The 288,358-nt window shown below is 35.1% G+C and overlaps 2 protein-coding genes across 6 annotated transcripts; one reads left to right on the forward strand and one right to left on the reverse strand.

Annotated features, from left to right (window-relative positions):
- Positions 1-21,096: 21,096 nt before the first annotated feature.
- On the reverse strand, positions 21,097-186,839 carry LOC149085158 (uncharacterized). Of its 4 annotated transcripts, XM_089233005.1 has the most exons (9): positions 186,513-186,839; positions 179,903-179,959; positions 119,172-119,278; positions 83,162-83,304; positions 82,484-82,615; positions 41,109-41,197; positions 39,725-39,775; positions 36,905-36,956; positions 21,097-23,617 (listed from the first exon to the last, which is right to left on the reverse strand). In XM_089233005.1, exons 3-9 carry the CDS (start codon positions 119,193-119,195, stop codon positions 21,583-21,585), a joined length of 2,526 nt encoding a protein of 841 aa, XP_089089131.1. In that variant the 5' UTR covers positions 119,196-119,278; positions 179,903-179,959; positions 186,513-186,839; the 3' UTR covers positions 21,097-21,582. The 4 variants fall into 4 exon arrangements, with proteins under 4 accessions (XP_089089131.1, XP_089089134.1, XP_089089133.1 ...); XM_089233007.1 differs by lacking the exon at positions 82,484-82,615 and having other exon boundaries at positions 21,452-23,617; positions 186,513-186,651; XM_089233006.1 differs by lacking the exon at positions 179,903-179,959 and having other exon boundaries at positions 21,452-23,617; positions 186,513-186,628.
- A 61,637-nt stretch (positions 186,840-248,476) lies between these two features.
- On the forward strand, positions 248,477-285,965 carry LOC149085159 (glycerol kinase 5). Of its 2 annotated transcripts, XM_089233009.1 has the most exons (16): positions 248,477-248,685; positions 254,658-254,751; positions 256,655-256,730; positions 259,496-259,589; positions 260,167-260,256; positions 263,352-263,393; positions 264,307-264,441; positions 268,628-268,701; positions 272,167-272,227; positions 274,713-274,839; positions 278,285-278,392; positions 279,897-279,947; positions 280,970-281,013; positions 282,560-282,738; positions 285,404-285,537; positions 285,731-285,965. In XM_089233009.1, exons 1-16 carry the CDS (start codon positions 248,578-248,580, stop codon positions 285,865-285,867), a joined length of 1,554 nt encoding a protein of 517 aa, XP_089089135.1. In that variant the 5' UTR covers positions 248,477-248,577; the 3' UTR covers positions 285,868-285,965. The 2 variants fall into 2 exon arrangements, with proteins under 2 accessions (XP_089089135.1, XP_089089137.1); XM_089233011.1 differs by lacking the exon at positions 279,897-279,947.
- Positions 285,966-288,358: the final 2,393 nt, after the last annotated feature.

A 288,358-nucleotide genomic window follows, 5' to 3' on the forward strand; every position in this document is an offset into this window, starting at 1 on the left:
TTTACCCCATTTTTTTACTGTCTCTTCCATTTACGAACTCTAGATTTTACAAACTAATTATTAAGTCTATGAGTTCATAAAAACAAGCATCGACTGTATTTCCAAAAATTAGAAATTTTTCTAATCGTTAAGATGGTTTTTAAACATAAGTTTGTTCTTGCAAAATGGGTTATATAATAGAAAGGTTTGACCGAATAATAGTCTATGTTACATTTTTTTGTGAAATCTGATTTTTGAAGTGAATAACGCTTTATATGTTCCTTAATTATTTTCCTGCAGAAACCAACATACGTCATTGCTGTGCCACTTTATACAGCTACAATGATGAGTTCTATAATTGGAACAATGGTCTATGTCACCATTGTGTTCATTGTTTTCACTGCCATAGGAGTTTGATAGAATAATGGTCTATGTTACTTCAAGGCAAAAAAGCATCTGCCTAATTCAGTGATGACTTTTATTGCGTCTCCTTCAAAGTTTTAGAAAAAAATACTTAGGCCATTATTCCGCTGAACCCTCTAATCTTTTTAAAAATTTATTTGTATGTATCAGAGATAACTTGTAAAATGTTATCTTTATTACATTTTTCTTTTTTTCATTAGTATCAAACATCTTTTTTCTGATTATTGTATTCAAGTTGTTTTGTTATAAACAATATTTATTGTTGCAAGCCCTAATTTTGTGGATTTTCAGGTATTAGGATAAAAGAAAGTTCAAAAATGTTCTCACAATGTCTGATCTCAGGTATAGTTGATTTTCTCTGGAAGATCTGATACACAAAAGAATACATGTTATAGAATTAAAATTTGGAAACTGATGTATTTTAAAAATATATTATAGGATGGATTGATTTCCTTATAAATATGATATTTTTATTGTATCTAATTTTCTGTGTGATACTGAAATTCCTCTAAAGCTTAGTGTCATAATATTATTGAATAAATGATATGATCTATGATGTTGTTATTCTTCATTTCAACACTCATGTTTCATCTTATTTGGAGTAATATTTCACAACTTCTCATGGTGGTAGTTTTATTTTTTTATTTTAAATTTGGATTTTATTCTATAAAATATAAAATTTTATATTATCGATAAAAATATTTAATTGGAATTCAAAGTTTTTACCCAAGTTTCTTACTAAAAACTCATTTAAATTGCTAATAAGGCAAAATATAAGTATATATATTTTGGGTTTCACTTTTGGCAAAAACTGTGTAATTCTAAAGAGTCACATGCCATTATGCCTGCAAAGAAAAGTTTTTAACCAGTGTGTGCTACAAGCACTGACTTATGGAGCTGAAACACAGACACTCACAAGCAAGATGATACAAAGGTTACAGACAACACAAAGGAGAATGGAAAGATGTATGCTAGGCATTACAAGGAGATACAGAAAACGAATCACTTGGATAAGGAACCACACAAAGGTATATGATATCATGGAAAGAATTAAATGTTTAAAATGAAAATGTGGGCTGGACATATTGCAAGAAGACAGGACAACATATGGACCACAAGTATTCTGGGTTGGTACCCCCGTGGTGTTAAATGTCCAAGAAGGCATCACCGTGTACGATGGATTGACGAGATCGGAAAGTGGCTGGAGTCAACTGGATGGCTAAAGCATCAGACAGAACAGAATGGAAAAATTTAGAGGAGACCTTCATCCAGCAATGGATTGAAAAGGTTGTTATTGATGATGATGATATTTTGGATTTTGTATATAACCTTGCAAGAAGACAAGACAACAGATGGATCACAAATATTCTGAATTGATACCCCTGAAGTGTTAAATGTCCAAGAAGGTGCCCCCAAACAAGATGGAGTAATGAGATCTGAGAGGTGACTGGAGTCAACTGGTTGGAAAACATAAGACGGAAAAAAAATGGAAAAATTAGGAGAGACCTACATCTAGCAGTGGACTGAAAATAAGTGATGATAATATAACTATTCGGTAATGCAACATTAGGTAGATCAGTGGCTTCATAGAGCAAATAGTATTTACCTAAGTCATAAATACATGTAGAGAGAGGTATATTGTTACAGAAATTTTTTTCTGATGACTAATCAGTATTTTTTAGTTTCACTCAATATTAAATTTTCACAACTCTGTTCTTGTAAGTGTTGAATATGATGTTATATCAGTATTTTTCACACCAAGGTTCATTGCTTGATGGAAAAAAAAGAAAACAGAAATACAAAAAAAAAAGCAAAGGAGAAATTTGTGAAATTTAAAAAATGCATGTGATTTCTTTTCATGTAAAGCGATCATTCTCAAAACATTTGTTAAATCTTCAATTTGTTAAAAATTTTGGTAAATTTGTTTGAAATGTGCATTGTGAAGAATAAAATTCAACGATAAAAGAATCAACTGCAAATGAGGATGCAATTTAAAAAATATTAGGAAACGTTGTTGCCACCAATTTCCTAATCAGTGGCAACAGCTAGAAGAGTCGGTGTGTATGATTGAAGCTCTCTCTGAAATTCATTGTTTATTTACTTAATTTTCTTTTTTCTAATCGTAACTCATATTCAGTTTTGATATAACATATATAATAATTGGTGACCACAATCTCATGGATATGTACTACGGGTTAAAAATATTATGTTTTTATTCATCTAAGACAAATAATACGAGAGCTCAGATCTTATTTGATATGGGAAAAAAAGTGTTCCAGGTGTGCTGAGATTATTATAACTCCAGATGATTTGATTAGTTGCACAAAATGCAATGCTTCATTATGGTTGTGGATTTTTCACAGAGCTGGTATTTCGCAGGCTGAGACGTGACAGAGTTCTGAGTTGGATATACTTAAAATGCAAAGAAACAAACAAGTCATCAAAGAAAGATCCACATAGCCAAGATGATCCAGAGGATACTTCTACAAGGGTTCCGGATCTCAAACCATTGATGGATGTGTAGTTACTTTCTCCACTTGATATTGAAAAATTGCAGAGTGAGGTAAGAGAGAACGTGAACAGAATGAATGAAGCATTCCATGCACACATACAATCACTAAAATCATACATATTTGACCAGTTCAGAGAACTAAGTGACCAAAACAAGAATATCATCCCAATTACTATCTACAAACAAAGCAACAAGAACTGTCATCGGAAAAATCTGAACTTAAGTCAGATTTTTAACATTGAAATTGGTGAACTACAACTACAACAATATTCAAGTCTGTGTAATATTGAGATCCAAGGTCTTCCAGAGACTGAAATGAGGATTTGACTGAATTGAGAACAAGATTAGAGCAGATCAGATACAACATGATTTGGTGGACAGTATTACAGTTATACATTGAATGCCTACAATGAAAAAGGATAAAATAAAGCTAATCATAATTCAGTTTGATAAAAAATCCAATCATGACAATTTTCTCAAATTGGCTAAATCTAAGAAACTGAAGGCCTCTTCGATTGACAGCAGACTGCAATCCATACCAGTGTATTTTATGAACATTTGAGCCCATACATGAAAAATTAGTTTTTTTCATTCAAAACAACATACAACAATGCAAATGTTGGATTCGTGATGGTCAGATATTTATGTGTAAAACCTATGACTCCAAGGTGTTCAGGATCAGTCATGTAGATGATGTATCTCAAGTCAGTTAATAGTAATGAAAATTTAAATCTCAAAATGAATAATCTAGGATCTAGAAAGGTTTCTTTCCATTGATCACAATGTACAACATAAGAATATTAGTAATATACTTGTATATTAAATTTTAAGGTTTTTCTCTTGAATATTAGAAGCATTAGGGCCAATTTCGACTACTTTATGACATTTATAAGTAGTTGTATTGTGATAATATGGATATTATAATTCTCCCTGAGTTGTGAATTTTTGATGCAGAGACTGATCTTTATAAAATATCAGGTTTTGATTTATTCCCATTGTGTGGAAATTACAATAATTCAGAAGGCATATTGGTGTATGCAAATAAATCTTTAAATTATTATAACATTATGTTCATCACAATGGAAACAGCTGAGGTAATTGGCATTAACCAACCATCACTAAAGTTAACTATTCTTTGTTTATATCAATCACACTCATTTTCAGAATTTGTTGAAGAACTCTACTCTATTTTAATGAATATAAAATCTTAAAATGTCTTATTGGTAGGCAACATGAACATATTAAAACCCAATCATGATGAGTTTGGTTATATGAATATGTTGTCAGTATATATCTTCCTGCCCTTAATTACTGATCAAACTAGGTCCCTTACTGATACTTGTATCGATCATATTTATCTATGTCACTCAACTATTATTACCAAATATACTACTCATCAATAGTTGAGACAGACATAACTGACCATTTTCCGATTGTATGTAAACTTCATTTTGCTGCCCCAATATTACAAAAAATGAATCAAACTACACATAGAGAAATGAAAATTATTCAGTACACTGATATGTCAAATTTTCTCCAAAATTATGAATTTTGATTTGATCCCGCTCATCGTGAACTTGATTTTGATAACTTTTTACCCACCATAAATGTTATTGTCAAAAATCATCCCAGATGCAGAAACATTGTTTCAAAGGAAAAGGTTTGTAAACCATAGGTACTGGTAAAGTTTGCAATTTAGTTAAGACGAAACAACAACTTCACATAAAAACCAGGAAATATCCTTATTACCTTTCTATAGAAGCAGCTTATAGAAACAAAATCTGGTCTAAAATAAAGCAATCTAAAAAACATTACTACTCTTTTTAAGTTCTTAAGAATGTCATAACAACAATGAACATTGGAAATTTGTTAATAGAATACTGGGCACTGAGAACAAAGAGAATATACTTCCAGAAAATATTGAACCTCTGATTCTTGCCAATCAATTTAACTCCTATTTCAATACAAATACAAATACAAATACAACGCCACAACAGGCAAATTGTCCAACGAGGTGGCTGACTTAAGGATTGACTTAGTATTGGAAGAAATACAGTGGTTTCTAGGGATGACTATAAATTATATATACATAGTTTTCAAAATTTAATTTTTCGCTCTCCAACTAATATTCTTGAAATAAAAAAAGAATTACAAACAAATAGGAAAACTCTGTATCTTTTATCGATGCAATGAACTTCGCCCATTCTCCATTTAGTCCTCACCTCATGAACTGCCCCTCCTTAATTTCCTGTTTGCCACTCCAAAATAATCCCTTCAGAATTGGAACTGTTAATACAAGAAACATAATCAATAAAATCTCTTCAAATCCATCCTGCTGACTCATAATCCCTATTTCCTTGCAGTTACAGAAACATGGTTGCATTGTAATATCAAAAACACAGAATTTCTGCCACCAAATTTTTTTGCCTTTCGTAAAGATAGAAATACCCATGGAGGGGGCGTTGCCCTTGTTTTTAACAGTTCTATCCCCTTAATTGAAATTCCTTCTCGAATCAAATATTGAAATTGTCGGTGCCAAATGGCATCATCCCAACTGCACTCCAATTGCAATTTTTCCCCTTTACATACCCCTTGCCTTGGACCCTCCCTACTTCATTGAACTTAAAACAATTCTGGACCGATTTCATTATTCACACCTTTTAATTATAGCTGCTGGTGATTGGAATTTACCCAGCATAGACTGGCATAATATTCAGTCCCTCTCGGGGAACCATGGTATTAATAATAGAGTTCTCAACATTTTCTTCAAATTTAACCTCGTCCAAACTATCTTGGAACCTACTAGAATATCCAATCACTCAATTTCTACTTTAGACCTCTAATAGTGGTTTCCAATAAAATCCCGGTTTCTCATTTTTCTGTTTTTGATGGCTGTTTCGACCACAAAGTTCCCTTTTCAGACTTCTTCGTCCATCATACTATCCCTTCTTTTAAACTCGCCAAAAACTCAACTTTAATTAGGCCAATTACCCTCTCATGCAAAATATCCTTCACACGCACTTTCCTGACTTCTCTCTGACTTTCCTCTTTCTCTTCTAATGATATTTAACGTCTCTGGAGTAAATTCAAAGCTGTTATCAAAAAATGCAAAGCCACTGTTCCTACCAAATGCTCCTCATCCAAAAGTCTCTTTAACCCTTGGATCAACTGCGACATTATCCATCTGAAAAGAAGAATTCGGCGTGATGTCTCTAAACTCAAATTCAACAACTCTCCTACTCAGAAATAATCTCTGTCTCCACTCGCAACCTCAAAGACTTGATTTTTCACCAAAATCCAATTACCTGTCCAACTCATTGCCTACCTATCTTGAAACAAATCCCTCAAAATTCTGGAATTTCCTCCACCCCAAATCAGCTGGCACCTCCTTGCTCAAAACTTCCAACTTTGACCTTTCAACCCTTGATATTGCTTCCGAGTTCAATCGGGTCTTCCCTTCTGTTTTCTTTTTCGATCCCATTCCCTTCTGTTTCCTTTTTCGATCCCACTCCCCTCAATGCTTTTCTGATTCACTTGACAACTCCATTCCCATCTCTTTCTCTAAAGCTGGTATCCTGAATCTTCTAAAAAAGCTAAAACCCCACTTTAATGGCCCCAATGGGATCTCAAATCATATTCTCAAATTCTGTGCAGATGAAATTTCTAACTATCTAATTATTTTCCACGTCTCACTGAGCACATCTAACTTACCCTCTGATTGGAAAATTAATAAGATAATGCCCATTCATAAAAGAGGTTCACTGTCCCACCCTCTTAATTTTAGACCTATTGCAATCACCTCCTCTTGCTGCAAACTCTTTGAACTTAACTCAATTAACTTTTTCTTCCCTAACTAACATGTATTTAGATCGTTATCTGTATCTACCCAATTAATACTTTTCATACATGACTTAAGAGACACAATTGGCAAAACCTTCTATCCGATATCATTTTCCTAGATTTTTCTAAGCATTCTAACTAAGTAACTATTCTAAAGCATTTGACAGGGTGCCCCATTATAAACTTGTACTAAAATTTTCAAACCTTGGTCTAAACGTTCAACTGCTTAAATGGGTTGAGGCCTTCCTCATTAACTACTGCAGGTTTGTCTCATTCAAGGGCCAGAACTACCCATTTCTTCATGTCAAGTCTGGCACACTCCAGGGTCCTATTTCTATACTGTAGTAATAAGGATAGGAATTATACAACAAATAAAGCTATTTTACTCTTACAAAAAGTTCTGTTTCATCACTTTGTGTTCAGTGAGCAATCCACTGAACTTTCAAATAAGATTTATTTGTTTGATGGTTCTTTATTGGTAACTTTCAAGCTTTTTTTCTGTTACAGGAAAATTCTATTTTTGAATATTGGTGAGTGTTCATTCACCTTGCGCCATGTAATATTTTGCTTTCAAAATAATTCAAGAGCTTCAATTGGCTTTTGGGATCCTATGTGTTTCATAGGAAAACAAGTAATACATGATAACAATATGCATACAATACATAATAAACATAGAGGGAAACACGTTAGTAAAGCATATAATTTTTCAATAAATTGTTTGTTTCTTTGTTCTACTTTAATTATAATGGCAAATTAATGATTTAATCTGGTGATCATACTAAGATTCTATAGTGACAATTCAGATTCTAGACTTAATTTCACAAAAATTAACTTATATTTATTGTGCTCAATCTCTATTATCGAACTTGAGAATCCAAATTGACAACTGCCAATTTTTTTTATGCTGATAATTTTATCTTTTTCTTGCCACATTGCTTTTGTTATTCAATAAAGTTTTGGATACACATCCTTCGGGATGCTTTGAAATCTCTCTCTGAGATGTAAAGCAAGATGTGTGCATTTCTTCAATGTTCAATGTTGTACTTTTTCTTGGAAATTAGTAGTTTTGCAAAATGAGTACTGCTAGCAATTTAAGATTAAAGCTGTCACTTACTGACAAAATCCCTTTAATTTCTGCACACAAAAACAATATACAGTCAGACTTGCTTATAACGCAGCCAGAAAAAACAGCTAAACTACTTGTTATATCCGTACTGGTTTTGAAAATGATGCGTTCAAACGAAATGAAGCATAATTTACATACACAAAGATTAAACCAATATGTTTAGAAAAGAGGTTAAAATTTAATTTGTATCTTACGTGTAATTCAATAAAAATATTTGTCAATCCTTTTTTGTTGTTTTTTTTCAATTGATATGATTGTGTAAGGTAAATGTTTTGTGCTAAAATAGTTTTCTTGCAAAATTTAATGTCTTTTCTTCAACAGTGACCCGGGAGGGCTGAGTCACTGTTGCATATTTTTTCCTGACTTTTTCAAGACATTCAAAAAGAAGTGCTTCCACATCAATATGAGCTCTTTTTCTGAATCTCTTCTTGAACTATCCAAGATTTTTCTCTTCAATTCCTCTTTGCTCCAAATCATTGATGATAAATTAATGTTGAGTCTCTAAATTTTTTTTTTGATTCCTCACGTTTCTTTTTCGATTTGGCTATCAACCAGCTTTATACCTCTAATTTTCAAAACAGTGGTTTGTGTTATGCACTTAAACATGCTCAAAATTGACTCATACATGACAACTCCACCACAACCAGCATTCAAATCTACCCAAAGATGGGCAAATGTGCACAAAAAGTGTTTTAAGGTTGGATTCTTGAAAACAAATAGCCTTAATCTTTTCTTCCTATAAGTTTTTCTGCAAGCAAAAATAGGATTTAACTTTAGAGGAGGCTCTAACTATATTGACCTTCTCTAAGGATTTAATAAAAAAAATAAAATAAAAAGTGAAGCGAAGAGGATTTTGCCATTTTTAACACTCAAATAGACTTTCTTTCAAGGTTAAATGCTCATTGTAGGAAGGTAAATTCAGATAAGATAGATAATATCTAGAGATACTAGAGAGAGAGAGATAACAAAGAATTTCATGATGGTTTGTATTTCAAAGCCAAATGAAAATTCATTACAAGCACACTTTGCTGAAATTGGCGTTGATTATAAGCAATCAAAATAACATACAGATGAAATAAGAAATTCTCAGGGCATGGAGAAACTTCATTTATATATGGAAGTTCATAATATTTGTGTTCATTATGGGCGGGTCCGACTATACTAGCATGATTGTGTTTTAATGAATTAAAAAAAATAATAGAGCTATTATTAACTTTTGTGCTTGAAATACAAATATTGGAGATTTGTCTCTTATAAAATAATACTTTTTAATTATTTTTTTTCAGATGAGAAAATTTTAATGAATATAAGTCTGAACAAGAACTTTTTCATTGAAGGTCATTTTGTCTGTGATGAATATACAGTGAATGTCATGGATGGCTTTTATAAAAAAGGAATCAAGCACCATTTTTAACATTTTTGAGATATACCGACATCTGAAATATTGAAAGAGGTGGGATTTTTTATCTAAATAGTACCAAGTGACATATAGGCTGTGATGCCGTCTGTGTGCACGTGAACCAACTACCAAACTGAATAGATAACTGAATCAAAGATAACTTTAAATAGCTTTTCCTCAGTTTTGAGATTTAATAGCACTTGGTTCCTTTTACATAAAAGCCGTCCATATAATACTTCTAATGTATGTGATAAAAAAAAGGATAAATAAATTTTTACAATAATTGCTTTCTGTATTCAACTTTTTCTCACTTTGAACATTTTTTTGTTTTTTATACATCATAAATTAGAGTAATTTTTAAAAAAAGATGCATATCAGCTTCAAAATTGAGAAAGGATGTTATTTTATAGCTATGGAAAGCTATAAATTTTCCTCGTCTTGGCCGCGGTAGGGATCGGACATGTTTTTATCACGCATCCAGACTGTTGCCAAAGAATTACAGAGGGGTTATTTGTGGTTTTGGTGCAGCATTTTGTGATTTGCTTCGTTCTTGTGAAATTTCTTTAGCATGTCATTTTTTTTGGGTCAACTCTGACGTTTCCTTTATTTTTTTGGATTGTGTGTTTATTATTCTCTTTAATTTGATTTTGATGCCAGATTTTTAGGACAGCCATTTTTGGATTTGCAAAATAGGTGTTTTTTATTTCTCAATTTTTTGTAATTTTCATTGTACATTTTCGATCGATTTAAATTGTCATTTCATTTTCAGTATAGTAGGGAATACCTGGTTCTTTGTTTACTACCATTTTAGTGTTTTGCCCGCTTGTTTGATATAATTTTGTGGGTTTTTTGGATGTTGATGTTAGCAAACAGTGTACACTTTTTCCCGGGTATTCTCAGTAATTTTTGTTATTTTGCTTTGGGCCTGATTGTTTTAGTGTTGGGAAATAAGATACAAAATACAATTTATGCTTATTAGTATTAGCTATCTTAATACTTTGTAGGCATGTATTGTATTATATGTATTTTTGAATGTACTTTGAGTGTTCAGCATATTATTTTACTTTATTTTTTTGTATAATTTTTCACGTATATTTTGAATTGTAATATTATATTTTCAATTTCAATTGTTTCCTTTTAATTTTTTCTTAGATTTGTATTGTAATGTATCTTAGGTTATTTTAATTTTTTGTCAACTGTTCTCTTTCTCTTATTTTTATAAGTGTCTTATTTCGCTCCTTACCTAGATTTAACATTAGTATGCCTCGACCTCAATTAATGTCTTGTAAGAGTTGCGAGGGGAGGTTTCCCTGGACTAGGGGGATAGTTTCAAGTGTAAGGGTTGTTTGGAGAGGGCAAGATTGCAGCTCGAGATAAAAGCATTACGGGAGATAGTTCAGGTTTTGGATGGCCCAGTTATAGCAGAGCCACCTGTTGTAGAAGAAGCGATCTCCACGAGCAATGACAGTTTTTTTAGAGGGGAATGAATGGTTGAAGATGAGGTAGAGACAGGGCCATCTTAAGAGCATCATGGGCCCCCAGGCAAATTGGTTTTTCTGAGGTCCTACCTTTTAAATTCTAGAAAATTTTTTACCAGATCTCATTTCTGTGAGGCCCCCTGGCTGTGCCTGGGTGGGCCCATGCAAGGGCGTAGCGAGGGGGGGGGGACCAGACCCCCAAGTCCCCCCCCCCCGAAATGTGAGAAAATGACCGAAAAAAGGGAAAAAAGATGGCCAAATCCATTGTTCTGTCACTTTGGTCCCCCCCCCCCAAAATGAAAGTGGTCCCCCCCCCCCGAACGAAATTTCTGGCTACGCCCCTGGGCCCATGCGTTAAGATGGCACTGAGTAGAGAGGGATAGTGATAAGGGTGTAATTATCAGTGATTTTCTATGGTTAGGGAACTGGAGAACAAGGTATATAGAGATTTTTGGGGTTTCAAGCACTGTAGTCTTTCAGGGGGGCAAGATTGGCAATGTCTGAGATGTTTTTCATAGACAAAATCTCCCTGGACAGGTAATCATGTGGGTGGGAACAAATCGGGTAGAAGTGAATATTAGTGAGTCTCTGACAGAGTATCAGGACTTACTATTATCCTTTTGAGAGGGGGATCGAGAAGTGGCACTGATTCCAGTACTGCCAAGGGGTAGTAGGTGGTGTATAGGAGTAGGATCTTGAAAAGAGAAGGGCATTTAGTGAATACACAAAAGAGATGACCTATCATCATTTATTGAAAAAAGAAGGGCATTGAAGAAAGTGAGATAAGGGATGGTAAAAGTGAAGATGAATCTAGGTTGGCAGATAAATGATTTTTGGTCAGAACCAATTTTTTCAGATACGTCAATAATGGATGTAAGGGGACAGTCAGCCCTGGTCAGTAGAGAGCAGTGTAGGCATGTGAAATGCTTTCATTGACTTTTTCACGTCAGTTTTTGATAAACAAAATGATATTTTCAGTGTACGGGTGTTGCAGGGGGTAATAAAATCCTCAACGATATTCAAGTGAAAGATGTCAGGTCCTAAATGTTCTAAAGAATGTATGCGCAACCAAAGCACCAGGACCAGATGATATCTATCCTAGGGTCCTCACAGAATGTGCTAATGAATTGTTGGGCCAGAGTCGCACAGTGTTACAGGAGTAGTGTTGTTGAGGGTATCATCCCAAGGGATTGGAAGTATGCTAATGTAGTTCCAATATTTGAAAAACGAAATAGAGAAGCCTTGTCCAATTATCGTCCAGTGAGTTTGATGAGCTCCCTCTCAAAAATTTTGAAAATTATTATCAAAAAGCAATTGGTGAAGTGGCTAGATGAGAATAATGTTTTGTCGGATAATCAGCATGGGTTTAGAAAGGGGAAGTCATGTGTAACCAACCTTCACTTCCATGAGCACATAACTAAGGCATGGGGTAAATGCAAAAATGCTGATTTTTTTTTATCTTGATTTCCAGAAGGTATTTGATCGGGTCTAACAGGGTTAACTCTTGAAGCATTTACATGCAATTGAGATTCAGGGCAACTTGCTGCATAGAACCGTAGTTAAGAGATAGGTCACAACGGGTTATGGTGAACAGCAAATCCTCTGACTGGACAGGTGTCACAAGGAATTCCTCTCAAGGAAGTGTCCTTTGCTCCATACCTTTTTCACTTTTTATCGATAAACTCAATCAGGGTATTGTTGGGACTGTTAGCAAATTTGCAGATGACATGAAGCCAATGGGGGGGGGGGTCCAGACCAACCTGAACAGGATTGCAGTGTGGGCAAATGAATGGAGCATGTCTTTTTTTGCATTGACAATTGCATGGTCACTCATTTCGGCTCAAACAACCTACATTTCACAGAGTTGAATGGTGTTATTATTCTAGACAAGGTGGGTTAACTGAAGGTGTAAGGGGTGTGGTGCATACGGACGGCAGATTTTGGGGGGCGCCAACGTAGACTTTAGTTAAGACCCCAAAATTTAACACAGTACAAATTCACATGACATCCTGCTTTTGAGTCATACCTCGACAACAGAAACATTGAGAAAATAGACAGCCCCAGTAGCACAACGATATAGTACAATATCTGGACCATATTGTTATATATCGAAATGTCAGAGGAATATCAGATGTCATAACTATGATATAGAACGATCTTGTCCTATATGGTGCAAATTATTTATGATGTTAATTGATCAAGTCTTTAATTTTTCAGCCGAATATGTATTTGATTCCATGTGAATAATCTCTACTTTGAAGGACAACAACTTGGGACAATAAATTATTTTAATATAGTTTGAAAAACATAGATCTATATCGTGAACCTGACAAAGATTTATATCAGATTCTCAATATAGACCTGATATAGATCTATCAAAGAAGACATAGCTCTATGTCCTGAACATGACATACATATATATCGTGAACCTGACAAAGATATATATCAGATACACAATATGCTGATATATCAACATATCGTGTGCATTTAAATGAAAATATTGCCTTCAAATAAAAATTTTGAGAAAATTTAAAGTCGGTACAATTTTTTGTTTGAATGGGAATTAAAAACGTTTGAATGAATAATTTTTCATATGAAATTTTGATTTTAATAGGATTAATTATGTTGATATATCAAAATCATTTCATCAGTTATAATTGAATCCTTAGTCTGTATGTTTTACATCGTAGATATTGGTATTTTAGGAGGAGCAAGAACTTATCCACCGTAACTTTAATTGCCACTTTATAATTGCACATATTTTTTTAATTTAGAAAAATTTGCTCATTTTTGTTGTATATATGGGTTTTTCTTAAAATTATTTATTATTTATTTTTTTCTTTGATGTTTTTATTTTTTACCATACTTTGAGAATTTTAACTTTTTTGTGTTGCATATTTTTTATTCCGTATTTTTTGTTTTATTAGCATAAATTAATAATTTTAAATAAATAATTAATATACTACACAATACATTAATTTGTTTCTTGTGTTTTTTGTATTATATATAATTTTTCAATTATCTGCCTCAAAATGATAAATATGTCTCAATTTTTATTTAGTAATTTTTGTGCATACATGAAAATGAATAAATTTGATTGAAAATACAAGTAAAGAAACCATTACTTGTAAATTGATGTTATAATAACAACCAATAACCAGTGCTGTAGTGGTGGGTTGGTAAGATATGGGGTTAGAGATGGGAAGAGTTCAGGGTATGTGAGTTCAAACCCACCCACCTCCCGAAACTTACACTTTTTTTTTTTTTAAATTTCTTCTGAAAAGGCGCCATCTATCGTCCAAAATTTGAAATATTTTAATATATCACATTTACGATATAGATCTATTTATCTCTGACTATGCCTTTTTTAGCCAGAACGATATCGTGGCCTGATATAGATCTATATTGGAAACTGAAATTTTACGATATAGATCTATATCTTTGTGCTACTTGGGAGGGTCTTTGACTGTAATGCCAGAAACAAGAATGTAAGCTATCGGGCGGCTTGAGACAAAATCTGTACCCGTGAGGGAATTATTTTTTGCACCTCCTGCCTATTCCCCCATAGCTCCTGCATCAGGACCCTAGGCTTTTGTGGGACCCAAGCCAGATTTTCCATGGGGGCCGCTTCTACTGTTCATTTATAGTGTGAAAAAAAAGAAAAAAGATAAGCATTTAGTCCCGGGCTAAAGCTGCAGCCCTGCTAGCCCTTGGAGGTCATGCTCCTTCCTCACAACTTATCCAAATAATTCCTGACAAAAAAAATTTGTTCGTCCTTTCATCTTGGATTTTGCACCCCTCCAGAGCAGACAGACAACATTTTCTTTGATTTTTTCGGCCAATGGAATTTTTTTTACCCATTCACCTCAGATTTAGCACCCCTTTTTAGCGCCGTCCCATGTAGCTGCAATGGGTCTCATGTACAAGAGCCACCCCTGTACTCTATCATATGGAGCAATTGTGCATTTTGGTTCCCTCACCCAAAATTTGTTCCAGAATAGTCAAAGGAAAAATTCGGCTTCTCACTTGTCTGGTCCCTGTACCAGAAGAACCTCTGAAAAAATTTCTTAATAAAAATAACCTTGTTATATAATTGATCTCGCTTATAACATTTTTTAAAAGCTGTCATAAAAATGTAAGTGGGAAAATGCTTTAAACGGGAAATATTAATGAGAATTACTTAGAATTTTGACCATGAAAATAAGTTGTACTAAGCAGGAAAATGTTCTACGTGGGAATGTTATAAGTGGGATGAATTTCATATCATCTTTACGGGATAAGTGATGATGGCTCACAAAAATAAGTGCTGTTAATTATTAAGAATGGTAGAATAACTCTAGAACAAAAAAAACAAGAAAAAAAAATTCTACTTCAAAAGCAGGACGTATGGTCACGCACATTTTGCACAGTAAACAATGGTGTGTAGTGCAAGATTCATCGAAAGACTGGTTATTTGTGGAGATTAATCTTGCATTGACAAGTGGAGAGGACATTTCTGTATGCAATGGTGTGTAATTTTCTTCTGAAAAAAAAAAATTAAGTTTATCTCAAGGCAGGGTTGTTTGGTTTAAACCACGTTGGTTTAAACCTTGGTTTTAACCAAGTGGTTTTTTTAAAAAAACCAGTTTGGTTTTTTTCAAAAAATCAAATAAAAGTTGCCTAAATATAATTTTTTTCCTTGAAAAATATCATATTGGTTCATTATTAGCCAAAATGTTTCATTTTTACCACATTTTATATCCTTGGGGTACATTCTGATGGTATATCTTTAAATGACATAAGATTTTATAAGCGGTTTTTTTCTAAAAGTCTCATAAAAGTGGCCAGAATATATATATATTTTTCATATGAAGTATCTCAGTTATTTAAAGTTATATACAAAAGCCAAAATTTCTCATTCTTACAACATTTTCTACCCTTTGGCTACATTCTGATGCTCTGTCTTTAGCAAATTCATGAATAAGGATTGCATCACACATCTAAATGTAGTGGTGTATTATCTCACAGGGTTTCTTTTTCGCTTCACAAAGAAGCAGCAACAGTAGTGACACCATCATGCTAGGGGCAGGCATTTTCTTTCCCATAAGAAGTAGCACGTCTCCTACTGTATATCTCCCAGTCTTAATATTCAATGGTAGTTTTTTTTATACTTTCACACTGTTAAGCCCAGTTAATCAGGGTTCTACTGAATAATAGTAACAGATTTATGAAAAATAATCAGCTATATACAGGGAGATTATAATTTGAATTTTGATTCTCCAAAACTATACAATAAGTACTGATCAGAATGACTTGAAAATTTGCATGGATACTCCTGAAGCAATGGAAGTTTTTTTCGCAAAAGAAAAAAGTGCAAAATGTGCAAGTAGATGATGCTGTACTTGGCCAGCAGTATAATCTGTTTTGTGCAACCACATCATTTTGGCATTTTCACAGCATCAGTGTGTGGATAGAACAACTTCTATCAAGATGCACATTGCAATACCAGCAAAGCAGCTGCTGAAGACCCATTTTGACAGGATGCACCTTAACCCTTGCAACTTCTGGCTGTGGGTGTAATAAACAGTGGTCAGATTGCAAACTTTGAATTGCAATCTCCAGCACATTCCCTATATGTTAGAAGTTCCTCAGGAATATTAACGGTGGGGGGGGGGGCACGTTTGGTTTAATAAAGCTGAATTGCAAGCACATCTACATCATGACCCTAGCATACTCCGATTCTGTTGTTGAACAACAATTTTTGTGCTTTCAACCTCAGGTTGGACAACATATTTAACATTTCTTAAGTAAGTTGTAGTTATTTGTTCAATTACTTCATTTTTTGTGATGTTTCCATGAATTATGAAATCATGCAATGCTATAGTTAAGGTATCATTTTGCCATGACTGGCTATCGTTTCCATTCTGCGAGCAAATTTCCCACATGTTGGATGATGTCATTAATTTTACATTTTTAAGTATTTTTTCCCCTTTACCAAATAAAATTGCATTTTTTTCAGGAATATTCATGTCAATTTTCAAGTCATTTTGACAATCGTTCTTTTTTTTTACAGTGTTTTGAAATCAGAACCTTAGTTATAATCACCCTGTACATCGTAAATCATGGCTAATTAATCTGCATTGTTTGCACTTCATTAACTACATTATATTCACCTAATTTTTATTATAGCTTTTGCAAAATAGCTTCCTAATTAAGCATACTGAAAGTAACTGGAGAAAACATCTTTATATATTATATATGATTAATAACAACATTAAAAGAAATTTCAAAAACTGAAGTAATCCATTGCGTTAAGCAAAAAATAATTAAATTGCAAAAGTTGGTTTTTGTTAAAATGTAAGAAATATTTATTGATTAATTAGTATGGGAATAGTGTTAATTACATTAATAACCATTTCATTTTAGTTAATTATTAGAAGTTTGAATGATTTTTCAGAAATTTCATTGTTTTTAATGTTAATACTATTTAAAACAAAAAAACCGGTTTAAACCAAAAAAACCTGGTTTAAACCAAAAAAACCCGGTTTTTTGGTTTTTTTTTAAAAAAAACGGTTTTTTTACCAACCCTGTCTCGAGGTCCCCTTCACTGAAGCCTTTTCAGCCTCCTGCCAGGGTCGCCATTAGGGGCTGCATATGAGGCTTCGCACTCAGGCAGCAGGTAAACTCGAGCCACCCCTGATTCTAGATGCAACTAGGATCACCAATCTGGATATTCTTATTGATGAGTAGTTTAGGTTCTCTGAACATTGTTCAATGGTGGTCCAAAAATCAAATATAATGCTCAGTTTCATTCTCAAAAAGGTCTCTTCACGTTCTCCTAAAAAGTGGTCCTTCCACTTTTTCTGGACTTAGTTCATTCTGGATTGGAGTATGCCGTCAGGTTTAGGAGACCATACTTATACAGAGGGACATTGACTTGGTCGAGGGGGTGTAGAGAAGAGCCAAATATGCTCTTGATGTCACACAGGGCTTAAACTGCGAAGAGAGGCTTGATTTTTTGAAAATGTTTATGTTGGAAGATCGCAGACATCTAGGGGATATGATTGAAGTGTTTAAAATTATCTACAGGATGGAAAAATGGGTTATTAATACATTGTCAATCAACGGCTTTGGCAAAGAAACACCAGTATCAATTAGTAAGGGACCATTCTAGGTTATGGTGTGTCACAGTTTTTCCCTAATAGGGTTGTGAATAAATGGAATAGTAAGGTACTTAAAATTTGAATGGTTATTCTCGATGCAACTAGGATCACTGATCTGGGTATTTATTATTGATGAGTTTTTCTCTAATAGGGTTGTGAATAAATGGAATAGTTTGCTATTATGGTGTTATTATTCTGGATACAACTAGGATCACTTATATAGGTATTCTTATTTATGAGCATCTTAGGTTCTCTGAACATTGTTCAGGGGTGATTAAAAAATTGTGTGAATAGTATTCTCGGTTTCATTCTCAAAAAGGACCTCCAGGGGTTGTGAATTCTAACACAATTGACACGTTTAAAATGAAATAGATATTGGGATAAATCGAGAAAGTATCCATACTTAGATGAGACAACCATTATTTTTTATCAGCAGTATATTTATATTTTTCATAATTATTAGTTTTTTATTGCTCTTATTCGATGGCTGTATTTTTTATATAGTTTAGATATATATTCGACATCCATATTTTTTATGGGCATCTTTTTTTTCGCCACCTCATTGGCATGTTGGCTGTTGTGGCCTTTGTATTTGTGTTTTTATGAATTTCTTTCATATTTTATTAATTAATGGCACACACACACACAGCTAAAAGTTGGTTGTTGAAAGGAAATTATGTATCATTTTAAAATATCAGTATTCACTTTAACATATTTTTCTTTTACATATAGTCCTGCGTATCTGCGTATACGGGATGACTGACAACTTTCTCTCAGCCCCCCCCCCTTTCCCAATTTCTTTTTTTCATGTCAGCATCTCCAGTGACCAAAACCTTTTCCCGAACGGTGCCACTATTAAGTGGCAATGACGAGATATCTTGCCTCTATAGAAGCCTCTTATTTCAGCATTGACAAGACCAGATGTTTTGCAAAGTTGATTTCTCAATAGAAAAGTTTTCCTTATACCCCTTAGTTTGTACCACCTGCTGAATCACCACCTTTGGCACCTGCTGAAAATCGGGAAAAAAACCTTCATTAAAGAACATATTGCATTTTTTGAGGGGGGGGGGGGGGGTTGATCATTTCTAATTACCGCTTGAAGAATTAAGAACATTTTTGATATATGTCTTGAAAAATCTAACATGCAGATTGCATGTCCTGCTTTTACGGGATATAGCACCTTTCACCCATCTCTTCTTCAGCCATCTTTTTGTTTCTCTAAAAATGCTCATTTTGACACTTTTTTGAGAATTTTTTTTAAAACGCAAATCTTGTATACTTGCATTGATAGAACCTGACTTTATGTACAATATGTTGAGCATATGCATTAGAATCTGAAGGCTCAGGGTGCTGCCCCCTTCCCTCAATAATTTATGAATACACATACAATCGATGCACATTGAATTTCATACTTATGAGAGATATCCAACACCCCTTCTGATTCATAATTCTTTTTTTATGCTTTTGTTTACAAATTAAAAACAAAATCAAAACACCTCCAATAAAAATAATTTATAAGGCTGTCTCAATGGACCCAGTGTGTCCTCTGTCCAGGAGCCAATGGGGCTACTGAAACAGCTCTCCTTATCTCATAACTTTGCTTCAATGGGTTTTCATTTGAATATAAAATTATGTTAAAAAATTTATTAAAAGGTTTAATGATATTTTCATCCCATTTAAATGAAAATTTTGGAGACATTGAGAAATTTTTACACTTTTCTTGATCAACAAGAGGTCAATGAGTAAAAATTTGTGCTAATTTCTTTTATATTGAAAGAAATTGACTTCGTAACTTTCTTCCGTAAGGAAGTAATCCATCGAAGCATTGATTTATTTATACTGCTTTTTACATGAAAAATTCTAAATTTTACAAGACATATAGGTGCTAGTTTATTCTAAAGAAATTCCACGGAGGGAAATTAAAAATATTTTTTTAATACCACAAATGACGATGAAATCTTGATTCATGCATACGATCAATTTGATTCAAAAAATCAGAACTTGGGACTACTATTGGAATTTAAGACTGCAGGTATATGCAGTCTTCTATCACAGCAACCAGATCTAAAAAAATATAAAACTTTGAAGCAAACAGTTGTCATTTTATTTTGAAATTCTCGAGCAGTGCCTGTAATCCCCCACCAGAATAAAGTTCTTTACCTAAGAATGTTAATTAGAAAAGTGCTAGCCAACTGCGTTCAATATATTTTTGCAGCAATGATGAAAATCAGGTTTCCGTTAATTTTTTTCCAAACTCATGGATGCCAGGTTCTACAATGTCCTCAAAACTTAATATTTAGGAGAAATCTATTGGGACCTTTATGGCAAGTATGATTTCCAAATGCACCAATAGTGGTTAATGGAATGGTTGACACTCTGAACAGCCTTTCAGCTGAAGAACTTCGGAATCCTTTTAAGAAGTGGTCTGAAAAATTGTAAGTAAAAGTGTAATGATCAATGATGACATGATGCAGGGACATTTTAATGTGTGGGCCCAACCTGGGAAGAAACACCCTGGAATTTTTCACCCACTGGTGCTGTTTGGATAAATGCAGTTTAGTGCCAAAAACAAAACCTCTGATATATTTGCTCCGATACATTTCATTATATTAAGCAAAATGTCATTTTGTTTTTGTTGATTCAAAGAGAAGATTCAAGTCTGAAACTGACATTTCAAACTTGATTGGTATGGGGTAAAATTTCTCCTTATAACCAGGGCTGTCTTAAGAGCATCATGGGCCCCTGGCCAAATGATTTTTCCTAGGTCCTACGAGGCAGATTCTTGAAAACTTCAACCAGATCTCATTTTTGTGAGGCCCCTTCTTCGCTCGAGGCCCCCGGGGCGTGCCCTGCTAGGCCCATGCCTTAAGACAGCACTGCTTATAACCATGAATGAAAAAATTTGGAATCAGTTTTAAATTGCAGTTTTTTATGTAATACTCAAGTGTATAATCTTTGAGTGTAAAATGGATGTAAATTGCTATATGGATGTAATGAATGTAAATTTACACACACACAATAATAGGTGTGGTGAAACGTAAGAATAAAAATAAAATATCATTCAAAGGACTTGAAAACCAGGGTGAGAAATTCTGTATTGAACTAGGCAATCAATAGATAACAACATACTCAAGAAAAATTTTGTATTACACACTATATGAAAAGCAAAATCAATTCAAAAATTAGTCCTCAAAATCTTTGAAAAAGTGATTTTTATTGACACTTAAGTAAAATCATGGAAAAAAATATTCTTTCCTTAATGCAATACACATATGCATAAAATTTTTTCATCTTATGACTGGTCTCATAAATCAGCAGGCTTATTGGCACTTTGTGAACAAAATATGAATGTTGGCTAGTCAAGTGAGCAAAACAAGTAAAATGAGTAGTGTTCTCATGAATGGTCATTTATTTTCTGCTGTTCAAACATCATTTCAATCAGAAACTAATTGTGCTGCATGATGAAATCTTACAGATGTTGTTGCTGATGTTACTTCAGAGTCTGGAAAGTTAAAAATATATAAAACACATAACTGTGCTGGCAGCAATGGTGTGCAACCAATAATTGCTTCAAAAGCTGAAATGGTATAATTTACATTTTGCCATCCAGAATACTATTAGGTAGTTATGTGTAGGTCCCAAGATATGATAATAGCGATATGAAATTAAAAATATCAAAGTATTCAAGTGGGTCTTTCGCCTCTGTCTTGAGACAGAAATATCACAGGGATGTGAGCTTGTGTCTCATGAGCACTTCTTAGGCCATCCCCTGTACTTTTTGACTGCTTGTCCTCACAGTCATCTTGCTCATTACCACTTTCACAGCTTTCTTCTTCAATGCTCAGCTGTGGTGATAGCACCTTTCTTGCAAGATGAGGACTACAACTATCAACAGGAGGTAATGATCGATGATGTAAACGCATATGGCCATGTAAGCGGGTTGCTCGACTTCGACAAAACTCAGATTCATAAAGGTCAGAGCGAGAAAACTCTCGAAATAGAGCATCTGATTTCTCATCAATACTATAGTCTCTATATATATGTAGTGGGTCAGCACGGAATCGACTTGAACGGAAGAACCTTTGAAATACAGATGTTTTACCTTTAGATTCTGTTGTTATTTCTGGCAATGTTTGCTGTTCACTCCACTGTATATCACCTTCTGTGTGGTGCTTCTTCAAGGCACTCTTACTTTTTCTCTTTCCAGTCAATGTTTCAACTATTACTGGAATGTCTGTTGATATTCCAATTTGAACAGTTTTCTTGGCAGTGTCTATAATAGGTTTGGTCTTGGGTATATCCCTTTCTACACTCTGAGAAGCATCAAAAGATAGTTCACCTTCTAAGCTTCCTATTGTCAGAGATGTTTCTAAACTATCCCCATCTAAAGCAAACTGTAGCTGTTTCTTACTCAAACGAGGTGCTTTTCCATTACTCTCTATAGATTTATATCCACTATCAGCTTTCATTTGTTGTAGCCTGTTTGTTTGTGATTCACCTGCACTATCGGTGTTATCTGTTGATTCAAATGAAGTAGTTGCGCCTTCTGTCCTATCAGTGGATGAACTTTCAACACTTTCAAAACTGCTTTCTCCACCACACGAAGTACGATGGTCACTCGGGATTCGCCTTTGCAATCTTTTAGTGAGTAGACTTTTATAACAATGCCTTCGTAACTCATGAAGTGGCAATTGAAGATACTCACAAGAGCCATCTTCACAGTCAGCAGAAACACTTGCTGTAGACTCAAATGAAACAACGCGAGAAGTACTTGCTTTTGGTTCCTCCTCCTCTTCTTCCTCATCTTCTTCTTCTTCTGGTTGAGCAAGAGGAGCTTCACGCACTTCAATTTCTTCTTCATTTTCTTGCAGATCACTAAGGTCTGCTTCTTCTTCTTCTAATGTTGCCCGTAGTTCCCATAACTTTCTGTACTGTTGCTTCATAATTTCGCTCTCAATACTGCTACCACTGTCATCTTCACTTTCTCCTGATATTATTTCAATTACCTCATCTCTTATATCTTCTCGACTACCTGTGTCATTATACCTCACTTTGCTCCATATTTTTTCATCTTCTTCATCTACAGGCGAATACCGTCGAAGCATTGTTCTTAGATTTTCCAATTGATGATGCTCCAGGCTTTGTTCCAAGAGACCAGCTTCAGTACTAGCAGCTTCTTGAATATGTGATGGAACTTCTTCCCATCCTTCTCCTCCACCTGCAACATCAAGACTTGATTGTGATCGTTCTTTTAAAAGTGTTGCACCTTGTGAAGCTAACTCCCAAAGTTGCTGTCTACTGTAATGATAATCTTCAAGGTCTACTACCCGAGCTAAGGACTCTGCTCCAATTCCTCTCAGAGAAAAAGTACTAGGCTGACGACACTGTCTTGATTCTAATGCTGCAGTGGTACTTCTAGAATCTGGCGAAGAGTGTGAATGAATGAAAGGAGGATGGCGAGTGGCAGCATTTGGTTGAGAGGTTTTTGATCTAATAGACCCAGCTGTCTTTTGATCCCAACTATGAGCAAGGGGTTTATCATTTCCACTGTGGTGAACAATTGCGGAAACTTTTGTGATCTCACGTTTTGGCAATCCAGATATTTTTTGTGCAATTGCTGCAATATCTTGATCATCTTCATCTGATAAACATACTGAAGCTTGACGCTGAATACCTACAGATGATCTACGTCTTACAGCACTAGTGACTTCTGGTGGCCTACAAAAAAATAAATACAGAAAGAGAGAAAAATTGAAGTTCAAGCACACTCCCAGTGTCAACATTTTCTTAATATCTGTCTGATAATAAAATTTGTCAGTATATTTTTCTTAATTTATCAATTTAAAAATGATCAAACTCTTCATTTTTAAATAAGACATTAAAAGCCAACAGAAAATTGACAAATTTCACTACTTCAATCTAGCTATTTATTAAACCTAGTAACTTCCTTTTTATTCATTTTCTTAGTTAATTTATAAAACAGCACTTTTCATATGTTTGTTCCAAATTAATTTGTTCATGAAAGTGAAACGTCATCATTGTTTATTCACCTATTGGTCTACCTGCAGTTCCGAAATACTGATGAGATACATTGATACTATGTCATAAATTATTATAAATCTGAGCTAGCTTTTAATGAAATTGGATGCAATGAGAAGTATAGGCTAAAACAATTTTTTTAACCTCTTAGAACCTGCAATAATACTAAAACAATGTGGATTACTGAGGCTATGATTTTTATCACCTAAAATTGATAGAAAATACTCTATAAAATTAGAGTATTTATATATATTATCAGAATATTAACTCATTTATGCCCTAAAAAAACAAAATGTGCCCTAATTAGCAGAAAAGACCTATATAAATTGTCTTTTTTTACTCTTGGTAATAATAATTTTAGGAAAATAGTGTGAGAATGCAAAGTACACAATTTATTAATTCAAATAAAGCAATTAATACTATTTAAAAAAAATTGTTGCTTGCACTGAAACTTCAGTTTACCAACTACTTCTCACCACAAACAAATTCTGGCTACATCGCTGGAAGCAATTTACTACTGTTAATGAATTAGAAATGAAGGCACTATCTGCCTGTGGCCATCTCAAGCGTGTTAGGGAAAATATCTTTTCTATATTCTTTCCCAGGTTTGATTCTGAGACCTGACTGCAACCTTCACAGTGGCCGACGAGCATCTTACCACCACACCACTTGGGCCAGTTTACTAACTATCACATGTATACCACAGACTCAGTAAGTAACACAGGTGGACAATGTGGGGACCCGAGCTCCATCACCACTGGCTATAGCCTAGCCCAAAAACAGCTAAGAATAAGAGAGAATATTGAGACCTTGTTATTAACATGCCATAACTTATTTGAGTGAATTACGTTTACAGCCACACTATCATTGAAGTGAAAGAGGGCAGTGGGAGGGACCTTGAGGAAGGAAAAGGCAACCTTGAGGACAACACTAGCGTGCAACAGATCTATTTCAGAAGAATTTATTTCCAGCTTGAAGTAATGTGAAAAGGAATCAGTAGTCACTAAAAAGAATGTACAGATGTGTCCTGTTATTAATACCTTTTTATCTCACTCTTGTATAAGTCTTCCAGTAGGAAAATGAGATGGGGCTATGAAAAACCTGTTCTCATTGATTATGTATTTATTTATTTATACAATAATGCTGAAATATGCAAATAATGCTGAAATATGCAAAATAATTCAAGAAAAATATGTCTTCAAATGATTGAAATACAAATACAAAGGCCACAACAGACAAATCCCCAATGAGCTGGCTGAAAAAAGTTGCCCATAAAAGGTATGGATGCCAAATATGACTAAAATACAGCAACCCAGTGTAAAAGCATACTTTGTGTACGAAGGTTTTTAACAGCTGGCTGATGCATCGATGAATTTAAGAAAGAAAAAAATTCAACTGCCCTTGCAGGGAATCAAATCTATGTAAAAGCATATATCTCAAAATATGTATTATCACAAAAAAATGAAGAAATCATGAAAAAATGTTCTATTGCATAAAAATAGTGAAATATGCAATGTCATAGAAATCCTAGCCCTATTGATGATATCAGTGGACATAAATTCATATATCTCAATATTCCTGAGAGTTAATATTAATATACTATTGGATTTACTTATAATGAACAAGGACATAAAGTTTTCCCATGCTTTTTGCATTTTTTATTAATTGCCCATTATTTTGATTGCTTGTAACAATTAACTATTTTTTGGAAGTACAACAAAATTTCCAACTGGTTTTCAAACAGACATCATTGTTATTTTTTAAAAATTGATTTCTAAAATTCTTCCTAATTTTTTTCAAAAATATTTTCTGGGTACCATTGATAATATCCCATTTTTTCCACCCTGAGAAACAGGAATTTACTTTCAGATTTGCCAAACTAGTCATCAAGTAAGTCTTTCAGGGCATTTTCAAATTATTGTAGAATCATTGCTAATACATGCTTTTCTTTTTTAAATCCTATTTTACCATGTTTGTGTGTGTGCTTCAAAAAATAGGTAAACAATTTTTATCATAAGAATATTGCCTCTGAAACACCTTCAACACACATTCATTATTGGTTAATTGGATTTGGATGTTGACTGTGGTGCTGCTATTGTGCTTGAGATAACTTTGAGAATGTCTAAATGCAAAATGTTATGCATTGCTTCAAAAATTGAAGCAGCAGCTATACAGTTAGTTGAAATAACATGTCAAGTACTGAAAAAATTTGATATTGTCATTTTTGCAAAATGTCATGTTAAAATTCTCAATTTTTTTATGCCTCTAAACTCTTCACACGTTTCTGTGCTTGCAAAATGTTATAACGGCAACAATGTTAAATTCTTTCGATACTTGACATTATGTTATTTCAACTAACTTGTACGAACAGCAATGATATTCAGCAAGTTTAGGCTATCATGCAGAATTTTAGAAAACATGAAGGATCTGTTGAGAATTTTTTTGATGATGAATGGAGCATTGAAAAGAAGAGGTACGCACATACAAGCGCATATTATATTGATAATGCATTCATTCAATGTGCATAAGATTTTGATAAAATTTCAATTCCTTTGTTTTTTATTCAATTTTTTAATTATATTTGTTGAAAATGTGAATCACTTGCATATGATACATGCAAATTATATTTAATTTTAACTAAACATATCCCCGTATATAGATATATAACAAAGATGGTTTGTAACAAATACTTTCCAATCTTCCTTCAAGTTCATTAAAAGTGTGCCAATTGCATTCAGCAACATTTCTTTCCTCCCCCCCCCCCAATGTGCCCTCTAATTTTACCAGCACAGACTGGTTGTTACTCTTCACGTAAAATTCTGAGATCTGCACTGAGTGTGAAAAACAATACAGCATAAGTTTTGTGGACTTTTTTTGTTTCCACAATTTTGTGACTTTTTTCTATGCAACAAAATGTTGGGTGGTAAAATCATGTTTGTCTCCTCCCCCCCCCCCCCTCAAAATCTTGGTTACAGCTTGAGTCTTCATTCGGTGCGGCATGTTCTTCTGAAATGAAATATGCTCACTTTTAAGGACTAATTTGTCTCTTGTTACCCATAACAAATTACAGGAGATAGGCTCTGGGATATTTTACTGTATCCGGCATACTGAACAGACATTTCACTGTCAACTTTAATTTCTTTTGCTGTCTTTAAAATTCTTTATACAAAAAATCATTTGCTGATGCATATAGGCCTTTTTATCTCCAAACCAGCTGAATTCTGCATAAATAGGACTTTTGAAAAGAGTTAACAAGGACGTAAGTGCTTTGCTGATAAAGCTCTTTTACCAAACTGTTTTCTCCGCTGCTCAATAACTCACAGAAATTTAAAAAATTGTTCAGAACTTTTGGAAGGACCCGATGGGGAGAACAAACAGGGTGTCTATAATTGAAGTTTTCTCTGTTACACAAGATTGTCTACAACCGTAACTATTCATCAGAAAGCTGCAAAACTTTTGAAGGGTCTTAATGAAGAAATACAAAAAAAGAAGAAAAAAAAGATTTTGTTTTATATAAAAATTCATCACGAGAGGGCATTTCCTTATTCAGAAGATTTTGCACATGCTAATTTCTGTAATGACCTGACTTGTCCGCTCATGCACGATAGTAGCATGTTTCAACATTTTTCATTGTTTTCAACATTCTACTTTGTTATTTCTTTACTGATGACTACGGCATTGAATTAACAAGTAAGTGCTTTGCTGATGAAGCTCTTTTACCAAAACAGTAATTGCGCACCAGAACATCATCTTGCATGAACAATAGCTGTATTCATGCAAGATGGTGCTCTGATCTACATACAGCTACTCAAAAGTCATTTTTCCAGACAAAAGAGTCGCCATTCACTACTTTTAACACTTCTTAATATTAGGCCTGCCTGATCCCTTGACCTCGTTCTATGTGAGGTTTAGTTGCGAGACTTCCCAAAAGACTGGTCTACCATGATAATGTTTCATCCTTCTTAGATTGGAAAGATAGCATATGGTGCTATATGCGCAACATTTCAAGGCATGTGCTATTTTAACATTTCGGGTGGTAACCACAATGGTGGCAATCATGCTCAACAATGATGCTCTTCATTACAGAAGTAAACAATAATTCAATTTCAAATTTTAAATAAAATAGAGAAACATGCTCCTTGTTGTGAATTTCGAAACTTTTTTTGTGCTTAATTGCTTTACCATCCTGTCATTAAGACATTCCCAAAATTTCATTGATGCTGATGGACAAAAAAGTTACAACTTCTTACAGCTCAAAACAGGGAAAATTTAGTTCTAGACATACTATACATATGTTGGACTAGAAAAGTAAATTGATTTAAGAAGTGTTAAAAACATGAGTAAAAAGAGAAAATATGTTCATGATGTAATTGACATACACAAAAAATGCTGTAATTAAAGAAAATGTTAACATCATATTTTAACAAGAAAACTTTTGCAGCCAGTTCCTTGATTTACAGCTGTAAGCTTGAAAAAGATGTACATCATAAACTATAGTTTCAATAATACAAAAATGAGTATTTGGACAATTAAAACAAGTCAAATTCCTAAACAGAATATTTATGTTGTTTTTTCTGGTTTTTTTTGTGCTTCAGAAATTTATTCTAGTATTCCTGGTGTGAGTTGATACAATTCACTTTCTAATTTTTCAAGATAATAGCATCAGTAGAGAGTTTTATACTTACACACCTAATCATTTAACAAAAATTATTAAAAGCCATACCAACAGTTTTAAGACAACTTTTACAACTCTTCTACAAAGAATAACCTCATGTTTGTGTTTGGGATATACAATTTTGAATTAAAAATGGAAACAAAAATTTGCCTTCATTGTTGCCATTATAGTATCATAATACTTTCAAATCCAAATACATTATAACAGGTAATTTTTTTCTCTTAATTCTGTAGAATTAAGAATAGGTAACTTACAGTGTGATAAATCAAGTCAGTATTGGAGTAGTCTACTAATGTCTGTGAAAGTTCGAAAAATTTATAGTGGTAATTTTTTCCCCTATGAAACTACTGAGAATCAAACGTGCATCATGAACTGGCCTTCCAGGTCACTAAAGACATTCATTAGTTTAAATTAAGCATTTAACCTCTTAAACTAAAATTTTAGCTCATGGGGAACTTTCTTGAGCAAACTGATGATAACAAGCTGCACTAACCAGAAATTATTGAGAGTTGAAAATTTTTATGAGAGAAATATGGTATATATGTAGTCATCTTCCAGAGTGTTTTAGGAAGTATCATACACTGGAAGTTTATTAGTACTTTAAAATAAACCCGAATAAAAGTGAGGATAAATATATATATTTACATTGTGAAGTTTTGTTCAAATACTAGAGCTCTAATATTTTTATTAAATGTTAATGAAGAATTTCTTGACACTAATTTGTAGTGACACCACTAGCTCTAATATGTATATAAAACAACAAACATTCATGTAAATTAGAGATGGGATGAATATTCGGCTGCTCTTTGGTATTATATCTTTTTGCCAAATATTCAGTTCGGGTCAAATATCTGTGTAAATTTATGCACAACAAACTAATTTTAAAAAATTATATTACTAGGATTTTTTCCCCATAAATTAAAAATTTACTGATTATATTTCATTGTGCGGTGTATATCCCCTCTTTGAAAAAAGTCTATGTTAAGGTGAATTGCTAGAATAAGGAAAACATGAAACCGAAAATAGAATCCTACTGCAATAATGTGGAAGTGAGCATGAATTACACAATTTCACTAACTGAAGAATGCACCTAGACAAGATAAGTATTGAGCTACTGAAAGAGGCAAAAGGGGCCATGAACATATAAAGAAGAAAAGTAAAAAAATATGTTGTAAACTTTTTATGATTCATTACTAGTTTAGAGTAAATAATGGTTGACATTTTCTTAATTAGATGTAAAATTGGTAAAAAGTGTTGAAAAAAAATTGATTCTGTAAGTAATATTAAAATACACACACAATATATCATCATTAAATTTGATTGTCAGTATCATGGCAATGAAAGTCTTCCTATTGCCATTTTTTAATATTTGTTTAAATAATGAATTGCATAGTTAAAATTCAATTTCAATAATTTAAAATTACCAGTAATTCTATTTTTATATGGTTAAAAACATATATTTTATTCATAATTGTGATGAGTTTTAAAAAAATTGATATTCAGCCACATCGGAATATTCGGTATTCAGCCAAACCATTAGCTGAATATTTTGTATTCAGTTATTTGGCCAAATCACTATTCGTCCCATCTTAAATGTAAAATGTATGAAACAAATATTTTAATAAATTATTTGGGCAACAAAAAACCGTAAGTTTCTATACCAATCCCTCCTTTTAAAACTAAGAAAATTAAATTGCCTGGCTGAGCAGTGCTGCCTGAAAATAAATTGCAACTCAATTGCATTAAAGATACTGAAGGAGAACTTTAAAACAGAAGTTTTACATGAACAGAAGTTTCTTCTCACTTTACCACTAGCATATGAAAGAATGAAAGGGGTTTGGTGTTCAACCCTCCTCAGTCAATTTGAGATCATAGTTTTTACATCACTCCCCCAGGAGGGAGAAAACTGATGAACCCCTCTCACTTTGAGGAAATCCTGGGTACTCCCTACTGAACTTTACAAATAAAAATTTCCCTGTTAAGGTATTAACACTAGAAAGATGGGTCAGGGGTCTATACCTCAAAAGATGAGCAGCGGTCTGTGTGATCCCATTGTTTTTTCTGGCAATTTTTGAACATTTTAATATTTTACAGCATGTTATAATATTTTTATAACAGAATTTAGTTATGAGACTAATAATTAATGATGAAACCATTGACTTGTTAATATATTTTATCATTATTTAATTTTAAAGGATTCTGTTGCATATATGTGTGTGCAAACAACTTCTCTTGATGATCATCAGTGTGGAGGAAACTCGAGAGACTGGGGATCTGTATTTTCTATATTCCTGATAGTATTTCAGTGTTACATCACTTCTAGGTTGTGAATATGATCAACAAATGTGTGCTATATATTTTTTTGTAGTTGGAAGCACCTGACGATGATCTTTCCGAAGGGTTTCAACCAGGCTTTTTGATTTAGATTTGAAAAAAATACCTATGATTCCAGTGATGTGAAATCAGTATCTATAAGCAATGAGTTTCCCATAAAATATTTCGGAATAATTGATATCTTATTGAAGAGGAAGGTCCCACAATATTTTTTACTTTCATCTGCAGTAGTTTCTGCGCTACTGATAAATGGGATTTATATTCCGATCTCTGATATTTATGGAAATCAGTTGATGTTTTGGTTTAGTTTTAGGTTTTCATTGATGGTGTCAATGTGATTTGCATTAATTGTTTCTCGTAGCATTTCATTTTGCATAAGCTGGGACATTGTTGGAGGTATAATTTCATTTTGATTCACACATTCATCATAAATACTTCACAGATGTTTTGCCTGGGTATTTTTCATTCTCCTCTGAATTCTCATCATCATCACTACTACTTTTTCTCACACAATCTTTGCCAACTTCTGGAAAGTTTTATCTCTGGTGAAAATCTCACTGTATCTTTTTGCCATTTCTACAGCAATCATAAGGACGTGGATATTTCTATTTTGCAGAACAAACAATTTATTGGACAAAATGACCAAAATAGTTGACAACAAAAGCTAAGACACCTGCTGACTGACATCTGCACATGTCAAGTGGTCGTTCAAGTATTACATAAGCAAATTTTTAGCCATTTTTGACCCCCACCCCCCCTTGTCAGCAAAATTTTGTCATCAGCTCTGTCCTCTGAATCCTAATGCATATTGGTGGGATCAGAGACGTACACAGGGGGCATAGGGGGTTCGTGCCACACTCCCACTATAAAAAATTTATTTTTTAAATGCAAAAAATAGTTTTTTGTAATTGAAATTTTTGAAGAAAATACCTTTATATGTTATTATAATCAATTTCTGTTAGCTTCAATGCCATTTGAAGACTATGAACACAAAATTTATCTTTAATAAATTCATCGCAATCCATTTATTTTTTCATTATTGTATCATTCTATTATTTGATTAAATTATTAATTAGGCAATGTATTTTTTTCTTTTTTTACAATACATACCCTATATCTCTAAATTTTAAAGCAATCAGACATATTTTACTTGATTTAAGTGAGGAAAACATCTCACTTATTCAAACTTATACTTCTTGTTTCTTTACATACTGCAGGTCTTTTCCTGCCTGGTACAAAGTCCCATTTATATGGGAAATGTAAAAGCCGGTATTTTTCAGGTGGCAATAGGGAAAAATTGCAAAGAATTATGGGAAAGGGGCATGAAACCACAAAAATCCATCAAAAAGAAAGTGTAAATCTTTCTTCCTCTTTTTATCATTGGGGGGTAAAAAAGTTGCTAAGCAGGTTTATATTCACCAAACCATATTCAAACCCCAATATTGCACATGTAAACAAGGTTTAAGTGCACCAACCTCTCAACTGCATAGATTTGGGTTTGCATCCCAGCTGGGATATATATAAATGTTTTCATCCAGCCTTTTCATATCAGCTTTAAACTAAGATTATATTCCCATGTGGTAGTCTAATACAGGACTGTAGCCAGAAATTTCTTTTGGGGGGGGGGGGGTTGGGGTGGCTATGGCTTTGGTTTACTGGCGTACATAAAATAACTGTGTGGTATGCCAAAAATGGATATTCTGTATATAGATGTTATTTAGTTTTGCTGCTGAGCAACATTTTCTGTAATTTTTTTCATCTGCTTTTTCCTCTGTGTAGTAAGTGTATTAATGTAGCAAGATGTGTGCTAACAATTATACCAATAGTGTATACCATGTTTTTGTGTACATGAGAATATTTTCGCTGTGTGAAGCTTAGGAAATAACATTGCTGCTAAGACACTTTTGTAAGATTGAGAATTTGATTAGTTTGTGAATATCATGAATCTGATGAAAAATGTATTGAAAAGCCTGATAATCTTCATCATTCTGCTTTTAAAAGAAATTGTCTAGCAGTTAAATTTAAAGTGCTGATAAATCTCAAGTATGAGACTAAACTTTAAAAAAAGTCAAAGTTGACAGAAAACTCTGAATTTTTGTCCATGTGTGCTGTAAACATCAAACGTAGTTAAAAAAAGTTTAGCAATCAAGAAAATGTTTTTTAAATCTTTTAATTTTTTTTCATTTGTTACTCAATGGACAAATACTTTTGAATGTTTTAGCTATGGAATTTATAAATTATTTGTTATTCTTAGGTATCTAAATAAGAAAATTATATTGTTCAGAACTCTTTTTAAACTTACTCTTTTTAAAATAAAACCTCTTGAACGTCACACAAAAAAAAAAAAATTATGCAGGGGAATAAATTTTCATTTTTTTTTTAGTCTATTAGAATGAAGTATGGAATATTTTCACAAAAAAGTTTACAGTAGCGCTCAAAAGTCTTTTGATAATAATGAGCTTATGAAATTCATATTTGAATATTTTTGAAATTTTTTTTTTATATCTACCCTATGAAATACAAACATAGAATCCCATTAAAAACTATTACAAAAAAAACCAGTGTATCTACAACTTGTGAAATCATAAAAAAAAATTAAGTCACACAAAAACAAACAAAAAAGGAAACAACTGATTAATAATAAAATCATTCATGTAATGGACAATGAACAATGTAGAATAATTGGATACTTTTTTTGAAAACCTTTGTATTCTAAAAGTACTATGTCTTTGATAGGACTCTGAAATTGAGTATACAGACAATGTGTGTGTGCATGTGTGTGTTTTCCAAGTCTTTTTCCAAACAATTAAAAACAAATAAAATTCGAATAATTTCTACATCTGATTTCTGTTGAAGCTCAATTCATAAATTCTGATAGGATTCAAGTCAGGGCTCACTTGGCCAACCCTAAAATGCTTATTTTGTTGCTTTTTAAGTAATGTCTAACTTTTGAGGTATGATTATGGTCATGATTGTGCTGAAATATAAATAATAAAGATCACTTGGCCAATCACAACATGGAGTTTTGCAATAACAATATCTTCCTCACAAAACCTGTTCACAACATTTTTCATGAAACATGGAAGGTTGAAACCGTTAGCACAGAAACATTCACACATCATAACACCTCCACTTTAATGTTTGACAGTAAGAAATTGATACCTTTTTGCATCACTTCATTTGTTAGTATGATAATGGGAATATTTTTCTTGTTCTTCCATTCTTACCACTGATGGAAGGGTGTTTTTCTTGGTAGACAACCAAACATGCCCATACTGTTCAGTCAATGCTTTCGAATAATACACTCACATTCAATCAATGATTCAAATGAAATTCATCTTTTTTTTTGCCTAGCAGACTTTTGAGGATCGTTCTTTGCTTGCAGTTTGATTATTCTAGCCATCTTATCTGTTGTTTTCTTAGGTTTTCATGAACCAGAACTAATATACATTTCCCTCGAAATTTTTGAACATGGTACAACACACTTCCTAATTAGTGTGAAACACGAAAATCGCATGCCACTTGCACTTGACTTTGCCTCTTTGAGAAGCCTTAATTACTCTTTCTCGCTTTTTCAGAATATTCCTTATGTTTTATATGTTCATCATCCATTCAATTTCCTAATCTTACCATGAAGATGAAAAAATGAATTAACCCTGTCCTCATACAATTAAACAACATTTGAGTTGAAACACTTTTCATCAATCCCAGAACAAAAATAAGACAATAAAAGCTCACTAACCCAAACAAACATTTAATTTGTTACTACAAGTCAATAAATATCTTTGCTCTGCTTTATTATATGCCATGGTCATGGCAGTACATGCAAACAAGATCGCACTATTGTATCTGTGGAATGACTATTGAGCACTACTGTGCATAGAAATATAGTAGAAAATTATACTATACTCTGTATTGTATATTTTAACTAAAAACCCTGATTATTAAATATATATTAGATATGCTTATTTTAACAGTATTTTTAAAACAGTTTTATATATTCTAGAGAGAGAGGATTATATTAAAATTAATTTAAGAATTTTTGAACCATGAATTAGAAATAAAAAGATGCCTCAAACATTTATTTTACAATAACTAACAAGTATTTAAAAAAAAAACACAATCTGATCACAAAACTTTTCAGAAAGATTATCAGGGTCTTTTTTAAATATGACTGTTTGGGAAATTCTACATAACAACCGTAAATATTTCAGTGAAACATGCAAGTTTTTATGTCTGGAGTCAGTGTGAGAATATGAAGATGCTTTTAGAGTTTAATCTGGAGTTCAATGAAATTACCAGATATTACATCAGCGAGTGATGCATTAGTTTCCAGTTGATAACACTAATCACATTTCTGTAAATATATATATATTTACATGTTCGTAAATCCTAATGAAAAACTTCCTGTTGGGGAACTAGTTTCAGAAATTTATTGTGTTGTAACGTAAATGTAAGGCATATGAAAGGGCATATAGAAATAATGAGTCATTTTTTTATTGCAATTTTTAATCAAAATAATATGTATGGAATTTATATTAGCACAAAATTCTGGAAGAAAGTTTTTTTCTTTGAACCCAAAATTAAAGTACAATTACAGATTTATTTCCCATTTATTAAAGGTATAAATTTTTTAAAAAGTACATATTTTATATACTCTAGTATATATTTTAAATGCTCGTTTTTTTTTCCTGTACAATCAAGATTTACTCCCATTGATCAGAGTTCCAAATTTTGTACTGCTTTTTCTTGCAACATCTCAGAGGTAGTAGAATTGATGTAGAAACATGTGTCATATGAGCTTGGAGTTTCCGTATAATTAGGTGTAGTTTCAACAGCAGTTTCAGTAGAGTGACTTATCTGATCAGCTCACTGTAAAAAAATGGAAATGGTAATACAGAAGCTGATGCCTGATATATACATCCAAATATTCCTGAACATAGACTTTTGATTGGCAGTAGAAAGTTGTTTAATGAAAACTTTGTTGTATAGAATTTGTCTGTATTAAAAAAAATTGTATTTTATACCTAAACTTTTTGGGAAACCACAGTGATTCTACAACATATGAAGATCAATGAATTCATTCTACTATGAAGCCTCAGAAAAGAATGAAACATGCTTTTAAAATATGAATGTACAAGTTTCTTACTTATTCTGATTCTTGCAGTATTTGTGAATGAGAATATAATTGTTTTCAAAAATACACTTATAATACTATATGTTTACAAAACAAAAGTTATTCTTTTTTAAAATTTCCTCACTTGGTATAGCAGTACAGAGGAACCCTGTTATACCACAGGTGTTGGAGGACATGCTTATCCCCCCCCCCCCACCTTACAACCTAACCATGTTATAACAGGGTATACAAAATTGAACTTTCTTAACTCATAAAAGTATCAGTAGATTTGATGGTGCCCTTAATGTATACAGTTCCATTGTATAATGGAGTTTTATTGTACTTTTGAAAACCTATACAATAAATTGCATAGCTATTTATTTGATCTTTTGACTTTTTGGAAACTTCAAAATGTTGTCTTTCCTTGTATGGAAAAATTTCGGTAAATTTGTTATTTTTAAACACTATCTTTGAAATGTAAAACTAACTTATGTATTTTAAAAAATAATTTGTATAACATGATTTTTTTATTGCAAATAAAAATATTAGCAGATACCAGGAGCAGAGTTATTAAAAAAAAATAATAACAGTGTTATATATGATTGCTGAACAGAGACATGACAATAAATATAATTTGTGTATAAATAATTTTTAGTTCACCTATTAAATTTCATACAAACATAAATTTTCATTTTTCTATATATGTAAGAGAAAAAAACAAAATCATTCTAAATTATTTTTGCACTTTATAAAACTGCACTCCAGATTTATTTTCTAATTTTATTAAGAAAATATATACACATAATCTCGAGTTGAAGTAAATGAAATATTGTAATTTTACCTCTCTGGAGATGAAGCTTCAGATTGTTCTTCAGGACTCTTCTCTTGAAATGCTGAAATATAAATTTGTTAAAGTTCATAAAAGCTTTTTAAAAAATGAAACAAAAAAAATTAACTCAAATTTTTTTTTCTGATTAGGTTGTAAGCATTCATGTAGTCAACACAGATCTTAACAACATCACAGGCCACTGGGCAGAATGATGTTCTGTGACTTTCTGCCTATCTGGAAGTAACAACCTACCCCAGTTTCCATAATTAACTCTCAAAAATCATAATACCAGATTGCTATTATTATGGATTTTCTAAAAATATAAGGCTTCTGGCGTGAAATATATTAAGATGGCCCTGATAATCAGTATATCATGGTTTTTCATTCATATTTTACATGAACTTTAGTATGTAGACGGTGAGGGGTATCCTTAACTAATATCAACATAGAGCTTTTACAGAGAAAAATGGTGTCGCTCTCTCCATACAAAGTGCAATAGACTGGATACCATTAAGCTGCAGAGGACTGATTTTTTCTTCCCCTAAAGCAGATACACTAAATGGGATTGTCCACTCTGGGCAGCCTCTCAACTCAGCAAATAGCTCTTACTGACAATAGCCCTCAGATAATGATATACAGAGTGAAATGCGATGTCACTCTCTGCTGTTCGTACAAAGTAGTACAATAGACTGGATACTAAGCTGAGATGAAGATGAGTTTTGGAAAGAAAATTCTTTCAGAAGAACTTTCTTTCTGAAACTCATCTTCATCTCAGCTTGGTATCCATTCAATCATACTTTGTATAGAGTTTTTATTGAAAGAAATGTTTGGGAAAAAAGAGTGCATAAAAGTAAAACTTATAATGTCTAGTAATGTGTAAACTCATGTTTTGTGGTTACTAGCTGAATGAGGTTAGTAAACTCATTCTATGTGGTTTACTAGCTGTGGTTCACACACACCAAGCTGTAGTCAGGCCTGGACTTCAGCAGGCGCAAAAGGTGCATCCACACCGGGCCACTAAATTTTAGGGGTCGCTAAATGCAATGAAAATTCTTTTATTAAATTTCATTGAGTAACATTTTGACTTCTTAATAAACAAGAGCTTAAGATTCATCCCAAGACAGAACTAACAGGCTTAGTGTTTTGACCCCAAACCAACAGTGCACGCGGGTTCTTGGGCGTGGGCACTGACCACAAGGAGCACTAAATTCTCTCTTTAATGATGTATTTAAAACTGCACGGAAGAGGGAAGTATGCTCGCTCGGCCAAAAAGGTGTTTAGTTGCGGCTCTGGATAGCGATGGTTCAACCATGACAGCCTTTCAATTGTGGTGCTGTGTGAAAAGATATGGGTTCCTAGACCGCTTTTTGTCAGCTCTCTCTATAGCAAGCGTGGCCAACCTTTTTGAGAGTGTGGGCCACTTCATTAATTTGAAAATGTGTTGTGGGCCACTTAAGTGCTCTGGAACTTTGCCCCGGGGGTAACTCAGATGAACTGTAAATATGCCCCCAGTCACTTGTGATCTGTCAATGTGCTATGGGCAGGATGATCTTAAGAGTATCATGGGCCCCTGGGCCAATTGATTTTTCTGAGGCCCTACCAAACAACTTCTCAAAACTTTCAACTAGATCTCATTTTTGTGAGGCCCCTCTTCTCTTGAGGCCCCCGGACCTTAAGACGGCACTGGCTGTAGGCCACTTGAGTGTTCTAGAAATACAGAGCAGCAACTACAGAGGAGTAGACGGGCCTGGTGCTCTGGGTGTCAGATTGGAGGAATGCAAATTTCACCCTCAACTTCTCCTTCAACATTACAAGGGGTTGCCAAATTGGGTCCTTGCTTCGCCTGACAAAGTATCTAGTTTTGGCTCTGTGGAAATGTACCATGGGTCACTCAAGTGATCTGAAAGTGTGCCGGGGTCAACATGAGTGATGCAGCGTGGGCCACTGAAGTGCTCTGTAAATGTTCCGTGGGTCACTAAGTCATCAGCAAATGTGGCACTGATTTCATTTTAACAACATTAGGTTTGAGGTTGCGAGCCACATAATATGACTCCGAGGGTTCCATTAGGCCCGCGGGTCATAGATTGAGCAAATATGGTTTAAAGAGGGTAAAGAAACAAAAAACAAGAACCGTTCTGGGCTGGAGCTCTGTCAGCCACACGCTTGCGGGGCCATGATTGTTGAGTAGTGGTTAACCTTCAAGTACTGGGGCCACGCTTACAATTTTTCCCGCTGAGCGGTGGGTGCTATTGACAGAATTTATTGCCATTGTCTTTTTTTTTATTATCATAATATAGTAGTACATAGTTTGATAGGCGTTTTCGGGTGCTAGTTGGAATCTGGCGAGCGTCAGGGTGCTTGAGAACACTGGATGATTCGGAAAAATAATTTTAAAGGGCCGCAAAATACTTAAGCCCAGCCCTGGCTGTAAGTTCTTCTAGAAATTATGATACTTCCATATTTGTAACAGAAGGGCTACCAAGACAACACCACAGCCTATGACTACTGCAAAATGCCCCACACCAAAGAAGTTAACACACTGATCCCTTGATCAAAGACAGAGAAGATAGAAAGTTATTTCAAAATATCTATAAACTACAGGTCCTGGTCCAATTAGCTCTTATTTGGCAAAGTAGTCCGTTGTGGTGCTATTTCACAAGGTTTGGGCTTAATCTATTGCTCAATGTGAATGTAATTATGAAAAAAAGCGCTTTTCTTACATTTTTAGACAACTCTTCCTGCTGACTATATTATCACAATAAAAATCATCACTTCGAAAATAATTATAAAACATACCATGTATAATAAAATGTTTAAAAAAATAAGACTTACATTTTGCTTCAGTTTTCCTCTTTGGCAGTTCTTGTAACTCTAGTTCTTCACCTGATCAACATATTAAATAAATAAATTAACTGCAAGTTATAACAACTAAACTTTTATTTTCAGATAAGTCAATTCACACAAATTAAAAAAAAATTACAGTGGACGCTTGTTATAATGACCCCACGCTATAGCGGCTATTCCATTACAACAACCGATAGGATAAGTCCTAAACGTTTTCATGTAATGACTATCATATATGTTTTCTTTTCACTGTAATGACCCTCCTGATCATGGCCCCCACAAGGATGTGGCTGACAAGGCTACAGCCCTGGGGCCCGGGACAATTCCCATCATTTTTTGCTTTTTCATGCTATAAATTTAATATAGAAGGGCCTGTGAAAAGTATGATCTGGGGGCCTGCCGAAGCATCCAGTGTAGGGGCTCTGCTCTAGGATGTGGGGGCCATGCTCCCAATATAACATCTGTTTTCGATGGGACGAAGGGGGTCGTTATATTGAGCGTCGACCGTATAAAACTTTAAGTAGGTTATAATAAGATTCCATGAATAATGTTGTTTCTATTACTGATTCAAAAATTTTCTTTCATATGCTTAAATCCATTTTTTTTGGTGACCCAAAATTCAGCAAATGTCGAGAACCCTATTTTACTAAACTCTAGCAGCTTGAAAGTCAGTAACTTACATAATGAAAATACATGCATGTGAAATACACGTAAACACATGTTATATGTATAAAAATTTTAGATTTTTTTTGATTAGACGAATAGAATTTTGTTAATAAGCTATAATAAAAGCAAAAAGTATTGATTCATAATTCTAACCAGACCTTTTTGTCTGACAGTTTGCCGTGGTAAGCAGTATCAGTGCCCTTTTGAATCTTAGAAGTTTTGCTGTAATAACATCTTTATGATTAAATTAATACTGGTGCATTTTTTTGAGAAATAACACTGATTTTAACTATAGTTATAGCTTTAATATTCCTTTTTCAATTTGCAGTTTAGTATAAGGATCTAAAATTTGCACCAAAACATTTGCTAGTGATTTGACCATAACAGAAATTTATCTAACTTCAGATGTTTATGGCACACTAGTGAAATCTTCAAATTGAATGTTTGTGATATATTAGATAATTTTCTCCTATTCTTTCAATAAGTAAGATTTTCCAGTGACATAAAATTAGCTAATTTGTAATTATAAGATTTATATATATACATATATAATATATATATATATATATATATTATATATATACATATATAATATATATATATATATTATATATATACATATATAATATATATATATATATATATATATATATGATTTATTTCATGCTGAAAGACAATGAATAACTAAACATATTCAAGAACATACCTGAAATACTATCAGGTAATGCCTGTGGAGGCCATGGTGAAGGAAGTCCACTTTCTGTTATTTCTTCTGTGTCAAAGTCCTTTGAATCCCTTAAAGATTAATATAAACACAATTACATCAAACATTTTGAGGGGAGGGGGTAAGAAAAATCAATGGAAATGCTATTCACATTTTTTGATGAATGCAATAGAGAGATATTAAAACAATGTTTTTTATTATAACAATATTTTAAAGGTGCAAGGTTAACAGGCTAGATCTAAATTGATGACAGGAATAGGTACTCAATGGAGAGGAGCTGAAACAACTCTGAAGTTAAATTTAACATTTGAAACAGAAGACTAAAAAATGTAAAAAAAATCTGTTAGTATATATATTTATTCCAAAACTTACAATTACTAAGCAGGACAATATTTTGGAAGTAATTCAATTCTTTAAATAAGAATTTCTTTTTGAGGTTCTTTTTTTTATATACACCTTTTATGGGTAGTTCTGATTTTTAGCTTAGGGGTCATTCAAGTATTACGTAAGCAGATTTCAGCCATTTTTAACCCCCTCCCCCCCCTGTCAGCAAAACACTGACCCCCCCCCCCCCGCCGTCAACAAAATTTCACCAGCAGCTTGGAATACTTCATATCTTCAAAAAGGGGTGGTTGATGACTTAAGCAACCTTCAAACTCCCCTCCCCCTCCCCTTGTCATAAGTCAGCAAATCCGAAACCCCTCCCCCCCCTCGATACTGAAGTAATACTTGAATAACCCCTAAGAGTGATGTAATATCTTTGTCTTCAAGATACTTTTTAATATATGAACTTTATTTTTGTTTCAGTTAAATTTTTTTGACATCACTAGCAATTTAAATATTTTAATACCTAAGAAATTTTGAGAGAGAATAATAACAGAATGGAAACATTTTTTGAGTAAAAAATGTAAAATTTTATTTCATAACCATTTTAATTTTTATAGTTTTGGTAGTATTATATCATAATTTATTTTCATTTTCTGAAAAATTAAAGTGACTGAAATGTTCCAAGAAAAAGACACAAAAGAAATACACTTGTGGTTTCACTTTGAATGGAAAGGATTTTATAAAAGAACTGAATTTGAGAAAATATAGTGTAAACTTGTGCGTCCTTTTCTTCATGATGTTTGAATACTCATTTACAAATTTAGTAATCAGAATATATTTTTATTCTTTGATTGAAACTGATTTGTGAAATTTTATTCAGTGATTTGTAATTATATATGTATATCCAAGGTGAATCTGACCTGTTCTTTCAAATGAAAGGTGATAGATTTGCCCAAGTGGATCACGAGACAGCATACCAACCCTGTCCTATCTTGAACCATTTTCAAGTTATGGTGAATAGTTGATTATGGAAAAAAATGTGTAAAGTCTGAAAAAACCCGGATTTGTGAAGTTTTTGAGCAAACGAAACACATATTTGGAAAGTGCAGAAAAAATCCTATAAAGTCACACCAATTTTGTTCAAATACCTTGAGATTTAATGATGAACTACAGGCGCTGAAAGATTGGCAAAGTTCAAAATCAAATTGTCGCCAGAATTTGTAATTGCCAATTCTGCAAACACCCTTCTAGCTACAATCAGTCAAATTTGCCAAAAACTTGTCCATTCCACCAGCTTTGGAAAGAGCCTAGAATAAACCAAATTGGTCATCTAGTTCAGGAGAAATTTAGTCGTTTGTTTGCAATACATCAATCACTGCATTAGTTTTAGCCGAGACCATTGCTAAGGAATTACCTGTGATGTCGGTGTGCTATTTTGTGTTTTTCTCCATTCTTGTGAGTTTTATTTAGCATGTTTATTTCTTTATTTTTTGGGATCAAACTCTGCTGTGTTTTCTTGTGTGTTTGATTATTCTCTTTAGTTTGATTTTGCCACTGGATGTTTAGAAGGACCACCATTGTTGGATTTGTGAGAAGTGTTTTTTTAATTACTCTCATCTTTTTTAATTTTCATTGATTTAAACCTTTTTCTTGCTCATTTCATTTCCATCATACTTTCGACAGGTTTTTGTCCACTGTTTCTTTGTCTATAGTCAGTTTCTTTGCCCATGTGCTTGTATAGGAGGAATATCTGGTTCTTTGTCCCCACCATTTTGGTGTTTTTCCCACTTCTTTGATATAATTTTGTGGGTTTTTTTGGGTGTTAGCTTTAGCGAACAGTGTATACTTTTTTCTGAGTTGTTATTTTCATTTGGGCATAATTGTTTAATGTTAGTGAATAGATAGTTATCTAATACTAATAAGTATACATCAGAGGCACTGACATAAATAAAACATCAAGAGAGCTGAAAGTTGCTGGTCGTTCCGTATGTACGGGACTTAGGCGCGAAAAATTTAGATAGGCGTAGATTGCAAAATTTATTGGGGGGGGGGCTCAAATGGTCTCAGCCCCTAGGTTCCAGCGCCTATGATATAAATTGTATTTTGTATCTTAATACTTTTTAGGGGGTGTGTTGTATTCTTTATGTACATGCATTTGTTTTTCGTGATTAAGTGTTGAGCATTTTATTTTACTTAATTTTTTCATACAATCTTTTACATATATTTTGCATTGTAATGCATTTTTTAGGTTATTTTATTTCCTGTTAACGTTTCTCACTCTTCTATTTTTAAGTGTTGTTAGCTAGTTTTGAGCAATCGTGTTAGTATGCCTCGACTTGATTAATGTTGTGTAGGGTTTGCGATGGGAGGTTCCCTGATCTAGGGGGATAGTATCTGATAGTTACAAGTGTAAGGAGTGTTTGGATATGGCAAGGTTAGAAATCGGAGTGTTGTGAGAGAGAGTTAGGGTTTTAGATTGCCTGGGTATATCAGAGCCACCTGTTGTTGTGGCAGCAATCTCCACGAACAACAACAGTTTAGAGAATCTATTTTTTGAAAACACGTATAATTTTTATTTATTTTTTGAAAATGAGTTTGTAGTTGATACCAAAAGGCATTCTTATAGCATTAAACAGTTCTTACTTTTTATTAACATGTCTGGTATGCGCCTTTTCAGGGCTCCGGGGCAGACTTTTCCTTGGGACCCTTTTTGAAAGGGTTATTATTATGCAAAATTATGGTCAAATTATCAAATTATTATGAAACTATGGGTTGAGCTTGAAAACAAAGGGCATCATAAACTTATTGCAGGGGTTTGTTATAATCCACTGAACAGGGATCCAAGCTACATCGCCAAACTTCATAATGAAATTTCCTACATGTGTAAGATAAGAGAGTTGTCACATTTCAATCACCCCGGTATTGATTGGGAGAACCTTTCAGCTAGAGATCAATATGAAAGAGACATTTTAAGTTGGTGATAGATAACTTTTTGTATCAGCATGTATCAGAAGCCACTTAGGGTACTGCTGGTTTGGATTTACTTCTCACACTAGTTCCGAGGATCTTGTTGAACACATTTTGGTGGATGACGAGTTCTCTTTCTATGATCATTGTGTCGTTAGTTTTCTCTGTAACGTTTCTTCAGGTAAGGTTGATAACAAAAGAATGGTTCCTTTTTTCGGAGAACCAACTTTGATGTTTTCAGAGAAATCTTAGTGGCAGTTTTCAAGGACCTGTTGGAATCAGTTGGGGTGATAAGTCAATTGGAAGAATTTAGTACGAAGCTGTCTTCTGTTTTGCACGACATCTTACCCTTTGTTTGTAAAAAGCATGTTTGTACATCGTGCCCCTTCTGGTTCATGGATAGCATGCATAATCTTTATCTTGAAAAGAAGAAAGCATTTAAAGAGTATTAAAGTGGATGAGGTGACCTGTCATTGTTTACTGATAATAAACCTGTCATTGTTACTGATGTTGAAGAAAGCAATAAGGGATAGTAAAAATGAAGTTGAATCTAGGTTGGCAGATAACATTGGTTCTGACCCAAAATCATTTTTCAGGTACGCCAATAATGGATGTAAGTGCACAGTTGGACCCTTTTGAGGGTCTAGGGTGAAGAGCAACATAGGTATGTGTAGGGTTTTCAATGATTTTTTCAAGTGACTTAGGTTTTCTGAATATTGTTCAGACGTGGTCAGAAAATTGAATAGAATGCTTGGTTTAATTTTCAAAAAGGACTCCCTGCGTTCTCCTAAAGTCATTCTTCTGTTTTCCATGGCTTAGTTCGTCCTGGACTGGAGTATGCTGTAAGGTTTTGAATACCATACCTACAGAGGGACATAGACTTGGTTGAAGGGGTGCAGAGAAGAGCTATGCGTGTCCTTGTTAGCACACAGGGCTTGAGTTATGAAGAGAGACTTTATTTTTTGAAGATGTTTACACATTGGATGAACGCAGGTGTCAGGATGTGATCGAAGTGGTCAAAATTTTCAACGGGATGGACCATGAATCATGAATATGCCGTCAATCAACTGCTTCGACAAGGGGACACCAGTATTGATTGGTAAGGGACAATTCTAGGTTGTGGCAGACCTGTCTTATGAGCACCGATTGAGAAGCTATGCATACTTAGAATAAGACAACATAAATATTTTTTATGTGCATTGTCTAGTATTTTAAATACAAATACAAAGCCACAGCAGGCAAAATGCTCAATGAGGTGGCCAAGAAAAAGATGCCCATAACAAATATGGATGTCATATATTTAAAAAATACAGCAAATTACAAATGTAATAATATAAACTATATATACATGATAAAATATATCATACAATGCCCATAAAAATATTTATGGTTGTCTCATCTAAGAATGGATAGCTTCTCGATTTACCCCAACATGTTTATCATATTTCTTTTTAAATGTTTCAATTGTGTTAGAATTTACTGCTCCTCTCCCCTGGTGGTAAGCTATTCCATTTATTAACAATCCTATTAGAGAATAATTCCCTGTGAAACCAAAACCTAGAATTGTTCCTCACCAATCGGTACTGGTGTCCCTTTGTTCAAGTGGTCAATTAATGGTGTATTAATAATTCATTGTCCATCCTATTCATCCCATTGAAAATTTTGAACACTTTGATCATATCCCCAACACCTGCGTTCTTCCATTGTAAACATCTTCAAAAAATGAAGTCTCTTTTCATAGCTCAAGACCTGTGTGCCTACAAGGACATGCGTAGCTCTTCTCTGCATCCTTTCAACCAAGTTTAAGTCGGTTTATCATGTATATATAATTTTCAGTTTTTGTGATTGCATTTTTAATTGGGTTGCTGTATTTTGAAAATATATAATATCCATATTTGTTTTGGGAATCTTTTTCTCAGCCACCTCATTGGACATTTTGCCTGTTGTGGCTTTGTATTTGCATTTGTAATCTGCATTCATTGAAGTAATATTAAGTTTTTGTGATAATACGATTTTTCACTCCACTAATCTCTCAGCACTTTTAGCTCACCATTAAATATGGATATACTGTAGATAGAAGCAGTGCCACCCTACAGGATTTTGTGTGCAAAATAAAATTGCCGCCAAAATCTGTAACCGACAATTTGGAATTTCCGTCGAATATCTACTTCGACAAACACTGATTTCAGTGATGCATTGCAAACAAAAGACTAAATTTCTACTTAACCAGAAAACCGATATGGTTTAGTGTATGCTCTTTTGTAAGCTGGTGGTTTTTGGAAAATTTGACCAAATGCAGCTAGAAGGGTGTTTGCAGAATTGGTGATTAAAAATTTTGAACTTTGAAAATCTCTCAGCTCTTGTAGCTTGCTATTAAAACCAAATATTTCAATAAAATTAGTGTCACTGTACAGCATTTTTTTGGTCATTCCAAATGTGTGCTCAGTTTGCATATAGGTCTTTCAGAAATCTCATTAATTCCGGTTTTTTCAGGCTTGACACATTTGTTTTCCATAATTGACTATCCACCATAACTCGAAAACGGTTTGAGATAAGACAGGGTTGGCGGGATGTTTGATGATCCAATTGGGCTTGTCTATCACCCCTTTTGTTTGGCAGAATAGGTTGGATTCACTCTGCGCACATATATATACACTCATTGCCATAAAAATTTGCGCACCCAGAAGAAGTCGTCAAAATGAAACGAAATTTTACACCTGTAAGTACTACGTTGATATAAGTAAGTGATTAGAAAATCCAAGAAAAAGGATCATTTATTGCAGAAAAAAAGTACAGATGAACAGAAGTTTTAGTACTCTGTTGGACCCCCTCTAGCGCGAATGCACGATGCGATACGAGCGGGCATTGAGGCATACAAGTTCCGTATGATGTCCTGAGACATCTCGTTCCACAGTTGCTGTAAATGCGCCTCTAGTTCGACCAACCTCGTAGGGTGTCCAACTTGCCGTCCCAAATGATCCCAGATATGCTCGATTGGTGACAAATCTGGGGATAGAGCAGGCCAGGGAAGGGTGGTAATGTGGCGGTGGCAGTCTTGTGACATCCTTGCTGTGTGTGACCTAACATTGTCTTCTTGAAAAATGGCTCCTGGGAGCCCTGCCATGAGTGGCAACACATGTGGCTGAAGGATGTTATGGACGTACAGCTGGGCTGTCATTGTGCCATGGATCAATATTAGAGGTGACCGTGTATCGTAAGCAATGGCACCCCATACCATGACACCAGCTGTGGGAGCGGTGTGTCGCTGTAAAGCGAAGGCAGGATTGAAGCGTTCACCACGGGGCCTCCACACACGAACACGATTGTCATCACTGCTCAAGTTGAATCTCGATTCGTCGCTGAAGACGACCTGGTTCCATTCCGTTGCAGTCCAATCCCGTCGTGCTCGACACCACTCCAAACGGAGGCGTTGGTGGGTGGGTGTCATTGGCAGCACGCGTAATGGGCGCCGCGATACCAGATGTCCTTCAGCCAGGCGCCTTGCGATGGTTCGGGAAGACACAGGGGCCCGTAGTGAAGCTGCTGCCTGTGTCTGGATAGCGGCCAATGAGGCAGTTGGCTCTACGCGTGCGTTTCGGATGATGTGACGGTCTTCTCGACGACTGGTCTGTCGAGGGCGTCCTGAACCTGGTCGCCGTGTAAATGACGTCTCTTCTGTCCACTGGTCCCAACACCTCCTCACAGTAAAATCAGAACGGCCTAGTTGACGAGCTACATGCCGAGCTGACCACCCAGCTTCCATCATCCCGATGATTCTTCCCCTATCGAACTCTGACAACTGCTCATATGGTCTTCGACGGCAGCGTAACGGCATGTCTACCTCAGCATTTCCTTTGCAAACGATTAAATACACTCCAGCAAGCTCTGCTTACCTGTTTTATACTCCAAGGAGAACGAAGTTCAACGCCGTCTAGTGGCATTACGCAATGCGCAATCACGCTGCATTTCTAATCATTTGCATATCTGCCCGACATGTACCTTCAGGCCAACTTTCGTTTCGATCCCACAATTATTTCTTGGTGCGCAAATTTTTATGGCAATGAGTGTATATATATATTACACAATACGGTCATTAGTTGCATAGATGAAGAGAGAATTAATAACAGGAGATGGTATGCTATCAATGCTGATAATAACAATTGAATTTCTTTTACACTAGTAATGTTTGTGAGATTAAAGCAGTAAATTTAGTATTCAGACACCTTGCATTTATATATATGCAATTGCTTATTTTATTTCCATTAATTCTGTATTGATTATTACATTGGCTAAGTACGAAAACTATACTTGAAGTGTTCGGCCAAACAAAGATCTATGTTGTTTTTTCCAACTTTAATGAGCTGCAATGAAAGTCATCATTAAAAAGGGACATTTTCTTCACCCTTAAGTAACATAGACAGATATTCCATCTGGGAAGGTAAAGCTGATTGTTTTTAGGGTGGTCTTCGTGCAGTGTGAGGGTGGGAATTGGTCAAAAACTTGAAATTTTGCCCTACTAAATGCTGGATTTTCCTTGCCAGTCACTTGTCACATGGACGTTTTGGTCTTCTGTCCAATTGTGCTTGAAGTTAATTTTTCAATAATGTTCCTTTTATCCTTTGAATTTCTTTTTTGAAAAGTTTTGTTAAGTTTGGCCATGTTCTTATGTCTTGGGGGGGGGGGTCTTATGGTATTATTTGTGTCGATTTGGAACACTTTTACACAACGTTACTTTAGAAAAACTCTCATCCTTAATTTTTGCACACCGGTGTAGACGTAGTGCCATCTTAACGCATAAGCTCACCCGGACATGGCCCGGGTGTCTCAAGATAATAGGGCCTCACAAAAATAAGAAGTAGTTGAATTTTTTGGGAATTTTCCAGGTAGAGGGCCTCAGAAAAATCACTTGGCCCGGGGCCCATGATGATCTTAAGACGGCCATGTGTAGATGACAGAGCATGATCCAGATGATATTCATTTCATATCAACTCATAGCATACGCAGTTTCAAAATGGCAATGGTGGTCCAAGATTGTACGATAGAGGAGCAGTGTGCCGTTGCAATACCATCTATGGCAGAAGGCCTCTGTGCGAAGCTCGTGACGTCACTTAAGAGGGTCATCTCACCTATAGCCATTGGATATACTACAAAAACGGGTAAAGATGGCGCATGCGTCGGCCTGCTATATCCAATGGCTGTATGTGAGATGATCTTCAGTGACATCACGAATGGTGTTGGCTGTTGTCTGATTTTCAGCAATGTCTCAACAGCTTGTTGAAAACCTTGTACTAAGTCAGCGTCAGGGACTGACGCTGACTTAGTACAAGGTTGACAAACTGGAAGTCAAAAATGTTTGGTATTGCTCGAGTAATGAACATAATGTGTTAAGACCATACGTCACATATTCAACAAAAATGTCCCGTTTTTGGTAAATCGCCCAAACTGGGGGAGAATGAGCTATATTTGAATGGTGCTTGGTGTTGCTTTAGCAACATGAGCATATATGTTCCGGCGTCCCTGATCAGCATGACCATATCCCCTACTAAAGGCTGGATTTTCCTTGCCAGTTACCTTGTCGCATGGACGTTTTGGTTCTCTGTCCAATTGTGCTTGAAGCGAATTTTTCACCTTTTTATCCTTTGGATTTATTTTTTTTAAGTGTTTTTTACTTTTCCCATGTTCTTACGTCTTGGGATCTTAAAGTATTACGCTGATGTGCAAAAATTAAGGACAAGAAATTTTATCTAATGTAACGTTGTGCAAAACTGTTCCAAATCGACACAAAAAATACCATGAGATCCCCAAGACGTAAGAACATGGGAAAAGTAAACAAAAATTCCCAAAAAAGAAATCCGAAGGATAAAAAGGAACTTTATTGAAAAATTAGCTTCACGCACAATTGTGCAGAAGACCGAAATGTCTGTGACAAGTGACTGGAAAGGAAAATCCAGTCTTTAGTAGGGGATATGATCACCCTGACTGCTATGCGGGATTTACATCGTCTGCCCATGTTGAGTACAAGGTTGTCAATGAGCTATTGAAGCATTGCTGCCCGTTCCTGTTGTAGCGCCAATCGCAGCTCCGGAATCGTTGCTGGCGGCTGTTGACGTTGCTACCAAGCGTCTCCTTAGAGTGTCCTGCACGTGATCGATTGGATTTAGATCCGGAGACCAGCCAATCGATGCATTGACAGCAACTGTATAAGGTGTAGCGTTGTCGTCCATGAAGAGGAACTGAGGACCCATAGTACCTCTAAAAAGACGCATGTGAGGAAGGAGAACCTCTGTACAATAGCGGGCACCAGTGGCTGCACCACCTTGGAAGATGTATGGGTACCAAGCATAATACCTACCCAAACAAGAACACCGCCACTTTCAAACCGGTCCCTTTCGATGATGTTGGAAGGGTTATTTCGTGTGTTCCCCACTCTCTCCAGATGTGTATGCGTCCGTCCAGAATCGCTAGTAAGACAATCTGCTTTCATCCATGGGTGGAGATACGGGGGGGGGGGCAATGCCCCCCAGCGTCAAAGGTGGAGTCGACTGATCTAATGTATATATGCATTGACATCATCATCGCGCCCCCCAGCAATAATGAACGTGCCCCCTCAGACTTCCAAGCCTATCTCCGCCTATGCGAGTGTGTATCTCTGCCCGCAATACATTTTTTCCCCCATTTTTTTAACTGCACGGAGAGGACTGTTCCCTTCCCCTTCTATCCGCCAATGGGTGGGGGCACAAAACTTGATTGTTCGTCCCAGGTAACTAAAAACATTTTTTTTTCTAGTTGTGAGCCAAAGGGATGCAGAGCCTTGAATGAACCAAACATTGGACCCAAATTATTGAAGGCTTTCACCAATTTAAAAATTGCTTCTTTCATTAATTCCGAATTTTCATCAATCTTGGATTACTTTTTCATTAATTCTGAATTTTCATCAATCTTAGATTACTTTTTCATTAATTCTGAATTTTCATCAATTGTGAAATCATTTCCTTCATCAATTGTGAAATCATTTCCTTCATCAATTCTGAATTTTCATGGATGCTGGAATTATTTATTTCAATCATTTTTCTTGTTTTCAATGCATCAATTCTAAATTTTCGTTAGCTGTTGAATTGTTTCTTTCATCAATTTGAAATTATCCTCAGTTATGATATTTCATCAATTTTTGTGTTAATTTACATTTGATTGTGTGTTTAAATTTTGTTTTGTAAGAATATTTTTCAGTATTCATTTGATCAAAATCATTTTTCAGTATTCCACTTTATATTCTGTAATAATGTATGGATTTTCGGGTGCCAATTCTTTTTCCCCTCACGAAATATATAAAAGGTGTTCTAAACTTTTTTGGGGCCCCAAAATTGTTTCCCGTACACCGCTATCATTTTCGCACCGGAACCCGCGTTTGGTAAAAGTGACCTGGATTAATTTGTTTTTTTTAAGGAAAGCGAATGATTGAAATTCACTTGAAAGATTGACACTCAAAAAAAATCCCCCCCCCCCCCCCGAAATACTTTGCAAGTACTTTCATCGTGATTCAAGCGTCTTATTCGCATTGCCATAAGCTTATCCAGGGATTTCGAATCGAAAGGATGAGCCGCGAGCATGGCTCTCACAAGAATGGGGGGGGGGGGGCGGCAATTCTTATCACATTTTGTTTTATTTATACTATAAAATATTCACTGTAGAATGGCCCGTTAAAAGTCTGGCTTAGGGCCCTGCTGTAGGATATAGGGAACATGGCCACGAGATATATCTGAGGTATTGCATGGTCAGGGATCAAAAACCATGGTAACTATGCCCCCCCCCCCCCACAAGGGTGAGGTTGACGAGACGAGAGACGATTCTCATTTTTTTGTTTTTTCGCACCATGAATTCACTACATAGGGGGCCCACCATAGGCCCCAGGATCTGGGGGCTGAGGCTGTTCATACTCCCTCAATAAATTTTACGAGAGGGCTGATTGTACGAGGGACTTATTATTAATGGGGGGGGGGGAGGGGATGAGGCCGCCCTCAAATAATTAATGAATTTAAGCACCACTTCCCTCCTGCATAAGGACTTCAGTCCCGTATGTACGGGCAGAGCCGGGCTCAGTCGGTGAGTAAAGAGTTTTGCGGCCGACTTTTTAATGTTTATAAGCATACCGCTTCCACCCCCCCCCCCCCCACCCACCCACGAAAGATATGTAGGGATTACGCCCAGAGATATTAACTACTTTTTGCTCTGTACATTCATGGAAAATCAATTTAGGGGACCTTCTAAAAGATTCGGGTCCGTCGAAGAACCTTTCCGAGGAGGTTCCAGAGTGCAAAGTCGTCAACGCATAGGCTCACTGGGTAGTTTGGGTGGATAAGCAGCCTGATGTTAACGAGACATGTAAAGTAAAATGATGTCAAAACATGGAAATGTATTTTTGAATTTTGGTGGCTGGCACCAAGTCAGGTGGGGAACCGAGCCCAGATAATGTTTTTTGGCTTGTCAAAAATCAAAGACCCATTCAAGGATGATGTGAGATTCATGATCATAGGCCTCTATATGTAGGGCCGTCTTCAGATTATCATGGGCCTCCGAGCCAAGTGATGCTTCTAAGGGCCTACGTGGTAAATTCACATGCTTACTCATGCGAAAATTTTAACCAGATATCATTTTTGTGAGGGGCCCTTCCAGTGCCCGGGACCATGCGTTAAGACGGCACTGCCTATTTGTGTCTGTTAATAAATCGACACATTTTTCATCAACAGAATTGACTTTTTAAAGCAGTTATAGTTAAATGAATACGTAATGAATGTAATAATTAAGATTCAGTTTCACGGCCCTTACTAACATTTTGTACAAACCTTCGCACCTGCCTCCGTTAACGGTCTGGCCCTGTAAACGGAAAAACTGGCAACTTTCAGCTCCCTCAATGTTTTCTTTATTTAAGCGCCTCTATCTGGAGCTCAACAAACATTCCAGCCTATGCCCTGCTATAAGATGTGAGGAGGGGGTAACCTCCATCTCGAACTCATGATATCAGCCCAACCTATCTGTCATGATGCCGCAAGAACTAAATCAAACATCGATAAAAACATATCCAGCATTAAAGTGTTTCTATGGCGTTCCTTGACTCTACGCATTAAATAATCGAAACCAAACATAATTTGAAACAGAAACTAGAAAAAAGTGGGTGGACGATAAAGTGAAGAAGTGGTATCTGATTATTTCTATCAATTTCACAAGAATAAAACAATATCGCATGAATTAAAAAAAGAAATTGAAATAAAATTTATTTTTTTTACACCATTTTAAATAGTGATTGAGAAGAGCGCGCACGCTGGCGAGTGATGCCTAGGCGCCATCGCATATTTCGTATTTAAGGACTAGGGTTTTTTATTCCGTATCATCCCTGACAATACTGTTAACATGCACACGTGTTAGTAACATTAACGGATAAAATACGTACCTCTTTTTTGCATGTTGTTGTTTTAACTGTATTAATAACTGAACTACGCTCAAAAAGGTACACGCCATGAAATGCTGGCGCTACGTAAAATAAAAGTTTTGCCGTTTGACACAAGCTACAGACACATAACAAGAATAGACGTTTTACATCTTCTATCATGTAATTTTTTATCCATTGTCACGGAAACAACAAGCACAGCTGGGCTCTCATTTCGAAATAATTGAAAAATTGGCCGCAGATCAGAGAATCCATTCTTAGCTGTCCGCGCTGACATTGCTTTCGCTGCTTTAGCAAACCATCTTTTTTCTCGATTTCCGACGTTGTTGACAAATACACATTGATTTTCAATAATATTTTTCATCTTTGTAGGAAAAAAGATGCACTTTAGTCGAATAAGTTCATGCCTAAACTATTAGATGGGTTCAGTTTCGTAAATTCTATTATAATAGCTATACATGTATACGAGCATCAAATAAGAATTTAGTGGCGCCATCTTGTAACTAAATGTAACATCTATGTTGGCATTTTGTCAATTTTTTCTAGTGGTCTTCTTTCCTTCCCACACGACGATAACTCGGAAATAAAACAAGAGGGTAAAATATAATCATTGTTCTTAAAATGATCTTTGCTATAAAGGGTTCGTTAACTGACAATGCAATGTTTTTTCATTCCTGTGCCAACCATCTTTTTTTTGTAGAGAGATTCCTCTTGTTTTTACATGTAGTATGGCAAGAGTGCTCACAACCTTTTGCAGAGTGTGGGCCACTTCATTGATTTCAAAACGTGTCGACGGCCACACAGTTAATTGGTCTGTAAATGTGCAGCAAGTCATTCAAACGATTTATAAATGAACCGTGGATCACTTAGGGGTCATTCAAGTATTACGTCAGCATCGATGGGGGGAAGGGGTTTCCGATTTGCTGACTTTTGATGACAAGGGGGGGGGGGATTTGGATCATGCTTACGTCATCAACCCCCCCTTTATGAAAATATGAAATATTCTTAAATGGCATCTTACTCGGTGCGCCAAAAACGAGAAAAATCTTTCGCTAGTTTGTGGGCACATGAACTAACATTCTCCCTAATGATGATCCCTTACAGATCCACTTCAGCGATTTCTAAATGTTTCACGGATCCTTCAAGTGCTCAGGAAATGTGTCCGGGCCGCTTAAGTGTTCTGGAACTGTGCAACGCATCACTCAAGTGATCCGTAATTATGCCACGGATCACTTAAGTAATCTGGGAATGTCCCGCGAGTAACTTGAATGATCTAGAACCGCACTGGGGGCCGCGTGAGTGCTCTAAAATTATGGCACATGTCACTCAAGGGATCTTTAAATGTGCCACGGATCGTTTAAGTGTTCTGGAACTGTGTCGCGGGTTACTTAAGGGATCTTTGAATGTGCCACGGGCCTACTTCAGTCATCTGAAAATGTGCCAGAGGCCACTTAAATGCTCTGGAATTGTGCCATGGGTCATTTAAGCAATCCGTAAATGTGCCGCTTAGTTCACTTTTTACAAAATTTAGTTTGAGGCGGCAAACCATATCAGATAACCTTCAGGGCCACATTTGGTCCGCGGGTCAAGGGTTTACCATATATGGCTTAAAGGGTGGGTCGCAATAAATTTCTTAAAGAGAAATTTTGAGTTCTTACCTTTGAAATAGCATTGAAATGAACAGAAATCGATTATAATAACACATATAAAGATATTTTCTTTCGAAATTTAAATTTTTTAAAAAATGTTTTTTACATTAAAAAACATTTGTTTTTCGTCTTGGGGGGGAGGCGCACGAGCCCCCATGCCACCTCTCCCGCGTACGTTTCTGATCCTACCAATATGCGTTAGGAGGTGGGGGAAGTGGAATTTGCATATGTGATTCAAAAATAATCATCGGATTTCAAAGTAATATGTTTCAAAAAGTATTACAGATAGCAAGATGAGTAATATCTCGTAAGCAGCAGAGACACACACATTTCAAGCTTTTTCTCCACTGTTTATAAGTGTTCTATGTGTCCTCCTTTCGTTATACGCACGCATATACACGGTGGTCCAATTCATCTCCGATACAGCATGTCAGTAGCCTATTGATGTTTGTAAAAGCGGTGGTAATTCGGTTCTTGAGCTCATTCAAAGTGGCTGGCTGTGGAGGCACGTACACAGCGTCTTTAATGAAACCCCAAAGGAAAAAGTCACAAACAGTAAAAGATCAGGATACCTCAAGGGCTCCTCTGATGGGACAGAGGCTGTGCTCCATAATTTCTGAATAAACACTGAACCAAACGATGAAGATGGCCCATATTCCAAAACAAAAAACACTTTTGCAATATTGAATGCGTGGGAATAAAAATTTATCTTTTACTTCTTCATTCCCCATTTACTATTAAAACAGTACAATTTATATATTTTTTTAAAACCCGATGATTATTTTTGAATCACCCTGTATTTTAATTTTTTTCCCTTTCATTAAAATCTCACCGCAACTTCATTAACATTTTCACAGGGTGGATAGTGCTAAATACCAACGCTATTAGACACTCGAAATAACAAAAACTGGTCAAAATGACCTTCAATATATTTTTAAATTTCTCACCAGTTTTTATTATTTAAAAATATATTGAAGGTCATTTTGAGTGAAATATAAAATATATCTTTGTGTAGAGAGAGAGAGAGAGAGAGCGGTCTTTCTCTCGTAATAATATATATAATATCCTAAAAAATATCGTTAAAGACGGGTTTATCGTGTTAAAGGATATCGATGTATCGAGAGATGTTTAACATTAGACTATAGGCAATTCCAAACAAGATTTGAAAAAATATCGTTCTAAAGGGGTTTACCGTTATATCGAGTATGGTTGTAGCGAGATTTCACTGCATTTAAAAAAAATCTAGTAAAAAAAATTAAGACAACAGATTAATTTCTCTCGATAATAAATCTCTTTCGTGAAGTAGATCAATTTTGATGAAATTTCATAACTATTATTTTATTGCCCTTTCGTCCATACTAATATAACTAACATTTCCCAGAATAGGCCATCTTTCTCTGCCTTTTAGCAATTTTTTCCCTTCTCTTTTCTTATATTGCTGTATTTGTATAGTAATAATAAACTATTTGAATTTGCAATTTCAAAAAATTTTGATTTACAAAAATTCTGGTGCGCTTAGTTGGAACCATTTCCAAAACTAGAGAAGACCGCTTTGCAAACACTTCTATCATTTACGACCGAAGTACCTTGGGTAGGTTCAGGGCTCGACAAATCTAGAAAAATTTACATGCTCGACTTGAAATAATACATGTCTGAATTAATATTTTACATTCTAGAGTCAGGCATGTGTGGTTGGAAAATAAAAAATATCGTTAAAGAGACGGGTTTTATCGTAGTAAAAGATATCGATATATCTCGAGAGGTGTTTAACATTAGACTATTCCAGTCTAGGCAATTCCAAACAAGATTTGGAAAAAATATCGTTGCAAAGGGGTCAAAATACCCGGTCAAAATTTTGACATTCCCCGGGAATTTTGAACAATAGATTTGTACAGCATTGCTTCTTATCTCTTTTGCTAATGAAAACGAAAACGAAAAATCTCTTGAATGTGTTTCTTCCCTTTCAAAGAAAAACTTCAACATATTGTTATGAAAAAAACAATAACAAATTAATTTGTAAAAAATTGACATGTGCAACTTTAGTTTTTACCCGTGTGTATTTTTTCTTCAATAAATTAATTTTGCAATAATCTCTTAAGTTTAGAATTTATATTAATTATCAGATAATTAATGTAAAAAATTAATTGTAAAGAACTAAATTTGCTAACAAATAAACACGATATTATTCAAGGGGGTGCGGGGAAGGTAAATAAAATTGCGCTGGAGTTACGAGATGGGAAAGAGTTCGAGAAATCGAGAGAAATTCATGTGTTTTCTTAATTAATTTTTTACTAGATTTCTTAATTGCAGTGAAATCTCGCTACACCCATACTCGATATAACAAGAGAGAGAGAGAGAGAGAGAGAAATAAACCCCTTTACAACAACATTTTTTCAAATCTTGTTTGGAATTGCCTATAGTCTAATGTTAAACACCTCTCGATACATCGATATTCTTCAAGTTACGGTGATGCTACTTTCTGTGTAGTACACACAAGCGTTATACGGTACACTACTTTACAGGTTATTTATAACAACTAATTGAACTTTATTCATCAATTAATCAATTAGAATTTTTTGTAGAGGCGCATTTATAGTTTTTGCCGCCCTTCTCCAATTCTAGTCTAATTTTCTTGATTACTCTTTCCTCGAATTCGCTTGCTTGTGCTATAACCCGCTTGGCCTCCCCCAACTCCTGCAAAAACACCCGTGTCTCTAAGTCACTCTTTTGATCACTCACATGCTTGCACACTGTTTTGGTCACTTACATACTTACACACGCTCTAGGTCACTCTCAGGGCTGAAGCTTTAATTCTGTGAACCACGCGGTCACAGAATGTGCCAAATGATGGGAGGGGCGATTTTTTATAACCAAAATATTATTCGCTTACACTTGGAAAATGTCCAGGACCAGTCCTGGTCACTCGCATTCTTGCACACTGTTTTGGTCACTCACATACTTGCACACGATCTAGGTCACTCTTTTGGTCGTTCACTGACATGGTTCCTTTATAGGTCACTCTTTTGTTCGTTCACTGACATGGTTCCTTTAAAGGTCACTCATTTGATCATTTACACGTTCACATGTTCTAGGTTCATTCTTCTGGTCATTCACATGCTTGCACACGCTCTAGGTCACTCTTTTGGTCGCTCACTGACATGGTTCCTTGCTTTATAGGTTTTATAGGTCACTCTTTTGATCATTTACACGTTTACACGTGCTCTAGGTTCCTTTCTTTGTCATTCACATGCTTGCACATGCTCTAGGTCACCCACTGGCTCGATTCCTTGCTCTGTAGGTCACTCTTTTACTCATTCGCATGCTTTCTCACGCTCTAAGTTACCTTTACCTTTTTGCTCACTCACGTGCTTGCAAACTTTCTAGGTCATTCTTTTGAAACTCACTGACCTAGTCCCTTGATGTCTGGGCAGATACGGTTTCATGTCAGGGCCGTAACTAGGCTCGGTCAACCGGGGCACTACCCATGGTTCCCCGAACCGAATAGGGCCCCTACAAAAGTTTATGTTGTTTTGCCTAATAATAAGCCTTTCAAGAGGAACCCAAAGGAAACGTCTGCCCCGAGAAGGCACACTACGGCCCTGATTTATGTTGAGGTTTTTCAAATTTTGCCGCCCTTCTCCCAATCTACTAATTTTCTTGGCTACTCATTCCTCAAATTTGCAGCCCCTCTTAACTTGCTGCTCTGGGCTATAGCCCGCTAAGTCCCCCTGTAACTAAGCCACTGATTTTTTGCCACGAATAAATACTTAAAACGTATTTGAACTGACAACGCCAATTGAGGAGAGATACAAACAATAGCATAAATTTGGCGATGCATGAACGATGCATATCTTTCGATATAACGATAACCTCTACAACGATATTTTTTTCTTGGTCTGCAGAGTATCGTTATATCCAGGTTTCACTGTATTATAATTCGCGTGGTCATCATTGCTTTTCTTTTCCGTCATACGAAGAGCATTTTGTAAATTCTATCACGAGATGGCGCCGTAGATATGTACTCGGTAAATTTTTTGGAGACTATCCAGTTTTATTGCATAAAAATTCGCGATCTTCTAACAATCCAGCGTTTCGCAACCTTTCTGAATCCAAAGACCAATGAAATATCTGAGAGAATTCGACGGACCTCTATCTTACCGAATGAGTAGAGTGACCATGCGTCCCGTACTTTACGGGACATTTCTGAGCTTTTGTCCGTTCCGATTTCATGTAATTGTCCCGTTTTTTCAACGAATCTTATTCGAATTTGTAATCTTTACTCAAAATGGTGAATGAAGATAACTTTCATAACGTGTAAATTATATACTATGATAAATACTCATCTTATATCTTACATATTTTGTCATGTTCAACGTTTTTTTCCGTGAGTTTCAAATCACTGCGAGTCCCAGCAGTCCTTCACTTTTTCACTGGTTCATAATTTTCAGCGATTTCAGCAAGAATTGGTGATTTTACCGGCTTATATGGCACCATTTTTGGGGATAATTGACATTGTTCCATATTTTGCCGTATTTTAGATCAGTTTCCCATAGGCGGAGATAGACTTGGAAGTCTGGGGGGCACGGTGGTGGTGATGTCAATTCATATATACATATATACATTAGATCAGTCGACTCCACCTTTGACGCTGCCCCCCACGCCCCCCCCCGTATCTCCGACCATGCAGTTACCCCTAATGAAAGTGGTCTCCAGTAATAATGAATGTTTTTTTTTCCATGAAATATAATTTCATTTTCTGCGATTTACTGCAGTCTTCTCGAGACTCTGGCAATTTCAGCAAATTTGTCTTAAATTGCTTTTTTTGGTCACAGTTTACTTCATATTTACTATTGCGATTTCCAGTATTTATCTTCGATTAGATATGGTTACACCTAAATATGAAGGTATAATTTTCTTTTGAACCCATAAGGATATTACTAATTTAATGGAACCTCCCATAACAGACATTCCCCGTTAACGGGCACTTTTCTGATCCCCGGTCCCGTGGAATAGGGCTTTAATGCATTTCACTACCAGTTAGCGGACAATCTCGATAGCAGACAGTAGAAACAGGCAAACTCTACTTTATTTCCAAATTCTAATTCATTTCCAAACTAATTTATTAATTTTTGGTAATAAACCGAAAATTTATCATATTCAACTAAGATTATGTTTAATCCCAAGCTCTCGTGTTGGTGAACATGACAAGCCTTTTTTTTTTTACATGTTAACTGGTGGGGATTTTGCCCCACTAGCCTTTCTATTTGTCCCACCAGTGAAGATAAAAATGACCACTGGTGGGGCAAAGCCCTTTTGTTTTCCTGAAGCAGTCAACTTCAAACCCTACCAATATGAAGGGAGTCGGAAGAAAAAACTCACACGAAAAGATTTTGCCGATTTCTTATGACTAAAAAGATAAGTTTTCCAGGGACCGACTTCTCTGGAATAAGTCTTTTGCTCTCATAAAAAGTCAAAGAACAGATGGAGGATGGCCGAGGCAAAGGATATGACCATTCATTGGCGTACGCAAAGAGGGGTTTTGGGGTTCTAACCCCCCTTCTTGAGCCAAGATCATAGTGTTATTTTGCAGGAAAAAACGTAAACCCCTCCCTCAGAAGGAAAACAAATCTGAATTCCCCCCCCCCCCACCTCGAGAAAATTCTGCGTACGCCTATGTGACCCACTGATTGATTTTTTTGGTGCTCTCGTTAAAGTGAAAACGATTTAGTTATATAACCCTGGTAGTAGAAAGGATCTAAAGTTACTGGGTTTTCATCAAATGCCGGGGTTTCTATTTTAGAGCAATATAGATAGATAAACATCAGTGTAGTAGCTCAAAACCATTTAAATTCGGGCATTGGGTGGTCTCCAGATCCGGGGAGGGGAATCAAGAAAATACAGTGGAGAGAGAGAGAGAACCCCGTTTATATACGACTTTCGAGAGACTAAATCAGGCATAGTTTTTATTTAGCCCTGATTCTCCCATAGTTATTTAACTTTCGGATTATCCGAATATGAAGAAAAAAAGAAAGGTCATGAGATTATATCATTCTTTGATAAATTTAATCCAATGTTGACTTTGCCTTTACTTTAATCCCTCTCTCTCTCTTTTCCGTATTCTTACGATTATTTTACAAATGACAAAAAAAAAAAGAGAAGAAAATTAAAAACATTTGTAAGATTTTCTGTGAGCAATACTGTTTATACGAAGGTTTTAACAACTGGATGTTGCGAAGATATATTTTGGAAAGAGAGAAAATTCAACTGCCCCTGCGGGGAATCCAACCCACGTCCTTTCACTTTCCGGGTGAACGCACTAGACTACAGAGGCACAGAATCTCTCAATCTTTCCTTGGAGCTCGTGTACACTGAAAGGGACCGTACATGGACGGCCGGACCAGACTCAGGCCAAGCTCACAACAGCTGACGCTGCCACGAGATGGCGACTTAGACAAGTGGAGAGTGACGTCATCCTTGTCGAATACTGTTTATATTTATAGATTTATTTTTATTGTATTTTCTTTTTTTTGCAACCGTCTCCAAAAGTAACTCGGCATATTTAATTTCTTCACAAGTTCCACTCTTTGATAGATCCAGATTTTGTTGTCGAAATTTTCATTTTACGTTCAAGACAGAAGTTGAGGGAGGGGCTTTTTTTCAGAAATTAAGAAAAGCTCATTCCACGCTTTTCTTAGCAAGGTACCACAACCAAAGGAAATTCTACTGGAAATGCAAGAACGAACAATTTGTACGAACAAAAAAATATATTGTACCTTTTTCACACCAGTTGCAAATGCTTCAGGAATAACACTGGGAAACGAAGCACTAACAGAATGGAAAAAACTCGGAAGGAACATGTAGTACGCGAAGTAGTAGTATGGTCTGTACATTCAGTGCCGTCTTAACGGATGGGCCCACCCGGGTACCTCAAGAGAAGAGGGGGCTTCACAAAAATGAAATTTCGGTTGAAATTTTCTAGAATTTACCTGGTAGGGCCTCAGAAAAACCACTTTGCCCGGGGGGGGGGCATGATTCTCTTAAGACGGCCCTGTGTACATCTAGTATAGTTGCCTTTCGACAAATGTAAATTATTTTGTTTATGGCTCCCCGCATTTCCGTATTACTCAAAAACTCACAATAAACAAACTATTTTAGAGCCCACTTTAAAGGGAGTCATCAGCTTGCTGAATGTTTAAGTATAAGTTTACAATCAGATTAAAATTTATGGCTTTTCTAGCGATAATATTCGTAAAAATATTAATTTCAGTGAAGCCTTTTGCCACCTACAAAAAAAAATTGAAATCCAATTGACAGAGAAATGAAACTTTTACCGAGTTTTGGGATTCCAGTTGCAATGAAAACGCCGTGTAATTGACATTGTGCGTCTAATAAATTAAATATTTAACGTTAATATGTATAGGAATAAACTGCGACCGAAGCCAAACGTGTATAATGAATAAGTAAATGAGTAAAAGTCGTATAAATGAGAGTCGTATTAAGGAGTGTTTCACTGTATTGTGGTTTTATGAGTGTTTCTGTGTATACTGAACCCCACTATGTGAGTATACAATTCTTGAAGAATGATTCCGTCACTATTGAATCTCAAATGTTTGTAAAAATTAGAGAGATGGGGGAAAGGGGGAGAATGGCATGGCGTCTTTCTTTGGGGGATGTGTTGGTGACAGTATCTCTTTGTGATGAAGCTAGCCAATGGCCACTCTCAAGCGGGGCCATACAGTAATAACAAACCCTATACAAACCATAAAAAAAAATACTAATCAAGACCATATGTCTGTATAACGTAAGATGAAATTTGAGATGATTATAACCAGGAATATTATGTTGAGAATTTATTATTCGCAAATTCGGACTTTTTTTTCAGATTTTTGTTCAGATTACTACTGTCTACTTTTTGTTCAGATTACTACTGTCTACTTTTTGTTCAGATTACTACTGTCTACTTTTTGTTCAGATTACTACTGTCTACTTTTTGTTCAGATTTTCTTTTAAATTGAATATTTGTTCTTCATCTCTTATTGTGCTCTTTTGGGATTGTTTTCTTGTGTTATCAAACGTTATAATTTTTCTGCATGTGCTATATAATGTCATCTTGCATCCTTTTGTACATGCAATAATTTTCTACTGCGCATGTTTATTATATTGTTTTGGATCAATGCCAATGTGTCATTATTCCCATTGTGCGTAATTTTTGATTGCAGCTCGCTCTGTAAACTTCTGATCATTTCTTATGCTTTTTTTCAAGTTTGCACATCGCCGCCCTTCCTGTTTTGCATATGCTATGCATTAACAGAGAGAGAGAGAGTTATAATTAATTAATGAGTTTATTAATTTCATTAGTTAATACTTTTATTAATTAATAATTTATTAATTAATACTTTTATTAATTAATAATTTATTAATTAATACTTTTATTAATTAATAATTTATTAATTAATACTTTTATTAATTAATAATTTATTAATTAATATTTTTATTAATTAATATTTTTATTAATTAATAATTTTACTAAAATTTGAAATTTTCGCCTGTTATGCCATTTGTACGAACAAACTGGAGCTTACTCAGCTTCGTGAGTGCCCTTTTTTTCTAGTGCCCCACCAGTTTAAATTTCTTATAAAATGGCCTGGAACATGATAAATCATCAATTAATCACTAAATCAATTGAACGCAACTATGGTCTGGGATGGTGAATTTGAATGGTAATGTGTGTTTGTTGTTTTTGTTTGTTGAGCGTGTGAAGAAAGATAACATTACAATACTGATAATGTTCTCATGAATGTTTTTATACAAATACAAATACAACGCCACAACAGGCAAATTGCCCAACGAGGTGGCTGACTTAAGAACATCATGGATCCCCGAGCCATTTTTTGGAGGCCCTACCTACTACTGCTACCCCGCGGTACCCCCAACGAATCGGTACATGCGGGAATGTGCGTGTAAGTGTAGTGAAACCTGACGTGAAGTTTTTTGTTTCTCTGTAATGCTTGTTATGTGTATTGCTGCCATCTGCCACCAGTTTTACGAACTATGAGAGAAGTGTTATGATTGAATGATTTATCGTTGTAGGACTGTTGCTCTCTGTGGCGAGACTTTTTAACGGGGAGATCGGCTCGCATTTGCGCCTTGAAGTTGGGAACCACAGAAAACCAACTTCAGCCTTATCTTGACACTTATTTTAATTCAATTTTTATTGCACAAAATATGTGTAGTGCATATATAATGTGCACGTAAAAATGATTAATTGGTTTAATGAAGAGAAGAAAGGTTAAAAAATTTTCCATATTTATAAGACTTTTCAACTTTATTTGAGAACTATGCATAATCGTTGGTAAAAGTGATAAAAATGTAGTAAAATTTGATCAAACTTTCTTTATCAAGACGATTGGTGAATATGCATAATCCCCCGTGTGTAGCACTTTTGTGCATAGTAGCATATACATTTTAACATTAAATTGGTGACTAATGATGAATAATAAAATGAACCAATTTCTACCGAGGCCGAACGTCGTGTAAATGCAAAAGTCGTATAAACGAGGTTCCCCTGTGTATCGTACCTCCCCAATTGCGGGCACTCCCCGTTAGCGGAAATTTTTTTTGGGTATCCGTTATCGAGAGGTTTTATTATATATATATAAAAAAACATTTTTCATTTAATTAGAATTAAAATAATCTAGTCTGCCTGCAGACCACAGGTTTAGAAACGCTGTAATAATCAATGCTAGTTTATTTCTGGGGAAAAGATTAATTCGATGGACAACAATTAAGAAACAGATCTGCGAAATCTTATTCTATGATCTCGGCTAATAATAATTGTCTTTTGATTTCGTTGCCCACTTGCATCGGATCGTATTTCATAATGAGTGTAATATGTTAAATATTTCCGCGCGAAAAATCATTTATTCACATTATTTTCTCGATACAGCAATTAAAAGTGATAAATTGGTTGGAAAATAAATACCTCAACCAACATCCACAGAACTTTTTTTTCACATTATTAAAAAATTTTCTCTTAAAATTTATTCCCATTGAGATCTTACTCTCTTGATTGTTTCGAGATTGGTTTAGCAATTCATACAGGGCCAGAAGCGGATTTAGGCAGCTTAGAGGGGGCGCGATCGCACCGGACTGCAAAACTGGATTTAATAGAAAGGTTAAGTATTGCATCTTGACTGCTTATTAAAATCGCGATCTGAAATTTTATTGGCTCTGGGGCCTTCAAAATAGACATAGACGTCTTGGGGGGTCTGTCAAAAATCAAAGACCCATTCAAGGATGATGTGAGGACCACGTATTCATGATCATAGAGGAGAGGGGGCTGTCTTAAGATTATCATGAGCCACGCGATTTTCCTAAGGTCCTGCTTGGCAAATTTACATGCTTACTCTCGAAAATTTCAACCGGATCTCATTTTTGTGAGGGGGTCTTCTCTTGAGGCCCGGGTGGGCCCATGCGTTAAGACGGCACTGCCTAATTATGTCTGTTGATAAATTGACTTATTTTTCATCAACAGATCGATTCAACTGAGTTTTTAAAGCAGTTAATTGTTTGAGGAATGATTTTTAGCGCAGTTTTTCTCAACTTTTCCGAAAACAAGGATCAGTAAAATGTCTGAAGCAATTTGGTGGTCCACTCGTGTCTCGAACAACGGGACATGCCTGTAATTTTCGTTGTTCCGATTTTTTTAACGCATTTGTTTCGTTTTTTCAACGATACTTACGGTTGTTTAACGGTATTTAACGTAAGAATTTCTAATATTTATTAAAGTCGTGAATATTATACACACACACAGCGTTTTCATAATATAAATTATACAGTATTTTGTGGTAATTATTTAAAAAAAAAAACATTCATCTCACATATTTATCAGGTTTAACGTTTTGTCCTTAATTTTTTTTGGAATTTTAATTACCATTGCGGATTGGGCCTCTGACAATGTTTTGGATGACAACGGTGATGGTGATGTCCCGTATTTCACGGATTGTTATTTAAGATCCCCGTAAACCGAATTTAATTTTTCTTAATGAAATATCATTCCATTGAATATCAGATGATTTGTGAATATATTTTTTTCGTGAGAAATACATTTTTTTAGTGCGATTTGTAAAAGCCTTTCAGCACACATTTCCACACCCTTCAGCAATTTCAGCAGTAATTAGCAAATTGTATAAAAAGCAATAAATTGCAATTTTTAGCGAAATTTAGTGATATCGCGTATTTAGGATTGCCATTTCCTGCATTCTACTCGATGATGTATGGTAAACCTAAGTATGAAGATATAATTTTATTTGAACCCATATGGATATTACTCTCTCTCTAATACCAATTATACGTGTGAATAATTTTATCAAGTCTGTATGCGGACCACCTATGCCATCGTCGTGGACCATAGGTTGAGAATCGCTGATTTAGAGCAGTGATCCCAACATGGGCGTTAACCCTCAGGGGTTTGAACCCCTTGAGGGCGATAGAAAGTTCCAGGGGGGCGTAGAAGCTACGGGTATAATAGAGGATCCCATGGGTTAGATTGCGTTGGGGGCGATGGGAGAAAAAAATCTCTGAAGAAGGGGGCGATGGGACAAAAAAAAAGTTTGGGAACTATGATTTAGAGGGATTGATTTCATACAGGGTCAGAACCGCCGCTATGGTGGTCGAGTAGTCATAGAGACGGACTCGCATCGAAGGGACCGGGTTCGAACCCTACCGTCGCCATAGTGGTGTTCGGCTAAAGTTGGTTTTCTGTGGTTCCCATAACAATCGGTATCAGTTACGAAGCAAAATTCAACTGAAGAATTAAAAGGAAAGGTATGGACGGGATATGTTTGGTCTTAACAGGGCAGGCGTAGGATATTATTAAAAAAAAAGTATGTCCGTATTAAATGTAACACACAAGTTTTTTTGTATGAGTCGGATCCAGTAGTAATGCGCAAAAGCCATATTTGTAGATTGATGTCTCTGTTTTAATAACATGGTTTCGCCATTAATTTATCGGCATAATTGGTACGTAACTTTTGTTATGTTTGACCCAGTTTCGACTATATCATGTCTGAAAGAGAGCTTGAAAATTTCCTCACAAATTGTTTACATCGTTCTTTCAAGGTCTTCCGCAATATGTTTAATAATATTTTAGGAATTCTTTTTTTACACCTTCTTTCAATGTTCCCTTTATGTTTCGAATAAAGTAAATTAGCTGTGATAATGAACGAACTTGTGGCCTTGAGAAGCTCTTTATATTGTGGCCACACCTGCTGCTGTTAAAGGTGTGGCTGCTCTGTAACTGATGACCGAACATTATCGAAAATTTTGTGAAAATACTTTGGGCTAAGAAGAATAAGAAGAAGAGTCGGAATTGTGTGTTCAAACATACATATACTCTAGTTCTCCAGTGAAAATGCACACAGAACTCGTGTTTTGAATGTCTGAATGAGTCTTCTTATGGTAAAAATCTTGAAATTTTTTAAAAATTTAATTAGTCGTATGCACACGTGCTGGAAAACATGAACAATAATAGAATTGTTGAGAGAGAGAGAGAGAGAACCTATTCTTTTTATTTATAATTGATATTATTAGGCCAGGTTATAAAAGTTTGATAAAAGATCTTTTACTCAACTTGAAGAAACAACCAATACGCCTATTGGTTGCATTTTTCGTTTTATAAAGGAACTTTTATCAGACATTTATAGTGCAATCCTGGCCTAATTTACAGAAAAAGGAAGTATAACTAAGACCGGGATTACTCTATAAAAGTTTGATAAAAGATCTTTTCCAAAACTTGAAGAAAAAAAAAAACCAATAAGCCTACTGGTTACATTCGCTCAAATGTAACCGATACGTTTATTAAATGCATTTTTCAAGTTCTATAAAAGAACTTTTCTGCAACTTTAAACACTACACTAAAAAAGTTTTGTAAAAGCTCCTTGATAAAAAGAGCAGAGTTAGTTTCATTGTCTATACCCATCATCAAACAAAGAGCACTCTTATGGCAACTTTGACATACAAATGTGAAAAGTTCTGTAATGTAATGCCTGAAATGTGCATTAATTGTAATCCTTAAATGCAATTTTTACAGGGTGTTCAATTGAAACGTTGATCAAGTGCTCGCGAGCACGAAATCAGACACGAACATTGAGCACTTTTAGTGTTTCGAGGAGCAGCAGCATGGCGCTCGCTTGAAACAGGTTGAAGATGGCTGCCTCAGAGCTTGCATGCGCCAAGCGGGACCATACACGAGAAGTCAGGCCTAACTCAGGCAATAACTCGCAAAACTTCCACCCAGTGTCGGATTTCCCTATAGACTCGACAGGCTGCTGCCTAGGGCCCCGAGATCTGCAGAGAGCCTCAGAAATCTGAAACTGCTATTTTTTTTTAGAGAAATAGCTCAAAGATGAAATTTTAACACATTGAGAAGTTTCGTGTCGCTGCTGTGTAGACTCACAAAAACAGCGACAATTTGTTGTTGACAAAGTACAGCCGGAGTTGGACATATAACGGACCCCATCAAACCAAAATCCGGCTCTGCTGCCACCAGATGGTGGCTTATCTCAAGATGTTGTGTGTTATGTCACTCTCCGCTATTCATACGAAGGTTTTAACAACTGGACTGATGCGAAGATGAATTCAGGAAAGAAAATTCAACTGCCTCTGCGAAGAATCGAACACACATCCTCTCATATGCCGGATGACCACGCTAGACCACTATGATACAGGGTGTTTCAAAATTCGCTCACATCATAGTTTATGAATATATTTCTAATAGAAAATATGAACTATTACAGATTAATAATAACTATAACAGATTAAACTCATGCATTGAAACATTACCTTTAATAAAAGTTTAAGAAAACTTAGAATTGACAATAAATATTGTAAATGTTGGCATTTTTCAAGCACACATAGGCACATTCATTTTACTGGACTGCTTGAGACTTTACAAAGTCAACGAGAATTAATGTCCGATATTGCTTTTAGGGCCAGTTTATCGCATGGGCAAACAGGGCACGTGCCAAAGGCTCGCTAATTTTCAGGGCCAAAGAAATTTCTGTCTTTTGTAGTTTAGTGATTTACCTCCCTTTCATAGAATAGAATACAGTCAGAGAACATTTTGATGTGTTTGAGGAAGTAGCGAGGCTACACACTCAATCCTCTGTATGATAACACAAGAAAAAGAAAAGCACCTAAAAGCAGGTTCCTTGGTGATGGGGATACTGCTTCTGTAGATCTTTTTCCTAGGGACAATTTTAGTGTAGCGTGCCATTTTGTATTATGTGATGCATTGATATTGCAAATGATATCTAGAAAAGTTGCCTATGAAAGTATTTTGGAGAAATTTTCGTCCTTAAATTGCAAAACAGATGAAGTCTTTCACAAAGCCTGTGTTCCAGCAACATTGAAATAATGCTTTGGATGATGATTTTGTTGAAGAATTTCAGAGCAATTTTTGCCAATTAAAAGGAGAATTGAGAAAAAATTGAACTTTTGAAATTTTACAAAAGTTGCATAACCTTTTGACATTAGAGCAACATTCCAAAATGATTTGCTCTAAAAATTTCCATGATTATTCCAATAAGCAATTGTACAAGTGAGTGAAGTTTTTCCTTTTGAAAAGATTGAAGTCTACTTCAAGAACTGTACCGGGTCAAAACATATCACTTACAGAACTTCCAGTATGTACTTCTATTTGAAAGTGATATTATTTCGAATTTACAACATAACGAATTCAATAGGGGCTTTGCAGGTAAGAAAAAAGTCAATTTCAGAGACTTTTTTGACCCACACTCACAAAAATTTGATACTGCATCTTATTAAATAAATACCCGGCAGTAATTCATGCTTTTCATAAGTTTGTAATGAGGATGTGTTAACATAGTCGATGATAATTATTCATTAATTTTGGTTCACGAATAATATCTAAATGTTTTTTTTCATGGAAATATATGCTAATTGGAACAAAATGAATCCTCACTGCATCTTTATGCATCGTTTGTTTTTATTTTCATCATGCTTATTTTAAATGTCCAAAATTATGAGTTTGTTCCACATATTTAATTTTGCCATGTCGTTGAATTTTCAAATGCGAAATTGAATACCTTGATGAAAGGAGGAGACCATACCTACAGAGGGACATAGACTTGGTTGAAGGGGTGCAGAGAAGAGCTACGCGTGTCCTTATTGGCACACAGGGCTTGAGTTATGAAGAAAGACTTCATTTTTTGAATATGTTTACATTGGATGAACGCAGGTGTCGAGGAGATATGATCGAAGTGTTCAAAATTTTCAATGGGATGGATAGGATGGACCATGAACTTTTAGTACACCGCCAATCGACTGCTTTTACAAGGGGACACCAGTATCGATTGGTGAGGGACAATGCAAGGTTATGGTGTCGCAGGGAATTTTTCTCCAATAGGGTTGTTAATAAATAGAATAGCTTACCCCCGGAGGTAGTAAATTGTAACACAATTGACACGTTTAAAAAGAAATACGATAAACATGTTGGGGTAAATCGAGAAGCTATCCATTCTTAGAATAAGACAACCATAAGTATTCTTTATGGGCATTGTATAATATTTTATCAGGTGTATATATTGTTTGTAATTTGTGTTAATTGCATTTTTAATTGGGTTGCTGTATTTTTGAAACATATGACAACCATATTTTTATGGGCATCTTTTTATCAGCCACCTCGTTGGGCATTTTGCCTGTTGTGGCGTTGTTTTTGTATTTGTATTTGTATTTGAAAGTGCAAAGTTAATGCCATAGTATATATATAACAATTTATTTTGATAGTATTTGTACATAATTGTTACATGATGTCATGCCATTTTAACCTCAAAATATAGAAAAAGATAGATAGATGGCAGCACACACACATACACCTGTAGAAAATCAACATTCACAACTCTGATAACATAACTGCGAAGAACGTTATAGACATGTATGGGGGCCCTAAATTTATGCTTGCTCAGGGTCCTACCTGAGCCAAGCAATGACAAACAGGCCCTGATTGCATTTATGATATTATGAGTTCATCAATCGTATGTGGATTATTGAAGTATGCCAAATTTTTAAGATAGCCCAAAGAGAAAAGTCCCAGTATTACAAGTCAGGTGAAAGAGATGACCCACGTCCTCGCGCAATGGCGCGATCGACAAAAAATTCAGTTAAAACATGAAAACTTTCTTTTGACATGTAGCACTATCCCATTGAAACTAGGAGTACCATTCATTGCCGTTTATCAGTACAATGAATTGAGTAATAATGTCTGCGTAGACTTTAGCATCAACAGTGGAATCGAAAAAAATCAAATCTGACGGCGTGATATAGCGTAACAGACAATTTTTTTTCATCATGAAAGAGCTTTTCATGAACAGTATGAAGGCTTGTAGTGGACCAATACCAAAATTTCGGGCTATCTTAAAAATGTGGCACACCGTAATAATCCACATACGATTGGCGAACTCAAGACTAACATCATTAATGCAATATCAGACATTAATACCAACCTCTTGGTGAGTATAAGAAAGGCTGCCGTTCGGAATTGGCAATAAATCGTAGGTTCCAGTCTAATTAGTCCTCGTGTGCAGAAAATGACCGTGGTGCGACAAAAATGATCAAATGATCAGACATTAATTCTCGCAGACTTTGCAAAGTCCCGAGAAATCTGGTGAAACAAATGTGATTATGCCCGTGAAAAGGTCAACATTTTCAACAGTTATAATAAATACAAAGTTGTTTTAAACTTTTATTAAAGATAATGTTTCAATTCAAAAGTTTAATCTGTTATTTTCTGTTAAATATAGTTCATATTCATTAAAAAAAAAACATTCGTAAAATATGATGCGCGTGAATTTTGAAACACCCTGTACAAAAGCAACGAACCTTCTTCTCTTGCGCTGAAGCTTCAAGACGCATTTCTATCCTGTTAGAATCGTCACCAATGATAACAATGCTTCTATTTTATAAATCACCAAATTTATCACACGATCAGTTCCTTGGTCAGAAAATGATTACTGCAGATAATTCTCTTTTTGATCATCACTCATATCTTTAATTTTTACAGACGAGCATATTTACACTTTTAATAATGACGACTGGTTTATTTCGATTTGTTTTCCTTCCCTAAGATAACATTTCATCGCTTTTTTCAAATCGATCCACAGGATAGTGAATAGAGCAATCAATATATTTTCTTACTAATTTGAATATATAATTGAACTAATCCCAGGTATTCCATATATTGGAGAGTCGCTGGTAAATAATAATATAGTTAAATGAAGCACGAAAACTGATTAAATTAGGCTAGCTAACGTTTACTACATTTTTCAAATGTAAATAAAGCTATTTTGCATTATTTAAATAAAATATGAATCCTCTCCAGCAATGCAATAGATGCCGAGAAAATAATAGAACACGAGAGCGCCCATTTCTATACTACTTTTGTCGATACATTAAAAGAGAAGAAAAAAAATGGCAGAAAGATATATAAGAAATTATAAGAATCTCATAAAACTAATTGTAAAATTCTTAATCTCGCATTTTACTCCCTAAAAAGAAATATATATATATATATAATTTTTTAGACAAAATGGGAAGACGTAAAAAATTAGAAGAAATTGAAAAGAAATCGACAAAATTGGAAAAATATGGATCAATGAGGTCATTCTTCAAGGGGGAAGAAATGATATAGTGAAACTTATTGTTTTTGATCTCATTAAATTTAAATTGAATTTAAAAAATATTTCTGAGCTAACTTCACAGGTAAATGAGATTACTAGTGAATATTGTGTTATGAATTTCTTTGATAAAAGATTTGATAAAATTATTATGGGTCATATCTTCTATAAACACAAAAATCTATTTCCACTCAATATGGTTTGTAATGTCAAGATTGCTTACAGATATAATAAATCTATTCGTAAATTAATTTGCAATTATAGCTATTTGAGTAAAAATCCTGATAGCATAGAAGAAAAACACTGTTTTCCAATGATAACATTATGCTTGATTTTGTTGATAAAGATCATGGACACGCAATTATTGGTGATCTCTCTATTATTAAACATGAAATGATATTTTATTTAATATAAATTTTTTAATTGCTAAAATTCCTCGAAAATATTCTTGGCCAGTTGAAGATTTCCAAGAATGGAAATTTAACATTTTTAATGACATCAAAAGCAATCGTAGTTTACAGCGTTATCAGCCAGAGTTTGTGAATAAACATTTCGGCAACTTTAAAAAGCTTTTTGAAGATTTGTACGATCCATCTCAAGAGCCCCTGTGAACTAAATTTGGATCACGACCCATATGTTAAGAACCATTGGGTCGTTAGAGCATCAATTATCAGCAGTGAGGTTGTGGGTTCGAATCTTAGCTGGGTGAAGGTTGTCTTTGTCTAGCCGCTAGAAGGAATCACCTTTCAAACATTAGAAGCAGTTTTATCTCGACAGTTTTTCATGCAAAATCTTGTCGATTCCTATATGGCTTTGTTGGAATTCCTGATATCGTTCAATAGATACAGGGTGGTCATAAAATAACTTTGCCTGTATACCAGCCCTTTACAGCCACAAAAATCAACAAATGCGAATGAAATTAGAGTGTTTCAGAGTATGCGCTCTATAATAAGATCACAAATAAAGACCCATCTCTCGAAGTTACGCGATTACAGTAAGAAAATTTAGAAAAATTCAAATAGCAACGCTCTCGTTTATGCATTGTAGGCGCAATAAAAAACCATGAACGGCGTTAAAACGGTATCTGTAGCATGATAAACGCAGACAAAGAAACAAGAACCACCTAGCGGATTGTGGGTTTGTGCACTAATCATTCGGTCTCGGACATCTGAGTCAGATCTGCAAGAAGTACCCGACCGAATGGTTAGCGCACCAACCCCTTAATGAGATCTGCGTCCTGCGCCGGCGTTTATGGTGCTAGAGGCACCGTTTTCACGTCATTCATGGTTTTTCACAGCACCATTCATTTCGCAATGCATACCGTAACCGCGAGAGCTGGAGTTTCGTTTCTCTTTTCGTTCTTGAGTGCATACTCCGAGAGAGAAACATCTATATCTTGAATTTTATTATTATTAGTTGAAGTTTGCGTCCACTTGGGGGCTCGTATAGCGACAAAGTTATTTTATAACCACCCTGTATATTTCCGTAATTTATCCCTTGAATTATTATTACTATCTTAGTCACAATTCAGTGCTTCATAACTGCAATAGTGATTCCAGCGTTACGATGGTACAATTGAACTTGAAGGACTCGCAGGAAGACTTGATTATTTTAATTCTCTTGAATGAAAAATATTTTTATTGATATTAGAATATAATATTCTCATTGGTTCATATATAAAAAAAATTAGACCATAATATTTAGGGTAATCAAAGAAAGTACTTTAAATCGCAATATTAATTGTGAAGTTAATTGTAACCAAAAAAAAATCCATATTATGACAAATTTGCTAAAATTGCTGAAAAGTCGGGAAATGAAGGACTGCAGCAAATCGTTGTAAACTAAAATGTAAATTTCATGGAAACAAAAATAATCATCATTACTGGAGACCACTTTTATTTGTGATCTGAAATACTGCAAAATACGGGACACTGCCAATTATCACCAAAACCGTTGAGATAAGTCTGCAAAATCAACAATTGTATGTGTTTGCTGAAATTGTTGAAATTTATGAATCAGTAGAAAAGTGAAGGCCTACTGGGACTCGCAGTGTATTGAAATGCACTTCACTGAAAAAACGTTGAACATGACAAAATATGTAAGATCTAAAAAGAAAAAGAGTATTTACATTTTTTTAGTCATAATTATCACTGTATAATTTATGTTATGAAAATTACAGTAATACCTCAGTTTTCGTTGACTTCGGTTATCGTCGATTTTTTCTGCGAAAAATTTGTCTCCGTTTTCGTCGATTGCCTCGGAATTCGTCGATGTGCCCACTTGACCTCGCTGCTAATTTTCGTTATCCTGCTCAGTGTGGCGTTGTTTCTCGTTGTGTGAGCATCACCTTGCGCATCTAGCCAAACAATTCCATGGAACCAAAGAAAATTTCCAGAGCCAGCAACTCGTCGAAGAAGAAGGCCAAGAACACGATCGAGTTGAAGAAGGAAATCATTGAAAAATACGATAGTGGCATTAAGATTGCTGTAATCGGAAGCATGTATGGGATGTCGCCATCCACGATAGGTTTCCATTAGGGCAAATAAAGAAGGCTAATGTAGCGAAAGGTTTGAATGTGCTAACGAAATAGAGATCGCAAGCAATTGAAGATGTCGAACAGTTATTACTAATTTGGATCAATCAAAAACAGTTAGATGGCAATTCTGTTTCGGAGGCCATCATATGTGAAAATGCGAAACTGTTGTATGCCGCTTTGATTAAGAAAATGCTTCGTACGGTGCTAATGTACTTACTTATTTTAAGGGCAGCAGAGGCTGGTTCAAAAAATTCGAAACGTGCACTGTCATGCACAGTGTTACTAGGCACGGCGCAGGTGCGAGTTTGGACAAGTCTTTGGCCGAAAATTCAAGAATGTTAGAATTCAAGTGAACTCGGATAGTGCCCCAGGAAGTGACTCTAGATAGTGCCGTGATACCTAAGGTCCTTATGGAAGTTGATTCTCCCTTCCAAACAATAATATCTGCAACTCTCTCCCCCCCTTCTCGCCGTCTTCCATACGCCTAGAAGAGTCTTCAGAAAGGTACAAAAATGTAAATTTCATGTTAAATTTTCATTTATTCTTTACATTAGTCTTATATTCATTTTTAAAATATTAAAAATGATAATTTCTTATTAGTTTTAGTATATATATATATTAAACACTATATTTATTCTCTATAAAATGTGTTTTTTGTATTATTTTAGATAGTCTAGAACGAATTAATTGGATTTACATTGATTCATATAGAAATAATTGCCTCGGTTATCGTCGGTTTCGAATTTCGCCGATTATTTTCGAACGGATTACCGACGAAAATCGAGGTATCACTGTATCTTTGTTAACCGTTCTAAGTAAATATTACAAATTTGAATAGGCTTCGTTGAAAAAAAAAACGGGGCAATTGTATGAAATCGGAACGGACAAAGGCACAGTAATGTCGCGTAATATGTCCCGTATATACGGGACGCATGATCATGCTACTCATGTTTTAAGTTAGTGATCCGTCAAGTTGTCTCAGATATTTTACTGGTCCTTGGATTCAGAAAGGATGAGGAACACTGGTTTATTCAGTTCAATGCATTATTGAACTTTTTTGCTTACTATTCTACTCTTAATAACTTGGACTGAAAAAAAGAAATCGATATACATAATGTCCGATTTCATAAGAGAGAGAGAGAAGCTCTCTTTCATAGAAAAATCTTGAATCGCGACGTATATATATATATATGTGCTGTCTTTATTTGGACGTGTCAGACATTGGATAGCAACTGATTTTGCGTCAGTATTTTGTAATCCTCACTATTGTCGGTCTGGTGAATAGACTCAAATTAAGATGAGTTTCATTACTGTTTCATTCAAGCGTGTTTCTATTTTTAGCTCACGAGAGGGACGAGTTGCATAGAGAACACGGCGGTATAACCGAATATATTCGGGAAAGGTTTCGTCTTACGGTTTTTATTGATGGCTATTCACTAGCATTTTTGGCAAATGCAATTGAATGCATACTATACAGGGTGCATAGCAAACAGGGTATGGCATTTTACTGGTGAACCGTTGATTCTAGAAGTATACTTCTAATTAGAATATGTTTCCAATAACGTTTAGTAATCAGATATGCCATTCATGTTTCAAAGGGTTGTATGGTTATTAAAATAAAAAAATTGGCTTTTTATACAGTCCCCGCGTGCCCCCCAAAACCCAATTAAAAAGTTGTTGCCCTGTCTCTCCTGATGCCAACTGAAAAAAAAATCCGCATTTCTAAGTGCAATATTGTGGAAAGTTGTCAAAAAACAGCATTAAATCCGGGTAAAACGGTTTTCCGCATTTAGAGCTGTTTTTTACCCATTTTTCCTCATTGTTTCAAATTCGAATACCTAGGTGAATATTGCACTTAGAAGCGTTGTTAACTAGGCATATTTTAGGTTACTCACTGATTGAAACTACTTTCAAGCATACTGTTGCTTGTATATGTAATAGAGGCAATACATTTTGGTCATGCCTTTTAAAACTCACATCAAACTCAATTTGAAACTGAAATCATTAGTTTTTGATGAACCGACTTGTCGAAAAATTTGATCAAGATATTGCTTCAAATGTTTTTAGACATGGTCACTTATATATATCTGAAATGTTATGTATAGGAACATAATTTATAAGACATCTGATCGGTTTTTTCTAACAAATCAAGACTTCGATTCACAAACTTTCAACAAAATGATAATCTATTTTTAATCGGATTGATGGAGTCGATTAACTCAACTCAAATTTTTAACTGCGATTAAAAATTGATCGATTAACCGACCAGATTAATAGATTAATCAGACCAGTCCTACGCAAAATCGATTGTATCAATTTAAGAGGTCTCACATTTTAAACATGGTCTCAAAAGCCCTATATGTTCTAGTAGAAATATCATTAAAATATTATTTAACCATTGATTTATTTTGAATTTAGTACACATGTTTCTAATTTTATATGCTATGCTATACTAACACACACACATTACATATCTCTAATAATTATTTTTTCAAAAATTTTCAAACCATTAAGAAAAAAGAAATTGTTAATACCTTGTGCGTATGATAATGATGTCATGCTATTTCATCATTGCGTGCAAGGTGTTTTTTTTTTAAAATAAATTTTCTCACGTATTTCCCAAGGGATCAGCATGATCCGTCCAGGGAATTTGTTAGTGTTAGTAAACATCCATGCCCGAAAACGGATTCAAACCTAGACCGGCACAGTGAGAGGCTAGCTCCCTAACCACTCGACTGGTAGGTGGCAAATATGCTTCATATTTGAAAATTTGCGTAAAAATAAGTATGAAAGAAATGTAATACATTGTATTGGCATAGTGTAGCATATACAATCAAAAATACGTATAGCAAAATTGAAATCAATTAGTGGTTAAATAATATATTTAGTAATATTTCTACTTGGGCAGTGTTTGAGGCTTTTCGACCATGTTTAACCCTTCGTGGTCCAGAGGTTTTTCTGCTTTTCATTGATACTTTATTGTCGCACTTTCTAGCGGCCTCCCCCCCCCCCCCCCGTAATCACGAAGGCCCCTACATGTTAACTTTTGTGTTTTATATGATATTACTGTATAAGAGAGAGGAGAGAGAGAGAGAGAGCGCTTTGACTTAAAAGATATATCCAAAAAACACAAAAGCTAACATCTAGGGGGGGCCTTCCTGTAATCGGGAGAGGCCATTTTAACAATGAAGTACTGTTATTTCCTGATACCGATTTTCACCTCGGCATAGAACGTTAAAGGTATGAGACGCTGTTTTCTGTGTCTCTGAATCAATGATAACTCCAACTGGTCTTTCGCATTTAAACTGTCGAGAGAAAGTGATTAAGCGGACAGAACATTTCAAAAATGATACTAAAAATATATATGAGTATAATGCGACATTATATTGAGGACAACACACAAGGAAATGAGAGTTTCATCCGGTATACAAAGAAAATCTTATTCTACGAGCAGCAAACAACACATTAGCACAAGACACGCACACAAACAACAACAATAGGTTCAAAAAAAGGGATTTATATTGAGATTTACTGATAAAAAGTTAAACATTATTCGTTCTCGGTGGATATATTATTCGTATTAACGTGTAGACATTTTGGTCGTGGTCATATTTCACGTTTGTAAAGAAAAGGTGGTACCAGCTTTCTGTGAGATGGATGTAGTCCTCCCATTGAGTTTTTTGTCTAATAAACTCTTTGATATTGTTATTATTCTGTTAAAAAAATTGTAATACAACACATAATACAACCTAAAATTACGTTAGTTTCATGATTAAATAACGCCCATGAAGATTTAATGAATGACCAGAATCCCCAGCGGGACCATCCCATTATTTTGTTATTTAGCCCTCACCAAGTATTTATTATTATTTTTTTCTTCGCTCTCATTTTAATCTACAAAATGATAGATGAGATCTTTGATTGAAAAACTCCGTTTTTTCCTTTCCTTGTTATGCCATAGCATGAAATCATTTTGATATCCGTGATGGTAAAGGCAATTAATTAATCCAGTAAAATAGTGAAGAAATAAATCACCAGGAAGCCGAGCCATCGTGATGGATCACTTCCTTCATACGGTTGTGTGATGACATGCTAACACTGTTGTGGGGGGGCTACCCAGAATTTGTCAATCTCTTTGTAACAATAAATTTTAATTCATCGATACTGTTTGTAAGTATTTTTTTGGCTTGTTTAATGGCAATGAGTAGTGTTAGCTGTCCATATATTTGCATTTTAACGGTACAGGTTCATGGTGTATCATTCGATGGTTTATGTAATTCGTGGAGACTTTTTTTTTGGGAAAATTTTAACATTGAATAAGTAAGAAGCGTTGGAGAATGCTGTGGATTAAGAAAAATTTTATGAATCGCTCCTTTTTAAGCTTAACATAATACAAGGGTCGATCGAATGAAAATCGCTCGTGTGGACGTTAAGAGAGACAAAAAGTATATCCCATGGTGTGGCAGAATTGAACGAAACAATCTATAACTCACTCACTTCAGACTCGCCTTCAACTTATTAAGGACAACGCAAATACCATCCGCGAAGGAGACTCAGTTGGTTTGCTACAATGACGCATTCGGAAAACTGGAAAAAGCTACCTAGCTGCTTTCGTGTGTTGCGATTCTGTTGTACGACAAACGCCCGGGTGACGCAGTGGTAAGATGCTCGTCTACTACCATGAAGGCCGCAACCAGGTCCTCGGGTTCGATCCTGAGGAAGGACATAAGTAACAACTTCTTTCTTTACCTATCCTGAGGCTACTATAGATGGATGGCACCTTCATTTCCGACCCAACTCAATCGGTAGTAAATTGCTGTATGGTGATATGACCGGAGTAGGTGTGCGGCACAGATGATGTTATACGACAATGCTCGCCATCGTGTTGTGGATATTGTGCTGGATCAGGTACGTCGAATTGTTTCAAACCTACGGGCAAGGAAAAAGTTGTAGTATTGGCATAGGCGGGAGGACGGAGATAGACATTCAAACCCCTCCATTCACTATACACACCTTCAGTGATTTGCCCATGGCCGCCGACTCAATTCGTGACCAACTTCCGATCTCAGGCATGGCCGAATCGGTGTGTTTGGTCACGTGACGCATTTCGGCTGACGCACCGGGGATGAACGTAGGGAGTATATTCAATGGTAGGGATTTATATGCCCTAGGTCGGACGGATAAATCGCGTGATCTCTCTAGCTTCGTTGGCCTTGTATTGAGTCGGCAGTGATTGGCCATCCCCCTTCAAGGAGTCTGTATCCACTTATACCTACGTTTGGTGTGAACATTATGCAGGTGATTTTAATGTCTGAATTAATTTTGGGCTGCTTGGTCTCGTGTTACAAACTACTGTGGATGCTCTACCATAGCCCTATTCTGATGTTTCTATGTAAGATGCTCTGCCACGAAAAGAATGGAAGGTTATTCACGATGCATTCTGTAGCTCTGTTATCACGTGTCTTTAATCTGTTCAGATCTATGAAAAGCTGTAAAAACATAATGGATGACACGAGTATTGTCGTGCAACAAATCTCATCATGAGAAAGCACGCCTGGTCACTTAGTCATGATGCCCAATGTGTCATTGTAGCGGAATAACAGTCTGAGATACATTGAACTTCGGGACGTTAAGCCGTGGTTCGTGATATTTATATCCTGACGTTTCGCCCACATCTGTGGCAGGAATCTTCGGATTTCAGTAACGATATTGCGATCCAAGTTGTTACTTATATACATTTCCGAGGTTTAATCAAGTGAGAAAGAGTTATATTGGCCCGTTTGGCAAGATATATTTGGCTGGCTCTGAATGGCTGCCTTCAAAGTCTACTGGTGTTTGGTGATTGGAGTCATTTCCACCAAACCAGTTAATACAGCTCTTTTGCACCCGATTAAACCTCGTATATATGTATAAGTAACAACTCAGCTTAGCAACCTCCAGAGATGCCTACCACAGATGTGGGTGAAACGTCAATATATATCCAGAACCACGACCGGAAGTTGAATATATTTCCTTGAACGCTGACTATGAAAGCCTAAAGGCACACATACATTATCGGGCGGATCATACAATGTAAGCATTCGCAATTGGTTCAGTAATTTGTACGATGCTGTGAATGATTATTGAGATGTTTTAACTGGGACCCACCTGGAATCGGTTTTTTCAGCGAACACAAAAGGAAGAAAAGAAACACAAAGGAAGTTTGTGTACTCACGAGTGGATTAGAACCGCTGCAGGTAGTACGCTACAAAATCAGCGCGATTAATGTATACGCGCCTTAAGACAACTAAAGTCTTATTCACGAACGGTGCCTCCCTTCTCCTCAAGAAGATTGCTCTTATAGATTGCTTGGACGACTGTTTGAATGCCTAAGGTGAATTTTCCTAATGAATACGAGTGTACTTTTTGGCTTTCTTATAGACTGCTTAATTAAATGCTGTCACATCATCGGATATATCTTTTTGCCCTTCTTAATAGATCCGCTTGAATGGGTTTCATTTTATCAACCCTCATATGTATTATGTTTTTCTTTTGCGAGGCTGTAAAATTCGCAGCGATACTACTGTAACGGATTCTGGGTAAAAGGTTTTATATATGTAAAAATTGATAAACATTATCAATGTATTTTATGAGAAATGCTTAAATTTTAAGCCTCAAGGATATGTGGTCGAGAGTTCGGCGGTGTAATGTTAGTGTGACGCTAAGAGTGTACCTGAAAGGGCAAAATGATAGAGTAACAATACCTGGACGAAGGGGAGCTGGCAGGATATCCGCAGCTGGTTTCGATATCCACACTGATTGAAGAGTCAAGACTGTGATATTTCCTGGCCCTAATATGTTGCCTGTTGGATCCCCGGCTGAAAACCACATGTTGCCTAGTAAGGGAAATAAAACTGTCTACGGTAACAACTTCGGCATAAGAGATATCACTATTATAGGCGGACTGAAATCCTAATAAAGCCTGAAGCCTGACGAGCCACTGGCAAGAGTAAGGGGGAGTGAATACTATTCACCTGCAACTACAGCTACTCTACAACGTTCCCTTTTACACTATTTCTGCTAGCATCATTTTACAAGTGCAACGCGTTTTAGGTATAAGATTGGTTAGCCGGTTTGGTTTCGGTGAGTTTTAAATAGGCCTAAGCGAAAAACCAAAGAGAGAATGCAAAATAAAAAGAAAAAAGACACATAAAGCTATTTAGAAGTTGATAGAGACATCTATTCATGCACAACTTCTCTCACTGCACTTTCTACTCATGCACAAATTCTCTTAATACATATTTACCATATCACTGGACGTCATAAGAAAGCTAGCATACATTCAGGTGAAGGGGGTACGAGAGAAAAAAGAAACAGATACACGACAAACTGGCTAACAGTGGAAATGTGGACGCATGGCAATTGATTGGTAAACATTTTACCTGGTCGGGGGTTTCTTTTTCCTGATGCAGCATTTGCAGCAGACCACCACCACTAGGGCAAACAGGAGAGCTCCTCCGATTCCTCCGGAAAGGAAATATAGGGGATAATTCCGTTCTACCGGAAGGGCGTTGTAATACTGAGGCTGAAATAGGAAAACATATGAACGAAATTTTCTTGTGAAATTTCTACGTAAAAAAAACACACAAAGTGAAATAAAAATCTTCTGTTGAAGTATACAGGGTGGTCATATAAAATAACTTTGCCGATATACGAGCCCCTAACGGCCGTAAAAAAATAACAATAACGAATGAAATACGAGATATACGTAGGTGTTTTAGAGTATGCGCTCGAGAATTAGAAGAGAAATAAAAACCAGCTCTCTCACGGTTACGGTCACAGCAACAAAAGTTCAAAAAACCCAAACAGCAATACTTACCCGCTAACCCCTCGGTGAGGGATTTTCTACGGCAGTAATGTGATGTGGATTGGTTGTTTCCACATGTTTCTATGTCCATGTCTAGCGCCGGCATTTACCATACTACAGGTACCATTCTAACGTAATTTATGGTTTTTACTGTGCTAACTTCTGTACAATGCATAAAAGTGAGTGTTGCTATTTGAACCTTTTTTGCTATAACCGTAACCACGAGAATAAGGTTTTTGTGTCAGTTTTCATATTTCACGTTTTTCTTTTTTTGAGCGCATATTCTGAAACACTTAGCATTTGTTGATTTTTGCGGCCGTTAGGGAGCTCGTATATCTGCAAAGTTATTTTATGACCACCCTATATATGTATATAATTTATATAGTGCATCATTTTTTTTAAACGTATACCCAAACTTGATGTTGGTTTTAATGCACCTAACAAACTCAACCAACACTTTTTTAATCACTCTCGTACTGCAACTACACAGTTTTATAATGGCTTTACGTATGAAGTTTTCCGATACTGGCCTAAAGAGATTGACGTAATTGTGTTGTGCATAGAAAAGTCTTTTTGACTTAAAATAACTTTTGAACAAAGATAGATATTGTTCCGTAAAATTTGTAGAAATATTTGTGGAGATATCAATTATTTAAAAAAAATCTTGATTTTTATACATTAAAATGTTTGTTTTTTTTGACTGTTTTGATGATTTTCATTATGATGGACCATATTAGATCATAATTCACTAAAATATAGATTCCTTGGAAATTTTTGTTATATCCTGAGACTTTTTGATTGCTTTTCTTAGATTATTTCGACTCTCTCACACACAACATCATTCCAATGTATTTTTAACTCAACTGTTTTCATTTTCTAGATTGGCTTCAATAAAAATCACTGAAACTGGCCGTATTATCTTCAGATATTAATCAATAACTCACAAAATAAAATACAACAGATTTCAGAACGTATCAAACTCATGTTGCTCGGTTGTATTGTAAAGATATTCATTATTATTGTTTCAAAGAGGGGGAATTAAGTTTATTATAACTAAACAGACTATACACAGGGTAGTAAGGAAAGCCCCTTGGCCACATTTTACTGTCGAACCGTTGATCCTATAGGCATAGTTCCAATCAAAAAAAGTATCCAGATAACGTGCAGAAGTCAGATACGTCATTCATGTTGCAAGGGGTTGTATAGTTATAAAAAATACAAAAATTAACTTTTTATACGGACACCCTGTCCTCAAAAACTCAATTAGAAAGTTGTTGCCGTCTTCCCTGAGGCCCCAAAAAAAAAAAAAATCCACGCTTCTAAGGGTGCAATATTTGCAGATATATTTGACCAGAAAAATCGGAGGAAAGTTAGGAAGAGAAGCGGCGTAGTTTTTGCTGTTCTATCCCATTTTTTTCAATTTTGAATTAAAATATCTCAGTGAGTAATGCTCTTAGAAAAGTGAATTTTATTTGTTCGGCTCAAAAGAGTCAGGATAATAACTTTCGAATTGGGTATTTGAGGACAGCGTGTCCGTATAAGTTAGTTTTTGTATTTTAGTAACTATACAATTCCTTGTGCAATATGAATGAAACATATCTGAGTTCTACAAAGTGTTTTAAAAGCGGGGAAGCAGGTTTACTAACAGCCGCTATGGTGGTCGAGTGGTCATAGTGACGGATTCGCATACAATACAATACAAATACAACGCCACAACAGGCAAAATGCCCAAACGGCATTTGCCTGTCGAATCATCGCGAGGTCCCGGGTTCGAACCCCTCTGGTGCCACAGTGGTGGCCAGCTGAAGTTGGTTTTCTGTGGTTCCTAATTTTCGAGGATCGAGTGCGAGGCGATCTCCCCGATCAAAAGCCTCACTCCTGAGAGCAACAGACCTACAAACGGTACAAATATTCAATCATTACACTTCACTCACTTCACTTCTGAAATATAGATGGCAGCACTGAAAAATCTGACACGACACTAGATACTCATCCAGATTGTTAGTTAGATACACACACTTATACTTCCGACACAACTTACTAGATAATAAATTGCCCATGACAATAGACCTGAGTTGTGCTCAGTTTGAAAGAAAGAAAGGGTTTACTAATACTCATCCATCGTTTACTAAAGCCTAGTCCCCACTGTATACAACGTTGCTGAACAATTCCTGAACTTGTTTCACGTCTGTTAGTTATGTTTCGCAACAGGGAACATTGTTTCGCCTCCACACTATAGATAGTGTTCGAGAGAACTTTGCTATGCAAGCTAGTGCCAGATCATTTTCGGCGAACGTACAATAATAAATTTTACCATCGCTTAGATTAATTTCAAAAGCAAAGAATCATTGCTGAATGGTCCTTTTGATTGTTTGTGAATTTTTAATTTTATAAAAAATTACATAAAAGCAAATTAATTTTAAGAAGTTAATTTTAAGAAAATTAATTTTAAGAAAATTAATTTTAAGAAGATTAATATAGTTTCAAGTTTTCGTAGCACTATGGGTACTTGTAATTTTTCAATAACCAATAGTTTTCCCCCCTTTTTTTAAAAACTGAATTAACGCGAAATAACTGATCGGTATAATCCACACCGAAAATACACGTAAGTACGTACACTTACGTACTAGTTTTCGCTATTTCACATATTTTATTTTTGAAGCATGGTACAATGGAAAAAAACAACACTTATTTTCAATATTATTCGTTCTGAAAAAGAAAATGTGAGATATATTATTTTTAGTGCAAAGAAATCAAAGAAATAACTAATGTCAGTAATAGCTGGAAAGATTAATTCGAAAAAGCAATATGGCTTCAAAATGTTGAGAATTGCAAGAAAATAGAAAACGTGTTAATCGTGTTAAAATTATTTTAAAATTGCCGAATGTTATCGCTATTCATTTATACATCTCGCGTGTATGGATCTATGTTTTTAATGTGGACTAAAATGAATTTTCAAAAAATACGCATTAGTTTTTGAAAACTTTTTTTCTGATAAATTCCTGGTACGGTTGACGGAATCGTGTTTCTGAATATGCCCAGACTAGTTGAAACTTGTTCATTGGAGCAAATGTATAAGGGATATTGCTATTTGTTGATTGCAACATCCCTGAAGCATTTCCGTAACAAGTCAGGAAAAAATTTGAGCTGTTGCGAAACATTCATGACATCGTAGGTAGTCTGGACGGGGCATAACCCTTTAAGTGGTTTTTAAGATTTTCCTGATCCGCATTGGAAAACACTAAACCTTCTAGGAATTGCCACCTATTTTCAAGAATTTTTTCTGATTGCGAGCTGATAAATGCTTTCCCCCATAACACAAAATAATAATAATTAAACAAACAAGAAACGAAAAACTATCCTTTTCAGTTATTTATGCTGTACGTAATAATACTGAAGGACCGGACACACCCCGCTTCCCATCTCAAGGAGATATCGAAGAGTGACGTTACGTAATAATACTACATTACCCCTCGAGGGGAAAACAAAAACATTGTTTTTCTCCCCTTCTGTTATCAAACTTTGAACAAAAGCTGACTCCGCCCACAGGCAGTTGATTGACAGCACGGGAGAGGGAAGGAAAACATGTTGTCAGGAGAAGAAAACTTTCAACGGTATAGGGGCTCGGAGTTGTCCATGGGCTTCAGGAACTTGAGATATCTCCGGATTGCCACTGTAAAAGTTAACTGACAAAATCATTTAAATAACAAGGTGTCTAAATACGCGCATCTGGTATATACTCATATATTTTTAACTCTTTTTTTTCAACATTTAATATACATTTCTGAACATATCTCCTTCGGTATATCTCATTCTCTTTTCACCCACTAATACAATTCAGTGACATACCGTATTTACTCGCATATAGAACGAGATATGATTTTAGAGATCGAAATGAAGAAAAAATAAATATTTGTTAATTAAAACTCCTTATTTCGTTTATTATACAAATACAACGCCACAACAGGCAAAATGCCCAACGAGGTGGCTGAGAAAAACATGCCCATAAAAATATGGATGTCATATATTTCAAAAATATAGCAACCCAATTAAAAATGCAATTAACAAAAATTATAATCAATATATACACATGATAAAATATTATACAATGCCCATAAAGAATACTTATGGTTGTCTTAGTCTAAGTCTTATTGTCAGATAATAGCATAATATTTTTATATGGCTAGACGACGTAAATGGATGGGTGACGTGAAGCGGGGAATTATTTTAAAGGCGATTTTTCTGAATCAATTCTTGAGGGTACTCAGAATGGTGTTACTGTGTGTGTTTAGGCACCCACTGTGTTCCAGCTCTGACACCAATGTTGGGGTACCTATGTCTGACTCAGGGTCCCCTGAATCAAACGGGGGGGGGGGGCCCAAACGTACTGAAAACTTTCACAAATTCTTAAATTATGTATTTCATAAATTCTGAATTTTCATTAATTCTGGAACTATTTCTCTCATTAGTTTTCATTCATCAGTTTTCGATTATTTTATTAATTATTTTTCAGTTATGTTACTCCCTGATTCTGACTTTAATTTTTCATCAATATTGAATTTTCAATAAATCCCGAATTATTATTTTCAATAAGTCAGCATTGCCATTTGTTCTGGAGTTATTTTTTAAAATTAATCCAAATTTTTTTTGTGACATTTTTTGTTCAGACATTCACGGTGATTCTGAATTGGACGGCTTTTATATAAAAGGAACCAAGCGCCATTTTTAATATTTTTGAGATATACCGACATCTGAACTATTGAAAGAGGTGGGATTTGTTATCTAAATAGAACCTAGTGACATAGGTTGTGATGTCGTCAGTGTGTACTTGAACCACCTACCAAACTGAAGAGATAACTGAATCGAATATAACTTTAAATCGCTTTTTCTCAGTTTTGAGAGATTTAATCGCGCTTGGTTCCTTTTATATAAAAGCCGTCTAATTCATAGGGAAAACTTTAAGGCGTGATATAAGACACTTGAACAAGCATTTTCGGTCATGGAATATGTGGCCGCATCGCAATAGTAAAGGTGGTAGAGGGTGTTTCTAGAAGTGCACTACAGCACTTTACCTGAAGCAAATATCACATTTTTCTGACGTATTTGCTGCGATATGTTCTATCAACCCTTCAAGGGTGCATATGCACTTTTGAACGGATTGGAATTCTGTTTTTATTGGTACGAGGATCATCAAGGTCATACTGTGCCAAAGAACGACATACGGTGCAATGACTTGTAGTAGATTTTGAATTACCTAGGTTGCAGCATGAGGAGGCCTGAAAACCTAGTCCTATACGCGAGTAAATACGGTATTTACATAACCTTGTCATTTGCAGATCATAATTAAAATACAGTTCTTATTAATATAACTTTTATAGATAATAATTTTCGTAATATCCTAATTTGAAGTGCAATGCTAGCGTAAAAATAAGTATTCGAATCAAAGTTTGTTTCCATTTTTGTACTTCGCGGAAGTAAGAGAATAAAAATGAGCTTCTTCCTTATAATTAAATATTTTAAATTAAAATCATAGGGAAGAAAAACAAGAAATATTCATCGATTTCTTCTTTGAGTTGAAAAAATTCTTTTTTTAATACTTTCGAAACAATTGTTTAAGAAAAACAGATGACACGGAGGAGGAGAAAATTTGCCATCATTAAAATTAGAATGTTTTAATTAGAGCGAAATTTCTTCCTGTCAAAATGAACGGAACTCAAACAAAATCTACTTAAAATTTATATGAATCTTCTTTGATTTCCCTTATTTTTTTTATTGCTGCACTCAATTACGACAAGTACGATTTCGTGAAAGGCACCTCAATTTCTTAATGGCGACACTTGGTTTTGTTGTTACTAATGCCACTTCCCTGTCTATCGATGCTATCTGCGTTCCAAGTATTAACGAAGTAAATACACACGTTCCAATCATAGAGTACTCAGCTTCCTTTAACAATATGATTATTAATGAAAGAAACCTAATGTGTCAAATATTAAAGTATCTTAACGGATAAGAAAGAATGTATAAATGAAGAATTCGCTCTCTTCACAGACAATGGAATTCCATTCCAACGCTACATCGATGGACTAGTAAGAAGGAATTCGAAATCGAATGATAGAAAATGAGTAGTTCTTGTTATTAACAGAATGAATTTGAGAATTCATTGGCAAATGAAATTCTCCAACCTATTAACGTCCATTAGCGTAAGAGATAATTGACCAGGAAATTCTGGAAGCTGAATGGACCTGAAGGATATAAGGATTCGTAATCGTAAAAAAATAATACTCGAACTTGAACCCATTATGTGTGACATCTTTGTTAATTTATTTTAACAGTAACACTTTCATGTCATTCGAGTGCCCTCACGGCATTAAGAAAATTAATTGAAAAAAGCATAATAGGAGTATCTGTCAATGTATTTGTTGGTGGTGTTGCCTTGCTTATTCGGAAGGAAAACGGAAATTCCGTCGTCGGAGGCGAATTCCTGTATTTGTCACATTAGGCGAGTCCATGAGTTAGAAATTTAACGATGACAGTCCAAAAGGAAAGGTTGAAAAGAAGTGGGCCGTAGAGAAAATAAAATGATTTAGTGAAAACTAGTTTTAAACATTTTGGATGGGAATTCCGCTCGCCTGAAAATTATCAGCGGTTACCCTTAGAAACTCTTTCACCGTATGATTCAACAGGCGGAAATTTTTCGCCTTGAGAGATTTCCTTAAGCTTACTCGCAAACACTAATTCGATTTGGAGCTTTCCAACGTAAAGAGGGAGTATTTGAGCTTTGGCATTCATTGTACATCGCAAAATTTAATCAAACTAAGTCAACGACGTCTCTGTTTGTCGGCAGCAAAACTGGAAACTATGTTGCCTAGTTTTCAGAGCGTTTGGCTTGTGTTTAAAGTTGGCCGAATTGAGGAAACCTTAATAAATTTTTTTTCAATAGTGAACAAAGGTTTTGGATAGGTTCAAAAGAAAAATAAAAAATAGTTTGACTTCAAAATTCAAAACGTTTTTACGAATAACAGAATTTCATTCGAGTGGCAAATGACAAACGAACAAATAAAGTACTGAAGATCTAAGTACTATACTATACAGGGTGGGCAAAAAGTCTGCGCGCGTGTGTAGAAGCTTGTGTAGTAAAAATTCATAAAAAACGGAAAAATAACCGAAATAAAAAACGATTTGCAGGGTTAGCGTCGCTAGGTCAAGGGGATTTTTCTAAGACAAGAAAAAAAAGCAGCCGATAGGCGGCGCTGACGTACACAAGTCAAAGAAAAGATACGTAAATAACGAACATAATGCCTCCAAATCGTTTATTACAGCAATATGTGTTCCACATGACCACCACCACATTGCAGGCGAGTCACAAATCCAGCAACGGCAGAGTGCAGCAGGTCCACATACACGGTTTACAACGGTGAACTGGTTGCGGATTAGGAGCGCAATTTCTTATAATCGTCTCATTTGCATATATCCACCGAAGTCGCTCGTACCAGCGCCACCAATCGGATGTTTTTTGAGTTATTTTTTTTCCTGCCTTAAAAAAATTCCCGTGACCTAGCGAAGCCCTGAAAACCGTTTTTTATTTCGGTTATTTTTCCGGTGTTTATGAAGTTTTAAAGTTTCTACTCGCGGACTTTTTGCCCACCCTGCATATCGATGGTTTAGTGTACAAATGTGATAAGTGAAATTTTTTTTTGCAAAAGTAGAGTGGATGTATGAGTTGGAAGCCATAGCTTCAGATATTCTAATGCACAAATGTGATAAGTGATAAGTAGACAGGAAAGCTGTGTTTCAGCATTTACTGATGTGCTATGTAAATGTATTTTTATGCAACACTAAACTTTGAAAATGCTCTCCTGAAAAATCAGCAAAATGTCACTTGCCACATGTGTGCACTAAAAGCCATCGATATGAAAGACTGCTCTGATCTGGAGTGAAGTCCTACAGGCCCACCCTGAAAGCCGAAGTTTGGATTTAAACAGGTTGATGGGTACGTATTGTACACTACCTGGCAAAAGAAAAATTAGCACACTCTAAAACTTTGTCTGACTACCTTTGGTGTAAATTACAGCACGCATTCGTATTTTTTTTTAAATTTTTATGAGTTAAAAGTCTTAATACTTATTTTTAGCCAAATTCCCAACGATATGTTTTGCCGAAATACTTGTTGAATGCTCCTTAGATTCCGCACCAACGAGTTCCGTACACTATCGGTTGAATTTATGTCGGACTTGGTGGTGGCTGATCAAAGAGTCCGAACGATTTCTCTTTGCTCTCTCAACCAATTTTTGGGTGTTTGAGATTAATATATCGTGGCATTGTCATCTTGAAACATGACAAAGAAAAAAATCCTTTGTTGGGTCAATACGGTCTACGATCACTCAGTAGACTTTAATTTGAAGTTCAACCTCATCCAGCCCAACAAAAACAACTCCAAAGTATGTTTTTCCTTTGAAGCTTGTGTAATAGAGGCAATGCAGTATAATGCAACATTTTTTTGGCTACTTTGTGTGGCCAAAAAAATGTCGCCACCTTCTTAAAATCGAAACGGAAAGACTGTGAGTGGCTGTAGTAACCTAAAAAGGACTATAAAATGGAATTACATTGGCAATTAATACAATTTATAATATGAATAACACAGACACATTTTAGCATCTGGTAAATTTTGTCCACTAGTCCTTCTTCTACTTAGATGCATTACTTGAGACGATGTGAGAAGGCTTTCACATGATTGGTCCTGAGGCGAATTTATGGTTTTGCGCCTGTGGGCTATACAAATTTTTATATTCTAGTCTAATGTTTTTGATAACCTATTCCCAAATTCGCCATCTTTTAAACCTGCCACCTGGGATATAGCGTGATCAGCCCTCCCCCTTTAATAAGCCCCTGAACGCGTCCCAACATATTCTGTAGAATAGCGCAAATTTCATAGCTGGTAACAGTCATCATTCAATTGGTAAATCATCTGCAAATTATGCGCAAAGATTTTCTTCCTTAGGTATTTCCAGAGGACGATTTTCCGTTGTTTTGAGAATGTAAGAAATGGAACGACCAAGTCATATTGCCAAAACAGATGTTCCATCAGATGGAGATACCATGAGCGTCAGTGAACTTGTTTTTCTCGGAGGAGGAAGGTTCTACGCAAGGGTCGCTTCAACATCAGTCCTCGGTCAAACTTATGTTCTGCGGCCCCATGCTTATCCGGAAGTAATGTATGTTCATTTAAAGACGGTTTCCTACACTACAGCTTAGTCTCGGAGTTATTGGATGGCATTTCAAGGTATTTTTGAACAAATATTCAAATATTATGAAGAAAATGAATATTCCATACCTTCTGGAAAATTTCATGCAACGATCTCATCACAATGTTCATAAATTTCTATAATGAATTACGACAGTATTTTTTCATTGCTTGGATTTTTTCCGCTTAGTATCAGCTTAAAAAAAGTTGATTCAATTGATTCAGTTTTGATTTTTCATTCTAGTCCAAAAACTTTAAAAAAGTATGAATGAGGAACTTGTGCTTTCAATAGGGAACATTCCCACTTTTTTTCTGAAATGCACTTTTCAACGGTTTATGAATCTTTGAGATAAGCTGTCAGATTATGCAACAGGGATTATTCAAACGGAAATATTTTTGGTAGAAATGATAAATGGAAACTTTACATTGTAATTTCTACCTTCTTTGATAGTCGTTTCTATCGAAAGGGAACATATCCACCTTTTTCATACATTTCGGTATTTTTCAGCTCTCAATAACGGACACCCCGGGGGAATCGAAAATTTTGTCTGCTAACGAGAAGTGTCCGTTAATGGATAGAGAAAATACATTCATTCAGGCCCGTAACCATAAATTTCGTTCGGGGGGGGGGGGGACCAAAGTGATAGAACAGTAGATTTGTCCATCTTTTCCCTTTTTTCGGTCATTTTCTCACATTTCGGGGGGGGGGGGGAACCAGACCCTCATGGCCCCCCCACTACGCCCTTGTATCCATTGTATTTTTTTGAGTCCAGTCAACGTAATTCAAAAAAATTGTCAGTTGGTGGAGGTGTCAGCTAACGGGAGTGTCCGTTATGGGAGGTTCCATTGTAGAATGATCGTGTTTTTTGTTATTCACGAAAGAGAAGTAAGATTACCTTACTTGAGGTGAAACCTTCTGCAATCAACGGTTGGCGTAGAAATTTCCAGTTTTTCAGACTTAACCCGCTCCAATTTTATTCGAGAAAGGTAACACATTTCCACTAATTTTCCTTTAAAACGGAACATTTCCAAAAATTTAAATTTAGATATATCTCCCTTGAACGTTTATCAAAAACATATAATATTTAAATATTCTTACACCACTCCCGTATGCTACCTGTTGGGCTGTTTTCCACTTTTGTAAAGCAGTCCATTCCTAAGAAAAAAAGTTTTTTACCTCTACTGTTAATTTAGCAAAAGTGGAAATGTTCCCTTTTGAAAATAAGCTCCTCAAATGTGTTTCTTTAGTGTTAGGTAGATCGAGTTATTTTTGTTCTATGTAATCATATTTATTTTTCAACACTCCTGTTTTTATAGATTATAACAAAATATTATTATTCATACCAATAATAATTGACGCTATTTCTGATATAACAACAAAATTGATCGGATTGATTCTGAATTCTTTGACTTTTTTTTGCGTGATGAATATAATCATATTTTTTTTCTAGGAGAGTGGCTAAATGAATATTTATCGAACCTTTCTGCGACTATATATATATATATATATGTTGATCGATAAATCAGATCGATTCGTGATATCAATCAATTTTCTGTCTGGCGCAGCGAACAATATAATTTCGTGTAAGTGTTTTTTTTTACTCAACTATCTTTTCCAGTTTTTACATTTGTGTAGGTGAGAAACAATAGTTAAGAAAGAAATCTCCATGGACACAGATTCGATAAAAATGAAATGAACTCGTGACACAAAAAATATTGCCTACGAAACCTGTTGAAAATACCGTAGTTATACAAAGTAACACCGAGTGATATACAAACTAATATACAAGGTGGTCATAAAATAACTTTGCCAATATACGAGGACCCAACGGTCACGAAAATATTCATTTCATTCATTCAAACCAACTACAACTCCGATCTATCACCATAGGCAATTTACTACCGATTGAGTTGTGCCGGCATTGAGTGTCCAAATCCCCTGGGTCCCCGGATCTCCTGGAACGCAAAATCATTGGACGGAGCCGCGAAAACGATTATACACAAGGTGTTGAAGTGGCGACAAATTCAGAGGGGTGATATTAGGCATCAAGAGGAACAAAATTGCTACAGAACATATTATCACAAACCACGTTTAGTCGATGAAAATCGCAAAAATACTTATGAAGGGTGTGACGTCGAGTGGAACAAAAAAAGCCAATAATAAGTAGAAAAAACATTTATTTGACTGCATACTTACAACACAGCCTGTGGTGTACAAAATAAAGTGCAGTAATAAGTACAAAATCTCCTGTGATAATTTCTCTTCGTCTACTTACTGATATTGAACTGTGCTGCACTGGCTGCATTGTAATCATGCTGTCAAGTAAATGGTTTTTGTTCTTATTTATTTTACTATTTTGTGCTTATTATTGTACTTTATTTTGTACACTACAGGCTGTGTTGTAATTATGCTGTCAAATAAATGTTTTTTTTTCTACTTATTATTGGTCTTTTTTCCCATTCGTCGTCACACCTTTCATAAGTATTAGTAGTCTTGGGGTCACTCCATTGGGATTTACGCCATTTTCCGCCGCTAGATGGCGCCACCGGAAATGTTTCCGCGCGTTTTTGACCGACTTCCTTTTTTAGCCGGACTTCGAACCGGATTACTTGTCGACCGTATTTATTTTCAAAATGGCGGTTGGTCTTATTTATTTGGAAAAAAACTATTTTAGTGTCCTATCGGGATTCGAACCCATGACAACCGATGGAGTATATCGTTCTCCAGGCTAGTGTGTTAACCACTGAACCAAACAGACTTGCTAGACGAATGCCTTATGAAATAAGTATATAAAAATAATAAAACGTAGAACGTTTAAGGAAGTGTATTAAAGAACGTCGCTCCTAATTTTGATGTGCCTATGATCGACGATCGTCCACGGAGTTATTGGTGAAAAGTGCGAATATTGTGAACCGTATCTACTGTTTTTCAATTATTTTCCACGAACCTTTTTTTTTTTTAAATGAGTTTCAAAAAATTTTCTCAATATGGTCGATCACGTGCCCCACGTTGATGCCGATACTAGATGGCGCCACCGGAAATGTTTTCGCGCGTTTTTGACCGACTTCCTTTTTTAGCCGAATTTATAGCACCAGATCACCTGTCGGATATATTTCGAACCGGACTACCTGTCGACCGTGTTTATTTTCAAAATGGCGGTATTTTTTATGTCGCTGTCGAGACGTTATCTTGACCATGGGATGTTGTCTGTGGTTATCAACTAATTTCCGATAATTACTATACGCTCTTTGGAGTTCAAATCCAAAGTAAAACTAAAAGGGTCATGGGGTCATAGCGTTATCTTGACCATGGGATGTTGTCTGTGGTTATCAACTAATTTCCGATAATTACTATACGCTCATTGGAGTTCAAATCCAAAGTAAAACTAAAAGGGGTATGGGGTCTTACTCGTCCAATTGCGAGGGTTCCTTGATTTAAAAAACGTCGCTCCTAATTTTGATGTGCCTATGATCGACGATCGTCCACGGAGTTATTGGTGAAAAGGGCGAATATTGTGAACCGTATCTACTGTTTTTCAATTATTTTCCACGAACCATTTTTATTTAAATAAATTTTTAAAAATTTTCTCAAGATGGTCGATCACGTGACCCACGTTGATGACGATACTAGATGGCAGCACTACCGATATTTAACTTCCGTGAAAATTATTCACTATGTCGTTATATAAAAAAATTTATGAAATGTCGTCCCGATTTTCTCTTTGGACATGAAGCTGTATTAGAAATGAATTTAAAAGAGAAAAAATTAAGTCGCCAAATTACGGCGAAAATGTCAATTTTGGCACCAAACTAACCAAGATTTTTCTCTAGCTGTTTTCAAATCTCAAGTTTGAAAAGATATAGTTCGTTTGTGGTTGATGATGATGCTAATTAACCACTAGTGTTCAAATTATGCTGCTTCGAGAAGAGCCTTTTTATTAAAAAAATATCCAAGTTAATCAAACATGATTAAAAAAAACGCTCACTTTCCAAGCGTTATTATTTTTACCCATCGTCTTTGGATCTTTAAGAGATTAGATACCAAAAATATGCACACAAAAAAAACCACACACAAGTTTTCATTGTCAACATTTCTATATTTCCTTCCATAACGAAACGAGATTTGTAACTACACCCTTAAAAAGCTTATTCTTTAGACATCACTTCTTATATCACATAAATAAGAAAGATATTGTGTCTTCCCGCACTTTATTATTTTATTTCTATTTTAGTTTTTCATTATGTCACTTTATTCATGGCTTTTATTTTATTCACTTCAAACACTTAAAAATTTATTTATTTCACTTTATCAAACTTATTCTATATTTAATTATTCAAACTTTTATTCAAAAATTTTTAATATTTTCTTTATTTTATTATCTTTTTCATTTCGTTTATTTTTAATCATTCAAAATTTTATTTTTTAATGTTTCATCGTTTATCTATTTGATTTTATTATCTTTGTGTGAACATTTTATTTTCATTGATATTATTTTTTAAATTTAAACCTACTTTTAGTTTTTCATTATGTCACTTTATTCATGGCTTTTATTTTATTTTTTATTCACTTCAAACACTTAAAAATTTATTTATTTCACTTTATCCAATTATTCTCTATTTAATTATTCAAACTTATATTCGAAAATTTAATTTTTTCTTTATTTTATCTATTTGATTTTATTATCTTAGTGTCATAATTTTATTTTCAGTGCTAGCTTATTTTTTCATTTTTAGTTTATTTTTATATTACATTCACAACCACTTAAAAATTATTTATTTCACTTGTTTTAGTTCACTTTATTTCCATTGATATATATATATTTTTTTTAATTCAAGCCTTTCCAACTTATTCTATATTTAATTATTCAAACTTTTATTCAAAAATTTTAATTTTTATTTATTTTATCTATTTGATTTTTATTATCTTAGTGTCATCATATTATTTTCATTTCGTTTATTTTTCAATCATTCAAAATTTTTTTTTTTTAATGTTTCATCGTTTATCTATTTGATTTTTATTATCTTTGTGTCAACATTTTATTTTCTTTATGTTTTTATCGTTACTATCCATCTATATATCGTTTTTTCATTATCTTCGTTATTTTATTTTTATTTACTTAAAAGTGTTTATTTTGTCGTTTGAAGATTTTACATTTCTTAAATAATATATTTTTCAAATTAAAATGTCATGTGAATAAATTTCACGCGTAGTTCAAAAAATGAGACAGACTACAAGTTTATACAGTTCAAATATTTATTCATATCAAGATATCGATAGCATGCTCGATAAGTTTATACATTTGTCTGGAATTTAAATTAATTCCTTTTATCGTCGGTGTGTTATTGACAAAAACACGAATGTCATAAATTGTATTACATTTCGTGAAAAAAACACCATCACCAAGAGGTTGGGAACGAGAACAGTTTCCTCTAAATTTGAAGCTGGGGTCGTCGTACACATTCAACGCAAGGCTAGATAACGTGATAATCACGGACACAACGATGATCCCGATCAAGGCTTTCCCGGTCTCTTCACGGCTAAAAAATTTTCTCTGGGCCGTCACAGCGCTATCCTTTGATACGTCTTGCATAACTCTGCACGTATCACGATCTCCACTGGAAGTGACAAATGCTAGCGGGATTTCAGCAATTAATATGCTTCAGTATGAAAAATCGACGTGGTCTTTCTAGTGTTAAATTATATTTACGCTGAATTGGGTGTGAAAACCGTGTCTCTGACATGTCTCAATGAATAAAATTTTCATAACTTAAGAAAATATTCATTTCCTGGCGTTTTATGAAATATGAATGTTTCTTACATTTCTGCTGAAAATATTTCTAATGTTTATCAATCCGGAAGGTTACTTCGGCTTACGTACTATGAAATATTATATCTATATGTTTATTCGAGTTTTTTTTTTCATGAATTTTATGTTCCTTAGCAGACATTGTTATAACGAGAGGCATGTTTTTTCGAATAGTGATGAGAATAACAAAAGGCTAAAAATAAACTACGGTATCCGATATGATGGGTGTCAACTAAAGAGTGGACACGACATTTTAACTTTTATTCTTTCTCGCACCATTTTTCTCAGAAGCATGTGTGTATTCAATAAAATAATAATACTTTCATAAAAAAAAGGGGGTAAATAACACGAAAAAATGTTAAAACTCATAAAAATGATAGAAATGTTAAAACTCATAAAAATGATAGAAATGTTAAAACTCATAAAAATGATAGAAATGTTAAAACTCATAAAAATGATAGAAATGTTAAAACTCATAAAAATGATAGAAATGTTAAAACTCATAAAAATGATAGAAATGTTAAAACTTATAAAAATGATTCCAAAAAAAATCCACAAGGAATTTTTAGCCAGCAAGACTTCAAAATGAAAATCCTTTTTTACTGTTTCTAAATCGCATGTTATATCGTGACTTAGAACGTGACCTACGTGAGTGACACTTAGAATGACCAACTGAACATTATTCCTCCCTAACTATTCAGTGTGAATCCATTGTTTCTTTCATAAAAGTTCTCACAGTGAATGCTTTCCAAAAACAGTTTTTGGTTTCCAGTCCTTAATTCCGACATATTCAATTTCTCGAGATGAACGAATTCTCAGCGGTTTTCTCTCATTCAATTTACTATCTTTTACTAATTTTAACAAACTCTTATTTCAAATGAAATTAAATTTATTCTTTTTATACATACAAAAAAAAAATTGAAGGGTATTTATGAGAAACATAACCGAGACAAATGCCTGTACCGACGATTAAAAAATTACATTGCAATTAAGGGATAAATAAAATATTTATAAAATAAACAAAATAATAATAAAAAAATACGTATATAGCTTTCATGTCAACGACTTGGTACTTATAGCGGCTTACCCTCCTTACGATAAAAAACATATTTTTCCCCCCTTGACATTATTTTTCCCTGTTGAAATCGATTCAGTAAAAATACGAGTGATTTTTAAAAATGTTACTACATACACCACACACTACATAGTGTTAAATACCTAGATAAAAAACACAAAATAACACTAAAGACCATTTTTAGAGAAAGGTAATAAAAATTTATTCATAAAAAAAGGGGGGTATATACATGGGGGAAGAGCGACTGATATACGGCAAGATAAAAAAAAACAATAAACAGATAAAAAAAAAGAAAAAAAAAAGGAAGCAAGCTTTCTCTCCGACCGAGGGAAGCAGCCGTCATGACCAGGGTAGTAGTTCTACAGCGATACAAGAAAAAATAATATCAGGTTAGCAGGCGACGCTTGTGTATTTAAGTTTAATATTTTTAAAACAGATATATTAACAGCTGAAAGACAGGGCCGTAATAACCCATTTTCTGACCGAAAATCTCATATGCATGAGAAGACTACTCAATTTTAAAAATGTATATTGATTTACATTCTATATAGGTGAAATCAATATTAAAATATATACATATATATATATATATATATATACTATTACGAGTGAAAAACTCGATAAACAATCGTTTTAAAAAAATTTTGAAACAATACGTCATACAAATTCAGTCAAAGCTTCTACTGTTTTAATTTAAGAAGACGTTCGATTTTTTTTTTTTTTCAAAGCTTATTGAGAGCGTTCTGATAAGACTAAAATTTAAAACCGTTATTTCTGTGTATGATATATTTTAAAATAGTTCTATTTCAAGAAAAGATATAATTAACAATTAAAAAAAAAAACTTAATAATATGACTCACCATGCTTTCATAGGCTGATTTCATACAGCGTCCTATACTTCACACCCAGGGCTGATGCTATCCAGGATTTATACAAATAAACCTCATCCAATGGGCAGTGATGTCGCTCCCCGTCGATGTGATGACCACAGCTCATCGATGTTGCCAGACGCCAGGGTTCACCGGTCTCGATATTCATAACCTTCTTTTTCAGCAGGGTGGCCTTTGGACAGCCGAATCTCTCAATGTTAAGGGCCGGTATCCCTAAACCGTTTAAGAGCTGTGCCTCACAGGTACCTCCTTTATAACCCACTAGTGTCTTTTCAGATGTTTTTTCCGTGTCATAGATACGGAGAATCTCGGAGGGCACCTGCTGAAAATGGAGTAAGTGACCACTGTCATACTCCCAAGGCCTAGGAAAGTAACTAAGCGCGTGTATGTTTTTTTTTATGAAGTTGTTGGAAGGCGTTGATAGTTCATGAGCCGAAAACGAACCAGTTAAATTAACCAGCTTGTGGTAGTCGACGGGTCGATGCATACTGACAACGCCGAATTCGCGAATAATAAATTTTTTTTTAACACTGAACCCTTCCAGGTCCAACAATAAACATATGTTTTCCATGGCGAAAAAAAAAAAGTTAGAGAGAGAGCTAGAGAGGTAATGTCCGTACAGAACTAGTACTTTTTTTTTTTCGCCATGGAAAACATATGTTTATTGTTGGACCTGGAAGGGTTCAGTGTTAAAAAAAAATTTATTATTCGCGAATTCGGCGTTGTCAGTATGCATCGACCCGTCGACTACCACAAGCTGGTTAATTTAACTGGTTCGTTTTCGGCTCATGAACTATCAACGCCTTCCAACAACTTCATAAAAAAAAACATACACGCGCTTAGTTACTTTCCTAGGCCTTGGGAGTATGACAGTGGTCACTTACTCCATTTTCAGCAGGTGCCCTCCGAGATTCTCCGTATCTATGACACGGAAAAAACATCTGAAAAGACACTAGTGGGTTATAAAGGAGGTACCTGTGAGGCACAGCTCTTAAACGGTTTAGGGATACCGGCCCTTAACATTGAGAGATTCGGCTGTCCAAAGGCCACCCTGCTGAAAAAGAAGGTTATGAATATCGAGACCGGTGAACCCTGGCGTCTGGCAACATCGATGAGCTGTGGTCATCACATCGACGGGGAGCGACATCACTGCCCATTGGATGAGGTTTATTTGTATAAATCCTGGATAGCATCAGCCCTGGGTGTGAAGTATAGGACGCTGTATGAAATCAGCCTATGAAAGCATGGTGAGTCATATTATTAAGTTTTTTTTTTTAATTGTTAATTATATCTTTTCTTGAAATAGAACTATTTTAAAATATATCATACACAGAAATAACGGTTTTAAATTTTAGTCTTATCAGAACGCTCTCAATAAGCTTTGAAAAAAAAAAAAAATCGAACGTCTTCTTAAATTAAAACAGTAGAAGCTTTGACTGAATTTGTATGACGTATTGTTTCAAAATTTTTTTAAAACGATTGTTTATCGAGTTTTTCACTCGTAATAGTATATATATATATATATATATATGTATATATTTTAATATTGATTTCACCTATATAGAATGTAAATCAATATACATTTTTAAAATTGAGTAGTCTTCTCATGCATATGAGATTTTCGGTCAGAAAATGGGTTATTACGGCCCTGTCTTTCAGCTGTTAATATATCTGTTTTAAAAATATTAAACTTAAATACACAAGCGTCGCCTGCTAACCTGATATTATTTTTTCTTGTATCGCTGTAGAACTACTACCCTGGTCATGACGGCTGCTTCCCTCGGTCGGAGAGAAAGCTTGCTTCCTTTTTTTTTTCTTTTTTTTTATCTGTTTATTGTTTTTTTTTATCTTGCCGTATATCAGTCGCTCTTCCCCCATGTATATACCCCCCTTTTTTTATGAATAAATTTTTATTACCTTTCTCTAAAAATGGTCTTTAGTGTTATTTTGTGTTTTTTATCTAGGTATTTAACACTATGTAGTGTGTGGTGTATGTAGTAACATTTTTAAAAATCACTCGTATTTTTACTGAATCGATTTCAACAGGGAAAAATAATGTCAAGGGGGGAAAAATATGTTTTTTATCGTAAGGAGGGTAAGCCGCTATAAGTACCAAGTCGTTGACATGAAAGCTATATACGTATTTTTTTATTATTATTTTGTTTATTTTATAAATATTTTATTTATCCCTTAATTGCAATGTAATTTTTTAATCGTCGGTACAGGCATTTGTCTCGGTTATGTTTCTCATAAATACCCTTCAATTTTTTTTTTGTATGTATAAAAAGAATAAATTTAATTTCATTTGAAATAAGAGTTTGTTAAAATTAGTAAAAGATAGTAAATTGAATGAGAGAAAACCGCTGAGAATTCGTTCATCTCGAGAAATTGAATATGTCGGAATTAAGGACTGGAAACCAAAAACTGTTTTTGGAAAGCATTCACTGTGAGAACTTTTATGAAAGAAACAATGGATTCACACTGAATAGTTAGGGAGGAATAATGTTCAGTTGGTCATTCTAAGTGTCACTCACGTAGGTCACGTTCTAAGTCACGATATAACATGCGATTTAGAAACAGTAAAAAAGGATTTTCATTTTGAAGTCTTGCTGGCTAAAAATTCCTTGTGGATTTTTTTTGGAATCATTTTTATAAGTTTTAACATTTCTATCATTTTTATGAGTTTTAACATTTCTATCATTTTTATGAGTTTTAACATTTCTATCATTTTTATGAGTTTTAACATTTCTATCATTTTTATGAGTTTTAACATTTCTATCATTTTTATGAGTTTTAACATTTTTTCGTGTTATTTACCCCCTTTTTTTTTATGAAAGTATTATTATTTTATTGAATACACACATGCTTCTGAGAAAAATGGTGCGAGAAAGAATAAAAGTTAAAATGTCGTGTCCACTCTTTAGTTGACACCCATCATATCGGATACCGTAGTTTATTTTTAGCCTTTTGTTATTCTCATCACTATTCGAAAAAACATGCCTCTCGTTATAACAATGTCTGCTAAGGAACATAAAATTCATGAAAAAAAAAACTCGAATAAACATATAGATATAATATTTCATAGTACGTAAGCCGAAGTAACCTTCCGGATTGATAAACATTAGAAATATTTTCAGCAGAAATGTAAGAAACATTCATATTTCATAAAACGCCAGGAAATGAATATTTTCTTAAGTTATGAAAATTTTATTCATTGAGACATGTCAGAGACACGGTTTTCACACCCAATTCAGCGTAAATATAATTTAACACTAGAAAGACCACGTCGATTTTTCATACTGAAGCATATTAATTGCTGAAATCCCGCTAGCATTTGTCACTTCCAGTGGAGATCGTGATACGTGCAGAGTTATGCAAGACGTATCAAAGGATAGCGCTGTGACGGCCCAGAGAAAATTTTTTAGCCGTGAAGAGACCGGGAAAGCCTTGATCGGGATCATCGTTGTGTCCGTGATTATCACGTTATCTAGCCTTGCGTTGAATGTGTACGACGACCCCAGCTTCAAATTTAGAGGAAACTGTTCTCGTTCCCAACCTCTTGGTGATGGTGTTTTTTTCACGAAATGTAATACAATTTATGACATTCGTGTTTTTGTCAATAACACACCGACGATAAAAGGAATTAATTTAAATTCCAGACAAATGTATAAACTTATCGAGCATGCTATCGATATCTTGATATGAATAAATATTTGAACTGTATAAACTTGTAGTCTGTCTCATTTTTTGAACTACGCGTGAAATTTATTCACATGACATTTTAATTTGAAAAATATATTATTTAAGAAATGTAAAATCTTCAAACGACAAAATAAACACTTTTAAGTAAATAAAAATAAAATAACGAAGATAATGAAAAAACGATATATAGATGGATAGTAACGATAAAAACATAAAGAAAATAAAATGTTGACACAAAGATAATAAAAATCAAATAGATAAACGATGAAACATTAAAAAAAAAAAATTTTGAATGATTGAAAAATAAACGAAATGAAAATAATATGATGACACTAAGATAATAAAAATCAAATAGATAAAATAAATAAAAATTAAAATTTTTGAATAAAAGTTTGAATAATTAAATATAGAATAAGTTGGAAAGGCTTGAATTAAAAAAAATATATATATATCAATGGAAATAAAGTGAACTAAAACAAGTGAAATAAATAATTTTTAAGTGGTTGTGAATGTAATATAAAAATAAACTAAAAATGAAAAAATAAGCTAGCACTGAAAATAAAATTATGACACTAAGATAATAAAATCAAATAGATAAAATAAAGAAAAAATTAAATTTTCGAATATAAGTTTGAATAATTAAATAGAGAATAATTGGATAAAGTGAAATAAATAAATTTTTAAGTGTTTGAAGTGAATAAAAAATAAAATAAAAGCCATGAATAAAGTGACATAATGAAAAACTAAAAGTAGGTTTAAATTTAAAAAATAATATCAATGAAAATAAAATGTTCACACAAAGATAATAAAATCAAATAGATAAACGATGAAACATTAAAAAATAAAATTTTGAATGATTAAAAATAAACGAAATGAAAAAGATAATAAAATAAAGAAAATATTAAAAATTTTTGAATAAAAGTTTGAATAATTAAATATAGAATAAGTTTGATAAAGTGAAATAAATAAATTTTTAAGTGTTTGAAGTGAATAAAATAAAAGCCATGAATAAAGTGACATAATGAAAAACTAAAATAGAAATAAAATAATAAAGTGCGGGAAGACACAATATCTTTCTTATTTATGTGATATAAGAAGTGATGTCTAAAGAATAAGCTTTTTAAGGGTGTAGTTACAAATCTCGTTTCGTTATGGAAGGAAATATAGAAATGTTGACAATGAAAACTTGTGTGTGGTTTTTTTTGTGTGCATATTTTTGGTATCTAATCTCTTAAAGATCCAAAGACGATGGGTAAAAATAATAACGCTTGGAAAGTGAGCGTTTTTTTTAATCATGTTTGATTAACTTGGATATTTTTTTAATAAAAAGGCTCTTCTCGAAGCAGCATAATTTGAACACTAGTGGTTAATTAGCATCATCATCAACCACAAACGAACTATATCTTTTCAAACTTGAGATTTGAAAACAGCTAGAGAAAAATCTTGGTTAGTTTGGTGCCAAAATTGACATTTTCGCCGTAATTTGGCGACTTAATTTTTTCTCTTTTAAATTCATTTCTAATACAGCTTCATGTCCAAAGAGAAAATCGGGACGACATTTCATAAATTTTTTTATATAACGACATAGTGAATAATTTTCACGGAAGTTAAATATCGGTAGTGCTGCCATCTAGTATCGTCATCAACGTGGGTCACGTGATCGACCATCTTGAGAAAATTTTTAAAAATTTATTTAAATAAAAATGGTTCGTGGAAAATAATTGAAAAACAGTAGATACGGTTCACAATATTCGCCCTTTTCACCAATAACTCCGTGGACGATCGTCGATCATAGGCACATCAAAATTAGGAGCGACGTTTTTTAAATCAAGGAACCCTCGCAATTGGACGAGTAAGACCCCATACCCCTTTTAGTTTTACTTTGGATTTGAACTCCAATGAGCGTATAGTAATTATCGGAAATTAGTTGATAACCACAGACAACATCCCATGGTCAAGATAACGCTATGACCCCATGACCCTTTTAGTTTTACTTTGGATTTGAACTCCAAAGAGCGTATAGTAATTATCGGAAATTAGTTGATAACCACAGACAACATCCCATGGTCAAGATAACGTCTCGACAGCGACATAAAAAATACCGCCATTTTGAAAATAAACACGGTCGACAGGTAGTCCGGTTCGAAATATATCCGACAGGTGATCTGGTGCTATAAATTCGGCTAAAAAAGGAAGTCGGTCAAAAACGCGCGAAAACATTTCCGGTGGCGCCATCTAGTATCGGCATCAACGTGGGGCACGTGATCGACCATATTGAGAAAATTTTTTGAAACTCATTTAAAAAAAAAAAAGGTTCGTGGAAAATAATTGAAAAACAGTAGATACGGTTCACAATATTCGCACTTTTCACCAATAACTCCGTGGACGATCGTCGATCATAGGCACATCAAAATTAGGAGCGACGTTCTTTAATACACTTCCTTAAACGTTCTACGTTTTATTATTTTTATATACTTATTTCATAAGGCATTCGTCTAGCAAGTCTGTTTGGTTCAGTGGTTAACACACTAGCCTGGAGAACGATATACTCCATCGGTTGTCATGGGTTCGAATCCCGATAGGACACTAAAATAGTTTTTTTCCAAATAAATAAGACCAACCGCCATTTTGAAAATAAATACGGTCGACAAGTAATCCGGTTCGAAGTCCGGCTAAAAAAGGAAGTCGGTCAAAAACGCGCGGAAACATTTCCGGTGGCGCCATCTAGCGGCGGAAAATGGCGTAAATCCCAATGGAGTGACCCCAAGACTACTAGTATTATTATAAGTATCACCGACTAAACGTGGTTTGCAATGCCATTTTCTATGGCAATCTTTTTCCCTCTTGATGACTAATATCACCCCTTTGAGTTTGTCGCTGCTTCAAGGAAACACCCTGTATAAAAGTATACAAATAACTCATAGTACACACAGCTACCTCGGGACATTTGGCCAGCCGTGGCCCAGCCTTCAAAGTTCAGTCGCCTGGCGAAAATTTTTCTAATTGGTACGGTTTTCAAGGTGTTGCTTTGCGACAGCTCCGTATGCGGCGTAGCTTTTGCCCACCTACGAGTAACGTTATTAAAGTGTAGGCAGTGGGCCTTTGGATAGTGGGCTCCCAAGTGAGCCCCGGTGCTCGGTTGAACTGCTTTGCCATTATCGCCGGCCGGCCCTGAGACCAACCAATGAGTCTGAGTGGTTAGCTCCCACGCGAGCCCTCATTACTCGGTTGAGCCCTTGCTGACTTTTCGTAGTTGGAAGCCGTCTAATATGTCGGCCAATGGGTCTTTGATGTTTGCAGGTCCCCTTGGCCCATCCTCATGGTCCTACTCTCTGTCTACGTTGGAGGTCCCTAGGTGGGGCTTCAGTTGAGTTATTATTTTGGAATGTTTCTGGACTATTTAATTTAAGCTCCACGATTTGGAGTAATTTAGTATTATACGATTTTATATGACATTCATATTTTTATGGGCATCTTTTTCTCAGCCACCTCGTTGGGCATTTTGCCTGTTGTGGCGTTGTATTTGTATTGTTTTTTATGTGAAACTTGGGTACCAGCATTACAAGATGATTTTTATGAGCTGTTTGAGGGTTTTAATATAGAGTTAAAACCCGGTTTTAAAACTGCACAAAGAGGCAGATATAGATGTGGCTGGCTCTTACTCATAAGGAACAATCTTTCATATAAAATTTGTGCCGTAATAAATTTTTTACTGCTGTTGAAATCCAACATAGTGAAATTAAATTTAATGTATTATTTGCTTATTTTTTAGCCCGGACAATTTTGATCTAGTTTTTGAGAGTATCTCGAAGTTTATTGAAGATTCGAATAGGAGTTTTTTATTCTGACGGATTCCAATTCAAGAATTGGTAATATTAATATTTTTGGGAAGAGTCAGAGAATTGTTAGAAATCTAGGTACAATATGGGCAAACAGGAACTCTCGGGATAATGTGATGAATGGTCGGGGCCTGAAATTTAAAAACTTTTGTTGCTCGAATAACTTTGTTATCCTGAATGGCCATGAGATCGGTGATATGCGAGGCAACTTTACAGATGTTGGCAACAACGGAGCCTCTATTATTGACTTTGGTATTGCTCATGTGGAAAACAAACATGGTAAAATCTTTTAGAGTTCTCGATTTATCGGAATCGGATCATTTTCCATTACTATTTGAGTTGTTCCAGAGAACAAGGGGGGGGGGGGGAAATCTAAATTTTCCCGGAGGTCGCGTTGTTTCTGGAATGAAGAGGCGGCTGACCAGTACATTGGTCTCTTAAAACTGTTTCTCCCCAGTGTTGACAGTGGAGATGCTGGATGGGATAGTCTCAAACACGCGATCACATATTCCGCGGAGAGTTCTGGAGAATGGTTTCTCGAAAAAATTCACGATTTGCATGGTTTGATGAGGAGTGCTTGGGAGCCCTCAAAGATCACAATCGTGCGTTAAAAATTATGCGCACTTCTAACTCGAGTGAGGCCGTCATCGAAATTAATTCACGAAGAAACCTGGCAAAAAAGATCTGCCGGCAAAATAAAAAAATGGATTTTTTGGATAGGATCTCGAATGACGCAGCTGTATTGTCTGATACTAGACTTCTTTTGGAAATTTATTGATAGTTTCAGATTCAGAGAGAATAATGCTGTACCATTTAACTTAAACTGGGCAAGTTACATTTCTGCACTCTTTTGCAGACCTGGCGAGGATCTTGGATATAGAATATTTAACTCGGGTCAGGTTTGGAGTGATTATATCTTGGATAGGGAGATTTCGGAGTACGAGATTATAGATTATAGATTTTCGAAGTCCCTAGATTCATTGCGTAAGTAAAAAATTACCTGGAATCGATGGTGTCCCGGGTGAATTTTTTAAAACATCTTGTTTATTGCCAAATTTATTGTCTTTATTTAACGCATACTTCAACGGTTGTCCAGTTGATCCGGACTGGAAAATGAACCTGGTCTTCCCCCTATATAAAAAGGGCTCGAAATCCGAACCATCCAATTATCGTTCCCTTTCTTTGCTCTCATCTTGCTCTAAGAGCTATGCTTTTATTTTATATAAACGTTTAACAGAGTGGCTTCAGGAACGGAAATATTGTCTCGGAATTTCAGACTGGCTTTAGACGGAGTTACTCGACTTTGGATAATACCTTCACCCTGGATACCGTGATCCAAAAGGTTTTAAGTAGAAAACGCCGAAAAGTATTCACGTTTTTTGTCGATTTCAGATCGGCCTTTGATACCGTCAATAGAGATCTTCTATGGAAAAAAAAATTGTTTTCAATTGGAGTAAGCTATACAAATCTGTTAGTGCAATATGCGCTCTATGTGATGAAGTTATGTCTATGGTGAAGTTACCACTGATAGAGGCCTGTCTGGGCCATTTCACATAGATACTGGCGTAAAACAAGGATGCGTACTTAGCCCAATACTTTCAGTATTTTTATTAATTATTTTATTCAGAATATAGCTAACTCGGAAATTTCCGGGATAAAAATTCTTGACAAAGAGATCAAAATTTTCGCTTACGCAGACGATATAGTCCTGATTTCTGACTCAATGCAGAGACAAATTAAATTATATTGGAAAACTTTGTAGGGATTAACAAAATGCGTGTCTGTGTTAATCTCTATAAGTCAAAAATTGTTGTTTTCCGTAATGGTTTTAAATTTTCAAAAAAATATAAATGGTTTTTTTGTAACAGAGAGATTGACACATCGTTAATGAATGTTTATCTAGGCGTAAGATTCTTCTATAACGGTCTTTTCGTTCAACATATCGAAAAAGCAATAAACTGTGCCCGTATAGATACTGCGTGGCGCGCAATCTTTCGGGCACCTCACGAGACAGCGATAAACTCAAATTTTTCGAAGCTGGTGTACTTTCTTCGGGCTTGTTTGCATGTGAAGTATGGAATTTTGAGGGTGTCAGTCTAGATTTTGTTTCTTGGATTCATCAAAAAATGTTATTCGCTACCTAGTTCTGTCCCTTCGTACATTATTTACTTTAAATTTGGTTGCCTGCCTCTTCATTTTACTATTATAAAACTAACATTAAAACGGTTAGATAGGGTTTTTGGGTTGCCCGAAACAAGATTGTTAAAAACGTACATTAGATTTTGCATTGACTCAAAAATAGGCTGGGGAGGTCGTTTTTTTGAATTTTTAGAAAAAAAATTACCGGGAATAATTCCCCAAAAATCACTGACCTTTAATTTTTTCTGCTCCGTCAATAATTCCAGAATCCTCCACGATGCTGGGAATCATTTCATGAACATCTATCTTAACCGAATACCTAACTCGGATTTCCACCCATTTTATAAAAATCTTGATTTATATTTTCTCACGGAAGAATATCTGAATGGTAAATATACCGTTTCATTTACATCAAAAATATGCTGCATGCACGTTGTAACTCCATGAAGGGAATCGATAGATTCCGCCTTACCTGCTCATTCTGCAAACAAGAATGTGCCCCTGTTTTTTTTTTCATGTATAGCGCTAGAGGGAATCAGATATTCACTGTCACAGTTACAATTCTTCTCATCGTTTGATTTGGTTAAATTCTTGATGACAGATACTGTTTTAGTGAATGATTTTTATATCTTAAAATGTTATTGCAAGGAAAATTCGATTTGTTTCTGAGCTGCTGCTGTTGTTTTTTTCTCCGTTTTATTTTGTATTGCATTGTGACATATCTGTATACATTTCTGTATACAGAATGTCACAGAATACTCCAACTGATCTAATTTGATGATTCTGTACGCCACCTATTTGCCGTTCTTTTTGCTGCTTGGTTGTAATATAAGGGCTCCGGCCTATATAATGATAAACTCATTCAGTGATATTGAATTGTGCTGCACTGGCTGTATTGTAATCATGCTGTGAAGTAAATGGTTTTTGTTCTCATTTATTTTACTATTTTGTGCTTATTATTGTACTTTATTTTGTACACTACAGGCTGTGTTGTAATTATGCTGTCAAATAAATGTTTTTTTCTACTTATTATTGGTTTTTTTCCCACTCGGCGTCACACTTTTCATAAGTATTTTAAGTATTATTATATATAAGTATCACCGACTAAACGTGGTTTGTGATACCATGTTCTATGGCAGCTGTTCTCAACCTTTTTTTACTCGCGGAGCCCTATCCAGTGTATAATTTTTATGGCGGAGCCCTGTTTCACTTGGGTCTTTGAGTGGTGAGCTCCCATGCGAGCTCGCATTGCTCGGTTGAGCCCTTGCTGACTTTTCGTAGTTGAAGGCCGTCTGATATGTCGGTCAATGGGTCTTTGATGTTTGCAGACTCCCTTGGCCCATCCTCATGGTCCTACTCTGTCTACGTTGGAGGTTAGCAGGTGGGGCTTGCACTCGCATATTTTCGATCTGCTTAGTTCGTATGGCCTTGCTGGTTTGCCCAAGTGCCGGCAAAAGGGTCTTCGATGTCTGCGAACCCCAGTTGCCCTTCCATATAGGGCCCTTATTTGGGCTTCACACTCGCAGAGCTATTAGTCTTGACTGAGAGCTCAGTTTCAGGCTTGTCGTTGCGCCAGTCAGTGTGTGTGGGCCACCATGGCTCTTGTTTACTTCTCCAGGCCGCACAAAACAATCAACTATATCAACCTCTGGCACCATAAATTCCGCAGACAAAGAAAAAAGATCTCACCAAGGGATTGAGCGCAAATCGCTCCGTCAGGCATTTCGGTCAAATATGCAGGAAGTCTCCTACCTAGCAGTTAGCGCGCACCAACCCCTTGGAGAGATCTTTGCGTCCCGTTTATAGTGCTACAGGTTTCACAACGTCATTCATGGTTTTTCACTGCGCCAATCATTCCGCAATGCATACCGTAACCGCGAGAGCAGAGTTTTGTTGTTTTTTTCATTCTTAAGCGCATACTCGGAAACGCCTATACCTCGAATCTCATTCGCATCAGTTCATTTTTGCGACCAGTAGGACCTCGTATATCGGCAAAGTTATTTTACGATCAACCTGTACTTATTTCTCGTCTTCGTATTAATTGCCAGTTTTAAAAACTACCATAGAGTACTAAATCTTTTTTCCTGATAAAAGAAATAATTTCTGAGACATTTTGAAAGTACAGTACTTTATTTTAAATTTGAAAATATCTTTTCAAAATGAAAAAGATCGTAGTTTTCTGGTACACTATCACATATCTAATAAAGTCTTATTTCAGATTATTGATTGATTTCAAGTTTTCAAAATTTGCAATTGATTTCAGATTTGATTGATTTCAAGTTTTCAAAATTTGCAATTGATTTCAGATTTGATTGATTTCAAGTTTTCAAAATTTGCAATTGATTTCAGATTTGATTGATTTCAAGTTTTCAAAATTTGCAATTGATTTCAGATTTGATTGATTTAAATTTTTCAAAAATTCCATCTAATTTACGGGGTTTGACTGATTTAAATTTTTCAAATTTTTTATCTGATTATAGGGATAATTTTTCGAGATTTCCAATCGATTTTGCGTTTGATAGATTTAAAATTTTCAATGTGCTGTGGAGGATTTTGTTCAAATCAGGGCCCCTGAGGCATATATGGATACAGGAGGGAAGGGAACGTAAAAGGGATCGCCCCCCCCCCGTTCAGTCAAAATTTTTTATTATTGACATAGACGGGAGGGCGGAGGTGGACATTCACCCCCCCCCTCCCGTTCGAAGAGTCTGCATTCGCTTATGCCCTGAACCTGAGCAAACAATTGCCTGATAACGAAACCTATAAAAAATACAAATGTAGCACAATTAAAATCCTCATCCTCTTACATGATTCTAAAGACACATCCGTAGTACGATAATCACTTGAATGTGTTCGAATAATTTTTTTTTCTAAAGCATTGATACATCAGATCATCCTCACGCACGCGCGTGTGTGGATGTGTTAAAGTAAAAATGATGTGATTTGTAACATGTTTCTTAATATTCTTTCTGATCCCTCAAAAATTTCCATGAGAGAGAGAGAGAGACTCATTTTGTAAAGTAACGCCCCCGCCGTCGCCATGGTTACGGGAATCGCCTACTCTTTGGCTGACGTCACACGTGACGTAAATGACACGTGCTACGTAACGATCGCACCTATGACGTCAATGTGACATCAACCTAAAAACCTGAACCCAAACACAAACCAGGAGCAGTTCGCCAAAAACCAACCAACGAACGGTTGGTTACGCGCCGCAAAAAGCATTTCCTTGGGTTGGTCACATACCTATGTTTGAAAAACGTAAACAAAAACTTTGGCTCTGTTGGGGTTCTTTTTTTACACACACAAACGTGCACGTAAGGGTCGCTGTATGAATGGGTCACTTCCGAAATCATTCATAGAAATCTGATGCTATTGATGCAAAAATAATTGATTGCATTTTCATCAATAGTAGCGGAAGAAATTTTTTAAATAAATTGCAATGAAGAATGGTCACTCGTTGGGACTTGCGGATTTTATTTATAAGACATGCAAGTAAAAGCCAATTGGTAACTTATTCTTGTCCTTAGAAGGTAGCGTAGGTTGCTTTGAAAAGTGGCTAACATTTTCCTAACCAGTGCCTATGTTAGAGCTACAAAGTCTGCGCGTGCCATCACTTTTTCCCCCACCATTTCCAACATTTTTTAGTAACTATTTGATGTTTGAAATTTCTGATCAAATTTTTAAAATTGTACTTTCTTATTTTTATTTTCTGAAGAATTGAATTTCGTAAACACGTGTCAGTGTGACATTCAACCTAAAAACCCGAATCCAAACACAAACCAAGAGTAGTTTACCAAAAACCAACCAACGAACGGTTGTTTACGTGCATCAGAAAGCACTTCCATGGGACCTACCCATGTTCGAAACGTAATAAAAAACTTTGGATCTGAGTGTTTTTTACACGCACAGATGTACAGTACGTTAGGGTCGATGAAATCATTCATAGAAATCTGATGCTATCAATATACAAAAGCAATTGATTTTTTTATTGATCCATTCCGGAAGAAAAATTTCTGATAAATTTCAAGTGAAAATAATCGTTTTGGAACTTGTGGATTTTATTTAGGGGATATACAAGTAGAGGCAACTTGATGACATTTATTGTGATGTCTTTAACCCTCTGTAGTTCATCACCATAAAAACGTATTGAATTTTTTTTGGAAAATACGGATGTAAATTGGGTGATGTTATTTTAATTAAAATAATAATATTTATATTATATTTTTAATCGAAACAATACATCAGCACAGCAATTAAACTAATTAGAGTGAGTTTTTAATTAGATGAAATGGTTAATTAAAGAGTAAAATGCACAGTTTGCCCTGAGTTTAGTGTTATTTATAAACAAATTAAATGTTGCTTAGCAAAGTTGAAGAATTTTTGCCTATAATTTTATTTTCATTCCCCTCAATTTTGTGCGACTTCATAAATCTCTAACACGTAAAATTTCAGTAGCTCTCAAAAAATGACACCAACAAGGATCAACTCTTTCTAGATAGAAAAGTAGTATTACACATACATAACCGTGTTTTGTACAGAAATTACACTGAAAGATATACTTTCTAAAATACAAAAAAAAGAAAAAAATTGAGAAAAGAAATCTTTATATAAGGGTTTTTTTACCATGTATTTGTGTGCCATGTATATTCAAATATATACGGGACCTATGGGGTTAAAGATAGCATTGGTAGCTCTGGAAGGGGGTGTGGTTAATATTTTTTTCGACCTCATTTTTTGCACACGAGGGCTATTTAGACCGGGACCTACAATTTATTGCCGATTCCGAACGGCAGCCTTTTTCATACTCACCAAAAGGTTTGGTACACTAACCCGTCGTTGTGGGACTCCTTGCAGTAGTAATCTTTTTCTGTTGTCATGTCACCGTTTCTGTTCTACCCCTGCGTCAAGAAAGTTTTTGACAAGGACGAACCGAGTATCGAACTCACGACACCTCTACACATCCTTTGGTACGTTAGGCGAGTATCTTATCGACCTGGGCTACCGCGCCTAACGATTATTGCATACAAGGACACGAATACTAGTTATATGAATACTACTAGTTGGGACCAAAATTTAGGAAAAATGCCTATCTTGGTAGAAATTACAATCAAAAATGCAGTTATTCTTAGAGAACTTACTAAATGGAAAGTAAAAAGTTTTTTTGATAATGATGTCTTCCTGAAATCTAAGTAATATAAGTTGCTTCGTGGACGCAATCAGGTCTTTTAAATAGCCCATATTTTCTGATATCTGTGCAAACGAACGTCACTTATTGTTAATTGTTTTCCATAAAACCTTGGTTTCAGAGGCAAGAAAAACATCCACTCATGAGTTGGAATTAAGCAAGAGTTGCAGATCCGGTGAGTTACCATTGATGAGCGTTAATGAATTTTTTAAGATTGGCATCAAGGTTTGACTTCAGGTATGAAAAAGTGTGTGGCTTTGAAAAGTGGCTAACTTTTCCTAACCCGTGCCAATATTAGGACCACAAATCATGCACGTGCCACGATTTTTTCCCCATCATTTTCGAAATGTTTCAATAAATATTCTACGTAAAAAAAATTCTGATCAAATTTTATACAGTGCACTTTTTTTTTGTTTTTTTGTCGAAAAACTGAATTTTTTAACACATTTTTTCGAATCTTTGAACATTGTCACGGTATATGAATTCGGACATCGCAAACACTGTATAGGCTGTTATATACCAGATTGGCATCAAAGAATATCTTCATTCATAAGTAAAAACGTTTCTTGCAGATTAATGCAAAAACTTCTCGATCATCGAAGAGTTTTCAAGTGCTTTTTAAATTTTTTTTTATCGCGTGCAACTCCAAGAGCTATTTTGTGCCATTAGTGGTCATGGAAACCTCAGTTATCCTAGAAAAAATTATGAAGTGGCAAGGGAAATTTACCCATCTTAAATAGAAAAAATCATGGGGGCAATTGAGATATTCTCCAGCTATACAAAAAATTTTAAAAACAACAGTTTATATAAATGCGGTTTGTAATGACTCAGGTCCTTTTTGCCAGCTAGTGGAACCATGCTAACGGGATCCATACATACATGAATATACTTGAATATTTATCAAATTATTGTGGTGGACAATTTTATACCAGTAGCTTCTCTTAGGACTTTAAGAAACTGAATATTCTCTAATATATATACTAATGCTTCTTTCCCTCATTCCGAAGTCAGCTGAAATTCGGTTGGGAACCAGATGAAGTCTAGCCCTTTCAGATACAAGAATTTATTTTTTGGAATTTTCAAGATGTTTTTGGGGTGAAGTAGCCAAGGCTGATAAGATACTCGCTTCAAGTGCCAGAGGATGTTTAGAGGTGTCGCGAGTTCGATACCCGCACACGGTGAGTATAAAAAGTTACTGTTTGGAATCGGCAATAAATTGTAGGTTCCGGTCTAATTACCATTGTGGCATTTGCATTTTTGATATTCAGAAAATACATTAAAAACATAAATGACAGCACAAATCGTTATTTTTCCGTTCAAATTTTCAATTTTTTTGTGTGAAGAAATAATTCACTTTTTTCAAATTTTTTCAGCCAAGATGATGCAGTATATATTCATATTCATATGCAATTTTTTTCACTAAATTTTATGCAATAAATCACACTGTTCCAGGAGCCACTTTCTCCTGGAAACCATCTTAAAAACTCTCTGAAAGTTCAATTTTAAGTGCTGCCCTCTGATGAAAGCTTAAAAGTTCTCAAATTTTACGCAATCCTTCAAGTCAGCTCCACTCCCTGAGATTAAAAGAAAAATTTCCTACCGTTAGAAAATGTAACCTACACAATCGTGGCACCAGGGTCTGAAAGGGGGGTCTTCAACGAAATCAGCATGTCCCAACCGACAAGCGTAAAGGGCTAATATCCCAGAAGGAATATCCCGTTCCTTGTCTGGTCTGACAGGCTCTGAAAAGAATCTGCGAAGATTTTTTGCTAAAAATATTTATCAAAATGTTCAAAAATGCATACGAAGAAAGAAATGGGAGTACCGTTTCAAAATGTCTTTCCAACACATAGACCAGGGGTCTCCAGCTTATATCCCGCGGCCCACATTTGGCTCTCGGAGGTTTTTGTCGTGGGCCACCAAGCAATTTCAGAAAAGGGTTAAATACATTGAAAAACGATTAATTCTAGTATTAATGAAAGAGATAATTTCGGATTTGATGAAAGACACCATTGTAGAATAAATGAAAGTAATAATTCCGGAACAAATTCATGAAAACTCAGAATCAATGAAAGAAATAATTCCAGAATTGATGAAAATTCAGAATTACTGAAAGAAATAATTTAGAAACAATAAATTTCAGAGTTAGTGTAAATATAACTTATAAATTAATTAGAGAAATTACTCTACAATCAATAGAAGAATAATTGCATAATTATTAAAAGAAATGATACCAAGATATGGTGAGAAGAAAAATAATTTTTCAGAATCACTGAAATAAATAAAGAATCATTTAAAGTGATTTCATATTAAAATAAATTTCAGAATTTAATCAATAATTAATCATAAGCTTTTTCAGAATTAAACAAAAAAATTTTAAAGAAGTAATCGAAAGTGATAATTAATAAAAAAAAACAATTTCAGAATAAATGAAAGTCTATTATTTTTGTTTCTGTTTAACTCGAGGCCCATTGGCCCCTTCTATTAAGATGTCACTAAATTACACGAGTAGGTAGCCCACGGGCTTCATGGGAATTTTCACTTTGGCCCGCCGTGTCTGAAAGTTTGAAGACTCCTGACATAGACAGTAATACAGAAGACTTCAACCCTTTTCCAGTCGCGAGCCCTGTCTATACCCATCCATCATCAAAAGAAGAGCAACCTTAGGCAAGTTTAACAAACAGATGCATGAAATCAGGATGATTTCAATTCTTGAATGCAATTAATTCCAGGTGTTCAATTGGAGTGTTTACCAAGTGTTCGCGAGCACAAAATCGGACACGAGCATTGAGCACTCTGGGTACTTCGGAGAGCACTGTGGTGCTTGCAAGCAGCGGGTTGAAGATGCCTGTAGTAATAATTTGAAGACCCTTCGTGATTGAACAAGCTTCGGGTTAATGGACATAATAGAAATAAAAGGCTCGTACTATTGACGCAAAAATAGAAGGAGGCTTTATGACTATTTCCATCTTCCACACTGTATTGTCATGTATGAAGTGCGTTCAAAGGGAATAAAAATTCAACTGTTTACTCTAAAACTAATATAAAATGTGCGGAAATATTCAACCGAAAAAATTCAGCTGTTATAGTGACACTTTCATTAAATAATAATTCGAATTGATATGAAAACACATTTTTATACTGCTCGAATAAAAAAATGTCTACTGGCATAAAATTTGGTGTAAAATTTGCGTATCTTTTTATTGTACTGAAAGAAATTTATTTCCTAACAATTGGATAACATTTCCCCGAGATATGGATGATAAAAAAAAAATACTTGCTTTTTCCTACTTGCATAAAAATAACTTCTTAAACCTACTTTTAACCAAAAAAACCCTAAAACCTTTTTTTCTTAAACCTAATTTTAAAAATTCCTTTAACCTACTTACATAAAAATAAAGTAATAAAATTTCAGGACTTCGGAAAAACTTGAAAAGTGGTTAAAATTATGGATATCAATCACCTATATCTCGCGAAATTTTTCCCAAAAAAGTCACGGGGTGAAGTTTTTTTCCAGTTCAATAAATAGAGAGAACCGCGAATTTTATCGATATAAAATTTTTTATTCACATCACATTAAGCGCTAAATAAAAAAAGAACAGAAAATTAGTTTATGAAAATGCCACTATCACAGCTGATGTGATATGTACAGTATGCATATGGCATTTTCTAATATAGATATTATACATGAACGAGATACTCACTGAAGGTCTGTTGATTGGGCTCATGATTTGGCTGTAGTTCTATCCGGAATTTTTCTGTAAGTGCCAGGTGTGCGCTGTTCAAACCCCCAAAGAGACTTTTGCGAACTCTACCGGAAAATACAAAAAATTTAGCAATTACTACTTTTAAAATATAAAATAGTGTCTTAAAATATAAAATCAAATGCTAAATAAGTATGTTGAAAAATGAGGTTTACACGAAAACAAAAATTTAATTTAAAATCCTTGAATCTGGAACAGTGGGTGGGGGCAGTTTCAAGAACAAAAAGCATAATAAAAAAATTAAACTCTTTAGATGAAAAAAAAAATACAGAATTTCTAAGTTTCTAGAATTTTTTGTCTCAAAAATTTCACGGCAGACAAATTTGCTCACCCAAAATGAAGTTCCCTCACTTAATAAAACTCGAGTATATTTCTGATTAGGCTTATAACTGAATCCAGACAGTAAATATTGAGATAAGTCCGTAATTTACTGGGACGGTAGAGAAAACAATATTTACTGATAAAATGAAGCATTTTTTAATATTTATTTTCAACATGAAATTTTTCATACGTGGTACGTGAAAAAAAAGGCAGATTTCTGCAAAATATAGTTTTTTTAAATAATTAGATCCCGGATAACATGCAAATGTATAAGTCATTACATATTTTAGCAGTCATAGTTACTGCATGTAAATGCATAAAATCACCGAAATTTAAGAATAAGGGCGCATTTTTAGCATTTTTTTATTAATCGCACTGCACTAATATTTTTTTAAAGATTATTTTCATCCTTTTATTGTTCTGAAATGTAATAATTTTTCTTTATAATTTTTTCAAGAAAATATTACAACATTGAGTATTATTCATTTTAGGCATAAATTTGGGCAATTTAAATTCATATTTCTGCACTTATGATTGCATGTTTTCTTAATTTTTTGCGCATTTTTTTCAGTTTCACTGCATATTTTTCTTTTTCTTAGGCATACTTCAGTGCTGTTAATATGCATTTTTCTCCATTTTTTGTGCATATTTGTCTTTTTAATGCAATTCTTTTTGGAAATGTTTTTTTCATTTTTAAGTCATGTTTCTATATTTTTAAATGCATATTTTTGTGGTTTTTTTTTTCATTTTTCGGCAATTTCAAATGCATGTTTTTCAATTCGTTCATATTTTTCATTTTTAGTCCTATATTTTAGCATTATCAGATGGATTTTTTTCCTTTTTCGCACGTTTTTGATTTCATGTCATATCTCGGCATTTTTAAATGCAGATTTATCTTTATTTTTAGTGCATATATTTCAGCTTTTCAGCTTTTTTAGTGCATATATTTCAACTTTTCAGCTTTTTTAGTGCATGTTTTGCAACTTTTTTAGCGCATATAATCCGGGTTCTAGTTATCATATAGGTATAATTATCATTATGAACATAGATTATTAAGGGATGTCACGACCTCTGACAGTCCTCAAGATGTAAATTTTTCAAAAAAAATGACTTCAAAACTTATTTAACTTAATTGCAATTCAAATGCAAAGAAATTCGTGTCAGTCGGTTGATTGATTCTTTCAAAATAAGAGAAAGAAATAATGAATGACAATGTAAAAAGCATTCAAGAAACAAACTTTGAACGTGTTTTTTTCAGATCGAATTTTATGAAGTTTTTGCAGCATATACGTAAGATTGAATAAAAAATACTACTACACACTAAAAACTCTGAAATTTTGTAAAAATATTTATTCAACATATGATAATAAGATCAATCTCCAATTTAGCAATTGACCAATGCGAAGTATTTCTTTAAAAAATGTTGAATTCAGATGTTTGAAATTTATCTTTTTTTTCCAAGCTTTTAAAATTCAGAAAATTTTAACGAATGGTCAGATATTCACATTTGAAGTTCATTATAATGACAAATGTCGTATATATTCCTATAAAATTTGCTCAAAAACTGTAATCTGAGAGAATCGCGGTTTTTTTTTTCAAATGGTTTATTTTGTATATGGCAAAGTCCAAAGTGCGGCCAATTCACGAATTGGCCAAAGCCCGATTTTTAAAAATGATTCAAGCTTTGACCGGAGATCCCTGGTCAAAGTTGGATAAGCTGATGTAAGACGGTCCGTAGCCAAAACAATTTTTTTCATCGTAAACATGTGATAGATGGCTATAAAAAGTAGCTGTATTGGATTAGCTCCGTGTGACGAGATTAAAAAAGAATCGAAATTCGGAAGAAAAACTATATACTGTAATAATATAGACATACAGTTTTTTGTCAAATTTTGAAGAAAGAAAATGATTACCGCATCATGACTGCGGCTTGATGGGCTGCCATAGCTAACGTGGACATAATTATCACGAAAACATATGCCAGCTGGGTGATGATCTCGAATCATGTATTTGGTTATTGGACTTAGGCCAGGGATTTCCGGCCAGTTCGCAAACTGGCGGGCCAGAGCCCGAAATTCGAACATTGGCCCGGTCAAATTACAAAGAAATTGGTCAATTCCAGATCTGGCAGGCTACTTCGCGAACTGGCGAATTTCGGGCATTGACAGTAGCATATACATTTACACTATAATTTTAGAAGAAAAAATTGACGGTTGGATAAGAAATTTTTGGCATTTTGATTTGCTTCAAAATGGAGTATTTTTCATTCATTTCTGAAAAAAACGACTTTAGGGGTCATAACACCCCTATATCATTCAAGTGGTTATACTATATGGGTGCTTTTATTATTTTACTAGATACATAAATAAAACTTCATTACGTGTTCTCGAAAGTGAAAACTATTTCCACTATCTGGAAATTGGGATGAAAAAATGATAATGATTACTTTATTCTAAGCAGAATCACATACAAAAGCGCGTTCTTAATTAAGAGAGAGAGAGCTCTACATCATCAAAGCTCATAGAATATGTTATGTTACACAATGTGTTTCGAAGAAGAAAAGAGGCAGGCGGCTTATACGGCTATTTCAATAAGTATCGTATAAAGCGAGTTCATAAAAGTTTCGGTGAAAAATTTCACGCTATAGCGCGGAAGCGGTGGACGGAGAGCGAGAAAATAACGCAGCAGTAGCAAGCATATGAAGAAGCTGTAGCGTTATAAAGCGCGTCGAGAAAAGAGTAGTTCATTCCCTCCCACCGGACTAAACAAATGAAGGTTGGAACATCTGGTTTCTAAACGCAAAAGACAATGCCAAGGAGCAAACTTGAATAACATTTATATTCTTAACCCGGTGGCTTTTAGATGGTTGAAGATATTAATATTTTTTTTTCCTTTGCAGGTATCTATGAATTGCAAAGTTTTAGAACTTCCCTAGCACAAAGATAATATGGCATACACATAAAAAGGATTATAACAGCTGGTGACGCATCCTATGGAGCTATTCAATGATTCTAGCTTCGGGATAGCCTTTGCTGAAGCACTTAATATGCTTTTATATCATAGTAGCAAAAATAACCGGTGTTGCCCGCGAAAAATGGTAAATGCTCAAACGTATGATGCATTGTTTAATTACACTGTCTTCCAAAAGTTAAGCATGTGGCGGTTCATATATAACACATAACGACACCACTTTAATCTTTCCCCTCTGGAACTGGACTGTAATTAGATACAAACACGTGTTGCTCGTGTATATAGTTCCTTCATGTGAAGGGTGCTCAACCCTTTGGCGAGTGCGGGCCACTTTGGTGATCTGGATATGTGCCGCAAGCTGCTTAAGTGAGCTGTAAATATAACGCGGGCCACTCAGGTGATCTAGGAAGGCACTTAAGTCATGTGAAACTGCACCGTGAACCACTTAAGTTATTTGTAAATGTTCCCCCGGTCACTTGAGTGATCTATAATTGTGCTGCGGGGCACTCATGCAGGTGATCTTGAAATGTGCAGCAGACCACTTAAGTGATGTGAAACTGCACCGTGGGTCATTCAAGTGATCTGTAAATTTGTTGCGGGTCACTTAAGTGACGTGGAAGGACATCGCCGGTCACTTAGTCTATGAATGTGCTGCTTAGTTCATTTTTTAAAATTTAGAATCGAAGTCGCAGGCAGCATCAGATGACTCCGAGGGCCACATTTGGCTCGCGATAATGGCTTGAGCATGTATGCTTTATGTAGAACCTTTGGCGCACAGTACTGGCAGGTGTAACCAAGTCATGCTTCAACCATGGATGTAACAGTTGTGGAGGACGCGCGCGCTCGTCGATTCCTCTTGGCTACTATAGCAACATATAGATTATCAGAGGTGTGGTAACCCTTGGTCGGACCGGGCACAGTTCTCCGGACAGCTGCTTGACTTGTTTAGAATTGTTTCTATAATCGGTATATTGCTATAGAGAGAGTAGCCAAGCGGAATCGATGATTGACCGCTACAACTGTTGCATCCATGGTTGCAGCATCACTTGGTAAAACAATACAGGGTATCCAAAATTGTTTCCATAGAGGATAGCGCGTCATTTGAAAACTTTTTGTAATTGAATGTATGTTTCTAAAGGCAATGGTTGTAGAGATATCTGTTGTGCAATCAAGTTGGGACAGCCTGTATATGCCAGTACTGTGCGCCGAAGGCTTCACATGAAGGGACTGTACACCCTAGTACCACGTGTTTGTGTTCCATTGACCGTCCAATACAGAGGGGCGAAATTAACGTACTGTCATTGTGTTATATAAGACGTCACGTGCTTAACTTTTCGAAGCCAGCGTAGTATATTTCTAACATCTTCATCGTTCAGACCAGTGGAACAATGGTGCGCCCGAGTGGTGTGGTGGTAAGATGCTCGTCTACCACCGTGAAGGTTGCCGTTAGGTCCCAGGTTCGGGGAGAGAATATAGGTAACAAGAAAATTACCCTAACGAGCTTGAGGTGACCACCGATAGATGGCGCCTTCATTTCCAACTCAGCTCGTTAACGGCACTAAATTGCGATATGGCTGGAGTTGGGATGCAGTACTACTACTTCACCAACTCTGGCCATATCGCTATATTGCAATTTACTGCCATTAGTGAGATGGGTTGGAAGTGAAGGCGCTGTCTATCGGTGGTCGCCTCGAGTTCGTTAGGGAAAATATCTTATCGACATCCTCCCTTGGGTTCGAACCCGGGACCCTGACAACAACCTTCACGATGGTAGACGAGCATCTTACCACCATGCCACTCGGGCACAAGGGATGCAGTACTAGAACAATGGCTTAAGTGAATTGTGAGAAAGAGGAGGAAGCACTCACAGGTTAGAGAGAGTAAAAATTTCAGGGGTGAGAACCCCATCCCCCGAAATCATGTCCTACATTTTTCATGCTTCAGCTTCGGGAGATACGTTATCCTCCATAAGGGTCTACGCTACTACTTCACCAAACACCAATTCTGGCCATATCACACTATATTGCAATTTACTGCCATTAATGAGATAGGATGGAAACGAAGGCACTATCTATCGATGGTCACCTTAAGTTCGTTAGGGAAAACATCTTAGCTATATGTTACCTCCGGTTTAAACCTGGGACCGTGACGGCAACCTTCGAGCATTTTACCACCACGCCACTCGGGCGCTGATCTACTGGTTTACGCTACTGTCGGGAAGAAAACATATTTACGTTCCTATTAGGAAAACAACTGACTTTTTTCGACAAATTTTTTGCTGTTTTAAAGTTTGAAAATAATTAAAGTAGTCTATTCAAGTCACGTTATGTTTGGTGTATAAACACACAATTTCACGAAGATTGGTCGAAAATTGTAGATTTGAAAATTACTTAGAACATACTATACGTATACAAACCTGACACAATCAGAAATACGGGATGGTCCACAAGTCTGGACCAGTTTAAAAAAAAAAACTATTAAAGACAAATGACTCTTAAAGTATTTGAAAGAGAAGATTTCAAATTTTGTTTTCATTTATTTAAAATGTTTACATTAGAAGAGCACAGGTGTCGGGATGATATGATCGAAATGTTAAAAATTTTCAACGGGATGGATAAAATTGACCATGATTTATTAATACATCATCAATCAACTGCTTCGACAAGGGGATACCAGTAAGTAAGGGAAAATTTGGTGAGGAACAATTCTAGGTTGTTGTGAAGCAGGGAGTTTGTCTTTAATAGGGCTGTGAATAAATGGAATAGCTTACCTCCTGGGGTCGTGAACTCTAACACGATTGACTCGTTTAAAAAGAAATAGATAAACATATTGGGATAAATCGAGAATCTATTCCTACTTAGATGAGACAACCATAATTTCTTATGGGCAATATATTTACATTTCATCATAACTATTGGTTTTTTATTGCTCTTATTGGGTTGCTGTATTTTTGATATAGTTTAGACATGTAATTAGACAACCATATTTTTATGAGCATCTTTTTTCAGCCACCTCGTTGGACATATTGTCTGTTGTGGCATTTGTGTTTATATTTATTTGTATTTGCATATTTCCATCCATTTTACTTCCATTCTTTATAACATCCATGTTACAAACAACATGGCAAGAAATGGGCTTGACATTCTCTGCAACACTAATGTTTATTATTATTATTTTTTCAAAACTTGACTTCCAGACTTGTGGACCACTCTGTATGATAAAGATTTTATGCAGTTCAAATCATCATCTATGACAGTAACTTTTAGGTAGTCATCAGCTTAATGAAATGAATTTGAATTACTAGAACTCAATTTCAATAAAAGAAATTAACTATCATTACGCAAGTTAATCTTTGATCTTGCGTGTTGAGGTTCATCTCTTGGTACCCCGAGGTTATTTTAATTAAGCATAAAACCGTTTCTGAGAAACATCAAACGTCTATGTCGTGTTAGCTAGGATTCAAACGGACAGTCAGAAAATTGAAGTTTGATGTTTAAATATTTTCGGCTGTCAATTACTTTGATTAGGTATAACCGCATTCATAATAAACGGTCATTTGTATAATAAACTGTCAAGTTCGATAAAATCCCTTTTATAAAACTTGGAAAATCCAATCAATAAATCTCCCAAGTTACATTCGAGCAAATGCAACCGATAATCTTATTGGTTGAATTTTTCAAATTTTATAAAAGAACTTTTAGAAAACTTTTACAGTGTAATCCCAGCCTGAGAGACGGCGAGGTTTAAAATATATAATTCTGAATCAAGAAAGTTTAAAGTGAGCACGAATTTTGTAAGAAAATTCTGTGGTTGTAAAAAAGCCATATTCATTTTATATCAGGAGTCGAATATTTCTTACTTGCGTACATTAGAAACACCTATCTCAATAAAATCTCAAAATTTGTTTCAGGAGTTGTATACATAAAAAATAAAGAAATTCGCTTTTCATGCAGTCCCCGTGTGCTAAAAATTTCAATTAATTAAATGTTGATTCCGCTCTGAAAAGTGATTTACAAAAAAATTCATATTTTTAATTGCAATATATATTGAGATATTAAATGTATGATAAAATATATATTATATGTTTTGGTAGTTCACTGTTGGCAAGTTTCATTGGTTCAAAAGTTGCCATTTTTAGGAGCTGCGCACAAATAAAATGAACTCTATAATTTTATACACAATGAGTAACAATTACATTTTGTGTTTTAAGTACATAGGGTTAAGTATACATACAAAGTTTATTTTTCATAATTTTTTTATGTATACGAGCCCCTTAGGAAGTTCAAGACGTTGTGAATAACTGTCATTTGAAAACATTTTTTGATGTGAATACGTCTTTTTTAAATCATCTGACGATACTGGGTGCAATCGCAAAAATTTACGTAATAAAATAATTTAAACGCTCATATATCTAAAGAAGTATTCAGAATATATCAGTGTTTGGTATGTGTGCGGGTAGCTCTCGTTGAGACAAATCCAATGATACCACTCTGGTCTTAATACTTCTTCTGGTCTGGGAACCAGACTCACTGCCCGCTTTCGTAACGAAATTATTTTACTCTATATCTCGAGCGATTCGCAGTGCAAACAAAAGCTAATGGTATCGTCTGATAGGCATTTTTGAGACAAATTCAATGATGCTACTTTGGTTTTAATACCTCTTTTTGTCTGGGCACCAGGTTCGCGGCCCGCTTTCATAACGAAATCGTTTTACGCTATATCCCAGGAGGTTCGCAACGTAAATATACATCATCTGTTGGCTATTTTACAGACAAATTCTCTCGATTATACCAATTTCATTATTTCAGTTCCTACGAAGCAAAGGTAGGTCCACAGAACGTGTTCATGTTAAAATTTACGTCCTTGTCTATGACACAACCAACCTCATCTTTAAATTCAAAGTATGTTTCTCTAAAGTCAATGGTTGCAGAGATATCCGCTGTGAAACAATTTTCGGCATCCTGTATTGAAAAACTGAATTTATTGAACTAATTTATAGAAACTATGGAGCGCAATATAAATAGCCAGTGTTTTCGGCATTCTCGTTGGGCAGAAACTTTGGTGAGAATGTACCGGGTGTGCACTCTTGTCCTGCTCGAAAGCTAATTATTCCTAAATCATTATTCTTAGAGGAAACTTCTATAAAAAAGTTTTAAATGTTGTCACTCATCATTCTAGAAGCCGTTTGTATAAAAAATATATATTTATGGGAAAAAATGCAAAATTTAATTTTTTTATACAGTCCCGGGGGTCCTGTAATTAATTTCCAGTAAAAAAAAATTTCATACACTACCATGTGGAATAAAAAAATGAAATAAAAATTTTGTTACGATCGAAATTGACTAGGTTATGAAACATTGAATTTTGCGAATTTTTGCCACATTTTTTCATCAGGAGAAATTCATCATTCCAGTTCGCTTTACGGGGCCGTATAAAAATTTATTCTATACAAATACAAAGCCGCAACAGGTAAAATGCCCAACAACAGATGCCCATGAAAAGGTTGCCAATTAAAATTAAATGCAGTAACTCAAAAAAAGAGCAATTATCACGATAAACTAATACGTACTAAAATAAAATTGAAAAAAAAAACTAATAATTATAATAAAATAAAATACACTGCCCATAAAAATAGTTGTTTTATCTAAGTATGGATAGCTTCTCGATTCATCAAAAATTATAAACATCGTATTTCTTTTTTAAACGGACATAATAACCTTTATAATTTTCTTGAGACTTTATTCAATGGCATAATACTAAATGTCGGTAGGTTACTACTACTTAACAGTAGTAATCTTGTAATTTGTTGTTTGTTTTAATTAAAAAAAAAAGCAACGGTTCAGGAAATAGCCATTGAACAACGATAAGAGGGGACACCCTGCATGTACATCCAATAATACCGTCAAGCTTGAACTAAACAATGTTGTTTCATAAAAAGAGCAAAGTATGCAAACTATGCAAAAATTCAATTTGCCTGAGTGGCATCATAAAGTGTGAGCAGACTCTGCAATATGAAACGCGCGTGTCAAAAGAAATCAATATTTCGGGGAGTAAAAACTAGAATATCGTGTATAATTTGTAGAAATAACGACTACGAAACTATAACTCACGATAGTTGTAAGATTTGAAGTACGGACAAAATGTACTTTCACTGCGACAGATTCTTTTTGCGTATGCAAAATTATTTTTCTTCTAAAAATTTTCATCATGTGAAATTGCTGAACGGAATTCAACGAAACTTGAATTCGATTTCTCAACAACCAAATCAATCAGCATATCGACGATCCAGAAATGTTATTCCGACAGATGCAATAACAGTTTCCTTCCGATGTTTTCGCTGATCTGGAACACACACACACAGAACCGATACCACCAACATGCAGCAAGCAACAAGTAGTCTGGTAAGTAAATCGAAGTTTCTCAACTTTAAAAAAGATGGCTAATGCACAAGGTACATTGCCGAAAATAAGCAGCCAACGTGAATTCCATTATGTATAAAAGATTTTGTTCTGCCTTCAATACAAATCTCCAAACTCTGCATAGGCTAGGAAATGGATTGAATTGATATACAGGGTGTCCTGTACGTGCTAATGCGGCCTTTGTCTCATCAACCGTCCATCGTAGAAGTATGATTCCAATTTGAAAATGCTCAAAAGGCTTTCGAAAATTACCCTGTACCAGTTTTGAGTGTGAAAATACAGTGTGACAAAATAAATCTAAATTTTTGTACGGTCTCCCTGTCCTCTAACTTTCAATTAGAAAGTTGTTACGCTGTATCTCCAGAGACCAACCGAAAACATTCCATGCTTCCAAGTGTAATATTCGCTAAGATATTCGAATTCAAAAATCGGATAAATAATACGGAAAGAATAGCAATAACTAATGGACAACCTTCCTTTCCACTCACTTAAGCTGCCCTTTCCCAAATTTTCTCCGATTTTTGAATTCGAATATCTTAGCGAATATTGCATTTAAAAACTTGGAATTTTTTTTGTTGGCCTCAGGAGGAACAGGGAAACAACTTTCTAATTGAAACTTAGAGGACGGAGGGAACGTGTAAAAATTTAGATGTTTTTAGTTTGTTAAATTACTGTAATTTCACTCTCAAGACTGGTACATGGTAATTTTTGAACACCTCTTTTGAGCATTTTTTAAATTAAAACTACCTCTACGACGGACGGTTGGTGAGATAAAGGCCGCATTAGCACTTACAGGACATACTGTAGCATGGGTCTTTTCATCTGGTCATTAATATAGTAGTTAGTGATTCATCTGACTATTATACAGATCCTGTATGATCATACAGGATCTATCACACAGGTATCCACAACATTTTCCAACTGTTGAACAACGCTTAAGAGTGATAAACACGTACTCCTACTGATCAGTGAAGTACGTAGTGTTGAACCTTTTGAACACTGCACGCCACTTCACTGGTTTGAAAACATGTCGGGTGACATCGGGTACATGTCATAAGTGACCTGTGAATGTGCCGCGGGTCACTCAAGTGGTCTGAGACTGTTCCGCGAGTCACTTAAGTGGTCTGGAAATGTTCCACGGGTCATTTAAGGGGTCAGGGAATGTATTACGGGTCACTTAGATAGTCTGCGAATATGTCGCGGGTAATTTAAATGATTGGTAAATGTGCCGCAGGCCAGTTAAAGGGTGTGAAAATATGTCTCGGGTCACTTAAGAAATCTGGTTATGCTTAGTTCATTTTTACAAAATTATGTTTGAGGTCGCTGGCCACATCAGATGACTTTGACGGCCACATTTGGCCAACGTGAAATGGGTTGAGTGTCTATGATATACTGGGTATCCTGTCATAATGAAGACCAGACTTTATTTGATCAACCGTTCGTCGTACAGAAATGATTCCACTTTTAAAAAGCACTCAAAATGTGTTCAAAAATCACCCTGTACCGCCAGTTTTGATGAATGAGGGAAAGAAGCATTGTCCTTAGTTTATACCGTTCTTTCCCAACTTTTCTCTGTTCTTATATTCACACATCTCAGCTAATATTGCACTTGGAAAGGTGGGATCTTTTTTGTTCGTCTCAGAAAAGACAGGGCAACAACTTTTTAATTGGGATTTTAGGACATTGTTGTCCATGTTAAAAATTTAAATCTCATTTTGTGACACACACTTTTTTTCCACTCTCAAAACTAGCATAGGGTGATTTTTGAACACATTTTGAGCATATCTAAAGTGGAATCAGGCCGCATTAAGATTTACATGACATCCTGTATACATTATCATGCAAATCGACTCAAGAAACTTCATCATGTCAACATATCGAAGTTGCCAGCCTAGTTGACGACATCATCATCCCCCCCCCCCCCCCAGCAGACCTTCAAGTTCTCTGCCTATGCTTTTAGCACGCAAAGAGACCTTTTTAAGAATGAAACAGAGCATTCTATTTGCTTTTAATAAGTGTTGTTTTAGATTTTTTATTGAAAATCAAAAATGTGGAAGATTATTTGCGAAAGAAAGAACTAGCCCATAAAAAAGATTATGGTTCTCTCTTCTAAGTATGGATGGCTTCTCGATGTATCTCACTACGCTTATGATTTATCCCATTATTCTAATCGTATAGATTAGGCCATTATAAAATTTAGGAACGAGAAAGCTGAAATGTTTTTTAGAATATATTTATGAAAAATAAAGCTTATAGCGGTAAATGAAATTCATATCATGACACTTTTTACGCACACAAATTAACTTTTGAAAAAATTACAAAATCTAAGTTTTTATATATTCCCCCAAGGAGAAAAGAGAAGAGAGTAAAAAAACCCTTAAAAAATGTGTTTTTATAACTAGGGTAAAAAAACTCCAAGTATTTTTCACTGTGCTATAATCTAACGAGACTTGACAGACGAATAATAAAAATGGAAGGAAAGTACCTATACGTGGAAAAATCCAAGTAAAAGACAGACCAGATATCTAAAAAGGTACAAAAGAAAAACAAATACAGGTCCCAGCAGGATGACACGTTCAGAAACTTATGTTGACACGTTCCGCCCAACTCTGGTTTGCAGCATTTCCACAAAACAGCGAAGGAAAAAAAAAAATAGATATAAACACAGGCAATATAATAATGTATACAAGGTGATTCCATATTACTTCTTGCCTCATTTCACTGGCGAACCGTCGATTCCTAGAGGCATACTTCCAATTAGAAAAAGTATTCAAATATCGTGCGATACTCAGATAAGTCATTCATGTTGCACGGGGGTTGTTGTAAAATAAAAAAATTAACTTTCCATATGGAAACCCTGTCCTGAAAAGTCCGATAACATTCAAGAGAATTACCAACTTTTGAATTTCGGAAATGTTCCGTTTTGAAAGAAAATTAGTGGAAATGTTACCCTTTGATTAAAATTTGAGGTGTCACAAGTATTAAAAATTTGGAAATTTCTACGTCACCTGTTGATTCCATAAGGTTTTAACTAGCAATAAGGTACCCTTATTACCCTCTCGTCATTCTATAGTGGAATCTCCCATAACGGACACTCCCGTTATCAGACACCCCCACTGATGGGCACAATTTTGAATTACATCGATGGGACTCAATATATATTTTATTATCCCTTAACAGACGCATTTGTGTCCGTTATCGAGATGAAAAACACTGAAGTATATGAAAAAGGGGTGGATATGTTACCTGTTGATAGAAACGACTAACTTTACATTGTAATTTACACTAAAAATATTCCCGTTTGAATATAATCCCGGTAACATAATCTGACAGAGCTTTAAAGATTCATAAATCATTAAGAAGTGGAAATGTTCCGTTTTGAAAATAAGTTCAATTATAATTCACGAAAACCGTGAAAACAAAATGACTAACTGTACATTGAATATTATGGACGTATAAAACTTCTTATTAAAAGTTATGCTCATTAAAATTGTCTAATATCTCAGCGAATATTGGATTCAGAAATGTGGAATTTTTTTTTGTTGACCTTAGGGCAGACAGGGCCACCAACTTTCTAATTGGACTTTTGAGGACAGGGTGTCCGGGTGGAAAGTTAATTTTTATATTTTAATAACTATACAACCCCCTTGGAACATGATCTGAGTTCTACACGTTCGTTGGATGCTTTTTCTAATTAGAAGTATGCCTTTAGGATCATCGGTTCACCAGTAAAATGCGGCAAGGAGAATTATGGAATCATCCTGCATAATAATAGTAATAATAATAATAAAAAACAAGGGTGATTCTCAGTTGAACAGAAATATTTGGAGAGCAAAAACAAAGAAAAACCCCAGTGATGCATCGAGTGAGAGTCAAATTTTGACGTTACGTAATATTCCCCATAGCTATAGTACAGAAAAACTAAAAGAGAGGTGCATAAAAGCTGAATGAGAACCAGCGGCAGCAGCTTAGGAAAAATTTTCAATACACTATCAAAGACGGTGTAATAAAAATAAGGATATGAAAATTGAGAAACTACTCTCTTTTATGAGTTTAAAATAAAAATAAAGTAAAAAAAAAAATTAATTACCTTGAAATGATCCTTTGACATTTTCGAGATGAAAAATTTTCACGGTTCCGACAGTGACTCGTAGTGCAGATTCTTTTCGTGTGGCACAAAAATTACTTTTATTCTTAAAATTTTTCGCATGTATGTCGAATGTTATTATGATTTTTATTTCGGACGCGAACTCTATAAATATTCTTCGGAATTTATAAAAATGCTGCGATTTATTTTTAAATGCTTATTCTCTTTTTTAGATTTCTATATATTTCGATATATTATCAAGAAATTATACTGAAAGATTTTCGTGGTTACTGGGAGAGATCGTATTTCAAACTTCTTTCTTTCGACCGTTTTTTTTCCCCCTTTCAGATCTAATGTCGGAATAGCTTCTTTTATTTGGAGAAAATAAGTCTACTGTATTAAAAATATCAGCACGGAAACTATAAATAGGTGGAGGAAGATTTGATACGAAAAATAAATTTCCACGTTAGTGGATTGTGTTTCTGAAAACGTGATTTCACGTTTCTCTCTCGCTTGTGTTTAACAAAGTTTTGATTATTTTGTTACGAGAGATAAAAGAATTTATTTTCAATAATAATTAATAACGGGAATAAATTGTGTTTTTTTTGTTTTGTTTTTAACTTACCCCCTTTTCCAAAATTTTTCTATCCCTTTTTGAATGAATTTTATTTTGTTCATAGAGTTGGGGACTTTCAAGAACAAAAAATGCTTCAAATGTAGTTACTAATCATTCTAAAAGCCGTTTACATCAAAAAATATCTGATGTAGAAAATTACTATTGAAGGTGTGTGAAGTACTATTTTTGAGCACGTCTTGATGCTTGAGCAATGTACTGAAACTATAGACCTCTTCTGTGTATACGTGAGTATGCATGCATGTTTGTAAGCTTGGAAAATTGTGTGTATGATTTTTTTTTCCTCTACATGTATATACATAAGCATGTTATTTTGATTTCTCATTTCAGATAGGTGCTTTGATGACTGAAACTATTAATTTATTGACATCGTGATGTGACACTTCGGATTGCCACCAACATGTATTACGAAGTTGTTGTTTTTTTTCGATTCCTTCTACCTTAATACTCAATCAAACTTCACTTATGTTTGATCATTCGTGTTTCGTGTTAGTGTATTTTGTTTTGTATATACAGGGTGTCCTGTAAGTGCTAGCACGGTCTTTCATCAACCGTCCGTCGTAGAAGTATGATTCCAATTTAAAAAATCCTCAACAGGCGTTCAAAAATTACCCTGTATCAATTTTGAGAGTGAAAATACAGTGTGTAACAAAGTAAAAATCTTAGTTTTCACACGGTCCACCTGTGCTCTAACTTCCAATTAGAAAGTTGTTGCCCTATCTCTCCTGATGCCAATTGAAAAAAATTCATGTTTTTAAGTGCAATATTCACAGAGATATTCGAATTTGGAAAAGAACAGCGTTAAATGCGGAAAAACCGTTTCATCCGCATTTAACGTTAATTGGTACAGGGTAATTTTTGAACGCCTGTTGAGTATATTTCAAATTCATACCTCTGTCCATACCTCTATATCACCTATTTATAGGTTCCTGATACGAGAAATTTCTACGTAGTGGATTGTCTTTTTGGAAACGTGATTTCGCTTATGTTTAAAAAAAGTTTTGATAATTTTTATGGGAAATTATTTTCTATAAAAATTAATAATTAATAAAATAATTAAAATTAATAAAATAATTAAAATTAATAAAATAATTAAAATTAATAAAATAATTAAAATTAATAAAATAATTAAAATTAATAAAATAATTAAAATTAATAAAATAATTAAAATTAATAACGAGAATAAAATTGTGTTCTCACTTTTGTTTTTAACTCATCAAACGTTTCAAAAATTTTCCATCACTTTTTGAATGAATTTTATTTTGTTCATAGAGTTAGAAACTTCAAGGACAAAAAATGTTTCCAATACAATCACTCATCATTCTAGGAGCCGTTTATATACACTCGTGTGCAAGATTAAGAGAATTAGCACATTATGTCGAATTTCTGAAAAACTAGTGAACAGATTTTAATGAAATTTGGTACGAATATACAGTTATAACAGAGAAAAAGAGATGTACCATACAAAAGTCATAGTACGCACGCATGATTGTCAGTAAAGGTCATCATTGCAGGAATGTCCAAAATCCACGTTGCGAGATCGAACCGAAAATGAGTCTAATATGGGGTGTGGTTCCTTCTCACAGTCAGACAGGTCGCACAGCGCGACGGCATACTTAACACGAGGCAGTTGAGGAGTCCCTGTAGCAATCGGTCCCACTCCTGCAGCAACGCAGTTTTCAGTTCCGGGATGGTTCTCGGAGGGAGATATCGAGATGCAATTGCCCTCCCAAGAGCGTCCCAGACATGTTCTATAGGGTTTAGTTGAGGAGATTTGGCTGGCCAATCCATACGCCAAATATCCTGACGTTCGAGATAATCGTTGACCAGGTGAGCCCGATGTGGACGAACGTTGTCGTCCATGAACAGGAACCGATCGCCAACTGCGCCCCTGAAAAGTCGAACATAGGGCTCTAAGATCTCCTCTCTATACCTCCTAGCAGTCTGCCAATCACATGGAGGGCGTCCAACGTCATGCTTTCCCAGGCCATGACACCACCACCATAGTGGTCTATTTTCCTGATGTGGGAGGGATAGTATCGGGTACCAGGCTCTCTCCAGATGAGGGAGCGATTCTCTCTCGAGAATCAGTGTCTACGACAGTGAAGAGCACGTTGCTTCACTGAAGTCTGGTCCAAGGCTGATGTTGTCTGCACCATGCTAAACGCGCTCTCTTGTGTGTTGCAGTTAGCGGGACGCAAACAGCGTGTCTTCTGGCATAAAGCCCTCTCTCATTAAGCCTTCGGGCAACAGTAAACCGTGAAATTCGAGTTCCAGGTGCAGCATGCAGCTCACGTGAGAGCTGTGATGCTGTAGCAGTCCTGTGGCGCTGCACTGAAAGTGCCAAATAACGATTTTCATGGGTCATCGTGGCTCTTCGACGACCTTGTCGAGGTCTTTTCGATATGGATCCAGTGTCCTGAAACTGTTTCCACAAATTGCAGGCGACACTGGGCGTAACATCGAGCTCTGTAGCCACCTGCACTTGTGATTGCCCTGCCTCCGATCTACCGACGATTCTCCATCTCATTCCGTCATCCATACGTTTGTGGCTACCCATTTTACCTGATAGCTTATAAAATTTACCAAACTCTTGCGAGAAGCACAGAGAATGTCGCCGAGTAGTACGAGCACACGAATCGTGGAAAACGCCTCGTGTCCTTATCATCCCCTCCGTGGTCACAACTCCGCTCACACGCACGTGTACGCTTACGTATTCGACACTGAATATTTGCATACTTCTTCGGTGGCATTATTAGTACCTTTGGTTCAGTACTTTTTGTGAAATCAGACACACGCACACACGCAATGTGCAAATTCTCTTAACTTTGCACACGAGTGTATATAAAAAAATTATTTATGGGAAAAATGAAAAATTCATTTTTTATACGGTCCCTGGGTCCAATACGTAATTCATTTCTAGTAAAAGAAATGTCATGCATTGCCATGTGAAATGAAAAAAAATCATTTTGTTATAAAATCAAAATTGACTAGGTTATGAAATACTGAATTTTGTAAATTTTAGCCACATTTCTTATCAGAAAACGCATTATTTCAGTAGCTTCATGGGGCTAAATAAAAATCTCTACCTAATTACTAATATATAATTAACTTGAAATTTCATTCAGTGACATAACATTAGGCGTCAATTTATGGTGCTTTCAACTATTCTTTCTTTCTGCTGTTTTTTTTAGTTCTAATGTAGAATAATTTCATTTATTGGACGATAATAAAGCAATCACATTAAATATTAGCATGAAAACTATAAATAGGCGAAGAAAATTTGATACGAAAAATAAATTTCCATGTAGGTGGATTTTTTTTTTTTAGAAACGCGATTTCACTTATGTTTAAAAAAAGTTTTGACAGTTTTGCTACAAAGATAAAAGAATTAATTTTCATTAATTAATAACGAGAATAAAATTGTCTTTCTTCCTTTGTTTTTATAACTCATCAAATCTTTTAAAATTTTTCCATCTCTTCTTGAATGAATTTCATTTTGTTCATAGCATTAGGATACTGATAGGCTTGTTCTGATCTCTAAACTACTTTAGTTTCCAGTACAGGGTACTAAGGGAAGTCCCTCAGCCGTATTGTACTGGCGAAGCGTTGATTCTAGAGGCATACACCCAAGTAGAAAAAGTATCCACAAATAACATGTAGACCTGAGATATGTCATTCATATTGCAAGGGGTTATATAGTTATTGAAACATAAAAATTAACTTCTTATACGGACACCCTGTCCTCAAAAACCCAATTAGAATGTAGTTGCCCTGCCTCTCTTAAGGCCAACAAAAAATTTCACGTTTCTAAGTGCAACATTCGTTAAGATATTTGAATTTAGAAAAGTTGGAATCTGAAAAAAGTTGGGAAGGAACAACATATGAGATTATCCTTTAGTTTATGCTGTTCTTTCCCCACAACTTTTCTTTGATTTTTGAATTCAAATATCTCATTCAATATTGCACTTAGAAACGTATTTTAAAACGTCTATTTTAATAACTACACAGCCCCTTGGAACATGAATGGCTGGGTTTTATAGGACAGGGTGTCCGTTTGAAAAGTTTTTATTTTATTTTAATAACTATGAGACCCCTTGCAATATCAGTGACGTATGTGAGATCCGCTTGTTATTTGGATATTTTTTTAAATTGGAATTATGCCTCTAAAATCAACGGTTCGCAAGTAAAATGCAGCCAAGGGACTTTCCTCAGCACCCCGTATAACAGAACACTGAACTATGACTACTAAAATGATAGGTAGCCTCTCCTACAGAGCTATGATTTGGAAATTGCTATAATTTATAGCAGGTAACATAATATTTTACGCTGTTAAGCTTAAGGGTGTCTGTTAAGATTCAATTTTATGCTGTCAGTCCCGGTCTAATTAGCCTACCGGAGTGCATAAAATGCCTTGGGTGTTCCCAAATGAATGGAGTGGATCGAATTCGAGTATTTATCAACATTAAAATGTGCAATAAATCGATATTATCCGTTATATGTATGATCAAGCTGAGGAGGTATTCAGTCGTGACACGAGAAACGCAACGTTTCAAATTCTTGCAAACGTCTCAGTTAATGCATAAGTGTGACGTGACGCTTTAGTTATAATACTGTATATAATTTACAGCAACTGGTTCAAAGAGGAAACATTAATCATCCTTAAAGAAATATGAGAAAGAGAAATTATTTAGTGTGGCACCATAAATACGAAATTTTCACTGAAATATTTGAATTAAAACAGTAGAAATTAACATTATAACTAAATTAGAGAACTAATTCTCACCTAAATAATGTTCATCGAATGGGTTTGATAATTGTGACTGAAAATTTTCCCTTCTTATTTCAGTTTAACGAACAGTAACCCTCTTCTGTATCCACTTGATTGAAGTGATGCTCCTTAGTAGATATTTGTCTTGAAAAACCATACAGAAAATTCGAGAATATATAAGTAATTCTACCCAGACAGAACGCCATGCCGACGCCTATAGATTTATTGTATCACAAGGAATTTTCTACCAGTCAGTAGCGCCTGTTGGAAATTTCGAAACACTCTAACCAATCGACTGACAATAAAGCTCAACACATCTTTTTTATTCACTTTCGTGGATTTGTTTCAGTTCAAGGGGTCTCATACCTTTTAACATGGTGAAAACTTTGCTCTAATAGAAATATCATTAAAAATACTATTTAACCATTGGTTTATTTCAAATTTTTTACACGTGTTCTTGATTGTATGCGCTATCCTGTGCCAGAGATATTTCACATATTTCTGATATTTAATTTTTTTTAAATTTCCAAAAAAAAAAAGCATTAAAAACAGCTCGCACGTATGATAAAATACCATGACATCAATGTAATTGAATTCAAAATGTATGTGAAAGAATAAAAACTCACAGTTAAAACACTGAGATTTAAATGACTCAATCTTATTTAAAATTGCATTTTAAAATTCAAATAATACTGTCAAAATTATTTAAATTTCAAAAATTTTAAAATTTTAAATTAGTTAAAATTCTGATTTATTTGAAGCAGAAATTTACGATCAAAATGTCGAAGGTCACCTACTATTTATACAGGGTATCCTGTAAGTCCTAGTTTGGCCTTTATATCATCAACAGTTAGTTCTAGAGGTATGGTTCTAATTTAAAAAATGCTCTCAAAATGTGTTCAAGAATCACTCTGTACCAGTTTTGAGAGTGAACGGTGTGCCATTAAATAAGAAATCTAAATTTTTGTACGGATCCCCGTTCTCCAACGCCCTATTAGAAAGTTATTTCCCTGTCTCTCCTGATGCCAACTAAAAACACCCTGTTTCTACGTGCGATGTTGACTGAGATATTCAAATTCAAAAACGGAGAAAATTTTGAAAAAAAAAACCGCGTTAAATGCGTGTAAAAAACGAATTTTCCGCATTTAGAGAGCTGGTTTTTTTTCTCTCTCTCCCAAATTTTCTCAGTTTTTTGAATTCGAATATCTCAGTCAATATTGCATTTAGAAACTTGGAATTTTTTTTGTTGGCCTCAGAAGAGACGGGGCAGCAACATTCACATTCGGTTTTTGAGCACACGGGGACTGTATAAAAAAGTTTTTTATTTTTTCATGTATCCTATATTGTTGAATTCATATATTAATTACAGTGACTATTGCAGTTAAAAACATGGAATTTTTTTTTGGGATCAAAAGAGACGAGGCAACAACTTTCTATTTGGAATTTTTAGGACAAGGGGATCGTATAAAAATTTATTTAGATTTTTTTATATGGTGATACACTGTGTTTTCACTCTTAAAATTGGTACAAAGTGATTTGTGGAAACATTTCGAGCATTTATTAAATTAGACCCATACCTCTACGACGAACGGGCGATGAGATAAAGGCCGAACTAGAACTTACAGGACACCATATATACTGTTATTACCAAAAAAAATTTAAAAAAAAAAATGATTGTGACAATTCACATTCAATTGAGCCTTTTCCCGTAGCAAATTATTTAGACGTTTGAAAATAGCACAAAGAAAAGTTCCTTGCGTGTGCGATCACACGAGTGTTCGTGGTAGAAGATAATAGATTATTCAGTAAAATACAGATAAGAGTAGACGAGAGAAATTTTGAGAATCTTTCGTGCTCATGTAAAATGGAACTTCGTACCTTTGTATTGCGTCTGATTTAAAAGAAGACCATTTAGTAAAAATGAATGTAAATTTTGTTAATAAGTTTTTCGGAGAAAACTTAGAGCATTTTATTTGAACACTACACGCGTCAAATGCTCATACGATTACTTAAAAATACTGATAACTTTAAAATTATACAAATACAAAAACGATGGCCACAATACAGGCAAAGTGCCCAACGAGATGGCTGTAAAAAGCAAAAAATGCTCATAAAAATATGTATTTCAAATATATATTTAACAATTCACAAATCCAAAATAAAAGCAATTTTCATAAAAACAAACTAAATTATGGGTTTGTTAGTTTATTATGGACCACTTTGGATATTCAATGCCGGTGCAATGTTACCACTCAAATACGATCAAACGTAAACATCGATATTCCCAAAACATTAATGATTACTACTCCTCTTGGCAGTATCATCTATTTTTAAGGGAGAATGACGTTTAATTTGTTTGTTTTTAATTTTAATGTTTGTTTCTATGGACATGAGAAAGTCCAGAAAACCTATAAGGACAATTTTTTTCATGAATTCTTTGGTTGATTTCTCTGCACTAAAGGATCAGAAGGGAAGATGAGAGGAAAAGAAATTGAAAATCAATCCAAATCTTAGTTCGGCCTGTAAAAAGTTAATGCATAAGATTGAAGGCTCTTTTCTATTTAAAAAAGGAAATCTTATCTTCATTCAAACACAGTATAAAGGGTGTCCACTCTTATCGTTGTCCAATGGCCATTTTCTGAATCGTTGGTTTTACAAACGGAGACAACTGTCAACTAGAAAAAATGCTTCAAATGACGCCATCTATCATCTTAAATGGCGTAATTAAAAATTAATCATCTTAAATTACAAAATTTAAATTTTTATACGATCCCGTCTTCTAACTTCCAATTACAAAGTTGTTTCCCTGTCTCTCGTGAGGTCAACAAAAAAAGTTTTCCATGTTTCTAAGTGTAATATTAGCTGAGAAATTCGAATTCAAAAATCAGAGGGAAAAAAAATTGAGAAAACAGCATAAAGTAACGGGCAACGCTCCTTTCTCTCATTTACGCTGTTCTTTCCCCTTTTTTATCTCCGGTGGATTCAAATACCTTGGTGAATTTTGCACTTAAAAAGCAAAGAATCTCAAGGCGTGGTCCTGAAAAAATACAGCCAACATCTTCTATAGCAGAAAGCCTCCGCGCGAAGCTCGTTACGTCACTGAAGTCGCCCATTTCACCTATAGTCATTGGATGTACTGCAAAAGAAGGAAAAGATTTCGCATACGTCAGACTGCTATATCCAATGGCTACAGGTGAAACGGACGGCTTTAGTGACGTCAAAGCTTCGCGCGGAGGCTTTCGGCTATTATAAAAGGTGTTTTTCTCCTTTTTCTTTTCTTCCTTCTCTTTCCTTTTCTGTGCCTAATCTTGTGTTGTTTGAATGATGTCACTCTAGGAGAGATTGTGGGATTTTTAAATTCATTCTTGGCCTTTATTGTTGTTCAAAAAATTCATATTTAGATCTTTGTTTTGAGTGACACATAATAGTTTAGCCGGATTTTTTTTATATTTTTGTGCATATAAATGAGTAGAATCAGTGGTAATTTTTTCAAAACTTTTCGAAGACGTCGCCTTGGGACCCTTTCGTTATTAGAAACTTGGAAATTTTTTGTTGGCCTTAAGAGAGACAGGACAACTTTCTAATTGGAAATTAGAGAACGGGGGGAATGTATAAAAATTTAAATTTCGTAACCTTTTAATTAATAATTTCTTTTTCATTTGAACGGCATTCAAAATGAATGTCGACATCATTTGAAACATTTTTTTTTATTGAAAGTTGTCTCCATTTGTAAAACCAACGGTTCAGGAAATAGCCATTGCCAACGATAAGAATGGACACTCTACTCTGTATATCATTATAAGTAATCTCTGTATCGTTTAGAGAGTGTTTATTAACTTTTTTTCGCCCAGGCCCCCTTTGAACCTTAATTCCTCCTCTTTACCCTCCCCCCTCTCCCGTCTTATCCAAGACCTCATCCTTATAGTGGAGAGAGAGAGACCTTTTTCTGCGCTTATTCAATCAATTTTTTCGAGTAAACTTATAGTGAAAAAACGTTAATAAATAAGGTCGACCTCTACACCCATAGGCTAAAGTTTCCCTCTTGTCATGTTTCTATGTGGGCTGTTTCAGCATCCCTCTGGCCATGCCCGGATGAACTCACCTGTTAATGTGTCCCTGGTTCTAAGGGCAGTTCTGCTGAATTTTGAAGGTAATCATACTTTTTCCACACCTTTCCCCCATCACTTAAATGCTTCATTTCTTCACAGCTCTATGTATCTACCTCAGAGCAGTGGATCATAACCTTTTTTTGCGTATGACCCCCCGGATCATATTTTCTTCTCGTGGCTCACGTATCTTATAAAGGGCCCCCACCCTCATCCAGTACCAAGATCCTCTTTCTAATATTTGAAATAAATTTAGTCAAAACTGAATTTACAATGAATTTAATTATACTAATTGGGTGGAATCCTTCCTTGTTGAACGCAGCTATTGTCTGTTTCTAGGGCAAAAACTCATACATCCGAGTTAAGTCTGACACGCCTCAGGGATCCGTCCCCTCTCCTTTATTATTTCTAATTTATATTAATGACCTATCAATATCAGTCATTTGCTCCATCGGACTTTTCGCAGATGATTGCGTTGTTTATCAAACGATTTACAGCAGATTAAGATTCTCTCCAGCACAACTTCAACACTATATCCGAATGGTACTCGACTTGGCAACTACTCATAAACATCTCTAAAAAGTTTTTATGAAACTTACCCGCAAAAGATTTCCCCTTGAGAATTCCCTTACTTAACTGATAATTCTATAATCACCATTACAAATACCTGGGTGTGATAATTTCTGCCGACTTCCGTTGGAACCTCCACACGGATTATATATTTCAAAAAATGCCTCCAAAACCTTTTTCCCTTCGTCGTAACCTTAAATATTCCATCCGTCACCTCCGACATCTCTGCTTCCACACTTATATCCTTCTTGTCCTCGCCTATGCTTGTAAAATTTGGGAACCCCATACACAAATGGATATAGATAAGCTGTAATCTATCTAAAATAAATCTCCCCTTTTGATTTTAAACTGCTGGTCTTCCTCTATTTCCATCACAGAGCTCAAACGTCAACTTAATATCCTACCACTTTTCCTCCTGTAGATATATCGTCCGCGACTAACCCTTCTTTTCAAAATTATCCAAGGCAATTTTAACTTTGATACTTCCCATATATTCTAATCAAATCTTCATATTTTTCCGATAAACTCAATCACTCCCAAAAAAAATTGAAACCTTTCCTTGCATCCACAGATTGCTTCAAAAATGTAATTTTTTCCCCCGAACAATTACAGATCGGAGAGAGAACAACCTTCCATCAAATACCATAGATTGTGTACTTCAATCTCCGATTTTGTATGTAGCATCAATCGCCTCCTATGTCAAATCCCATCACCGCATTCTCTCGTATAGGCCTCGGCCTAACAATAATGTATAAATAAATAAACATTTTATAGATAAAATCGATTTCTGGCCCACCTGGGCGCACGGAGTACGAATCCAGAAGGGGGAGGGGGGGGAGATCATTCCTTCAAGAGCCGAATTATATGGGAAAAATTGGTCTGTCTCGTAAAATACGAAGCGAACCTAAACAATAAAATCGCCCCTCCTGCCATATCACCCTGGATCCCCACCGACCCTGGGTTAGAGTTCAGTGAGCTTCCCTTTCTTGTACTAATACTACTTCACCACACACCAAAACTGACTATACCTCTACACGCGATTTTCTGCAGTTAGAGTTGGGTGGGTGGGTAAAGGTGCCATCTATCGGTGGTCACCTCAAGCTCGTTAGGGGAAAATATCTTGCTTATATTTTTCCCCAGGATCGAACCTGCAACTTGATGGCAACCCTCACGGTGGCAGACGAGCATTTTACCACCACACCACTCGGGAAACGCCCTCTTGCACTGGTTCTATCAACCAGGGCCAATGGAAGGCCTTCTCAACATGATGAGACAAGCGATGTGTGTGTTCAGGGGCCCCATATTTAGCTGGAAGTAGCAGTAACTTACATATATTTAGTCTCGAGAATTATAGTACTAGATCTTATGTAGGTCTCCTGTGGTTGTGAGGCCCCTGGTTCACTTCCAGATGGGCTCATTCGTCAAGATGGTCCAGGTTAGTCTAACGGTGGCTCTTTTCGATTCTAAAATGTATAATCACATTTTTTCCCACCATATTTAACTTGAAAAAACCTAATTTCTCTCTCTCTTTTTACTGCTTAATTTTTTTCCACAGCTCTCTGTGACTCCCCTTTCACCTTATTTTCACTCGTGGCTCCCCTTTTCTTAGGACCGCAAGGGGGTCATACGGCCCTAGGTTGTGAACCACTGCCTTAGAGTGTCCCAGTACCGCAAAGGGGCCGTATGGTTCCAGGTTCAGAACCACTGCTTTGGAGTGATTATTTAAAAAAGAAATAAAAACATCTTCAACACATATAAAACGTAATATATGAAAATGAATATCAAGAGCTCCAACACAGATCGATGTTATACGATATTAGAAATTAAATTTATTAAATTTTTAGGGGTAACGGAAGAAACACATAAAATCCCGATAGATATGCAGGCTAAACTATTTACAATCGAACTTAATTAATTCGAAGTCCAAAGTCACTGGAAAGAAGTTCGAATTATCCAATTAATATATCCCGAATCCATAAAATGACTAAAAATTTCACAATTTAATAATTATTATCAATTATTAAAATTTTATCATCAGTTCCGAAACCCAAATTTCCCAAATTTTAACTGTTTATAATTTACATATATATTTAATTTTAGCTGCTACATTATTCCACTGTTCTGGAATCCTCACTGCAGGATTTCTTGTCATGCTAAAGCCTGATTTACGGAAACCGTTCATGATCATTCGTTACGAAATTGTTTATCAAATTTCACTTATCATTCTCAAGGGGTATCAAGAGAAAACATACTTTCATTAACGTATTAAAAAATTTGCACTTTCCGATACTTTCTATACTCTTAATGATGATAGAAAGATTCAGATTTTGAATAGTACGCCTCAATCCATAGGATGAATAACATAATCTGTATCAAGTGGTGCACATTCTCGATGCACTCCAGCTGAAAAATGTTAAAATGGGCATTAAATATTATCAAAGAAAGAGTAAAGGAAAACAGAATATTCAAACTTTTATTTTTCTTTAAAGATTGGTTCTGAATTGAATTTTCTCTTACAAAAATCATGATTTTCTTCTCCAGCTTCAAAACATTCGAAAAAATTCGAATTAAATAAGGAATTTAAACATTAAATCTGATAGAAAACTCAAGGGAAGTTAGTAAGATCTCGAATTATGCAAAATTAGAATTACCCACATAAGTTATACTGTATTTATTTGTTGGAAAGGTATTCCACAGAGATCACTGCCCTCTCATTGGCACATCGGTTTTTTTTCTTTTTGTCGTAAAGATCCTAAACCTTATAACTTTGATTTGATGATTGCGCGACGCTGGAACGGAGTAGGAAACCGAACAAACTGCGTGTGACCGACAGTTATTGACGTTCTGTTTGCACTAGAGCAATCGAGGGCAGTTCCAATGCATTTAATTTCACTCGTACTATGGGTCTCGAGTTCAAATATTGACGAGCAGAACAGTGTTGGACAACATCGGGTGAAGCGTTAGTAGTTGTTCAAAGGTCAAATGCTATACTTGTCTTTAAACCGTTGCTCAATTTCTGATCGCTTTCTTTCTCTCTGATCGATTTTTTGTTTCATTTATTTATTTATTTTTGCGTTTCCAAACTTATATATATTTATATTTTCATTTTGGTTTAAACTCGATCTTCTTCGTATCTCTTTTATTTCTTTACGTGTGTCGTAGTGTGGTAGAGTTCACGTACCACTGACATTTCGGCTTTAGCAGAAAACGCTATTTTGACCTTTTGTGAACCGCCTACGGTCCTCGTGAGTGTGTACACGTAAAACTCCGCTGCCATTCATAAAGCGAACAGCGTGAACAGTCCACATACATACATACGCACCCACTGAATTCTATCTATTCTCTATGAATGAAAAAACGAATGAAATACTCTCTCTCTCTACGATAGTTACCTTATTCATTTCATCGCTGATTTATTTCATTCTTGCTGAAATGTCAGTCACAAGTCAGTCGGGAAAAGAAATAAGATTAGAGGGAAAAAAGCAATTTCCTTTTTGCACTTTATCTTTTAAAAACAATACTTTGTCTCAATGTCAAAAACTATCCAGAGTATATTCTATTATAAATTAATATTTATTACTCAAGAATTTATGTAATGACCACTCATGTCATTCAAAAATTTTAATATCTTATTTTTTCTTTCCCGATTCTGCTTTCATACATCAACGTCTATAATATATATTTCAAATTTCTGTTTAATAAAATCTATTATTTAAGAAGTTTTTTTGAATATGACAATCTTACAGAAAATAATTTAGAGTAAATTTTTTGTATTTATTAAACCTTACATACATACTTAGAAAATTTCGGTGTCACACCAAGACAACTTCAACTTCGATTATTTCAAAATAAATAATACAATGAATAACATCAATTTAAATGATAAATCCAGTCATGCATGCTTTCTCTAATGAGGTTTAACAGTGAAGAATTAATTTTGATATTTGTTCCACACACACAAAAGGTATCACTTTCCTACCTCATGTAAATATTTGTTATTATTTTAGCACGTTCTGTGAAGATTCTATTGCTATTATATAGGTGACAGAAACATAAGAGCAATATTATATACCTACTCGTGGTATTTTTTTACTGTAAATTATAATTTATAATAATAATAATTATTATTACCAAGGTTCTGTTGCATAACGAATAAATATGTATTCCTTATAGACTTTTTAGACACCTCCACTCTTTTTAAACTAAATGTAATGATATAGTTTTTTTTTAACCGTTTATGGTTCTGTGTATATTTGAATACACATGACAAATACATCGTAAAAACAAACACTTATACCACAATTTCCTTTTTCAGTTTTTTTCGGTATTTCAGAAAGTGCAGTCGAACCCAAATTTAACACCACCATCAGTCCCAAAGAATTTTGGCGCTATAACGAGTTTGGCGTTATATCGGATCATGGTAGGAATAGTGTTTCATAGAACCACTATCGCATTAATTCACACGTTTATTAAACACTTAACAAACTATTATATCTCAATGCCTCATTAGTGTCACTTCATGAATAAAATATCCTATATTACACGCATTCAATTTTAAGTTGAGGAAATTGGTAAAACTGTAAACATGTAGACCTACTTGAATACTTCTGCATATAAAACTCCTCAGAAACATACACTTACCAATGAAATTATTGTAATTGGCATAAATTTAGCAACGCATTTCAAAAGTGCAAAAACAAAATAAACAAAGGCAAATAATGGTGGCATTGGTTTTTACTCCATATCGGTTATTTAATGAAAAAATTGTGTTTTCAGATATTGAACGAACAACTCTTTTCAGCATGATTGAATGTCACAAATCAAGGGAGATAACTTCTTAATGACTAGGGCCGCAACTAAGGGGGAACAGGCGGATCTGGTGCTCCGTTCACCGGACCAGAGGGGGCGCAACTTTCATTCATTAACCTCCTCTTCAACATTACAAGGGCGCACAAAATGCTAATTTGCCCCGGCTGTCAAAGAATCTAGTTGCGGGTCTGTTAATGACCACCCATACCACTCAAAATATTAGAACTACCGAGTAAAAAACATGCACTGTTGAAAAAATTTCCTTGGCAAAGTTGAACAAACTGGTGCAATGCGCTCATTGTACACTTTCCCTTATCAATAAATCCGCTTCTTCGAATGGGTTGGTTGTTTAGCTTTAAGTTCTCTACACGTTCGGGAATTCATGAGAAATGTACTTTCTAGCCTAGATATTCCCCCCCGACCACACCATTCTTTATTTTTCAAGTCTAACTGTTATGTTGTCTCTAAACTGTTATGTTGACCGATAGTAGAAGTGGAATGAAAAGGATAAATCCTCAACTTTCGAAATGAAAGCAAAATGATAGAAGAAATGTTGTGAAAATTCTCAGAAAATGACACATAGACTTTGTATACATCCAAAAAATAGTTGGCGTTATAACGAGTGGGCGTTAAGACGAGTTTTCAACATTATAATTCCCATATGAACGATTTCTTCACGGAAAATTTATGACGGTAAGCGGGGTTGGCCCCTTAACCGGATTCGACTGCACATCTTTTAGTGCAGGAGTCTTCAACCCATGGCTCGCCGTGGCCCGTCGTAGTTCTGAGGGCCACATTTGGCCCACTGACCATTTTGAAAAGATACCTATTTTACATGAAAAAACGTTTAAGTTACAAAAAAATTCGTTGAGGAGAATGCGTGCTGATCACTGAAATATGTACTGCCGTATTTATCTGTTTATAGATAAAATTAAAATCAATGCAAGCTGCATATTTACCCTTAATTAACCATTTTAGCTAATTAAAAAAATCCACTCTAATTCACTAAATTGCTATACTGATACATTGTATCAAAAATATGCTAACAGTGCCAATTTACATCCGTTTTTATAAAAAAAAATTCTTTTCAATACGTTTTTTATGGGAGTGCACCATAGAGGTAAATAAGCTTATTGCATACATTTTATATTATTGTTCTTCGGTAAAAAAAAATTGATGAATGAATAAAAATGAATAAATATTTAGTATTTTATCTTCAGCAGCAGCGAAGATATTCATTTACATCCTAAAATGAACTGCTGCTATGAATTCGATATCGGTTAATGCAAATATCCGGTGTTCGTGCTCGAATTTATCACCTCCAATTTTCTCCGCATTAATTCATCCATATGAATTGCAAAATCAGAGAGCTTGCCCGGAGAATTTGTTAAGAGGAAGATACGTTATATGCATATAAGATGCGCGTTTAAGTTCTGTCTCCTCTATATCGGTAAAACGTAAGAGTGAGCAAAGCATGGTGATCTCAATTAGTAAGCAGGTCAGTTTTCGTGAGCTTCTTAAACTGTCAAATATTAATTTCTTTTCTGTCCTAATCCTATGACGGCTATTGATGACAGCCTCTGATCACACAGGAGACATATCCCTTCATCATTGTCCGTGTACGTGTGCACTCAAAAATTATAAGCTGAAGCTTCCATTTTTCTATTTTGTGATAGTTTTAAAATAGTCTGTGAATTTTTCTCCCAAAAAAAGAAGCATATTACGATAAAACCACTAAATCATAAGATTTTAAAAATTATTTCTACATTAAACATTTTTTTACTGGAAACAATTGATTATTTTACTGTTAAAAAAGTCCTTTATCATCGTTTGCTTAATCGCAATGAATTGAATTAAAAGAGGAAACGTGTGCGTAGAATGAAAAAGATAAGACAATAATTTTTTTAAAGGACTGTCCAGTGTTTCTGAGACTTTTTCTCAATTTCTGGAGATGTCATTAATATTGTTCGCTACGAGGAAAGCATTTATAAATTGGTAACTTTATATACTGTACATTAAAAAGAAAGGATTTCCTGCTTCGATACCCGATAGTTTTGCTTCATTAATTGGTGACTCAAAGTATCCGACTACATTGAAAACGTCATTTTCAAAGAAACTATCGATTTTTATTTTTTATGAAAGCCTTATTCTTTGTAATTCCAAAACAGGCTTGTTTTATTTATATGACGGTCAGAACAGAAGTTACGTCCACTTCAGCGTTGTGCTTTTACATACAAGTAATCCGTAAATAAAAACTTCAAACGCGTTTAACGAAGAATGCTACTTTTGTCCGTTTACTTAAGTTTGAAACACGATTTCTAAAAATTTATTCATTGTATCATTATGAAATTCTAATGTGATATTTTACTATATATTATTGAGGTTATGAATTTAACTTTAAAGTCTATCACAAATATTTGTCTAATTATAGTGTTTTACAGACAATATGTAGAATGAAATTTCAAAAATTTCACACCTACATTAACAGATTTGAGTTTAACTTATGAGCATACCATACAATCCTTTAAATTTCGGTTCACAACCTGCACCATCACTAGCTCGTGTTATTTTGTATTATTTTATTATAACAAAATATTTTGTTATTGTGTGAAAATAACAAAACCTTCCATTCATAGAACTTTTTGCAATCGTGTTTTGAATATCACATGAATTTTGCTTAAAATTTGACATAAAAATGACGTTTTCATAGAAAATGACATAGGTAGTCCAAAATTGATTATTTTTTTCATCATTTTGGGACACTTTATATCAAAAAATGGTATTAAAGTTCACTCCGGTACCATTTTAAAGAAAAGTGGCAAGAAAGGTAGCCGGATACCTTAAGGGGTGTCAGGACCCTTAAAGTCGAATTTTCAAAAAAATGACTTCAAAAATATTTCATTGAATTGAAAATTAAATTACTAAAGATTTTGTGTCAATCCGATAATTTGTTCTTTCATAATAAAAGAAAGAAATAATGAATTATAGCGTAAACGCGTATGCAAGAAAAAACACTTTGAAAGCAATTTTCTCAGATTGCAATTTTTGAGCTCACCCGTAAGATTAAAAAAACTACTGCTCCGAAAATTCTGAAATTTTGTAGAAATGTTTATTAGACATATATTATAGTAAACTGAACCTCGAACTTAGATATCTGACCATTCGTTAGAATTTTATGCATTTTTAAAATTTGAAAAATATCTAAATTTCAAAAATCCAAGTTAAACATTTTTTGAAATAATACTTCCCAATAGTCAATTGCTAAATTCGAGGTCCATTTTATTAACACCTGTTGAATAAACATTTTTGCAAAATTGCAGAATTTTTGGGACAGTAGTTTTTTTTCAATCTTACGGATGAGCTCAAAAATCTGAGAATATTGCGTTCAAACTGATATTCTTGTATATGTATTTACACTATAATTAATTATTTCTTTCTTTTATTATGAAGGAACAAACTTACCGATTAACAAGAATTTTTAGTATTTTATTTGCAGTTGAATGAAACATATATATATATATTTTTAATATATCTCTTACATTTTTGAAAATTCGATATAAAGTGTCGTGACATCCTTTACTTAATTCATAGATAAAACATATACTCCCTGTCAAAAAAAAAAAACTCACCAAGAAGTAAACTTGGCGTGCGCTGAGAAAATGATAACAATTTCTCAGAACGAAATAATAATTTACAGTGGAGAACAGCACAGTGACACCGAAAAATAATAGTACCTTGTTTGAGTTGCCTCTAGGGAGAGTACATACAAGAAAAGATACGGTCTGGCAGCTTATAAACAAACCCTACATTCATAGCTGTATTATAAAAAATTTTAGCACATCGTGATTGCCCGAAATGAGTGATGAACCATTACGTCACTCAGTGAAACTTTTGCTGGGGGCGTTTAATAATATACAGGGCGATTCAGAAAAGATGGGAAAAACTTTAAGAGGTGATAGTACACACCAGTACAAACAATTGTCATCAAAGAATGCATGGTCTAACATGAAACGCAAACGCGCTAACGCGTTTCGAAACGGCCGCGTTAAAACGGCACTCCCGTTGAAATTTATCGATAGAAAAAGAACACCATGCATGCAAATGTAACCTGGGGAAGAAGAAACCGTATGCAAATCTGCGTTACAATGAATGAAAGGCGCGGACGCCAGTCCTGCGAAGTTATTCCAGCCTGCAACCTTTCTAACAGTTGTAATTTACGGGATACTGGAGCACTTTAGTAATACTGAGTCCGCGCCTTTTATTCACTGTGACGCAGATTTGCATATGGTATTTCTTCTTCTCCAGGTTCATTTGCATGCATGGTGTTCTTTTTCTCCCGATAAATTTCAACAAGAATGTCGTTTTAACGTTTGCGGAGCGGCCGTTTCGAAATGCGCTAGCGCGTTTGCATTTCATGTTATCTTTCTTGCTCTTAGTAACCAATCACCGGCTTGCTAATGCCTCACGTGTTACTAAGAATGTAGGGCTTGTAATTACGCCGGAATCGATGCATGTAGGCCTTGTATGTTGTTCTGAGGCACTTTTGTCCATATTTGTTACAACTAGGTCTCTAGTTCCTGCAAGCTCGCAGGTGGATGAAGTTGTCATTTGAGCTGGAATCGTATCTGCTCAAATGGTGATAGGTCAGGTGATTTAACCGGCCAAGGGAGGTTTTCAGGACGCAGACATTCTAGATAAATTCTTGCTGTATGTCGGCGATCATTATGATGCAAAAACTACTGCTAAAAGCTCATTTTATGACATTCCCGTTACAATGATGTAAATGTGATAACCACAAGTGTCCTTCATATGCCATAAGGTTTCATAATAACCATTACACATGTAGTTTATATTATATATACATATATTCATTTTTTTTTTTATATAAATATAACCAGCCAGATCGAGTCAACCAAAACACCAAGACCGAAGCTGATCCTTAGCTAAGGCTCTCTCCAGACAATCCCCCATTTAAATCAAGCCCACATTGCTCACCAAAATAGGTTTAGGGCGAGACGACTCGACCTGGCAGTTATATATATGTATATAAATGTGTGTATTTCTCTTTCCTCCATTCAAGTTGTCCATGCATTTCATGTCTACAACACACGTGCGTACTCATATTGTCGGATTCATGTTGCTCACCAAATAAGGTGCTAAGCGAGATGCCACGGGTGCTCCCTAATTGTATATATTCCCCCACACAATACTTCTATTTTGTATATTTTCATTAAATCCACCGGAGCGAGTGAGCTCAACCCAATAAAACTGATGCTGGCTTCTAGTCGCAAGTTATCAAACCCATTTGCTCACCAATAAGGTGTTAAGCGAGATGACTCGCTCCGATGGATATATTTTATATTTCACAATAAAATCCTCATTTCTTTTTCTTTTTGTATGCTGTGTATATAATATGGCAAGTGTAAGATAACAGATGAGATGGCATGGAGGAGGAGGGGGGAGGCGCTCAATTGCTTTTAAAAACATACCTCCATCCTAATATGTGTACATTCATCTTAACTAAACTCCGAAACTTCTCCAACTCCTAATCCCATCTCGTCTGTAATCACCACAAAATTTGTTAATCGCGACAGTACCCAATTGTCCGGGGAAAATATGTTGTAAAAAAGTTTGTATGTTTTTTTGTTTTTTTTTTGACACTAAATAAAGTGTTCCAGACTCTGCCACGAAGCTGGGCTGGAAGAGATCTCGGCAACTGGATAAGTCCAGTGGCAAAGTTCTGGCGTTCATGTCATGCTAAAAGCTCAACTAATCGATGGTAAAACATGTGCCTGCTGTGGTTCCTGGACATATCGTCGAACAGTTATGGTTCACTATATCACGACTAGAAATGACCGGCTGTCATTAGTGATAGCTTCCCATGTCACCACACCTTCGGTTGGGGCAGTATGTCTTTCCAAAGAATAAGCAATATTTGTCCAATGACCACTTGAAAACAGCACAGTGGGACGTCATTGTCGAACACGACCGTCATTGGACTACAAAAAAAAACGTGAATTATCCCTGAAGACGATGCGGTATCAATCCAAAGCTGCTAGGGTTCGTCGCTACTGCAAACGAGTGCAGCAGTGTCAGGGTGGCAGTGGCATAAATTGAACGGGTGCCGTGAAAAGAAACCTCTCTTTGCTGGTCTGGTGCCAGACCAGGCCCACAGGTGAAGAAAGTATCTGTGGTTAGATGGTCGAGGCAGTCACCGTTGGCACTGCTAGAGCTTGCCTACAGATGAAGCGATCCTTTTTACTGTCGAGCGACCTAAGAAGCTCAAAGCTTGGCTTGACAAGTATACGCACTTTCATGCAACAACTGATACCAGCATCTCCCAAAAGCGTGTGCAGAACAGTGAATTTGAGGGTAAAACGTCGATTGATCCACCCTGCTTGGCTCAATCCGATGATTCGACCTCGTTCGAAGTCCCGCAGTTGCGTAAGAGGTCCTTGAATGCGTCTTCCCTCATCTTCAGCAATCAAAAATATTTTATCTAGAGAAAACAGAGGCACAGTATGCGAAAACAGTCTCTGAGGACGCTTTGAAGAGCAACGGGAGAAGCACTTTCACGCCCTCTAGTGGCAGAAATATTTGCATGATTCTTTTGCAACACTAATCATTTGCATAACTACATATAACTGCCTGCTAATTTTTGTAGCGATTGCAATATTCTTTCTTGGTAAGTTATTTTTTTTTGACGGGGAGTATACGGTACTTGAAAAAAAAAAATATATATATATATATATATATATATATATAAAATAATATTATTATATCATTATACATGATTTGGACAAAAACATATGGGACTGATAATTTAATGAGAATATATAAGAGCTCTATGCAAGTGGACCGGTATTTTAGTGCGTAAACTAACCCATGTTATAAGGAATAAGTATTTTAGATTATTTGGATTAACTTCCTCAGAAAAAGGTGAAATATACTTTGTATCTGAAATGAAATGTTCGTTCTTATATTTGATGAAATAATCACTATTGTAAACTTAAAGCTCAGAACAGAAAAAATCGCCTAACAAGATGGTTGAGAGGAAAAAAAACTGAAAAATGTGGAGTGTGTCCATAATAAATTTGGATGGGGGTTATAGCTGTATAGCCAAAAATTATATAAATAATAACAAAGAAACTAAAAAGCTTTGAAAAAAAAACAAAAAAAAAACGTTACAGAATAGTTTTTCTAGGCCGGTAAGTGTGAAAAAACTAGCAATATACAGGGTGATTTTATAATTCTACTTGCCGTAGTGGCGAACCGTCGATTCTAGAGACATACTTCTAATTATAAAAAGTATTCAAAAAACGTTTGGACCTCAGAAACGTCATTCATGCTGCAAGTTGTATAATTACTGAAATGAAAAAAAAATTAACTTTTGAAACGGACACCCTGCTCTCAAAGTCCCACGTTTCTAAGTGCAATGTTCGCTGAGATATTTGAATTCAAAATTAGAAAAAAAAAATTGTGAAAGAACTGTGTGAACTAGCGGACAACGCTTCTTTAACTCGTTTATGATGTTGGTTCCCAACTTTTCTCCAATTTCTTGAATTTAAATATATCAGCGAATACTTTTCTTAGAATCTTGGAAAATATTTGTTGGTCTCAAAAAAAAAAAAAAAAAAAAATTCTAATTGGTTTTTGAGGAGAGCGTCCGTGTAAAAAGTTTTGATTTTTATATTTTAATAATTATAAAATCCCTTGCAACATGAACGGCGTATCCGAATTTTACACGGTATTTAAATACTTTTTCTAATTGAAAGTGTGCCTCTGGAATCAACGTTTCGCCAGTAAAATGCGGCACAAGGGTAATTATGGAATCAATCCTCTATATTAATTCTCTCGTAAAATACTTTTTGCGGCAGGAACATACCTCGTGAGGAAAAGCTAACTAAACAAATTCAATCACTGCGAGTATGTATTTTTATTCAACAATCAATATTATTGTTTTTGTAATAAATAAATGGCTTTTAACTTTTCAACGGCCAATGTTCCCAATTGGGAACATCGGTTTATTAATTAGGAAAAAAATTATTACATGAAAGAATTTGATTTTTTTTCCCCGAATGTGTAAGATTCCACACTTAATTCATTTATAAATGAAACCAAAATTTCATTTATTTCAGTACCTATGAAACAAATTAAATATTTTAAAATCATTTATTTTTTCTTTGTGAACAAAACTATTGTTTTGTTTTCAGTTTGAATGTTGTTTTTATGGACATGAGCAAGCCCAGAAAACATACAGGAAATTTTTTTTTTTCATGAATTTTATGGTTGATATCTCTAAACTAAAGGATCAGAAGGGAAAATAACAGAAAGAAATTAAGAAAATCTATTCAAATCTTAATGCGGTCAGTTAAAGATTAACCACACAAATAAAATTAATTAAAATTATTTCGTTGTTAATATCCAGTTTGTCTTCAAATTAAAAAAAAAATAATCCCATAAAAATATGATTTTTTTATCGCAATATCTATAAGGAAGTAAGCTATTACGTGAAACACGAGAAAACTGACTAAACATCAAAGAGTTGAGATACCAGGAAAATGCGTTCGCTTCGTTAAGAACATTCGAAAAGAAAACAAAAAATGGACGTTATTCAATCACATTACTGCCAGATTAAAAAATATGTTTTTTAGTAAAATATAATAATTAGGGTAATCAATTAATAAAATTTTCTTTCGTATAATTTGTTTCGATTCGAAACAATTTGAAGAAAAAAAAAATTACGAAAAGATGTCAAGAAATGAAGATAAACGAATAGATCAGATATATCAGAATTTAAAGAATGTTTCGTTTTTAATGAGCATTGAACAATTACAGCAAAAGTATTTATTTAATGTGAATTATTTTTTTAAAGATCAGGTTTCCCGTTAAATGTCTTTTACGCCGCAGAAAAAAAATGATTAAAAAAATCTTACTTAAATATTCATAATAAATGTAGTTATTTTTATCTCACTGGGAATATAAAGAATCGTTATTTTTAAAATATATATATATATATGTGGTTTTTTGTTGTTGTTGCTTTTGTTACGATTCGACTCCCACATGCAAATATTCGCGGAGCAATAGGACTGAATAATTTATGAACTGAAAGAGTACATCACCAGAACAGCGTCAAACACCTACACTTTCACCATGTGACATTTACGTACTTACGTACAAACCTTAAAAGCAGGATGCGCGAGAGCTACATTTCCTCCTGTTGTAATTATTTGCATGTATATGTATGCATATACGCCCGCGATTGCTAACAACAAAGTGCGCCGCATAAGATTAATGTGCTTCTTTGGTATCCCTCGCACATACCTCATTGCATGAGAGATTCTCTGCAAGATGTGGGTGAAGCTTTCATTTTTCTCAACTCGCATGCAACATTCTTACACGGGAATTTCATGTGTAGGTGTCGACTCTTTCCATGCGGAAGCGGATCAGGTTATTATAAAGGCATTTCATCAAGGAGAAAAATAATATTTTTTTTTCAAAAATCCTCAGAACGATATTCAAACGTAATAAAAGACAATAAAAAATGTATTCGCCATTTAACACTAGTACCTCCAACAACGGCCACTAACGGGACCCGTGAAAATGTGAACGCCTGTTATTGGGAATAGCCGTTTTTATTCTGAAGAAAAAATAACACCTGAAATTTGCGATCTGTATAACATGTAAAATGATAATCCGTTCTGTAATTGATTACGATAATTATACAATTGATTATATTAGAATATATGCTATTGATATATAATTTTAATAATTTATATATACAGGGTGGCCAAAAAGTCCGTAAAAACTTTAAAAATGAATGAAAACCAGAAAAATAACCGAAATAAAAAACGGTTGCAGGGTCAGCATCGCTAGGTCACGGGAATTTTTTTTAAGACAGGAAAAAAAAAAACCAACTCAAAAACATCCGATAGGTGGCGCTGGTACGAGCGACTTCGGTGGAAATATGCAAATGCTTAAGTGAATCTCGCGATGCATTTAAATGTCCTTTAAGTGGACGGCGGCGCATTTGTAGATAACTTAACTTACCCGCGGCGTATTTATAGATCCCTTAACCTCTTTAGATCACGGGAGTAATATTACGTCCAAATACAAAGTGGAAGGAACTCAAACAAGTGTGATTTGTGTTTTTTCCTCTCTTTTCACCGTCTCGCGAAGCTTTATAGTAACCTTATCTACGGAGGTTGCATTTTCTTTCTATACTTCTGTAATGATTTTTTCCCGCACATATAACGTATCTTTCTACTATATGCATGTAAAAGCGAAAGAGGACACGTAGGGTGAGGGTGAAAATATGACTCTAAAAAAAACTCTTATCTACCTTTTCTATTATAATTTTTCCTTCTATATGCTTTTCTTTCGACCTTTCTTCCTTTTTCTAACTTGCGGTTAGGTTAGGACAATCAACGATTCGTTAAATAGAGATAATCCAAATTTCTTGCCAAAAGCTTGTACGTGAAGTGGTTAAATGACTCGTGGTGCATTTAGAGGTCACTTGTGAGTGGCCCGCGGTGCAACTATGGATCACTTAAGTGGCCTTTTCTCCCTCTCCACTGCCTGCAATAAACCCAACTAGGATTTGTACTCAGGAAAAGAAAGCATACATAGTATTTTTTTTTTTCATTATAGGGTTAAAGGGAAAAACAATCCCTTGAAAATTATTTTTCGTATAGCGATATATGCTTAATTTTTTCTCGACTCCATGTCCAAAGTGTCAGAAATCGTTGTGCAGAGGTTACTTATTAACTTACTAATTAACCTTCGAACAACTAGTTACAAGTCTTGTAATGTTAAGTCTATGGGACGCGTTCGGTTCCAACAAAATGTCTGTTGTTCGGAGGTAGTTAGTGTAAGTTTTACTGTATTTTACCTTTTAGCATAAAATATGATATTTATCATCTCATTTTTCCCAACACTTTTAATGTATTTAATCGACAAGTACTTGATACTATAAAGCAAGGTTGCACAACCTTTTCAGTCCGCGGGCCAGATATGCTATATTTCTGTCTCTCGTGGGAACTTGTACATAGAGCAGCGGTTCTCAACCGGTGCTCCGCGGCCGCTCGAGGAAAATAAAAAAGAAACAGTAAAATTAAAAACAAATAATTATAAATATTTTCAAATGGTAAAAATAAATTAGTAACTTTGATGAATAATTAAAAAATTGGCCTACGGGGCTCCGCCATAGAATTTTTTTACTTAAAAGGGCTCCACGCGCGCGAGTCAAAAAAGGTTAAGAACCGCTGAAATAGAGAAACTTTCATGTAAAGAGTGATCATGTGACCCGTATTTTATGGGATATTTCCGTAATTTTAGGCGTCTCAACTTTTCTATAAAAAAATGTCTCGTTTTTTAACCTATTTTGAGCAAGACTTGATCAAATTTCTGAAAACAAGAATTAAGATTATTTTCATGATTTATAAATTATGTTATGATAATTATGACTCTAATTATCATGATTACAGTCATATAAATATATTCAACTCAAACATATACGTTTTTTGACTGGCAGTGTCCATTATTTTCCGCGACGACAATTTTTCATCTATTTCAGCCCCAGTTCGCAGCTTTAGTTGCCAATGATCAATTTGTTGGCTGTCATTGGCAACTTTACTTGCCTTTGACAATGCTTTGGCTGTAAATTGAAACTTTACTTGGCAAATTTTTTGGCTGAAATGGAAACTCTATATACTTTTGACTTTTTTTTTTGGTTGTAATTGTCAAAATTACTTGCCTTTGACAATGTTTGGCTGTAATTGGCACCTTTACTCACCTCCGGAATTTTTCTTGGCTCTAATAGGCAACTTTACTTGCTTTGACAACTTTTTTAATTATACCCCGTATTTTTAGGAGAATCAAACTGATATTAAACTGAGTAGAATGATTTTTTAAAATTATGCTGACACTACTCCGTTCATTAGCACCCGTTGTGCTAAATGAAACTTGGTATATACGTTATTTGGACCATGGGAGAAAGATAACTGCGATAAAAGAGCGCCACTTTTTCACCTGGTAGCCAAAAATTGAACTATTTTTTATTAAATACAGTGGAACTTCAGTTAACGAGCAATTCGCATAACGAGCAAACATTTCGAACAAATTTTGATTCGATTAACGAGTGATGATTCGCATTACGAGCAAAAATTTTGGGCTTTATTTATTTTCACATTATCATAACTGAGGTGATGGTTTTTCGCTTTCGTCCACATAAGTGCTGTGAAATTATAGGTAATGCACTTACCTACATACAGTCTTCGATCAGCGTGTCTAACTCTAAAAATGAGCACCCCTACGAACGTGACTGTTTACGATATGAAACTAGATGCAGCATTGTAACCACGCGTATGTGCGCTTGAAGTTTTTTAAATTCCGCTTGGAGAAAAACTTTGTCCAGACTGCTTTATTGACCGTGACATTTAGGGGCTAGCTGATGAACAAGGGCCACCATTCCTTAGGAGATTGCGTCCTTGGGGAAGACCATGAGACTGGAGGTGCATGGGCCCGACATTCAAGAACAATTGAAGGAACATGATCATATCTACAGACGAACTGATGGATCTCCATTGCGCGCAGCAGCAAGAGCTTATGTACGTAGAGCTTATTAAGATCTCGCTTATTATGATTAACGCAAGAGATTATTATGATCTCGTCTGAGGAAGATGAAGAGAGAAATGAAAAGGCCCTCACTTTAAATGAGATTAAGAGATGTGTAGAACGTGGGAATCTGTGCAAAACTTTATAGAAGAGAAGCACCCCAAATAAGGCCGTAGCAGTGCGAACAATAAAGGATAATGCGATCTCCCATTTCCAAAAAAAAACAAAACAAAACCAGGCAAAAGCCAGTGTCATAGGGTTCCATTTTTAAGTCACACAAATAAGTTTATAGACGGTGTGAGTGCAGTGCGTAAGTCGTCCTAAACGGTAGTCCTCCTCCTCTCTAGTCGTTTAGAATAATTTAATTTGTAAACATTATCGTATTGTATATTTATTTATGGTATTATTATTTTTTAAATGTTATTGTATTATTTATAATATATTATTATTATGTTGAATAATTGAATGAATGAATGACGTTTTTATTAGTCATTTTCATGTGAATGAATAATTGTGGAACGAATTATCCAATTTTACATTATTTCCTATAAGGAAGTTTGGTTCGCATAACGAGCACGATGGTGGAACGAATTAAGCTCGTTAACCAAAGTTCCACTGTATTTCTTTTCTGCATAGTCCATATATTCTATACACCAAGTTTCATCAAAATACCTGCATAAGAATGGACACTACTACTACACCAGACACATGCGTCTACGTCTAGCGAAACGTGGCGTGAAGTTTGTTTCTGTGTAATGCTTGTTATGTGTAGTGCTGCCATCTGCGTGAAGTGTAATGATTGAATGATTTATCGTTGTAGGCCTGCTGCTCTCTGTAGCGAGACTTTTTAATGGGGAGATCGGCTCGAATTTGCGCCTCGAAGTTGGGAACCACAGGAAACCAACTTCAGCCGACCACCACTGTGGTGACGGTGGGGTTCGAATCCGGATCCTCGCGATGCGAGTCCGTCACTATGACCACTCGACCACCTCAGCGGCTAAGAATGGATACTGCATACGCCTGACCAGTTTATTTATAACCACCCCGTACTATAAAATTTTCTTCGTCTAACTGCTTCGAAGTTTTTATTCTACTTGCACTAGAAGTGTTTTAAAAATAATATTTTAATATAAACCGCTTTCAAACATTATATGTGCTAATGTTTTTTATTAAAATGACCTTGTCAGACAAGGAACATTTTCTCAAACAACGCTGGTTCAAATGTCTAGAAACTTTGTGTGTGTGTCTCAGCACTGATGTGTTACATGCTTTAACGAGAGGATTTCTTATTAAAATGATATTATATATAAAAAATATTATGGTACAAAATAGGTGTAAAATTTTGGTGATTTTTGAAAGTAGCATGTTTTTATAGTTAAAATTGAATATAAAAAATAACCAGCCACTAAAATCCTAAAAACTCTCGTTAAATTGTGTAAAAATATCCCCAAAATTTGAGGAAAAAAATTGAAGCGTTAAAGTGGGTGGAAAATTTTTAAATGTTCCTTAAAGACAGGGGATACTTCCCTTAGGAAAGCATGGGAATCCAAGATCGTGCACCAACCCTCATTTTTAATATTCACAGATTTTCAAGTGAAGTTCAAATATAATAATAATAGTACTTTTATATAAGGACGAAGTGAAATTTCGTTCAAGTTTCCCGAGCTTAAAAAGATGAATATAAAAACTTTCTTCCATCGAATTGATGTGTACATTGTATACAAACCATTCGTTTTTTAAACGTTTGATGCAATGATGTGTAAATCTTTGAATTCTATTTGCTAAAGATTTCCCCAAAAAAGTGAAGAAAAAAGGAATAAATAAATCCAAAAACAAACATGGGTCATATATCAAGTCCTCTTTTTTTCTCTCTCGCGCTTGGAATGCTCTTCAGACCATTTATTTCTTGAGGAATGCATCCGGGCATCTTCCGTTTTTCTCTCAAGAAGCTGTAGCATCTCATTGTGTGTCATTTACCGTATTTCTCGGAATAATCGCCGTGGCACTTCAGGTTTTTCTCGAAAACATAATTTTAGAGCTTTCGGCACTTAGACGGTAAACACGTTAGCTTTTATCTTCTTTAAAAAGTTGTTGATTTCTCTTAAAAAAAGTCGACAAAAGAAAAGCTTTAAGAAATTTGAATGATATATTATCATTATCCATTTTCAAATGTCATTTCAGTAAAACAAATGTTTGTTTATTTGCAATAGATACAGAAACACGAATAAGTAAATATATTTATTTGAGTGATGAAAGTAAACGCTCCTGAAAAAATTATGAACTGATCGCTATAGAACTGATCTATCTTAAAAAGTACAATTCGTAAGAACATAAAAACAACGACAATTCGAAGACGCTCTGTGATTATTTGGACCACTTTGGCAGCTGGTGTAATAGTTCACATAAGTTAAGCAAAGTGAAAGTCAACTTAAAAATTCGCCAAGACAGTTTGTTACCAGTTACAACGTGTTATTACTTCAGGAGACAATATTTTAATATGTTGCTCTCATTCATATTTAGAAGTCAGCTGAAGTTTTGTTAGAAGCCAATGGAGTCAAACTCATTAAATGGCTGTATCGATGCGCTAATTAGAACTCCAATGAGCACATCGGAAGTTTACACTGAAGATATTTATGAAAGTGGCTACGAAATTTCCATGTGAATGTCTCGGATAAACATGGACAGTAACGCTTCGATTCAAAGACCCTGCGTAATTATACGAGCTCCAGATTAATCGAAATGGAAGTCTTACGCGTACGATGATTATTTATTAACAAAAAAATATGAAGAGGCTTTATAATAATTTCCAGCAATAACACGGAACAATATGTAATATACAGGATGTCCACTCTTATTGTTGCCCTATGGCTAATTCTCAAACTGTTAATTTTAGAAGCATTTTCCAATTTCCCAAAAAGGTCGCACATCGTCTAGACGCACAGTTCAAGTGAAAAATAATTATTTCTGAAGTGGTTAAAAAATTTAATTTACTAATTAAAAATTTTAATTGTTTTTTTGCTGTCCCGAAGTCTTATGAGTTAGACATAGTAAAAAAAGTTCATACACCAGCAATGAGAGAAAAAAAACCATTCTTCTACGACCAAATGTCCCTGCATGGCAACAAATGTGCCACGGGTCACGGAAACATGTGGAACTGCACCGCGGGCCACTCAAGTGATCTGTAAATTTGCCATCGGCCGTTTCAGTGATCTTAAAATGTGAGCGAGTAACTTAAGTGATGTGGAACTGTGACGCGGATCACTCAAATGATCTGTAAAAATGCCACGGGTCACTTGAGTGATGTGCAAATGTGGGTCACTAAAATGATGTGGAACTGCATCGCAGGTCACTAAAATGATGTGGAACTGCACCGCAGGTCACTCTAGTGATCTGTAAATGTACCACTTGGTTCATTTTCACAAAATTAGTTTGAGGTCGCGGGCCACATCAGATTACTCCAAGGGTCACGATTTGCCCGCGGGCCGGTTGAGCATGTGCTGTACACGGTATTTGAAGAAAAGAAATTTTCAATTTGAAGTCCACTTGTGTTTATATAGTACAACCTCTCAGCAGAGCCTATTACAGTAGAACCTTTCGATAACGGACACCCATGGGACCAAAAATTTTGTCCGCTAACGATGAGAGTCCACTAATGGGAAGGTACTATGTATGCAATGATGACGTCACTCTCCGCTACCACACGAAGGTTTTAACAACTGGCTGTTGCGAAGAGGAATTTTTTTTTGGGAAAAAAAAAAAAAACAACAAAAATAATTGAGTATCCGAGCTACGTGAAACTTTATACTGGTGTAGGATAGCACATACAATCAAGAACATGAAATAAATAAATGGTTAAATAGAATTTTCTATGACACATTGCTAACGGAGCATAATTTTTCACCATGTTAAAAGGTATGAGACCCCCCTTAACAAAATGTGTCCGTTAACGGGGTGCGTTAAAGCCGGGTTTTCCTAGGAGTAAAATTTCTGCGCCGTGTGCAGCGTGAAAACGCTGATTGGTTAAAAACTTGAAATTGATGTACCAGAGTTTTCAAGCCGCACTCGCTGTAGAAACCCGCTTCTAGGAAAACCTGGCTTAATGTGTTGGTTAAGGCAGGTTCCACTGTACTTGAATCACTTGACAATCATTGCCACGACAGAGAAAAACATTCAAGAGGAAAAAAAAAACAACATAAACAAGATAGATATATTTTTATATTAAAAAGCATGTTTTTCCCATCTTTTCAGTATCAAGGGATATACACACTCATAACCGTGATCGTAATGCATCTGGTTTCCTTGACGACGGCTATTCTTGTGATACCACTTGTTACAATGTAACAACTCAAGATGTTATTTCGATACGAAAATAATAATAATACAGGAATAAATAAATTGAATATTCTATTTTTTGTGCGAAATCGATATTTTTTTAATTTATTTATTCAATATCTCTTCTGATTTTTAGAATACCTGAACGCGAACAAAAGACACCGCCGTTTCTATAAAGCGGCTATTTCGATCATCACTTTATACATTCATTTGATTAGATTAATAAAATTTAATCAAATAAATGATTATTTATCATTATTTACTTTTTATCGTTATTATAACTATTTACTACTGAAAACTATATTTAAATTTAAAAAAAAAACAAACAAGTGCAACTGAACCTTCCTTAATTGATAATTAATATTAATTATTCCGGAATAATTAATCTTATAAATCGAAATAGTTAATATAGTAAATATCTTTGTAGAGTAGTAAAAATGCTGCATACCATTTTTAAGCTATTATATAATAATAATAATTGGGGCCCTTTAATTATTATATTATATAATAAGGCTTTGAAGCTAATGAAAAGATAAAAATTGTTAGAATTTTCTTGTTTTATTTATAGGATTTTACATAAAGTCTGACAAAACTAATAAATTATTTGCCATTTTTCTTTGTTTACTAACCTTGCGTACATCCTCTCGGCTTGGTTTGCCTTTGTGAATATGCTCTCAAAAAATATTATTTTGATTGTTCCAAGATATAGGAGGTTTTACTGAGTACAATGCTTGATCGATGCATAATCAAAATGCATATTAATGCCCTAATATTCCGTAAAACTTTGGAAATGCCTAGCAGAGACACGATGATGTAATTTTGGCTTATTATGAAAACTAATTTAGAAGCTAACATGTATATTACGGGTTAAAAATTAAGGCTTTTTAAATATGCGGGAATTAAAAATTTACGTAAAATAATGTCACGTAAAAATAATTTTCAGTCGTTATCATTATTACTGTCATTAGTTGCCTTTTCAATAAAAAAATTTAGAACAAACAGAGCCACCTGGTGATCTCCATTGCATAGAAAACTCAGTACTTAAACTATTTAGATCGATTTCTGAATTACATTAAAATACTAAATTTAGTTCCTCGAAGGACAACGCGATTTCTATGTTTCTGTAAATGTGGAAAGAATATCCAATAAAAGTCATTTTCTATTACTTTTCGAAACTTCAAAAAAATTAGAAAATGTCCAAGATAATCTTATTTCTTGAGGAAATCAATAGGCTATCGACAACTAATGTCTTGGAATTGATTTTAATAATGCAACATTGTAAAAAAAATTGGAGATAAAATAAAAGTCTAGTCCAACATGGCAAACACTTGAAGCGCTTACAGGAGCAACTTGTTGAATTAGATAGAATCGTGGTTGAAAGATAGGTCACAACGGGTTGTGGTGAACGGAGAATTTTTTGATTGGACATTTGTGAAGAGTGGAGTCCGTGTCAAGGAAGTGCCCATGGGCTCATACTTTTTTCACTTTTTAAAGATAAACTCGATCAGGGTATCGACGGGATTGTTAGCAAATTTGCAGACGTGAATTTAATGGGGGGAATCGAGAATCCAAGTGATAGAAAGATGCTCCAGACGAACTTGAATATGATTGCAGCATGGGCTAATGAATGGAGCATCATGACCTTTAATGTTGATAAGTGCATGGTCGCTCATTTTGGTTCGAACAATCCACGTTTCACTTACGAGTTGAATGGTATTACTATTCCGGTTGCAACTGAGGTCACCGATTCGGAAATTCTCATTGACGAGCGGCTTACGCTTGCTCAACATTGTTCAGCGGTGGTCAAAAAGTTTATAGAATGCTCGGCTTCATTCACAAAAAGGACTCTTCGCGTTCTCCTCAAATAATTCTACGCTTTTCTAGTTCGTCCTGGACTTGAGTATGACGTAAGGTTTTGGAAACCATACCTACAGAGGTACATAAACTTGATTGAGAAGGGGTGCAGAGAAGAGCTACGCGTGCTCATGTTGGCACACAAGGCTTGAGCTATGAAGAACGACCTGATTTCTTGAATACGTAGACATTGGAGAAACGTGGGTGTCGGGGGGTTATTATCGAAGTCTTCGACAAGGGGGAACACCAGTATTGTTTATTAAGAAGTCATCAACGAATAAGGCAAATACACGAAAAATACACAAACTCCTAATGCATTCCGACACACAATGGGTGTCGTCTTCAGATAAAAAAATATTTAACCACTTATCTCGCTGACCAAGGATCCCACTTGGATTAGATACCAAATCTTAACTGTCGGTTGCTCAGCGGAAAAAAGTACTGGTGTTTACTTCAAACGCTTCCATTGTGTGTCCAAATGCATTAGGAGTTTGTGTATTTTTTCGTGTATTTGCTTATTCGTTGGTGAATTCTTAATATTCTTGGGCAAAATTGATCCCCTCTTCCATGTTCCAGTTCGTTTAATAAGGGACAATTCTAGGTTGTGGTGTCGCAGGGAGTTTTTCTCTAATAGGGTTGTGAATAAATGGAATATTTTTCCTCCGGTGGTCGTAAGTTCTAACACAATAGACACTTTCAAAAGTGTCTCTGTTCTTTAGTTCTATTGGGTTAGAACTAAAGAAGTACGATTATAGTGGATATTTTTTTTCGAAGTATACGAAACATATTGGGTTGGGATAATTCATACTTAGGTAAGACAACCATAATCTTTTTTATGGGTAGTGTATTATATAGTATTAATCATTAGTTTCTTCTTTCGTGATATATGCTTATATATTGGGTTCTTGTATTTTGGCTATATTTGATACATCCGTATTTTTTATGGGAATCTTTTTTCAGCTACCTCATTGGGCAATTTGCTTATTGTGGCCTTTGCATTAGTACTTGTATAAAAAATAAATAGACATATTTATAAATATGAATATTTATTTTTTTATATATCGTTATGATATTAATTTCATGGTTGATCACAAAAATAGCCGTTCCAAGTGGATTTTTATTCAAGGTAGTATATATTAGATTAATACAATTCATTATAATCTTATGATTAAATTTATAAATAGCAATTACATATCTTTTTTTGTCGACAGTTTATTAATTGAGAAATCGTATTTCATTGAAAGCATTATTTATTTTTACTTTTTAATTAATTCTTTAGAAATGCTCGTGAGTGGGTGAGAAATATAAATACTAATGAGATAGGATGTGGCTGCAGGACTGCAGATATTCGAGATGGGTTCTAGTTGCCTCTCTGCGGACTGTAACACAAGCAAAACCTGGCATATTACGCACAGCTTTCAGGGCAAGTCAATGGCGGGCAAATGACGTCACGAGAACATAGGACCAATCGATAAAAAGCTCAATTGACGTCACAGAAAGAGAGAATGAGAAAGAAACAGAAGGGGTGGGGGCGGCAAAATGATAGAGAGAGAGTAGAAGGAGCCCTCTGTCCCCCAACACACACCAGTTAAGATTTCTCTGATGGTGTGTAAAGGTGCACGAGAATTATTATTATTTCAATTCTTGCTAAATCCCTACTTTAAAATAATAGCATAAAAAAATTTTAATTAGGTTTTTTTTTTTGTTATTTTTAAACTTTTATGTATAGTATGTGTTACGATTTCAATTTAAAATCGAATTAAAAAATAGCATCAGTCATCAATTTTTATTTTGTTTATTAAAATACGAATGATATTTCCTCACATTTTATTTTTTGGAAGAAATAGATATATATTTCGGTAATAATTTGTGTCTTTAGTATGCAGGGGTTCTTAATCTTTTGTGTTCCATGGACCCTTTGTGACAATAAGACGAAGGCCCTGGAACCCCCCGTGCCAATAAAATGAAAGCCACGAACCCGTAAATGGAATGATATTCAGTGCATAACAGAGGCGTACAAAGGAGAGGGACTCATTTTGATTATCTAATTTTTGATTATCTCAAGATAATCAAAAATTAAAATTATTTTTGGATATTCCCTAAGAAAAATATGGGCAGAATCTATCAACAGAAAGTACCTTTATGCGCTATCTTAATCAATTCCTATTAATCTAAAATGATATTTGAAGGTAAGTAGCTTGGAATATCTCTTGAACAGCGTTTCTCAACCTATGGTCCGTGACGATGACATAGGTGATCCGCAGGCAGACTTGATAAAATTATTCATCGTTGTAATTGATATTAATAATATCCATATGGGTTAAAATGAAGTTATACCTTCATATCATAGGTACACCATACATCATTAAAGAGAATGCAGAAAATTGCGATCCTAAATACTGAATATCACTAAATTTTGCCGAAGATTGCAATTCATTGCTTTATATGCAATTTGCTAACTTTTGCTAAAATTGCTGAAAGGTGTGGAAGTAAAGGGTTGCTACAAAAATTTATTTCACGGAAAAAAAATATTCAAATCATCTGATGACTATATTTCATTAAGAAAAATAAAATTCGGTAAACTGTGGGATCTCTTAAATAATAATCCGTAAAATACGGGACATCGCCAATTGCTATCAAACACCTTGTCAGAAGTAGGCACAATCACCAATCGTTACTAAAAATTCCAAAAAAATCAGGAAAAAACATTAAACCTAACATATATGTGTGATGAATATTCATAATTTTTGCCATAATTATCTTTTTTTAACTTATGAAAACGCTGTGTTTTCACGACTTCAGATAATTTTTCGAATTCAAAAAAGTATCATTGAAAAAAACGAGACAAATTGTATAAAAAAATAGAAGAAAACGAAAATTACAAGAATGTCCCGTGATACGGGACACAAGTGATCCGTCAAATTGTTTCAGACATTTTGCTGGTCCTTGTTTTCAGAAAGGTTCAGAAACTGTACTAAAAGATATTCCTTATGCCCCCCTCCCCAAATCCGGTCCCTAAAGGTTGATCCTGCGTACGCCTCTGGTATATAATAATGATTTAAGCTCACAGACCTCTGAAATCTCTCTAATGACCTCTGGTTAAGAGCTCTGCTTCAGTACAACACTCAATATAATTACAGTATTTATAAATATAAATTTTTGCTTATATATCCACGATTTACTAGTGGTGTCTTATTTGCTGGCCTGAAGTCACTGCTCATTCATTTTGAATTTTTATTAGCTTTTAGTGCAAGTATATTTTTGTACAGGTATTTTTCAGCGTTTCTGTACCTTTTTCCCCCTCGAAAAAAATATAAAATCTGGGCTCGAGGGGGGTTCAGAAAATGCTTGGGCACCGGGCTTTCAAACTCGTTGAGTCGACCCTATGGATATCTAGAGCGCAAAATTTGAATTGTAGACAAGAATATTTTAGAATTAATATTGTAGTTCGAAATAAAATATCTCTCTCAGTCAATAAACGTTTAATGATGACCAAAATACGTTCGTAGACATCAAAATCACCATAGGAGCATATTTATTTTCGGCATCCGAGCAATTTATATATTTTTTAAAATTATGAATATTATAGAAAAAAGTATTGGCTTTTATCGACTATTGTCAAGCTAAGCAAACATTTTTCATCTCTGCTATACCGTATATATTTTTCAGATAGCCATCAACACCATACTGACAAACTTACATCTGTACACATTTATACTGTAAGAGTTATAATTAAAAAATAATTTCATTTATTGCGTAATTATTGTTCTTTAATTTTAGCTACCATTATTTTGCATGATAACTAATTACGTATTTAGTATTTGATTAAATCGTCTCCGACCTAAGCACTTGAAGGATCACAAATACTTCTTTTGCATGATACTATCAACTTAGCTTAACTAATATAATGCAGTTATTACAAACTAATATGGAACAATAGACGGAGTACGGGAAGCCAATTTTTGTACAATTAGTATTTTAGTTTTAAGTGATTTTTATAACATTATTTTTTTTTCATTAGTTATAAATGCTTTTTTTTTCAGTGCCTATTTTAAGCATTTTTAAAGCCTTTTTGCCTGCCTATTTTTACTATTTTTATTGCATAAACTTCCGGTCTCTAGAGTTTCAGGTTGAATTTGCCACCGATATTTCCTCCAGAATCTGCCTCACTCATCTCTGGGCAACCAAGAAAGTCATATCGATTCCAATCCTCTGAAGAAGATGCCACAGTTGTCAAAGAAATGTCTGGAAATGGGTTTTTTTAACTATAGCTTCTTAGTTCGGAATTATCTTATAAAAATTGGTAAGTCATCGAAACCGAATTCAAAACTAAAAGGATCGAAGCACCTTAAACTCCAAAAAAAAAACAACTAAAAATTGTTATTCTATTATTTTTATAACAAAAATGTGAAACTTCCAAATAGAATTTTAACTAAAAACTTGCCATTTTCCTTTTAATCTCGATGAAAGCTGAGATTTTTATTTTTATTTAAAAAAAAATAAGAAATACTTTTCTTCATAGTTAAGAAAGTCTGTCCTTGAAAGCTGTAAGAAATGCGTGCTTCGAGTAAAGGAGGAAAAACAGTGGAAAGTAACGGTAGATAAGTGAGGTTATTATTGAGTTAGCTTGTAGATCGGAAGGTCTTATGGAAACAGGATTAAAGCCAACTGAAAATCGATTTATCCTAATCACTTTTATCTCATTTTGTTTTCCTAAGAGTTTTCTATTAATATCAGATGTAGCAACTGGCAACCAAGTTTGAGGGGGAGGAAATAAAAAAGACAAAAAATTACCTGCTACTTTATGATTTAGGAAATTAATTAAGACATAATTCCTTTAGCATCTCGAAACTCAATTTGTGTTGTACAATCTATATCATTTATCTAAATGGAACTTCTTATAAGTGTAACAAGCTACATGTGTATTAAATATGTGCATATTATATTTATAAATTTAACAGGAAAAATATCTTTATTTCTAGTTAGTTTTTTTATTTGTTCTTTTTTATCAAATGAACGGAACGGGAAATCACTATTCAGTTGCTATGGTACTTGTATAATTGTATATTAGGCACACATACAACAATATAGTTATAAGTCAGTGTTCACTTCGGAGTTCAGACATTTTTTTTTTCGAATTTCTAGAAAAATACTTGATGAATCGTTCTGAAATTCATCAAGTATTATCAGCATAAAAAGCTGCAAATAATTTGTAATTTTCACGAAATATTTTACTTGCTTTGTGCAATGTTTTTATGAAATTCCGAGAAATGGCACGTTTATTCAAAAAGATGTGACTGTTTCTCCTAAAAATTCTAGTTTTCATCGCATGTTTTTTTGCTTATAAAATGTGGAGTTTTTAACGAAACTAGACGAAACTTACAGAAAGTTCGCCAACATACACGAAACATGCTATAATGAAATATCGCATGAGATATGAACATTTTAGGGATAACATTTTTAAGTGCGCATGAGCAAATAAAAATATCAATTTTTTTTTCATATAATTGGTTTGTCAGAGCCAGAGCTATATAGGGCAACATATATGAAAATTCCAGTTGAATGCAGTAAAAATTCAGGAAGATGTCGGGGATACAGTGAGCAGTAATTTAAGTTACTTGCTGAAAGTACCTGTATGTTAATGGATTTTCTATAAATTCGAAAAATGTCTCAACTCTAAAATCAACAGACTTTTGGCTCATATTATAGTCCAAGTACCTTTAAAGGGGTTGGTGCACACGAACTTTCCAAAAAACACATTTTCCAATTTTGCAATTTTTAAGAAGTATGAAATTTTCTGCGTCTAACTTTGTTAAATTTCTTGTTCTACCCGTTACCTGTACTAAAAATATTTTTAAAACAGTTTAATATAAACTGCTGGCAGGCATTACACATGCTAATGTTTTTCACTAAAATGCTTTTCTCAAAACTAAGTTTTTTTTATTAGATAAGGAACATTTTCTCGAACACCACTCCTTCAAATGTCTTGAAACTTTGTCTCTCAACACTATGGTGTTACATACTTTAACACGAGGATTTTTGATTAAAATTATTTAGAAAAGTTTTGTGGCACAAAATATGGGTAAATTTTGGTGATTTTTGAAAAGTTGCATCTTGTTAAGGTTAAAATTGAAGAAAAAAATAACCAACAATTAAAATCCTAAAAATTAAAGCTCATGTTAAAGTATGTAACACTATAGTGTTGAGAGACAAAGTTTCAAGACATTTGAATGAGTGGTGTTCGAAAAAATGTTCCTTATCTAACAAAAACTTAGTTTTGAGAAAAAGCATTTTATGAAAGGATGACGTCAGTCTCCGCTACCATACGAAGGATCTTAACAACTGGCTGTTGCGAAGATGAATTTTTTTGGAAAGAAAGAAAATTCAACTACTTTTGCGGGGAATCGAACCCACGTCCTTTCACTTTCCGGGTGTGTGAATGCCCTAGACCACTAGACTACAAAGAGCTCTAACGAAAGATTGAGATTCGTTGCCTTTGTAGAGTCTAGTGCGTTCACCCGGAAAGTGAAAGGACGTGGATTCGATGTCCCGCAATGGCATTTGAATTTTCTCGCTTTCCTAAATATATCTTCGCAACAGCCAGTTGTTAAAAACCTTCGAAAAGCATTTTAGTGAAAAACGTTAGCATGTGTAATGTCTGCCAGTGGTTTATATTAAAATATTTTTCGTACGGGTAGATCAAAAACTTGAACATAGTTAGACGCTAAAAATTTCATAGTACTTAAAAAATTGAAAAATTGGAAAATTTGCGTGCACCAACCCCCTTAATAAGTTATTTGCTACCAATACAGTGCTCATCGATGCAATCAAGAAAGCTCGACGCTTGTGCCTGAGTGCAAGCTTGCGAGTTCTTGATTGACACCATAATCAAACAATTTTGTTCAAGTTGCATTCAAGAATACGCATTATGCTGGTGTTAATTTAATCATTTTTTTCTTTGTGCCTCTACCTCCCATGTATGTACTCTTCTACTGATGCTGGGCTTGCTCCATGTGAAAATTGATCTATTTGCCAAAGAAATGCAACAAACCTTTCATGTCATTACTTGTATGAGTCGAGTTTTTCTTAAGAGATTTCAATTGAATTAAGGTCTATATATATATATATATATAACTCATGCTCAAGGACAACAAACAGCCCTTGTCAAACACTGTAATCTAAACAAACACTGTTATCTAAACAAACACTGTTATCTAAACAAACGTCACTCAACTGTGGTTTCAATTTCGAAATTTACCTTCAACCTAAAATAGCAAAACTTATTTTCTTCACGGTCTTATTCGTGAAACAATGTCAATATGGACAAGATAATTTATGTAATGATGATGGTTTTATTTCGCGCTGACTCTAACTTATCTCCCTAAGACTAACGCACTATGAAGACCATAGTGCCTACCAGAGTACTAAACCACGACTCATAGTTTAAAGTCGATTCTGACCGTCACAACACTTGCCCAGCCGAAATCACACCTGTTATTTAAAAATAAATAAATAAAGCTTTTTGGAGATTCAGAAAAAACGTTCTCCGAAGAGATTCCACTATTTCATAATCCTTCACAAAATGGCTCTCAAGGATGAATCGAAAAACATAAAATGTCCAATCAATCAACAAATGAAGTCAAAATATTTTCAGTTTTAAGATGATACGCTCCACCATCTCATGATCAAACCCGATCTAGAAGCATTTTACGATCGCGCGCAACAAACACAGAAGAGATATAAACTCTAAATAACAGCTAGGTGTAGGAATAAAGTTTATATCGAGGGGGATTATCTCAACAAAATACGGAATGGTCTCTTTCCATGTGATGACACTGGTGGCATCTCTAGTACTTAACGAAACATCCACCACCTCATTAGTTCTATGCTAATTCAATAATAGGAATTCGTTCATTGAAACCATTAAAAAATCACCAGACGTATTCACACAAAATCATTCGATTTTCGACGTGTTTGACCCCTAGCTTATTAACAATACTAAATCCGATAACAGCTCGTAAACGCGTGGCATGCAGTTTGCTAGGTGATATTATATGCGTGAAGTATTTGGAGAGAAGGGCTTTTAGAAATAAACCTTTTGCTAGAGAACTCTTCTTCCCTCTCATGACTGCTTGACTGTGAATGACGTACTCTGATTCTACTCACGTTACTGCCTTGAAGCAATATACGGCGAACCCCATTTGGCTTACACATCCATTCACTTTACAGTACTCGAAACTACGAACAGCACAGACGATACAAATATTTACGTCTCGCATTAAATGTATTTTCGGGTAGGTTTATCGGAGCAAAAATTAGCAAGATTAAGTCGATTTTTGCAAATTTCATAACGCGATCAGCCGAAAAAATTACTCTAGAGGTATAAAATTTCTAATAATATTCTAATAATTTATAATCAGGTGACATTTTCCGATTTCTCTCAATAAAAATGTCGTTTAGTTTCAATTTATTCATCACAAAATATTCTATTTAAGAAACAAAAATTTCATTGAATATCGAACTATTTAAGAAACAACTTCAGTTTAAGAAACAATGTGCCAGGTACATTATAATGTCGAATTTTTTTTTAAAGTAACATTATTTAAAAATATATCATTTCGATTTAATTCTTGTAAATAACATTTCGATGTCATGATTCTTGAGCTTTCGAAAAAGACTTCAATAACTGTTTCACTGTGCCTGCCAACCACAGTAAATTGCTTCTCTTAAAACTAAAGGGAAAATGAATTAGCGAATATGTAAAAGTATTTGAGAGATAAACTAAAAATATATGATTTTCTTAGATTGCAGTTTTTGAATGTTTTCAAAGATAAAAAAATACTATTGTATTGGAATTACTGAAATTTTTTAGGAATGAATATATGACATGTTATAATATAAAATCAACCTACGTTTTGGGTGTCTGACGATTTGTTCAAATTTTAAATTTTTGATTCAATATTTTTAAAGAATAATTAAAAATTACCATGGGCCACATACACACACTGTAAACTCCTTTAATTAAAATTATTATCTAAACTAACATTCAACTAAAATTCAACTCGTTGGGCAATTTGCCTGTTGTGGCGTTGTATTTGTATTTGTAACACCACTCTTAGAAATTTATTTCATGCTATAAAATTAATTTCATTTTTTATTTCTCCAGTAATTTTGTAGATGGTGGAAAACCTAAACACATGAAATTTAGAAATATTTCATTTGATTTTTTTAAAAGCATGCAAACAAAAATATTGTGAAATAAAGTTAAATTATAAAATGAATATTTGTATTATTAATCAATAGCATATAAATATTTGAAAAAAATTATGAAACCAATGTCTCTTGAGTTAATTTACTGTTTAAAATCAACGTCCAGTATGGAAATATTCTTATTGGTTTTTAGATTTTGTTTTTTAATAATAATGTGTGTGTGTGACAAGTAAACAAAAATTAAAATTCCAAATGAAGAGCATATTTTATTCGTTTCATCAACCATAAAAATTGGGAGACTTTTCAATATGCATAAATAAACCACAAAACTCCTAGACATCTTAAATCATTAATTATTTCAGAAAATTACAATAGCTCAAAATAATCAAATATAGATGCTAAATATATGTTGTACTATATCATACAATCATTTTGTTAAATTGATATGCTATATAATTTCATTATTACCACAGTGTTACAAAGTGTTTAATTTGGCAGTAAGATGACATATCTTATAATTTTATCGGATAACCTTGTTAAAAATTAAAGACAGAGATGCTCAGTAGGTCTCAAATCCAGACCCCCCTCGGGACTTGGGCTATTCCGGATTATGCGGATCCAGTTTTGTTTATTTTTCCAGTTTTCAAATTTAAAGCAGTAATATTTCCTTTGAGTGCTTTGATTCATATTTTCCTTTAAAAAAATTAATAAAGCTATATATTATGGGTATAATAACAGATAAATTTAATTTTAAAAAACATAGTTTCTATTTTAAATACCGTTATTAGTTATAACTCGAAAAAATCCCTTTACTTACCTTTAAACATTTTTAAACTGCATTTTTTGTGTCTAAAGATCATAAATGCAGATTTCCGGATTCCATGTTGTCCACACAATATTCGTACGGGTGTTGAGTGTTCTAGCTTTTTCAAAAGTTCTCAACTTCCTCACGTATCCATAAAGCAATGTTTTCGTTTGCACTTTGTTCCAGCCCCATCACTTGACGTTTTGGGCATGTTAAGAAATTCACTTCGGTAATCACAGAAAAAATAGAGCCCTGAACTATGTTCTACAGGGTGATTCTAAATTCATGGGACAAACTTTAAGAGGTGATATAAAACTCATAAACAAGCATTTTAGGTCATATAATGTATGGTCGAATCGGAATAGCAAAGACGGTAGAGGGTGTTTTTGGAGAGTGCACAAAATAGCACTTCACCAAAAGCAAATATATATTTTTCTGACGGATTTGCTGCAATAAGCACAATCAATCATTCGGGGGGGGGGGCAGGATATTGTAACGTTGAAGGCCTTCTCATGGTGCAACCTGTTAACGCAAATCATACCACAAGTCATTATACTGCTTGATCAATGTTTGGCGCAGCATAACCTTGATGGTTCTTGCACCAATAAAATGCAAACTTCAATCCAATCCGAAGGTGCATATGCAATTTTGAATGGTTAATAGCGTATATAGCAACAAATCCGTCGGAAAAATACGATATTTGTTTTTGGTGAAGAGCTCTGGTGAGCAATCTCTAAAAACACTCTCTACCGTCTTTGTTATTGCGATTCGACCGTATATTCTATGATCAAAATTCTTGTTTTGGTGTCTTGTATCACCTCTTATAGTTTGTCCCATGAATTTATAATCCCCTGTATAAAATACTATCGTGATAGTACCCAATTGTTCGTGGAAAATATGTTGAAAAAATTGTGTATGTTTTTTTTTCTTATTTCTTTTTTTGACACAAAATAAAGTGTTCCGGACTCTGCCACGAAGATGGGCTGGAAGAAATCTCGGCAAGGATAAGTCCAGTGGCAAAGTTCTGGCGTTCACTCATTCATTGTATGAAACACTAATGTAAACTGTACAGAGCGGAGGAATTAAATGAAGAAAGGAAAGTTTTCCTTTGATCAAAGCTGACTTTTAAACTAATCATATTCATTGAGATACACAGTTGCCGCCATTGTTTGCCAGAAGCACCAAAATCTCATTTGACATCATTAAGAAGTGATACGAAAAGGAAATAAAATGACCGATGTATTAGAAAAGGACGAAAAAAAGAATTTGGGTAAAGAAAAAGTATTCAGCCCCAGTTGAAAAAAAAAGATACTTTCGGCCAAAGTGGCCGGATTTGGGAAGTCCTACTGTATAAAATTTGCATAATTTATAAATCATTAATTAGCTGGAGACAGTTGTATATGAAAGCTATTATTATGGATATGCAAATTATGAATTGCATTTATCGAATAAATTTACTCCACTTCATATTTTTGAAAGAAAATATAAAACTACCGTAATTGATATTACATCTGTTTGCGAAAACATCTAATCATCAAGAAAACTTTCGATTACCGGATGGTGTCCCTAATAACAATCATTATTCTAACGGTAAATGACAAATGCGTTTACCAGAAATAATTGCATATTTAGTTTACCGAAGCCTGTACTCAAATCCACGTATATGTCAATATGATATATCTTCATGTATGACAATCAATATCATGGGAGGAACAAAAAAAAGGTAAAAGACAGAGAAAAAGAGAGAATTCTAATCATACCGGTGATTCTTTATTAATATGTTTTTGCTCTTGGAATGAATACACCTACCTGTCTGTAAGAGACCGAACAAACTCTCCAATGACCTAAAAGAGCACGGACAGGTAAAAACAACATAAAAGTACGAAAAAATAAGAGTTATACCTATATACGTATATACAGAATGATCCAAGACTCAATTAATTTACAATCAGACTAAGAAGATTGGATAACTTTTCTGTTTTCAGTTGCGAGAGAAACTTAGCAGACGCTCATTCGTCAATCGTTGAACAAGTGATCCGGCCAGACAAATACAAAGAATGTTTAGAATACGTGTGCACGAGACGTACTATAAATATATGTTCTCTATTCTGATTCATTACCAAAAAATAAGATCATAACGAGAAAAGCACTATTATAGTGAAAGGTATCGTCAGTATATGGTATGTAAGCAAAAAAACTATTCGGAAAAATTGGGGTAGGCTGTGTTATAGACACGGTCGCAAGTTTTGACGTGAATGTGTTCTTTGTGCCTTGAATCGCGTGGTAGGTACTGACATGATGAAATTGGCATCATCGGATTTGTCTTTAGAGAATAGCTAAAAGACGATAACAATTTAGTCTATTTGCGTTGTGAACTACTTGAGATGTAGCATAAAACAATTTCGTTACGAATACTGGCCGCGAGCCTGGGGCCCAGACCGGAAGAGGTTCTGAAATCAGAGTGGTATCATTGGATTTGTTTCAAAGATGCTTATCATACAACACCACAAGCTTTTAGTTTTGTTGCTAATCTTTTGCGATATAGTGTAAAACAAATTCGTTACGAAAGCAGGTCGCGAGCCTCGTCTCAGACCAGAAGAGGTATTAAAACCGGAGTGGTATTACATTCGATTCGTCTTAACGAAATCTATCCATAGATATCAAAAACACTGATATATCGTAAAAGCTTCCTTAGATATGAACGTTTAAATCATTTCGTTACGCAATGTTTTGCGAATGTACCCAGTATCGTCAGATGATTTAAAAGACGTATTCACGTCAAAAAAAAAAAACTATTACTACATGAAGCTTCTCGAAATCAAAACAAGAAAGTTCTGGATAAAAACCATACTAATTTATAAAAATTTTATAAACACACAATTTTGATCAAGTTCAAATTTTTTTATTATGAGCATTTTTATGATTGCTTTGTGTGGTTTTTTTATTCTGCCTAATTTTTTAGTGATGGGTTGCGTATCTCCATGCGGTCATCACTCACCATTACTTTACCCTGTAAATTTTATGTCTAAGTATAATTTTAGTGATTTAACTTACAGTCACATAAACCTTTTACTTATAAGGTTGTAAAAAGTAAATAAAGACCATTGACTGGCACAATCGAAGCGGAATTTCATTATTAATAAATATTCACGATTTTTAGGTACTTACTTTTCCACGTTCAAGTACTCTTCAGATTTCTTCTCGTACGGTTTCACAAACCAGCGTCTAAAGGAAAAAGAAACCATTTTTTAGACTTACCTCGATGTTCGGCTAAATCCAACTGCATATGATTGTGTGTGTTAAAAAATGAAATAGTACATACATATGCTATCTCTATCGCTATCGCATCATATGTTTAATGGTAAATCCACAAACAGTTTTGCGCAGTCTTAGAAATATCAGTTTTCTTTGACACACCTCGTATAGTGAATTATTTTGACAGAAAAAGATCATGAAACTGTTGCTATATATTAAATGAGGTTTTCAGTGATTGTTTCACAAGTTCTTTTTGGAGTGTGTGACTCTTGCTGGGGGGCATCATTGTATAATTTCAGTTATCCTCAAAAGAACCTAATGGTCAAAATCATTTTCATTTGCATTAATCACATCTTCCGATAAATACCTCCTTTTATCAAAATTCCTTTTTACATATACAAACGTTGATATTTATAAAAAAAAATCAGCGCTTGATATAGGGTCATGCAGATGTCCGTTATAACATAATCTGACAATTACGGAAAAATTGTCGTTATAATGGACTTCTCGTTGTAACTGTATTTAAACTTTTTTGCTCCGTCAGGGCAGAATAAATTGTAAAACATTCCTGCTTTGTCTACATTATAATCATCTTTTACATCATTTCATTCTGATATTAGCGAATGAATAGGACTCCAATCGTGAAATTTATTTTTGGGTAACTGCATTTGATTTTCTGAAATGTTTTCTTGCAAAGAATTTCGTACTATAAAACTATTTAGCCGATCAATACAACAATTAAAATTCTCAATCTTTATGTCACCGCTCAATTTTATGGCTTTATGGAATCGTAAACATCTTTCTGCTAATTTTTACCATGTTTTGTTCAACCGATTGGAAACGATTTTCAACTGTAAGTTCCAGTCAAATAACCGCTGGCACTGAAAGATGATCGTGCTCGGTCGGTCACTGGATACAATAAAATCGAATTGAATCGCCACTGCCTTGATCACGTGCCCAGATATTATTGAAGTATTTACGATTTTCAAGGGGATCGATATGATTAATCCTGAAACATTGTTACGCCGTATTTCAAATGCTTCAAACTCGGGGACACCAGTTTCGATTAGTTAGGGATAATTCTAAGTTTTGTGTCGCAGGGAGTTTTTCTCCACAACAAGGTTATAAATCCGAAGATGATGTCACTCGCCGCTATCCATACAAAGGTTTTTAGCAGCTGGCTGATGCGAAGATATATTTTGGAAAGAGAGAAAATTCAGCTGTCCCTGCGGGGAATCGAACCCACGTCCTTTCACTTTCCGGGTGAAAGCACTAGACTACAGAGGACACGAATATCTCAATCTTTCCTCGGAGCTCGTGTGCACTAAACGGGACCGTGCATGGACGGTCGGACCTAACTCATGCCAAAGCACACAATTGCTGACAATGCCACCAGATGGCGATTTATCCGAAGATGATGTCACTCTCCACTCTCCATACAAAGGTTTTTAACAGCTGGCCGATGCGAAGATATATTTTGGAAAGGGAGAAAAAATTCAACTACCCCTACGGGGAATTGAACCCACGTCCAAGGAAATATTGAGATATTAGTTGCCTCTGTATTCTAGTACGTTCACCCGGAAAGTGAAAGGACGTGCGTTTAATTCCCCGCAGCGGCAGTTGAATTTTCTCTTTCCAAATATATCTTCGCATCACCCAGCTGTTAAAAACCTTCGTAAGGTTGTAAATGCATGGAAGCTCATCTTCTGATGTTCTGAATTCTCCCATGATAGATATCTTCAAGAGGAAATATGATAAGAGGAGGGATAAAAAAACCGAGAAGCATTTAAAGAATGGCAACTATACTTCTATGGGCAGATATTTTAGTTGTTTAGTTACTTTGTTTCGGCTTATTATTTTTGGGGTAGTTGTATTTAGGCTATGACAACCATACTTTTTATGAGCTGTTTTCTAATATTATTTATTTGTTTATTTTTCCCAGCCACCTCGTTGGACAATTTGCCTGTTGTGGTTTCTGATTTTGTAACTGTATTTGTATTTGTATGCATATTGGGAAAGCCCAACTATAAGAAGAGAGAATATAAATACATTACCCCCCCCCCTTGTGTCTATTCTATGTTAGAAGTACCTCAGAATAATGTATTCGAAGAGTATGTGCGATAATAAGTGGTAATACGATGATAATCCATACTTAATTTAATTTCCTTAAGAGAGGATTGTTCGTGTTTTGGCGTTTTCGCAAATTTCGCTTACTTTATGGCGAAAGCTTCCCGATTTTGCAACTCACGGTAAACGAATATTTTTTGTATCGCGTCAACGTTATTTCTTTGGAAATTACTTGTAATTCCGAGATTCTCGTTGTATCGGACTTATTCCGTATTTTCTTAATGTAGGGTTTTTTTGGCAAGTATTATCTTTATACACAGAAAACAACGTCTCTAAAATTTAACATGCGTACAGAGTGACTACTAACTTTCACCTAAAACCTTCATTATTCAACGGTATCTTGAAAAATGCCGAAGCAATTTTTTAATTTTATTTAAAAGAAGAAATGGAATGTCTTATTCGATGTTTAAGCACTCTATATATTCAACGTCATAATCAACGACTAATCATCGAAAATTTCAAAGTATAATACATATATATGTATATATATATATACATTATTCTTTTCATTCTATTCAGTGAATTTAATAAAACATCATAATATATCTACATCATCAATCAATAAAAATAAAAAACACCACCAGTAATATAGATGGGCATCTAGAAAACTCTACCGGAAATTAAAAATGCAAAATCTTGAACGCGTTGCGGTATATGTTTGAAATTTTTACCAGAGATAGTAAAAATGTGGATGAGAAAATAATCACGAAATCAAAGAGAAATGTGGTTCATGTTTTACAGAGGGCTTATTTCATAACAAATCGACCAAAAGAATTGAAAGTCAATTGCATAACAACTTGGATGTTCTTTAAATTGAGTACACGTACAGTTGCTGTCGAGTAGTGAAAATTTCAATGACCTGCTCCACGTATTTGAGAACCTACATCAATTTTATATTCTGTGACAAAACCAATTACAGTGAAACCTCGGTAAATCATCACCCTAATAAGTCGTCATTTTTCTTCTGTCACGTCTAGGTCTTATAGATATGTTATCTAATTCTCGTTTACTCGTGGCCAATTTCGGTTAACTCGTCACTATGTAAAAGTATGAGAGAAAATTACATATTATTTCTATGGCCTCCTTTGAAGAAAGGGCTTGATAGCAGCATTGTGTGTGGCTTACGTTCAAAAGTGACCATAAAAGCCTTATGTAACAAAACGGAATGGCTCAAGTAACAGAAGTTACACTGAGGAAGTTCACATTTGACCACTAAAAAACAAAAAAGTTCTTAAAACGTAAGGAACTCTTCAAGCTGGACGTAATTTCTCCATGGGCCCTCACTAATATAGGACTTCAACTTTAAACAAAATATCTTTGCTGAAAATCCAGACATTTTTTCCCTAATTTGAGGCCTTCTAGTGTCCGCTTTGCCCTGTCCAGGAACCCCTAAAGTCAAAATTGGACCCCGTGTTCTAGCTTACCTTGTATTTGTATCATGAATATACCAGTGTATTTTACCATAATAAGTAAAGTACTGAAGGCACACAAAAGCTAAAAAAATAGTTTTATCTTTTGTAATCTGCAAATTTATTTTGTTAATATCGTAATTTTAATTAATATTTTAATAAATTTTATATTACTTTAAAATTTTACGATTTTCACAATACTGCACATTCAAACTGACGGTACTTCGCTTAAGCCGTCATAATTTCTCGATAACGTGAGTGACGTTTTAACGAGATTTTACTGTATTTATGTAGTTTTTCAATGGTCGATTTTTTTGGCCTATTTTTTGTGCGTTTCTGTAAAACATGAAATAAATCATATTTCCTTCCGATTTTGTGGTCATTTCCTCACCTACATTTTTATCTCTCATCTGCGGTAAAAATTTCAAACATATAGCACAACGTGTTCAAGGTGTTACATTTCTAATTTTGCGGTAGGTGGTATATTTTTCAATTTTTATAACATTCTTATTCCTTATATAATAGAATAGCGTTTATAAACGATTCGAATAATTTATTGGTTGAGGTTATTTCGCATTAGAGCGTTAAATAAGCAAATATATTTCTAATAACTGTTTTGTTTTCGTTTTTATATTACTCAAAAGTATTAGGTATAAATGAATTTAGAATTCTTTTAATTTTTTCTCGAGGAGGAAGCGAAAAAAAAAACCATGGATAAAATTTCCTTCAATGAATAAAAAAAAGATATTAATTCATTGAAGAAAGAAAACGAAACTAAAAAAAAAGATAGAGAATCTGAAATGTTAGACGTAAATAGTACAATATGCATCATTACGTTTTCTTTGTCGACAGAAAATAATGATAATAAGGAGGATAAAAATAAATAAGTAAATAAATTGATATATATATGTATATTTATTTATTTTCCTCTATTGACTGTTGTCCTTTTGCGTCCTCCTTTTATTCCTCATTATCTTTTTTTCTTCTTTTTTTTTTTTGGTGTTTTTCTAGTATTTTGTAGTTTTTCCTCATTTCTCTCTTTTTTTCCTCTCAACTAAATGCTTTGCTCTCTCTCTCTTCTCTCTCTTTCTCTCTCTTACATGCACACATAGTGTGATCCATCATTACCGGAAAAATCTTCTCCTAAATGTGGCTTTAACACTTGGCGAAATTCATTTCCAGCCAAAACTATGAACCTCGGCCAGTTTTAGGTGAAGGGGGTGAAAGAGATATGTTACACTATGTTAATACTAACCCCTTCCTGTCACCTCTTGAAACTTCCATTGCAATTCCAGTTTCGTAAAGATACGGATGTATGCGTGGAATCCAATTGGCGTTTACGAGGATTTATATATATATATCTTAAATATATATACATATATATTTTTCCTTGGAATGCTTCTTTTAGCTGTTTTTAGCATTTCTGAAATAAGAGAATTACTCTCAAACATTTTTTTTTTCCTTTCCCTATGTTAGATGATCCGATTCTTTGCCGTTCTGATGCAAAACTTGAAATGAATATCGTGTTGAAATTCGATATAACGCTGTTGCTTTTACTCGCAGAAAAAACAAAACAAAAAACGGAGGTGATTTTTATCCCTTATAAGAATATCAATCGCCTAACTGGAGATCAATTTTTATCTCATTTGTATTAAAAAGTCATGTATTCATTTCTTTGTCTTGAGGAAATTATCGTTAATGAATTTTTTTTTTGTCCAAATATTACTCCAAACCAACTATTTAGTTTTTTTTTTCGTTTTTTTTTTTTGGAAGCACTGTGTTTTTGCATAATCAAATTCGGATCGAAATCCGCTGTTCAATGCTAAATTGTTTTTAGCTATAAAAATGAATTGAAATTTAATCTAGAATGATATGAATATTTAACAAGAAAACTCGCGTCCACAAGAAAACTTCTTGTGGATGCGATTTTCAAGGAAAACGCGTTGACTTTTTTAATTTTATAAAAAAAATTCATTGACTCATTTTTTAAAAAATTTTATTCCTATGAAAATTTTACTGTGTGTTTTGATATAAAAAAATTGATGAAAATTCTACTTTTCACGATGTGATAAAGATACGGATGTATGTGTGGAGTCTAATCGGCGTTTAGATTATATATATATATTATCTTAGATCTATTCTTTTCGATCTATTCTTTAGATCTATTTGTAGCATTTCCAAAATAAGAGAATACTCGAAAATAAATCGTTACCGCTCTGATGCAAAACTTGAAATGAATATCATTTTGGAATACCGTTAACATATTATGCGAAATTCTCTGTTGAGATTCAAAACCGTTTGAAACCGGTTGATTGAGAAATTTAAGATAAGTTCTATTAGGAAAAAGTTATATCAAAAATTCATTTTGCTAATTAAATCTTAATTAATTAAATTATAATGATTATTAAATCGTATTTTAATATAATGATGACTTAGGATGCAGGTTGATGATTCTAACTCGAGTTAAATTAGATTATTAGAAAATATTTGTTGTTTTTTTATATTTCAATTTTAACATGGAAATATTTTCCACAAAAAATATTTAATTATTAAAATTATAGAGATTATATCCCCAAAAATGTATAAATATGACATTTCAACTGACGGGTTATTGTAATTCTGAATGAAAAAGAAAAAAAAACATTTTAAATATTCATGATTCATTCCCTTGAGAATTTTAATCAATTTTTATTTCAATATATTAATTTATACATACGTGAAATCAATTAATGTTAATTTTCTTGAATTAAATCAAAAGTATAAAGTATATTACTCTACGATACTGAATTGCATCTCCAACATCTATAATTTAAAGCGATTTAGAAAGATCAGCTTTATGAAATTAAATGATTTAAACGTTTCGTATTTCATGCGTTCGTAATTAAAAAGTAAATTTTAAAATAATTTATACATATATATAATATTTAATAAAATATTCGCCCAAAAATGCATTATATTCTAAATACAAACAATAATAATCAACTTACCGATACTCTTTGAGTAATACTTCGACGAATGCTTTCTTGGGTCATGACCGGGAGGAATATCGCCTGTCGGATATTACCGATAGTCCAGTTCTGTACCGGGACTCTCATTTTGGTTGTCCAGGGTCCCGTGACAGGCCGGTTACCGCCGGTGACTCTCCGGCTAAGCAACTGAGTCGACCATAGCTGAAACCCCTTGTTGTCCAGCACTGGGCCGTCGACAGTTTCATCAAACAATGGAAGACCTGCAGTGAAGACTTGCCGTCATTACCGTTTCACATCATCTGGAAAAGTGTAGCGACTCGCTTTCTCTGTAAAGCATCTAAACGTAGTGAGGGGTTGCTCGCAATCCAAGAAACCCGCGCGGCGTTGTTCGTTCGAATCTAGCCATCGCCGCGACGAAAACCCAGCCAACGAAAAAAGTACCCGAAGCAACATAGGATACATAAATATAGAAGCGCATCCCCTGGTGTAGCGGAGGGCTGATGAAGTCGCCTAAATCTATACCCGAAAGTCGCCAAGGGGGCATTGTCAATGATCGTAGAAATGCTTGTGTGTTTGAGAAATACCCGAATAGAGAGAGAGAGAACTCTTCACCATCTATATTCTGTATAGAACAGTGGCTAAAAAATTTTAGCGATAAAAAATAAGTAAATAAACATTAGTGAGGGGAGAAAAAAATATTGCTTCGGAGAGAGAAATATCTCCAAAAAAAAAAAATAAATAAATAAAATCCATCAGAGCTCTAAATGTGAGGTTTGAGAGATTACTGAAAGCCTTTGTCGGCAAATGCTGAGAACTAAGCTCTGCAGAGCTGTGGAAGCTCTTTTCCAGTCAAAACTACACAACGAATCAAAAAAGAAAACAAACAAACTTCTCCTTGGAATGGCAACTGGGCAATAATTCTGGGCTGCTTCGAGATCGATGAATTTCACTTTATACTGTACTTTTTATGTTTCATTTCAATTTTTATTCGTAGCTGTTTGAAGGATCTGCTATTTTATGGAAAATAAAAACAATACGTTTTACGCAACACATTTTTTTTTTTACTTTCAATTTTTATAAAACATATTTTTTTTAATGTATGAGTACCGTTAATTTTGAAAAAAAAAATTTCACGGTTTTTACGTATCATATCAGATCAGAAAATATTTTGAAGATATCACTTGCAGTGAGAACAAATTTGTGAAAACATTGGAAAGTTATAATATAAATTTTAAATTGCTGCTTCGATGACTTTCATATTGTACTTTCTGCTTTTAAATTTGAAAAAGAAAACAAAACATGGGAAAATATACAGTGTTCAGGGCCTTTTAAATCTTTGGGCAGTACACACAGAAATATTTCGCATGCTAATCTCATATCAGCATGCAATATTCACCCTTTATCTACTGACGGTATTTTAAAGTAGCAGCTTAGATAATTTGATATGTAACTAATTGTATGAAAAACAGTATTTTTGTTTTATTTTATTTTTGTCTTTAAATATAATTAAAATAACTTACCAAATAATTTACATAATGAACATTATTATCATTATATTTATATTATCATTTTCTTCTTATTCTACTTTTCATAATCTAGTAGATGAAGGGTTAAAACGAAATTCTGAAGTTAAATGCGAATGATAATTGATTTTAGAGTTGATAGATAATTAATCAGAATTTAGAATTCGAAACGCTCTTGAGTTTTATAATATGTACTTTATTTGCAGCCTGTAAACCACTTAGATGTCATTAAAACACCACAACAAAACAAGCTTTACGTTTCCTTTCTTTTTGTCATGTCACGCATAAATAAAACGAATTAAAATTCTAAATACTCTTGAAGGGAACAACGAGTAAAAAGTAATTAACTTCTTACTGTTCATATATTAAGTAAATTTCATTGATAACAAATTAAATTTCACCTAACCAAAGTTTAAAAAGCTGAGCCAAACTCGACAAACAGCTGGGATATTCTCACAGAGACAATTCATTATATCATATTTATTTTTCACGCGTCTTAACTACACTTATTTATCGGTAAAATACACTTTTGTCACTTAGATACTATGAATTTTTTTTCAGATTTATAAATCATATTAAGATTATATTGGAGACAATGTCAACTTTTTCCACAGCTTAATAACAATCAATTTTTTTCCTTTGTTTGCGTATTCGAAAATTACCAGATTTATACTTCGCGATGAGCTGTTGAATATGTTGAATAGCTATAAAATATTATGGAATAACAACAATACTACAGTACATAGTAATTAAATTATATCCATTGTCTGTATAGTATTTGAATGATCTTTTGAAATTATTACAAAGGCCATTAAATATTAAATTAATAAATTAATTAAAAATAATGAATATGATGCAGCTTATTTGCCTTATTAAACACAGAAAATATAATTTTTTTTTAATCTCGCGTATTCATACTGGCGGGAATATAACAGTTAATAAAAATATCGCACGACCGCCGCTGAATAGGGTCAATTACGATACAATATGCAGTCAGATCTGCAAGATGACGGGTAAAAAACTATGGTTCTTGGCCTCTTGAGTTCCACGGACCCTTTGTTCCAGTAAGATGAAATCCACGGACCCTCCACGTGGCAATAAAATGAAAGGCACGAACCCCTTTCCAAAATAATATACAGTACATGGCAGTGTGAAAACAGTGGACGAAACAATATAAAATCTCTCCACGGACCCCAATACGAAATCTTCAAACACAATGTGTAGTACAGACCTTCGAGCACATATGCTACGCGCTGTCCAGTCTTATAGTGTATGTTTTACACCTCTCTAGAGCAAACCAAGCAGACCCGGATCGGGCATTAACATAGAGAACTCTCTAATGCTTCAGGTTGCACCAATTTGAAGATGTTATAGACTAATAGAATTTTGAATGAATGCAAAGCCGGCACCACGGCATAGAAAAACAGTTCTTCCGATCCCGTGGTGAGCATGCATGTGCTAATAATGCATGCATCCGTCAGTTTGCAACTCAATCAATACCAATCATGAATCTTCAAGTTGTAGCTCACGTGCATCATGATGATGCACTCTGAAGTATTCATCATAAAGTGCTCGATGCTAGTGCTCAATTTCATGCTTGAAGGGTTTTGTTCGGCACACTTAATCAAACTACCACATTCAAGTTTCATTCAAGAATTCACATTTTAGTGGTCTGAGTATTGACACATGGTGGAGAGAGGTGCTCTTCTTTTGATGCTGATCAGAAAGGTTGCTCGTGGTTCGGTCCATTACCTAAACACCACAATATGCGCATGTCCTAATTCTAAGACCCAGTGTCCACTTTGTTCATGTCTTCCTAAAAGCTATTCTCCTTGGATAAAAAATCATCTAAATTGTTTTTTCAAGACGTGGAATTCCGTAACAAATGCTTTGCGTGCTAAGAAATTTTTACACAACTTTCTTGAAAAGAGAATTTTCTTTTTATCAATTTGAAAAGCGTGACCATTCGAATCATTTAAACCTGGTTCTCTACCTTTCTTAGCCCATGGGCCCGCCTTGGACCAAATTTTCTTCTTGTAGCCTATTGTCTTACCCAGGGTCCCCTGTCCTACAGGGTCCCGTAGAGATTTTATTTATTGAATTTATAGAGACAAAACTAAGTTTATTAAGAACAACCTGAAACATCTCTGGAACCCTGGATCTGGCACGAATTCAGAAGGGGGAATTTTAAGGGAAAGATAGGTCTGTGTAAAATACAAGAACGATCCAATGAACCTACATAATACTGTAAGTCATCCATCCCGACACACCAACATGGGTCTGCGCCTACCCTGAGCTAGAGTTTAGTGAGCTTCTTCCGGTGGGAATTCTATGCATGGCCGTCTCAATATCATGGGTACTGAGGCTATGCGATGTTCTGGGACCCCATACTTCACTGGAAGACATATTCGCATACTTACTTGCAAAAATCATAATGCCAGATCTCACCACGTAGGTCTTCTATGGGCACGAGGCCCCCAGATCATACCTGGATGGGGACATGGGGTAAGATGGCCCTGGTTCCACGGACAACTCTGCTGGATTCTGAAAGTAGTTACATTTTTTTCCTAACATATTTCACTTGAAAACTGTATTTCTCTTCACAGTTCTCCGTGACTCCGTTCACCACTTGTCGTAGCTTCCCTTTCAGTTGATTTTTATCCCATGGCACCCTTAGAATATCCCAGGACAACAAGACCATATGACCATGGGTCGAGAACCGCTGATTTAAACAACCGTTATGCTCAAGATCTCCAAATTCACCACGATAAGTATTCGTTCTCACGTTTCGGAAACCCGTTCTATTAAATTAATTAGATAAAAACATTTGTTTTATAACAAATCGATCTAACTCAATTTAGTTTTATTCCGTAATCAAAATAAAACTACAGCTTTAAAAAAAAACAGAGCTTTTCTTTTCGTATACTTGTACTATAACATTGTACGTAAAAGTGAAAGAATCGAGCCTAAGACGTAATTGTGTCGATATAGGTTATTTTTACCACACATAGGTTAAGGTATCCGACTACGTTGAAAACGTCATTTTGGTAGAAAATATCGATTTTTATTTTTTTATTTTTTATGAAAGCCCTGTTTGTCGTAATGTGAAAACAGTCCTTGTTTTATTTATATGACGCTTAGAATCGAAGTTACTTCCACTTTAGTGTTGCGGTTTTTACATACAAGTACACTGTGAATGAAAAGCTTTAAACGTTTTCAACGAAGAATGCTATTTTTGGGACTTTACTTTAGTTTGAAATATGATTTCAAAATATCTATTCAATGTATCATTATGAAATTTTAGTGACATTTTGCTATATATTGTTGAGGTTATGAATTAAATTTTAAAGTCTATCACAAATATTTGTCTAATTACAGTGTTTTACAGACAATATGTAGAATGAAATTTCAAAAAATTCACACCTACATTAATAGATTTGAGTTTAACTTATGAGCATACCATACAATCCTTTACATTCCAGTTTGCCTGCACCATCATTAGTTGAATGTTCTGTGAAAATAACAAAACATTCCATTCATAGTATTTTTTTTTTTTGCAATCGTGTTTCGAATATTACATGAATTTTGCTTAAAAATAACTTTTTCAAAGGAAATGACATAAGTAGTTCAAAATGTATCATTGTTTTCACCATTTTGGTGACACTTTCTATATCAAAAAATGAGTTCACTCCAGTACCATTTTATAGCAAAGTGCTCTCGAACGCAGACGGATACCTTAAATTATTCTCATACAAGAGTAACTGAGTTAAATTGTCGCAGTACGTAAATAGAGAGAGAAGTGCCGCTGATTTTCTTTGATCCTTACTTAAAGTAGAACAACAAAAACCGTTTCATGCATCTTGACTTCTAATTATACTGATGTCGTTTTATGATGTTATACGTGCTCCACATAGGGAGGCAAAAAAATTTAACGGCGCCGACAGTTGTCTAGACCTGGTGGTCACGAACACCAACCGCCGTGGTGAAGTAGTTGAACATTTTTCAAATGGATTGTTTTCCTCCTGAGAATTGAGAAATCCCAATGTACATTTACCCACACATTCACACAATGCCAATAAAACAACATTATATATCTTATATATATATCATATCAAATATTTCAGATATTATCGACCCGTCCGTTTCAGTAGGAAAAAATTCGATTTTATTTCTTAAGATTTACTCTTTGTAGGGCAAAAGATTAAGGCACAGATTTTAATTCTTTTTTTGAATTGTTATATGTCGGACGGTGTATAAGATCGTGTTACTGTAGAAGTTTTGTGAATATCGTTGATGTTATGCAAATTATGGTGTAGGAAATTATTATCCCACCGCTCGTTTAGAGTAACATACTACATCGAATGAGCGATGGGATAATAATTTCCTACTTTGTATCTACACTGCTGGCCACCCAAATTGCAACACCAAGAAAGACAAGAGATATCGCAACAATATTTATTTTGTAGATAACATGTTGACCAAGCATCAAATGATTAAATTTATAGACTTCTGTGAAGTGTGGTTCCTGCCAAAATCAGTAGCCAGAGTAGCCGCCATTGTTGGAGATCACCACTGCCACACGCCTCGGCATTGATTCAAAGAGACTTTGGATGTGTTCTTGGGGTACAGCAGACCAAGCAGCTTCCACGCGTTGCCAAAGTTGATCTGGTGTGGCAGCTGGGGATGTAATCTGGGTCAATCGTTGAGCACCATGGACCACATGTTTTCTATCGGCGAAAGATCCGGAGAGCGAGCTGGCCAGGGAAGCAATTCAATCTGGCGATTGACGAAGAACCTTTGGACAATGCGTGCCACGTGTGGTCGCGCATTATCCTGTTGAAATATGGCTGTGGGCAAGCCCTGAAGGTAAGGAAGGACAACTGGCTCCAACACCTCGGAGATGTAGCGCTGGCTTTTTAAAGTACCGGCAATGCGTACTAGAGGAGTGCGAGAGTGATATCCAATACCGCCCCATACCATAATACCCGGTGCAGGACCAGTGTGGCGGTGCATAACGCAGCTGTTCAGCATCCTCTCTCCACGGTGTCTCCAGACTCGAATCCGACCATCGTGGTGTTGCAGACAGAAGCGTGACTCGTCAGTAAAGACAATTTCATTCCATTGTGCCGTCCACATCCTTCTTTCATCGCACCATTGGCGACGGAGACGTCTGTGGTTCTGCGTCAAGGGTAGACGAAGCAATGGACGTCTTGCGGACAGACCACTCTGCTGTAAACGGCGTCGAATGGTACGCGCAGACACTGGATGATGCGGTACAGACTGAATGTGCTGTGCTATGGTTCGTGATGTGGCTGAGCGATCAGTCACTGCCATACGCACAATACGCCTGTCATCACGTGAAGTGGTGCACTGAGGTGGATGCGATCGAACACGTCGGTCCGTCGTACCCTCCTGCATCCAACGATCACATATCCGCATTACAGTTGTTTGGTTTCGTCCAACACGACTACCGATTTCCCTGAAAGATAATCCACAATCTCGGTAGGCCACTATCCTTCCTCTGTCGAACTCGGATACTTGATCAAAAGATGATCGCTGTTTTCTACGAGGCATAATTGATCGTTTTTTTGAAAAAACCACATGAAAAACGCAATTGCCGTACTTCAAATCGTCGAAATCTCCAAGCCTTAAATAGCGCTTTGAAGTGGCGCCACAGGCGCGCGTGATGTGTGTCTGCGCTGAAATTCTAATCATTTGCATATCTCACCTCCGCTAATGCATGTTATAAATTTCATATTATTTGCATTCTTCCTTCAGGGTGTTGCATTTACGGTGGCCAGCAGTGTATATATGGAAAAACCAAGTGAATGAAACAATTTTCTTTAAAAATCGAAATGATATATGAAATCACCTTATTCTTTGGTATAACACATAAAAACCTAATACGTAAAATTGAATGCACGAAGAATTAATGAATATCAGACTTGGAGGGCTTTACGGAAAATTCATCGACGGAAAATTGACCGACTGACAATTCTCTCTCTCTCCCCGACAACAGTTCGACACTGGTCAGTGAGAGAGTAAGTGAGCGATTAATGACCGAATGAGTAAGTCAGTAATTGATACAGTAGTTAGTGAGTGAGTGACAGAGTGGTTATAATGTTGGTGAGTGAGCAAACTTGTGAGTGAAGAACCTAGTGAGTCGATGATGGAATGAGTGACCCTGGTAGAGGAATAACAAAGTGAGCGATCTAGTGAGTTTGTGAGTGATCTAGAAAGTAAGTGAGTGACCTCGAGATCAAATGAGTGACCGGTCTACTGAGAGAGTGATCGAGTGACATTGGATGAGTGACTTGGTGAGTAAGTGAATGATCTAGGGAGTAAGTGAGTGACATATTCAGTTAGTGATATAATGAACGGCCTAGCGAGTGAGTGATATAATGAACGGCCTAGCGAGTGAGTGATATAATGAGTGACCTATAGTGAGGGAGTGATAGAGAGAGGGGCCCAGTGAATGAGTGATAGAACGAGCTATACTTAGTGATTCACTGAGTGACCTGTTGAGTGAGTGAAAGCGAGCTAGCCTGTGACAAGCCTGTTTTGCTTATTCATTCGCTCACTCGATCATTCATTTGCTCATTCTATTATTCATTTATTCGTTCCTTCACTGATGTCAAACTGAGGTCGGTGAACTGTTGGTCAGCGAATTTTCCCAGCGGTGAATATTCCATTCGATAAATTGTTTGTCGGTGAATTTTCGGGACACAACTTAGAGAAGCTGTGAAAAGGAGCAAAACAAACTTTACATAAAGCCACATCACATTTCTTACAAATCATATTGCTCCTTTTTTTTCTTTGAGCTGCAGAATTCACGTCGCCTGTATTTTTATCAATATAAATTATTATATGTGGTCCTAGGTCCTACATCTGATAATTTTTGTCGCATCACCGTGATTTTCTGCACACGAGGGCTTTAGACCGGGACCTGCAATTTATTGCCATTTCTGAACGGCAGCCTTTTTATACTTACCGAGAGGTTGGTGCGCTAACCCCTCGGTGTGGGACTTCCAAGCAATTTGGTAGCAACGGTAGCAATTTTCTCTGTGGTCATGGCGCCGTTTCCGTTGCACCCCTGTGTGAAGAAAGTTTTTTCTGACAAGGACAAACCAGGTATTGAACTCGCGTCACTTCTAAACATCCTTTGGTACTTTAGGCGAGTATCTTATCGACCTGGGCTACCGCGCCCGATCCTACATCAGCAAGACGCAATTTATTTTCGACCACAGGCCACCCATGAGGATTATTTCTCTTCTTACAAACGCCATACAAGCATACGTAACCTGAGTGATTTTTTTGCTGCAAAATGTGTTTATCAGTTCATTTGCTAATATTCAACGCAACTGTAATAACTTATAGGTTTAAATAGTGTTTGTTTTGCAGTTTTTTTTTTTGTCTTTCTGTTTTGTATGTTTTTGTCTAATAAATAATAATAAATAATGGTTAGGGGTTATAAATGTACTTGTTTTCTGTTGACCTTCTCTTCGTAGAGCTTAATTTTCCTATTTCTTGCAAACAGATGCCTTTCAAGGAGCTAGAACCTTTGCATGCATAAAGAAAATTACTGCCTATAACATCTTTGCCATAACATTTGAAGAAATTAAAAAGTGCTATTTATAAGTCTTACACTTCGAATAATTCGAAAACAACAAAAGAAATCAGAAATTATTACTGACAAAAAAAAAGAAGAAAAATTAAGAATGCAGACTAAAACTGTCATTTTCTCTTATTTTAAAAATCTCTTGTGAGCAAGATTTTTGACGTCATCGAGAAGTTTTCAATACCAAATTATGCATTGAATAACAATGAATCTGCGTACATACCCTTTAAATATATCCTCCTATTCCAAGCATATACACCCAGTGGCCAAAAAATTCGGAACACCCTGCTACTCATCAATATCGTGTGGTATCTCGTCTGGCTTTGATGAGAGCAGATATTCTTCTAGGCATAGACTCTACAAGTTGATGAAACTGTTGAGGAAGAATTAGCCTATCCTAACGAAATGGCAGCTCTTAATTCCCTCGGATTAGAAGGTGGTGTTTCGGAGCTTTTTACGGACCTTTCAACCTCATCCCACAAATGCTCAATTGGGTTGAGATCGGTTGACTTAGGCACCATTGAAGCAATTGAAGCTCTGAATCCTGTTCCTCAAACAAATCTGAGGTAAACGGTTGTACGTAGTCAGCAACGATGTGGAGGTAGGCTGTGGTATTGACGGATGCTTCGAATGGAAATAAGGGACCAAGAGTATACCAGGAAAATGCTCCTCAGACCGTGATTCCGCCGCCACCCGCTTGAATAGCTGTCATGTGGCATGCCCGATCCATGGCCTTGTGCTACTTGCGCCACACAAGGATCCTGCCATAAACGTTACGTGAAGAAGAAATCTTAACTCGTCAGACCAGACAACCTTCTTCCATTCATCAAGTGTCCAATTTTTCCTACAAAGGTCGTTTTCTTCGATTTTTCACTGAAATCAAAGGGACCCTTGCTGGTCACCGGCTATTAAAACCAATTCATTTCAAGATCCGTCTTGTAGAGCGTACGGATATGCTTTGCGATGATACTGAGTCGTATTGCGCCGCACTTGTTTGTGTTGAAGCACTTCTGGTGCTGCACGCAATGCGTGTCAGTCTCCTGGCACCTCTTTCGTTCACAAGCGCGATTTCCGCCGACTATTCCGCTTTTATATTCTCAAATATAAAAGCGAAGGTATTTTACATCTGGTTAATGCAAGTTACATTTAGGAAAGAAAAAATTCAACTGCCCTTGCGAGGAATCGAACCCACGTCCTCTCACTTTCTTGAAATATCTCAATCTTTCCTTGGAGCTCGTGTATACTGAACGGGACCGTACATGGACAGTCGAACCTAACTCAGGCCAAAGATCACAACTGCTGACACCAGATGGTGACTTATTCGAGGATGATGTCACTCTCCGCTATCCATATGGAGGTATTTAACAGCTGGTTAATGTGAAGATATATTTAGGAAAGTGATAACATTCAACTGTCTTTGCGGGGAATCTCATAGTGCTCACCCGGAAAGTGAGAGGACGTGGATTCGATCAGAACCATCACCTCCTAGAGATAGAAGGCCTCTGCACTGTTTGCCATAAACGTCATTCAGACTACCTAGCAAGTTTGCCACGTTTTGAATATTTTGAATTGCCCTGAATATTCTGAGAGAAAATGGACAGAACCTCCTAGAGATAGAAGGCCTCCGCACTCAGCTTGTGACGTCAGTAAGCAGTCCATTTTCCCTCAGAATATTCAGGGAAAAAAATTCCCTGCTCGTGCCAGTATCATCGTTGTGAGGAAAATAAATGATCGGGCTCAGAATTGGCGATTTCTATGCCCCACATCCAATCACTACGCGGCATTTGTGAGCCAATCAGGAAGATTCTACTCCAAAATAAGAAGAAACGAAATAGGATGCTGTGTTTCAAAATGTGGCAAACTTGCTAGATAGTCTGAATGACGTTTATGGAAAACAGTACAAAGGCTTCTATCTCTAGGAGGTGATGATTCGATTCCCCGCAAGGGCACACAGTTGAATTTTCTGTCTTTCCTAAATATATATCTCCGCCTCAGCCAGCTGTTAAATACCTTCGTATGAATAGCGGAGAGTGACATTATCCTTGGACAAATGCGAAGGCCAAAACAGACAAAATGCCCAACGAGATGACTGAAAAACGACGCCCATAAAAATATGGTTATTTAATAAGCCTATATATATATAAACTATATCAAAAATTGTTTTGTTTACAGCAACCCAATAAGAGCAATAAAAATCAATGATTATGATAAAATATAAATATAAGCTATGTTCTCGAAAAACATGTTTTGTTTTCTCTTTTCTTAAATTATTATAAAATGGACTGGAAAGAGTGACTTTTTTCAATCTCTACACTATTGCGGTAGACTTCACACACATAGGTGTTTACAAACGGGGCATGTCAGTATCTTCCAATAAATAAGAGGACCACATGCTGTATCTTATCTTCTCTTTTTATCGATATAGGAGGTGGAAAAGCACAAAATTTTATCTATTGGTGTGGTTGGGCAGGTGGTGCATGGCCACTGGTTTTGACATCGTTGTTATTTTTCGAAAAATTTCTTTTTCAGCTCTCTCACTCTCCTTTCTTGGCATCTTCCAAAACTGGACACAGGGCAAAAGGTTTTAATAATTTTCTCTGTCATAAGTTGTTTTTCGCTACCAAGTCTTGCGGCTTTTTTTATGCTGAAATTGTATGAGTGAGATGTAATCTCCGATTTTTTTAGACTATTTATTTATTTTTCTATGGAAAAAAAGGAAAACGTTTAGCAATCGAAACAAAACTTCAGATGAAACAAAAAGTAAAATCATGAAAAAATTAAGGGGTTTCATCGTCTCAACTTTATTTTTCTTGTTATATAATCAACATTCTTTATGCATATTAACTCTGCATACATATGTGCCAGCAAATATAGTTCAAATTAAACGGAATAAGAAAGGTAAATTTATCTACACTGCTCAAAACAATTAGGGGAGCACATGGTTTTAACAAAATTACGCAAAGATGTATACCGATAATTAACATAAAATGAATCATCCATAATTTAAAGCCTAGCAGGAAACGGAAGAAGAAAACTTCATATGCAAATCAAAGTTCATGACGTCAAAAACCAGAAAAAGGAGATAAGGCTTGAAATCGGGATGTTGCAGAAACGTCTGTTTTACTGCCATAACTGTGAAATTCGATTGCGCAGTATTTTTTTTTTTTTTGAGACAAGGTGACTTGAGGATGTCTCAACAACGTGATTTACCGGAATCCATGGCATGGCGTGTTATAGGCAGACTGGAATCCGGGCAAACACAACGTAGTGTCGCGGACGCTGTTGGAGTCGCCAGAAGTGTTGTTGCAAGGCTGTGGAATCGATTCCAAGAAACAGGAAATGTTAGACGTCGACCAGGGCAAGGTCGGCCACTCGCCACTACAGCAACTGATGACCGGTATATACGGTTAACAGCCCGTCGAAACAGAACAGAGAATGCTACGCAGCTGCAAAGACGGTTGCTCTTGGCAACAGGACGAAGGGTGTCCAGCCAAACAGTACGTAATCGGCTTCATGAGGGAGGGCTCTATGCACGTAGGCCAATGGTCTGCATTCCGTTGACCCCCACGCCACCGTGCGGCCCGAAGAAGATGGGCTGCTGAACATCGAGATTGGGAGCAACATGATTGGAGCCAAGTGCTGTTTACAGACGAGTCCCGATTCAGTCTGGAGTGTGACACCCGACGTGTTCTGGTATGGAGGGACAGGGGCACTCGAAATAACCCCGCATTCGTTCGTGAAAGGTCACAATACAGACGAGCTGGTTGGATGGTATGGGGTGGAATCAGCATAGGCGGACGTACGGACCTGCATATCATTCGGAATGGCACTTTGACGGCCCGAAGGTATGCAGACGAGATACTGCGACCTCATGTCATCCCTTACGCTGGAGCCATTGGAGATTCCTTTGTTTTCCAGGATGATAATGCCCGACCGCATAGAGCTCGTCTGGTGGAAAACATGCTTGAAGCTGAAACAATACAGCGTATGGAATGGCAAGCGTGCTCTCCTGACCTGAATCCACGGACATGCTCGGACGACGCAATGCTGCGCGACCAAGGCCGCCTGTTACTGTCCGAGACTTGCAGATTGCACTTCTTGAGGAGTGGAACAGTATTCCCCAAAGTCTGATCGATAACCTCATCGCATCCATGGCAAACAGGTGTTCAGCAGTCTTAGCTGTTCGAGAAGACCACACGCCCAATTAAAACTCATGCATCATGTCTAAACAGTACTTTTTTTTATCGTTTACATGTAACCAAATTGTTGCCCTAAATCATCTTTTCATGTTTTTTCCATATTTTCAAAGAATTAAAGCTTAATTCCAAATTTTTTTTACGTCTTTTTTCTGTATTGCGCATTGATACGCGTGTACTATCCATTGTATGCCAATACGTGGCTGTCTCGCACGGTTTTCTTCACTTTTTTGCTTGCTCCCCTAATTGTTTTGAGCAGTGTAGTTTGTTCCCCCCCCCCCCCATTTACATGTTTCTACAGGTCAAAAAACTAAAATCCATTTATAACGAGAAGTCAGTTATAACGTTATAACGACAATTTTCCCTATGATTGTGAACTGTCGTTACAATTTTTAGTGTATATACCATATCAAATATTTCAGATATCATCGACCCATCCATTTTAGGAAGAAAAAAAAATATTTATTACTTTTTGGTCAAAATTTAAAATAACCCCATATTCTAAGAGTACTTAGTAGAAACGCAATTTTAAAAAACGAACGTTTTATTGCTATTAACGGCTTGTAAACGTAATATACATTAGCTTTTCTTATAATAATATATACTTTGCGAAATTTTTCTAAGCGTTGTGTTAGGAATATTTTCGAAGCAAATTTTCTATTAACTATTCACTCGGATGGATAAACTACACTTGTTGTAGACTGTCTGAAAATTCCAACAATAAAGTAAAGAATGTTTTTCGTATCCGAAAACTCAGGACAGAACTCATTATTAAGTTCTGAAGTTTTTCTTTTAATACTTTTTTCAAGATGATTGCTATGTTATGAGCTCTAGAAAAAAGAAATGTTCGATATTAAATACAGTATATAAATTTTTTTAGACTTGTTGAGGTGAGATGAATTAAACGTCTATTATAAGGAGAAAAATGGCAAAAAATTTTCAGGATATATAAAGAAAACTCTCTCTCTCTATGTAAGAGACAGATTAGTGATATTGAATAATTATCCTCTAATAATTATATGGTTCTAAGTGACATCAAATTTGGGAGACAAATTTTCTTTTTTGATGCTTTTAGTGATTTTTTTACTTGTCATCCATCAATTCGTGACAAAAAAAAAAGTTACTTCAAAGTTAAAATGAATAACGCCTTCTGTAATTATGTCAGTCTCGCATCGGATTTCTTTGATATCCTATATGTAGCTCTTACGTTAATTTCTTTTATAGTCAAGGAGAAAATTTATTTTTCATCTTGAATAATGAAATTTCTATATTACATAGTTTATATACTTGATCAATTATGATTGATCGATTATACAGGGCGTCCATACTTATCGTTGTTCAATGGATATTTCCTGAACCGTTGGTTTTAGAGGCAACTTTCAATTAGAAAAAAATGTTTCAAATGATGCCGCCCATCATCTTAAATGCCGTTTAAATGGAAAAAATTATCAATAGAAAAGTTGCAAAATTTAAATTTTTATACGGTTTCCTTGTTTTCCAACTTCCAATTAAAAAGTTGCTGCCCTGTTTCTCCTCAGGCCAACAAACGTTCTCCGAAAGTCATTCTTCCGCTTTTCCGAGGCTTAGTTCGTCCTGGACTGGAGAATGCTGTAAGGTTTTGGAGACGATACCTACAGAAGGACATAGATTTGGTTGAAGGGGTGCAAAGAATAGCTACGTGTGTTCTTGCTGGCACGCGGGGCTTGAGTTATAAAGAGAGACTTCATTTTTCGAATATGTTTGCATTCAATTTGACACAGGTGTCGGGGAGATATGATCGAAGTGTTCAAAATTTTCAATGGAATGGACCATGAATTATTAATACGCCGTCAATCGACTGCTTTCACAAGGGGACACCGGTATCAATTGGTAAGGGACAATCCTAGATTATAGTGTCGCAGGTAATTTTTCTGTAATAGGGTTGCCAATAAATGGAATATCTTACTCACGGAGGGTAGTAAATTCTAACTCAATTGACACGTTTAAAAAGAAATACGATAAACATGTTAGGGTGAATCGAGAAGCAGTTCATACTTAGAAAAAGACAACCATAAATATATTTTATGGGCATTGTATATTATTTTATCATGTATACTTTTTCTAGTTTTTGTAATTGCTTTTTTAATTGGGTTGCTGCGTTTTAGAAATATATGACATCCATAATTGCCATGGGCATCTTTTCCTCAGTCACCTTGTTGAGCATTTTGTGTGGCCTTGTATTTGTATTTGTATCAGCGTAAGCGTCTCCAAAATCATGGTTTTAAAAACGTAAACACAGTGGCGAACAGATGAAGTAACATGATACATAATATCACTCGAAGAATTAAAATGTTCAACTCTTTAACACGAGTACGCTTTACGCTGTTGGTGATTGGTTATAAAAAAATTCAAACAACAGTGTATGGCAGACTATTAAAAGAGTGAATGAATTCACTAACCAATGGAGCATAATGCGAATAAGAATGTGCTGACACAAGAAATTTCTATAATCTTTTAAAATGCGCCACAATCACCAATGTTCATTATGTAGTACAATATTCTGCTGAAGGCCTAATTATTCTAATTTACAGAGCACATAATGCATAGGTGCGAATAATTTGAATTCTTGCTGACAAACGATATACTAGATTATTATTTCGGGAGGATTATAAAACGTAATCCGCATCGATTGTCATGAGATGATATCTAAAAGGTATCACAGTTTTGTGATAATGCTGGGGGCAAGATCTCGCCGATATATTCCGGTTTTATGAGAAGGTCCTGAGTTAAAATTATGCAAAATCTAGAGTTTCTAGATTATTTCGTCGTGTTATTGAAAAGAAAATACCACCCCCCCCCCCCACCACAAAAAAAACCCCTTTTACATACATGAATTAAAAGTTGCCATTTAAGAAGGTTAAGACGAAGGATTTCACAATCCATGTATCTATACTACGGCAATTATATACGTTTGTGAAGCAACCGAAGGAAAATGTTCAAAATTAGTGTTGTTTTAATGCTTTCGTATTAACTTGATATCATTTTCGAAAGCGATGATTTTTGGTTTCACACTACTATATGCGTTTATAGATGTATAGATACGCAAATAAAATTGTTTCATTAGTTTTAATGGAAAGTATGACACACACACACACATAACCACCGTTCCATTAATTTCAATTGTTTTTACTTGTTTTTCGATAAATTGTATTTGGAAGCGTACTTAGAGCATGCAACTACAGTGAAACCTCGATATACAGTAACGATACTCTGCAGATAAAGAACGCCAGAACTTTGCCACTGGACTCATCCCGTTGCCGAGATCCCTTCGAGCCCAGATTCGCGGCAGAGTCCGGAACACTTTATTTTGAGTCAGAAAAAGAAAAAATAATAACAAACGTACAAAATTTTTACAACATATTTTCCCTGGACAATTGGGTACTGCCGCGATTAACAAATTTTGTGGTGATTACAGAGAAAAGTTCCGAGGTTTCGTTAAGAAGGATGAATATGCTTATATTGGAATGAAGGTATATTTTAGAAGCATTAAAGGGGGCCCATGCCATCTCATCTGTTATCTTACACTTGCACACGGGGATGGTATAAAAAGTTGATTTATTTATTTTTCATGCATACGACCCATCAAACAAATTTTGAGATTTTAAGTAACTGCACGTCTTTTGAAAACTTTTTATAATTGAAAGTGTGTTTCGAAAGTCAACGGTCACAGAGATATTCGCGATGCAAACAATTTGGGACAGCCTGTATATGGACGAAATACGCTCACCAGAACAGGCGCTACATAGGTCTGAGTAGTGTCAGTTTAACTATAACCACCCTGTACATGAGGAGGGCATTGATGTTTTTGTGACTATTTTTTAAATGAGTTTCGAAAGTGTAACCCCTGTGTAATATTAATCTAATTGTGGCGTGAAAAACAAATCAATACAACTTATTTAAAAGAAAATGATGTTAAACCACGGAAATACTCAAAGAGAGGAGCTTATTTTGAGGAGGAGCTCATTTGAGGAGCTTATTTTCATAAAAAGGAACATTTCCTTTTTTCCGAAATGCACTTTTTAACGGTTTATGAATCTTTGGAGTAAGCTCTGTCAGGTTATGCACCCAAGAATCTTCAAACGGGAATATTTGTAGTAGAAATTACAATACAAAGTCGTTTCAATCAAAAAGGAACATATCCAATCCATGCTTCGGAATTTTTCCCCTCTTGATAACGGACACCCATGGAATCGAAAATTTTGTTCGCTAACGAGGAGTGTCCATTAATAGACAGTAAGATAAATTGAGTCCCATCGATGTACAGGTATTTCAGAATTGTGTCCTTCAATGGAAGTGTCCGCTGTAACGGGAGTGTCTGTTACGGGAGGGAACATTTCCAAAACTCAATATGGATAACTCTCGTGAATGGTGATCGAGAAATATAGTGCTTGAATATTCTTCTACCATTCTTACATGCTACCTGTTTGGCTATTTGCTACTTTTGTAAAGCAAACGTATTACGGAGGGATTCGTTTGCCTTACCGGAGGAATAATTTTTACTTCTACTTGTAAATTGCCAAAAGTGGAAATGTTCCCTTTTGAAAAAATAAGATCCTCATTTATATACGGTTCCCGCTATAAATGTAGGTCATGATCTGGTAAGCCGTGCCAGTGAAAAATGACTTGCTCAAACAGTTATTGCTTCCTACTAAGAGTACCGATAAAACAAAACTAAGAAACAAAAATATGCGACAAAGAGTTTTATATGGGGAAAACCAAATCAATGGTGATCAATAGAAAATATGCTTACTATAACCCTAAACTGATTAAAACATCCATTTAAATATATGTTAAGTTGTCAATTAAAGATATTAATCAATGGTTTGTGCTGTCCAGTAAATATGAGAAGCCGAAGTCAATATTCATGTAGTAGTCAGTCTGCTGTGTAGGTTAATTCTGGTATGGGAATGATTGCAACTCGTAAATCACATAAACTACAGATGAGATGCATTTGCACGAGAGCTGTGGATTTCGGTGAACTGTCAGTCGTAAGTCGACGGTGTCATCGTTCAAAATGCATACAGGAAATGCACTTAATCCTATCGAATTCAGGTTCTCATAAACCCTGACCAGCAAACGCTAAAGTCCATGTTTTCGCTATATCATTTTGACACGATTTCGAATAGTCGTAGTAGTAACAGTGATAGCAAGTGACACACACTCGAGAAAGCTCTTTGAAAATGATGGGTTTCATTAACTGGGTATGGTGATGTGTACATAATTTTAATAATGTATCAAAAAACATCATTTCGTCATTACACATATCTAATACACCGGTTTAGAAATTACATGTAAAACTATAGTTACATAACCAAATTCAGCCATTTGAAAATCAGCGTCCAAGAATATAAATATTTCGAAAATAAGCCAAACATTCATATTCCATTGTATATACAGTGAAAACTCGCTACAACGATACTCGATATAACGATAACCCCCCCCCCCCACACACACACACACACACACAGAGATATTTCTTCGAATCTTGTTTAGAATTGTCTACAATGTAATGTTACACTCCTCTTAATACAACGGTATCCTTTACAAGATTTAAAAAAATCCCTCTATAACGATATTTCTAACGAGATTTTGAAATTCTCTACATTGATTTATTTTTATAATTTGCTCAAAATCGTCAATATATATTCAAACTCGCCACCTGTTTTTCCCTTCTAAAGACATCTAAAAGCATCGGTATTTTGCATCACCTGATAAAACGAAAGTGTTAACAAAGTTGTCGATATTGCCACTTTTCGTGTGGTACACCCAAAGGTGTACTTCCCCCCCCCCCCTATAAAAATGCGAAACATCAAACTCAGAATTTTATTAATTAACTAATTGATTATATGATTTTGAGTGGTGAATAAATGCATGTAATTGTGCATCTTCTGGTGGACTAACAACGTCGATTCATGAGAAATTTCAACAAAATCACAGAAGTTTGATGTGACTGACGATATATAATGCTGCCTCCCGATAAAACGATACATCCTCTTCAACGATATTTTTTCTTGGTCTGAAGAGTATCGTCACATCGGGATTTCACTCTACAATTTTAACTCGCTTAATATGATCAATACGGACATTTTTTTAAGCCATCTTTTGATCCCTATTTAATCGCATAAGAAATAAATACAGTGAACTATACAAGGTGTCCTGTAAGTCTTAATTCTGCCTTTATCTCATCAACCGTTCGTTAGAGGGGTATGGTTCTAATTTTAAATTAGAATGTATTCAAGAATCACTTTGGTCCAGTTTTAAGAGCGAAAATATAGTATGTCATAAATATATGAAAAAATCTAAATTTTTATACGGTCGACCTGTCCTCTAACTTCCAATTAGAAAGTTGTAGCCCTGCCTCTTCTAAGGCCATCAAAAAAAATTCCATGCTTGCAAGTGCAATCGGTGTTTGCTAATACGCATCTAGATGGTGTGGGTGTGATTCCCGCATCGATATTCAATTTTACTTCTTCAAATTTCGTTGAGAAGTGAAAATGCTCCTTAAAAAATTTGAGGCAATTTTTTTAGAGTTATTTCTCACGATAAACAAAATACCCCTCCTTTTATAAAAACACCCCTTGCAATTTTGGGGAGAAGTAAAATTACCCTTCAAATTTATATTTTTGGATAACACTGATTGTGGGCTGAAGTTGGTTTTCTGTGGTTCTCAACTTCAAGGCGCAAATGCGAGCCGATCTCCCCGTTAAAAAGTCTCGCCACAGAGAGCAACAGTCCTACAACGATAAATCATTCAGTCATAACACTTCACTCATAGTTAGAAAAACTGGTGGCAGATGGCAGCACTACACATAACAAGCATTACAGAGAAACAAAAAAAAACTTCACGTCCGGTTTCACTACACGTACACGCACATTCCCGCATGGGTTCCGATTCGTTGGGGGTTCCGCGGGGGGGGGGGTGCATGTGTGGTGTAGCAGTAGTAGGCAGGGCCTCCAAAAAATGGCTCGGGGATCCATGATGTTCTTAAGTCAGCCACCTCGTTGGGCAATTTGCCTGTTGTGGCGTTGTATTTGTATTGTATTGTATTGTAATATTTTCTGAGATATTTAAATGAAAAAATTTAAGAAAAGTTAAAAAAGAACAGCATAAATGAGAAAAAAAAGCGTTGTCTGTCAGTTTATGCTGTCCCAACTTTTCTCAGATTTTTCAAAGTAAATATTTCAGTGAATATTATACTTGGAACATAATTTTTTTTTTGCCTCAGGAGAAACAGGGCAAAAACTTTTTAATTAACAATTAAAGGGCAAGGAGCCGTATAAAAATTTAGATTTCTTATTTTTTACGACACACTTTCTTTCTTTTCTTTCAAACCGAGCACAACTCAGGTCTATCACCATCTATGGGTGATTTACTACCTAGTGAGTTGTGCCAGAAGTGTAACTGTGTGTGTACCTAACAGCCTGGGTATGTATGTAGTGTTGTGTTTGATTTTTCAGTGCTGCCATCTATATTTCTGAAGTGAAATGAGTGATGTGTTATGATTGCATTACATTTGCGCTGTTTGTTGCTCTCTGTGGCGAGACTTTTTAAAGGAGAGATCGGAGATCATTCGCCCCTTAAAGTTGGGAACCACAGAAAACCAACTTCAGCCGACGACACTATATAACACATTATATTTTCACACTCGAAACTGCTACAGAATGATTTTTGAGCACATTTTGAGCATTTTTTTAAATTAGAACCATACGTCTACGACGAACGGTTGATGAGTTAAAGGCCGAATTAGGATTTATAGTATACACTGTGTAACTAGTACACTGTGTAAATACACAGTGAAACCTCGATATACGATATTCGGCGGAACAAGGAAAAACATCGTTGTGTAGAGGGATTATCGTTATTACGCATGATCAAATTTATGGTGTTGTTGTCATTTTTTCTACATCGGCATTGTAAATACCACCAAAAAATGTGCTTTTATGTATTCACCGCAAAAAAATAGAATTGATTAGTTTATATTAATAAAATTCACTTAGATGCATTGCCCCGGTAAACAAGTTTACTGCATTGCACTTTTTTGTCGTACACAGAAAGTAGCAATGCTAATGACTTCCTTCACCTTTCGGAGAACCTTCAGTGCTCAATATCGATGTTATTAGACGCCTTCAGAAGAACGAAAACAAGTGACGAAGTTAAAACTAAATTCATAACGATTTTCAACAAAATATAACAAATATCTCGTTTTTTTTAATAGCGGTTTCAAAAATCTCCTAAAAAACATCGTTATAGAAGGATTTATCGTAGTAAAGGATATCATTGTACCGAGAGTTTAATATATAGAAAATTCCAAACATGGTTTGGAAAAATATCTTTGTAGAGGGATTTATCGTTACATCTATAGTATCGTAGCAGCGAGGTTTCACTTATACATACAAATGCAATACATCATTTCAATCCGAAACATCTAAACCTGTCTACGATTTATTTGTAAAATGCTTGAAGAAAATATGCAAGAGGCTTATTCACTAAAAACTTGATCCACTTTGAATGGAAAAATGCCTATTTATTTTCACACACACACAAAAAAAAATGATATTTCAACTAAATTTTCCATCTTTTTTAGAACATTTTTCGTGAAATAAATATATACTGTGTATACAAAAATACTTTATATATTTTAGAGAGAGAAATCCACCCGAGATTGAAGGGAGAAACGGCTCTTTCACATTCAAGTTTACCATCATATTTTTAGCCCAAACTAATATCTGAACCGCGATTTCATTTTCTTTCAGTAGCTCGAATTTCAATTGTGATCGTCGTTGAATGCAAAACGCGTATCATCATCGAGCTTTGAATTCACGAAATAACAAAGACAGCTTTACATAATACCGTGTCCATGACAACAACTCGATGAAGACATACTTCAGAAATCGCTATCATCTCTCTTTACTCTTCTTAAAGAAACTTATACACACATATAAGGAATGGAGTACAAGAAAACCGAAAACTAAATTTATATATATATATATATTCATTTTTATTTTCTCCATGCAACCGCATATAACGGCACATGATAGCTGTCACAAACACAATTTTATTCGCGTAGTATCACAGTGGTATGGGCTATGTGTGCAATTGTTGAATGACACTTCGAAAATTTATTTCATGATCCATGTGGGAGAATTCCTTTTGTTAAAATAATTCAAAAATAATTATATTTTATACGCCGAGTAGGGATTAAAATAACATTATAGCATTAGAAAAAATTTGCAATTATCACAAATATATTCAGATGGTGATTATACAGGGTGTCCCGTGAATGCTAATGCGGCCTTTATCTCATGAACCGTCAGTCGTAGAGGTGATTCAAACTTAGAAAATACTCAAAAGGCGTTCAAAAATTACCCTGTACCAGTTTTGAAAGTGAAGCGCCCAAATGGCGTGGTGATAAAATGCTCGTCTACCACCGTGAAGGTCCCTGTCAGGGTCCCAGGGTTCAAACCCTTGGGAGGATATAGATAGGATATTTCCCCTAACGAACTCGAGGCGATCACCGATATATATACCTTCATTTCCAACCCATCTCATTAATGGCAGTAAATTGCAATATAGCGATATGATCAGACTTGGTGTTTGGTATAGTAGCTTTCAAAGTGAATATACAGTGTGTCACAAAATAAAAAAATCTAAACTTTATACGGTCCCCCCGTACAAGAAAATCCAATTAGAAAGTTGTTGTCCTGTCTCTTCTGAGGCCAAAAAGAAATTCGACATTTCGAAGTGCAATAGTTACTGAGATATTTGAATTCGAAAACTGAAGAAAAGTTGGGCATATAAAATAACGGACAACCCTCCTTTTACTCATTTATGCTGTCCTTTACCAATTTTGCTTCGATTTTTGAATTCGAATATCTCAGCAAATATTGTACTTGGAAACTTGGAATTTTTTTTGTTGGCCTCAAGAGAGATAGGGCAACAGCTTCCTAATTAGAAGTTAGAAGATAGGGGGAACCATGTAAAAATTTAGATTTTTTATTTTGTTACACACTGTATTTTGACTCTCAAAACTAGTATAGGTAGTGGTACTTGAACGTCTTTTCAACATCTTTTATATTGAAACTATACCTCTACGACGGACGGTTGATGAGATAAAGGCCGCATTAGCACTTACAGGACACCCTGTATAACTGTATATGTTACTGTCAAAGATCTAAATTAGCCAGTTCGCAAATTGGCTAATTTCGTGATAAACTGATCCGGTTATTGTCCGAATTTCGGGCTTTGGCCAGCCAGTTCGCAAAGTGGCTGGAAACTCCTGGTCAAAGACTGAAAAAAAAAACATGGTTCGGGGTCATTGATAAGTTGCCGTATTCTTCCGTGATAATTATAGCCACCTTAGCTATGACAACCCAACGTATCACGGTCACTGTAGCAATCTTTTTTTTTTTAATTTGACAAGAAAAGGTATATGTCTATATCATTATAGAAATGTGGTTTTTCTCTCAAATTTCTCGGTTTTTTTTCTCTCGTCACATGGATCTAATCCAATACAGCTATTACACTCATGTCCATAAATTAAGGATAATTCCGAATCACACGGAAATCGAAATCTGAAGTAAAAATTTCACCTGTAGAATTATCACACACATCTGCAAGAATGATATGCAAATTTCAGGAAGCCACCAGATGATGCCGATAGTACGTCACAATGACGAGAGTGTAAGAGGGGGGTATATAAGGAATGGTGGCGAAGAAGTGAAATTGTTCACAAGAGTTCTGTAAGGCGCTCAGTGCCATAAGCAAATAGTTATGACACAGAGGACGCATGTGGATGATTTTTTACGTGGTAGAATTATCGGCTGCCTGGAATGTGGGCGTACTCAGATGGAAGTATCCGAGGAACTTGGAATTGCCCAAAGTGTCATCTCTAGGCTTTGACAACGATTCCAAGATAACGGAAATGTCAGTAGACGTTACAGTACAGGTCGCCCCCGAGTTACAACGCCGAATGAAGACCGGTATTTGGCAGTAACTGCCAAAAGAAGCAGACGGAGCACAGCATCCGACCTGTCTCGTCAGCTATCTGCAGCCACGGGTACCACAGTTTCAAGGCAAACCGTGTACAGACGTTTGGGAGATATTGGTCTATATGCTCGCAGGCCTGTCAGATGTGTTCCGCTCACGACAGCTCACTGTCAGCAGCGATTAGCCTGGAGTAGAGAACATGCAATGTGGACATCGTCAAAGTGGGCTTGTGTGATGTTTTCCGACGAGTCCAGGTTTAGCTTGCAGTCTGATTCACGTCGGACTTTCATATGGAGAACGCCAGGTACCCGTTACCACCAAGACAACATCATTGAACGACACCGTTACGGTGGTGCAGCATTGCTCATTTGGAGTGAAATAATACTGGGTTCCAGAACAGATCTACATGTTCAAACCGGAACCATGAAAGCCCAAATTTATCGGGACATCATTCTGGAACAACATGTACGTTTGTTTAGGGGTGCCACGGGCGTAGAATTTGTGTTTATGGATGACAACGCCCGTCCTCACCGAGCAAACATCGTAAACGAATGCCTTGAATCTGAGCCGTATGGAATGGCCAGCATTCTCACCTGACTTGAATCCGATAGAGCATGTGTGGGACATGCTTGGCCGACGAGTTGCAGCCCGTCAACCACCTCCTACATGTGTACCGGAACTTCGGAGAGCATTATTTGCTGAGTGGAGTGATCTTCCCCAAGATCAGATCAATAATTTGATACTCAGCATGCCTAGGCGTTGTACGGACTGTATTTCATCGCATGGGAGACATACAATGTATTAACCATCATACCAACCATGTAATAGAAAGTTTTTGTAAAGGAGATATTTTTTACAATTGCTCCAGGGAGCAAAAATCGTAGTTTTTATGAACGGTATCATACATACACGATCTTTTTTGTTCTTTATCTTTTGTTTAATAAATGGGCTTTATGAATAAGTAACGTTTGTTTTGTTTCTGAACCTTTATTTGCCGGAGCTGGCATTATTCTTAATTTATGGACATGAGTGTATATATAGCCATGTATCACATGTTGGCAATGAAAAAAAATGGATTTGGATCCTACCGGACCGTCTTACATCAGCACATCGAACTTTGGCCGAGATCTCTAGCCACTTCGCACGGGCCAAAGCCCGAATCATTTCTGAAAATTTGACTTTGGTCAAAACTGTCGGCTATTTCGTGAATTGGCCGCACCTCGGGCTTTGGCAACAATATATATAACTCTGTGCACTCGAAAATAAATTATAACTTGTCGATATTTAATTTTTTCTAGAAATACACACAAGTTATATTGGATTAGTGATTCTTTATATGAATATTGTTATTATATACTCTCTCTCTTTCTCTCTACCATATTCATGAGTAATCCATTTATTTTCATATAAAACTTAATAAGGTAAATAAGATAGCTCCATCGTATATCATAAGATGACTATATCGTATATCATAAGATGACTATATCGTATATCATAAGATGACTATATCGTATATCATAAGATGACTATATCGTATATCATAAGATGACTATATCGTATATCATAAGATGACTATATCGTATATCATAAGATGACTATATCGTATATCATAAGATGACTATATCGTATATCATAAGATGACTATATCGTATATCATAAGATGACTATATCGTATATCATAAGATGACTATATCGTATATCATAAGATGACTATATCGTATATCATAAGATGACTATATCGTATATCATAAGATGACTATATTGCATATCAGGGGTGACCAACTTCTGGATGGTCAGCCAACATAATGGTCAGCCGCATCAGTAAAACGAAACGACCCGAAAAATTCGCAGATTTGTATACACCTTAAGTAATATGGTTAAAAACGAGAGCAATTTAGTCGTTAAACTTTTACCCTGGGCTTTGTATTTCTCTACTTCTTCATAAACTGACACATATTTATTGTTTATCTGGTTACGTTTCCACCTGGACGCAGTGCATCAAAAATTACAGTTTCTTTTGCAAATTATTCCACCTAATACATGCATAGTTTGAATTTTACAGACAAAATGTTTTCCCAGATTATTCTGAAATTATTTCTCTTCCAACACCTGATGTGGTACCCTTCCTATAGCAGCACTTCATGCGGCTGCACGGGTCCAATAGACAGACAGTCGAGGAATCGATTTATGCACCTGTAGACGGCGAAAGGAATTTTATTATCGGGATGAAAAGCCAGTCGGGGGAACCGCATTGACCATCCGCTCCGAGGGTGTCCGGAATTGGTAAACACGTGATGTTACCAAGACAGGATAGACAAGGCATCACTTTAGATGTGAAAAGATGCGCACCCACCATTATCCAGTGCTCCTGACGTCCATAAAATTAAACGGAACAAGATTCGCGACATTTGCATTCTTATCATGCGTGGATTTGTGATATACATGCATTTTTATTTCATGAGCTATCTTCTTTAACCAAAGTATCGATAGTTAGGTTTGAAGATGTGCCAGTCTGGTACAACGTAGAATGTCATCAACCTACCATGTCGAAATTTAGAAATGAAATGCTCTTCTCTGTTTTCGGCTCAAATAATCATCGTGTTCGGGTGTGGTCCTTAGCTTCCTTGGTCAACGGCACAGTATCAACCCTACTATTAAATATGATAAATATGATAAATGTTTTTAGGTGCCATTGTAGGTTGACATTCTCTTCGAAAACGTTTCTTCACTGTCAGCAGAACGCCAAATATATATTCTGCTACGAATACAGAGGCCAATACAGTGGAACCTCTTAATGGGACCGAAATTTTTGTCTGCTAACGGGGAGGGTCCATTATATGGAGGTTCCACTGTATAGGAAACTTTTCCAACGAGATGGCAGAATGCCTCTGCCAAACTTTATGAGAAATTTTTGCGTTCGAAAAAGCAGTATGGTGAATGAATGCGAAAACATAGAAATCAGTCGAATGTAAGAATTTAGGAATTTATTTTCTTCATTATTAAGAAAACGATTTACGCGCGGTTCACTAAAATGGTTTACGCGCATTTATATAATGCTGTTTTTTTCCCAACTTTTGTAAATAATAGCCGCAGTAGGGCCTATAGCATTTTAAAATTTCTCCAGACACTCGGACTCGTATATATTTGGGACCTTCAAATCGTACCAACTTCACTTAAGGAACATTTCCCACTGGTTGTCTCGAGGTATGTAGACGTTACGATCCAAGAGGATCTAATATCAGTTTATCGTTCAACAAAATACGCGTATTAGAATCAACTCTTCCACGACCTCCCGTTGGAAAACTATCTTTGCTGTAATGCTCTATTTTCGTGGAAACGAATGATATTTCAAATTTTCAAATGCGGTCTGGGGGAAAATTCCTGTGCACCTCTGACGGATATTTAATACTCGACTCGGACAACACCTTCCCAAATTGTAGTAATACGTCTAATCAAATGTTAGATCTATTCCATATGCTTATGGAAAAAATGCTCGTTATTCAATTTACAACGTACTGTACATCTAAATTCTTATTTTAAACCCAACACTAACCGACAAAAATTTTTATCTCATATAACAAAGTTTCCCAAGCTCCAAATCAGAAACCTGTACTTTTTCTGCAATGGCACGATTAAATTACTAAATCTTTTAAGCTGAGCTGTTCTGTATTGTCTATACGCTATCAACTTATGTTCTGTATTTGCACCAACCATTCGCAGGGGTTTGGCTCCACGAGCGAAATAAAAGTGATTGATTGATTTTTCCCAACTTTTCTTCGTTATTTGAATTCGAATATCTCAGTGAATATTGCGCTTAGAAACGTGTAATTTTTCTTGTTGGCATCAGGGGAGACAGAGCAACAATTTTCTAACTGGGCTTTTGAACACAGGGTGTCCGTATAAAAAGTCAACATTTTTATTTTAATAACTAGACAACCCCTTACAACATGAATGACATATCTGAGTACTACACGTCACTTGTATACTTTTTCTTATTAGAAGTATGCCTCTAGGATCAATGGTTCGCCAGTAAAATACCATGCGCCTTGTTACCTATACACCCTGTAAATTTCATCCACTAAGGCCGGAATTGCACTATAAAAGTTTGATAAAAGATCTTTTACAAACTTGAAAAAAGAAACAATTAATAAGTCTATTTTCTACATCCGTTCGAATGTAACCGATACGCTAATTGGTTGCATTTTTCATATTTCAAAAAATAACTTTTATCAAAATTTTATAGTCTAATCCCGGTAACAAATATTCGTACTTGCCATCTACTTATTGATAAACACGATTGTGCAAATCATTCAAGTTTCGGTTTCTGTTGTTTTCAACTAGTCAGAAATGCTGCGATTAAAAAAATTGAATTAACTGAGATGGGCCCCGAACTTCGATCCTTCCAATCGATCTAGACTGTTTATTAGAAAGACTTCTTGAGAAGTCATTCCTTTCTCTTGTCTTCCAAAGATCTTGGTGAAGAGATTATGAAAATTTAACTATAAATAAGTGTCGCGATATACGTGTGAAAATTATGATTCCTCATAACACTTGCGGAATTACTCGTATGTGTACTAGAATCTTTCTAAACAAATTTAGCTTTCAATGCACTAATTTTGTACTTTTTTAGAACTCAATATATGTGTTTTCACAGTACCCCAAATATATTTATTATTTCAATTTAAGACGTGTGAAGTTGACAGCATTTTTTTTGTTTGAATTTAAATTTGAGGATAAGAATTTTTTTAAATCAAAAATATCGGTTGTGGTGAAAAGCAGAAATGTGGTAAAAAAATCTCAATTGCTAATTATACAGTAGATGCTTTGTCACAGACTAAGACGGGGATGGAATTGGAATTCTAACTATTTTTCCACTAAATTCGTTCGGGTTACTTTCACAGTAAAGAATGTGAAAACTCTTTGTGATTGCTATTTTTGTTTAGATTATAATTAGTATTTTGACATGATATGATTTTGAATAAATTAAATTACCTTCAAAAAAATGAATAAGGGTCGACTGGGTTAAGCAACCCAAGCCTCATTATTTAAATAAAATATTTCAAGGTCTATTTAGTCAATAATTGTTACGTTTCAAAATTATTTTCCGGAAAGAGAAAATATTCTTTAGTACTATACGTATATTCGTATATTTTTATGAGTAAAAAGTAGTCATTGCTGCCATCTTTCGCCATCGAACAAAACTATAAGATATTCCATTCATATTATACGCTGTTTTTTTTTTAAATTATTATTTTATTTTATTTCTTTTAAATAAGGTTATATGGTTATAGGGGAAAAACTAAACAGAATATATGGTTCACGAGTCAAGGATTCTTCACATGGTTTTATTTTTATTTATTTATTTCCACCTGACAGTCCAGTGATTAGGAAGCTAGCTTCTGACTGTGCAGGTTTGGGTTCAAATCCCGGTTTGGGCATGGATGTTTGATAACACTAACAAATTCTCTGGCCAGATTGTAAAATGCCCTCGGGAATACGTGACGTCCCACACACATTTGTTTAAAAAAAATTACTTATTTATTTGGTGTACCGAAAAGAACATGAACAAAACTTAAATTTTCATTATGATTTACGAATCGTTAAAATTATTTCACAATGAAATCGACCGCCAAGTTCGAAAAAGCAACATTTGAAAATTGAAAAAGACGGAAAATGATTTCACATCTTGCAAAACAGCAACAACTCTCAACCTTGCTTTTATACGCTCCCTCCTGTAATTAAATTTGAATTAATTTCCATTCAGTTCCCTGCAAAGTGATTCTTTCAAATGCAGATATCTCAAAATATAATTTTGAGTTTTTGCCTTTGTGAACTGGGCCATCGCGAACTTTTGCAATCATCTAACAATAATTTTTGAAAATCCCTCAATTAATACACTTTTTTTGCCCAGTATCACGGTTTTGGCACGTGTACTTTGAAACGACCGGAATAGGTTTTCACGTATTTCATTATAACTGCGTTTCTGAACCTATGGTTGCGACAATGACATAGTTGGTCACACAGGCAGACTTGGTAAAATTATTCAATTGTTGTGATTGATATTAATACTATCCATATGGGTTCAAGTAAAATTCCTTCATACCATAGGTTCACCATACATCATCGAGGAGAATGCAGAAAATTGCGATCTTAAATACGGAGTATCACTAAATTTTGCCTAATATTGCAATTTATTGCTTCATATATGCAATTTTCTCATTACTTCTAGAATTGCTGAAGGGTTTGGAAATAAAAGGATGCTGTGTGTGCAAATCGCATAAACAAAAATATATTTCACGAAAAAAATATTCGTATGATTTGATGACCATATTTCATTATGAAAAATAAAATGCCGTAAACTGGGATCTTAAATAATAATTCGTGAAATATATGGTGCATCACCAATTGTCATAAATAAAAATTCAAGAAAAATTGAGGACAAAACGTTAAACCTGACAAATATGTGAGATGAATGTTTATAATTATCATAATATATTATGAAAACCTGTGTATTCACGACTTCACAAATTGAAGTAATGTATCGGGGAAAAACGGAACAAATGTTTAGAAAAATCGAAACAACGAAAATTACAGGAATGTCCTGCAATGTGGGACGCTAGTGGTCCGTCAAATTGTTTCGGACATTTTACTGGTCCTTCATTTCAGAAAGGTTGAGACACACTACATTATAACAACCGAAGCTGATTAAATAAGGGTCTACTACGGAAGAGTAGATGACTTTACCTTATAAATACTCTAAAATTCGTCAATGAATAAGGCAAATATCAGAGAAATACTAAAAATTTTAGTATTTCCAGGTATTTGCCTTATTCGTTGACGAATTTTTGAGTAAGGGTTTAGTATTTTATGATTGTATGCAATAAAAAAAAGCATCGTATTAAATGCCCGAGAACTTAATTCTATACCACATGTGATGTGTTATCGTAAAATTACCCTTGAAAAAAAATAAATTTGAAACGTCTCACATTTATCAAACTTTAAATGATGGAATTCCTGAAAGAAAAATTTCGTTTTGAGCAGTCAAGAACAACATTCTAAAGAACTTTTATCCTATTTTTCATCTTTCGGATTTCGCTAAGCCATCTAAATGGAAATATTCTTTCAACTCCAAAATTTAAACCAAATTACCCACGTTTATGCTATTTGGAAACGATAAACGAAACACACGCACACGTTTTAGGATATAGAAGAAAATTTCATGGCAATAACTGGTATATTCTATTTTTTTCGAAATATCGGTTCTTTCATCATCATACTTTAATACAAGACATATATTTTTCATGTACGTTTTATATTAAATATACAGTGAAACCTCGCTATAACGATACTTGATGTAACGATAATCCCTCTACAACGATATTTTTTCTTGGCCCGCAGAGTATAGTTATATCGAGGTTTCACTGTATTTGGTTTTAGAGGTTAAATTATGGTTAACTTTGAATCACCATGTATTTTTACTGAAAAGTCTTGATCTTTAAGAAAAAAATGCATAGAGATTGTTATCAAAACGCATCGAAAAAACATCTAAACAAATTATCTAAATACTAACTTCTGTGTTGTCCACCACCTTTATTCAAAATGCATATATAACCATGTAAATGATCATGATTAGAAAAGAAAAATATATTCATTGTATTCTAGAATACAATATAAATTTCCGTATACGTATATACTTGATTAATAGAACAGTTATAAAACAGCACATGAAACACACAGAGAATGTAGACATTTGTGCGCAAAAATTACAGGTAATATTTCGCTTGAAAATATCCTATGGAATTAATCTTTCCAAATATAGTTTCTTTATAAATTTTATAGAATGCTCTTGAATATTTCTCTTTTATAAGTTCTTATTAAAAATCCCACAAAATGTTTCGGCCATTTAAGAAAAATTAAAAATATTGCATTATTCATCACAGTCAAAGCTATGATAACTCTTATCGCAGTTAAATAACACGGGGAATGTTACAATAGGGTAAGACCGCCATATTGAACCACTGCTTAAACTGGACCGCAAGCGTAAAAGTGAGAGCGTGGCTCTATGATACAATAGTGTTTATGTTTGTGAGTAATAAAATTTAATTTTTGACACCTATATCTAGACGAATGTTTCTCAAAGTGTGCGTCGCTGCGAGCTTGATATTGATTTGTGTGCCTATTTATGCTTTGAAGTAGTTATGCTTTTATAAGTGAAAATATCTACTTAACTATTCTGAGGAGCCACAGACGAACTGTGAATTGGGCAAAGGAGCCGCGGGTGACTAAATTTTGAGAACCACTGATCTAGACTAATAAACAGAGAAATTTTAATCTGAGATAATTGCCGTCATAAATTTATAATCAGTGCAAATAGTGAGAACCATAAGGTATTTACATACGCGATTTCTTTACGAGATATTGTTGAAAGAAAGAGAAATTGCTGTGTTGTCCTACATTTGACCACTTACTTGTAATGGTGAAATTTAAGAAAACGAAATTCGTTTTTCTGATATCCGGTTGTGAGGACACCCAAAATAAAGCCTATCATTCAATTCCAAATTAGTAAATTGCTACGAAACTTATATTCTATAAATGTGTCAAATTCAATGAATCGATTTTCAAGAACTAGAGTTTGAACTGAAACAGAAATCAAGTCAAGAGATTTTCTGTATATCATACCGAGGTGAACTTAGGAAAGAAAAGTTTCTTGTCTCGACCAAGAATCGAACCGAAGGCCTATTGCGAACCGGGCAAGTGCGCTGACTGGATTGCAAGAGGTCCTGGGTTTGATTCTCCCTCTGGAGACAAAAGATTTTTCTTTCCTAAGATTCGCCTCGGCATAATATCCAGATAATCTCTTGATTTAATGAGATGGGCCGGAAGAAAAGGGCATCCATCTGTAAATAGAAATGTTTTTCAAAATAGAGACTTTGCTGCAGCAGGTATCAGAAGATGATACTGACCAGGACATTTCCATCAAAATGAGAAAGCTACAACTTACACAAGCAATTTTAAGCTACAACTTAAACCAATTCCAGAGGTTGAATCATCAAATCATGACATAAAGGAATGAACGCCAGAACTCTACCACAGATAATCCCGTTACCGATATCTATTCCAGCCTGGCATAGTCTGAAACTCAAATCATGACAACACTCTTCGTCGAGATAAGTGAGTTAGACAATCTTAAGATTATGTAAAGATACAAGACATCACCGATGCCTAAATGGACTGAAGGAAGTAAAAAGAATACTGCAGAGAGAAAACTGTCGATAATCAACAGTTCTGATCGCAAAAAAAAAAAAAAGCTGGAAGACAAGACTATGAACCTAGGTTTGTGGAGCCAGGGAATATCTGAGAATGTGACATGGGTACCTGGTTTTACAAACACCAAATTGATGAAATGTGAGATATAAGGTGTGGACACTCCAAGACTGTGTTAAAATGGGATCGAATAGAAAGAAATACAATTGTAATGGTTGCAGTTAATCTTATGTAGAATATATTTATGGCATTTTCTTGTAATTTCAAACCTGGTGCAAGTTAAGACGCTTGTGATCAAATAGGAAAAAATGTTTTTAAATTGAACCGCTGGCCAACCGAACGACAGCCCCGTCTGTCTTCCGATTGAACTACTGCAGACTTTAAAAAAAAACTATTTTTCGTTGTTGCTTGCTTAATAAATTAACATTTCTGTGCAGAACCAATTCCCAATGAACATGCTTCTAAGAAACACTAGTTCTATAATTTGTTCTCCTTCACATTTCTTAACACAGGGCCAATGTTCATAGGTGTATCCAATATAGGCTGTATTACTCTAAATGTGTTTTGTGGGATTGTTTGGGAAAATTCGAGAATTTTTCAAACTAGGCCACCTCTTCCGCGTGCAAACGCCCTTTAATCAGTAAACTGAACTTCAGGATCGTATATTACAAGTAGAGGCACTTCATAAAGATTAGCCAAACCACGATCTTGTATGGCCAGCTTCAGTGTATAACCAGAATCTGGTTTCAAATCTGCAAATCTATCTTTTTCAGTCCAGGTTGCAAGTTTCGTTGAACAAACCATTTGGGCATACATCCGATCAGCTCTAGCGACATCAAAATATTTGTAATCCAGCTCCGGAACACACTTGGCGAGGACGGAGTGATAAGAGCACATGTAAAATAAGTCAATTTTCGTTAGAACACTGCGTGCCGTACGATCATACATGGCTGAAATTTTGATCATCGATGTAGATAGCCAGCGTTTAGACCTCTTTTCAGTAACGGAGTGCCCTCCTCCAGCAGCGCCTTCGAGTGCACGCACAGAAGGCAACAAATTTTCTACCGGCTCTATTGTTTTGAATTTCAGCGTTAGTGTTTGTTCGTAGATAACAGCATTTCGGGGATCTCTGACGTGGATAGGAGTTGATCTTTGATTATTGTCGGATCGCAGTGTTTGTATTTCAGGTTCGATGACAGCATATTCTACTTTCAAAGTGAGTTCATCAAATTCATTTATTCGCAGAATCGTTCCATTCAGAATGCCTTCAGTTGACCAAAGGAAGTTATAGAAGTTTTTCAGAGAAAAACGAAATGATTTCTCAATGCCACTGAACTCACTTTCAATAATACCGTATATGCCTCTGATTGCATGTTCACTGAGAGGTGTATAAGTAGCTGAAACGTCGGAATTAAAAAAATACGAATTGTTAATTTTACGACGTGGAAACTTCAAAAGTGGCTTCAGTGAGAATCCTTCAACGGCTTTGACACAAATTGCAGCCAGTAATGCTGACGATAGATAGCTGTACTCGATCTCTATGATACCGGTTTGATTGGGTGATCTCCGGAGTGGTCCTATATACTTTACTTTTCCGAACCGTGATAGCTGAGTTAACAACGTTATATCTAGTTCCATTATTCCTGTTATAATGACACTCTTACTGGTACCTCGTGCAAACACGTCAGCAGCGTTAATTTCGTTCAACAAAAAGCATGCTTGCAACCTTTCACCTTGGAACTCTACAGTATTTATGGCATAGATAGCGGATTTAGCCATAAATCTGTCATAAAAGATAGCTATGGCAACGTTTTCCAGTAATTCATGATCTATTGCTAACATGCGATAGAACACCATAGGACCGAATCTACTCAATATTTTCAACAATGTTGGCTCGGATTCCAAATTTTGGAAGTTCTTTATTATGACAACATCCGTCAATGGATACAGTATGTCTTTCCCTCTGTTTACTGCAGTTATCTCGTCATCTGAAATGAAACGGAAACTTATGAAAAAAAATTATTTTAATAGCCCTCAGGCACATAGTAAGATATTGATACTCTAATGTGTTAGAAGAGGTAAAATGCGTTTTTATTCCGATCCTACCACCAAAGAAACTAAATTAGCATCGAATGAATTTGGCCAGGATGAGTGAAGATAAAGGGTCATTCTTTCTCAAGTATAGTATTACGTCAGCATCGATGTGGGGGGTTCCGTGTTTGCTGACTTTTGATCACAAAGGAGGAGGGAGGGGTTTGAATGATGCTTATGTCATCAATCACCCTTCATAAAAATACGAAATATTCTTAATGACATCTTACTGGGTGTGCCAAAAACGAGAAAAACCTTTCTCTAGTTCGTGGGCACCTGAACTAACATTCTCCGTATGGATAAGCCCTCTACAGAGCCACTTTAATGACCTCGAAATGTCCCGTGGATTCTTCAAGTGATCCGGAAATGTGTCCGGGCCACTCCGGTATTTTGGAACTGTTTCGCGGGTCGCTTAAGTGCTCTCTAACTGTGCCTCGCGTCACTCAAGTGATCCGTAATTATGCCACGGATCACCCAAGTAATTTGGGAATATGGCTTGGGTAACTTGAGTTGTGATGTAGAACTGCACTGAGGGCCGCTCGAGTGCTCTAAAACTGTGCATCATATCACTCAAGGGATCTCCAAGTGTGCCACGGACCGCTTACGTGTTCTGGAACTCTGTCGCAGGTCACTTAAGTGATTTGTGAATATGCCACGGGCCGCTTAAATGCTCTGGAATTGTGCCACAGAACACTTGAGCGATCTGTAAATATGCCAATTAGTTCATTTTTACAAAATTAGGTTTGATGTGGTGGGCCACATTTGATCCGCGGGTGATGAATTTAGCATATATGGCTTAGGGCCGTATTCACCGACATGGTTTGAACTGTAGTCACAATTTTTTTGTATAAGAGATCAACATTGATTGGTTAAAAACCTGAGTTTAATCAGTCTGTGCCGATCTCTTATCAAAAAATTGTGACTAGTTTAAACCATGTCGGTGAGGGTAGGACGCAATGAAATTTTTAAAAAGAAATTTTGAGTTCTTAACCTTCAATTAGCATTGAAATTAACGGAAATTGATTGCAACAACATATAAAGATATTTTCTTCCGAAATTTTATTTATTTTTTTAATATTTTTTGCAGCAAAAAAAATAAATTTTTGATTGTCGGGGGGGGGGGGGGAGGGGTCGCGAGCCCTCTTCGTGCCCCCCCCCCCCCCCACAGCGCGTACTTCTCTGTTACCAATTGCGTTAAGAGGAAGGGAACAGAGCTGACGAAATTCTGCTAACGGGGGCTCAGAGTTTTGCTGGCTTTTGCTGACAGGGGGGGGGGGGAATCAAAAATGGCGAAAAATCTGCTGGCGTAATACTTGAACGGCCCCTAATGGGAAATAAGAAGTTGCACAAAAAAATGGCTCAGTGATTTGAAACACGTGGCATTCTGAGTAAAACATTTTACTGCACTTTGGAATTAGGAAGAAGCGAGCTTGTGGATTCTTCTGTTTCGATTCCAGATCTTTAATGTATGTATTTAAGGACAGTAACTGCCCTAAATACATTAAAATTTTATTTTTACATGTAATGATATTCTCTTTTCTGTATGGAAATCGAGATTATGCTTCTCGTTAAAAAAGTTTTCCGAATCTGTGTGCCGGCAGAGTTCAAGAAAGCAAATTTTGGTATACGATTTTCATGTCAATTTTTTGAATCCTAAACCAATACGTGATGAGTTGGTTAAACAATAACTGCGGTCGATCTGATATCTGGAGTACACCCACTCTTTACCTCACTCCAGTAGCTTTAACATCCCTTACTAATAATTATATTGATATCTCCCTCCAAGAAGACAGATCTCGACTGTCTGCTTCAACATTATTTCATTTCGCCGATAATTTTGAGTTTTCGCTGTCCCTACAGTCTTACCTTCACTTCAATCTCCCCTTGGCGGTCCGTAAGAATATGTGGCCAGGCTTCGCCTTTATCCTTTTATACTTTATACTAACAAAGGTATATTGCACAAATTTAACCCTGATGAACCTTGTCAGTATTGCAATCAACTAAATAGCTGCAATGATCTTTTTCACCTGCTTAAGGAATGCACATTCTTTGTCCTTCAAAGACATACTCATATCTCTAAGTACCTTCGCCGTATCTACTCCCGATCAAACTTCTGTCTAATTTTTAGCAACCCCTCTCCATCTATGTGTCTACATTTTTTTAGATTTATCGAGGATGTATCAAAAATTGTATTTTTCTTGCAGCAGTAGTTTTGGCACCCTCCCCTTTTCTGTTTTCGTTTGCTCCCCATCTCTGTCCACATGCGCCCAGGTAACTTTTTATTTATTTATTTTATTTTTCTATTTATTTATCTGGATCCGAGACTATATTATGCATGTATATTTTTTGTGTTTAAACCTTATGCATTTGTTTCTATTTTGTGTGTGTACCTCCAATAATCTAATTACTAATATTTGTACTTGCCATCCACTGGTGTGCTGATAGGCACGATTTTGCAAATCATTAAAGGTCCAGTTCAGTTCTCGTTAAAAAAAATCCTCTCAACTTGCACTTAAAATGCAAAATCAATAAAGTATCAATCATCCCAGTTACTAAGTTAGTGCTGTATTTTGAAATGTGTGAATATCACTTCTTCTTCTTCAATTATACAGGGCTTTATGCCTGAGGGCCATCCCCTGTCTGAGAAAAATTATATCAAATACATATTCTCTATGTATTTGATATAATTTTCTCAAAGGATGTTTGGGATACATTAAATACATAGAATATGTATTTGGTATGAATATCACTTAGTAACATACAAAGGGTATCCTTTAAGTCCTATAATTCTGCCTTTATCTTATCAACCCTTCGTCGTATAGAGTCATGGTTCCAATTTAAAAAAAAAATGTTCTAAATATGTTTTGAAATCACTCTATACCAGTTTTGAGAGTGAAAATACAGTGTGCCATAAAATAAAAAAAAAATCTAAATTTTTTACGGTCCACCTGTCCTCTAACTTCCAATTAAGAAATTATTGCCCTGTCTTTCCTGAGGCCAACAAAAAACTTCCACGTTTCTAAGTGCAATATTCGACGAGGTTTTTTTTTTTTTTTTGGACTCTCACCTGTCAGAGTCGTATCTAGACGTATCAGGGGTCCCATATCACATCAACTGCACACGCCCCATACCATCACAGAGCCTCCACCAGCTTGAACAGTCCCCTGTTGACATGTAGGGTCCATGGATTCATGAGGTTGTCTCCATACCCGTACACGTCCATCAGCTCGAAGCAATTGGAACCGAGACTCGTCAGACCAGGCAACGTGTTTCCAGTCCTCAACAGTCCAATGTCGGTGTTGTCGGGCCCAGGCGAGGCGTAAAGCTTTGTGTCGTGCAGTCATCAAGGGTACACGAGTAGGCCTTCGGCTCCGAAAGCCCATGTCGATTATGTTTCGTTGAATGGTTCGCACGCTGACACTTGTTGATGGCCCAGCAATGAAATCTGCAGCAATTTGCGGAAGGGTTGCACGTCTGTCACGTTTAATGATTCCCGTCAGTCGTCGTTGGTCCCGTTCTTGCATGATCTTTTTCCGGCCGCAGCGATGTCATAGATTTAATTTTTTACCGGATTCCCGATACACTCGTGAAATGGTCGTACGTGAAAATCCAAATTTCATCGCTAACTCGGAGATGCTATGTCCCATCTCTCGTGCGCCGACTATAACACCACGTTCAAACTCACTTAAATCTCGATAACCTGCCATTGTAGCAGCAGTAACCGATCTAAAAACGAATTATATATATACGTTCGAATATCATTGTGAATATTGCACTTAAAATCATGGAATTTTTTTTTTTGTTGGCATCAGGAGAGACAGGGCAATAACTTTCTAATTGGAAGTTAGAGCACAGGGTGGCCGTATATAAATTTAGATTTTTTATTTTGTTACACACTGTATTTTCACTCTCTTTTTACGGTCCACCTGTCCTCTAACTTCCAATTAAGAAATTATTGCCCTGTCTTTCCTGAGGCCAACAAAAAACTTCCACGTTTCTAAGTGTAATATTCGAGGAGGGTTTTTTTTTTTGTTTTTTTTAATTCAAAAATTGTGGAAAAGTTGAAGAGCAGCATAAAAGGGAAAGGAGCATTGTCTGTTAGTTTATGCTGTTTTTATGCCCAAATTTTCTCTAATTTTCAAATTCAAATGTATCAGCGAATGTTGCACTCAAATGCTTTATTGGCTTCAGAAGAGACAGGGAAACAACTTTCTAATTGCATTTTTTTCAACGGGAGACGGTATGAAATGTTTAATTTTTTTTTATTTTAAGACACACAGTATTTTCACTCTCGAAAATGATAGTGATTTCTGAACACATTTTTTCGAGTATTTCAAAATCACACATTTATACGACGAATGGTTGATGAGATAGAGGTCGAAGAAAGACTTACATGACACCTTGTATATTTATTACAAAACAATTCTTTCCCTGTGTGTGTGTGCGTGTTCTCAATACAAATCTTCATTTGAAAGGATGACGTCACTCTCCGCCATCCCGGAGCTAACGAGAGAGCTCTCTTTCTCGTTAGCCCCGCCGCTATCCATACAAAGTTTTTAACAACTGGTCAGGTCCGGCCGTCCATGTACGGTCCCGTTCAGTGCACCGGAGCTCCAAGGAAAAATTGAGAGATTCGTTGCCTTTGTAGTCTAGTGGTCTAGGGCAGTGGTTCTAAAACTTTTCAAGCCCGCGGCCCGGTTTTATTCATTTTTTGTGAGTCCAACACCCGGTCAAACACGCGACCAACGGAATATGAATGAGATAAAATGAAACGGCTAATCACTCGAGGCCCGGTATGAATAATATCAGGGCCCGGCTATTGAGAAACACTGGTCAGAGGCGTTCACCCGGGAAGTGAAAGAATGTGGGTTCGATCAGCACCTCCTAGAGATGATTGCCAGAGAAGATTGTCGAATATACACTGAAGAGCCAAAAAAAACTGGCACACCTGCCTAATATCGTGTAGGGCCCCCGCGAGCCCGCAGAAGTGCCGCAACACGACGTGGCATGGACTCGACTAATGTCTGAAGTAGTGCTGGAGGTAATTGACACCATGAATCGTGCAGGGCTGTCCATAAACCCGTAGGAGTAAGGGGGGGGGTGAAGGATCTCTTCTGAACAGCACGTTGCAAGGCATCCCAGATATGTTCAATAATGTTCATGTCTGGGGATTTAGGTGGCCAGCGGAAGTGTCTAAAGTCAGAAGAGTGTTCCTGGAGCCACTTTGTAGCAATTCTGGACGTGTGGGGTGTCGCATTGTCCTACTGAAATTGTCCAAGTCCGTCGGAATGCACAATGGACATGAATGGGTGCAGGTGAGCAGACAGGATGCTTACGTACCTGTCACCTGTCAGAGCCGTATCTAGACGTATCAGGGGTCCCATATCACGCCAACTTCACACGCCTCATACCATCACAGAGCCTCCACCAGCTTGAACAGTCCCCTGTTGACATGTAGGGTCCATGGATTCATGAGGTTGTCTCCATACCCGTACACGTCCATCAGCTCGAAGCAATTGGAACAGAGACTCGTCAGACCAGGCAACGTGTTTCCAGTCCTCAACAGTCCAATGTCGGTGTTGTCGGGCCGAGGCGAGGCGTAAAGCTTTGTGTCGTGCACTCATCAATGGTACACGAGTGGGCCTTCGGCTCCGAAAGCCCATATCGATGATGTTTCGTTGAATGGTTCGCACGCTGACACTTGTTGATGGCCCAGCATTGAAATCTGCAGCAATTTGCGGAAGGGTTGCACGTCTGTCACGTTCAATGAGTCTCGTCAGTCGTCATTGGTCCCGTTCTTGCATGATCTTTTTCCGGCCGCAGCAATGTCGTAGATTTAATTTTTTACCGGATTCCCGATACACTCGTGAAATGGTCGTACGTGAAAATCCAAATTTCATCGCTACCTCGGAGATGCTATGTCCCATCTCTCGTGCGCCGACTATAACACCACGTTCAAACTCACTTAAATCTCGATAACCTGCCATTGTAGCAGCAGTAACGGATCTAACAACTATGCCAGACACTTGTTGTGTTATATAGGCGTTGCCGACCGCAGCGCCGTACTCTGATTGGTTCCATATCTCTTTATTTGCAAACGCATGCCTGTACCAGTTTTTTTGGCTCTTCAGTTTACATTGTGTCCTGTAAGTGCTAGCACGACCTCTATCTCATCAACCACCCGTCGTAGAGGAAAGAACAGCGTTAAATGCGGAAAAAACCGTTTTGCCCGCATTTAATGCTGTTCTTCCTCAAATTTCCTCCATTTTTCGAGTTCGAATATCACTGTGAATATTGCACTTAAAATCATGGAATTTTTTTTTGTTGGCATCAGGGGAGACAGGGCAATAACTTTCTAATTGGAAGTTAGAGCACAGGGGGGCCGTATATAAATTTAGATTTTTTATTTTGTTACACACTGTATTTTCACTCTCAAAACTAGTATAGGTTCTGGTACTTTGAATCATCCCTATTCTTTAAGGAGGTAAAGCAGTGTTCCGTTCCCCAATACGGGCAATATCGCACCCTGGGAGCGATGGAATGGGCGATAATAGTTACGGATACAATATAGCAGTGATTTCCAACGGTTTTCGAAGACTCCCTGTAGTGAAGGTCAGTGCGTCGCGGGCCTCCCCAGCTGTTCCGGTAAATGATCACGTACCCTTGTAGCGTCAGAAATTTAATTTTGACGCCCCTTGTATTAAATCTGAAATGCATAGTTTTTTCACACACGCAAATTTGCATATCATAAAACAATTGAATAAATTACAGTTTCACAGGTCAAAATGTGTCATTAATGAAATGTTAGTAAGTGAAAATATCCCGCGGACAAAGTACTCGTGGATCACCGTGGGGTCACAGATCACAGGTTGGGAAACACTGTAATGCAGGATCACATGGAATCACTCGATTTTTGGTAAACGCAAACGGTGCCAAGTCTGAACTGTGTAGACAGTGGTTCTCAAAGTGTGCGCCGTGACGAACTGGTTCACCGCAAGCCTTTGTCAGCGGCACCACGGAGCGGCACCCCTGACAAAAGTGCTTCGAAATGTTTATTTGTTGGAGTGCTATGAGGAGTCACGGATAGGCGTTGATAAGGGAAGGGGTCCCCGCGGGTTAAAATAATTTGAGAACCACTCATGTAAGATGTTCAGATATATTATGTGCTGATAGACACTTTAACTGTCCCCACTTAACCACTTTTCCCGGGCAACGCCGGGTATTTCTGCCATTAAATAATAGTATTGTTTATTACAAAGTTTCATTCACATAACAAGTAAGCAAATAACCATTACACTCGAAGCTCCTTATAACGACTCATCTCGTCGAAAACTGGCGTTATTTTGGGTGAGTATTATTCGGGCTATATCGAAAGAGGAAAACATTTGGGTCTTATCCTACCAGTCTTTGTAATGGAATGGTCACTATAACATGGGGTCATTATAACGAGCGTCGACTGTATATGGAAAAGAAGCAATTTCAACGTCTAAAAATGATTATACTCTCTATCAATTTACGTCCAAATTCATGAAAAACTTTCTGTGATTCAATAATAACCTCGCTGACAAACAATGAATATTTTTGTGATAAAAACACAATCGCGTACTTCTTTTCTTGATTTTAATTTTTTTACTATCTACTTGAAATACCTTTTGATACAATGAATGCTTAAACACTATGCAATGTCTTCTCAACACTAGCTCCTCGTAATAAAAACCAATCGTTAGAGAAAAACACCAATCAAGAAGTTACAATTCCGGTATTTAAAAAAGTTAAATCAATTTGATGACAATCAAATGTAGTAATTTTTTTTCCGACAACAATGAAAACTCCGAATTAATTGAATTTTGACGCAATAGAAGTAAATACAACAGCAAGAACACTTACGGCATTTAGAGCTCATTTTGAGCGGCAGGAAAATCTCCGTGAATCGGGACTAAAACTATGGATATTCTTTCGGCCGTGGGCTACTTACTCGCACTCCGACAACCAACTAATGCCTGATGCACAAATTTCAACTCTTTTATATTCACTTTCACAAGTTCTAGAACATTCCCAGACACTTCGAGAAACACTACCGTAATACATATGTACGTACCTATACCTATTACATACATATTTCTATCTACCTTCGTACATCCCACTGGCGCCAAAGCTTGAAAAACATATCCCAGATACATACATATGTATATGTGCATATATTGACGTAACCAATTCCTAAATTGTGTCTGTGGCTAAAATGTGCAAAATAATATTGAATTTCATGGTAGCATTACCATCCATAATTGAACTATAATTATTTTATTGGGAAGTCCCTGGCCAATGAGGGGATTAGTGCAGCACACATTTACACGAAAAACTATTCTATTCTCTAAAATATTTAGAACATGAAATTAATCTGTATTTTCAATGGTAATGCATCAGATGCATTCTGCGCATTCTTATAAACGAATAACTACAATGCCGATATCGTTAAACGATTTTTATATACAGGGTGCCCTATAAGTCCTAATTAGAATACAAATGCAAGGCCACAACATTCAAAATGTCCAAAGAGTGGTTGAGAAAAAATGCCCATAACAAACATAGATGTCATATACTTCTAAAATTCAGCAACCGAATCAAAAGTGCAAATATAAAAGCCAAAACTATATATACATGACAAAAATATAATGTGTCCATAAAAAATATTAAATGATTGTCTTATCTAAGCATAAATAAAACATATTTATGAGTGCCTTATCTAAGAATGGATAGCTTCCAGTTTTAACCCCAATAATATTTATCGTATTTCTTTTTAAACGTGTCAATTGTGTTGAAATAGAATTCACTACCCCAGGGGTGAAATATTCCATTTATTCACAACCCTATTAGAGAAAAATTCCCTGCGGCACCACAACCATGAGTTGTCCTTTACCAATCGATACAGGTGTCCCCCTTGTCGAAGCAGTCGATTGACGGCGTATTAATAATTAATGGTCCATCCTATCCATCCCGTTGAAAATTTTACACTCCGATCATATCTCCCCAATACCTGCGTTCCTCCAATGTAAACATATTCCAGAATCGCCGCCTGGCAGTCGAGTGGTTAAGGAGCTAGCCTCTCACTGCGCAGGTCTGGGTACGAATTTCGGTTCGGGCATGGATGTTTACCAACACTAACAAATTCCCGGGACGGATCATGCTGATCCCTTGGGAATACGGGAGGATCACGTTACGTTATAAAATAATTAAAATCAAGTCTTTCTTCATAGCTCTAGCCTTGTGTACCAACCAGAATACGCGTAGCTCTTCTCTGCACCCCCGCCCCTCAATTATTATCCCTCTGTAGGTAAGGTCTCCAAACCTTTACGGTGTACTCCAGTCCAGGACGAACGCGAAGAGACCTTAAAAATGAAACCGAGTATTCGCTTCGTTTTTTTTTTACCATCGCTGAACAGTGTTCGAAAACCTAAGCCGCTTGTCAATAACAATACCCAGATCGGTGATCCTAGTTGCATCCGAAATAATAGCACCACTAAAATCATAATTCTGCTCTTACCACATCAACCGTTCATCGTAGAGGTATGTTTCCAATTTAGAAAATGCTGAGAAAGTTTTCAGAAATCACCCTATACGAGTATTGAGAGAGAAAATACCATGTGTCGCAAAATAAAAAAATCTAAACTTTTATACAGTGTCCCTGTCTTCCAACTTCCAATTAGAAAGTTGTTGCCCTGTCTCTTCTGAGCCCAACAAAAAAAATTTCCATGCTTCTTAACTGCAATATTCATTGACATATTTAAATTCAAAAATCTAGGAAAATTTGTGAAAGAACAACACAAAATAACGGACAACATTCATTTTCCTCAATCATGCTGTTCTTTCTCAATTTGACTCAGATTTCTGAATTTAAATATGTCAATGAATACTGCAGTTAAGAAACATGGAAATTTTGTGGTTGGGCTCAGAAGAGACCGGGCAACAACTTTCTAATTGGAAGTTGGAAGACAGGGACACCGTATAAAAGTTCAGATTTTTTTTATTTTGCGACACATGGTATTTTCTCTCTCAAAACTTATATAGGGAATTTCTGAAAACATTTTGAGCATTTTTTAAATTGGAAACATACCTCTACGACGAACGGTTGATGAGATAAAGACCGAATTATAGGACTTACAGGACACCCAGTATTTTACCGTGTAACCTATGTTAATAAAATAATATAATAATATCTATAATATCTATCTATCTTAATAATATCTATATATTTATCAGGATATAGCTTTTATTTCGAACAAATTCTTTATAATCTTTTACGACTAGTAAAACAATTCTGCGAATGTACAGTACTCTGCTGATGCATAAGAAAGAAAAGTGCCATACATACTTTTTTTTTCATAATAAATTAAAAATTTCGTCAACTTTAATTCCATGTTAATCAGTAAATTTCATACGTTTTCCAACAAATCAACGTACAGCTGATTTTTTTTCAATCATCTTTTTTTTTACCTCTATTTCTTTCAAATTGATTTCGATGCTTCTTCTTTACAAAAAAACTAAAAAAAAATTAATTAAAATATTTAAACGCTTATGGTTCATGGAAAATAAAAAATCTAATTTTTCTCCCGACAAAAAATAGTAGCATGAAATTCGAGAAATTATAGTGTTCACAAACTTTGCGTGGAACACAAACTTAAACCTAGTTCAAAAAAATCTTTAACTTATTAATTTTTTTCAAGTATTTTAAATTTACGGGAAAAAAAGAAATGACGATGATATGATGATGAGCAAAAGTAATTAACATCATTCGAAGGCTATCAACTCACAATATAAATTTATTTTTCCTCCATTACCCTTCTCCAAAACTTTTATATCTTCGCTTATTACATTAAACTGGAAAATAATTTAAGTACAGTGGAACCTCCCGTAACGGACAGTTTTGTCCCGTGGAATAGGGTTTTAATGTATTTCACTCCCCGTTAGTGGACATTCCCGATAGCGGACAGTAAAATCCGGCAAATTAATTTTTTTTCCAAAAACTCGAATTTATTAATTTTTTATTATCACATTCAACTAAGATTATGTCACAAGCTCGTGTTAGTAAATATGATAAATAGTCAACTAATTATTTAATTAACTGAACGTAACTATGGTCCAGAATGGTAAATTCGAATGGTAATGTTTGTTTTGTTTGTTGATATGTGTAAAGCCAACATTACAAGACTGATGATGTTGTTATAAATGTTTTTATCTGCTTCACACTTATTTTAATTTAATTTAATTTTTATTGCAAAATATGTGTAGTGCACTTATCATGTACGGGTAAAAATAATTAATTGGTTTGATGAAGAGAAGAAAGGTTATATAAATTTTTCCATATTAATCAAACTTTTCAACTTTATTTGGGAATTGTTCATAATAGCCGGTACGAGTGAAATATATAGTCAAATGCAATCAAACATTCTCTATTGAGACGATTGGGGGTTATGCATAATCACTGGTGCATCACTTTTACAGCAATTAGTAGGAATCAATTGCGAACGAAGCCAGACGTCGTATAAATGTGAAAGTCTTATAAGCGAGGTCCCACCGTATATCGTACCCGCCCCCCATTAGCGGACACTCCCCGTTAGTTAACAAAATATTGGGTACCATGGGTGTCCGTTTTATCGAGAGGTTCTACTGTAATACACTCTCTTAATTTTTTTTAATGTATTTTAAATCTTACTGCTCTCTAATGAAGTCTCTATTTTCTTTTACTTTCCTTATATATAAAAACTGTATTACGTTTTCAACCCAAATGTTGTCGTGAAATAATTCTTTAAAATCGACTGTCAGACGGACCCAGCGGCATACCTGAAAAGTTAAGTAATATAACGTAACAAAAATAGGTCATATTTCAAATGCTTGTATCTCAAGAAATATGAAAAGGAGACAAAAGTTAATGATATTTATTGACAGATTGTTTCAAGATAAATCTTTTTGTTTAATCTCTCTTTCAAATTGATTTCGATTCCTCTTTTTTCAGAAACTAAAAATAAATTAACATTTTTAAATGCTTATGGATGTCAAGATGGAAAATAAAAAACTAATAAATAATAATCCAATAAAAAAGGGTCATCGCCAAGTTCGCGTATTTTTTTCGTGATGATTATGTGAACAACAGCCATGGCAACCCAACAAACCGCATTCACGATGCTGTATTCATTTTTTTCTTCAAAATTTGACAGAAAAAACTGAATGTCTATATTATTATGTAAATAGTTTTTCTTCTCAAATTTCTCTTTTTTTTCTCTCGTCACATGGAGCTAATATAATGCAACTACTATACATGGCGAATCCGACTTATTCTGTCAAACGAAAGGGGGTGATAGACGAGCCCAAGTGCATCATGAAACACCCCACCAACCCTGTCCTATATCGAACCGTTTTCGATGGTGGATAATCGATTGTTGAAAAAAAAATGCGTCGTCTGAAGAAACTAGAATTTGTGAAGTTTCTGGGAGATCTACACGCAAACTAAGCAAATATTTGAAAAGCGCAGAAAATGTGCTATAAGGTGACTTTAATTTCATTGAAATATCTGGTATTAATGGCGAGCTACAAGTGCTGAAATATAGGCAAGGTTCAAAATCGAATTGTTACCAAAATTTTTAATCGCCAATTCTGCAAACACTCTTGTAGTTACAATCGGTCGAATTCACAGAAAACTTGTTCATACAAATACAAATACAACGCCACAACAGGCAAATTGCCCAACGAGGTGGCTGACTTAAGACATCATGGATCCCCGAGCCATTCTTTGGAGGCCCTACCTACTACTGCTACACCACAAATGCAACCCCCCCCCCCGCGGAACCCCCCAACCCCCCAATTAATCCCCCAATGAATCGGTACATGTGGGAATGTGCGTGTACGTGTAGTGCAACCTGACGTAAAGTTTGTTTCTGTGTAATGTTTGTTATGTGTAGTGCTGCCATCTGCCACCAGTTTTTTCTAACTATGAGTGAAGTGTTATGATTGAATGATTTATCGTTGTAGGACTGTTGCTCTCTGTGGCGAGACTTTTTAACGGGGAGATCGGCTCGCATTAGCGCCTTGAAGTTGGGAACCACAGAAAACCAACTTCAGCCGACCACCACTGTGGGGTTCGAACCCGGATCCTCGCATCGCGAGTCCGTCACTATAACCACTCGACCACCACAGCGGTTCATAGTACCAGCTTTCGAAAAAGAGTCTACAATAAACCATATCAGTGTTCTTTTTTAGGAGAAATTTTTAGTTTGTTTGTTTGCAATACTTGCATCACTGAAATCAGCGTTTGTCGAAGTAGATATTCGACGAAAATTCGGAATTGGGGGTTACAGATTTTGGCGACAATTTGATTTTCCACAAAAAATCCTATAAGGTGACACTACCTCTATCTACAGGGTGTCCGTATTTAATGGCGAGCTACAAACGCTGAGAGATCGATGAAGTAAAAAATCGAATTCTCGCCAAAATCTACTAAAATTACTTCGATGAACGCAGATTTCAGTGATGTATTGCAAACAAACGATCAATGAATGAACGCCAGGGTCTCTGCCACCGGACTTATCCCGTTGCCGAGATCTCTTCCAGCCCAGCTTCGTGGCAGAGTCTGGAACAAAGTGAGTGCACCTAACAGTCTGAGTGTGTAGCTAGTGTTGTGTATGATATTTCAGTGCTGCCATCTATACTTCAAATTGTGAGTGAAGTGTAATGATTGAATATTTGTAACGTTGTAGGCCTGTTGCTCTCTGTGGCGAGACTTTTTAACGGGGAGATCGGCTCGCATTCGCGGCTTGAAGTTGGGAACCACAGAAAACCAACTTCAGCCGACCACCACTGTGGGGTTCGAACCCGGATCCTCGCACCGCGAGTCCGTCACTATAACCACTACGACCACCACAGCGGCAAAAAAAAAAAGTGGTCCGATAGTTACGGGAATACCTCTCTTGCAACTAAAAACAAACGATCAGTGATGTATTGCAAACAAACGACTAAATTTCTCCTGAACTAGGTGACCAATTTGGTTTGTTGTAGACTCTTTCTCAAGATAATGGAATGTAAAAATTTTGGGCAAATTTGACCGATTGTAGTTAGAAGGGTGTTTACAAAATTGACAATTAAAAATTTTGGAAACAATTCAATTTTCAACTTTGCCAATTTTTCAGCGCTTGCAGCTCGCAATTAAAACCAGCTATTTCACTGAAGTTGGTGTCACTTTTTAGTATTTTTTTCTGCGCTTTCCAAATATGTGCTTAGTTAGCGTGTAGATCTGCCAAAAACTTCACAAATTTGGTTTTTTTCAGACTCCACGCATTTTTTTTCCATAATCGATTATCCACCATAATTCGAAAACGGTTCGAGATAGGACAGTGTTGGTGGAGTGTTTCATGACCCACTTGGGCTCGTCTTCCACCCCATTTCGTTCGACACGATAGGTCGGATTCACCCTGTATATAGCCAGCCATGTATCGCACTTTGGCGATGAAAAAAAATTAATTTGGCGCCTACCGGATCATCTTACATCAGCACATCGAACTTTGGCAAGTGATCTCCGGAGATTTCGCATGGGCCAAAACCCAAATCATTCCTCAAAATCGGACTTTATCCAAACTCTCGGCCAATTCGGGCTTCGACTGTAGTATAAGTATAAGTAATATGTATTTCAAATTTGCGTACCAGATTGTCCAAAGATATATATTTACGTCCAAGCACGTAACTGTTTCCAAGATACAAGTATAAATACAAAGGCCACAACAGACCAAAACCCAATGAGGTGGCTGAAAAAAAAGATGCCCATGATATAATGGTTGTCGAATATATCTTAAAAATATCAAAATTCTTGGGTTTACAACAACCCAATAAGAAAAATAAACAATAATTATGATAAAATATAAATATACATACTGCCCATTAAAGATTATGGTTGTCTCATCTAAGCATGGGTAGTTTCTCGATTTTTCCCAATATGTTTATCGCGTATTCCTTTTCAAACGTGTCAATCGTGTTAGAATTCATGACCCCCGGAAGTAAGCTATTCCATTTATTAACAACCCTATTAGAGAAAAATTCCCTGCGACATCACAGCCTAGAAATGACCCTTACCAATCGATACTGGTGTCCCCTTGTCAAAAAAGCAGTTGATTGTGACGATGTATTAATTACTCATACAAAATAAAGTACAATAATAAATACAAAATAAGTACAAAAAGTAAAACAAATAAGTACAAAACCATTTACTTGACAGCATGATTTTGTACTTTATTTTGTACACCACGATCTGTGTTGTAATTATGCAGTCAAATCAATGTTTTTTCTACTTATTATTGGCCTTTTTGTCCCACTCGACGTCACACCCTTCATAAGTATTTTTGTAATTTTAACCGACTGAACTTGGTTTGCGATACCATGTTCTATGGCAATTTTTGTTTCTCTTGATGCCTAATGTCACCCCTCTTGAGTTTTTTGCCACTTCAAGGTTGTACAATTAATAAAAATAAATGTTTTCGAACATTTTGAATTTTGTATAAATCAATTTATTTGAGCGTAAAAAAAAAATTACATGAATATTATCTACACCATATATGTGCTCAACCCATGGCTCGGAGGCCAAATGTGGCCCTCGGAGTCATCTGATGGTGCCCGCGACCTCAAACATACATTTGTACAGATTAACTAAGCGGCGCATTATCGGATCACTTAAGTGACCCGCCATGCAGTTCCACATTACTTCAGTAGCCCGTGACATATTCCCAGATCACTTAAGTCGCTCGTAACACATTTACAGATCATTTAAATGACCCGTGGAACAGTTCAAGAACACTTAAATGGCCCTCAGCACATTTTCGGATCACGAAGTGGTCCGTGACATATTCCAAGATCACCTAAGTGACCCACCTCACACGTACAGATCACTTCAGTGACCTGGGACGCTGTTCCAGATCACTTAAGTGGCTTGCGACACGTTCTCATTTAAATTCCGAAACTTCTAACGAATTGGTGCACGTTGGAATGTGCGTATACGTGTTGCGAATTTAACGTGAAGTTTGTTTCTGTATAATGGTTGTTATGTGTAGTGCTGCCATCTGCCACCAATTTTTCTACATATGAACGAAGTGTAATGATTGAGTAATTGCATCATTGTAGGCCTGTTGCTAGCTGTGGCGAGACTGTTTAACGATGAGATCAGCTCGCATTCGCGCCTTGAAGTTGGGAACCACAGAAAACCTGTAGTGGGGTTCGATCCCGGGTCCTCATGAAGCGATATCTGTCATTGTGACCACTACTCGACCACCACAGCGGGGCTTACTTACGTGACCTGCAGCACATTTCAAAATCAATTAAGTGGCCCGTGACACGTTTTCAAACCAATGAAGTGGCTTGCGCTCTCCTAAAGGTTGAGCATCCTTGATCTACAGTGTGTGTGTGTGTATATATACACACACACACACACACCATATATAGTTCCCAAACATTTTACTCCATCTCCCTCTTCTTCAGAAATTTGTTTCTCTTAGTGCCCCCAACTCAAACGTACCCATAACATCCTATGTTATACCCGTAGCCTCTATCACCCCACTGGACCACAAGGCCTTATCGAGAGGGAGGACTTGGGAGTCTGGTCAACACCTTCTTTCTGCTCTAGAAGGTGTTGGTCTGATCTCCCCGAAATATGGGAAAATATCTGAAAAAAGGGGAAAAGATGTCCAAATCTATATTATTCGACCACTTTGTTCCCCTGAACGAAATTTCTGGCTACGGGCCTGACTACCCACTTTGGGAAGCACTGATCTACACCACGATTTCCCAAACGTTTCGATCCTTCGGCCCCTTCTTCAGGATTTTTTCTCTCATTACTCTCCCCCCCCCCCCAACTCAAGTCAACTCATAGAATCCCATGTTAAGCCTTTAGCTCCTACTGCCCCTTTTGGGCAATACCACTCCACCGGGGGCGATATTGCCCGCTTTGAGAAACACTGATTTACACTATCAGCTGATATTATAATTAATATTCATTATGATTAATTAATAATAATTATAATTAATATTCATCAATAAAATCAACAATGATACACAATCGACTTCATTGCATTTCTGTTATTTTTATCCCTTTTTTATTTAAGAAGGAATGTAAAAAATTTATCAATATTTTCTATCAGTAAAATGACGATGTTAATTTTTATCCTTGATTCATGACATTAAGATTTTTCCCTAACGTTGTCCGTTGCTTATGGGTAAAATGGAGTTGAAAGAATAATAAATGACTAACACGCTTAAAAATAACATACAGTATTTTTTTTTTCTCGTATAAAGAACAAAAAACATTTTTTTTGTTACATCTTCTATACCTACGGTGTACAAATTGTTTAAACGAACCATATTAATTAATTATACTCGAAGGCTAATTAAAGTAGGACCTAAGGAACCAAATTTATTGCTTTAATTACCTGACTGAGCAGCTCAGTGTCTTTATGTATTAATAATATAAAATGTCTCCCGACACTACGAATGAAGAATTTCGATTTAGTGTTTCTAATTTCCTCTAGTCACGACTAGAAACAGAGAATGCATTCTCGTCTTAGAAGTATAATTTTTAATCCAATACTATCTGACTGACTTCGAACTTGTGTGTGTGTGGATATTGCACCCCGTCTTTATGCATTATTCTAAAATTTTCATCAATCCTGTGTAATTCTCGGCACATTTCGTGTGTTTTTGTGTGTGTGTATATATATATATATATATATATCTCTATTCTCTCTATATTTCCTCTCTGTATTCTTCCATGTGTATATAAGTTTTCCCACAACTTTTATCCTTTATTCCTTCGCTGATCTGGGAGCATTCGTTTGCAATTTTCTAAAAGCTTGAGAATTTTATCAACGATTTTCGACGACTGGATTTACAATAACTATTCTAATTAACATACCTGCTGTGAAATTAATCCTGAGCAATAAATAGAGTAGGACTCTATACTCCGCCCTCTTCTCCCGACTTACGCGAAATCCTAGATACGCCCATTACAATTGATATTTGACTCCTTTCTTACAATTTCATTTCGAGATCGGCATCCTTTGACTTGTACCAAAAACTTCATTTCCGTTGCTTGAGAAAGAGTCTTGTCACCTCAAGTCCGTGTTTAACTTACTTGTATAAAACCGGGAACGTGTTTATATACATTGTAATCAGACATTCCTTTCTTGTTTCGTTCATCGAAGTTTTGCAGATCGCGTTATATACAGGCTGATTATAGTTAAAGTTCCCGTACTCTTCAAAACTACTCATCCGAATACAGTCAAATTTTTAGGATATCTTAATGAGACCATGGGATGAATGAAATAAAAACAAATATTTCAATTTTCGACCACCAGGTGAAAAAAGTGGCGTTTTTTTATTGCATTTCACATTTTTCCGTGGTCCATATAGCGTATACACCAAGTTTCAATAGAATACGTCATCTAGAACGGGCGCTACATAAGTCGGAGTGGTGCCAGTACACTGATTGGTCTGAGCACTGTCAGTATATTGAAACTTTCCAGACCTATATAGCACCCGTTCTGGTAGACGTATTCCATTGAAACTTGGCATATACGCTATATGGACCATGGGAAAATGTAATAAAAAGCACCACTTTTTCATCCGATGGTTGAAAATTGAACTATTTTTTTTCATAAATCTCTGTAACTATTTTATGATCAGATTTTTTCGTCAGAGTAATTGTGATTTATTCATATTTTGCACGTTTAGGTTTAATTATTATCTTCTTGTTTCAAATCCAATACTCTATTTTCAAAAGTGTGACTAATATGTTATGCTACAAGTTATACAATGTACAATTTCAGTCATGTTACAATTTTTTACAATTTCATATTTGTAAATCATATTCTTTATCCTTTCCTGCTGAATGCAAGAATGGTTATTGTTATTATTCGAGAATGAACCATCAAACTACTCTTAGTACTATAAATGGTAATGACATAATTCTTGATGATTTAAATTTTTTCCTAAATCGCGAAATTGAAATAAACATAAAACCTGTATCCATATTTTTAATCGTCATTCATTATCAGATTTGTAGTGCTATTGAGCATCCATTGCCTACTGCTGGGCTTCCGTCCGGGGTACTTATTATGTGTTACATTTTTCTATTATCTCATTCGAGATTAAAATAAACTTCAACTATCTTAGTTCCCTGGAGGAGTTCGGTACTTTTTAAACCATTCTCAGAACAATGATTCTCAACCTAGCACAGATATTAATGTTGTACATTTTAATATCAGAAGTAACAGAAAAAAATTTTGATTTATTAATAACATATTTACATGAAAATTTACCATCTATAGATGTACTTGTGCTGTCTGAGGTTTGGATTTTCAGTGAAGAGGTTTATGTATATAATCTAGATGGATTTGATTTATTTGCATGTTGTAGAGAATATAACAACTCTGGTGGTTTTGTGGTGTATATACTCATAAATCACATTCATTCTCAAGATTAAATTATGGATCCTTCCTGTCAGGCGAGGTAATTGTTTTACATCATCTTTCATTAAATTTAAATACAATTTGTTCTGTAGATCTCATTCATTCGCAGTTAACTATTTTGTCAATGAATTAAATCAATTTTTACATAAATTTAGATATAAAGATACCTTATTCATTGGAGATATTAATATTGACTTATTAACTCCAACACATAATACTAATTCCGAATATATTGGCAGTCTAAGAAATCGTGGATGTTTACCTCTAATCTCTCATATAATAAGACCTTCATCTAATACTTTATCGAGCACATTTTTCTACGCAACTCTAACCGCCTAACTAATATTCATTCATCTGTTTTTTTAACTGATATAACTGATCATTATCCTATTTTATGCAAACTTTCTTACACTGTAAATAATTCTAATAAGCCATCCCCCAATCTTTCTAACAAAAAATTTAAAACTGTTGATTATAGTGGCATTTCATTTTATTTAGACAATTATAAATTTACTCTTCCACATAATCTTGCCCATTCTCGGTTTGATGAATTTATTTATTACCTCGAGAATATAATGAACAACATCACAAAATACATCACAACTAAGCCTAAACAACAGAAAGCTGCTTTTAAACCTTGGATTTCACCAGAACTCAAGTTCTATATTAAGACCAAAGAAAAACTTTACTTAAAATCTAAAAAATATTCATTTGATATTCTGATACAAACAGCTTACCGTATCATTTGTCAAATCAAAAATAAAACTAACCAAATGTACTTATTTTCAAAATCTGTTCTTAAATTGCAATTCACCTTCCATACGTTGGAAATTTGTTAATAAAATATTTGGAACAAATGAAAACCCTGTCACGTTGCCTTCAGGTACTAATATGATTCGAATAGCAAATGAATTCAATGCACATTTTATAAACATTTCTCCTCTATCTCGCCTAACATCTGATGATTTCAAAAACTATACTTCTAATATATAACAGCAATTCCATCTTTCTTTACCCAACTACACCTGATGAAGTAGTAAAGATCACAAATAATTTATCTAACAAAGTTTCGAGTACTGATCTAATTAATTCTAAAATGTCTACCGGGTGACACTATTGTGTTCCTGGCTGACTTGATTAACAATTGCATTGTAAATGGTGTTTTCCCAGATTCACTTAAATCTGCTACTGTTTTCCCAATATTTAAATCAGGTGATAAAAATGATTTTAATAATTTTAGACCAACCTCTATTCTGTCTTCTATCTCCAAGATCTTTGAAACTATATTAAAACCTAGAGTCCATTCTCTTTTATCTAATCATAATTTATATTCTGAAAATCAGTATGGTTTCCTCCCAAATAAAAACACTGAATCTGCCATCCTTAAATTAACTTCTTCTGCTGTACATAACCTTGATGCATCAAGAAAGACTCTTGCAGATTTTCTAGATATAAGAAAAACATTTGATAGCGTAAATCATGAAATCCTTCTTCACAAACTTGGAAAACTCGGTATTAGAGGTAATGCACTTAATCTTTTTAAATTTGATTTGCACAATAGAACACAATCTGTTAAATGTATTACAAGCATTAGTGATAACGTGAACATAATAAAAGGTATTCCTCAGGGCTTAGTACTTGGCCCACTTCTTTTTACTATTTTCATTAATGATTTTTGTAAACTTGATATTGAAGGTAAAATAATTGCGTTCGCGGATGACACAGTGCTTCTCTTTTCTGCTTCTGATTACCAATCTCTCCAAAATATTGTTAATAATGATCTCCTAAAAGTAAGAAATCGGTTCCACGCTAATGACCTCCAAATTAAAGTTACATAAATTTTTCTTTAATTCTCACTAACCAATCTGGCGTAAGCATTATTTTCCATGACATCTAGAGCAACAATGATTTTTTTTGCACTTGTCAAGATCTAGAGCAAGTCAGTACAATAAAATATTTAGGTTTGCATATTGACCAATATATGAAATGGAAATCGCATGTCAAATATTTATTAAATAAACTTAGATTTATGCTTTACAAATCCTATTACTTAAAACAATGTTCAAATAACACCTTTTTATTAACACTCTTTACTATGCTTTTTTTCCATTCCCATCTAATGTACGGTCTAATTTCTTGGTGCAGCTACTACCTTACTAATCTTCAACCAATCATTTCTATTCAAAATAGAATTTTACGGTTTATTACTAATGATTATCACTCGCCTACATTTGCCCTTTATAACCGCCTACAAATATTACCTATACAAATACAAATACAAACACGACGCCACAACAGGCAAACTGCCCAACGAGGTGGCTGACTTAAGAACATCATGGATCCCCGAGCCATTTTTTGGAGGCCCTACCTACTATTGCTACACCACACATGCACCCCCCCCCCCCGCGGAACCCCCCCAACGAATCGGTACATGCGGGAATGTGCGTGTACGTGTAGTGCAGCCTGACGTAAAGTTTGTTTCTGTGTAATGCTTGTTATGTGTAGTGCTGTCATCCGCCCCCAGTTTTTCTAACTATGAGTGAAGTGTTATGGTTGAATGATTTACCGTTGTAGGACTGTTGCTCTCTGTGGCGAGACTTTTTAACGGGGAGATCGGCTCGCATTTGCGCCTTGAAGTTGGGAACCACAGAAAACCAACTTCAGCCGACCACCACTGTGGGGTTCGAACCCGGATCCTCGCATCACGAGTCCGGCACTATAACGACATCTTTCGACATCTTTCGACCATCGACATCTTTATTTTTAGAAATCACTATTGCTCATTCACAAAAATCAGTTTTCCTTCAAATTTAATACCACTCGCTCGTCCTCAAGAATAAATAGTACTTACACTCTACCACTAATTCACAAACAATAGCTAGAAAACATTTTACATATATTATTCCAAAAAGTTCTATAATTCATTTCCATACAAATTTCGATACAAATGTCTCTGCCTACCTACAAAAAAATTAATTAAATCCTATCTCTTATCTAAGACTAACAGACTAACATAGAAAAACACTTTTGAACTTTTTTTTTTTAATTATGGTGTATATACATATATATTTATTTTGTTTTTTCCTCTGAATTTATTTATGTGTGTATATATATATATATATATTTTCTCTCCACCTAGAGCTTACACGTCCTCAACACTTTTCCTTTTTTTTATCTTGTAATTTTTCCCTTCATGTTAACTACTCAAAGCACCACCACCATGGTTGTCAATGTTTAATGATATATTTTGTTAACCCCCCTTTTTCTTTCTTTCCTGGATATTTTATAATTATTCTATTGTGTATCATTTATACTTTACGTTAGTCGATTTGTCCATGTATTAAACATTCAGTATGAACCTTTCCTGGCTCCTTGGGTATATAACTCCTTCAATTGTATATGTACTTTTATTCTTGAACAAAAATCAAAATTTCTCCCATTGTCTCATTATGATATCCTAAAACTTTGGCTGTATTTGGATAAGTAGTTTTCTCCTAAATTAATGAAATTCGTGTATTATTATATTTATAATGAGCAGTGTATAAAAGTGATTAGTAATCACCGATCATGTAAGTTAATTTGATAAATTTTGTTCATGTACCACGCATCCCTCTGGGGGGTGAGCGATGGAAGCCACGGGTCCATCCATAGGATCCTATGGTTTGGCTTGGGTTGGGGAGCGATGAGGAAATAAAATTTCTGAAGAAAGGGGAATGAAACAAAATTTTTGGGAACCTCTGGCTTATGCAAATATGATAAATCTAGCTGAATAAATCAAATTTACCGGAAGTTATGCATGTAATCGTCAGTATAGAAGGGGGGAATTTTAAAAATATGGCATTGTCACGAACGTAAAAAAATTTCACATTACAAGACTAATAATAATTTTTAAATTATTATCTTCTTCTCAAATATTTATAATCAGTTAAATAAATTTTTATGCCAAAATAGGTTTGGTGCATGAATTGCAAGATTTGTGAGTAATTAAATGAAAATAATTGTAATCAGATGATAATGCAAATCGTAACTTCTCTAATTTTGGATTTTTTACATACATTAATTGTGGGGGGAAAATCGAGTCTGGACGAGAGAAATTATGTAAATCTAAATGTGGTTTTTTAATGTTATTCTCTCAAATTATTGTTTGCCATCAAGGGAACAGATATTTCCTGGATATTATGTCAAGGTGATAATATTCATAAAAATTCATAAAAAAAGTCATCTGGTTTCCGCCGGAACACGAACCTAGGCAGGGCCGGTTCTGGACATTTTTCAAGTGAATAATATTTTGGTGATAAAAATCACCCCTCCCCTTCAGCTGGCGCTCTGAAAAATCGGCCCCTTCAGTTGGTGCCTTCTGCGGCCACGTAGTTCGCAGGATTCAAGATCCGGCCCTGAACCAGGACTCTCTTGCAAACCGGGCAAGCATGCTACCATCTAAACCACTGGAGACATGACATTGCCTACCTTATTTCACGCACTGTGGCGTAAGGAGCTAAAGTAGGGGCATTAATAGCCTCTCTCAACTTCAGTAAATGGCCCCCATACAGTTTTTCTCAGTACAATATATCAAAGAAACAGATATTTTTTGGATATTTTCAGAGGTGAACTCGGAAAGAAAAGTCATGTGGTCTCCGTCGAACCAGAGAGAGGCTACTAATGCCTCGCTACTTCAGCTCCTCACGCCACAGTGCGTGAAATAAGGAAGGCAGGGTCAAGTCTCTAGTGGTGTAGATGATAGCATGCTTGCCCAGTTTGCAAGAGGACCTAGATATGTGCCCTGGTGGAGACCAAATGACTTTTCCTTCTCAGTTCATAATATCCAGAAAATATGTGTTGATATACAGGGTGATTCAGAAAAGATGGGAAAAATTTTAAGAGGTGATAGTCCACACCAATAAAAACAATTAAACAATTGTCATCCGTGGGCCCTCAGAAAATCGTTGTGGATCCCAGAGGGATGAGGTCCACGAACCACCTTGTGAATATGACTGCTCTACCTCACGATCGCCGTTTTCTTTTTTTTTTCATTTTATACAGGACAGATTTATCTAATAAACCATTCATCAAGTATAAGAGTAGATCATTTCAGAATGTGATAATTTCACTATGTATACTTACCGAGCATTTTCGTTTGATAAATTTCCTTAAATTTATCACTTTTACCAGCGATTATGTCTAGTACCCAAGCGTCATTGGCAAATTTGATAAACTTCCCTAAATGAATCACATACACTTTTACCGGCGATTATGCATAAAACCCAAGCTTCGCGTGGTGGGTAAACACGATAAATCGTACTATGAAATACTATGCATGATAAATTGCATAATAATTTTTTTAGTTTGTCATGAAATAAATTTACTATACAAGGGCCCGTGAAAAGTGTGGCTTGGGGGACTCGCCAAAGATCCCAGCCTAGGGCGTCTGCTCCAGAATGTGTTGGCCACATTACTAGAGTATGGAACTACCGAAGATTTTACTATCAACAATGACGACTCCGAGTTTCTCTCACAGTCACTGGTGGCCCCAAGGTGCCACACAAGGGCATAGAACAGAGAGTGACAGAATAACTTAACATGTATATTCTCGAACTTACGTGGACATTGCGTCTATAGCCTCTTCATATTCGTATTTTTCTGTGCCCCCCCCCCCCATGCATTTGTTATACAGGGTGAACGCGACATGTTCTGCCAAACGAAAGGGGGTGATAGACAAGCACAAGTGGAACAGGAAACACCCTACGAACCCTGTCCTATCTCGTAAAGTTTCAAGTTATGGTGGATAATTAGGCTGACCATATTTGCGAGCGAAAAATACGGAGAATTGGTCTTTGAAATGCGGGACATAGCCAATTGTTACCAAAAATTATGCCAAAAGTAAGCGAAGTTGCCAACTCGCGCTAAAATCACCGAAAAGTCGCCAGTCCCGGGAAAGGAAGCGCCACTACAAATTGCAGTGAAGTAAAAAAAACATGATAAATATTATTATTTGTCAAATATTTGTAGCCGTCGTTATCGTAATGTAATTCTGAGTTGGGAAGATAATTTTAATTGTTGATATTTGAGAATAAAATTAAGAAAAGTCAACTGAGAAATTGAATTTTCTGGATGTTATGCCGAAACTGATATTTGGAAAGAAAAGTGATTTGTCACCTCCAGGAATCGAACCCGAAGACCCTTGCATACCGGACAAGTGCGCTAACCAATGCACCAAAGACACATGTTTCACGTCCTTATAACACGCATTAGTAGCGTGAAGCTCTGAGTGGAGTCATAGCAGCAATTTTCGCCCCAGTTGGCGTTAAAATAGCTAAAATAGCGAAAATTGCTGTAGTTAAGGGAGGCTGCCGACCTCACTGAGCGCTACTAATGCGTGTTATATGGAATTGAAAAGCGTGTCTCTGATGTATTGATTAGCGCACTTTCCCGGTATGCAAGGAGAACCGGGTTCGATTCCCGGAGGAGACAAACCATTTTTCTTTCCAAATATCAGTTTCCGCATTAACATCCAGAAAATTCAATTTCTCTGTATATTTCAGAGAGAGAGAGACTCTGAAAAAAACCATCTCTTCACATAAGAAAAGTCAAATTTACTTCGTTGAAAAACCGGTACATTTTTGCAAGAAAGTCGGGACAGCCAAAAAAAAAACTGGCACTGTCCCGGGACATACGAGACATATGGTCCCCTTTTTCATGTGTTTCTCTCTGAACAGGGGATAATCCCTCAGGTATAAAGCCCTGTATAATTAAAAAAGAAGAAGTCAAGGACGTATCGATGTCAGGGTATTAGCAAATAAAATTCAATAAATGACATGTATTTGTTGCAGGAAGTAATTGCGGGTGCTTAATCGTTAGTTCAACGTTCCTCCACGATGGTTCACGATTCAAAATTCATTTTGGGGGTTGACGTTGGTACCACAAATATCCGTTGCTATGTTTACGATCACAAAGCAAATATTGTTGGAAAATCGAATGAAAAGGTATATGAAAAGTATACAATGTCGTTTTTTTTTCTGACACCATATTTTACTGTTGACGATGATATCAAAGGATTTAAATAGGTTTGGAATTTTTTCAAGGGAGATGGGAACTGAAACATCTTAGTTTCGGAACGAAATAATATTGCTTCCCATTTCGTTTCTTCTCACCACCATCATTATGCCAGAAATATGAATCAATCATTTGGAGCTTTTATAAAACTGACAGACATCAAATACTTATACAAGACCACATGACACACCACTCCCCATGTTATCTGCACCAGCGTTTCTCAACCTATGGTCCGCGTATAGGTGGTCTGCAGGCAGATCTTATAATTCGATTCTAACTGAATGAAAAATTATTCAGTTGTTTTAATTTATATTACTAATATTCATATGGGTTCAAATAAAAATTGTATCAAAGAATTTACTTGGAAGAAAGACATGCTTTCGGTTTAATCCTCCAAAATAATGTCACAAGCGTAATGTAAATTGTCACCATTGCGTCAAATTGCAGAAACGTATTTCTTTTTCGGAGGAAAAAACAAAATTCGTGAGATCACTTGTATTTGCTTTGACCATATGTCTCGTTTGGAGTTGATGGAAATTTTTTTTGTGATTTGATTGGTAAGTAATAATGACAGGTAATTTAACCTACTGGTTAAATGATGGGGCGTGGTAGCCTGGTCGATAAGATACTCGCCTAAAGTACCAAAGGATGTTTAGAGGTGTCGCGAGTTTGATACCTGGTTCATCCTTGTCAGAAAACTTTCCTGACACAGGGGTACAACAAAAAACAGTGACTTGATTGCAACAAAAAAAAAAAAAATTGTTACTGCAGGGAGTCCCCATCGAGGGGTTAGTGCACCAACCTCTCGACGAGTAAAAAAAACAAGCCTGCCGTTTGGAATTGGCAATAAATTATGGTTACTGGTTATCAGAGATGCAAATGCAGAAAATGTCCTAAAGTCATGGATGAATTTCACTGATGCCATTAGTGTCATAGTTGGAGCTGTGGAAGCTATAAAGATGAAAAACAGTCATCTCTTGCTGGAAGAACTTTTGGCCACAATGTGCGCCAGATCCATTTCTGCGAAGCCAATCAAAAAAGTTATGAATGATATTGTCATGTTAGTGAAGCAAGTGGGCAGAGAAGGGTTCAATGATGTTGACATAGAAGAAATTGGAAAATTAATTAACAGCATTTCAGAAATTGACAGAGGAGGGATAAATCAATTCTGACTGCTCCTGAAAACAAAAGGGATACCCCATCACAAGGGCGTCGAGAGTGTTTCGAACCTGTAGGTGCTCATCTTTAGTTTCATGAAGGAAATTTTGATGTCCGAATCGATGCTGTGGGTGCTCGGACCTGCTCTACAAATTTCTGTGGGTGCTCGAGCAACCACAGCACCCCTGGCTCCGACACCACTGCCGCATGATGATGATGATTAAGAAGTGAAAGACAAGTTCATTATAAGCAACATAGCACAAGGGCTTCGTAAGTTTAAATCGGAAATGGATTGTTTCCATGACATAGACCCATCTATGATACAGTTTTTGTATGTACAATGAATTGATGAATAAAATTCTATTGACATGCATTTATAAGTGGCAATCAGGTTTGGCATATAAAGAGAAAAATGCAAATTACTGGTTAAGAAATAATTATGTATGCCAGGGCTGGACAAATCGAAAAAAACTGGGAGCCAGCAAATGTTTTAGATGCCAGGCATAGACACAGATCGCCCCCTCCTCGTCCCCATTGAAAAAAGTTCTGTACAATAAAATACAGGATGTATGACTAAAGCATGACCTTTAGTTCTCTCCCAGATGTGTACCCGGAAAGTTCTGAAGTAAAACTCATTTGCTTACCACTTTAACATAATTAGTTTAATTCTATAAGAGAGGACTGTACCATACAAAAGTAGAAACATTCTAAATGACAAGAAGAGTACATGTTTGTGGCAAGTGGTGAAGAGTAAAAAAAATACCAGAATGTGAAAGTTGTTAAATTTCTGTAGTGCCCAGACAGACGGTGTTACATTTTTGAAGGAAAGTCAGCTGAAGGATTTACAGCAGAAGTCGTTTGATCAGCCGAAAACTTCTTGGAATAATTTAGTAAACCAATGATATTGCCGAAAAACTGGTCATTCTCGGGCGTATCAGGAATTTTTTTACATGGTCCTAGCAACAAAGAACAGGGAGAGGGATCTGTAGAGAGCTAATTCTCAATCACTGTTGTTGAATACATTCCAACAATCATTGGAGCCATTTCATGAGGTATAAAATGCGGAAATAACATCAATGGGTTCTGAGTTTCATTCCCCAGGTTCACCCTTACTATGCACAAGACCCTTTTGAAGACCCTTTATGGAATAATTATCACTAATTTCTTATATAAAACAACTATACTAAATATATGTTTTTATTTTTGCATTTCTATTGCTGAGTCTATTACAGCCACAAACACCCAAAAATATAATTTTTCATTGTTTTGTCTTTTGTGTGAATGCAGTTGAAATTTGATAAGTCGAATATGAAATGCCTATAATTTGAAGCAATATTAATTCCTAGTGCAGCAGTTGTGACCGCACTAGGTCCGCTGCGTTCAGCAGAAGACAAAGCACTCATAGAAATCTGGAGTAGAATATTAGTTGTATATGCTATTTGTAATAATAAAATATGACGGCTGAGCTTCAATTGCAAAAGTGTTCATGAAATTTGAATAACCTAAAGAATTGGTGAGAACATTATACAATAAGTTTGAGAAATTAACGTGGCTCTTGAATTTTCAAAATTAATAAATATGGTGTGGTTGTACAAATAGGAATTTACAAGAACAGAAGTACAAATTTCATTTTCCACAAACACACTGTGGGTATAAAATCACAATGAACTTAAAGCATTTCACTTCTCATCATTTCTTCAAATGTTAAACCTAGTTGAAATTTTGTTAAAAAAGAATTTCTCAGTGTGGATTATATATCGCAAAGTATTACCTACAGTCTTTTTGGTCTTTCCTCTGAGAGGTTGGAAAATAGATGCAGTGTACCTCGCTTCTGACCTTTCAATTTAGAACGTTTTTCCCCTTAGTACAAATTATTTTTTTTATCCTAATTTTTTTCCTATACTGATAATACCCATCAAGAAAAAACCATGAGAAACTGTTGCTCATGGCTAACCTTAAATATTACCAAGGTGATCGTTGAAAAACTCAATAATTAATTACAGTACCTTGCATTTATTAAAAGGAGGGGAGTGAGACAGAAATACTTCTTACATGAATAGTCTTAAAAAAAAAATCCATAAAGCTATTGGATCCCTTATCACTTGGGACGGTTCCACCCTCTATCTACTATTCTGGTTGATGCCTATTTTCTACATCCATCACTCCCTGTTGCTATTTGTTCATTGCGCACGAACCAGTTTTTCCCTCTCTGCCCTTCTTCACTCTTTTTTCTTTCCTTTATTTTCCCAAATTTCAGTTATCCCTCCCTCTCTACATAGCCAACTTTAATATTGTAGGCTGCAAACTTCAATATTCCCGTCTTCTTGATGGGAAGAGAGACGGGGCAGAGAATATTCTCTCGAAGGGCTACTATTATAAATTACTAGAGAATATTCTTATTGAAAATAATAAAAATTATTCTCAAGTTATTTATAGAGATTATATTTATTATGATGCATGTTATTATACAAATATTCTTGTGAGCATACTCTCTGGAAGGACTATTATTAATAACTTGAGAATAATTCTTATTATTTTCGATAAGAATATTCCCCAGTAATATATAAAAGTAGTCCTGCCAGAGAATATTCTCAAGGATATTGTATATAACTGTATTACAAATAACAGGAGAATATTCTCATCAAGAATTTCTAAGAATATTCTCAAGTTATTAATAATAGTATTCCTTCCAGAGAATATTCTTGAATATTCTCCTCGATGAGAATATTCTCTTAAAGATTATTCTCAAGAATTTTACATCTCTATACGAAACACTTCATCAGGTGATAAACTACAGATTTTTCAACTCTGCAATTGGCACCTATGGCCTGCAGATCAAACTTTTTGGCAATAAGGCCGGGATTACACTATAAAAGTTTTATAAAAGCTCTTTGATGAAACTTGAAAAATTCAACCAATAAGATCACTGGTTGCATTTGCTCGAATGTAACCGATGCACTTACTGGTTGAATTTTTCAAGTTTTATAAAAGATCTTTAATCAAACTTTTATAGTGTAATCCCGGCCTAAATGACCAAAAAGTATGATGTTTGAAAATACTTAAAATATGATCAGTTGTTTGAAAATTTAAAATATGACCATATATTTTAAATGTATATGATATGTATATTATATATATTTCAAATATAAAAAAGTTTTAAAATATGACCAATAGCTCAGAAAAGTCCAAAATATGACTTGTCATAAAAAATATGACATCATAAAAATCTGAGCTCTACTAATTACAAATAACTTATTTATGTAAACATAATTTCTGCCATTTATGGCTTTATTTAACGCCAAAATTTTGAACGGTCTGAATTATCCCAAGTTTTGGTTATCTGAGTTAAATCCAGTCCCCGTTAGCTCAGATAATTGTGTTTAGATTTACCAATTTACTAAAATTGCTTACTAAATTATATACTTACTCTCATAAATCTTAGTTTGAGATCTCATTATCATTGAAGGCCCCCTATGAACCATTAGACTCCTGGGCTGTGCTCGAGTATACCCTTGTTTAAAGACGATACTGGACGTGCAGTAGAACCTCTCTATCTCAAAACTATATATATACCAACCTTGAGGAAGAAAAATTCTCTGTATTTACTGTACTAAATAAATGCATTTTGGCCTGTCTCAAAGTATTTTTCTGAAAACCTTTGTTTCTCGAAGGCCAAATCACAATAATAAAATATGAACAATAGTATTTTATTATTGTGGGTATATTTTATATGAATTGTAGAAAACACGATTTCTTTCTGGCTTTCTTCTGGAAGTCAAAGAAACGGAGAAATGAAAAATTTGTGAGAGAATTACTACATTTCATGATGAGTTGTGAACAAAACATAGAAAAATAAAGATAAGAATCATATTGTGGTTAAGATGGAAGGGATGGGATGCAGAGTTCAAGAATTGTGTTTATCTGTTGACAAAAAAGAATTAATAGCCGTGTGTCACTTCTAGATGCTGTTCATTTGTTAGTCAAGTAATATTCTGCATTAAAAAATGGCTGAAAAACAGAAATACATGCTTCCAATGGAAAAAAAATTGAGTTTTTAAAATTTTCTAATGTAAATCCTATGAAGAATAGAAGTGAAGTCTCAGCTAACTTTGGAATTCCTTGTTGTAGATATGTATTTTAGTTTTCTTAATCAAAACTTTTGCACTTTTGGTCATATTTTTCTTTTCTTACATAAAAGCTGTATTTCTCAAATACCTTTTGTCTCAAAACCTTTTGCTCTCATAAGAATCTAGATATGGAGGTTATACTGTATTTATAGTGGGGGCAAAGTCAGACATGGGGGGGGGGAAGGTCAATGGAGGCGACCCCTGCCCTCTCCAAAAATTTTTTATTAGTATAAGCAAGAGAGAGTGGAGGAGGAAAGTCTGTCCTCATTCAATATACATCTGCCCTCCCCTGTTCGAAGAGCCTATATCTGCTTATGGGAGGGAGTACTAAGCAGTCATATTCTAAGTTCAAAAGGTTGTAATGTAAATGTTATGATAATTTCTGCATATCCCCCCACCTCCATTAGCTAGTATTCTAGGAAACAGCGAGACATATCAGCATTTCAGGAAATTAGAGTCACAAATTCTGGAACATTCTTCGATATCCAGACTAATAATCGATTGAACTTCATCTTTCAACTTATTAATGCCTGGACGATTTTTAAAATTTTGACTGAAAAAGGGAAATTTCATTCATGAAAGTATGAACCTTTACCTTTTTTTTTCTTTCTTTCCAGGTATGCATTTTACAAGATAGAGATGGAAAGTCTGAGATAAAGCCTGAAACATTGTGGCAAAGTTTTCAAAATGTTGTCAAGAAAAGCTTAATAGGTGTTTGTTTGAAAATAATAATTTATCATATTGATTAAAGTAAAACTTTAGATTATATGAGTAACTTGATTCATGAGTGTTTCTAAATACGAGCCAAAATTTTGATTTAATACACGAGCATTGACTCACATTGCAATTCTCAGGACTAGTCTTCTGTATAAGAGGCTTTGAGTATTTGTGTTGTCTGTAAAGCATCACTTGATCACAACTAAGCCAGCGATTTTCTTTTACTGCAAGCTAGGCTGTCTAAACAAATTTGGGGGCTTAACCCAAGCATTCTTTGGAGGCTCCTTTTATTATTTCAATGAAGGATCAAATTAAAAATAAATACTGTATGCATATTAAAACTTACAGTGGCAATCCCAAGATATCTTGTCTTCAGAGTCGCAATTAGATACTTGGTCCCCCCCCCCTAGTCTTGATCTGCTTTATTTTGGCAATCCTGAAAATGACGAGAGGGTTCTTAAAACCCTCTCGTTTCAGCATTGACAAGCCCAGACACTGTTGTAAGTTTTCTTCTCTTGATAACATGTTTTCCGCTCCCCAATCCTATAAATCTACTGCCAAAGGACAGAGTCAGCTTTCATTCAATGTCTGATACCATATGAGGAGAGAAAGAATGTTTTTCATTTCCCTTTGAGGTAGTTATATGTGTAGGTGTACAGCATAAACAACAGAACACAGTCGTTTTTTTCTCTTCCTTGTTTTTTATTATTATTGTTATTTTGTGTTGGGGGAAGCATATATCATGCTCACGCAATCGGAAGGAAAATATTCTTGAAAATAGGTGGTAATTTCTAAAAGGTTTAGTGATTTCCACTACTACTACTAAACCAGACATGCACCTCATCGATATTCCTCTGCGCAACTTCTAATGAATTGGTACATGTTGGAATGTGTGTATGTATAGTGAACCTTTTGTGAAATTTGTTTCTGTGTAATGTTTTTTGTGTAGTGCTGCCATCTGCAATCAATTTTTTAAACGATGAGATTTTTCTCAACTCATAGTGAGTGAAGTTTAATGAATGAATAATTGTAATGTTGTAGGCCTGTTGCTCTCTGCAGCGAGACTATTTAATGGGAGATCAGTTCACATTCGCGCCTCAAAGTTTGGAACCACAGAGAACCAATAAGAAAATTTTGAAAACCACTTACAGGGTTATAGTGAAATACTTCAACAGTTTAAGAGCCCTTGTTTTACTTGAGTCCGTTGATTAAGATGCAGCTGGGGCTTGAGGAGTGTCAGCCCATGAAAGACTGTCTCTCCCTCTTGTTGTGTATTAATGCCTCCCTGCTGTTGTATCATTTCGAAATATCCATATGCCTTCAATACAAAATAATATATTAGTTAACCTCTTTTTTATCTTGGGAAAAGAATCATGATTGGCTCAAAGGAGATGATTCTGGAATGAATCTTCGGAGTTTCCATTATTTCTTATTTTGCGTTGGCTTTAATATATGAGTGTTTTGGATTATGGAACAAATTTTATTTGAATAATCAAAGTTTCACTGTACATTTTTTATATAAACTTTCATATTTTATTGTCTCTACTAGTAAAAACTTCTATCATACTTTACAATTACAATTATCATATACAATTATCAATTATCAATATATTCATTTGAAATAGATGCTGGTTTTTTGAGAAATTTCACAGATGTTTATTCAAAAAGGAAGAAAAATGTATTACACATTTGTTATAGGAAAATAAATTTTATCGTTGAAAAGAGTGACACTTTAAAAGCTCACAAATATATTTTGATATTCATTCTTATTGCAGCACTTGCATTGCTTATAGAAATATAGTGCCTTAAGCACATAAAAAAGACAAAGTATATGTGATAACTTTTCTTGGTTGGACATGATTTTGCAAACTATTAATTAATATTTTTATCCTTGTAGATGCAAATTTAGATTCCAGTGATATCACCAGTCTAGGAATTTCCACACAAAGAGGAACATTTACAACATGGGACAGGTGAACTATATTTTGCCTATTTTTTATAGCCTCTTCATATAATATAAAAAAATTGTGAAATGTAATGTATGAATGGGATTTACATTGATGAATAAATTATTTTGTGTTATGAGGACCGTATACAATCTTAATTTATCATCAAATAATCTAAGGAAATGAATAAAGTAATTTAATAAAATGAAAAAATATTGGATACCCTTTTATCACCTATCAAGCATTGCTTATACTTTTTTCCTTTCTTTAAAACCCTCTAAACAGGGGTGACAAACTTTTTCCCAAGCCGTGCCACAATTAAGATAATTTTAGATGCACATGCTTACTCGTCAAATTTTACCTCATTGACCATACGTCTTGTTTAATGGACACGAAAGTTTCCTCTCTATTCCTAATATAATTTGGCTGACCTCTGGCTTTTGTATAAATGCTCATATTGTCATTTTTTAGTAAGAATTTTTTTTACTTTTGAATTGTAAATTTGTTTATCATAATTTGAATCATGTAAAAAATAATCTAGCTTACAACACATGTTTGGCGTAGACATCCAAGCGTGTGGGGAGAGGGGGGTGATTAGCCTCCAATAAATTTTGTAAGGACACCCCCTCCCCCACATAACAACTGGGTTTACAATGCAATGCATGTTCCCTCCCATACAGACATCCTTGAATCTTGCATGTATGGATGTTCAGCATCCCTTGCCCCCCCCCCCCACCCCTCAAATATTTCATTTGTGTCAGCATCTCTAGTTGGGTATTTCCAAGATTAAAAACAAAACAAAAATACTAAGAAGGCTTATACAATACCAAATATTGGTTTGGTAGCCTATAAGACTATCATTCATTAGAAAAAGTTCAAAAATATATTGGAGACAGTTTCTTCAATTGAAAAATCGAGTATAATTTCTTAAATTTTTTTGAAGAGATATTTAGTGTTCCACTCCTGATACCATGGCATGCCACGAGTTGGCTCAGCACCTCCTAGAGAGAGAAGGCCTCTGCAGTCGGCTTGTGATGTCAGTAAGTAGTCCATTTTCCCTCAGAAATATCCAGGGAAAAAAATTACCTGCTCGTGCTAGCATCACAGTTGTGAGAAAAAAAAAATGATCGGGCTCAGAATTGACGATTTCTATGCCCCACATCCAATCACTATGCGGTATTTGTGAGCCAATCAGGAAGATTTTACGCCAAAATAAGAAGAAACGAAATAGGATGCTGTGTTTCAAAATGTGGCAAACTTGCTAGGTAGTCTGAATGACGTGTACAGCAAACAGTGCAGAGGCCTTCTATCTCTAGGAGGTGCTGGTTGGTTATCTATGCTCTGAAGTGTTAGATATTGATAGGGATGAAATGTGAGGAGGGGCGATACACCGTGGGTAACTACTTTAGGCAGCAATCTTGAGGGTGCAGTCAAATTTGGCATAAAAAAAGTTGAATTGCACTGCCCTTATGCTCTTCATATGTTTGCCAAAATTCATATGTCACAAAATTCTTTAAAAATAAATCATTTAGGTTTATATCTTTACTAAGAAAATTTGAGTTATTTACATAAAATTTATTGAGTTGTGTACCTGAGGTCCTATTTTGAAAAAAGAATCATTAAAAACCATTTAAAACTGTTGAAAATTAGGGTATTGGAGTGAAGAATGTATATCATTCACATTTGTTATCATTAAATGGTTAGCCCTATAATATGCATTGTGTCAAAATATTTGTAGTTTCTAAAGAAATATGAATTTGAATTGTTAAGGTTTTCTCTCACTCAATTAAGAGTTTTTCGGTGTGAAGGACTGTCTTTGCTTCAAGTTCTTCTCATTGCTAATGGTCTGTGTCATTAGGAAGTGATGAAGCTCAGCAGGGTGCGGATCTCTGCTCTTTAGAACATGATAAATTACAAATACAAGGCCTCAACAGGCAAAATGCCCAATGAGGTGGCTGAGAAAAAGATGCCCATAACAAATATGGATGTCATATATATTTCTAAAATATAGCAACCCAATTAAAAATGCAATTACAAGAACTAGGAACAATTTATATACATGATAAGATATTATACAATGCCTATAAAATATATGTATGATTGTCTTATTCAAAGTAGGGATAGCGCCTCTATTTACCCCAATATGTTTATCGTATTTCTTTTTAAACGTGTCAATTGCGTTAGAATTTACTACCCTCGGGGGTAACCTGAGAACCTCTTTGTTCCATGGTACTAATGAAATGAGTGAAAAAATCGATCAGATAACTCTGCACCTCCTGTCAAATCACACCCCTCTAATCTCATGGATAATGCTTGCAAGTCATTAGTTCCACGTCTGCAATGACCAATCAGGGCTGGGGAAAGCAGCATCTGACAGTCCAAAAACCCATAAATACATACTGCAATTGTTAGAGAGTCAGTCAACTATTAAAAGCGTTAGATTTGTAGATACCAGAAAATATTTTAAGTAATGTGCAACTTGATCACCTCCTGATGATGTCAACTACTGGCCTTAGCAAAATGTTGAGAAGAAAATGAACCTGCATTAATTATTTCCTTTTGTCCTGAGAAATTCTCTTTTTTAAGAGTTCAAATTCTTCACTAGTGAATTGTGATGAAGTTTATGTGTTAATACAATTGAAAGCCAACGTAGATGAACCCAAAATTGCAAAAGAACCAGGGCATGTGGTTCTTTTGCAATTTTGAGTTCATCTACGTCTGCTTTCAATTGTATTATCTAACCCGAAAGGTAATTCATTTCTAAGTTTATGTGTGTTTATTATTATTTTCAGGAAAACTGGCATCCCTTTCCATAACTTCATCACATGGAAAGATAAACGATCTGCTCATATGTGTGATAGAGGAAATGCATCTTTTAAAATGAAAGTATGCATTTTTAAATGTACGGGGTGTACATAATTTTTCCTTGTTCTAAGAACAAGTTTCCTTGCTCTGAGCTGTTTGCAGTTGTAATTATTCTTGAGAAAGCTGTAAAACTTTGGAAACGTCTTGATTAAGGGATGGGAGGAATTGATAGAAAAAACAAAAAATCAATTTGAACATTCACTACTAGAGGGTGTTTCTTGTGTATATTTTTGAAAACCTGATTGAACTGCTCAAGCTTCATGGGAAGGTATTGAAATATGGCCAACAGAACCATTTTCATTATCATTTCTTTACTAATCAATATGACATTGAGTTTATAAGACCATGCCTTGCTGGAGAAACGCTTTTACAAACAATGTGATTCAGCATCAAAAGCTTTACATAAATTTTCAGTCATTGTAGGGTCTTTCAAAATTCTCCCCATTTCTTTTATTAACGTGTTCCCAAAAAAGGCATGGCTTTCTGATTAATACTTATGGCAGCAAACAGCTCAGAACTTTAATTATATTTTCTGTAGGTACTTCTGTTCTAACTTTTTTCTTAATTAGTTGAAACAATTTTTTTTCCTTTTTTCCAGATGCTTCGCTTTGGTGCTTGGCTTTTGTATCTGTTTTCTGGAAAGCCAAGGTTTTTAGCAGCTAGTAGGTTTACTTTGACATCTGCTATGGTAAGAGTTGAAATTGAGTCTCTTGTCTTGAGTTCAATTTTAAAAATTTGAAAAAGTGATTTGTCTGGAACTTCTTACTTGGCTAGAAATATTTGTGACTCAATTTCATACTCACTGTCGAAAATTTTACTAGACCTCATTTTCTCAAAGTTCTTTCTGCACTGGAGGCCTTCGGACCATGCCCGAGTGAGCCCATACATTAAGACAGCGCTGAACATGGCACATATGTGAGATTAATATTGATATTTATAGTCATAATTGCAGCACACACACACATCTCTTCCCTATTTTAGTAAGGGTTGTGAATTAAAGTAAGCTTTGTTCAAAAGAAAGAGCCTTTTTAATAAGGAAAATAAAGTCAAGAAGGGCAAAACTATGAAATTTTCTTTGTGTATCATGTTATCACCCTAATTATGATAAAATGGAATAATGACAAAAAATGTGTTGTTGTGTCTGAGGTCATTGCTTTTTGATTGACGTTATAAGCAAGGTCAGTTAACATTATTCTCCATGGGAATTTGTCAGAATCACTAATTAATGTTATAACTGAGTTGTCATAATCGAGTTCAACTGTATGTGGGCTCCGCCATAGAAATTATATACTGAAAAGATCTCCATGAGTCAAAAAGGTTGAGAACCGCTGTTCTAATATTTGTTTTCATTTTTAATACTCTTTGTTTAACCTCATCTGAATTATGTTTAATTTTTGTTAATCAAATCCCTTTTTTATCCCTTTATCTATGATATTATGAAAAAAATTAAATAATTATCATGTAAATTTTTTGGTAGGTGATTTTAGTTCTAATTCAAGCCTGAAAACTAAAAAATAATATATATTTTTTTAATTATTCAGTACACAAGAAATTAATTAACCTGGTACCAGTGGTGGAAGAAAATCAGTCGAGGCCCCAGGTGCAGAAGAAAATATTATGTCCCTTAAATTAGAAAAAAGTGTGAAATATAGGATAACTATACTTTCATAAAAAATCAAAAATTCATATAATATAAATGTATTGAATGCTATCACTTACTATGTCAGTTTCCTCATTACAAATACAAAGGCTACAACAGTCAAATTGCCCAATGAGGTGACTGAAAAAATTATGCCTATAAAAAATATGGATGTCAAATATAACCAAAATACCCAATATAAAAGCATATATCACCAAAAAACAAAAATTCATAATACTCTGCCCATAAAAAAGATCATGGTTGTCTTATCTAAGTATGGATAGCTTCTTGAATTATCCCACTATATCTATTGTACTTCTTTTTAAACCTATCAATTGTGTAATAGTTCACAACCCCTGGAGGTGAGCTATTCCATTTACTGACAACCCTATTAGAAAAGAACTCCCTGTGTGATATCACAACCTGGAATTGTCCCTTACTAAACAATACTGGTGTCGCCTAGTTGAGGCAGTTGATTGACGGTTAATTAATTATTCATGGTCCATCATATCCTCCAGAGACACCTGCATTCCTTCAATGTAAGCATATTCAAGAAATCAAGTCTTTCTTCATAGCTCAAGCCTTGTGTGTCAACAAGAAACAACATAGCTCTTCTTTGCACTCCCAACCAAGTCCATGTTCCTCTGTAGGTATGGTTGCCAAAACCTTACTGCATACTCTTGTGCAGAACGAACTAAGCCTCGGAAATGCGGAAGAATGACTTCAAGAGAAAATGTGATACCTTTTTAATAATGAAACTGAAGATTCTATTCGCTCTTCTGACCACCACCAAAGAATATTCAGAAAACTTGAGCCATTTGTTAATGAGGATTCCTAAATTGTTAACCCTAGTTGCATCTGAGATAGTAATACCATTCTACTCGTAAGTGAAATGTGGGTTTTTTGAACCAAAATGAGCAACCATTCACTTGTCAATGCTAAATGTCATTATTGCAACTAGTGCTTGTATAAAGCGCAAACGATCATGGGAAATACAAGTATTTCATTCGTAAATTTATAATTTTCATTTGTTCTATAAACATCATACACAATCTTCAAGCTGATTTAAAAAAGAAAAAATGTGATTTTTGAGCTTGAACAGCTTTATTTTTTCAAACATGTCCATAACCTATAAATGTGTTGGAATATGGACCTCTGTTGCTTTTTTAGATTTGTTTTTGTCATCTTCATGAGAAGATCCTATGCAACTTTACATTCTCTACTTCACAGATGTTCGCATCCATAAAATATGGAACTACATGGAATCGTGAAAAACTATGGAAGCCTGGTTTTTTTAGTTTAGAAACTTCTTTTGTTCAAGGATTTTGTTGAATTCCATTATCCTATCAAGTACAAAATAACATCATGCAAAGACCGTATCTCCAAAGAATAAATATCAAATTAATAACAAATCAACAATTGATATAAAAAGGTGTGGTTTGCAATGAGATAATTTATTGTGGCCTATATAGATTTCTTTCTGATAAATAAAAAAGTTCAAAATTCACTTACAGATGGCGCTGTAAAGTTAAATGCTCAACATTTATATATGTACAGGATGCATGGCATTTTACTGCTGAACCAGACATGCACCTCGTCCATATTCCTTTGTGGAACTTCTAAAAAATTGGTACATGTTGGAATGTATGTGTAGTGAAACTGCGGGAAGTTTGTTTCTGTGTAATGCTTGTTGTGTGTAGTGCTTCCATCTGCCATCAAGATTTCTAACTATGAGTGAAGTGTAATGATTGCATAATTGTATTGTTGTAGGCCATGGCATTGTACTGGTTGATTCTAGAGGCATACTTCCAATTAGAAAAAATATCCAAATAACGTGTAGCACTCAGATATGTCATTCATGTTGCAAGGGGTTGCATAGATATTAAACTAAAAATATTAACTTTTTATACTGATTTAGAAAAGTGAAAACTTTTTTTTTATTACAAAAGTTTTTAGAATTCCCTTATCACAACTCATCACACATAGACAAATATCAACAGTTCTGGGAGTGTATTCCTTTCTTACTGCTGCAGAATTAATATTATGTCAAAACGGCTGATAGAGGGTTATATCTTTTTCATAATTTTTGTTGTCATTTTCTTTTGTGTGTTGTTGGTTTTATATATTTGTTTTCATTTTTTAAGGTGCTTATGCGATTGGTATGGGTGATGCAGAACATTTTGAAGGTTCGAACTGTTTTTATTGATTACCATAAATGTTATTGAGTGTTTAATTAGAATAGCTATCTGGGGAATAAAAGGCAAGCTGTTAAAAATAAACATTATGATAAGGGGAAGGATTCCTCATTGATTAAATTTAGTACCAGTTTTGTTCCATCACACAGTGATGACCCACCAAAGTTCTGTTTCCTTTTGAGGGAAACAGCGATGGAAATGCCCATAATGTTTCCAAGTTGCATGTCAGGCTTAGAGCCAGAAACATTTTATAGAAAGCTTTCCTTAATACAAACAATGTGGCGTGTCCTTGGAAGACCAACTGCAATCTGGGCATCCTTCAACAAATAAAACTGACATCATAATGTTTAATTGTTGTTAAACAATTTACAAATTGAAATCATAGGACTGGAGTTTCGCAAAGTTGATGTCAGCAAGTTTTTTATTTTTCTGATGTTCCCCCCTCCCCTCACAAAAAAAAAAATTATGCAAACCAGCTTTTTCACACGTCTGCTATTAAAAATTTACAAGGCCCCAATGACAGAGGTTCCTAAAAAAACTTACACTGACTTCATAGGCTCAAGAATGGTGTTTAGCCACACGCACTCAATTGATGTAGAGGATAGTCACATACTTTCACCAAGTACATTTTTTGTATATTTCCAATGTGAGTGTAAATTTCTTTCATATTCATAACTTTGTTATTTCTGTTAATAAAAGAAACTGTCGTCTGTGATGATCAATAAAAAAACAGTTGGAGAAAAAAAAAATCATTTATAGAAATTGTATTTCTACACCAATAAAAATTTATATTTTTTAGTGAAAGAGACATTTTTTTTACATATGTATGTATTTTTATGTAATGGATATCAAGAAAAGTGATCATATATATACTCTGTATCAATTTCAATTTTTTTATTCAAAGATTGGTGGAAAACCAAATGATGAAATTCTTTTCGGAACTATTGATACATGGCTTGTATGGAAGTTGACCGGTGGAAAAGTGCACGCAACTGATCCATCTAATGCAAGCGTTACAGGTTTCTTTGATCCTTATCAGGTGAAAAATTCTTGTCTTAATTGTCAGAAATTGCTCTCAAGATGTTGCATGTCGGGGGTGAAATGTTAGTAAGAGGGCATCACATTTGTATGTTTTAACTTACAACTTTCTGGATGACCCAGTGTCACAGAGCCAGCCATCATAAAAACAAGCTATACTTGCTATAGTGTAGATTGCAAATAGATATCATGTCCCAACATTTTTATTCCAAAACTAGCTGTTATAATGTGTAATGCTATTGTTTGTTATCTGGTGTAGGAATAACAGATTACAAATGATAATATATATAGTCTAAAGAAAGAGAGTGCATATTAAACAGTAAATATCAATGAGTAACATCATTAAAATCTTGAATTATCATTAGACTGAGAGATTGAAGCATTGAATCATAGAAATAAAATTATGAAAGCTAACTATATATATATATTAATTCGAAGACAACCTGTTTTTAGTGTATCGCAGAGTTTCAGAAGTTATTTCATGTTTAATGTGAGATGACAATGGTTTAAAATCACTGTTTTGAAGCACAAAAAATTCAGCAACTATTATAATGTATATGAATTGGCTATAATTATATAAACAAGTAGTAGGTGACATATGTTTTCTTAAAATGAGTGATTTCACTGCTAGTTAGCAGTTTTCAAGTACCATTAGGAAAACAGTGTCAAGAATATGTTTATAAGCCGAAGAAAGTTTTAGGAACTCTAGAAATGATTAATTTCCTTTCCATACTCTCTCACATTTGATAGTTTTCATTGAATCAATATTGACTTAGTGGAAAATTTTAAGCTTTTTAGTGGCATAATATAGACATATAAAGCATAATATTAAATATAGAAGCTTTTAGTGGCGTAGCGTTTTCTCAGCGACCTCGTTGGGCATTTTGTCTGTTGTGGCGTTGTATTTGTATAAAACATGTTCCAGGCTATATCACAAACTGGGCTGGAGGAGATCTTAGCAACTGAATAAGTCTGTCAGCTGAGTTCTAGCATTCATTCATTCATTCAGTGGCATAAAAAAAAATTTTGACATGATATTTTGCACCAATGGCAACAATATGGAGAGTACTATAAATATATAAATCTATACAGAGAATGGTATAATAGAATATTTTTGGGTAAGGGGGTATCAAAATATATTATGTTGCAGAAAGCAAGTTCATAATCTTTAATTGCTAATTATCTATTAGAACTATTTCAGGCAACCATAAAAAATCAAACATATTTTAAACTTGAACTTTAAAGCTTGAAAACAAAAGGCGTCATAAGCTTATTTTAGGGACTTGTTATAATCCACCAAATATGGATCCAAACTTCATGACAAAATTTCCTACATGTGTAAGCATAAGAGGATTGTAATATTAGTGGATTTCAAGTATTGAATCATATCGATTGGAAGAGATCAATATGAAAGAGACTTTCTTAGTGCTCTAATTTTTTTATCAGCATGTATCAGAAGCCACTAGAGGTACTGCTATTTTGGATTCAGTTCTCCAGAAGATATTGTGGAGCATGTTTTGGGAGGGACCAGTTTTCTTACCTCAGGGGTTGTGAATTATAACACAATTGATACGTTTAAAAAGAAGTGCAATAGACTTAGTGGGATAATTTCAGAAGCTATCCATACTTAGGTAAGACAACCATAAATATTGTTTTATTGGCAGTGTATTATATTTTATCATGTTTATCCAGTTTTTAATGTTTATGATTAATATGCAACCCAATTAATACACTATTAATTGGGTTGCTTTATTTTAGAAATATATGACATCTATATTTGTTATGGCATCTTTTTTTTAGTCACCTCATAGGTCATTTTGCCTGTTGTATTTGTACAGTAAAACCTGTCTTCACACACAATGGAGTTGCAAGGGACTGAGATTTTTTCCATTGAACACAGGTTTCCGCTTGATAGAGGTTCAATTGACAACGTGTAAAATTATGTAACAATCTCATATGTAATTGAGTTACAGTATAATAAAAATAAATCACTCTAAAATAAACTAATTAATTTAAATGTACATAAAATAATGTACATTTACTCTATAATTACTAAATATTTAGGTTTTCACAGCATCTGTATGAAACTTCACCCCACACTGTTTTTCATCTGAAATGACTATATTTATGTTGTCTGAAATTTTCAATGAGCATCAATATCTGTTGTGTTAAGTTCAGTTTGTACATTAACGTCTATATTTATATAATCTTCAGTACCAGGGCAGTAACTAGGATTTTCGGGAGGGGGGGGGGGCAACATGATTTTGCTGCCCCGACTGCTGCAAAATCCGATGATTTTACCACGTAAAATTTTCCCACCCCAGCAATCCCCCCCCCTTTACCTCCCTGTAATTCTGGCTATGCTCAACACTTGCAATCACGGAAAGCAGCTTTCATACTATTTTGTAAGTCATTGTATATCATTTGGAAATCTAACTACTACACTGATTTCTCCCGTAGAAAAGCCCGCTTTACTGAAAATTTTTTTACAATTTCAGAAAGCGACTGTTTCACTACATGTGGCTTTTCAAAAACCACAGCTTCACGTACAGTAACAGTTTTTACAAATCCAATGTTGGGTGAAGTAGAACTCACATTGACAAGCAGTCATTGCATTAAAAATTCTGATAGAAGAACTAATATTTTGTATGATCTTTTGGTCAATTGGTCGCGAAGCAGTTGTGTGAAATTTTCCATTATAGGGTAAAATTTTCCTTTCCGTTCCCACGTTAGATAGGTTCCGTTTAATCCAGGGTTTTTAATGTGTATTTTGACATTGAAATCACAAGACGACAATTTTTTTTTGTTAAAGACAGGTTTCTGCTTAATGCAGGTTCCTTTGAAGACAGGTTTTACTGTATTATCAAATGAAAGCCAATGAATGACACAAAAAATTTTTCTTCAGATTAATTGAAAATTTCACAGTATGTTGTGATGCATATTCTCAGACTTGTTTTGCCAACAAAAAAGATAATAAGGCAGGGCCGTCATTTCAACTTTGTTGGGGGGGGGGGGGCAAAGAACATGTACTCAATATATTTATAATTTTATATATTTATACCATTTTTAGTGTATTTTCAAAAGTCGGGCCCTTTCCGACCCCCCCCCCTCAAATGAAGGGCGCCTGTAAGAATATTTCATTAAAATTAATTACATTCTCTGGTTTAGGAGACAAATTTTGAAATTTAACAAATACAGTAGAATCTCTATAGTCTGGATCTCTATTATCCTGATCTTTTCGTAACGCACCCTTGAATTCCCATTGCGCTTGGTCCGTTGTTTAAAATGTGTGTTCATTATTGAGGTTCTTATGCTAGATTTAAACTACATTTGAGAAATTTCACTTGTCTGAATTTTGACACTTGTATTGAGAGGTTCTAATTTATTGCATGTTTGGCTAGGGTTGATGGGCTGTTGTTTTCTCACGATAGCTTATTCTCTTCCCATAATGACAGCAAGTAATTTCAACCAGCACCAGGTAGTGAAATAAGTTGATTAATACATGCTAGAAAGTTTGCTGTTTTACAAATTCAGTTCACAATTTACTTGTTATGTGCTTGAAGCAAGATTTATCAACAGATTTTTTTTTAAAGAATACTCAATATTTTGTAAGAGTGATCCTATGTTACTGCACATATATTTTATGTCCCTATCTACTCCATAAAACAATCTGTATTTTTAATTGAAATTTATTTCCCTAGTCTTTCAATTATATTTGCTCATTCGACTAAATATTTTACTTCAAAGTATCCAACTGATTGCATGTATAGAAAAAAAATCAGTTTTGTGTGCACCCAATTCTGATAACTCACCTATGATAATCCATATTTTCTCTAATCAGGTTGACCCTCTATACAATTATGCCAGATAAGAAAGGCTCTACTGGGAACAAAACCATTATTTAAGGTTTAACTATTGATAAGAGAGTACAAAACCATTATTTAAGGTTTAACTATTGATAAGAGAGTACAAAACCATTATTTAAGGTTTAACTATTGATAAGAGAGTACAAAACCATTATTTTTTACAAACAAGAAATTATTTTAAGTTGATTATGTGTTTCACATGTACTTTTTCATTAATGAACTTTGATAAGAACTCAAAAGCTATTCACTAAGGATATGACCTGATTTGAAATATATTCTCTTGTACATAGGTGTTGGTTTCATCTAATCTTTGTTTTCCAGATGAAATGGTCTGATACAGTATTGAAAATATTCAAAATACCCATTGAAATTCTGCCTCATGTAAAAAATACCAGGTGAACTATTTTATTGTTGTGTCAGCAAACATATGAATGTGATGTTTTTTATTATGCATTTTATATTTATCAGAACCTCCCATACTGGACACTTCCCACTGACAGATATTTCTGAAAATCCTGTGAAATAGGGATTCGATGTATTTAACTATATATTTAGGGATAAAATTGTTGGTCCCATGGTTATCCATTAGTGAGAAGTTTGCTGTATATACAGAGTGCATAGCAAACAGGGCATATGGGATTTTACTGGTGAACTGTTTATCTTAGAGGTAAACTTCCAATTAGAGAAAGTTTCCAAATAAGGTGTAGTACTCAGATATGTCATTCATGTTGCAAGGAAGTTGTATAGTTATCAAAATAAAAAAATTAACTTTTTATCCAGTCTTGTGTGCCCCAAAGTCCAATTAGAAAGTTGTTGCCCTGTCTCTCCTGATGCCAACTAAAAAAATTACACGTTTCTAAGTGCAGTATTCATTGAGATATTCGAATTTGAAAAATGGAGGAATTTTGGGAAAGAACAGCATTAAATGCAGGTAAAACGGTTTTACCACTTTTAACACTGTTCTTTCCCAAATTTTCTCTCTGGTTCAAATTTGAATATCTCAGTGAATATTGCACTTAAAACATGAAAATGTTTTTAGTTAGCATCAGGAGAGACAGGGCAACAACTTTAATTGGACCTTGGGGCACACAGGACTGTATAAAAAGTAAATTTTTTTGATAACTATTACAACCCCTTGGAAACCCCTTTTCTCTGACATATCTGAGTACTACGCATTATTTGGATATTTTTTCTAATTGGAAGTATGCCTCTTGAATCAACGGTTTGCCAGTAAAATGACATATCCCCTGTTTGCTATGCACCCTGTATATTGGTAGCAGAGTCTGTTTCTTGCATGGGCAAACAAGGCACGTGTCCAGAGCCCATCATTTTGGGGGAGGGGGTGAAAATTAACATTTTCTTTGATGTTTCAATATTTTAGAGAAATATCAACAAATATTTTTAGGTTTTCATCATTGTGTGGGAGGGAACATGGGCCCTCCATGGCCATATCTTTCTGTGGATGCCTCTGTCTCAAAGAACGCTGTATATGGGGGGGGGGGGGGCTCAAAAAGCCCTGTTTGCTCAAGGCTCAAACTTATGAGAAACATGCCCTGATTAGTAGTTCTGATAGCTAAACAGATGATATAAAAAATATATTAATTTTAAATGACTATGATATTTTTAACAATTAAAATATTAGCAAAAATAATTAGCCGAACAGTTTCAGTAATTACTCAACTTGGGATAATCAGTCGTTTTTGGTATTTGACAGAGATGATTAAAATTATATGTATTATATAACATTGTTATATAATTAAGGTTGACTTAAGTGCAGAATTACATATCTTTGAATAATTATTTTATTTACTGGCATGACTATTCAAAATACAGTATGTAGCAGTACCTTGAGTTACAAGTTTAATTTGCTCCTGAAAGTTACTTATATTTCATAGTAAACTTTCTTATTTGAAACCATGCAGATCTCTTTAATTTGGCTCATACCTCCACTATATTAATGCTCAGAAATGTGTGCTAAAAATACAACATTGCACCATCCATGACTCCTGACAAGTCCACTCCCATTTTTTAACTTAGAAAAGTAAGAATCAAAATCCGAAACTTTATTTTTTAGAAAAATGTAATTCTTAATATTCGAACACTATATCAGGATGAAAAAATAACAAATTTTTCAGGCATTAATCTACCTGAATGTGTGACTAAAATGTAACATTATATGCTTGACACTTGATAGCCTTGCTCTCATTTTTTATAAGTTCTTTTTGACAAAAGAACATAAAATTCAGTTCCCATTTTTACAGAAAACCTCTTCATTCAAACATAATACAGAGGTTTTTTTTCCATAAAAAGCTTTTATTTTAATGATTTAGCACATGAATGGGTAAATTATGTATGAAACTTTCCTCTCTGTGCAAGCAGCACATCTTTTGATGACGAAACAATAACTGTGGATTCACAACTAATCCTTCAAAAATATACTGAATTGATAGACATGGATAGAAAACATAGCTAGACCAAACCATAAGATCACAGCATTCAATCATTTCCTGCTACACAGATAAAGAAAAATATTGGATTTATGTGTACACAAGGCCATGTATTCCAGAGGATTAATACTCATACAGAAATTGATTGAACTGTTACAGTACAGCATGTGTTGTTGTGTGAGTATCATGGTAGCTTCATGCTGCAAAAGCCAGGGTTGGAAGACAGCTGGTAATACATTGGTGGTCAGCTGAAGTGGGTTGTTGTGGTTTGTGCTATTCCAACTTTGAGCAATGAAATACTAGCTACACCCTCCCCTTAAGTTTCTTTTTAAATACAGGCAGATCTTCAAATGAAAAACTTATTTCAATCACTGTTCATGTAACTGTAGTTCTGTCACTTATTTCAATCATCATCTCCACTTGCACATGTAATTCTTTAGATAGCAGCACTTCAAATACGCACACCTCGGAAATTCATAAAAATGTTAGAGAACGCACATACATGCAACACTTCCCAACACACATCAATTCATCAGAAATTCCCCAGATGAATGTTTAAAAGGTGCATGTATGGTTTAGTAGTAATGTATTCTATGCGTAAAAAATGCAAGAACTGTTTAAATGACAAATTCACAGTACAGTACTTCAAATTTTTTAAAGCAGTCTATCTTTCTTGTGTGGAATGAGCTTTTTCCCATACATCTGCAAATTTTCAAGTTGAACATTTTCTCTAGTTGAAACATTTTTTTTCACTAAAATTGCTTGACGAATAATAAGAGAACAGTATTTCTGCTTTTAACTTGGATTACTCACAATTTGAGACACTTGTAACTCTAGGTATTAGTAAGTAACTCAGAAAGAAAATTTAATTTTCTTAAAACAAAAATTATGTTTTTACCATGGTCTACTTATGTGTGTTTTTTTCTTTTTTAACAGATAGTGTAAGTATAACTTTTAAATTTATATTAAAAGCAAATTTGAATTCAAGCACTTAAGAATTCTTAAACTCCAAGTTGATGCCATTCGCTATAAGTTATGCTTTTTATAAGACTAAAATTTTTAAAACAAAGATGCTATCTGAGCTATAAAAGAAATAGTTGAGAGTATATTGGGAAACACCTCAATAAAAAATATGGTGGCAAAAAATACTTTAAAATTTTTTTCAAAGTCTATATTTTTTATGTAAAATTTATTTTTCTCTTTAAATAATGTTGGTATTCATACCCTATAGCAAGGAATTTTGTTACTGTCAAATTATATATCTTTATACTACGTGGGTACTTAATAGGGAGAAAAAAACATTCACACAACTATGCCAGCTATATACCAACAATGAAGTTCAAAAATAATTGAAAACTGGAGGAAAAAAGTTGTTCAAAATGATTTTATATTAAACTACATTTTATTTTTCAGTGACATGTATGGTGAGACCTTATCTGATATATTTGGTTTCTCAATACCTATCAATGCCTTGGTATGTATATACTGCATTTATATGTATTTTTTCTCATGTTTTCCTATTGGTAAGAAATTATAAAATGAGAAATGGTTTTTAATTGTTTCTATTTTTAACTTGTGAAATTGAAATATAAAACACTAGCTGTCACCCGTGGCTTTGCTCGTGTGTGAATTTGGTAATCCGAAAATTCTTCCTTGAGACCTCTTTAGGGAGTGAATTTTGAGAAATCCCTTTTTAGCGAGTCTTTGCATCATAAAATGAAGATACTGACCAAATTTCAAATTTATAGTTTCAGCGGTTTTCACTCGGCATGATTTCTCTACATAGCATTTTGACCCTCCCCCTTATGACCCCATTAAGGGTCAAATTTTGAAAAACCTTCTTAAAGTGAGTCTTTATGTCCTGAAATAAAACTACTGACCAAATTTCATAAATATAGCTTCAGTAGTTTTGGCTTGACGTGATTTCTCTGTATAACTTTTGAACCCCCCTTATGACCCCTTTCGGGGTCAAATTTTGAAAAACCCTTCTTAAGCCCTGTTTACATGTGCAATAAAACATCTCGGGAAGTTCCCGGATATTCATTACAACCCGTTTACATGCCATTTAGTTTATGCCGGTATTCCCCCTTCTTTTCGGAAGTCGTCATTGGTCACGTTATTGAATGAGTGGTTGGCTCAAGATGGCTGACGAAGGAGCTAACAGCAGTTTTCGTGGCACAAAGGATTATGGGAGAGGAGGTCGAAGTCACCCACCATTATTCCGCAACAAAGATCATTTAGGGACTCTTTTGACGGATTTCTGCACCACCTTTTTTCTCCACATGAGGAAAAAGAGTTGTCATGCAGGTAATGATTACCAAAGCTACCCCCTGCCCAATCTTTCACATGTAAACAGGGCTTTAGAGAGTCTACATCATAAAATAAACCTACTGACCAAATTTCACAAATATTGGCTCCACCGGTTTCGGCTTGGCATGATTTTTTTCTATAACTTTTGAACCCCCTTATGACCCCCTTTGGGGTCGAATTTTGTTAAAAAAAACTTTTTCTTTATGTCATGAAATAAAACTTATTGTACGTATTTGTGGGTTTCCATATTTGCAGGATTTTTTTCTTTATTGGAATTTTTTTTGGCAACACTCAGCAATCATCATTCACGTGTTTTGCTTATAAAATTTGAGTTGTGCGTGTTTAGGATGGCTCATTTTTGTAGTGCTACTGATAATGCTTCGAAAAGGCAAAAAAATTGAAAACTCTACGAGAAAAATTGGATATATTGACTATGCTTGGCGAAAGTAAGTCAATTGCTGCTGTGGCCTGCCATTACAGAATCAACTAATCTACGGTAAGATATATCAAGAAAAAGGGATCTGAAATTCGAGCAACAGTGGCTGTAGCTGCACTTTTGTCAGCGAAAACTTTGCATCACCTACAAGATCCATGTGTTTCTCGTACAAAAAATGAAGGGTTGTGTTGGAAAAAGTTAGCAAAGATTTATAGCAGTGCCCCTCCCCCATGCCCGTGCTCGAAAGTATAAAATCACTCACGTTGTTCTCCCCATGAAGACAGCTATCAACTCGATGTAACATATAAGTCATTTGACTGAAATGGATAGCTAAACCCAATGACTAGAGAGAAGAATTGCACACGTGCGCCCAGTGGCACATAAGAGCCAGAGACCGCAGCCTAGGATTTCAAAAGAAGTGTGGAAAAGACTTGTGGGACAAGTAAGAAGAAGAAGTTGACATGTTGAAGTAGGAAAGGTTTGAGAATGGTCTAAATACTTGATGATATGAAGAAGAAGAAACGGCAAACAGTAATCACAGTGTTCTTTCAGAAAACATTGCCAACAAATGTGGCACCCTCTTCTACATTCCCTTCTACCTCTGTCACCCTGCTCTTTCTCATGATGTTCAATAAACAAGATACGTTAAAAAAAACACCATGGTTTTGGTTACTCGCGGATTTCCGTATTCACAGTCGCCCCTGGAACATAACCCCTGCGAATACAAGCGGCCGACTGTATTTGGCAGTTTACAAAAATAGATTTTTAGGATCATCAGCTAGATGATATGTCACGTGGTCGAACCTGGAGGATCTTCATATTCTTCAGTGCCATATACAAACTTAAGCTACAATTAACAACTGGATTTTTTGTGTTTTGAAAAGATGGGAGAAATATTAATAAAAAATTTATATCATATATCAATTGAATTTTCATTGTAATTACAGATGTAATATAAATTCCATGAATGATCAAGTTTATATTCAAAATAGTTATCAATTGATTGTAAATAATGCTTTTAAAAATTTTAATTTTTCTTACTTCAGTCACCTCTTTTGGTGAATCTTATGTTTTACCAGCTTCCAGGGTTTCATTGTAATACATATATATTTATCCTGAAATTTGACAAAACTATTCTATAGACACTTCAATTTCACAAACTCCATTTCTGCATAAAATTGCTCTCACAAACTAATTAAAAATGATTCGGTAGGTTGGAGATCAGCAATCATCAATGTTTGGTCAATGCTGTTTTGATGTTGGTGATGTGAATTGTACAATGGGAACTGGAACATTTTTTGATGTCAATACTGGTTCAGTGCCCTCTACATCTCAGAATGGTAAATACTCAGATTCATGTTTATGTATCTAATTGAATTTAACTTCCGAGTTAAAAATGCAATTTTTTCAAAATTTTGAATCTTGAGATCCTAATTTTTTCAAAACTTTGTTAGCAAACTTTTTTAAATGTAGCATTTTTATTGAAAGACTTTTTATGAAATTCATTTTTTAATTTAAAATCTTCTACATCTTAAAACATTTGGTAAACTGGGGTGACTTGGTGACATACTTTAATTTCTCATTTTAAATGGTGCCATAGCCACTGTAAAGAAAATGGGTGACTCCAAGTTCAGCCACCAGAGTAGGCCTCTATGATTAAAAATGATGCCTAAATCTCTCATAATTATCCCGCCTTTTCTTTCCCACCTACTTTTATCATAACTTGTGTTCTAAGGCTATGAAAACATTGCACAACTTTGTTTACAGTGCATAGTAATTATATCTTATAGTCTTGATAAAAGTTGCTTTGGTAAGTATACTTATTGTTAGTGGTCTAGTTATCATTTTCTTATATATTCATGGCATCTGTATAACTGTGTTTGCCTATAACAAATATAAAATACAGTGATCTCTCTCTCTCTCATGCATTGGTGCAAGAGAACAAGAAAAAAAAAAGACACATAAGTGAGAGACATATAAGTGAATAGCATTATTTACATAATATCTTTGACCGGGAGTGCATGTAATCATCTTATAACTGAGCGAAAAAGGGTCATAATACTTGACTGTGGATAATAATTAATCTCATTAAATCAGTTTGTTAGATACTGGTTTTTTTATAGAGTTGCTTTATTTAAGTGAAATGTTTAATATTTGCAAGGTGACTTAATTCCAATACAGTGATCTCTCACTTATATGTTTCTCTCAGTTATAAGATAATTATATGCACTGCAGGTCAAAGATATAAATAATGCTATTCACTTATATGCCTTTTACTTATGTGTCTTATGTTTCGGGCCTTCGGCTCCGAAAGCCCATATCGATGATGTTTCGTTGAATGGTTCGCACGCTGACACTTGTTGATGGCCCAGCATTGAAATCTGCAGCAATTTGCGGAAGGGTTGCACGTCTGTCACGTTTAAAGATTCCCGTCAGTCGTCGTTGGTCCCGTTCTTGCATGATCTTTTTCCGGCCACAGCAATGTCATAGATTTAATTTTTTACCGGATTCCCGATACACTCGTAAAATGGTCGTGCGTGAAAATCCAAATTTCATCGCTACCTTGGAGATGCTATGTCCCATCTCTCGTGCGCCGACTATAACACCACGTTCAAACTCACTTAAATCTCGATAACCTGCCATTGTAGCAGCAGTAACAGATCTAACAACTATGCCAGACACTTGTTGTGTTATATAGGCATTGCGATCGCAGCGCCGTACTCTGATTGGTTCCATATCTCTTTATTTGCATACGCATGCCTGTAACAGTTTTTTTTGGCTCTTCAGTTTAAGTTACAAGCAATTATCCTTACATAAAAAATAACTAAAAACTTCTTTTTAGCGGTAGTATTAAAAAATTTTAATTTACATAAGGGTGATAATACAAAAGATGTTTAAAATCTGTACCGTAAGTCAGTCCCAGTTCACAATATTTTTATTTTAATTGTTTGAAAATACTTGCTATACAGTGCAAGATGTAATTATGAGAGATTTTTAAATTTTAGTGAAATCACAAGGAGTGAAGTTAAAATATCAAAAATTCCAAGCTGTTTTATGATAGTGCAAAATAACTTTATACCAAATATTGGGAATTTGAAACATGATTTTAACATTATTTTATGGAAAAATAAAAAATATAGTACAGACAAAATATGACATCTAAAAAAAGTAAAATAAAATTCAAACAAACTACATAGAAATTTATAAAAATCAATATTTTGTACAACCACCTCTGTGGCTAATCAAAGCAAAAATGTGATTTGGTATGGATTCAACCAAATCAATAAATCAATGAGAGTATCACAAGAGACATCATTCCAAGCCGGTGATATTGTGGCTTTTAGATGCTCGATGGAAGAAAAGTGCATCCTACCTGAGTATACTGATCTGCAAAGACTTACAAGTTTTCCATGGGGTTGAGGTCAAGAGAACGAGCCAACCATGAAAGAACATTGATGTTTTCTTACTTGAACCACACTGCTTTGTGTGACTAGACATATGTGAATTAACAAATTATCTTGTAGGAATATGCAATCTTTGGCACAAAGAGGACTTCTTTATATATACCAAGTTGCTCTTGCTAAAGTTCTATATAGCTTTTTGAATTCATCTTTGAGAGTAGAAAAACTACACGTCTTTCCTTGAGCAGAAAATGCTCTCAAACCATCACTGAATCATCCATTTGATGGCTTATTAATTGCTCCATTGCAGACCTCAAATCATGCCAATATGAATGAAAATCATTTGGACCATCAAGATTGAATTTTTTCATCGGAGAACAGAGCAAAATACTACTGATGAGTAAAAGACCCCGTACGTTTTGTGAGAGTGAAACAATCAAGGCCCATCATTTGGGGGGGGGGCAGGAGGGTGCATTGCCCTGGCTTCTGAAAATGCACTAAAAATGGTATATATATATATATATACATACATACATACATTGAGTACATGTGCTTTGCCCCCCGGAAAAAAAAGTTGAAATGATGGCCCTAAAATGATCCTGTTCGTTTTTCAAAGTTAATGAAGGTTTTTTCCTCTTTTTTTTCATGAGTTACTTGTAGAACTTGACTCTTGAAATTGTTCCCTATGAGCCCTGAAGTTGTAAAGTAGATTTTATATTTCTGGATATTTTGCTCCTTACTGCAGGCACACAAGCATTGCATTTTTATTGGGCAGGCAAGCATGGGGTGCGGCCAGATCATTTCACGGCCTAAAAAATGTGTGATGGCACATTGAGAATGTTCAATTTTATTTGCTATATACGTTTTAGAAACATGCCGTTTTAAAGCAATGCCATGTAATTGCCAAATTTCATGAATTTCACTTTCTTGCAGCGCTGTATTCATGACATTTTTTTTCTACTGATGAGGTAGTTGTAAAGAGGGAATATTTTTATTGGTTTGTTATCCAGTGACGTAAAAAAAATGGTTTGCATAAAGTAGCACAGTAACCACTGTAAAATGGTGGAAGTGAAAATGTTTTATATTTCTGTCCTTTAATTTCTTACTAGAATTCCCAAAAAATATTAAAATATCAAAAACTATTTCTTGGACGTCCTTGTAATTTCATTCACACTTGCAAACAACATGGCCGATACATGTATTTAAGTTTTGTTAAGTTTGTGGAAACATTCTTTCCATTCATTTTCCTGTGAATATTCATGGTGTCTTATTATGTCTCGCACTGTATTTACTGAACTTTTTCATATATTAACTATTTAATTAATTCAGCAATGTATTCAATAATAATATAAGAGTGTGAAAAAAGTATTTGTTACTTTTCAAGGAGAAGTTTATCCTTTGGTTGGATGGGTGATTGATGGAACTGCAACATACATTGTGGAGTGTGGTAATTCTGATACTGGCACCATCATCACATGGGCAAATAGTTGGGGTAAGAGATATGCTGCTTTATTGGCACAAGAAACTAAAATTATCACTTTTTAAAGAATTTTTAGTATTGTCACCTGCCTGCCAGCAAGTGAATAGTCCTCTTACCTTTAGTTTTAATCAGCCGTCGTGTGAGTATGAAGTGACTTGTGCAATAATATGATCCAATGAGTATTGAAACAGTGTCTGTGCATGAGCCACTGTGGTGGTCGAGCGGCGATAGTGACAGACTTGCATCACAAGGATCCGGGTTCGAACCCCACCATCGCTGCAGTGGTGGTTGGCTGAAGTTGATTTTTTGTAATTCCCAACTTTGAGGCACCAATTTCGAGCCAATCTCCCCATTAAAAAGTCTCGTCATAGAGAGAAACAGGCCTACAATAGTACAAATATTCAATCATTACACTTCATTTATGAAATATATATGGCAGCACTGAAAAACCAGACACAACGCTATATATGCACTCAGACTGTTAGGTACTCACATTCCGGCACAACTCACTCGGTAGTAAATTACCCATAGTGATAGACCAGAGTTGTGATTAATTTGAAAGAAAGAAAGAAAGAGTCTTTGCATGAGACTATGTGCACGTAAGCATGCAGCACCAAATAATTCTGATCTATTGCCAGAGGTGGATGTTGAAAGTGCACTAATAATGAAAAGAATAATGAAAATCATATTGCATTCTCTTACTTTGTCTCTAATTTTAATGTTAAAGGTGTGTTATTAATCCTTTGGATGCTAAGAAATTTTCATTGAAGACAAACAGCATGGATTGTAACTAATTTCTCAGTTATCTCTAGCATAAGTTTATGTGTATGGATTTTTTTTTTTTTTATTAACTTATTTTTTCTTCCTTTTTATCTCTGTCTATGCTGGAGTGTCAAGTTCAAAAACAATGCAAAAAAATATCTAGGTTTCTCACTGATAAACTAGCATGGTACTTTCACCATTTACCGAAGGCCATCATGAACAATGTTGCAGGGAAAAAAATGAGTAGGAAGCTGAAGGGTACACTTTCTGTGATTTTTCACTGTCAGCTAATATTTGTTCCACTTCGGTATTAGTATCTAAAAACTTAATGAAAAAATAAAACTAAGTAAGAAGTTAAAAAGTGCAATGTATAAATTTCATAATGTTTCAGTTTTCATGAATTTTCATTCTGATAAATACTAGGAATTCTGTAAGCTTGTCAAACATGATTTCATTTATTTTATGATAGCATTGTAAATATAGGACCATTGTAAGCCATCCAAGCTTTATCAATGTTTAATTTTGTGGAATTCAAATAATATATATTTTTTTCATTGAATGAATCAATAAATGATTTCATATTTTTCAATTTGTTTACCATGAATGTTTGAAAAAAAGAATTTTTACATTTTCCTGTCTTTACAAGATCTCATATCAGAAATATCTCATCAAAGATCATATTAAAATTATACTGTTACACAAAGTAGTAGTACAATAAAATAAATTACGTACAGCTTTATAATTTCACATTTAGGATTACTAGATGATCCTCAGCAATCTAGCAAATTGGCATTGTCTGTGAAAGGTCAGTTGCAAGAATTTCTCTCTCAATTTTTCTATTATAATCATACTAATTGAATTTTTCTCATTATAGTAAACCAATATTTCTCAAAATTTTTCCACCTATTGCTCCCTTGTGCTAGTAATCGTTTGTTCACAGCTTAACCGAATTGTATAGAAAATAACTAATTTAAAGCACTGAGCGGGTACACATCAGTATGCCTAGCTTGCTGCCACATCTCTGACAAATATTGGCAACGTCCCCGGGAGCAGTGACACACTTTGAAAAGTACTTCAGTAAACCCTCAATTTAATGGATTAATAGGGTCTAAGGTGTTGTCTGTTAAATCACAATTTTTTTGAAGAACCCAAACATCAATAACATTATACTACAACTTTATCATTAATGTCATTCTAATAATATAAAAGATTTACGCTTTTTTTCATAAATCCTTTGTATATTGTTAGCTTCTTTGTTTATTTCTAATGAAGTCTACAAGTCATTATTTTCCTCTTATGAATTTTGCCTCTTAGAAAGCAATTTTTTTCATTTCTTCTACATCTTACCTGCCAGGTAAGATGTAGAAGCATAATAAGCGTATCCTTATCAGGATACGCTTTCATTTCTCCTACATATTTTTCCAAATTTACTTTCAAACAACAATCTGTTGATTTCAGTGTCAAATTGTTATGAATCCTTTGTTAGATCTTGGTGTAAGAATTGGTTTTGTTTACTACTGTAATATAGGTAATAGTGATCACACTATTAATCTCTCTAAAGGTCTGCAATCTTTTTACGAGTCCCTCCCATCTCATTAATGCAACCTCTCAGGAGATTGTGACCCTTTAGTTTATGAACTACTGATTTAAGGTGATAAAACTAAAAATTATTTCTTGTTTGAACTAAATACATTATAAAACTAGGTATAGGCTAATATTTTGTGTGTGAATTATTTTTTCTACTGACTCAATCATTATTTTTCATTTATTTTTATTATATTTATTTTTTATTTTTAACAATGGTCTCTTGATTAATTTTTTTTTCAGACAATGGAGGTGTTTATTTCCTTCCACCATTAAGTAAAGTACAGGTAAGATTTATGCACTGTAAATTGTGAAAATTGTTTTTATAAAACAGCAGAAATGTGTAAAATTTAAAACAGTTCCTATGCATGTCTTTCATTATTTTGAGAAAAAATATTTAACAAACAGATTAATTTTATATTAAAATCGATATAGTGCATGCCACTTTATGTCATCACATTGAGATCCTGGGTTTGTGATAACTATATCCAAAAGAAATAGTGATGCTAATTACATGGCTACACATCCTGTTTAGGTAAAAACAGGAACGGTGTCTTTTTTTTTTTGTACAAAATTGGTTGGTGCACTTTGTGCTGCTAGCCTACTGACTCATTTTTGATAATTCAATAACTAAAACATGACTTTTCTAAAACATGATTTTTTTTTAATTTTAAGAAAAGTTTGTCCTTTTAATTCAGCCATAGTAAGGGGCAAAGACAATAGAGCTGTCCAATGTGGATTAGGGTTTTTTTCAAAAATTTACATACCATAGATTATTAGAGAAAGTCTTTCTCGGCCGAAGAACTGTGAATCTGGTCAACAAAAGGGAACTGACGTTAGAATGGATCAATAACTGACCAATAGGAAGTCCATTGCAAAATCAATCTCACACGTACATAGACCATAGTGGCTACTAGAGCTTGATTAGGGCATTGGGAACTGGCTTCCTATATAGTGTGGTGGGTTGATAACAATAACTTATAAAGGAAAAAATAAATCTGGTTCAACCTTAGGCTTCAAATTGTGCAAAAAAAGATAACATCAACTGAAATCCTGATAACTATAAACAAAGTTTTGCTCATATTTTTGTATAGGTCTGTTCTTTGCAAAAGTGATAACAATATGTGAATGATGACATTATTCCTGATTCTAATAAGCAATGTTTACTGTATTATTAACATCACAGCATTTTTTCTATATGTCATAATAGTCATGCTAAATAACATAGACAGCTGTGCTTTGGTATAGAAATAAATATAATGACTGGTTGGTCTATACTATTTTTTTTTCTAAAAAAATCAATATAATAATTGCCATGCATACTTGTGTTTAAGGCATCCCCCTCCAATATAGGAACAAATTTTTGAACAGAAAAACTCAGCTTATACACAAGTATTTTTTATGATACATTTTTTTTTTGTTTTTTTTACTCCAGTTTTTCTTTTCTCTTTCAAAACATACTAGAAGTCACATGGTGATTAGTTCTAGTAAGACATGCTCATGAAAATAATACAAATATAATAAGTTTGTTTGAAGGTAATGCAGAAATATATGCTTGCTGAAAAAAATCATTGCTTATTTTCTAAAGAACTTCATAAATCTTTTAAAATCAAAATAACATTTCGGAGCATTTGCAAAAGCTCTAGCTTCACACCTACAACACAAAAGTTATAGTATTAGAATCATTGTATGTCTTGCTAAGTAGTTGAGTTTGATAAGCGCATAAATTCTAAAAACTATTGAAAGATAGGTTTGTATATTATGTACAGTACACTGTTTGCTATTTATTTTCATTTTCTTTCACCAACTGACCTCTATAGATTGTTTTAATAGGCTATCAAAGAAAAAAGGAATGGGGAATATTATGCTTGTTCTTCTGTTTTCACTGGTTTAAAACCAGACACCACAAAAGCGCATTTAGTGAGAGCCATTCTTGAAGCGATACTTTTCCAGACTTATTCACTCTATGGGTCATTAATTGTTGAAGGAAACAAAGTTTCTGATAAAATAAGGTTAGTTATATATATATATATATATATGCTTTTATATGAATGCTTTTTCTTTCCTCTTGTGTTATAATAAAATATTTTTCTTAATAGATATAAATTGTTTTGCTCACAAAGTAAATTTTTTTTTTTAAATTTTAGCTTCCCAAATTCCTATTTTCCAGTGTCATAAGAAATAACCAGTGCTTGATCAGTTCTAAATAAAAGAACTACTTCTATTGATAATATCATTTAGGACTGTGTGATGTCTAAATAAACTTTGTTCCTTCTAAATTCGATCCAAATGTCAACAAAAGCATGTGTGCGATAGTCAGGGCTCCCACTTTTCCTACTTTTTGGTAAAATGTCCTACTTTTGCCCTAATTTCTCGGTTTTGTCCTACTTTCTAGTTTTGTCCTACTTTTCCACCAAAACCTATCAACAAAATTCATTTAACTGATTTTAATTGAGTAGGGAATCATAGATATGTGCATTGTCGAAGAGAGTTGACAGACTGGACTGTAGAAGACTCCAAAAAAGAATGTAATATATATTGTGAGGGGAGACAGAAAAAAATTATCTATGGTTGCTAGTACCCTATTTTGGCCAAAAATAATTTTTGTTACCAAGTCATTTCTGTCATTTACCTTTAGCTCAAGCCAATCTTACAGGATACTGAAATAGTGTGCTATAAAAAAAAATTTTAATTTTTCAAAAAAAAATTTTTTTAGGTTTTTTTTTATTATGCTATGGTTATGTTGTCTGGGGGGTACCCTACCGTCCTACTTTTTCTAATTTTTTGAATGGGAGCCCTGGATACTCAAAGTGATTGGTTGAAGATCATTTCACCTCTCTTAAGGCCGAAACACACTACGCTGACGTGACGCAATTATCACGTCTCGTCAGAGACGTTGTGAATTCTGATTCGCAGGAATTCTGTGACGTTGAAATTATATGACATGAAATTCCCACCTCACAGAATTTCCACGAATCAGAATTTACAAAGTCCCTGACATGACGAGAAAACACATCACGTCAGTGTAGTGTGTTTCAGCCTTTAGAGTGCAACACCACCAAAAATATATTCCTTTGTCATTATCATAAAATATGTCATAATTTTTATTTATTTATTCCGTATTATTTCAAAGTTATCTGGAAGAAAAATTGGTGCAGCAGCTTATTTACATTCGGACCCAAGTTATCTGAAACAGACTTTAGGTTACTATAACATACTAATACTATCTGGAACATCTGATGTTGGCAATATATAAGAATAAAACATGTGAAAAAACATGTTTATATTCAAAATTTTAATGATTGTTTTGTAAGGAAATGTTGGGAGTGTGTTACATAGCATAGAGTATTTTATACATAACATATATAGAGTATTTTATACATAACATATATAGAGTATTTTATACATAACATATATAGAGTACTTTTTACACAAAAAAAACAAGAAAATTAAATTATCAGTCACATTAATTATAAGCAGACATGCCAACATTGTCTTAAAGCTTGTCAGTAGTTATGAATGTTCAGCTTTGCCATGGGGGAAGGATACCCCAGGACAACATAATCATAGTACAATAAAAAAAAGTCACTCAAAAATTTAATTTTTTAATTGAAGGTTCATTAAATGCTACACCTCATTGGCACTGGAACCTAGACGGCTCAGGTCACATGAGTCCCCTCCACCTCCTGAAGCAACTTTCCGAGGTAGTAGAGACCCTTAATAATTCATGAATATTCAATGCAATTCCAACCTGCATACGCCCTTGTGAACTATATATATGGACGTATAGCAACCCCTTAGATCCCCCCCTCCCCCATTTTCTTCATATCAGAGCTCCTATGGCACCTACAATGAAACATTCTTTCCAACACAAGTTCCATGAGCTTGACCATGCACTATGCAAATATACAAATGAAGTCAGGTCCAGACCAATCACGCTGAACCACGCAAAAACCTGTTTTTAGCCCAAAATGTGGGACGGTTTTGACAGAAAACAGGCTTTTGCATGTTTGGGCATCGAGTAAAGCGGCGGGTTTAGATCCGGCTTTACAGATTGCCTTCTGCACACAGACCAGCTCCAAGTTTTTCATCTCTCAAACTTTCTCATATACGTATAAAAATTCAGCATTATAGTAAAGATAGATGCAATTAAAAAAATAATAATAAGTAAAACACCTCAAAAAAACTCAAAGACCCGATTTTTTTAAACCCATTTCCATAGCATTGAGAGTATCTCCCGTAGCTCCATAGTTTATTTTGGCCGCCCATAAAAACTACGGACAATCCATAGCAGTTGGAAACTCTGTTATAAGTGAAATTTTCTGACCAAGCTTTATTGGAGTTTATCACAGCAATTTTTGAACAGAAAGTAAAATCTTTAGTACTCTTTGAAATTTGCAAGGTGACTGAGGAAACTACTCAAGTAGCGTTAGAGGCCAATAACTAACTTAAAATTTGCAAACTTGGTTGGCTGTACTTGATATTATTTCCTGAAAGAAAAAAGTATTTAGAGATGAAGGATTTTTTGTTGATTGACAAAGCTTAAGAATCTAATAAATTTATGCTTATAAATGTATTTGCAATACTGTTTTTTCCATATTCATTTCAGTTCAGTAATGCTTTATAAGAGTTTCTAATCAATATCAAAAGTTTTTTTTCCCTTGTTTTTCTTTTTAGAATTTGTGGTGGTGTGTCAAACAATGATTTTCTTGTCCAAATTATGGCAACATTGTTATGTAAAACCATAGTGCGAGATCAAAATTGTAATTCATCTAGTCTTGGAGCTGCATTCCTTGCTGGCCTATCATCTGGTATTTATTTATATACAAACGTATTCATTTTCTCAACCATATACATTCTTGAATTTCTGGTGATTGCCTCATCAATAATTCAGAGAGTATCTTACTAGAAGGAAAATCATGATAAAATCTATATCTAAATAAATAATATATTTTTATTTTAATCTATTGGTTAGTTTGCTTTTTTAAAACTTCTTCCTTTTAGGTGTATGGAAAAATACTCAAGAATTGATTAGGCTACCTAGAATTGAAAAACAGATACATGCACAGCAAGATCGGGTTTCTTATTATCAGAGTAATGCCAAGAAATGGAAAAGTGTAGCAGCTTCCTATTCTGTATGAGTAACATAGAAACATTTCACACATTGCAATATTTTCATTGAAGAAAAAATATACAGTATTTTTGTTTATTATAAATAAATTTTATACATTGTTTTGGATAGATTGTTTTTTTTGTTATTGGAATTTGTTTTTTTTTATTGATTTTTAACCAATGTAAATTGCATTGCTCAATTGCAGGTACTTTACCTGTGAATAAAACCAGGGTACCAACTTCTGAAGCCAGAATCTTTGGTGAACCCCTTGGCCAGTAGTAAATGTGTAGTATAAAAAAATAATTGAAATTCATCCTCAGCCAAAACTGGTACCCCACCTGTGGGGGGAGCTTTCAATTAAAGGGTGGAACACATTATATAAATACTGTTTATTCTATATGCAGTAGAGGAAGGTTGCCAATATTGGACCACTTTTAAAATTTTGCTAAATTACTGGCAAACTATTTATCCAAATACAGTAGACTCTGGGCTGTCTGGCCTAATGTGGCTAGATAACAGAAAAGCTGGATAAGCCAGAGTTCTGTAAATGCTCACTTCTTACCTCCATTCATACCATCAAAACAGCCTTTTTATACCAAAAACCCGCTCCTATTCATATTTTCTGATGTCTAAGTACAGGCAAATACTTAATAAATGTTTGTTATGTACTGAACTGCACGTTTTCAAAATTTATTACAGAATTAATGGTCCAAGAATAAAAATATTACACATTTTTTAGGTTTTGGGATAAATTCTTTTGTCTATCTTGATTGCAGGAAACAAAATCATATGCACTGTACAGTATGAACACCTACCCAGGCTTTTAAAACAGAGCATTAATGTAAAACATGAGTTTAATTCTAACAAAAAATTATTTAAACTTATTTCACTCTCAATTGATAAATGATAACGCAAATGTCTAACGGTTGGCCTAAGATGGAAAGAGTCAAAACTCAGTCCTTGATGCCAATCGGGGGGGTTCTCAAATTTTTTCCACTTGCGATGCCGCTTACCCTTATCCGCCTTCTTCCCAGAGCAGTTTAACAAAGAATCTCTTCGAAAAGCCTTTGTCGGACCGCTGCTCCGAGGTACCCTTGACAAAAGTTGAAGGCGCTCAGTTTGATAACCCCTGATGTAGATGACTGAGGGCTTCTCTCTTTTAGCCCTCTTCCGAGACACAATGTCTCTCCACTTATACTCTAACCCGTGCAAAAACCGGTAACTCCCACAGCACGGGAAATTTGAATGGTCTATTTTGCATACTCATACCCCGTAAGCCCAACTTTTTGTGCAGCTTTGAAATCATGGAGAAATATTACATATTAATTTTTAACTAAGCCGGATAGTCGAGAGTCTACTGCATTACCAAATTGAATCAGATGATACGTATAGTCTACACCAGTGATTCCCAACGTGGGCGTTAACGCCCCCTGGGGGGCGGTAGAAGCTATGGGTGTACACTCAGGTGTACCTGTCCCTTTCCTAAGCTACGGGTATAACAGGATCCCACGGATTAGATAGCGATAGGAGAAAAAAATTCGGAAGAAGGGGCGATGGGACAAAAAAGGTTGGGAAAAACTATGGTCTATATACACCTTCATTTACACCTGCATGCCAGGGGCGTAGCCAGAAATTTCGTTCGGGGGGACCAAAGTGACAGAACAATGGATTTGGCCATCTTTTTCCCTTTTTTCGGTCATTTTCTCACATTTCGGGGGGGGGACCAGACCCCCAAGTCCCCCCCCCCCTCGCTACGCCCTTGCTGCATGCCCAAACAAAAATAGGTAGTAAGCAATGACACAGGTTACACCAAAGTGGATAAGCAAAACTGCTGCTGAGAATTGGCGAAAAAAACTAAAAAATGTTGAAACAAATATTAAGGGAAGCAAATATGAGAGAGCGTAATTACAGGCCCTGCAAATGCTATTTCATTCATATGTACAGTACCTGCAAATCCGAGCCGCCCTTTGGGTGTGCGGCACAGTTGCGGTAATATAAATGAAAAAATATACATACACAGGGTGATTACTGGATTCCCCTTAATGCTACATTTTAACCTAAATTGGTTTCGACGGAGTGTCCATATAAAAAGTTAATTTAATTTTAATAACTATACAACCCTTTGCATATTCGTACGCAGAATTTTCTCAAATGTGGGGGGGGGGGGGTTTACGTTTTTTCCTGCAAAATAACACTATAATCGCGGCTTGAGGGGGGGTTAGAACCCCCCCCCCCCCCCGCGTATGCCAATGACCCTTTGCAACATGAATGACGTGTTGGAGTTCTACACGTTAGGTGGATATTATTTTTAATTGGAAGCATATGCCTCTTGGATCAACGGTTTGCCAGTAAGATGTGGTATTAAGGGGAATTAAGTAATCACCCTGTATATCAAACATTTTTTGTAGCAGACAAGGTGTCTGAACTCCAACCAATTTGATTCTGGAATTATTTCTTTCATAGATTATGAATTCTCATCTATTCTGGAACCATTTTGTCTGAAATTCTGATCAATTCTT

Source organism: Pholcus phalangioides, unplaced genomic scaffold (assembly GCF_987345545.1).
Source record: "Pholcus phalangioides strain wild (caught in Gottingen) unplaced genomic scaffold, Ppha-v1.0 ptg000007l_1, whole genome shotgun sequence".
NCBI lineage: Eukaryota > Metazoa > Arthropoda > Arachnida > Araneae > Pholcidae > Pholcus > Pholcus phalangioides.

What these genes read in the sequence shown, in the direction of transcription:
- LOC149085159 (XM_089233009.1), top strand. Translation starts at nt 248,578, where the DNA reads ATGGTTCACGATTCAAAATTCATTTTGGGGGTTGACGTTGGTACCACA. An exon ending in CCTCATGTAAAAAATACCAG is followed by an intron (nt 268,702 to 272,166) that starts GTGAACTATTTT and finishes TTTATTTTTCAG; the next exon opens with TGACATGTATGGTGAGACCT. An exon ending in ATTGGCATTGTCTGTGAAAG is followed by an intron (nt 279,948 to 280,969) that starts GTCAGTTGCAAG and finishes TTTTTTTTTCAG; the next exon opens with ACAATGGAGGTGTTTATTTC.
- LOC149085158 (XM_089233005.1), bottom strand. Translation starts at nt 119,195, where the DNA reads ATGAGCCCAATCAACAGACCTTCA. An exon ending in GCCCAATCAACAGACCTTCA is followed by an intron (nt 83,305 to 119,171) that starts GTGAGTATCTCG and finishes TTCCTATTTCAG; the next exon opens with CCTCAGTATTACAACGCCCT. An exon ending in ATTACCTGATAGTATTTCAG is followed by an intron (nt 39,776 to 41,108) that starts GTATGTTCTTGA and finishes TATGTTGATCAG; the next exon opens with GTGAAGAACTAGAGTTACAA.